The 243,793-nt window shown below is 44.0% G+C and overlaps 2 protein-coding genes across 2 annotated transcripts; one reads left to right on the top strand and one right to left on the bottom strand.

The window, feature by feature from the left end:
• Positions 1–12,011: 12,011 nt before the first annotated feature.
• LOC115478128 (NADH-cytochrome b5 reductase 3) lies at positions 12,012–91,908 on the bottom strand. Its single transcript, XM_030215375.1, is given in 10 exon segments — positions 12,012–12,441; positions 20,234–20,333; positions 26,212–26,294; positions 26,427–26,510; positions 28,679–28,808; positions 49,120–49,226; positions 65,659–65,694; positions 65,697–65,730; positions 66,735–66,872; positions 91,775–91,908. Coding segments are annotated over 10 exon segments (906 nt in total). The 5' UTR covers positions 91,796–91,908; the 3' UTR covers positions 12,012–12,268.
• Positions 91,909–92,009: 101 nt separating this feature from the next.
• On the top strand, positions 92,010–195,272 carry LOC115478127 (poly(U)-specific endoribonuclease-like). The gene is made up of 7 exons (XM_030215374.1): positions 92,010–92,207; positions 116,360–116,458; positions 125,055–125,166; positions 177,803–177,924; positions 178,028–178,140; positions 191,319–191,472; positions 194,034–195,272. The coding sequence occupies exons 1-7, from the start codon at positions 92,097–92,099 to the stop codon at positions 194,295–194,297; spliced, it is 975 nt and encodes a 324-aa protein (XP_030071234.1). The 5' UTR covers positions 92,010–92,096; the 3' UTR covers positions 194,298–195,272.
• The last annotated feature ends 48,521 nt before the right edge of the window (positions 195,273–243,793 follow it).

The following is a 243,793-nucleotide window of genomic DNA, read 5'->3' as shown; positions in this document are numbered from 1 at the left end:
CAACAATGTTATGGCACTTTCTCTGTCCCTAGTAGGCTCAGAATCTAAACACTTCCATGATATGAAAGCTTTATTCCCATTAGATAAAATTTTATCCTGGCTAGTTGTGAGTGAGCTCTAGAATGCATATTTTGGGTTAGTTTTATTTCTTTTGTGGATGAATGAGAGATGTGTACAGAATTTGCTTGCTTTCCATTAAGCATCTGCTGTGCTATTTTTTTTCCTATTTTCTTCCCATCTATGAAATCTGTAGAGATGAAAATTAGGCCTACTTAATAGCAAATGCTATACATCAGTGTTTCCCAGTCTAGTCACATTCAACACACACCTACATTAACAAATGCATCCTGTGGCATACCAGTCTCTGGCACAAGCAGTGGGGTCTAGGGAAGGGTATTATGGGACCAGATCAAAGTATCACACTTCTTTTTCAAACTTTACAAGAAAGGATGAGAGGAGGCAGAAAAATTAATTCATCATAGCAAACCAGCTCAGTTTATACGCAAATACAGGTGGCGAGAGAAGCCTATGTAGTGTAGGCACCTAACCATCTTTCCCCATCTCACGCAGTGTGGGGATAAGACAGGCTGAAGGATGCTGAGGCAGCTCAGGCGGGGAAGAGGAGGTACCTTCTGCAGTGTGTATGCTACACAAAACAAAGATCTGGTTATCTGTAACCTGTACTGCTGCCTGTTGAGTCCTACACACCAGGACTCTTTCTGTAGCTTGAAAGAAGTGGGGGTGTGATTTGACTATATGTATTCTTAGATGGGAACTAATGCATGTTTAAGAGCCACTACTGGTGTCTCTTGTTGCTGGCTATGAGATGCTAAGAGCAGAGCCCAGCTACTGGTCTGGATCTGAGCATCAGGCAGTGGTGACTTCTCTTTCAGACCTGATGAAGTCAGATAGTACACTGGTTGGAAAACATTATTAAAATGCTGTGGTAAGCCAGGATTATAATTCTGGGGCCAGATTGCAAAGTCCTTGTTCTGATACCTTGTGAGGAGGTAACCTTAAAGAAATAAATATTCATGTAATGTGAGAGTAACTTTAAAAAAATCCAAATACATATTTGGACAATTGTAAAAGAGGAGCATAAGTAAAATAAGCACTTGAACACTTTTGATCATTTAACCTGCCTATTTAACATGATTCAAGAACTGCTTGTATTGCTAGGCTTTGAAATATACATAGTAACATAGTAGATGACAGCAGAAAAAGACCTGCACGGTCCATCCAGTCTGCCCAAGAAGATAAATTCATATGTGCTACTTTTTTATTTGTACTGTCCTCTTCAGTGCACAGACCGTATAAGTCTGGCCAGCCCTATCCCCGCTTCCCAACCACCAACCCCCGCCTCCCAAACACCAGCTCTGGCACAGACCCTATAAGTCTGCCCAGCACTATCCCTGCCTCCCACCACCGGCTCTGGCACAGACCGTATAAGTCTGCCCAGCACTATCCCCGCCGCCCAACCACCAGCCCCGGCACAGACCGTATAAGTCTGCCCAGCACTAGACCCGCCTCCCACCACCAGCTCTGGCACAGACCGTATAAGTCTGCCCAGCACTATCCCCGCCTCCCAACCACCAGCTCTGCCACCCATTCTAGGCTAAGCTCCTGAGGATTTATGTGTAATCTTTATGATTATACATAAATTCAGTTGATTAAAGTGCTCAAAATAAAGTCACTTAAAAATGTAAAACAAATTACTTATAGTTCCAGACTTCCACAACAGTTACATTTATAAACCAGGGCTTCCTAAACCGTGGGTTGTGACCCCAAATGGGGTTTCCACATTGGGGGGGGGGGGGGGTACAACCTGACTGGGCTCTCCATAAAGATGTAATTTGTCTGTACTTCAGGCGGGTTGTATTCTTTTTGTAGCCACCCAAATGGGTGCGCAGCCACAGAAAGATTGGTAAATGCTGTTGATTACAAAACCTGTGAAACAGTAACTATGTGCATCTTTTCCAGTAGGAGAATTGCAGAAATTGGTGCTAGAAAGGCTTAGCACTGGCTACCTTCAAGAAGTGCTATAAAGAAAGAATTGTCCAGCTACCATAGAAAAGTCTCCTAGACTTAGTGGTCAAGTTAGATTCTGGAAAGAGCTGCACTTTGTAGCCCAGGCCAAGGACTGTTAACAGCAAGATCTGGAGTTCTGAGTTGTATTGTGAGGGGCAAGAACATAAGGTGAGAGCCTAAGTTGGTGGTGCACTAGAAAATTTGCTTATGCCATATTGAGCATATGCCACCTATTTAAATAAGGGGCTGATTAATCTCATATTATTCAAGAGCCTCCCCACAGGAGGCTCTTGCATAAACTTGACCGGCTGAAGATAGGACCCGACGTGGTGAACTGGATTAGGAACTTGTTGACGTACAGACGCCAGAGGGTGGTGGTTAATGGAATTTGCTCGGATGAAAGGTGAGTAGTGGAGTGCCTCAGGGAGCGGTGCTGTGGCCAATTCTGTTCAATATATTTGTGAGTGACATTGCCGAAGGGTTAGAAGGTAAAGTTTGCCTTTTTGCAGATGATACTAAGATTTATAACAGAGTGGACACCCCAGAGGGAGTAGAAAACATGAAAAAGGATCTGCAGAAGCTAGAAGAATGGTCTAAGGTTTGGCAATTAAAATTCAATGCAAAGTGGTGCACTTAGGGAGTAGAAATCCACGGGAGACGTATGTGTTAGGTGGTGAGAGTCTGATATGTACAGATGGGGAGAGGGATCCTGGGGTGATAGTTTCTGAGGTTCTGAAGGCGAAACAGTGTGACAAGGCAGTGACCGTAGCTAGAAGGTTGCTAGGCAGTATAGAGAGAGGTGTGACCAGCAGGTTTTAATGCCCCTGTAAAAGTCGTTGGTGAGGCCCCACCTGGAGTATTGTGTTCAGTTTTGGAGGCCGTATCTTGCTAAGGATTTAAAAAGAATTGAAGCGGTGCAAAGAAAAGCTACAAGAATGGTATGGGATTTGCATTACAAGACATATGAGGAGAGACTTGCTGACCTGAACATGTATACCCTGGAGGAAAGGAGAAACAGGTGTGATATGTTTGAAAGGTATTAATCCGCAAACGAACCTTTTCCAGACATGGGAAGGCGATAGAACTAGAGAGGACATGAAATAAGATGGAAGGGGGGAAGCAGATAAGAAAAATGTCAGAAAGTATTTTTTCACGGAGAGTGGTGGATACTTGGAATGCCATCCCGCGGGAGGTGGTGGAGATGAAAACGGTAACGGAATTAAAAAATGTGTGGGATAAACAAAGGAATCCTGTTCAGAAGGAATCTATCCTCAGAAGCTTAGCGGAGATTGGGTGGCAAGAGCCAGTGGTGGGAGGCGGGGCTAGTGGTTGGGAAGCAGGGCTAGTGCTGGGCAGACTTCTACGGTCTGTGCCCTGAAAATGGCATAAACAAATCAAGGTCAGGTATACACATAAAGTAGCACATATGCGTTTATCTTGTTGGGCAGACTGGATGGACCGTGCAGGTCTCTCTCTGCCGTCATCTACTATGTTACTGTGTTACATAGTAATGAAACTCCTCTTCAGTAACACCGGCATGTCAATAGCCTGTTCATAATGTTGTTTGAAATTGGCTATTATGCCCTGATCCATAGGTTTATTTATTTTATTGTGAACATTTATATCCCACATATTCACACCAAGGCAGACTCCATGTGGCATACAAGGTTGGATCAGAGAGGTAGTGTTTGGTGGCAGGAAGACCACCTTGACATTAGACAGCCTGATATCAGCACTGTGTGCAGCACAATTATCACAAAGCAACAAAATCTGATGCTTTTGTGCCAGTCATCCATGAATTTGCGTTTGCCTCATATGACACAGGAAGACGTTTAACATTCTTGAAGCAACGGGGCTGTTTGCTCTTTCCAATGACGAGTGGTTCCAACTTCTCACTCCCATCCATATTGCAGCAAAGGAGGATCGTTAGTCAGTCTTTCGACGTTTTACTTCCTGTAGTTTTGACTTGTTTGAATGCAAGTGTTCCATCAGGAATCTCTCGCCAGTAGAGACTGTTTTCGTCAGCATTGAAAATGTCACGAGGTGCAAACTCATTCAAGATGGTAGGAAGAACTGAAACAACCCAATTTTCAGCACCAAAGTCATCAGCGTCTTGTTTTTCACCATGCTGTTTCTTGAATTTTATGTTGTTCCTCTCCTTCCATCTTTCCAACCATCCAACAGTGGCTTTGAATTCAGTTAGTCCAAGACTTTCAGCTAGCTGATCAGCTTTCTCCATAAGCAGTGGACCACTGACAGGAAACTGTCTGCTCCTGACTTGAGAAAACAACAGAAGAGCATCTTCTACATCCTCAGCTTTTCCCACCCGTTTACGGTGTGGATTTGTATTGTTTTACCAGTCTTCAAGATACATGAAATTTGACTGGGATTGACACCACATTCTTTAGCAAAAGATGCTTGACTGTTTGTTTTCTAATTTTTTAAGAACGTCTGTTCGTTCAGCTAGTGTTAAAGTCTTACAGTTGCGCGATGCCGCCGCCAGTGTACACTAACAACATTCTTTTGCTTATTCTGCCTGTGGCAGTTAACGAATGAAATTTCAAATTTATCGCCCCTTTGTCACTTACCAATCAGCTTCCATATTCTGTGCGTGTGCTTATGCAGAGTCTTTCCTGCAGAGGAGCGGTCTTAAACCATGCATATAAGCGAATCTTGCACTTATCCGTGGTGCACTAAACCAAAGTTTGTCCCCATAGAAATTGATGGCGGCAAAAACAGGACCAAAGTATGGCATGCAGTTAAACAGAGCATGCGCTTATCCGACATGCACTTAAATGGAGTGTTTATATATATAAGACATGCAAGTTGACTGGCTTAAAATTTTTTTTAAATGCCTATTACTTTTAACAAGCTGGTTGTACCTGAATTCAAGAAAGCATAGGACAGGCCTGTGGGCTCACTTAGGGAGAGGAGGAGATAGTGGATGGGCAGACTTGATGGAGCACTTGGCCTTTATCCATTTTTACCAACAATTTATCGTTGCGATTTGGCCAAAGCTGAGTCATTATAACAGATGACTCATCATTAATTTTCCAGTTTATATTTCCCTTAGTAACAGCAGCATAGAAACCAGCTCTGTCAGTGCTGAGCACCCCCACTATTGAGCAAACTCCGTCACTGTGTCCAGGGCAGAGTATTTTATTACATTCGGAACCACCCCCCCCCCCCTCATTTTAGAAAGTTGGCATCTATACAAGGCAGTTTCCTACATGGTCTGCAATTAAGTATCTGGATTGATTCTGGATTCACAGCTCGCGTTGCAGGCTCATGTACAACAGGTGGTGGCATTTCTGGTGAAAGACTACACCGGTTATGGCAACTAGAGGGATACTGGGATATGATTTCTGCAAATCATGCAGGCATTTTCTATTTCTTCATTTGGACTACTGTAATTCTTTACTGATTAGTTACTGTGGCAGGCAAACCAAAGTGCTTCAGTTGGTACAGACTACTGCAGCCTGATTACAGGGCAAGCTGAATCAAACCTCTGTACAGTTCCTGCTCAAATGGACTGCTTGTGTTTTTTAAATTGTGCAAGGAGATTAAGATGACAAAACAGATGGTATAGAAGTGGTAAAAGTGAACAGAAAAACACATACAGGTTACAATGCATGAATAGCCCCCCATTTTGTTGGCTACTGTAAGCAACCAGTAGCTGAACAGAATCTACACAAAGCAATAATTGGGTAAAATATTTATTTCTTGCACACGATTTTTTTTATTATTGAAAAAGAAATAAAAAGCTATTAAATACCAGACAGTTCAAATTTAGAACAACTGAAAAGCTCTGACAGTTGGCAGAAGTCACATGCTTTCACATGAGGACATAAATTATACGTTACGTTCTCAGTTTGAGATCAGAGAGGTCACATTAACCTGGCTCACAAATCAAAAATGAGTACTGCTCTCAGACTGCTGTACAAGAAGCTGCACAATTCATCTGTTGCTGCCAATTAGCATAGACAGCAAGCAGTTCAATGACTAGGGCACACAGGCCATAGCAGGCCCTCTCAACCTAGTCCTTGGGTACACCCACCCCCATCTAAATTTTCAAGATAAATGCTGACTATGTGAGAGACACAATGAAGCCAGTGCATGCAAATCTCTCAAATATATATGCATCATGGATATTTTGACAACCTGACTGGCAGACATTTCTGAGGACTGGGTTTATCATCACTGGGTTTGATTAGGCCCAGTATGGCATTACTGCTGTCCTATCTTGCTGAAGATATAGACATGCCTGGTCTTGCTGTGGTTACCCCGACTCCAACTGAGAAGAACATATTGCACATTTTAAAATTTGTAGTATTCAAGTGGAATATTTCTCATTTGTTTTTGCTTCTGAATAAAAAAAAAAAAAAAAAAAAAAAGATTTGTCTAGTGGGAAATATTCTTTATGCAAAATCTGTTTAGTAGATACAAATCTCTCACTTATTGCAGTTATGCCTGACAACCAGATAGGTGGCCTATACAATCCCTAAAATCAAGCAGTGTACTGCTCAACTCAAAACCTAACACCTATGTTTACTAAGGTGCGCTATAGGCACATTAATGTTGTTAATGCGCATTAAATGTTAAAGCACCCATAGAAATGTATAGACGCGTTAGAATTAACATGCCTTAACTTTAAAGGCACATTAAAAACACCACCGCATCTTAGTAAACATACCCTTAAATGATTTTTCTACATCTTAAGGCTTTTGGAGGAAGGCAGTAAACTGCACAGATCAAGAGTTACAAGGCTAAAGCACTTTAACTGGGCAGACTAGATTTGCTTATCAGTGTTTGAAATGGTGGTCCTCAATGCAGGTCACAACTGAATGTGTAATTTCTACTTGCTCCCACGTGTGTACTAATGCTGTAAGGGGTCCTTTTACTAAGCAGCAGCAAAAGGGGGCCTGCACTAGTAAAATACTGTTTATTTTTTTAAAGAAATGTCCGTGCAGCCATTTTGGAGGGGAACACTTACTCACTGAGGTGGCAATAAGGGCTCCTATGATAACCCGGTGGCACTGCCCAATTACCATCGAATAAACACCCGGTGCTACAAAAATAAAAAATATTTTTGTAGTGCTGGAAATGGCATGCGCTGGGGGGGGGGGGGGGGGGGGGAACTACTGCTGGGCTGCTGTGGTAGCCTGGTGGTACTTCCAGTTTAGCGAGTGGTAAGTCCACGTTGGGCTTACTGCCGTTTAATAAAAGACCCCCCTTAATGCACATATTTGTAAATAGGTCCCAGTACACTGAACCTGCTGTAACTAACACACAGTACTGCAGTAGCACCTGTTTATAAATCTAACCTTCTTCCGCTCCATACAAGTGTCACAATAAGATGATATAATTAGAACAGATGTTTCTAGATCATATAAACATGTAAGATTGTTAGAACTACTGTTTTTGTCCCTACATCATCTTGGTCAGCTAAATCTGTACCTCACCTGACTTGTCAATAAAGATTTTTTTTCTACCATAATAGGTTTTGTATGCTTCCCAACATTAAAAAAAAAAAAAAAAAAATACTGCAAACCAGAGAAATCCCTGTATCTTTGTACACAAAACAGCTCTCCAAAAAAAGGAACAGAAAACCCCCCAAAACAATTTGGCACGCAGCAAGAAAATAAATGGGAATATCTGAAAATGGAAACATTGCATTAGCATTTTCAGAGCATGGTGCCTAAAAAGTGTTGTTGCTTTCTGTTGGTTAGATGGTTAGAAGCTATGGCATGTCAACAGCACCCCCTTCCCAAAGCTCCTATCCCTCTATCTCTCCCCAGAAGTTTGGTACAGAGTACAGACAAACGTTAATAGGGAAATGTATTACAAAGTCACATCTTCTGAACAGCAGACACTCCTCTTCTAACATAACTCCATATTGCAGTCAGTTTTTTTTTCCACCCACTTTGTATTTAAAAATGGAGATATATCCTTAATGCAAAGGCAGTGATAATAATGAATTAGCCACATAAATTACATAATATAATTGACATCAAAGACTTCTTCCAAGGGCAATGTTCACCTGCATTCAAATGAATGAAAAATCTGGAATGAGGTTGGGCATACGATGAAGTTAAGAGGAAATAGGCTTAGGAAGAACCTAAGAAAATACACTTTCATGGAAAGGGTGATGGATACGTGGATGGCCACCCAGCAGAGGTCGTGGAGAAGAGGACTGTGTCAGAATTTAAGATACAATGGGACAGGCATGTGGGATCCCATAGGAAAGAAAGAGTTACTGGTTACTGAGGATAGGCAGACTGAATGGGCCATTTGGCCCGTATCTACCATTATGTCTCTATGTATTGAAAAAAGGACCTCTGTGGGTGGGTGAATACACAGATGCTTGACTATGGAAATATGTTTCAAGCTAAAGCTACGCCTCAATGTAGTAATCTGTTCTGTGAGAAGAGTCATTGTGGGACAAGCACTTCCCACTTTCAGCAGCAGTCAGAGAAAGGGTAACATAGTAGATGACAGCAGAAAAAGACCTGCACGGTCCATCTAGTCTGCTCAACAAGATAAACTCATATGTGCTACTTCTTGTGTATACCTTACCTTGATTTGTATCTGCCATTTTCAGGACACAGACCGTAGAAGTCTTGCCCAGAACTAGCCCCATTTTCAGGACACAGACCGTAGAAGTCTTGCCCAGAACTAGCCCCACCACCCAAAACACCAGCCCTGCCTCCCAATCTCGGCTAAGCTTCTGAGGATCCATTCCTTCTGCACAGGATTCCTTTATGTTTATCCCACGCATGCTTGAATTCCGCTACCGTTTTCATCTCCACCACCTCCCGCGGGAGGGCATTCCAAGTATCTACCACTCTCTCCGTGAAAAAAATACTTCCTGACATTTTTCTTGAGTCTGCCCCCCTTCACTCTCATATCATGTCCTCTCGTTCTACCGCCCTCCCATCTCCGGAAAAGGTTTGTTTGCGGATTAATACCTTTCAAATATTTGAATGTCTGTATCATATCACCCCTGTTTCTCCTTTCCTCCAGGGTATACATGTTTAGGTCCGCAAGTCTTGGGAATTGCATCTTTTTCCCCTTTCCTCACACTCCCCCCTCCCCCAATTCTGTGGTAAGCGCAACAGGCTGTGAGGTATGATGTAACACTGAAATGCAGTGTATTTTGTCTAATTTACAAGATAGAAGCTTTCTGAAAGTCAAAAGGCCCCACTGCAGGCAGTTACAGCAGCTGCTCAGGTAATTCCATACTGTACCAGGAAAAAGTCCCACAAAACAGGGCAAGACAAAACAGGGCATGGGTGAAACCAAGACTCCCATGTACACAATCTCAACTGGCTTCATTTCTGCTGGTCAGGCAGATCTAGTTCTGATTTTTGATATCTCACAATGGTCTCTCTATGGTTGGCAGCCAGGATACATCTTTAAGAGTGGACAGGTGTAATATGTGCACCAAAAAGACAAAAAGGTGAGTTAAACATAATGATAATTGAATAGTAAAAAATAGCCCAAGTGAAAACTACAATATAATTCAACTTAAATGGAAGACTAATTATGGAATCTTAAAAGTTTAAATGCAGATTCAATTACACAAAAAATACGTAATTCCCAAATGATTGTAACTGGAAGATGTGATGGGTATGTATACGTTTATGTATGTTTTATTGTGCTCCACCCTGGATAAGGGTGAATTATAAATAATAAATCTAAGTCTATATGTCTTGGGATTTTTTTTATTTAAATCACTTAATATTCAAATATTCCTATGAAAAGAGATGTTTAAAGTGGAAAAGCCTCAGAAAGTTCTGGTATGCTATTATTTACCATACTTCAACAGAAAAAAAAAAGAGCAGAAAAAAAGAGAGTCATAAAATTAACCCCATTAAAATCAGAACAGACAGGATGAGCTTAACCCTTTGATGGACCCTGTTAAAACATACATATTGGATGTCTCTTGTAATATAGATGCATGTTGAAAGTCCCACAAATGGGATCCTGCATGGTTATGATTGCAGAGAAAACCAACAAGTAAAAAGCACTGCCCATCAACTTCTGCTGACTAGAGGGAAATGAGTGAGGAGAAAACAATCTGTGGACAGTCAGGACTCTGATCCCCACCCCACCCCCCCTTCCAGAAGCTGACTTAGCGGGATAAAAATCTGCCTTAGAAGCCACTGAATTATTGAATTAGTATATCCAAGAGGGTCCCTAACATTCAGGGCCTAGGTACATGCCTAGTTTGCCTATGTCATAATTCTACTCAAGAGGTTGAGAGAAGCAATTTCATAATCTCCTATTTAGAAGTACACTAATTTGATATAAAGTGCCAACACAAACCCTTGTTTTTTGCTTCCAGTCCTCCATGGCCACTAATGGGCCTTTTTAAAGGATATCCCTAATGAATCTGCATAAGAGAGAGATTTACATACAATGGAAGTGGCAGATACATAAGTCCCTCTCATGCAGATTCATTAGGGGTGTCATGGAACCATGACCCACTGACGGCCCTTCAGAACTGGGAGTAAAACCAAGGCTTTCATCCTTATGTTCGTAAGCTGTCCCTTCTACCCACAGAAGACACATTTTTAATATAAGAGGCATTTCAACTTTCAATCCTTTAGAATTCCCTTTCTCTTGCAAAATAAACTACCCTTTTAAGACAAGGGTTTGGATTCAGCTAGAAAAGCAGCAGACAGTTTCTAACTGATGTCAGACCGTGAGTTACTGAATCAATACCATATATAGAAACAGCTTACCTTTACTGTTAAGAATAAACTAAAAGTTAAAACTCTGTGTGGTCATGACAGAAAAGCATTAAAATGGCCAGTCTTTCCCCATTTCTGCTGCATAGATGTTTTTCTGGATTTAGTAAATGCCTCTCTCCGGTGGTGTTCTGTTCAAGGTGAGCTGCACTCAGGTTCAGTAGGCATTTTTCATTCTGCCCCAGAGGATTTAAAATTTAAGTTTATACCTGAGGTAATTCAGGGTTAAGTGACTTGCCCAAGATCACAAGGAAAGGCAGTGGGATTTGAATTGGCTTTCCCTGGCACTTGGCTCTCTTCTCTAACCATTAGGCCCACTCATCTACTTTCTGGTAATATGTTTAGAAAAGATTCTTCCCTTACGCCACAAATTCTTCACCCTTGAATGTGTCAGTTGATATAAAATTACACAAAACAAGCTGGTCTGACAGCACAGCAAGGGAAAGATCCAGGCTAGGTAAAAGGCAGATCGCACATAGTAATGCCAATTAGAAAATCCATCACCTTCAATTTCTTCTCACCCAAAAGGTTAAAAAAAAAAAAAAAAAGCTTGATTTATACCTGCAATAAGCTAAAAAACAACAACAACAAAAACCCTGTAGTATGATACAAGAGATTTCAGGTTTTTATAGGGAAGCTACACAATCTTGTGCTTAAAAGAAAGCCTCTGAAGCATGTTGAAATTGGAACAGTAAAGAGAATATTCCTCCAGTATAATTGCACTGCAACTTGCAAAATATTTGCTAATCAGAAGATTCTCTATTACATGTAGTCAGACTTTAAAACAGGAAAATATAAAACATGGTTCATATACTAAAATAGCATTTACTGTGCAAGCTACACCACTACTTTCATAACAGTTAATATTTTTCATAACAGTTAATATTTTTCATCACTTAACACTTAATTGTTTTCATATTGCCTCATTGTAGAAGGCGGCCATTTTGGATCCTATGCAAGGACCTTGATTTGCCAAAGCAAAATAAGTTGGTATGCACTGCATATACATTAAAAGTAGTGTAATAAGAGACAGGCACATAGTGTGGAGAAGTAATTTGTTACTATACTGCAATAACAAGCTAAGCACATTGAAAACCTTCAGGTTAAATGTTGCTCAATTTGTGCCAACACTTTTCACCCAAATTCATGTAAATAGTTAAGATGCTTAGTGCAACTGGTTGAAAGAACTGTGCACTAGATGACTAAGTGCACAACTACTTCACTGGGACATAGTTTTGGTTCACTCTTTAATAATATTTGGTACAAAGCATTAGACAAAAATATTGAAAAACATAATTAGAGATTACAAAAACATTTGTTTTCAAATTGCTGAGTAATTCTAAATTGTGGTTTAATTCATAGCTCATTACCTTTATAACATAATTCCCCAGCATAGTGCATAAGATCTCGCTCCCCAACAGGCGCTTTTCCTTTTGACCTTTACTTCTGAATACACCATATTACAGCCTCTTAAGCTGCCTCCTTCCTTAGTAAGCAAATCTCATATGCTGAGAATAGCCCAGTTTATCCAGGCTGGGAGTTATTGCATACTGGATCATTGGAGGTGGGCCACACATTAGGATAAGAGTATCATCCTGGGGTGATGGCATGTGGTCTCTGATAAGATCTTCATTCACGAACCCTTGGCTGTAATCCCATTCTAGGGAGGGAGGGAGGGGGGAAAAAAGTCAGTTTATTCAAGGCCTCTTATTGCATTTTGCCATTCCCCCCCCCACACACACACTTAGAGGGAAACTTTAGAAAAAGGCACCTGGGCAGGAAAGGCACATGACGAAGCGAATGCTACATACCTGTAGAAGGTATTCTCCGAGGACAGCAGGCTGATTGTTCTCACTGATGGGTGACGTCCACGGCAGCCCCTCCAATCGGAACACTTTCTAGCAAAGTCCTTTTGTAGTCCTCACGCGCCGATGCGCACCGCGCATGCGCGGCCGTCTTCCCGCCCGAACCGGCTCATGCCGGCCAGTCTCATATGTAGCAAGACAAAGAGAAGGGAAGACACAACTCCAAAAGGGGAGGCGGGCGGGTTTGTGAGAACAATCAGCCTGCTGTCCTCGGAGAATACCTTCTACAGGTATGTAGCATTCGCTTTCTCCGAGGACAAGCAGGCTGCTTGTTCTCACTGATGGGGTATCCCTAGCCCCCAGGCTCACTCAAAACAACAACCATGGTCAATAGGGCCTCGCAACGGCGAGGACATAACTGAGATTGACCTAAAAAATTTACCAACTAACTGAGAGTGCAGCCTGGAACAGAACAAACATGGGCCTAAAGGGGTGGAGTTGGATTCTAAACCCCGAACAGATTCTGAAGCACTGACTGCCCGAACCGACTGTCGCGTCGGGTATCCTGCTGCAGGCAGTAATGAGATGTGAATGTGTGGACAGATGACCACGTCGCAGCTTTGCAAATCTCTTCAATAGTGGCTGACTTCAAGTGGGCTACCGACGCTGCCATGGCTCTAACATGAGCCGTGACATGACCCTCAAGAGCCAGCCCAGCCTGGGCGTAAGTGAAGGAAATGCAATCTGCTAGCCAATTGGATATGGTGCGTTTCCCCACAGCCACTCCCCTCCTGTTGGGATCAAAAGAAACAAACAATTGGGCGGACTGTCTGTTGGGCTGTGTCCGCTCCAGATAGAAGGCCAATGCTCTCTTGCAGTCCAAAGTGTGCAGCTGACGTTCAGCAGGGCAGGAATGAGGACGGGGAAAGAATGTTGGCAAGACAATTGACTGGTTCAGATGGAACTCCGACACAACCTTCGGCAAGAACTTAGGGTGAGTGCGGAGGACTACTCTGTTGTGATGAAATTTGGTGTAAGGGGCCTGGGCTACCAGGGCCTGAAGCTCACTGACTCTACGAGCTGAAGTAACTGCCACCAAGAAAATGACCTTCCAGGTCAAGTACTTCAGATGGCAGGAGTTCAGTGGCTCAAAAGGAGGTTTCATCAGCTGGGTGAGAACGACATTGAGATCCCATGACACTGTAGGAGGCTTGACAGGGGGCTTTGACAAAAGCAAACCTCTCATGAAGCGAACAACTAAAGGCTGTCCTGAGATTGGCTTACCTTCCACACGGTAATGGTATGCACTGATCGCACTAAGGTGAACCCTTACAGAGTTGGTCTTGAGACCAGACTCAGACAAGTGCAGAAGGTATTCAAGCAGGGTCTGTGTAGGACAAGAGCGAGGATCTAGGGCCTTGCTGTCACACCAGACGGCAAACCTCCTCCATAGAAAGAAGTAACTCCTCTTAGTGGAATCTTTCCTGGAAGCAAGCAAGATGCGGGAGACACCCTCTGACAGACCCAAAGAGGCAAAGTCTACGCTCTCAACATCCAGGCCGTGAGAGCCAGGGACCGGAGGTTGGGATGCAGAAGCGCCCCTTCGTCCTGTGTGATGAGGGTCAGAAAACACTCCAATCTCCACAGTTCTTCGGAGGACAACTCCAGAAGAAGAGGGAACCAGATCTGACGCGGCCAAAAAGGAGCAATCAGAATCATGGTGCCTCGGTCTTGCTTGAGTTTCAACAAAGTCTTCCCCACCAGAGGTATGGGAGGATAAGCATACAGCAGACCCTCCCCCCAGTCCAGGAGGAAGGCATCCGATGCCAGTCTGCCGTGGGCCTGAAGCCTGGAACAGAACTGAGGGACTTTGTGGTTGGCTCGAGATGCGAAGAGATCTACCAAGGGGGTGCCCCACACCTGGAAGATCTGTCGCACTACACGGGAATTGAGCGACCACTCGTGAGGTTGCATAATCCTGCTCAACCTGTCGGCCAGACCGTTGTTTACGCCTGCCAGATATGTGGCTTGGAGCACCATGCCGTGACGGCAAGCCCAGAGCCACATGCTGACGGCTTCCTGACACAGGGGGCGAGATCCGGTGCCCCCCTGCTTGTTGATGTAATACATGGCAACCTGGTTGTCTGTCTAAATTTGGATAATTTGGTGGGACAGCCGATCTCTGAAAGCCTTCAGAGCGTTCCAGACCGCTCGTAAATCCAGAAGATTGATCTGCAGATCGTGTTCCTGGAGGGACCAGCTTCCTTGGGTGTGAAGCCCATCGACATGAGCTCCCCACCCCTGGAGAGACGCATCCGTGGTCAGCACTTTTTGTGGCTGAGGAATTTGGAAAGGACGTCCCAGAGTCAAATTGGACCAAATCGTCCACCAATACAGGGATTTGAGAAAACTCGTGGACAGGTGGATCACGTCTTCTAGGTCCCCAGTAGCCTGAAACCACTGGGAAGCTAGGGTCCATTGGGCAGATCTCATGTGAAGGCGGGCCATGGGAGTCACATGAACTGTGGAGGCCATGTGGCCCAGCAATCTCAACATCTGCCGAGCTGTGATCTGCTGGGACGCTCGCACCCGCGAGACGAGGGACAACAAGTTGTTGGCTCTCGTCTCTGGGAGATAGGCGCGAGCCGTCCGAGAATCCAGCAGAGCTCCTATGAATTCGAGTTTCTGCACTGGGAGAAGGTGGGACTTTGGATAATTTATCACAAACCCCAGTAGCTCCAGGAGGCGAATAGTCATCTGCATGGACTGCAGGGCTCCTGCCTCGGATGTGTTCTTCACCAGCCAATCGTCGAGATAGGGGAACACGTGTACCCCCAGTCTGCGAAGTGCCGCTGCTACTACAGCCAAGCACTTCGTGAACACTCTGGGCGCAGAGGCGAGCCCAAAGGGTAGCACACAGTACTGGAAGTGACGTGTGCCCAGCTGAAATCGCAGATACTGTCTGTGAGCTGGCAGTATCGGGATGTGCGTGTAGGTGTCCTTCAAGTCCAGAGAGCATAGCTAATCGTTTTCCTGAATCATGGGGAGAAGGGTGCCCAGGGAAAGCATCCTGAACTTTTCTTTGACCAGATATTTGTTCAGGGCCCTTAGGTCTAGGATGGGACGCATCCCCCCTGTTTTCTTTTCCACAAGGAAGTACCTGGAATAGAATCCCAGCCCTTCTTGCCCGGATGGCATGGGCTCGACCGCATTGGCGCTGAGAAGGGCGGAGAGTTCCTCTGCAAGTACCTGCTTGTGTTGGAAGCTGTAAGACTGAGCTCCCGGTGGACAATTTGGAGGTTTTGAGGCCAAATTGAGGGTGTATCCTTGCCGGACTATTTGGAGAACCCACTGATCGGAGGTGATGAGAGGCCACCTTTGGTGAAAAGCTTTCAACCTCCCTCCGACTGGCAGGTCGCCCGGCACTGACACTTGGATGTCGGCTATGCTCTGCTGGAGCCAGTCAAAAGCTCGTCCCTTGCTTTTGCTGGGGAGCCGAGGGGCCTTGCTGAGTCGCACGCTGCTGACGAGAGCGAGCGCGCTGGGGCTTAGCCTGGGCCACAGGCTGTGGAGAAGGAGGATTGTACCTACGCTTGCCAGAAGAGTAGGGAACAGTCTTCCTTCCCCCAAAAAAATCTTCTACCTGTAGAGGTAGAGGCTGAAGGCTGCCGGCGGGAGAACTTGTCAAAAGCGGTGTCCCGCTGGTGGAGCTGCTCTACCACCTGCTCGACTTTCTCTCTCCAAAAATATTATCTGCACGGCAAGGCGATGTCCGCAATCCGCTGCTGGATTCTATTCTCCAGGTCGGAGGCACGCAGCCATGAGAGTCTGCGCATCACCACACCTTGAGCAGCGGCCCTGGACGCAACATCAAAGGTGTCGTACACCCCTCTGTCCAGGAATTTTTCTGCACGCCTTCAGCTGCCTGACCACCTCCTGAAATGGCTTGGCTTGCTCAGGGGGAGCTTGTCCACCAAACCCGCCAACTGCCGCACATTGTTCCGCATGTGTATGCTCGTATAGAGCTGGTAGGACTGAATTTTGGCCACGAGCATAGAAGAATGGTAGGCCTTCCTCCCAAAGGAGTCCAAGGTTCTAGAGTCCTTGCCCGGGGCGCCGAAGCATGCTCCCTAGAACTCTGGCCTTCTTTAGGGCCAAATCCACAACTCCAGTCGTGAGGCAACTGAGTGCGCATCAGCTCTGGGTCCCCATGGATCCGGTACTGGGACTCGATCTTCTTGGGAATGTGGGGATTAGTTAGAGGCTTGGTCCAGTTCGCCAGCAATGTCTTTTTTAGGACATGATGCATGGGTACTGTGGACGCTTCCTTAGGTGGAGAAGGATAGTCCAGGAGCTCAAACATTTCAGCCCTGGGCTCGTCCTCCACAACCACCGGGAAGGGGATGGCCGTAGACATCTCCCGGACAAAGGAAGCGAAAGACAGACTCTCGGGAGGAGAAAGCTGCCTTTCAGGAGAGGGAGTGGGATCAGAAGGAAGACCCTCAGACTCCTCGTCAGAGAAATATCTGATGTCCTCTTCCTCTTCCCACGAGGCCTCACCATCGGTGTCAGACACAAGTTCACGGACCTGTGTCTGCAGCCGTGCCCGGCTCGACTTCCGTGGAACCACGGCCACGGTGGAGCGTCGAGAGGTAGACTCCCTCGCCCGCACCGGCGAAGCTCCCTCCGCCGACGTAGTCGGGAGCCTTCCTGGGAGGCTACCGCAGTCGGTACCACAAGCGGCACCCGATGTCGGAGACCTCACACCCGGGCAATGGGCCAGCCAGCGCCTCGCTCGACGGTACCAGGGAGGCGCAAGCACCCCCCGGTACCGGAGGGGTAGGGCGCAACAGCTCTCCCAGGATCTCTGGGAGAACGGCCCGGAGACTCTCATTGCAGAGCGGCTGTAGAAAAAGACATGGAAGCCGATGCAGGTGTCGATGTCAGAATCTGTTCCGGGCGTGGAGGCTGTTCCGGGCTGTCCAAAGGGGAGCGCACCGACACCTCTTGAACAGAGGGCGAGCGGTCCTCTCGGTGCCAATGCCTACTGGGTGCCGACTCCCTCGGCGACCCAGAGCTCTCGGTGACGATGCTTCTTCGACTTTTTGGGACGAAGCATGTCACCGGAGCTTCCCGGCACCGACGAGGAGGACGTTGAATCCAGCCGTCGCTTCCTCGGGGCCGAGGCTGAAGGAGGTCGGTCTCGGGGGGGCTGTACCGCAGGAGCCCTCAGGGTAGGGGGAGACCCACCCGAAGGCTCACCGCCACCAGCAGGGGAATGGACAGCCTTCACCTGCACTCCGGACGAAGCACCACCGTCCGACGACATCAGCAAACGAGGAGGTCTCGGTACCACCGACGCCAACGCAGCCCTCTGATGTCTCGGCCCCGATGCAGAGGGCCGATGCCTCGATGCACTCGATGCAATCGGGGGTGAGGATGAAGGTCCGGGCGCCGACGACGTCGAAGCAGTCGATACTCCCGGTGCCGATGCCGACGAAGAGCCCGAGAACAAAACGTTCCACTGGGCCAATCTCGCTACCTGAGTCCGCTTTTGCAAAAGAGAACACAGACTACAGGCCTGCGGGTGGTGCCCAGCCCCCAGACACTGAAGACACGACGCGTGCCTGTCAGTGAGCGAGATTACCCGGGCGCACTAGGTGCACTTCTTGAAGCCGCTGGAAGACTTCGATGTCATGGGCGGAAAAATCGCGCCGGCGAGATCAAAATTCGAAATGGCGAACCTGGCACCACAAAAAAAAGGGATAAGAAAACTTCGAACCGAGGCCTAAATAGGGCCTACCCCGACGACGAAAGAAAACTTACCGGGGCAAAACTAGAAATACAGGAAGGGGAACAGACTGAAAAGGTTTCCTTCCGACACTTTTTTTTTTTTTAAAGCGAAGTCCAAAAACGACGCGCGAGGTCAACTTTCGGGGCTGCGAACGGCGAAACACGACCGTACCGAGCGCGGACAAAAGAAGACTGGCCGGCACGAGCCGGTTCGGGCGGGAAGACGGCCACGCATGCGCGGTACGCATCGGCGCGCGAGGACTAGCAAAGGACTTTGCTAGAAAGTGTTCCGATTGGAGGGGCTGCCGTGGACGTCACCCATCAGTGAGAACAAGCAGCCTGCTTGTCCTCGGAGAACACATTTTATTAAGGCAATATTTGCTCCTGTGTGTTTATAAAAATTACCCTAGGAAAATTATGTGCACGCACATATACCTACCTGCTCCAAGGTTTTATTGGCAGACCTGACAAAATGTGCAGTTAATATACCACACCCCAGCTGTCAGTGGTGTCCACACCCTATTTCTGCCCATAACCCATCCCAACTAGAGAGTTGCACGGGACACAAATTTCACCCATTTCCCATGGGTCTAACCCATATGCACTAAGATCCATTCTATCCCCAAAATTAGTCCCCATCCCTACCTGTACCTGCAGGAGCCAACGCTATTATTTACTTGCTCGAAGCACTCTGTTTCCTCCCAATCCCAACAGCCTCCTGCAGTTTTTTCAAAATGGTATTCACTGTTTAGTGAATGAGCATTCCAAGCCTCACGCCAGTGTTCTGGCTACCTCCGAGCATTCCAGGCACCCTAATTGCCTCTCCATTCTGGTGCCCAATTGCTTCTGTGCACTGGAAGCCTTATTCTGGGGCTCCAACTGCCTTTCTCCATATGCTCCAAGCCTCATTCTGGTGCTTCAATTGCCCCCCTCAATGCATTCCAAGTCTCATTCTGGAGTTATCAGGGACTTTGACTACAGTTCTGTGGGAATCTTGTGACTAACTTCTTCCATCCCCGCAGGAATCTACGGGATTCCTGCAATTCCAATCCAGTGCAGCTCTCTAATCCCAATCTGAGCTAAGCATTTTTTTATGGGGGGGGGAGGGGGGGAGTTATCAATGTGTGCAGGTCCACGCTAACAGCCAGCGTGTATTAAGTTCCATGCTAACTGCAGTGCTTCTCACCCCAGTGCTCAGGGCACACCCAGCCACCTGGATTTTCAGGATATCCACAAGGAATATGCATGATAGATCTGCAAGAGACAGTGCATGCAACTTTCTCTCATGCATATTCCTTGTGGATACCTTGAAAATCCAACTGGTTTGGTTTGCCCCTAGGACTGGGTTGAGAAGCACTGGCTTAGTGCATGTTAGTAAAACATCCCTTTAAGTCAGTGGTTCTTAAACCTAATCCCGGAGGCGACCCAGACAGTTAGGTTTTTGGGATATCCACAATACATATTCATGAGAGATTTGCATGCACTGCCTCCACTGCATGTAGATCTCTCTCATGAATATTCATTGCGGATACCCTAAAAACCTGACTGGCTGGGGTGCCTCCAGGATCATGTTCAGGAACCACTGAATTAAGTCATTCTTTGGCTTTCCTGTATCAATTCAGGAAAACTAAATTTAAGTTGGCCTCATGAGTCCAATGCCTTGCCCTTATTTCTCCCAAATTCTCTTTCTAAATGTAATGCATAGTCATACATATAGGGAACAAGAATAAAATATACGATGTACAAATGTTAGTCTCAACAGACCTGTGGTCTCATGAGAAAAAAATACTACAGAGTTTTTTGTGGGAGTCAGGATGGCAAAATTATTATATTTAATATGACAAGCTCACTTACTCTCAGGTGCTCGATCCAAAGTGTACCAAAGCTTAAAACGATTTGAAAACAGAGTCTGAAGTTCCTCTAGCTCATCCCGCAACAGGATGTCTTTTTCAGTCTGGAAGAAGAGAAACAAAAATTGTATCTGAATATTTAACGATCTGAAGTAATAAACCACTTACTTTCATTATCTTCTTACTAATGTTGGATTGTCAAAAAAACCTTACCTCCCTCTTCAAAAATCACCATTTCCACTTTAATCTGTTTTTTTTCCTAATTCTGCCACTGTATACTGGATATCCTGATCTCACCCCTTACTGGCACTTCCCCTGTCTATTACCTACTTCTCCTGTCTGACCTCCCCTCTTAGACATGAGTTGCTATACTGAGTCAGATCAAAGGTCCATGTAGCCCAGTATCCTGCTTCTAACAGTGTCCCAATTCAATTCACAAGTATCTGGCACAATCCCAAGAAGTGGCAAGATTATATGCTACCTACTCCAGGGATAAGCAGTGGCTATCCAATTTCACTCTTCTAATCTACTCTAAAATCCTAAAAAATTTCAAGTTTCATTTCATATACCGCCTTATAGAAAGAACATCCAAATGGTTTACAATATAAACAAACAGTAAACAGAGTTATCATAAAATATCAGGAATAGTGAACTACATTCATATAGAAAAGGAAAGAAAAGGTTTAACATTTTGCTGTCTGCACCTCCTTCCATTAACTAATTCCCTGTAATAAGTAGGCTTCCTTGATCTCCAGTAATTGCTTATTGATATCCAATAACTGCTCAGTATTCATTTCTGGTTTTACTGCTCAATGTACTGTACTGTGCAGTACAGTTTTTCACAATCCAGTACTTCAATTCTTGTTGGCATTTCAGCTGTCTTGGATACACTTGGCACTCCCTTTACTAATGCTTAGCACGTGCTAATGGCTGTCAGCATGTACTATCTGTTGCTGTGCCCATACGAATAAAACAGATCCTTGATTGTTCCATATTCTAAATGAAATCTCTTTTCACCTGCCCCTATGTCACTTCGCTTCACTATAAATTACAAATTTTATCCCTTGCTTCTTTAATTTGGCACCTTTCAAGCACCATGCACGTGACAAAAGGGATCTGGATCCCTCATGAAGACCAGATCCTGCTGTATGAGCCCCCTTCTTTGTGGGCGGGGGAGGCCCCTATAATAGATCCACTAAGTCTGTAGACCACTGATGGCAAGCCCAGTCTGGGGTCACCACGATCACTAGGGAGGGACGAGTCACCATGAGATGGAAAACCCTACCACGCAATGGTCAGGGAGAGAACACATTCATGGGCTCCTTTCTGGGCTACAGCTACACCAAGAAACTGATTCCTATGACCTCCCTTCCATGACTGTAGAATCAAGGGCACTTTGCATTTCAGTTAGACACCATCCCTCAATGTTTTGAAAAGAAGAAGGTGAAAGACTGAGAATCTGTTTCCATTTCCCTGGGGCCAGGGTTTGCCAACTCAGTCTGCCTACACATTTGATTCCCACAATGAGCACCATTGACAGAGCTACTAGGTGGAGCTCTGCCCAAGTAGCCAGGTTACCTCTTCTGCCACCACTGCACTTCTGGTTCCTCCTTGTTGATAAATGGCATGGGCTGACATTACCCTTATTACCTTGCCTGCCAGAACAGGGAAGAAGTGATGCACTGCCAAGCGGATAGCTCTCCAGATGGTTATCAGACATGTCATCTCCAGCCTGGATGACCCTGCTGTAGCTAACAGCTCCACAGCCAGAGAGACTTGCATTGTGATCACCACAATCCACTCAGGGTCCCTCCATGCCAAGTTCTTAAGAAGCTGCACCCCAACTAGCAGATAGGCCTTATAATCTTGGTGTGTGGGACCCAGTGAGACAGCAACATCTGCTGCAGGGGCCCTCCTATGAGACCTCACCCAGTGGACCACCTTAGGAGTCATAGACCCCAGGAGCTGAAGTGACCTATGCAAAAAAGGCTCTCTTCTTGGCTTTGAGCTTGAGCATCCTGGTCTCTGGAAGGAAGACCTTTTCCTCTTTCATGCTGAACCTCACCCCCAGGTGACCACCCAACCAAGGAGTTCCAGAATCCCCACCACTGTTACTGTGGCTGGTCTGGATTTAGACTCCAGTTCCACCTGAAGTCATCCAGATATGAGTGGACCTGTATGCCCTGCAGGCAAAGACACGCTGCTGCTGCTGCTGCTGCTGCCACCATCATAGCCTTTGAAAATGTTCAGGGAGCTGGTCACCAGCCCAAAAGGTAGCACCCAAAATTAGAAGTATGTCTGCCTAAGACACAGAATTGAAGATAATGCTTGTGGTGTGCCCTGATGAGAATGTGGGGTATGTCTCCATCAGATAGAAAGAGGAAAAACTTCCCCTGGAAAAACCACTGGGATAAATGGACCTCAAGGTCTGTGTCCAAAAATACAGTGACTGGAGGGCAGCATGGACTTTTTAGGTCTGGCAGGGGCAAAAGCAACCCCCTTGTGACCACAAAGCAAATCAAACAGCATCTTTTTTCCCCTCTTGTAAGGGGGCACTGGGTTCTACTGCCCCCATGAGAAGCAAATGGTGCCACATTTCTCTCACCATCTCAGTTGGTGGGGGAACTGCAAGAAGATACCATAAAGATGTCTGAAAGGGGTTAGGCAAACTCTGGGGAGTAACCCTGCTCCACAATCTCCAGCACCCACTGGTCAGAGGTTATTAGGGTCCACTCGTGGGAAAAGAGACTGAACCTGCAGCTTACTGTAATCACCAAGGGACCATGCAGACCATCATTGTGACCTTTTCGGGGAGCAGCTGCTGGGAAGGGGTTTGTGTCCCGCCCACTTCTTGTGCCCCAACAGGGAAACCTTTTGGCCTTTAGAACTGGCAGAGGGCTTCTTCCCCTGCCGAAAGTGCCCCCAGTTCCTGGGGCAGGATTTGCCTCCACTCCAACATGTGGGGGTGCATGGGTGATCCTTTAGCAGATGCTAAGTTTGACCTCACTTGGGTCCTTGACTAGTTTCTCTAGGTCCTCATTGAAAAGAAGCTGACCTTGGAAGTGCTGTTTGTTTAACCTTGCCTAAGAGGCAGAGTCTGCGGACCAGTGGTAGTGCCAAAGCCATTGGTAGGCAACCAATATTGATGTCACCGACTGGGAGGAGACGCCGATGAGATAATTCATTGCATCAACCAGGAAGATGGTTCTGGAATCCAAAATGTGCTGCTTCTGGGGACTCCAGAAGCTGTGCCCAAAGAAACAGTGTTTGAGCAACACAGCTTTCACAAACGGAGGTTTGGAACCCGAAGGTGGCAGATCAACTTCTCAAGCAGGTCTTCTCAACCTTCCTTTTGTGAACATCTCTTATCCACTGGGATAGTAGTCTTCTCCATTACCACTGTGACCATGGCATCTACTTCAAGCAGGTGGAAAAACAGGTGCAATTCATCCTTGAGCAGTGAGTAGTGCCGATTCAAGCAGTTAGAGCCTTTTAGAATTCCCTCACATGCCTCTCACTCTCCAAGGACCATCTGGGGCAGAGCCCTTTGAAGGGGAAAAGCCCTGGGCAGCTTTCACAAACTGCTCAGGATGGGATTTTCATCTTCAGGCTCCTGGGTTGAAACTGAGAGGGCAGCACAGGCATCACTATGGGGTGACAAGGGGTAGCAAATGCCACACCAAGAATGTGGCTTGCCACCCCAGTAGATGATGTAGGCAGAAGCATAGCCAGGTTTTGATGTCAGGGGGAACAGAACATTTATAGAACAGGTGTCAATGCAAGGTTGAAGGGCCACACTGCATAGGTGCCATTTCATTCAAAATCCATTTGAAGGAGCGGCTGCTCCCCTTGCATCCCCTCCCCAGCTACACCTCTGGGTGTAGAGATGTCTAGCAGTTTGATATGCTCAGTTTCCCAGTAGGAGGGTGTGTTGATGTCTAGGGCCTCGTGCAATATTTGTAGTGTTGCCTTTTCACAGGTAGGGTTGTTGCAGCTTGAATTGTGGGAGTTAGTATTTTGGTATGGTATTTGCTATAAAGGTTCCGAGTATCTATTTTTGCAGGGTTTTATTTTACTTTACAAAGTGTCCCCAGTGGAAGATGAGTGTGTTCCCAAGATGATAGAGTTTAATAGTTATATATTTTTGTATGCTGAATTATGTCCTAGCTTCATTATTGAGGAACATGGGTGGATTACAGAACTAGGAGTGATGGGTTTTAACTGAGATTCTGTTCCATCCTCTTTAGCAGTGCTTCTCAACCCAGTCCTCAGGGCACATCCAACTAGGATATCCTCAGTGTATAAGCATGAATATCCTGAAAACCAGACTAAGTTGAGAACCACAGCTCTACAGACTTCACTCCCATATGGAAGAATTTATTGAATAGTTCTATCAAATGATACCTTGTTCTCTGTGTGGCTGAAACTGAATAAAGGGGTTTCTAAGGCTTTTGGAATTTATAGTATTGTTTAGGCTAGGCTAGGGCTATACAGCTTGGAGAAGAGACGGCTGAGGGGAGACATGATAGAGGTATATAAATAATGAGTGGAGTGGAACAGGTGGATGTGAAGCGTCTGTTCACGCTTTCCAAAAATACTAGGACTAGGGGGCATGCGATGAAACTACAGTGTAGTAAATTTAAAACAAATCGGAGAAAATGTTTCTTCACCCAACGTGTAATTAAACTCTGGAATTCGTTGCCGGAGAAAGTGGTGAAGGCGGTTAGCTTAGCAGAGTTTAAAAAGGGGTTGGACGGTTTCCTAAAGGACAAGTCCATAAACCGCTACTAAACGGACTTGGAAAAATCCAAAATTCCAGGAATAACATGTATAGAATGTTTGTACGTTTGGGAAGCTTGCCAGGTGCCCTTGGCCTGGATTGGCCGCTGTCGTGGACAGGATGCTGGGCTCGATGGACCCTTGGTCTTTTCCCAGTATGGCATTACTTATGTACTTATGTTTATAGCTATGCTGAATGCAGAGAAGCCCATGGGAACTGAATGAGCTTCTACTGAATTAGCATTCAGCGCATGCTAATCCGTAAGACATAAGCATCGCCACACTGGGACAGACCAAAGGTCCATCTAGCCCAGCACCCTGTCTCAGACAGTGGCCCATCCAGGTCACAATCACCCGACAAGATCCACAGAGCAAAGCATTTTGTACTGCTTGTCCCAGGAATAGTGGATTTTTCCCTACATCCATTTATAACATTCTATGGCCTTTTCCTTCAGCAAGCCGTCCAAACCTTTCTTAAACGCCGCTAAGCTAACCGCTTTAACCACATTCTCTGGCAACAAATTCCAGAGTTGAATTACACGCCGAGTAAAGAAAATTTTCCTCTTATTTGTTTTAAACTTACTGCACTCCAGCTTCATCGCATGCCCCCTTGTTGTCCTAGTATTTTTGGAAAGCGTAAACAGACGCTCCACATCTATCTGTTCCACTCCACTCATTATTTTATATACCTCTATCATATCACCTTTAGCCGCCTTTTCTCCAAGCTGAGAGCCCCAGCCGCTTTAGCCTTTCCTCATAGGAAAGTCGTCCCATCCCCTTAATCATCTTCGTCGCCCTTCTCTGCCCCTTTTCTAATTCCACTATATCTTTTTTGAGGTGCGGCGACCAGAATTGAACACAATACTCTAGCACCACTTCATAAAAGGAGCCCTTTGTGAGGTGTAATTTGTAGAGCTGAATAGGGGAATTTGAAAATATTCTTGCCCACATACCTGGCATCCTCTTATTTTTAGAATAATTTTATTGTGATTGAACACTCCTTTAATGGGGGGGGGGGGGGGGGGGGGGGGGCGGTTAGTGAGTAATAAGCTAGATCCACCTGTCCGTTTCTTGTCCTGTCTGGTAGACACAGTGACCTGAACAAATAGCACAACTTGTCTTTTATGGAAAACCAGCTCTATACCCACTCACAATGGAATTTTTATTACCTTCAGAGAAAAACAAAGAAATAGGTTCCAATACCTGGTTAGCAAACAGCAAATAACAAATTGTAGGATCATCTTTGTCCTTCATAACAGCCCGGATAGCTGCAGCATGGGTTATGCCTTAAGAAAAATATAGAAAATTTGAACAGGCACAAAATCTTAAAATCACCAAAATGTGAAGCTACTTGTACCCACATTGTATCCTCTTCAAAACTGAAATGACATGAAACTAGGAAACAAACGACTACACACCTGTTCCACCTGCAATCATTCCCAGACGCTTCACTTTTTTAATAGCAGGTTCTGATTTCTTGTCAGGACGAATTGCAAACACACCTGGAATTTAATTGTCCCAAAAGACTGACATGAATGACCATATTAAAAACAACAAACTCAAAAGCATTCCTACTGGAGGGCTATAAGGGTCCAGGCCCTTCACATTGTGAGTGTTGATTGGATAAGGGGAAGTTGGTTGGCGGACAGGTAGGCGAGTGGGTTGTTTAATGTTAAATATATTGAACTATATGTCTTTTAAACTGTTTTATTGTATCCTATTTCTACATTCAAATCTGTTAAAGTTAAAACACACAAACAAAAGAACAAACCTGCATCATTTGAATGATCATGAAGACAGCAGTGAAGCTGTAATATGCAGAGTCAGGGCCGTCGGGTCGGACAAGATTCCCCGGGCCTGGTCTCCAAGGGGCGAGGCCTAGCACTGGCAGAAAATTCTGCTCCCCTCAGCCTGTCTCTCTCCTGCTCCTGTATGTTGAGAACTAGGTAAGTGTGTTATTGTGATAACCCAGTCCTGCCACACAGGAGCAGGAGAGAGGTGACAGACCGGGTAAGGGAGGAGTAGTCGCAGGAAGGTAAGGGGGCGTACCCGGCTCTGTCTCTCTGCGGCCCTGTGCAGAGTGTTCCAATCTCACCCAATAATTTCTAACTGTTCTCATGGTATTACCGATTTACAATTGGGATGGACGGGACCTCAAGTGGTTTTCTAGGCCATCCCACTGTGTCTAGGATCCACTATAACTTTCTCATTACAGACAAATATTTAACCTGCTGTTAAATACCTTCAAAGGCAGAAATATCACCAGCTCTGAGGTAATTTATTCCAGTAAAAGGAGTGGCCATGGTTAGAGTAATGGGCTGAAAACACAGAAAAAGCTCATCTAAGGAGGTAAAGCACTTAGGACATGCCTGCATAAGTCCATGTGTGAGACGTTAATTTTATTACAGGGTGCCTCTGTGGAAACATAAGTGTAGTCACCCAAAAGAATCCCAAAAGGCACACAAATTCTCAGGCACCTAGGGAAGGTACAAATGTCTGCATGTATCTACTTGTGTATTTTATAAATTCAGAGGTCTGCCACCAGGAACATTTACCTGCAGAACGGAGATAAGTAGAACAAAAAAAATAAAGATCTCCCAAACGCCACACACCAATCAAAAGGAAGAATGGGAGGAGACCAATCAAGTTCCAACAGAAGGGCAAACGTTTATCGAAATATACACAGCTAATTCAACAGTCCTGTGTTTCAGAATAGATCAGTGCCTGCTTCAGGAGTCAACAGTTCAGACCAGTGAGCAACACTGATTAAAATATTCAACAGTTCAAAACAAGGTTGCCAAGTTACACCATCTAGGAAATGGCAAACACCATAAAAATTGCAGTGGGCACTAGAACATCAATACACCTCCATCTCTGCTTGTGTCAGCGTGGCCACTGCTGCTCCTACTGTTTTCACCTCCTCCTCCTTACAGCAGGAAATGTCACTGCTGCAGCTCTAGAGAGCAAGAAGGAGGCCACTAAACAAGTGGAGATGGAGATGTATTGATGTTCTAGTGCCCATTGCAATATTTATGGTGCAACTTGGCAACCTTGTTTGAATTGTTGAATATTTTATTATTGTTGCTCACTGGACTGAATTGTGACTCCTCAGGCAGGCACTTCTCTGCGTCAAGTCAGCTGTGTATAATTCAATAAACATTTGCCCTTGTGTTGGAACTTGATTGGGGGAGACCAATCTTCCTTTTTTTTTTTTGGTTTGCTACGCGACGTTTTCAGCGTTCTTTTCTTGTTCGCTATAAGGTCTTTTTCAAGACCATCACCATCAGTTCCCCTGTGGAATTTCTTCTCTGACCACATTATACTACTGAGACTCCTGAGGCAGGCCTGTGGCCGAAATACAGATCTGTGTCGATGTCTACAATAAAGATTTTCAAATTTGATTTCTGTTGTTCCAGTCTCTTGAGTCATTGGTCCACTTCCCCTGATATCAGATAAGTATGCACCATCATGTTGGTATGCAAACTCTTGTTTATATGGCCAAACAAGTTTTTATAAAAGCTTTTTTTTTTTTTTTTTAAATGTAAAATGAGCTTTACACATGGAAAAGAGGGAAAAGACCTGCATATTTACCTCTTAAGCACGGTGCTTTAAGCTCATTTCTCAGCTACTCTCTCTATTAAAAATATAGATCTGACTCAACTGCCCTTACCTTTTCCCTTGTAGACAAGCAGACCGCTAGGCCCTCTGAAATCAATGGTGTCTCCTATTTTCAGGCTTTCTAGATACTGAGACATCTTCCCCCCTTCAGGAAACTTTGGATGAACTCCTCGGAAGTAAATCTGCATGATGTACAAGGACAAACCGGTGGTGTAATCGTCTGTTAGTGCACGGCATAAGACACAGGCTCCATCTACTTATTTAGCATTGCAACTGCACAGAAATTAAACACTGAAAGGGAAAGCTGTACTAGAAGTTGTTAGTTTTTGCTACTTTGGTCCAACTACATACATACAAATTCCATTTGCCATATTCTCAACCCAACCATAATGGAGGCAATACATGCAAATCTCTTTCATGCATATGCATTGTGGGTATTCTGAAAACCTGTCTGGCTGGGTGTGTCCCAAGGGACTTGGTTGAGAACCACTGCTTTAGAGGGGTCAAGAAGAGTTGAGCACATGGGAGAGAGAGTTTGTAAAGAGGAACTCCTTAACTGTTGTGTTTCACTGATTTAAGCTTCTATGCTGCAAAAATTGAAGTTTTTCTCTCACAGAGCTGCATTAGGTATCTTCTTGGGGGGGGTGGGGGGGAAGAGATATTTGGGCCCATTAAAGGTGGTCACTAAACCATTAAAAAAATTTGTCTCACACACTAAACATGCTGTCATAGCTTCCCCCCCAGACCAGGTTTTATCATATTGTTTACATTTTCTAATAATTATTTTGCCCCCCCCCCCCCCCCCCACCAACAGATTTCTCAATTCCTTTTGTATAATTCTTTCTAACTTCTGTTGGGTTGGAAAATATACATGGGGAAAGCATGCAGAGCATGACTCATAGGATTCTTTTCAAACCCCTTTGTGTGTACATGTAGGTTTTTAGAGGGGGGTAATTTCAAGAAATGTAGTTTTTGGAGGTGGGCAGCTGCAGGGAGAGGTTTTGGGGTTAGCTGAAGAGTTTTAGTGTGGGGGAGGGGTTAGAAGAGCTGTGTTTCTTTGCCTGTTAAGAAAATCTACAATAAAGCAATTGGATGCTCATCTCTCTGGAAGACAGACCATTTCAGAATATTTGGGGGTCCATCCAGACACAGTCAGTCTAGAAATGGTAAAAGTTAAAAGTTAAGACTACAGTGACTCTGCACAGGAAGAGTCATCCTACTGAAGGAGTGGAACGCCGGATACTACTCGAATACTCTGAGTACTACCCGAATACTACTGGACAACAGGACAACCTCATGTTTTTGTGCTACTGATGGACTTATACTTATGCACTCTACCTCTGCTTTTGGCTGTTTAGCCACACCTTATTACTACACTGAACATTTGTGCCTTATCCAGTTTTACTGTTTACTAACGAAAGAAGCTTGCTGTTTACTAATGTAAAGACAGAATGCAGGGCTTTTACACATATAGCTTGTAACAGTAGTTAGCAGGCATATACAAGACCAGCTTGCATGTAGCAACGCCATCTGAATAGACGACCTTGGAGGGTGCTGACACCCCCCTGCATTCCTGAATCCGAACCTTATCTCCTGTGCTAGAAAGGAGCATTGTGTGTGTGTGAAGAATAAGCTGCTAAGTTTCGTTTTTCCTTGCCCGTATCATTTCACTGTTATGACGTGTGTACGTACTGGGACTACAATTTTGTACTGTACGAACTACAACTGTTTACTGCGCATGCCAAATGTGATGTGTAAGGGCCTAGTGCGCAGGCCCAGTAGGGAAGTATAAATGTAAGTGTCAGGTGATTCGCGACACACAGTGTCCCGAGACTACTCGGTACTGTACACTTGCTAGCAATAAAGTTGCCTTGTTTGGAACCAAATTTGGCCTTTTGTCTTCTGATTCACTAGCCTGTTTCATTGGCGAGCCAGCCAGGAGTTGTTATCAAAGGGAAATCGGATTATATTCTTCCCCTCCCCCACTGCGGTCGGATCGGGTCATCGATCCCTCCCGAGAAGGTGGTGAGTGGCCACCGCTGATTTCAGCGTCCATCTCCCGGAGGAGGGCCCGATCAACTCCGCCTGACTGTAGAGGGGGCTGTGTGGTTCCGGCAAGGCACCTTTTTCTATTTCAGGGAGAAGCGTACGACGGCGCGGCCTGCGACCCCGGCGGACAGGCGAGTTATACTCTACGTAGTGACCGGCCCAGTAAGGACCGAAGAAGAGGCGTGATCACCCTCTTTTAGCCAGTGACTAGTACGGACTATTGGTATACGACTAGGTCCCGAAACTCACTAGGCTCCGACGACGAAACCGAGCGGCGAATGGGAGGGTTTCTTGTGGCGTATGAAAGTGTGTGACTGGGCTTGCAGTTCCAGGCCGGGCGACCGCGTCCTGGTCAGGCCGAGTGTTGACCCTTTTGTGTCTGGTGGAACGAGACCCCTTACTCTTCCACCGCCCCTTTCCCCCTTTGTCCGTCACCTGTCCTTTGGCACTCAGGTTAGGTATGGGCGGGGGTGGGTCTTTCACCGTTAGATTTAATGACGGAACACTTTAGCGAAGTGTTCGACCTAGATAAATGTAGCAGGGCCGGGATGATACAGAGATGTCAATTTATGTGGCCAGGGGCTAGGAATTGCCGAATGGCCCCGGAAGGGTCATTCGAGTATGAAAAAGTGGCGGCGGTCATGAATATTGTTATAGTTGAGGGAAACCAGGCTGTCCCGAGGACATTCCATACATAGAAGCGTGGTTGGATGTAGTCCGGGATCCGCCGGCTTGGGCCCAACGGAAGGTAGAAAAGGCCGCCCTCATGCTGGTAAAGCAGAGGAAAAGGCCGGGAAAACTAAACTAAAAACCCTGCCCACCTATGCCTTCGCTCTCCAAAGTTCGGCAACCGCTGCCGTTTCCGAAGGCCGCAGGGACCGCCCCCATACGGCCTACCGCCCCTAGCGCTGAAGCCACTGAGACCACGCCCCCTGCTACCATCGGGAAGGTAGGAGCCACGCCCCGTACGACCAACACACTTCCTAGAATGAAGCCCCCAAAGAAAACCCCAGGGAAAGTTCAGGGTTGGCCCGAGAAGAAGACTCCAAAGGCCCCGATACTTGCTACGGCGGAAGTATACGAGGATGACATTGCGCCACCGCCATATGCCCCGATATACCCCGACATCGCGAGCCTGGATGGAGGGCCCGGATAACGCTGAGGCTTTCGGGTCAGAGTCGGATGTCGGAGAGATGTCCCGTCCGGGCTCACCTGAGTCACTGGCCCCGCAACCATACGGAAGAGTAAACGGGTTGTGAAGAACATTACTCGGTTCCCCCAATCGATGTCCGCACAGTGCCCTTCCTTCGAGCAGGAAAGCGGGAGCCACCAACTTATTCCCAGTCGACAATCTACCACCTACACCCCTAACCCGGCGGAAGGAGGGGGCCAGCCCATTGAATCAATAGTTTATAGTCACGTTCCCTTCTCAAGTGCCGACTTGTATAACTGGGAAATTGCATGGGCCCGTCCTACGACCAGAAACCCGAGCAGTTGGTAGAGCTGGTGGGAAGGCATTATATACAGTTATAATCCGACTTGGGGGGGACCTTAGGCAGTTGAGCGCCCCACATCTTGACCACGGAAGAACGCCGCCTTTTACAACAAAATATGGAGCAAGCTGTCGGGATGCGAACCCTGCCCATGCCAACTTACAGAACCTAATAGAGACGGAGGCGCCCATCGCTGCCCTGCGTGGGGACTACCGAAACCGCTGAAGGCCAAACCTTTATCCGCCGATACCAGCAGGCGTACCTGGCCGCCTTTAAAGAAGGGGAAGCAGAAGGTTACCAATATGGGGAAAATCCACAGTGTAGTCCAACAAAAGGACGAGAGTCCAGGGGACTTCTTGAACGACTTATGGAGGCATTTAGGAGGCATAGCCCAATAAAACCCCAAAGACCCAAGAACCTCCCAACCGTGGTTATGAGTTTTGTTAGCCAGTCAGCACCGGATATCCGAAGGAAGCTACAGAGAACGGAAGGGTTCGAAGGATGAGCCTCAGTCAACTGAAAGCTATAGCTGATCGCGTGTTCGGATATCGCGACCAGGAAGAGAAGACGGAGGCCCGAAGGAATCGACCAGGCGGATGCGGGGAGAAAGCAGATGTGTTGGCCACGGTGCTGGAAGAACGGATGAGGTCTAGACCAAAGGGGAGGGGCAGAAGAACAAGAGGAACGCGGTCCCCCATAGGACGCAACCAGTGTGCAAATTGTCGACAAGAAGGACACTGGTGGGCTGATTGTCCAGAGGAGATACGGGACCACCCGAGAAAAGAGGGATCTTGGGACCGCACGAGAGAGGAGGAGTCCAACGACCGCGGCAGGGGGCCCCAGACGAGGCAGGGGCCGAGGCCGAGGAGGTCGAGGACGGGACGACCAAAGGGAATGGCAGATGGCTGTCGACGCTACCCGGGACAGTACCGCATGAAGGGACCGGGAGGGCAGAGTCCCCACTGACCCTCTGGTGGAAATTCGCGTGGGGACGCAGTTAATGAAAGCCTTACTAGACACGGGGGCCCAGCGATCTGTTATCACCACTGCCATAGCCCCGGCCACGAGAGGAAACCATACCAATTGTGGGGGCCTCGGGAAAAATCACTTGCAGCACCCCTTCTCAAGGAACGCCAAGTCCAGATCGGAGGGACGATGGTGTCTCATCAGTTCATACACATCCCCGGGTGCCCAGTCCCCTTGATGGTCGAGACCTACTCTGTAAGCTTCAGGCCACCTTGAAGTTCAAGACCACGGGTGAAGTGGAAGCCAGCTTTGAAGATCGGCCAGTAACACTTATCTGCCCAGTAAGAGAAGAATGGAGATTACACGTCACCCCAACCGCCGGGCCCGGCGACTGTCGATACGACCAGAACACCCCTTTTGCTCAGCAGAGACGGGCCATAATGGATGGGGTGCCTGATGTATGGGCAGAAGTGAACCCCGGAGGACTGGCCGTAAACGCTATCCCCATCTGGATTGAACTCAAACCAAATGCTCAAGTCGTCAACCAAGGACAATACCACATCCCTTATGCCGCTCGGCATAGTATGCAAACTCATCTACAGAAACTCCTTCAACAAGGGGTCCTTAAACCGATCAGATCCGCGTGGAACACCCCCTTACTGCCCGTTAAGAAGCCAGGAACATCGGAATACAGGCCCGTCCAGGACTTGAGAAAGTCAACAACCAGGTGGCCGACATAGTTGCTCTCGTACCGAACCCTTACTCCATTCTAGCCAAGTGCCAGCCCATAGCAAGTGGTATAGTGTCATCGATCTGAAGGACGCCTTCTTCTCCATCCCCCTTGCTGCTGATAGCCAAAAGCTGTTTGCCTTCACGTGGGAAGACTACAGACGGGAAATAAGCAGCAATTACCTGGACCCGGCTCCCCCAGGGGTTTAAGAACTCGCCTACCCTCTTTGGTGACCAGTTGGCTCAGGACCTGAAAACGTACCAGGACGAGTACGGGCCGGTCGTCCAATACGTGGATGACCTGTTGGTGGCCCGTGAAACGTACACGGATTGTGCAGAAGCTACCCTTTACCTCTTGAAAACCCTGGAGGCCCAGGGGTACCGGGCCAGTCGCAAGAAGGCCCAGATATGCGAGATCGAGGTCGAGTATCTGGGATTTCGCCTCCGAGAAGGAACCCGGAGGCTCGGTACACCCCGTACCCAGCCATTCGCAACCAACCCACTCCCGCGAATAAGAAGGAGTTGCGGGCACTCCTCGGAGCCGCTGGATACTGCCGGATCTGGGTCATCAACTTCGCTGTCCTAACCCAAGACTTGTACGCTAAACTGAAAGGACCTGAACTCGAGGGCCAAAATCTCCAGTGGGAGAAACACGAACTGAAAGCCCTTCAGGACCTCAAGGAGGCCCTTGTGGCCCCACCAGCGCTCGGACTGCCAGACGTGACTAAGCCGTTCCACTTGTTCATCGACGAAAAGAAGGGATTGGCACTTGGAGTCCTCACCCAACTGGTCGGCACCTGGCAACGGCCTGTAGCATACCTCTCCAAGGGCATGGACAACGTGGCACGAGGATGGCCGGGCTGCCTACGAAGCATTGCGGCTGCTTGTTTGCTGATACACGAGGCCAATAAGCTCACCTTTGGCCAAACACTCTTTGTGACTACACCCCACGCCATCCGCGGCCTACTCGAGAGCCACGGACCTAGATGGATGACCAACTCCCGATTGGTTAAATACCAAGCCCTCCTGTGCGAAAATCCGGAGGTGCGGATCCTGGACACTACTAACCTTAATCCCGCCACTCTCCTTCCGGCCCCTGAACCACCATTTCACGACTGTGAGGAGGTAATGGCCACAGTGCATTCTAGCAGACCTGACCTCAAGGACCAACCCTGGCAAGGGGGCATCACCTTGTTCACCGATGGAAGCAGCCAAGTAGTAGAGGGAAGTCGAAGAGCTGGCTATGCTGTTGTGTCTGAAGACCATGTGATTGAGGCTATGGCCCTGCCGCCCGGAACGTCAGCCCAGAAGGCAGAACTTATTGCCCTCACCAAAGCCCTCCTTTGGGCCGAAGGGAAAGTTGTTAACATCTACACCGACTCCAAATATGCCTTCCTCACCCTCCAGGTGCACGGAGCCTTGTACAAGGAGAGGGGATTTCTGACAGCTGAGGGGAAAGGACTTGCTAATGCCACTGAGATCTGCCAATTACTCGAGTCAGTATGGAAACCGAAGAAGGTGGCTGTGATGCACTGCAGGGCCCACACCGGGAGAACGGACCCTATCGCCCGGGGAAATCAGCGGGCAGACGACGCTGCAAAAAGAGCAAGTCAACTCCCTTACCCTTCTTGTTCCTCTGACCCTGTACTCGTTGTTCACCTCCCCACAGAGATACCCATCTACACCTCCCAAGAAACGGAATGGGCCCGACAAGAGGGCCTGGAGTCACGCAATGGTTGGTGGATACTGCAGGATGGGCGCATATGGATACCCGAAGCCTTGGCCTGGACGGTAGCCAAGGAGGCTCACGATCGCACCCACCTGGGCAGGGACGCTCTGGGGCGCTTACTCGAGAAGACCTACTACATCAACAAACTGTCCCTGTGGACCAAAAATGCTTCCAGCCGATGCGCAACTTGTGCTCGGAACAACCCTCGAACGGGGCCCGGTCCTATGCCAGGACATGTCCTCCGAGGCACAAGCCCCTTCCAAGTCTGTCAGATTGACTTCACACACATGCCCCCGGCCCGGGGCTACAAAGCTATCCTCGTCGTCGTGTGTACCTACACCGGATGGATTGAAGCCCAGCCTACCAGAACGGAAATGGCTAAGGAAGTCACCTCCCTATTGCTTCATCAAATCTTACCCAGATACGGTCTCCCCAAGCAAATAAACTCTGACAACGGGCCCGCCTTCGCCAGTGAAGTAACACAACAGCTCAGTACCAGACTGGGCCTCGATTGGAAGTTGCATTGTGCCTGGAGACCCCAAAGCAGTGGAGTAGTGGAGAGGGCTAACCGATCACTGAAGAACCAGCTAGCCAAGCTATGCCAAGAAGCAAAAGCCAAATGGCCCGACCTGCTCCCTCTGGCCTTACTGCATCTCAGGTGTACCCCCAAGGCTACCGGCCTTACTCCTTACGAGATGATGTAAGCTAGGCCACCACCACTACCCTCTTATCCCGACTCCTTGCAGATACAGGGCGAGAGTTCCTTAGTGAGACAGATGAGAGCATTACACGAGGTAGTGCAAGACATCCAGCAATACACTGAAAGAGTAGCTCCCTTGGTTCTCACCAGTCCCACACATCGGTTCAGGGTAGGAGACGAGGTATGGGTAAAAGAGTGGGATGACTCCGACTGTCTGAAACCCAAATGGAAAGGGCCCTCCCTTGTTCTCCTAACAACCCCAACCGCTGTTAAAATTGCAGGAAACCCAGTGTGGATACATTGGACCCGACTGAAGCCTGCTGCTCCTACTAGCAGCGCCCCGAAGCGTTGGACCACGCATCAACATCCTGACGCTCCACTACGGCTGACCCTAAGAAAGACGTGAACTGACAGATTCATGCCTGCCCAGCAACAGAAGCCCAGCTTTTGGACCCACTGCGTCTTCGGCTCTGCGTTCATTGCAGCCATCATCGTGGGCCTCATAATCTTCTTGCTGCAAAGGCTCGGATACCTCCCACCAAATATATAATGCTGACTCTACTCCTCCTCCTTTGCTCAGTCCCGAGCTATCCTACCACCCTGAGCAAGAATTGCACTGAATGCTTGCGCCTGGTGCGCCATCGTATAGAGGGAGGATATCACCTGGTTACCACCCTCATCCACCAGATGCAGCCCCCAGAAGGCGATTGCAAGCTTTTACCGGCGTGTGCCATCATCACCCCGGATGGCCTCCAACAGTTCCACAGATGCCTTCAAGGCAACCTCACTGTCTGCCATAGCCCCACCAAACCAAGATATTACAATGTCACCCTCAGTGTAGGACTCCCTGCGTATGTGGCTGGGCCCCCTGGAGTTGAAGGAGATGGCATTCTGTATTACGTCAATTCCACTCGCATTCTTGTTGGCGGTATTCAAACTGTGGCTACACTCACCTTTGATGTTTGTACCGCCATGGACAAACACCCTTGGTCTCGTAAGTGTGGAAGCCAAAGTTGGCGTCAGGCATATGTGAACGACCACAAGTATGTCTGCCCTTTCAGTCCAGACATGAGATGCTGCTCCCCTTGGGTTTGGCTCCCATGTGCTGGCGACACTCGAGCCTCGGGCTGGGAACGAGTATGTGCCTATACAGGTGGAGGATATACCGGATGCACCGGCCTGGGCGAATTTCGTCGAGGTATGGGTAATTATGTGTCCCTAGAGTGGCCCATCCGAGGCCATGACATGCCATGGAGAGGGACATGGGGTCTTGGCATTGACGGTGGAGGAATGGATCCGCTGACGTATATTACCATATACCAGAGCCTTGAAACAAAGCCACCCACACACTACCAGACCACGGTTGTCGGTTACCAGAATGTATTCGACGAAATTGCTCGCGCTGAAGACGCAGCGACTAAATTCCCCATCTCCACAGAAGCTCGGAACATGTTCCTCAATCTGGCTGAGAACATCGCCTTCACCCTGGGAATTACCAACTGTTTCGTCTGTGGAGGCACGGATATGGGAGAGAGCAATGGCCTTGGGAAGCGAAGGAGATCCGACAGCAAATGTGGGACGCGCTCAACACTACCAACATTACTTTTCCCCAGCGCCCGAAGCCGTATGAATGGGCTCTGAGAACTAATATCATAGGTACCCTCTGCGCTAGTCGAGCGCCATCGAAGCGTTATTCTGTACCTGTGGGAGATTCCGCTTGCACGGGGGTCCTACAGTTTAACGGTAGTCGACATACCTGGTGGCAGACGGACCACCTGCCCGCACCGGAGCCCATCTGGACTGAACCCACCTTGAACGCAACCTGGACACACGGAGGAAACGCCTCCCTTAAGTGGGTAGCCCCGGAGGGCTACTACTATATTTGCGGGCGCCGGGCCTATGAACAGCTCCCGGCCCGCTGGTACGGTACCTGTCTCTTGGGCACCGTCCGACCTAGTTTCTTCCTTCTGCCTCTGCGACTCGGCGAGACACTGGGCATCCCTTTGTACACGGAGAAGGGACCTGAGAACCGTGTCCGACGTAAACGGTCCTTTCTCGACACCAAACCCAAAGTCCAGATAGGAGACTGGAAGGACAACGAGTGGCCGCCAGAACGTATCATTCATTACTATGGACCGGCCACATGGGCTGAAGATGGTACATATGGGTACCGTACTCCTATCTACATGCTGAATCGCATCATCCGCTTGCAGGCGGTGCTTGAGATCCTTACCAATGATTCGGCCTTTGCCCTCAATATTTTAGCCCGACAGAACACTAAGCTTATTACCGCAGTTTACCAAAATCGCTTGGCTCTTGACTACCTCTTGGCCCAGGAAGGCGGGGTGTGTGGCAAGTTTAACCTCAGTAATTGCTGCTTACAGATTGATGACCAAAGCCAAGTCATCAGCGAGATAACTGACCGCATGGTCAAATTAGCCCACGTCCCTGTCCAAACCTGGAACAGCGCCTGGGATTGGACTTCCTCCCTGACCAGCTGGTTGCCAACTTCCGGGAGCCTGCAAGGCCTCCTCGTCACGGGTGGCCTGTTTTTGCTGTCCTGCCTAGTAATTCCTCTCTCTCTTCCCTTAGTTTTCAGGTGTCTCCGCTCCACCATGGAAAGCATCGCTGACCGCCGTGCTGCTGCCCAACTTATGGCTCTCCAGATGTACTCCCCCATTCCCCAGTCTGATGAAGCTGAAGATGAAGCACCTTGTGGCTGACGTGCACTTTTTCACCTCCTGAGTCTCTTAATGAGCCAATACCCTTGTGCCAGCATAAGACCGGCTACAAAGGGGGGGGGGATTCCGCTAGGGGCCCTCCGTCTCAACCCCGGCGAAGCAACCGACGGCTGCGCAAGGGCTTAGGGCTCGCTTGTTGCCTACCTCGCTAACTATTCTTGTCCTTTCTTTCCTTTTCAGGGTCCTTGGAGGTGATACTCTCCACCAGAATGGATGTTCAAGTATCAAAAGGGGGGAATGAAGGAGTGGAACGCCGGATACTACTCGAATACTATGAGTACTACCCGAATACTACTGGACAACAGGACAACCTCATGTTTTTGTGCCTACTGATGGACTTATACTTATGCACTCTACCTCTGCTTTTGGCTGTTTAGCCACACCTTATTACTACACTGAACATTTGTGCCTTATCCAGTTTTACTGTTTACTAACGAAAGAAGCTTGCTGTTTACTAATGTAAAGACAGAATGCAGGGCTTTTACACATATAGCTTGTAACAGTAGTTAGCAAGGCATATACAAGACCAGCTTGCATGTAGCAACGCCATCTGAATAGACGACCTTGGAGGATGCTGACACCCCCCTGCATTCCTGAACCGAACCTTATCTCCTGTGCTAGAAAGGAGCATTGTGTGTGTGTGAAGAATAAGCTGCTAAGTTTCGTTTTTCCTTGCCAGTATCATTTCACTGTTATGACGTGTGTACGTACTGGGACTACAATTTTGTACTGTAAGAACTACAACTGTTTACTGCGCATGCCAAATGTGATGTGTAAGGGCCTAGTGCGCAGGCCCAGTAGGGAAGTATAAATGTAAGTGTCAGGTGAATCGCGACACACAGTGTCCCGAGACTACTCGGTACTGTACACTTGCTAGCAATAAAGTTGCCTTGTTTGGAACCAAATTTGGCCTTTTGTCTTCTGATTCACTAGCCTGTTTCACTACCAACATCATCCCAAGAGCAAACTGGAAAGTCAGAAAGGAGTACCAAGCTTCTAGATCTACAGACCTAGGCAAAAACTAAACTGGAATGGTGTTCATAGGAAGACAGCTATGAAGAAACCACTGCTCTCCAAAAAGAACACTGCTGTCTGCCTCAGATTCCCCAAAGAGCCTCTGGAGAACACACCAGCCGTCTAGATATAAGAGGCAAAAATTGAACCTCATCTCAACTGTCAAGCATGGTAGTGGAAGAATTCACACTTGTGGGGCTGTTTTGCTGCATCATAACCTTTATGGAACCACAAATGTTCTTATCAGAAAATTCTAAATGTTTGTCCTCCACCCAGTGGCATCAGACATATTTGGGGTGGCAACAAGGAGGCAAGCCAAAGTTCCATTTCATTACATCATAAATCATTCCCCCCCCCCCCCCCCACCTTTAAATAAGCTATAACAGTCACGATAAGTCCCAAGGGTCTTCTATACATAAAGAATCCCTTTAGCTCAGAGGTGGGCAACCTTGAACCTCGAGGGCTGCAATCCAGTTGGGTTTTCAGGATTTCCCTAATGAATATGCATGAGATGGGGATGACGGGGTGGGGAGGGGGGAGAAGGTTTACGATACCACCTTTCTGTGGTAACATTGTGGTTTGCCTATTATATACAGGTATGTATTTTCTATGTGAGACAATAGAGGGTTCAATGACTTGCCTAGAGTAACAAGGAGGTGCAGTGGGAACTGAACCAGGTTCCCTTGGTTCTCAGGCCACTGCAATAACCATTAGGCTACTCCTCCAGCATGCACTGTCTCCATTATGTGCAAACAGATTTCACGTACATTCATTGGGGAAATCCCAACAGGGCTGTGGCCCTCGAGGTTGCTCTAGCTAGTTTCAGCCATCCAAGAAAGCTATCATTGTAACTATTTGCATTATTTCACAAAGTCTTCTATATGGGAGCAAAATCCAGAGATGCCAAATTACTCTGTTCCAGGAGGGACACCAGACTTTTTGGTCAATCCTGGTTTTAAAAATTACACCCCAAAGCAGAGTGGGGACTACAGTCTTATAATTCTACCCATTGGAATCATAAGAACAGCCATACTGGATCAGACAAATGGTCCATCTAGCCCAATATCCTGTTTCCGACAATGGCCAAGCCAGGTACTTGTGACCTGGCAGAAACTCAATTAGCAGCAACATTTCATGCTACCAATCCCGGGAAAAGCAGTAGCTTCCCCATGTCTGTCTCACTAGTAGACTATGGACTTTTCTTGCAGGAATTTGTCCAAACTTTTTTTAAACACAGATATGCTAACCGCTGTTACTACATCCTCAGGCAAAGAGTTGAATGAAAAAATATTTCTTCCTATTTGTTTTAAAAGTATTTCCATGTAACTTCCTCGAGTGTCCTCTATTCTTTGTACTTTTAGAACGACTAAAAAATAAAAATCGATTTACTTCTACTCGTTCTACACCACTCAAGGTTTTGTAGACCTCAATCATATCTCCACTCATCCGTCTCTTTTCCAATCTGAGGAGTCCTAACCTCTTTAGCCTTTCCTCATACAAGAGGAGTTCCATCCCCTTTATTATTTTGGTCACTTTTCTTTGAACCTTTTCTAATTCCGCTATATCTTTTTTGACATACGGCCACCAGAACTGAATGCAATACTCAAGGTGCGGACACACCATGGAGTGATACAAAGGCATTATAGTATTTTCGGTCTTATCCACCAATTCCTAATTCCTAGGATCAGTTTGCTTTTTTAGACACCGTCGCACACTAAGCAGAAGATTTCAGTGTAGACACCCAGATCTTTTTCTTGAGTGCTGATCCCCAAGGTGGACCCTAGCATCAGGTAACTATGATTCTTTCCAATGTCCATCACTTTGCATTTGTCCACATTAAATTTCATCTGCAATTTGGATGCTCAGTCTTCCAATTTCCTAAGGTTTTCCTGAAATATTTCAAAGTCTCCATGTGTTTTAACAAACTTGAATAGTTTTCTATCATCTGCAAATTTAATCACCTCACTCATCATCCCAATTTCCATATTATTTATAAATATGTTAAATAGCACCGGACCCAGTACAAATCCCTGCGGTACTCCACTGTTCACCCCTTCTCCATTGAGAGAAATGACCATTTAAATCTACCTTCTGTTTTATGTCCAATAACCAATTCCTAATCCACACCAGAACCTTTCCTCCTATCCCATTAACAGGGGGATGATCAGAAGCAAAGGCCGCCGCTAGAGGCTGTTAGCGCCATACTAGCGCCGGTGTTGGCTACTTGCCCATAATCAGAGCCCTCGAGCGCATGAAACACGCTCGAGGGCTCTGAACGCAACTAGCATGCAAATGCATGCTAAACAGGGCTAAACATTCACCCCCAATGATCAGTGACCAGCACGACAAAGATTGGGTTGCTGGCTGCGGCAAACCCTACGCCAGCTCCGAGCTGGTGTTAGGTTTTGCAGATCATTGGGGAGGAATGATGAGCCCTGTCTAGCATGCATTTGCATACTGACAGGCCCCCATTCCTCCCAACAAGGCAAACCTGCCAGCAACAGGGGGCTGGAGGTCCGGCGGACCTCTGGTCCCCCCCCCCAGGTTCAGGCTGGATCTCCAGCCCCCCCTAACGCCCCTCAACATGTGCAACCAGTCCCTGGTGGCCCAGTGGGCGATGAAACCCCTCCCAGCGACAGGGGGGATGGAGGTCCGCTGGACCGCTGGTCTCCCCCGCCCCCCCAGATTCAGGGAGGGCTGGAGATCCGGTGGGTCTCCAGCCCCCCTCCCAACCCCCCAGCAAAGGGTCCCTGGTGGTCCAGTGACCAATCCGCCCCCTCTCCCTGCCTACCCACCCTAACTCCCTTATATGGTGTGTAGCCCCGCCAAGCACATCCCAGGATACACTGGGCAGGGCTGGGCATCGCCATTTGCAGCGTCGAAGGAAGAGGAGGGAGGCAGGCTACCTCCCTCCTCCAACCCACAAGGTAGGGGGGGGCAGATTGATCACTGGACCACCAAGGATCCTTTTGCTGGGGGGTTGGGGGGGGCTGGAGACCCACCGGATCTCCAGCCCTCCCTAAACCTGGGAGGGGGGGAACGCAGGTCTGCCAGACCTCCAGCCCCCGTGGCTCGGGGCAGGGGTAGTTGGGGCCTGGTGGTCCCATGGACCACCAGCCCCTGTGTTTGACAGGTTCGGGCTTTTGGACAGCCCAGACCTGTCAAACAAGTGCGGGAGGATTGTGCCAAGCGCATGCTCAGGCACAATTCTCCCGCACTTCTACCCCATGATCATTGATAATTGCGTGTTTAAATTTGCATGCAATTATCTCTAATCATTGGTGCAGTAAAGCCACGCGCTGTTCCAACGCTATTTTAGAGCTCTGTTTGGAACAGCGCGGGGCTTTTGATCATCTGTCTGTAAGTACTTTGGAGTTGCCACCAGTTACTGAATGAAACGGTTCACTTTTTCATATCTTTTTGTTTATGAAGTTGTCTAAATAAACAAAAAAAAAAACAGACAGAAAGAATCCCATGGAATATCTCCTTTATCAAAGTTTAGATTAGGATCTAAATGTATCTTTGAGTATAAGCTGTGCTACAATGCAGACCATCCTAAGAGATTCACAAAATTTCTCAGCACTATTGATGTTACAAAAATTCAAACCTACAGCAAAAAAAAAAAAAAAAAACCCAGTAATGAAGCCCATTATGATGGCCCAAAATGTTGTTTAGGGGTGTTATTCCCTATTTAGATAGAGCAAGGAAGTTAACCAGTGACCTAATGGTCATGTTTTGGCAGTATAAAAAGTTTTAATAGGTGAAGTCAGGATGAAAAATCCTTCTGCACACACCAAAACAATGGGTTAAAGCCCAAGGAAATTCACTCAAACCTCATTTTATGTAGAATGGAGCCCCAAGGGCAGTGTTTCAGAGAACTAAGGGTAAGGGGGAATAAGCTGCACGGAGCGGCAGTTGTAGCCTTAACCACTTTAATAAGCAGACTGGATGGGCCAGGCTGGTCTTATTTGCCATCATTTACTATGTCACTATGCTACTTGTGTTTCTATAGAGACTCTTTAAAATGAACCAAAAAAAACCCCTAACATCTCACATCTATAAAGAGACACAGGTTCTTAACCTGGAGTCCATGGACCAGATGCAAAAATGATTCATTTCTTTATGGTGGTGGGGGGCAGGGGGATGGAGGAGGAAATAGAAGAAAATAAGAAAACAAGAAACAAGAACATAAGAATTGCTGTCTTGGGTCAGATCAAGGGTCCATGTAGTCCAGGTACCTTTTTTGTAACAGTGACCAGTCTAGACCAGAAGTACATGAAAGAACCCAAGCAGCAGCAAGATTATATGCTATTTACCCCAGGGATAAGAAGTGCTTTCCCCAGGTCTACCTTACCAGGTCTCTAGGAACATGTCCAAACCTCTTTTACTGCTTTCATCACATACTCTTGCAACACATTTCAGCATGCGTGGGATAAACATAAAGGAATCCTGTTCAGAAGGAATGGATCCTCAGAAGTTTAGCAGAGACTGGGAGGCGGGGCTGGTGTTTGGGAGGCGGGACTAGTGCTGGGCAAGATTTCTACGGTCTGTGCCCTGAAAATGGCAGATATAAATCAAGGTAAGGTATGCACTAGAAGCAGCACTTGTTGGGCAGTCTAGATGGACCGTGCAGGTCTTTTTCTGCCGTCATCTACTATGTTACTATGAGGCTTATTTTCGAAAGAGAAAAACGCCCAAATTCCGACCTAAATCGGGAGATGGATGTCTTTCTCTTGTGGGTGCCCAAATCGGTATAATCGAAAGCCGATTTTGGGCGTTTCCAACTGCACTCCGTCGCGGGAACGCATAAAGTTGATGGGGGCGTGTCGGAGGCGTGGTGAAGGCGGGACTGAGGCGTGGTTATCGGCTGAGCAGAGATGTGCGTGCTCGGCCGATAATGGAAAAAAGAAAGGCGTTTTCAGAGAGAATTTAGGTCACTTTTGTTGGACCCGTTTTTTTCACGAACAGGTCCCAAAAAAAGTGCCCTAAATGGCCAGATGACCACCGGAGGGAACCGGGGATGACCTCCCCTGACTCCCCCAGTGGTCACTAACCCCCTCCCACCAAAAAAAAACGAATGTTAAACACTTTTTTTCCAACTTGTAAGCCAGCCTCAAATGTCATCCCCAGCTCCATGACAGCAGTATGCAGGTCCCCGAAGTAATTTTAGTTTAGTTAGTGCTGTGCGGGACCCATGCAGAGAGGAAAAATCGGAAGAAAAAAAAACAAAAAACAAGCAAGTGCAGTCAGGGACGTCTAAATTACCAGGATAGTAAAAGGGGGAATCGAGCCAGCAACCTTCTGATTACAAGCTCAGTGCTCTAGCCAGTGAACCACATTATTCAGGTGCTTAGATGTCCTTCCCTTTCCATTAAGTCCCTCCAAGTTTCTGTCAGCCAATCACCGCTGTTTAGCTGACACAGATGTCAGCTAAATGAGCTGTGATTGGCTGACAGAAACTTGGAGAGACTTAATGGAAAGGGAAGGACGTCTAATCAGTGGTGCACTGGCTAGAGCACTGAGCTTGTAATCAAAAAGTTGCTGGTTCAATTCCCCCTTTTACTATCTTTTGATTTGGACGTCCCTGACTGCACTTGCTTGCTTGTTTTTTTCTTCTTCCGATTTTTCCTCTCTGCATGGGTCCCGCACAGCACCAACTAAAGTAAAATTGCTCTGGGGACCTGCATACTACTGTCATGGAGCTAGGTATGATATTTGAGGCTGGCATAGAGGCATCTCAGGGGGACCAGTGCACTACGAATGCTGTCCCCTCCCACGACCAAATGCCTTGGGTTTGGTCGTTTTTGAGCTGGGACGCTTCGGTTTCAATTATCGCTAAAAAACAAAAACGCCCAGCTCAAAAAACACCCTAATCCAATGTATTTTCGAAAAAAAAGATGGATGTCCATTTTTTCGAAAATACAGTTCGGCCCGCCCCTTCACGGACCCGTTCTCGGAGATGGACGTTTTTACAAATGGGCGTTCGCGTTCGATTATGCCCCTCTAAGTAAGAGAGACTGCCTATGAATATCATTGGTGCCTGGATAATTCCTGGCTGTTTTTCTTTTTGTTGGTTGTATTATAAACCTCATAGAAGCCACATGCTTGGCTCTTTGTGGTATAATCAAGATTCTCTAATAAAATAAATAAATGGATAGCCTTGTGGTGGTCCACCTGGATTTTCAGAGGCACTATCCAGATTAGTGTTACTGGAAATCTGGGTACGACCTGGTCAGTGGGAGTTATCAGGGTAGGAGCTGCTCTTACCCAGATGACTTCTTCTAAATATCAACCCCTTAGTCTTTTCAAGTTTCACTGTAAATATTTTTCATTCCAGACAAGTTATAATATTGTTCAGGATGCTCGATTTTAGGTAGGCAAGAAACAGCAAGTATGCACAGAAATCAAAGGTGGTGTGTGACCTGTAGCCGAGCAGAAATTAGCAACAGAAGAGAAAACCAGAACAGGATCTTTAAATCAGCAACTCCTGCAGCATCCCTGCCCCTTGTGTTGGTTACCTTGATTAGCAGGAAGGCCAGACAGGAAAAGGGGGCTATGGCAAGGTCTGCATGAGGTAGAGCCAACCACACAGGGTGGAGGAACACCAATCCCTACAGCTGTAGCACAGCAGACCAAGGAGTAGGGTAAAAAGTTGGCACTTCCAAAAATCACAAGGGAAATGGCGGTGCAGGATGAATCCCTTGAGACTGCATATAAGAGTTTCATAAGTATACCTTTTATATTTCAAGCACCCATTTTTATCTAGAATTCTCTCTCTACATTTCAATCTCCAGATTCCTGAAGTAGGTGCCTAGAGCGCCGAAACACAGCTGCTGTGTCAAGTCTTTTTGATGCACCTTCATCTTAACTGGATCAATACGTTTTTCTTGTGGTTTTCACCCTACTCCTTGGTCTGCATGAGCTCATACCTGCTAACAGGTCCCATGTGTGTTATGTTTATGTGTATTTTTCTGGGGAAGAGATACACAGCTTGTCAGAAATTCTTACAGAAGTCCATGACCTTAGAAAGGTTAAGAACCACTGTAGTAAGTCACCCTGGCTTCTTCTATACAATATGATGGAAGGCAAAGACTAAGACCCATCTAGTCTGCCCAATTTGCCATTGTAATGCTGTGCACCACAGCTGATCTCACATCACCATCACTAAGGATCCTCAAGGAAAGATTCTGTTCCCAAGAAAGGAAGAACCACCTCAGGACAAAAGAAAAGGGAGATGTCCTGGATCATATGCATGACATGGACTGGGGCACTGGCAGGAACCCTGATCTCCTGCAATTCTGCAGCCACACACACAAATTCAAAACCTGGTCATCACCTCAGAACTCCCTATTTCATGCAGAATCAAATGCAGGACTGGGAGTTGCTTAGATGGATAAGCAGCAGCACTACACAGCCCTTAGTAACATAGTAGATAACTGCAGATAAAGACCTGTATGGTGCCATCCAGTCTGCCCAACAAGATAAACTCATTACATATGGTGATAGATGAGATAGATTTGTCCTTGCCATTTTCAGGGCATAGATGTAGAAGTCTGCCCAGCACTGTCCTTGTTCTCCTGCTTCTGAAGCTGAAACTGTCCAGCCACAATCAGAGCACAGACCATAAACATTTGCCCAGTATTAGTTTTGCTTCCCAATTATCAGTGTTGCTTCCTAATCTCTGCTAAGCTTCTTCTAAACAGGTGTTTATCCCACGCATTTCTGAATTCAGTCACAGTTTTCATCTCCACCACAGGAGGGCATTCCAGGTATCTACCACCCTCTCTGTGAAAAAATACTTCCTGACAATATTCCTGAACCTGTCCCCTTTCAACCTCAATTCATGTCCTCTAGTCCTAGCGCCTTCCGTCTCTGGAAAAGGTTTGTTTGTGGATTAATACCTTTCACATATTTGAATGTCTGTATCATCACCCGTTTCTTCTTTCCTCCAGGGTATACATGTTCAGGTCACGCACTGTACTCATGCCTCAGCTAGAGTGGTGCACTTTGAACCATGCAGGACTGTGCAGCTCAGTGTTAACACTCCAGTCCCAAGAGGTAAAGGAGAAGATGTGACCTGAGATGCTCTGCTGCTACCCTCCTCCTAGTCATAAAAGACTGGAAGATGGAGAGGATCAGAGAAGGTGTGGGAGTAGATAGTGTAAGAGAGAGAGAAGGGATTGTGTCAGAAGGAGGTGCATAAGAGATGATCCTCTTTCCTAATTCCCGATATAGGATTCCTTTCTCATCCCTCTCTGCCCTTCCTTCAAGTCTTGTCCTCCATCTCTCTCCTCACCCATATTTCCAGCATCAATCACTATTTAGCTCTCTTTTTGGGAGAAAAGGAAATGGCCACACAGAAAAACCACACACACATTCTATTACATGAAACACAAAAAAAGCTTACATTATTTAATATGCAAATATATACAGTTGTGAACCCCACAACAGTCACAGAATTAACTCTTTCTGAAGGAAAGTGGGACTGGGGGTATGAATAATTAAATGTAGTGAGTTAAGAAAGGTTATTTTTTTTTAAGTATAATTAGGCTTAAAGCATCATATGTACAATGGACTAAGTCACTATCGAAAGTGCTCTCCCAAAAGGAAAACTCCTCCCAGCCTCGAGGGAACAAATGTACTCTTTTAGTAGCTAAAACTTCAAACAGTACCCATACAAAAAGGAAAAAAAGTGGAGTATAAAGACCTCTTGAAGCAGGGGTTCTCAACCAGTCCTCGGGATACACTCAGTCAGATTTTCACGATTGCTACAATAAATTTGCAAGAACTAGATTTGCACATAATGAAGGAAGTATATTCATTGTGGCCATCCTGAAAACTATAAAAGCCAATGACAAACACACACCTCAAGGATTTTTTTTTAGTATGTTTTCAGAGCACAGAACCTAAATTTATTGTGCTCCATCCTCTGAATGACTGTAATCTCTCATGAAGTGGCAATACGTAAATTTATATTAACTCTTCAATATGAGTTTTAGTAGAACTTTCACTTTAAAGACAGTCAAACGGCCCAGCAAACTATTTTCTCATAGAATGATCATGCTACACAACCTTGATAACTAGGTCCACATATCCTCTCTCATCGTCACTGGTCACCGGAGTGTAGGGTCTGACTACAAGATTACCATTGATCCTTGCAGAAAGGTAAATGTGTTGCCCTATAAAATGAGAAAACAAATGAGTTTACAAGTCTGTACAGTATCCTCATACATTTTAATGATACACGGGCCCCAACTTAAGACGTGACTCAACAAATAGCTATTATACAGAGGAGACTTAGGTGCTGGAAAAGACAATAAACAACCTAAAAACAAGGACTGCTCAGAAGCGAGCAATACAAAAATATATATCTATTTTAATATTTTCATGGGGAGAGGTAAGGTGGGCTACAGGCAGTTGATGCCTAAAAAAAACAAACACTGTTAGGTGAACACCACAGGGACCAGAATCACCCCAGAAACAGCGAGTCAACAAACTAGATTCACATTATTTCCACAACTGGCACTAATTTTTAAAAATTGCCCCTTTCTAGGATTCCCCTATCTTCTAGTCCTAATCTATCTTTATGTTACTAGTATCAATGAAAATGCTGGGTTAACAGCCATGTAGAACTGAAAGGGCCTGCCAGACCAGAAGCAGTAAGCAACAGTGCAAGCTTCCTCACACACTACCACCACCAAGCCAATTTTGCTGTGGGTGACAGCTGAACTGCAAGTATGTAAGACTACACAATATTAAGTTTCATTATCCCTCCCGACACATGGGGTTTATGCTCATCTGCCAGCAGATGGAGACAGAGAACCACCAACTTGACACCACACTGTATCCTGTGCAACCCCTAACTTGTCAGTATTTTTCAGTCTCCGTGCAGTCTTGATTGGTCTGATAGGCCATGGCTGGGGAATCTCTTTATCCAGCATTGGGCTGGTTCCTTTGAGTAGCAACCAAGAAAAAAAAAAGGTTTTTTAAGAGGTTGGGAGGCGTAGGCCAGTGGTATCAGTCCAATTACACCTGAATTGCCAAATCCAGTTACCTGGGTTATTATTATTATTTGTAGCATTTGTATCCCACATTTTCCCACCTATTTGCAGGCTCAATATGGCTTACATTATGCCGTGATGGCGATCGCCATTTCTGGGTACAGAATTTCAAATGGTAATACATTTAGTTGTATACTTACATGGTGAAGAGGAATACATTGTGGTATTGCATACAAATGATATTGCATCAAGGTGCATACATACATGGTACAGAGGAATGCAATATGGCATTGCATCGAGGTTTCTAAGTGATAAAATGAGTTGTAGCATAAGTTAGGTCATCGACTATAAAGATGTCATCTTCAATTTAGGAAATAGATTGGTAACCTTTCTGAGAAGTTCTGAGAGAAGAGGACATTTCTCTGGTAAGTGAACGCTATTTTGTTTGTGCTTTGGGAACTTAAAGATTGGGGTTTAAAGGAGGAATTGTAGGTTAGTGTTAGGCAAACTTAAAAAGCAAATTTCAACAGCTAACAGAAAACAGCTAATCTCCATAGTCTTTTCCACTTAGTTTTAAAAAGCCTTGTACCACAGCATTAACAGAATCTAACAGCCACTGCAGGATCTAATTTAGTATTCCCACCCACCCACCCCTAGGACAACTCCTCATTTATAGTCAGTTATTGTAATTAGGGTAACAAGTAAGGAGTGCTCTTATAGAGTTTTAAATACATTTCATTACCATCTAAGAAGGAAATACTATATAAATCATACAATACACTATATAAAGTAAAAGACACTTTTATATTAGGCCAATATCCTTAATACTGTAGCAAGTTTTAAAATATTGGAAAACTCAAAAACACTAAGATGGAGTCAGCAGTCCAGCAGCAAGAGGGGTGCTATCCAGTCTTTTGCATTGGGTGTCACATGTATGATTATCTCCCAGTTGGTGAGATGTCATATGTTTGCGCCCGATGCAAAGAGCTCCTAGCTCTTAGAGAACGTGTCCGTTCTCTTGAGGCTAGAGTAGCAGACTTGGTGGAGCTGAGGGAGACAGAGAGGTACATAGAGGAGACCTACAGGGATGTTGTAGAGAGGTCCCACCTCCAGTCTAGTAGCCCTTGTGCTACCTTGGAGGAGGGAGGTCTCCTAGAAGGAGAGCATCACCCTGGTGAAGTAGGAAGTACTCCTGTAGCCAGGACCTGCCCACCAGGGGATGTACTATCCTCTCGCACTGAGGATATGTCTCCAAGTGCTGCCCGGGAGGGAAAGGTTAGGACAGCTGTTGTAGTTGGTGATTCGATCATTAGACATATAGATAGCTGGGTGGCTGCTGGACGTGAGGATCGCCTGGTGACTTGCCTGCCTGGTGCGAAGGTGGCGGACCTCACGCGTCACCTAGATAGGATTTTAGATAGTGCTGGGGAGGAGTCCGCTGTCTTGGTACATGTGGGTACCAATGACATAGGAAAATGTGGGAGAGAGGTTCTGGAAGCCAAATTTAGGCTCTTAGGTAGAAAGCTCAAATCCAGATCCTCTAGGGTAGCATTTTCTGAAATGCTACCTGTTCCACGTGCAGGGCCCAAGAGACAGAGCTCCAGAGTCTCAATGCGTGGATGAGACGATGGTGCAGGGAGGAGGGTTTTAGATTTGTTAGGAACTGGGCAACATTCTGGGGAAGGGGGAGCCTATTCCGAAAGGATGGGCTCCACCTTAACCAGGGTGGGACCAGGCTGCTGGCGTTGGCATTTAAAAAGGAGATAGAGCAGCTTTTAAACTAGAAATGGGGGGAAGGCCGACAGTCGCTCAAAAGCGCATGGTTCGGGAAAAGGTATCTTGCAAAGATACCTCACAAACAGGGAAGGTAAAATTATGTATCGTACCTGATAATTTTCTTTCCATTAATCATAGCTGATCAATCCATAGACTGGTGGGTTGTGTCCATCTACCAGCAGGTGGAGATAGAGAGCAAACTTTTGCCTCCCTATATGTGGTCATGTGCTGCCGGAAACTCCTCAGTATGTCGATATCAAAGCTCCATCCGCAGGACTCAGCACTTAGAGAATTACACCCACGAAGGGACACTCTGCCCAGCTCACCACCGCCGAAACGGGGGAGGGGAATTAACCCAGCTCATCCCCACACAAGTGGGGGAGGGGAATCCGTCCAGCTCATCCCCGCGGAGCGGGGGAGGGACACCACACCCGCCGATGCGGGGGGATCTGGCTTATCCTGCAACCGCAACCGCGGGAGGAGATGACTGACCCTAACACCGCCGAAGCGGGAGGGGTACAAAGCTGCCCTACAGCCGCACGAAGCGGGAGGGAGTGCCGTCAGAATTTAAATCTCAATCCAGCCCCGTAAAACGGAGGGGAGAGGAATGCAGCAGCTCACTGTAACACAAACTCGTCTCAACTCTTGAAGAATCCAAGTGAAAGAAGAACTTGAACACAAAGTCCTCCTGAAGTAACTGAAGGCTAAACTTGAACCTAAAATTCAACCAGAATATAAACAGTACAGATATCTGGGAGGGGCTATGGATTGATCAGCTATGATTAATGGAAAGAAAATTATCAGGTATGATACATAATTTTACCTTCCATATCATCAAGCTGATCAATCCATAGACTGGTGGGATGTACCGAAGCAGTACTCACCCAGGGCGGGACATAGAAATCCCTGACCGCAACACTGAAGCTCCAAACCGGGCCTCCGCCCGAGCAGCCACAGTCAAGCGGTAATGCCTGGCAAAGGTATGGGCCTTCCCCGCGGCCACCTAAGCCGCTGCAATGGCTTCCTTGCCCATCTTGCCACTGTAGGCTTAGAAGCCTGCAGACCCTTACGAGGACCTGTAAACAGGACAAACAGATGATCCGATTTCCGAAAATCATTGGTCAGTTCCAAGTATCTGATGATGACTCGTCTCACATCCAGAAATTGAGAGCAGAGTATTCCTCTGGGTAGACCTCCCTACGAAAGGAAGGGAGACAGAGCTGCTGAATCACATGGAAGCGAAAAACAATCTTGGGCAGGAAGGAAGGCACTGTGCGAATAGTCACTCCTGCCTCAGTGAACTGCAGAAAAAGCTCTCGACATGAGAGTGCCTGGAGCTCGGAAACTCTTCTGGCTGAAGTGATAGCCACCAAAAAGACTGCTTTCAACGTCAGGTCTTTCAGAGATGCCCTCGACAGGGTTCAAAAGGCGGCTTCTGCAATGCTCTTAGCACCAGGTTGAGATTCCACGCAGGCACCACTGAGTGCAGAGGAGGGCGCAGGTGATTAACTCCCTTGAGAAAGCGCACCACATCTGGCTGCGAAGCCAGGGAAGCACCCTTCAGGCGGCCCCTGAAGCAAGCCAGAGCCGCTACCTGAACTTTCAGGGAACTGAGCGACAGGCCTTTGTCCAGACCTACTTGCAGGAATGCCAACACTGAAGAAATTGGAGCAGTGAAGGGAGAAAGCGAGCCTGCTTCACACCACGCTGCAAAGATACGCCAAACCCTGGCGTAAGCAGTAGAAGTAGAGCGCTTCCTCGCTCTCAGCATAGTGGCGATGACCTTGTCTGAGAAGCCCTTCTTTCTCAGACGCTGCCGCTCAATAGCCAGGCCGTAAGACCAAAGGGGGAGGGATCCTCCATCACCACGGGACCCTGATGAAACAGGCCCTGCTCCACTGGCAGCCGCAGAGGATCGCCGACTGAGAGCCTGATCAAGTCCGCATACCAGGGACGTCTGGGCCAATCCGGACCCACCAGGATTACCCTGCCGGGATGCTTTGCCACCCGGTCTAGCACCCTGCCCAACATGGGCCAGGGCGGGAACACATAGAGAAGCTCTTGTGTCGGCCACTGTTGGAGAAGAGCATCTACTCCCAGGGATCGAGGGTCCCGTCCTCTGCTGAAAAAGCGCGGCACTTGACAATTGGCCGATGACGCCATCAGATCTAGGCTCGGCTGGCCCCAGCGCTTCGTGATGCCCAAGAACGCCTGAGCAGATAGCTGCCACTCTCCGGGCTCCAAGGTATGGCGACTGAGAAAGTCCGCCTTGACATTCATGACTCCGGCAATGTGGGCCGCTGACAGCTGTTCCAGGTTCGCTTCCGCCCACTGGCATAGATTCATGGCCTCCTTGGCTAGAGGGGCGCTCTTGGTACCTCCCTGGCGGTTGACATAGGCCACAGCCGTGGCATTGTCCGACAGGACCCATACAGGCTTCAACACCAGTACCGGGATGAACTCCAACAACACCAACCGAATGGCTCTGAGTTCCAGGAGGTTGATAGACCACTTGCCTCTGCAGGAGACCAGAGCCCCTGCGCTGTCCTTCCCAAGCAGTGGGCTCCCCAGCCCATCAAAGAGGCGTCTGTCGTGACGACAATCCACTCCGGGGTCACCAGAGGCATTCCTGCAGACAACTTGTCTGTCTGCGTCCACCAGCTCAGCGCCTTGCGCACTGCTGGGTCCAAGGGAAGGCGCACAGCATAATCCTCCGACATCGGAGTCCAGCGCAGCAGCAGAGATTGTTGTAGTGGTCTCATATGAGCCCTGGCCCAGGGCACTACTTCCATCGTGGCCGTCATAGAGCCCAACAGCTGCACGTAGTCCCAAGCCCGAATAGGAGAGGCTACTAGGAACTAGACCACCTGAGCCTGAAACTTGACAATCCGATTGTCCGGCAGGAACACTCTGCCCACTTGGGTGTCGAATCGAACTCCCAGATACTCCAGGGACTGAGTCGGGCGCAGCTGGCTTTACTCCCAGTTGATGATCCACCCCAGGGAGCTCAAAAGAGCAACCACCCGGTTCACAGCTTTGCCGCACTCTGCATAAGAGGGGGCTTGGATCAACCAGTCGTCCAGATAAGGATGGACTTGAACTCCTTCCTTCCTCAGGAAGGCCGCGATGACCACCATTACTTTGGAGAAGGTCCGCGGAGCAGTAGCCAACCCGAACGGGAGGGCTCTGAACTGGAAGTGTCGGCCCAGTACTGCAAAACACAGAAAGCGTTGATGAGGAGGCCAGATGGGAATATGCAAGTACGCTTCCTTGATGTCCAAGGATGCCAGGAATTCTCCTGCCTTCACTGCCGCTATAACAGAGCGGAGGGTCTCCATGCGAAAGTGCCGAACTTTCAAGGCCCAATTGACCCCTTTGAGGTCGAGGATAGGCCGTATAGAACCGCCTTTCTTTGGTATCACAAAGAAAAAGGAGTAACATCCCTTGCCAAGCTGATTTTCTGGCACCGGAACGACCGCCCCCAGGCGGATCAGATTGTTCAAGGTCTGCTGCACTACCACAGCTTTGACCGGAGACTTGCAGGGAGAGAGTACAAACCCGTCTTTTAAGGGTCGGCAGAACTCTAGCTTGTAGCCGTCTCTGATGACTTCCAGCACCCAAGCGTCTGAAGTTATTGTGGTCCACTCGCCCATAAACGAGGACAGCCGTCCTCCAATCTGCACTGGGGCGTGGACCAAGGCCCCATCATTGGGTACGAGACCCTGGGGGAGGACCGGAGGGAGGACCGGAGGGAGCACCTCCGGGACGGCGGTCTCTGCGAAAGGAATGCTGCTTGGGGGAGAAGTTCCTCTTGAAGGAAGAGGGGGCAGAGGAGCCCGACCTGCCCGGGCGGTACCGACGGGCTTCCTGAAACCGTCCTCTGGAGGTACCAGGGCGAGTACTAGCCCGAACCCTGACCTCTGGTAACTTCTTGCCCTTAGACGTGCCGAGATCGGTCACGATTTTGTCCAGCTCGACCCCAAAGAGCAGCTTGCCTTTAAAAGGCAATCTAGCCAGGCGGGAATTAGAGGCGTGGTCAGCAGACCAATGTTTCAGCCAAAGCCACCGCCGCGCAGAGATTGTCTGAGCCATGCCTTTCGCTGAGGCCCTCAAGACATCATACAGCAAGCCTGCCAAATAGGCTAAGCCCGATTCCAGGGCCGGCCAATCAGCCCTCAAGGAAAGATCCGAGGGGAAAACCCGCTGCACCATAGTCAGGCACGCCCTGGCCACATAGGAGCCGCAAATTGAGGCCTGCAAACTTAAAGCAGCTGCCTCAAAGGACGACCTTAAGGCCTCCTCCAATCTTCTGTCTTGGGCGTCCTTTAGGGCCGTGCCACCTTCCACCGGCAACGCCGTTTTCTTAGTCACCGCAGTGATTAAAGAATCCACGGTAGGCCACAGATAGGCCTCACGTTCACTTTCAGTCAAAGGATAGAGGCGGGACATAGCCCTAGCCACTTTAAGGCTCGCTTCCGGGACATCCCATTGAGCCGCAATTAAGGTGTGCATGGCAACATGCACGTGGAAGGTTCTAGGCGGGCGCTTCGTCCCCAGCATAATGGCAGAGCCAACAGGGGCTGAGGGAGAGACGTCCTCCGGAGAGGAAATCTTCAAAGTGTCCATGGCCTGTACCAACAGGTTGGACAAATCCTCTGAGCTAAAAAGCCGCGCTGCAGAGGGGTCATCCGCTCCATCCGAGCGGGGATCCGTCTCCTCCAAGGAATCCGCAAAGGACCGTTGGGAGACCTCAAATACGCTGCCCTCATCTACATCGGAGGAGACAAAGTCCTCCAAGGCCTGGGAATCAACCTGAGGGCGTTTACCTCTGGGAACCTCAACCTCTTTACCAGACGAGGGAGCAGGGGCAGCGTTTTGCATAAGGAAGGCCTGATGCAGCAGCAAAACAAACTCGGGGGAGAAACCCCCCAGACTGTGTACTTCCGCAGCCTGGGCAACAGCCCTAGACGCACCCTCAACCGGCGCTCGCAAGAGCGGGGGAGAGACATGCTGCGCATCCAAAATGGCGTCCGGCGCGACACTCCGCGAAGGAGCCGCGCGGGAAGAACGGCGCTTAACTTTAGCCGCTTTTGTGCCGTCGCCCAAATTAAGGGCGTTCATGGCATTAATGTCTCCAACCTCAAGGGCGGCCCAAGAAGAAGCCGTCCGAGCCGCGTGGCCGGCCAAGATGGCGGAGGCGAGGAGCGGGGGATGGGCGTTTATGGCGGGAAAAATCGCCACGCCGGAGGAAGGACCGGGACATTCATCGGCCACGAAACTGTCACCCAACAAGGGCGAATCAGGCTTTAAGACCCCCGCATCCCCTCTAGAAGCGCCCAAGCGATCCGGGGAGCGACTCTTTACGCCCTCGCCCTCCGACGCCATATGCCACGTGGAGATAAATCGGGGAACCCCCTGCCCGCTATAAAAAGGTAAAAATTACCTGCTGTCCGCTCCGAGCTGTAACGACCTGGTGTCCCAGTGAGTAGCTGCAATAAACGTTTAAATAAACGTCGAAATAAACGCCTTTAAGGACGTTCAAAATTTTTTTTTTAACGGAGCCAGCGGGAGGGGGGAGAAAAGGAGGGACCTGGCACCACCAGGTTTGCACTTGCTCAAAAGAGCCCTCAACCCCAGGCACTCAACAAAACCTAAAAATTAGGCTTGGAGGCCTAGCCAGAGCTGCTGCTGTGTGTGACCACCACCTGCTGAGATAGAGAACATACTGAGGAGTTTCCGGCAGCACATGACCACATATAGGGAGGCAAAAGTTTGCTCTCTATCTCCACCTGCTGGTAGATGGACACAACCCACCAGTCTATGGATTGATCAGCTTGATGATATGGAAGATAGGGTTTCTGGATAGTGAGGTTGCACAACAGACCGTGGTAGGCCAGGTGCCCTTAAATACAACTAAAGATCAGACAAAAGATGTCAAATCAATAGTGTCAGGTACTAAGCATCATGCAAATAAGAACAACAAACATACTCTGAAATGTCTATATGCAAATGATAGGAGTCTAAGAAATAAGATGGGAGAGTTGGAATATATTGCACTAAATGAAAAATTGGATATAATAGGCATTACTGAGACCTGGTGGAAGGAGGATAACCAGTGGGACACTGTCATACCGGGGTACAAATTATATCGTAATGATAGGGTGGACCGGACTGGTGGAGGGGTAGCATTGTATATTAACGAGAGCCTTGACTCAGATAGATTACAAATTCAGCAGGACACAAATCACACCTTTGAATCACTGTGGGTTGAAATTCCATGTATAAAAGGGGAAAAAATGGTGATAGGAGTGTACTACCGTCTGCCTCGCCAGGATGAGCAGGTAGACACAGAAATGATAAAAGAAATCAGAGACGCGAACAAAATGGGCAATGTGATAATAATAGGTGACTTCAATTATCCAAATATAGACTGGGTAAATGTAACATTGGGACACGCTACAGAGATACAATTCCTTGATGAAATCAAGGACAGCTTTATGGAGCAACTGGTGCAGGAGCCGACGACAGAAGGAAAAATTCTAGATTTGGTCCTTAGTGGAGCGCATGATCTGGTGAGGGACATTATGGTACTGGGGCCGCTTGATAACAGTGACCATAATATGATCAGTTTTGACATCGACCTTGAAGTAACTGTACACAGAAAGTCAAATACGTTAGCGTTTAACTTTAAAAAAGGAGACTATGATAAAATGAGAAGAACGGTAAAAAAAAAAAAACTTAGGGGGGCAACTGAGAGAGTAAAAACTGTACAACAGGCGTGGACGCTGTTCAAAAATACCATCCTGGAGGCCCAGGCCATACATATTCCGCGAATTAGAAAAGAAAGACGGAAGTCCAAAAGACATCCGGCCTGGTTGAAAAGTGAGGTGAAGGAAGCTATTAGGGCTAAAAGAAACGCCTTCAGAAAATGGAAGAAGGAACCGTCTGAAAATAAGAAACAGCATAAGGAGTGTCAAAGCAAATGCAAGGCGCAGATTAAGAAGGCCAAGAGGGAGTATGAAAAAAAGATAGCATTAGAGGCAAAAAAACATAGTAAAAATTTTTTTCGGTATATTAAAAGCAGGAAGCCGGCAAAAGAATCGGTTGGGCCGCTGGATGACCGAGGGGTAAAAGGGGCGATCAAGGAAGACAAAGACGTAGCGGAGAGACTGAATGAATTCTTTGCTTCGGTCGTCACCGAGGAAGATTTGGGTGGGATACCGGTGTCGGAAATGGTATTTCAAGCGGACGAGTCAGAGAAACTTACTGACTTCACGGTAAACCTGGAGGACGTAATGGGGCAGTTCGGCAAACTGAAGAGTAGCAAATCTCCTGGACCGGATGGTATTCATCCTAGAGTACTGATAGAACTGAAAAACGAGCTTGCGGAGCTACTGCTAGTGATATGCAACTTATCCTTAAAATCGAGCGTGGTACCGGAAGATTGGAAGGTGGCCAATGTAACGCCCATTTTTAAAAAAGGCTCCAGGGGAGATCCGGGAAATTATAGACCGGTGAGTCTGACGTCGGTGCCGGGGAAAATGGTAGAGGCTATTATTAAAAACAAAATTACAGAGCACATCCGAGGACATAGATTACTGAGACCAAGTCAGCATGGCTTTTGTGTGGGGAAATCTTGCCTGACCAATTTACTTCAATTCTTTGAAGGAGTGAACAAACATGTGGACAAAGGGGAGTCGGTTGATATTGTGTATCTGGATTTTCAAAAGGCGTTTGACAAGGTACCTCATGAAAGGCTACAGAGGAAATTGGAGGGTCATGGGATAGGAGGAAATGTCCTATTGTGGATTAAAAACTGGTTGAAGGATAGGAAACAGAGAGTGGGGTTAAATGGGCAGTATTCACAATGGAGAAGGGTAGTTAGTGGGGTTCCTCAGGGGTCCGTGCTAGGACCGCTGCTTTTTAATATATTTATAAATGATTTAGAGATGGGAGTAACTAGCGAGGTAATTAAATTTGCTGATGACACAAAGTTATTCAAAGTCGTTAACTCGCGACAGGATTGTGAAAAATTACAAGAGGACCTTACGAGACTGGGAGACTGGGCGGCTAAATGGCAGATGATGTTTAATGTGAGCAAGTGCAAGGTGATGCATGTGGGAAAAAAGAACCCGAATTATAGCTACGTCATGCAAGGTTCCACGTTAGGAGTTACGGACCAAGAAAGGGATCTGGGTGTCGTCGTCGATAACACACTGAAACCTTCTGCTCAGTGTGCTGCTGCGGCTAAGAAAGCGAATAGAATGTTGGGTATTATTAGGAAAGGTATGGAAAACAGGTGTGAGGATGTTATAATGCCGTTGTATCGCTCCATGGTGCGACTGCACCTTGAGTATTGTGTTCAATTCTGGTCACCGCATCTCAAGAAAGATATAGTAGAACTGGAAAAGGTGCAGCGAAGGGCGACTAAAATGATAGCGGGGATGGGACGACTTCCCTATGAAGAAAGACTAAGGAGGCTAGGGCTATACAGCTTGGAGAAGAGACGGCTGAGGGGAGACATGATAGAGGTATATAAAATAATGAGTGGAGTGGAACAGGTGGATGTGAAGCGTCTGTTCACGCTTTCCAAAAATACTAGGACTAGGGGGCATGCGATGAAACTACAGTGTAGTAAATGTTTCTTCACCCAACGTGTAATTAAACTCTGGAATTCGTTGCCGGAGAAAGTGGTGAAGGCGGTTAGCTTAGCAGAGTTTAAAAAGGGGTTGGACGGATTCCTAAAGGACAAGTCCATAAACCGCTACTAAACGGACTTGGAAAAATCCAAATTTCCAGGAATAACATGTATAGAATGTTTGTACGTTTGGGAAGCTTGCCAGGTGCCCTTGGCCTGGATTGGCCGCTGTCGTGGACAGGATGCTGGGCTCGATGGACCCTTGGTCTTTTCCCAGTATGGCATTACTTATGTACTTATGTAACCTTCCACCCCCCCCCCCCCACACACCATGGAGGATGTTTTCCCTTAGTGGGTGTTTGGGCTGCATGTGTCTAAGCCTCAATCCTCCTTCCCCTACCATTGGGAGGGGGCTCGAGTGCCCTGGGGACAAGGATCATAGGATCATGTAAAAAAAAAAAAAAAAAGTGTTTTCTGATTGTTTCAGCAGTCCAGTGTAGTGCTATGAAGAAGAGGTGGAAAGCATCAGTTTGACAGGCATAACATGTTCAGGGGTAGAGTATCTGGCATTCAGGATCCTTTAGTGGCATGGCTTCCCCAAGGGACTTCAGGCAGTGCTGTAGTGTGTGTGGCTCCAACCTCACAGCTGTGACTTCAAGCACCCAGTAAGACATTTACACCGGGGATCAGGTCGGGGCGGTTTCTGCAGAAGTGTGGGTCCCACAGATGGCGTAGTTTCAGAAGAAAGGAGATGGGTGACTGAAGTGGGCTGATGTTCGAGAAGTGCTGAGCTTCCCAAAATGGTGGGGAATCTGATTTTGGTGAGAAACAGTCATTTGAGAACTGGCAGAGATTGATTCTAGGCAGAAGGGCCCCCACAGTACTCAGCCTTATGAAAGTTTCTGGAGGTGCCATTCCCCCACCAAAGTCAATACGCAAAGGCCCAACAACATGGGACAGGGACCTGCCTATATACAAGGCTTTTTTTTTCAGCTAACTTAGCTAGAGGGTTCCAGGTTCAAATTCAGTAAACAGCATAAGCACAGATTAAGAGTAAGCAAGTTTAGCCATTTTTTCTCCTTTTTTTGATTTATGCTCCCATTTTTTAAAATTTGCATTTTTGTTTTGCTTGGGTGGGGGGGGGGGTCCAGCTTATTCCCTGATGCAGCAGTCATTTGAATAAAAACCACAAAATGCTGGTCACTGTTGGAGAAACACCCATGAAAACATAAGTAAAGTTTTTGTTATTTTGACTGAATGATTTAATGGTTTGGTCACAGTATTGCACAGTATAAAGTTAACTCCTGTGAAAAGGTTTTTTTTTTTTTAATGTTGATGAATGGATTTGAACTGTGGGAAAATTCTCCCAGAATTCTCCAAGGCTTTTCCCTTCCTGACCTCTCGCTTAAGACTCATATGAAACAGCAGAGTCATCTGTTGTAGTATTTTGCATTCTCAACCCAAAACAAGGGAGATAGTAACTTGGTACGGGGATCTCATAAGGTAATAGGTAGGAGATTCTCAGATGTTGATGCGAATTTCCGATCTGCTGGTTCGGGACCCAGTCCCAACGCAGCTCCGTTTTGTCTTAAGGCACAGCTCTTGAGATGTCAGGCTCAGAAAGGAGGGTTACTTTGGAAAGGTTATAGCTACTCGATGCTCCATGAAGGTCTTCAGCTGCCTTAGTGTATGTTAGCGTCTGGAGAATTTTTGAAACATGGTGTGAAGATCATCAAGTTTTGCCCTTTGTGGTGGATTTTGGTTTGGAGAGTATGGTTTGGACAAAGGGTTGGTCTTGGCCTTTCAGAGGGTGCAGAAAGCAGCCATAACATGCCTCAGAGGACTAGTTCAGGGTCAGACCACTAGCAGCTCACACAAATGTAGTGCATTTTCCGGAGCCATGAAGTTCCTGCATCCTCTGCAGTGCCCAGTGGTTCCTCTGTGGGATTTGAATTCCATCCTGTCAGTATTTGTACAGGTGCCCTTTGAACTTTTTTGAAATGCTTTACTGAAAGATGCTACATTAAAGACTGTTTTTGGTGACCATTTATTTTTTGGCTAGGAGGGATTTCGCACACTGCCCTGTAGGGAGCTTTTTTGTTGATGACCTTAAGAGACATGGTGCTGAAGCTGGTCCCATATTTCCTCCCAAAGCAGTGTCCAATTTTCCCCATAGTCAATCAGTTTCAAGAGGGCAGAGCAAGATGGTAACATAAACGTGCAGGCTGTGTCAGCTACATCATTTCTTCAATTATTGCTTTTAATTAACCACGAAGGAGAAAAGGAAAGTTCGGCAGTGTGGAGCCGGGGCAGTTGCTGCTCTGGTGAAGTCTGCGGGTCCGATCAATACTTTTGTTTTACAGGGTTCTACCTCAGACTCTGCCATTGGGAATCTCTCTGGAGAAGGAAGAACTGGAACTTTCCCTTGGCTCAGGATACCATGCTTAGTCCCAAAGGGTGTAAAAGGTCTCCATGCCCTCTGCAGTGACGTTGTAAAGTGTACAAGCGGAGACTGACTTGAGCTCCCCAAAGCAAAGAGAATGGTCAACAGTACTGTGGCAGGCGATACTTGCGGAACATCTATGTTGCTGAAGAGGGTGGAGTCCCTTGGAATCGAAATCAGAAGGGAGTTCAGGAAAACTGCAACTGTGGTTGTTCACTCAGTTGATCAGTATGGACTGCTGAAACTTCTGTAAGATTAGTATTATATTATATTATATTATATTTTATATATATATATATATATATATCAAACATATAAACAGCGAGTGACCGTACTCCCTCGCAAATGCGCAGTAGAGACCTTCTCTGCCCCACCCCGCGTCAATACGTGATGACGGGGGCCAGAACACAGAGGGTCTGTACTGCGCATTTCAGAGGGAGGGACACCGCCGTCTAACGCTCCCCCCACCCGAGTCGCCGCTGCTGCCACCCACCTTCTACCCGGTCGGGCCCTCGCTCCACTATTGAAACAGCAAGGGTCCGGGAACGCAGCACTGAGCTCTGCTGAGCTGCCGACATCGCCCTTCCTTCTTCTTCTCTGCCTCTGTCCCGCCCTCGACGACGTTACGTCACACGAGGGCGGGACAGGCAGAGAAGAAGAACGAAGGCCGACGTCGGCAGCTCAGCAGAGCTCAGTGCTGCGTTCCCAGACCCTCGCTGTTTCAATAGCGGAGCGAGGGCCCGGCCGGGTGGAAGGTGGGTGGTGACGGCTCGGTGGGGGGGGCGCGAACTCGGAGGGGGAGGAGCAGCGGCAAACTCAGCGGTGGGGGCGGGCCTTTCAACCCCCCCTTCCTATAATAGCCCGTTTTTACGGGCTCAAAGTCTACTATATATATATAATTCACTTTCTAAATATCAAGAACATAACACCTAAAGACATGTTATTGAGATATCTATGTGAAGTCTTGAAATTTATTGCTTTGCCTAAAGTTTTTAAATGTTTATTATGTTCCATGTAATCAGACTTTGACTGTAACCGATAGTAATAAGAATATATGTTAGAGTTTTGAAGATCTCTTGAACTATTCAAAATATATATTTTTTTAAATACAATATGTGGTTTTGGTAGTAATGTTTGCTGAAAAGGCAGATTGTAATCTGATTTTGAAAAGACTTTATAGATAAGTTGTGGTGTCAAGGATGTGGCCTGGGCTACACAGGCTCGATGTCGGCAGTTTCTGCTGCTTCAACCTAGGGTTCTATAGAGAGGGGCTCATTATCTTAAAATTCTAAGCAACCGTATAATTATATAAATGTTGGGATGGTTTACAAAAAAAAAAAAGAGCAATTAACTTTTGTTTTAAATTGGAAAAAGCCCTCCTCTCTCCCTCTGCAGATGTGTACAATGATGTGGTTCCTGTTGGTGCTCCTACTTAGCTCAAGGTTAAGGATAAAATTCTGCACATTTAACGGCCTCTTTTCTTTTTTCTCCCAATACTTAACGTCCACCTCTTGTTGTGGACTTATCAATAAGGGCACTGCTTTAATGTTTGAAGTTTGCTTTTCATTTTATTTCCTATTTTATTTTTTGTACCTATTTAGTATTCTATTACTTTTGAATGGGTGTTTGTATTCCAAAATGCTTGTTTTGACTGGTGGCACCAAGAAGGGGGAAAGAATGTCTAAAGTGATGTTGGCCTGCAAGATTAAGGTGACCACAGTGAGTGGCTGCATACATTGTGGAGGGGCACCCAGTGCCCCAGGTGTTGAAAGCATATTCTACCAGAAGTTACTACGCATGTTCCTTGGTGGAGCACAGTCTTGTTCTGCCTCAGGAAATTTACAGGGCAGCTACTTCGTTGTCAATCGCAATCCTTTGCTGCAGTTCTACAAGCTGGATGTACGGCACACCAAATGCATCTTCGGAGCTACAGTGTTAATGGCAGGCATGACCAGATTCCTCTCTAAGTAAAATGCTGCTTTGGTACTTTCCCATGCATCTGAACTGGTCTGGTGTATGAGGAAGGAGATATTAGCTCTTACCTGCTAATTTTCTTCCCTGAATCTCTCCAGACCAATGCAGGAAATTTACAGGGCATCCACTTAGTTGTCATCGCATCTCCTTTGTTTCAGTTCTACAGGCTGGATGTACAGGCATACCAGAAAGTGGAGGAGTAGCCTAGGGGTTAGTGCAGCGGACTTTTGATCCTGGGAACTGGGTTGATTCCCACTGCAGCTCCTTCTAACTCTGGACAAGTCACTTAACGCTTCCATTGCCCCAGGTTCAAATAAGTACCTGTATATACCTATGTAAACGGCTTTGAATGTAGTTAAAAAAAAAAAAAAAAAAACACAGCAAGGTGGTATATCAAGTCCCATTCCCTTTCCAGTAGGTCGTATGGTAAACAACGTGGAGCACCGTTTCTCTTTGAAAGGTTACCGCAGGAGTTATAATTGTCTATAGATTGTAATTAGTTTTTCTTGTTCTCTGGTTAATGGAGTTGTATCACTTTTTGCTTTATCAAAATAAAGATGACATAGGGACTGCACAGGATATTTTTTAGTATGAGTGTCATCAGTGGATTCTCAGTCTGCATCTGCAGGCAGGATAGCATAAACCCACATATCTGGAAGGACTCAAAGAAATAACAACAATTAGCGAGCAAGTTATGTAATGGAAAAATTAGATCTAACAATTCAATATATTTGGAAAATTATATATATATATATTTTTTTTTTTAAGCTGCAACATACCTATGGGAAGTCCCAGCACATGCTCCTTAGATGGAGAGCAAAGCGAAATTTCCTGGTGTCATGGCTAACATGCTGCAATGTGAAAAAACATAAATGGTATACATACTTAGAGCACTTTATATACATGGATTCCGGTTAATTGGGACACATCAGGGACTATAGTACTTTGTCCCGATTAAGCAAATGCCCCAAAAAAACAAAGTTGCCCAGACTTACAAAGGGATACAGTGGGAATCTAATCTTGTTTGTGCCCACTCCAGTTACAGTACTCTGCGGGTGGAAGTTAAGGAAGTGGACGCTGTGGCGCGGAAGTGGTTGTTTTGGGCTTGTAAAAAGGGAAACATCAGTTGCCCCGCCTTCTATGTAAGTCATCTCGTCTGCTGATTGCATAGAGATGGATGCAGGGAGTAATATCAAGCTCATGGAAGATTAACTGGTGACAGCACAAGCCCCATGTCTGATTGGGAGCAGGGCACAGTAATGACTGCTTTTTAGCAATATGTAAGTCACATTGAACCTGCCATAAGGTGGGAAAATGTGGGATACAAATGCAATAAACAAAATAAATAATAAAAATAAGCACACAAAAAAAAAACTTTTCCACCATAAAAATATGCTTTTGTTTTGTTACTTGAGTTGAGGGGAAGCAGTCATTTTGGACTCAAAAATTAGCTTTTACTTGAAATTACCAACTATGTTTGACTAAGCGGCGCTATGGACGCGTTAACATTTATGCGCATAAACCATTAGCGTGTTAAACGCTAATGTGCCCATAGAAATGCATAGGCGTGTTAGCGTTTAATACACCTTAAATTACAGGCGCGTTAAAAACACTAACGCACCTTAGTAAACATACCTCTAAATGTTTTAAAAGTACAGCAGATTCCGGTTAATCGGGGCAGCAGCTTATTTGGTCCAAATCTGGGAGAACAAAAACAAAAGCATTTATCTTTTTTAAAAAAAAGAGGGGGGGGGGGTCTTTTCCCAGTATGGCATTACTTATGTACTTATAAGACAAGACTCCATGTTCTCTAGAGAACTAAACTAGAGAGTAAAACCTTGGAAAGGCACAAAACAGTACTACTTCTTATCAATGAGTTTAGTGCGTACTTTATATCTGGATTCTCCAACGTGATGGCAGGAGCTGGCTTTCTGAAAATTCTCATAAAGATGCTGTACACCAGCCATACTGGATACACAACAATCCTTCCCAGCTGCATACAGAAGAAATCACAACAGTAAAACTGAGGATAACGTACAAAGCTGCAAAACAAAAACTGAAAAAGATACAGTTCTCACATTTTCCTCTCTCATACAAAACCCCTTTGGGAAAATAAAGGGCTCCGTTTACCAGTCGCAGTATTGATTCCTGGCTTGGCAAACGCAACAAAGTCCATTCAATTCGTATGGCCTTCATTGCATTTGCCATGCGAGAATCACTACTGCAGCGTAGTAAAAGGAGCCCAAATTTTGCAGAGTACACACGAAAGCTATGGGTCTCATTGTCAAAGCATTAGACTTACAAAGTTACACAGAGCACATTTTCAAAGCACATAGAAAGGTTACATAGTAAGGTATGGAACTTATAAAGTCTATGTGCGTTGAAAATGAGCCCCGCAGCTTAGTAAAAGGAGCCCAAATTTTGGAAAAATGAAAGTTTACTATGGGGCTCATTTTCAAAGCACATATACAAAGTTGCATAGTAACCTATGCCTCATACTATGTAATTTTGTAAGACCAAGTGCTTTGAGAATACACCTCTGTGTTTAATAAAATTAGCATGAATAGCTGTTGCAAGGCATTATCCAGCAAATCAGCTCATCAATGCAGAATGTACGAATCTATGCCTTCCTGCTGCGACATGGTACAATGCAGCCCGATTGTCTGTTTGAATGAGGACATCTAGCGCATCAACCATCTCTGAAAGCTAGAGTTCCAAATAGCCCATAGCTAAAGAAGACTAATATGAAGTCAAGTCTCCTGGGCATACCAGGACCCAGAGTGTGAAACCTGTCCCATGAGCTCCCCATCAGTTGGTGGTGCCTTGTTGGAGTAGGAACTTCAAATGAAAGACCCAAGACCAAATTGTCTACCATCACAAGACTGCTAGTTCTGGAGTGACAGAAGGATGATATTTCTAGGTTCCTCGAGGCCCGACACCACTGGTAAACTAGGGGTCCACTAGTCCTTCTCTCAAATGGAGATGTGCCATGGAATAGTATGCACCGCCATGTGGCCTAACCACTTCAACATCTGCCAAGCTGTGGCCTGCTGGGCTCAGTCAAACTTGATATGTGATGCAGACTCGGGCGTGTAGAAAAAGCTCAAGCCTAAACATTACCTAGCAAGGCTCCTATAAAATTCCAAACTGTTGGACCAGGTTGGAGACAGAACTTTGGGTAGTTTACCATGAGCCCTAGTAGATCCAGCAGGACGTCAGACTCACCAGAAACAGAAGCCTGTGCAGCCGCATTGCTGATCTGCAAGGGCAAGGCTTCTACATGGGAAAATTAGGTTCTTACCTTGGTAATTTTCTTTCCTTTAGTCATAGCAGATGAATCCATTACGAATGGTTTGTCTACCTACCAGCAGGGGGAGATAGAGACACTGAAACCATAGTGCCTCTAGGACGGCTAGCTCCATCTGCCTCTCAGTATGTTGAAATTTCCAAGCAGTGTTACACCGCAAAGTAGAACAAACAGTGAACTTTCCTCACAGCGAACGAACACCCCAACAGGAGCAAAAACAAAGGAGGGACGAACTCAACCTCCTGTAGTAGACCGAAATCCTGAAGACTGTATTCCAACTTCTCCCAAAGAGGGAAACATGTCTGCAAGAAAAACTGAACACAAACCAGAATCAATGAGGGAGGGCTCATGGATTCATCTGCTATGACTAAAGGAAAGAAAATTACCAAGGTAAGAACCTAATTTTCCCTTCCTTGTCATCAAGCAGATGAATCCATTACGAATGGGATGTATCAACGCAATCCCTAGATAAGGTGGGAATAGGCCACACCCCGCGCTAACACTTGTGCTCCAAACTGCGCGTCCCTCCTGGCAGCCACATCCAGCCTGTAATGCCGGGCAAATGAGAGCCTAGAAGCCCATGTCACTGCACTGCATATCTCATGAAGAGAGAGCGCTCCAGTTTCAGGCCCAAGAGGAGGAAATCGCTCTTGTTGGAACGTGCCTTAAAGGCGTCAGGCGGAGGCCGGCCAGACAGCAGATATGCTGAAAAAAATAGCATCTTGAGCCAATGAGCCAGTGTAGCTTTAGACTCTGGAGACCCTCTGCGAGGACCTGACAAAAGAACAAAAAGGTGATCAGAGGTCCTGAAAGCATTGGACATGCGCAGATATTGCAACAGAGCCCTTCGCACAACCAGAAGGTGCAACTGCCCAAAGGATTCCGGAAACTCCTCTCTAGAAAAGGAGGGCAGGAAAATAGGCTGGTTTAGTTGAAACGCTGAAACCACCTTAGGCAGGAAGGAAGGCACAGTACGTACCATTACTCCGGACTCTGAGAATTGCAGAAATGGGTCTCGACAGGACAGCGCCTGGAGCTCAGATACCCGTCTTGCCGATGTAATGGCCACCAAAAAGACAGTCTTAGGGTCACATCCTTCTCCGAAGCTCGCCTAAGCGGCTCGAAGGGGCGAAACACTGAAGGGCCTTTAAAACTAACCCCAGGTTCCAGGCCGGACCGTAGTCCGCACCGTAGGACAGAGCCGAAGCACCCCTCTAAGAAACCATGCCACATCCGGATACGCAGCCAGAGAAAGGCCAGCTACCTTTCCCCGAAAAACATGCCAAGGCTGCAACTTGAACACGCAGGGAATTATAGGCCAAGCCTTTTTGTAACCATCCTGCAAAAAGTCAAGTATCGGCGAGACAGAAGTCTGCATGGGTGTGATTGCTTTAGAACAGCACACCAAGCTTCAAACTGGCACCAGATCCGAGCATAGGCAACGGAAAGTGGAGACCGCGGTGCGGGCCTGCAGGAGAGTGGAAATGACCTTGTTGGAATAGCCCTTGTCTCTCAATTGGCGCCCTCTCAATAGCCATGGCCGTAGACCAAAGTGGCAGGCGTCCTCCATGGTCACCGGCCCCGCTGCGGACACACGAGGTTTGGTGCCAGAGGCAAGGAAGGGGAGCCTCCACCAGCATCCGCCGGAGGTCCGCTAACCACGCCGCCTGGCCAATCCGGGGCAATGAGAACCACTTCTCCTTGATGTAGCCGAATCTGCCGGAACACTCGCCCTATCAAGGGCCCAAGAGGAACACATACAGGAGGCCCTGAGGCCAGGGTTGAGATAATGCATCCAACCCCGCCGAGCGAGGATCTTCCATCTGCTGTAAAAGCACAGGACTTGGCGCCATAAGATCCACTTACGGGTGTCCCCCATTTGGCACAGATCTGAAGGAAACTTCGTCTGCCAGTTCCCACTCCGCGGTCGATTTGATGCCTGCTTAATCGGCTGCACGTTGCTCTGACCTGAAGTGTGAGCTGCTGACAGAAACTGCAGATGTAGCTCGGCCCAGTGGCAAATTTGCACGGCCTGGCGCGGCCAGTGCTCTGCACGTGGTGCCGCCTTGGCGATTTATGTAGGCCATGCTGTCATATTGTCCGACGAAACTCTGACAGCCAGTCCTTCCAGGGTCGAGGTGAAAGGCCAGAAGCACCTGGAATAGTGCTTTCAGCTCCAAGCGATTGATGGACCACTCCGATTCCTCGGGTGTCCAGAGACCCTGGGCATGCCTTCCCTGGCACAATATGCTCCCCAGCCCTTCAGGCTGGCATCTGTTACCACTAGGCACCAATCGGGAAGCGCTAGCGGCATACCCGCCGCAAGCATGCTGTCTGAGAGCCACCACTCCATACTGAGCCCGCAGCGTGGTAATCCTGAGAGTACTGGAGACCATCGCTGAAGCAGGGGAACATTGCAGAGGCCTCATGTGCGCTCTTCACCCAGGGCACCACTTCCAAGTGGCCGTCATCGACCCCAACAGCTGGACTATGGTCCCAAGCTCGCGGGCTGGGCATCCTCAGGAGCAAGAACGACCTGGTCTGAAGCTTGCACCGCCTTTGCTTGGGTAGAAAGACATACCCCGAGGCTGTGCTCGAACCGGACCCCCAAATATTCTAGAGATTGAGAGGGGGTCAGGTGACTTTTGGGTATATTGACAACCCAGCCCAAAGACTGCGTACTGAGACCACTCTGGCTGGTAACACGATGACTCTCTTCTGCAGAGTCCGCTCTGATGAGCCAGTCGTACTAGGTACGGGTGAACCCGGATATCCTCTCGCCTGAGAAAAAGCAGCTACTACCACCATTACCTTGGAAAAGGTTCGGGGAACTGTTGGTGAGGCCAAGAGCAAGGCACGAACACTGGAAATGCTTTCCCAACACCGCAAAACGGAGAACCTGATGGTGTGTGGGCCAGATAGGAATGTGCAAATAAGCTTCTTTCAGGTCCATAGACGTGAGAAACTCTCCTGGCTGTACCGCCGCTATGACGGAGCACAGGGCTTCCATGTGAAAAATGCCGCACTCAGTGACTCGTTGACTTTCTTCAAGTTGAGTATGGGCCGAAAAGACCCGCCTTTTCGTGGCACCCAACAAGTAAATGGAATAACGACCGAAACAGTGCTCAGCGGGAGGCACCGGGATCACCGCCCCGAGGTGCAACAAGACTTGTAAGGTCTCCTCTACCGCCGCCAGTTTGACGGCAGTGCCGCATCAGGACTCCACAAACACGTCTCTCAACGGGGCGCAGAATTCCAGATGGTAACCTCTCTGATCAGTTCCAGGACCCTTGATCTGAGGTAATCTTGGTCCATTCCTCGAGGAAGAGGGAAAGACGTCCTCCTACTGCAAGAATTGAGGACTGGACCGGCGCACCATCATTGAGAGGGTTGCCCTTGAACTCTAGCCTGGAGCCAGTTGCTGCGGAGCGTTTGTCCGAGTGAAAAGGAGTTCCTCTGCTGAAAGTGCGCACATTGAGTGAACCCAGCAGAGCACCCCGGGTGATACCCACGAGCTTCACGGAAGCGAAGAGGAGGGAACCACCTGACCCTTGGAAGAAGGCCACGGCCTATCCTCGGTAGCCGCCGGGGTTTAGCATCCCCCAGGTCTTTAACAATCTTCTCCACTCCTCTCCGAATAGGAGAAGGCCCCGGAAGGGCAACTTCACCAGCCTTTGCTTAGAGGCCAGGTCGGGCCGCCCAGAAGGCAGCGGGCAGACACCACCACAGACATCTGTTTAGGAGAAGGCGTCAGCTAAAAATGACAAGGCCGACTCCATCCACAGTGTCACCTCAGCAAGGGGCTCCATGCCATCCCACGGGCTGTTCCACTGCCTGTTGTAACCAAGAAAGGCAGGCTCTAGCAGCATAAGAACTGCAAACAGACGCCCGTAAGGTTAGGCCTGAAATCTCAAAGGACCGTTTTAAGCGCTGATTCCAGCCACTGGTCCTGGATGTCCTTCAGGGCGACCCCTCCTTCTACTGGGAGGGTGGTTTTCTTTGTCACAGCCATGACTAAGGCATCCACTTTAGGCATCCCAAAAGGGCCAAGTGCTCCTCACTCAGAGGGTACAGATGCCCCATCGCCCTGGCCACTTTCAAAGGCCCCTCGGGGTTAGCCCATTGAGCAGAAATAAGCTCCTGGATGGAGTCATGCAAAGGAAAGGCTCGAGCAGGCTTCTTAGCACTCGCCATCCTCAGATTACCTGAGGCGGCCTCGCCTATAGCAGGATCATCAATAGAGAGGGCCTGCAAGGCATCAGAGACAAGCGCTGGCAGCTCATTGTGGTGGAAAATCTGAACCGTGGTGGGATCATCCAGATCCAGTGGCAAAGAGGCACATTCCTCTGGCTCCTCAGACCACGAAGGCCTGCCAGCTCCCTCAGAATCCCCACAGCCCGACCACCAGGGGTGGGGGGGGGGGAGAAAGGGGGGCGCGCCACTCTCCGACAGGGAATTACCCATCTACGCTTAGCGTGCATCCAACGCTCAAGGGAAGCCACCTCTGTAGGCAGTCCTAGGCCATCATCTCTTAGAGGGGAACCAGGCAGCAGCGCAGTGTCAGACACCTGCGGCAGGGCGCGTTTTAACATGAAGGCTTTATGTAAAAGCAAAACAGGGGAGAAAAACTCACCCTGGCTTCCTGGCTCCGTCATAGGAGTCGCGGGGAAAAGAGCATCTCTGGTTGCCTCAGCCCGAGACACCCCTCTGGCCACCGACTCCTCCGCCGCCGCGGGGGTCGTGCCATGCAGCACTTCCAAAATGTCACCCGCTGCCATATCCGTTGAGCGGGAAGATTCATCGCTCACCATGCCACAATGGGAACAGCGCTTAACACACTCAGCAGCCATCGCCGAAAACAGCGGTATTTTTTCAAAATGGCAGACTTTTGCGGCCAAATCACCCCGTTGTGGGCCCGCCCCGGAGGAGCAGAAAAACGCTCTTACCTCAAAGAACCAAGTCCAGGAGCTCCGGTCGCTGTATAGTCTGAAGACATCCTCAGAAATCAAAGCGCTAAAAGCGCATTTTTTTTTTAACACTGTGAGGAAAGTTGGAGGCAAACAGCTAAAGAGGTACTCCAGAGGCAGAGGGTGGGAAAGGCAGGGAAAGGGCGAACCTATGTGCCTGCATCCACACAGGGGCTGGGAAAGGCAGGGACAGGGCAAACCTATATGCCTGCATCCACCCCGGGGGAAGGGTAAGGCAGGGAAAGGGCAAACCTATGTGCCTTCAAAGTGGGCTCTCCACAGCCACAACACTCCTGCTACAACTGGCAAAAGCACAGGAGCCACCCCCGGCAGAATCTTGAAGGAGCTGAATAGCTGCGTCCAACCTTGCTTGGAGACAGAGAAATACTGAGAGGCAGATGGAGCTACCCGTCCTAAGAGGCACTATGGTTTTCAGTGTTCTCTATCTCCCCCTGCTGGTAGGTGGACACAACCCATTCGTAATGGATTCATCTGCTTGATGACAAGGAAGGAATGTTGCTAGTGGAATTGCAACATTCCATGTAGAATCTCAAATAGTAGCAACAGAATCTCAATAATAGCAACATTCCATCTAGAATCCCCAATAGTAGCAACAGAATCTCAACATTCCATTTAGAATCTCAAATAGGGAAAGGGAAATGGGACTTGATATACCACCTTTCTGTGGTTTTTGCAACTACATTCAAAGCGGTTTACATAGTATATATTCAGGTACTTATTTTGTACCAGGGGCAATGGAGGGTTAAGTGACTTGCCAGTGTCACAAGGAGCTGCAGTGGGAATCGAACTCAGTTCTCCAGGATCAAAGTCCTCTGCACTAACCACTAGGCTACTCCTCCACTCTGGACTGGATGTGGAAATGAGTAGAGCGCCCTGAAAAGTTTTCTTCCCAAAAGATTCACGCGTTCTTGTGTCTTGTCCTGGGAACACAGAGGCCTATGTTCTAATACTCTTGGCCCTTTTAATTAGAATCAGCTGCAACGCTCGTAAGCGTTTGGTACGATCTGCTGTGGAAAGTCTACAAAAGACATTTTTGAGACACCTGTTCATTTTTAAGGGCATTGTCTTTTCACTCTTGAGGCAGGCGCATGTTGTGCTGAAACACGGCCCGTGTCGGGTCCCTTTTAAGATTGTACCATTGTTCCAACCTTGCAGGTCCTTTGTGCTTTGTTTTGCTGTCTGGATTTGTGTACTTTTGGACCATCTCTTTCGTTACTTGATCAATGATAGGCCATTCCATGTCATTAAATCAGCAGCTTTTCTAGTGCTCAATGAAATGCAGCTGTGGCTACCTCAAGTTACACAGAATACATTATATAGCAGTCTATTTCCGCTGGCATTTTTTCAGACCTTCACTGAACTGCTGCTGAAAGTGAAACGAGTACATTTTAAATCTTTTTACAGGGATTCACCGGGAGGCAAGTCCAATGCCAGCAGCCACAGTAATTCCAATTCCAATAGCATGTATGAAACTCGCAGTTAAAAACTTCATAGCAGGATCTTGGAATTGAGCTGGTACTAAGAGGTTCCAGCTCCTACCTCTTTGTGACTCCTTGATGTTCTTGAGTGTCTGGGGGGGCTCAAAGCAGTTACTTTGTAACATTTGAATGTTCAAAGCTGTCTGGTTGCCTAAATATTTCAGTTAACTAGGAGTAATAGGACTTAAAAAAAAAACCCAACTCAAAAAATCTACTTAGTTGATTTTTCAGAACTTTATTTTTGGCTTGGTGTGCCATGGTGGTAAAAGAAGCAAATAGAATGTTAGGTACTACAAGGCAAGGAATGGATATCAAAACAGAGAATATCAAAAGGTCACTGTATCGGTAATGACAGAGAGGATGGAACAGCTTCCCTATGGAGAAAGGCTGAAGCCTCTTTAGATTGGAGAGGATGCAGTTGACAGAAGTGTACATAATCGTGCGTAGGGATGGTTGTCCTTTCAACTAGTACCAAGACTAGGTACATAATAACTAGCAGTTTTAAAAATAAAATTGGAAGAAATAGTTTTCACTCTGTGCACAATTAAGCTCTTTAGGTTGTAGCCAGAAAATGTGGTGAAAGCAATTAGAATAAAGGGTTTTGAGTTCTTGGAGGTAAGGTCAACAGATCATTAACCAAGCATTCTTGGGAAAGCCACGTATTCCTGGGAGAAAACAAGGAAGGATTTACTCTTTGGGATCCTGCAGGGTACTTGCAACCTGGATTGGCCACGGTTGCAAACAGGATGCCAGGCTTGACTGACCTTGGGTCTGAAATAGTATGGCATTTCTTACGTTCTTTAATGCAGACATTTTAAACGATAAAGAAAATTTCAATTAACCAAAAAAATTAAAATGCGGTGTTATCTTTATCACACTAAACTCCCAAAAGTCAGTCAAATGTAGTAACATAGCCTTCCTCTTGTCCAAACAGAATGGACTAATGGAGCAACCAAACTACCGATATAGAACACATAACTTATCCGGTCTAGGCAAATAGTTTTTACTATTATTATCACACCTAAATGAAGCAGGATACTGCTGCTGTTGCAGACGTAGATGAATTGAACATTTTTTGTATTCAATTTAAGTAGGGGTGGGTATGTGTTTATATATACACAAACACTCTTTTTTGTGGTTACATAAGATATAATTAAAATGTAGGCATTTTTCTTGTTCATTGAGATATTGTCCTGCTTGTTGAGTCTATTGCGGCCCTTTTACTAAAGCTTCGCATGTGCTGAATGCTACACATCCTATTTTACACCTATAGGCCATTTAGCACGCACTAAGCTTTAGCTGTGGTTGTGACATATTAGTGAGGGCCTTTATAAGGACATTCATTCAGGGCCTTTGCAAAGCCAAAGGTCTCCAGGTTGGTCAGTGTGCTTGTTGTACTTCTGCCCTGTTTCCCAGTTGGTGTGCTTGTTTAGCACTTCTGTCCTGTTTCCTAGGTAGAGTGCCTGTGTGGCACTTCTGTTTTTCTGTGGGCTTGGGTTAGCCCTTCTGCTTAGTTCTCCTGTCTGTCTGTGTCTAGGCTTAGCACTTCTGCTTAGATCCCCTGCTTATGAGTGGCTTCCCTTTATCCTTGAGTGCCCTGTGGTACAGCCTTGAGTGAGCTTCAGCTCCAATCCTGTTGTTCCAGTCTTGTCTGTTCCAGCACTGCCTGCCTACAGCTTCAGCTCCAGTCCTGTTGTTCCAATTTTGCTTGTTTAGTCCAGTCCTGGTTGGAGGGTTTTGCCTGCTGCCGCTGCTCATCACAGTAGCCCAAAGGGCTCAAGTTCCACAGTCAGTCCGTGACTGTTTGTTTAGAGCCCGAGACCGTGACAAGCTGCATCCTTCTACAGCCCATCCCTCCCTCATATACAGCTGATCCCACAGTAAAGAAAATGTATCTAGTATGGTCTCAGCACACTGCTTGTCAACCTACTATTCCTAATCTCATTTGGGGCTCCCACTGTTCAAGATGCAAGGTTTGTTCAGCAAGATAGTACAATTCCAAGTACAGAGGATGCAGCCAGAGGCAGTGTGCCCCCACCCCCCCTCTCCTTCCATCCCCATCTTCAAAAGGCGAGCTAGAAGGCCAGGGGAAATTGATTTGGTTAATCTACCATCTCAATAGTTGTTTGGTACAGGACAAAAAGCACTAGTTTATGAATAACATTAAAGGAAAAATAATGTATAAATTGTGTCCCATTAAAGTCCAGGTCTTACTCATCAAAAAGACATGCAGTCCTCTTATCCTCAATAATTACTTTTGGGGAGGGAAAGAGCAGGCAATAGGAGTACAAAATGACAACATATCCACATCCAATCTTAATGAAGTCCTATAAATGTAAATTTCACTCCCCCCCCCCCCCCCCCCCACCAGCTGCAAGCCTACTACCTCCCAAGCCAAAGAGCTTTCTCCTTTTCATGGGTTTGCCACTTACTGTCACCTCCTAGGCTCCTGATCTGGGCCAGAGTTGAAAATTCCTGTTCCACAGTCCTATCAGCTGTGAAAATCCAGTTTTAAATAGTGGATGAGTTTTGCTTTCCATATACCTGAACAGGAGCAAACCTCCCTTTACGTCTGGGTACTGTGGGTATGTTCTCAAACTCCACTGGGGGAATCTTTGGATGACTATTACACTAAAGCAGTGGGTTCCCAAACCTGACTTAGAGGACCCCCAGCTGGTCAGGTTTGAAGGATATCAGCAATGAATATTTATGGTACCTTTCCTTGAAAATGTTAGTGGTTTTCAGGATGTCCACAATGACTACACATAACTGGGGGGGGGGGGGGGGGGAGGAGTGTCCCCCACAGGACAGATTTGGGATCCACTCTTGTAGAGTACTGGAGGAAGGGTGGGGGGGGAAACCAAACAATAAAAAGAATTTATGTACATTGACTATACCATGGCATTTGTTTCTAACTCAGACAATTGGTTAATACCAAACATAAAGTCAGAATTCTTGCCCTTTCTTGGCATGTCAGAAAATGCTCTAGGAATGCATGCAACATAGAGGTTAAAGACCTGCCACCCAACCCTTCTGAGGGCAGGTTATAACCACAGCCAAAAATAAATGGATTACATCTCCAGCTAAAAAGAAAAAACTCTCCTCTCACTGTAGATATGATGAGGCTGATATGGTAAACACAGCTCCCTTCAGTGCAGTAAGTTGAGATGTGCCGTATTTGGTGATCTGCATTAAGTAAAAGTAGCTTATTTTGGCTTTTCAAATAATGTCCAGTCCAGTGTACTTTACAACAAAATGGCAAGGGCCTTTGACCCAAAAGAGCTTACAATCTAAACGGATACTGGAGACAAGGGGAAATAATGTGACCAGGCTTCCCTCAGGCTTCAACATGTGTTAACAGCAAACGCACAGGTTCCCAGTCAGGGTCAGCCCGAGTGTGTCCGATGCCCTAGATACATACTCCTTCCACCAAGGCAGCTCAAGGCCTTACATCCCAGGTGGCCAGTAGCATTCCACTTTTCCCTCCTCCCTACCCTCCCCCTAGGTGGCCAGCATCTACTTTCTACTCCCTCATTTTGCATGCCCTCTTTATCTACCCTGTGTCCAGCATCTCTCCCCCCCCCCTCTTCTCTGCCCCCACCGCCACTGCCACCTCTTCCCAGACCCTGAAGTTGCAGACAGCACTGCTGCATGGCCTTCAAAGACAGATCCGTGCTGAAGTGATGCGATGTCCTACTGTCCTTTGACCCAGGAATTGCAGTGCTCGAGTGCAGGTCTGTGTTTGAAGGCTATGCATTGGCACCAAGTCTGACTGCAACTTTTGCTGGGTCCAGGAAGAGGTAGAGCAGTGGAGGCAGGGGCAGGGAAGGTGAGGAGGAAGGAACATGCTGCCGCATCTCCCCCTAAACCCTGCCAATCCTAGCTGACCACCTAGTGTGCCTAATGGCGGGACCTGCTCATAGGCCATTTTTCTCATCACGAGATGCGACTATACAGCTGAGCTGTAATTCCTGAATAAACAGGATCATACAGTGCACCAGTTTCATTTCCCTGACAAAGATGACAGAAGTTGGATTGACAGCTGTCAAGTTGTTGAGAAACTGGCAACACCGATTACCAATACCGGGAACAGTGTTCGCTTTGTGTTGGCAGTCGTTACAGAATGATCATCAAAGTAACAGTACATACCAGCAAGTCCCCCCCTTGCTAGGTTTTACCTAAAAAATTATCTGTAGCTTGAACAACATTTATGGTCACTGTGGACTGGACAACTTTTCAGTTGCTTTGGACAGCTATTAAAAACTATGTACTTGTCATTCTGTTACCATGTTAATTTTACGTTTATATTAACATTAGAATATTTGCAAAATGCATTCTTTTTTGATTATTTGGTACAACTGTCCATCCAGCATGGGTGTGCTTGCAGTGCAGCCGTAAGCAGATTGGCTAAGTTCTGTCACGTTCTGACCTCACCCTCAAAAGATGTTGCCTAAAATTTGTCATTCCGTTACCAGCGATGTTCCAGGTGGTTTCCTAAAAACTTTTAACTGTCTAAAAGAAACATGCAAAAAGCCCTACATGGAGGGCTAACTGCAATGTACAAATGTATCACTGATCTGATAAAATATTGCAGAATGTTAGTTACGTTGTCATTCTATTACTTGTGGAATTCCCCAGCAGAGTGAAAGTGAAATAAAAAAAAAGGAAATTGCTGGCTCTTAAAATGTTCTGGCTTGTTCCTGAGTTTCCCAAATATATTTGGATCCCTTGATATGACCCACAATCGAGAAAAATAAAATGGGAAGATAAGACCCAAATATTAGGGCACTATACGTTCCCTCTCTACTAGCACAAGCAGGCTTTTTTTTTAGCTCGTTTTCTTCTATTCCTCTGTACTTCCAGCTCAATCGGAACCAGGACTACGATCTGACACATGAGATTTTTCCCCCTACTTTATAAAATCCCCCTCCTCTTCCCAAACATATCTCCTGAGCCAGGGGCCACATAACCAGGGCTCCTTCTAGATTCCAACAATCATGAGCCCTGAATCCAGCCTTCAGGTGACAAACCTGAACACTACCAACCTGGGGAGCAGAAGACAACTCAGGAACTGAACTGGGCCCTTTCTGCATGGCAGTGCACAGCACTTGCTACGGAACCAGCGCTGCATAAACAGGGCTGAGATATGGCTGATTGCTTACTCTGATCTCACAACAGATTCCTGTATTGAGTCAAAATTGAATCCCAAACAACCACCCTAAATTGAGCTCTTAGGATATGCAAGACCAGTGATACATCCACTTGGTTCCCTGATCATATGGGCTTCAGCTTCACCTTGTGCACACTGCTCCTCTTCATCTGTTTTTCTTTCACTATTCAGGCTCTCAATATCAGGGTATAAACCACACCCTGATCTCCTGTCATGACTGCCACTATAATTCATAAGTGCAGAATCAGGTACTTCTATTGCAAAAGTTTCTCATTTTAAATACAAGTAAGCCAGTAGCAGAGAAGATGGTATAATGTCTATTCCCACTGTGCTAATTCTACTCCCCAGACCACTAAACAAATTAGACCAAAAAAATGGAGGTTAAGTAATCTGCAGGTTTATTAACATGGCTTTATGGGGTGGTAACCCCACAACTATAACCCATCTCGGAACCATTCCTCATAATCACTTAATTCATCGAAAACTGTGCCAGACCACTGGCAAATCTGTCATATGACCAGCTGGGGTATGCCTACAATTCCATCAGCTAGACGAAAATGATGATTTTGTAGTAAATTCAAAATAAAAACCAAAAATATTGAGAATGCTCTACTTCTATTTTGGAGAGCTTGAAGAATGCCGCTTGTGCTACAACTCTGAAATAGTCAGTACCTAATCTTCAGCTACCACATTTCTTGCTCAGGGGCCCTTTTACTAAGCAGCGGTAAACACCAATGCATGCTTACCGCAGCTTAAAATAGCATACTGCAGGGCAGGCTGAGGGTCCCGTAGCAAGTTGCAAAAATGCATGTGCTACCCATGCACAAAAATATTTTTTAACCAAGGGAGGGGGTGCGTCAGAGTGGGCATTTCTGCACTAATCAGCATGTTGGCACTATCATGTGCTGAATGATTAATGTGCGAGCCCTTACCACTTACAAAATAGGTGGTAGTAAGGGCCAACTGGCTAATGGCATTAATTCAGGAAATGGAACAATTGTACATTTGCCGGCTGCAGTAGAAGCGGCCTTAAGTAGTGGGAAAGACCCACATCGGCCACCTTTTGCTGCAGCTTTGTAAAAGGGCCCCTTAGTAATTACGATAGCATGCCCGTCTCTTCTGGATTAATTTTCCATAAGCTACAATCCAGAACACATCTAAGTGTTTCAGGTACAGGAGACATTTTAGAAACATCAAATCAACTGCATGCAGACAATGGAAGAAAACACATGAAAAAGTTGTGTCCTTACTGCTAAAAACAGGAATGAAAAGAGGGGACAGCAGCAAATCCTCTGCACTTCAGCAGGAGACTGCTAAAGGAGGCTAGCAAGCGGTCAAGTCTCTGCAGCAAAAGCTTGCTCTGACTAAGCCCTGTGCTATTAGCAGATCCTTCCTGACAGCAAATGGAAAAACAATGTCAAAATCCACTCTCGAAGCCTCAGCACTACCCTGTTGGGAGGCAACACAAAGTAAATAAATATTTTAGGAACAAAATAATTCTATTTTAAACTTGGAATTCAACAGCACAATTGCTCTTAGACCAGAGTGTAGTGGGAATGAATACTCCATATGCAATCTGTAGGCAGCATCTCTGCCTCAACATGCAATTTTTCTTTTAAACCAACTTATCAGAAGAGAGTGAATAGATTTTTCGTTTCACTAAATGTGTGTTTCTCCTAATAGATATAGCTCATTCCAGCACAGAATTTTTCAAAACAAAGAATGGTCAGTTGTCATTGATATTGATTTTGTAATTAGTTTGCCCAGTTTTGCTACTAAGAGCTAGGGCAATCCAATTAACAAAAGCAGCCAAGAAGAAACAGAACATTACGTGCAAACAAACATCACTGAATGTATTATTTCTGCATTTATACAGTACCTTAGCCCAGGGGACATTACAACTAGGATTGACAAGAATTAGTTCTTGTCCCCCAGAGCTTTACATTCTAAGGAAATGAATTAGGTAAACTGTAATCCTATGCTACATCTATGATAAAGAAAAACTAAGACCGAAAATAGACCTGACCATGCGGTAAGATTGCTCTTACCATGTGGCCATGCAGGGAAGAGCACTTACCACCACCCATTGAGCAGGGGGTCACCCACGCTAATGCACTGCCCGATTACTGCTGGGTAACCCCCTGAGGAAATTAAATATTTCCACTAGAGCTAGAAATGCTGTGCGCTGGGGGTGGATCTACCTCCAGCGCCTGCGTTGGGCAGGCAGTAGCTCCAGATTGGTGCGCAGTAAGCCTGCAGTGAGCTTAGTAAAATGGCTGAATAAACTGGAGCCTAGGTGGGTACTTCAAAAGTGGGAGAAAACCTCAATGACAGACATAGTCCATTATTCTAACTACTAGACCATCAGTTTCTTGCAAAAATAAGCAGGAAAAGTGTTCAGCATTCTCTCTTACAGGAACGTCTATGATAATTAGAGTAGAATGCAAAACGTTAAATGCTCGGTAGTTCAATGTAGTAATCTAGCCATGGTACTATATGCAAGTATTCACGGGGGTCAATGACAAGCAATGGTGGGGGGGTCTTTTACTAAGGCACGCTCACGTTTTTAGCGCGCGCTAAAAATAGGCGCGTGCTAAATGTTTGAGGCGCCAATGAATTCCTCCAACATTTAGCGTGTGCTAAAAAACGTGAGTACACCTTAGTTAAAAGAACCCCCCCCCCCCCCAATGTGTGTTCACTCTGTGCACAATGCTGTGAAGCTTAAGGCAGTCTGTCTTTCTCACTGGCAGTGTGATGCAAATGCTTGTGTTAAGCAGAGGAGTGTGGTAGCCGTGTTAGTCCACTCTTAAGGTTATCAATAGAAATCAAACAAAATAAAACATGGAAAAGAAAATAAGATGTATTAAGTTATGTCCAATAAAAAAAGTATCATTTCTTGATTAGCTTTCGAAGGTTGCCCTTCTTCGTCAGATCGGAAATAAGCAAATGTGCTAGCTGACAGTGTATATAAGTGAAAATATTCAACATTTCTATGACAGTCTGACAGAGTGGGAGGATGGGGGTGGGTAGGAGAATATCAATGATATGCTTTGATGTCCCCATGCATACCTCCTACCCACCCCCATCCTCCCACCCTGTCAGACTGTCATAGTAATGCTTGAATGTTTTCACTTATATACACTGTCAGCTAGCACATTTGCTTATTTCCGATCTGACGAAGAAGGGCAACCTTCGAAAGCTAATCAAGAAATGTATTAAGTTATGTCCAATAAAAAAGGTATCATCTTATTTTCTTTTCCATGTTTTATTTTGTTTTATTTCTATTGATAACCTTGTGTTAAGCACAATTTGAGCATCCCAACTAGAGAGCTACAATTTAGGAAAGGCAAATCAGTTTGCTCAACTTTATGCACAAACTTCCTAAATGCATGCACAGTTGACTTACCCAGTTTAAATATTTTAGCATGCTTTAATATTTTGCATGCATTAATTTCTTAAACTGCAAAGGTATCTGTAAAATCACCCTAAAAATCCAAAAAAACACTCAGAAATAAATCCCAAATCTCTTTCTGCAAATCTTTTGCTTCTGGCAAGGCTCTCCTACATCCGATTTTCTTTTAGCACCTCTCCTTATCTTATTCAGTAGCTCTCACCCACCAGAGAGAGAGTTGTTTCTCCATTGCATCTCATTCTCTGATTGCAGCCCCCTTACAATTGCTGGTCTTCGGCACCTGACCACAGCACTGCTGGTCTGTGCTATAGGCTTATGTTCAGCCTCTAGGCACTCTGGCTTTCAGTAATCTGAACTGTGCAGGTTGTAGGTTTCCATGCCTCTGTTCATTCAGCATGTAGAGTCCTGTCCCAATCTCTCTATAGGGCTCCTTTCCCTCCAAATCCACCTCCTGTCTTTGTGACCATCTGTTTTGTTCAATTTTTGTCATGTCCACAACCGAGTCTGGTTTTCATGATTTCCTCAATGAATGTGTGTGAGATCTATTTGCATGCAATGGATTCTGTGAATGGAAATAGATCTCATTGAGGAAATCCTGAAACCCAGGCTGGGTTGTGAGCCTCAAGGACACCTGCCCTACAGGCAGCACCACTTTGTGTCTTGGTCACCTACATCACAGCATTTGTGCTACTTCAAGATTTTTGCCCTTTTCTGTCCTCACCTGTTCCACTTACTGGCGTGTCCATCCAAACTGCCTTTAGCTACTATTAATACAGCCTGTCAATATGACCAGCACCAAAACCAGGCAGTATTCTTTTGTGTACCCCAAAATGTTAATCATTTATTTACTATACCATCACTTACTGCATGGCAAATCAGAACGGTTTACATCTTAAAAATATACAAATAACATACAATGAAATTCCAACTTATAAAATTAAGAAATCCATTTTATGATAGGCCAGCACTAACAAAAACTTCCATACCAAAGAGGCCAAAAACAATTGTCAATCGTACACATCACATCAGTCATACTATTTCCTTTGGTAATATATTTTCTTTCCCGAGTGGTTCTCTAGATAATGTTATGTTTCAAAAGCTTTTTCAACAAGGATCGACACTGTCACCTATTCTGTTCAATATCTACCTCAAGCCACTAGCTGAGCTGATTTGGTCAATGGACACTCAGATATCCTGAAAACCTGACAGGCTATGTGTGCCTGAGGAGTGGGTCGAGAGCCACTGTATTACAGCAACTTCCTGGCAAAATTAATATATTTTAAAATCAGCATAAGGGGCTCATTTTCAAAGCATTTAGGGTCTCTTATCAAGCCATACTAGCAACTCCCAGTACAGTAATGCCAACAGAGCCCATTCACTTTGAATGTGCTCTGTTGGCACTGCCGCAAAGGAACCGCTAACGCGGTTTGATAAACGAGGCCCTTAGACTTACAAAGTTCCATAAGTTACTATTGGGCTCATTTTCAAAAGAGAAGGACATCCATCTTTCGACATAAATAGGAAGATGGACGTCCTTCTCCCAGGGACAGCCAAATCGGTATAATCCAAACCCGATTTAGGATGTCCCCAACTGCACTCCATCACAAGGACGGCCAAAGTTCAAGGGGGCGTGGCGGGATTTGGGCATCCTTGAGCCATTATCAAAGAAACAAGAACGTCCCTGACGAACACTTGGACGTTTATGACTAAGGCACAAAAAGGTACCCGAAATGACCAGATGACCACCAGAGAGAGTCGGGGATGACCTCCCGTTACTCCCCTAGTGGTCACTAACCCCCTCCCACCTTCAAAAAACATCTTTTAAAATATGTTGTGCCAGCCTCTATGTCCCTGGAGCAGTTTTAGTGGGTACTGCAGTGCACTTCAGACAGGTGGAGCCAGGCCCAGAGCCGCTACCTGTTACATTTGTGGAGGAAACAGCGAGCTCTCCAAAACCCACTGTACCCATATATGGGTGCCCCCCTTAACCCGTAAGGGCTATGGTAGTGATGTACAGTTGGGGGTAGTGGGTTTTGGTTTTTTTGGGGGGCTCAGCACACAAGGTAAGGGAGCTATGTACCTGGGAGCAATTTATGAAGTCCACTGCAGTGCCCCCTAGGGTGCCTGGTTGGTGTCTTGGCACTACAAATGCTGACTCCTCCCACGACCAAATGGCTTGCATTTGGTCGTTTCTGACATGGATGTCTTTGGTTTTGAAAATCGCAGAAAATCAGAAACGTCCAAGTCTAGGGACGGCGAAATTTAAGGATTTTAACGTACCTGACAGTATTTTCGAAATGAAAGATGGATGTCCATCTTGTTTCAAAAATACGGGTTTCCCCACCCCTAGATTTTGCCGTTTTGCAAGGACGTCCAAATCACAACTTGGACGTCCCTTTCAAAAATGTCCCTCCACATAACTCTGTAAGTCCAAGTGCCTTGAAAATACGCCTCTAAGTGTCATTTTGTTTAGGGGAAGTACACATCTTTGATAAACTAGGCCCCAACTAAAGATGTATGAACGATTTAAAAATCAATCCTGACAAAATTAAACTTATCAATAGGAGGCTGTTGGATGACATTGCTTGGTTGTGAGAATAAGGGTTACTTTTCCTCAGAGAACTGCACAGTGCTTGAAGGGATACGGATACCTTTACATTGAATAGCAGATTCTTAATATTTTACTGGATTGTGTGCTCACATTTGAAAATCAGGTGTCCCAGAAAGATAAGAAAATGTTCTATAATCCTTAACTAATTAAATGGAGTGGAGGAGTGGCCTAGTGGTTAGAGCACTGGTCTTGCAATCCAGAGGTGGCTGGTTCAAATCCCACTGCTGCTCCTTGTGATCTTGGGCAAGTCACTTAACCCTCCATTGCCTCAGTTACAAACTTAGATTGTGAGCCCTCCTGGGACAGAGAAATATCCAGAGTACCTGAATGTAACTCACCTTGAGCTACTACTGAAAAAGGTGTGAATCTAAATAAATAAATAAATTATGGCTAACATATCAGACAGGAAACAGGGTGTAGCTATTTCCCACCTAGATTATTGTAATACTATATTCTTGGGTTTACCAGGTAGGTTGATCTCTTACTGCAAGTTGTACAAAATATTGTGGCAAAGTTGGTCTTAAGCGGTTCCAAATGGGCCAGATCAACCTTTTTTTTTTTTTTTTTGGTGGTTACCACTTTATGCCAGAGTACAATTAAAATTAGTAACTCTTCCCTACAAGGTAAATTCACGGATTGGTCCAAACACCACTAGGCCATGCAAAGAGGTTCTGGCATTTAGTTTCATTGAGATTTATATGTTGCACTCTCTCACAATTCTGTACCAAGTGGCACCCACATACAAAGATAATTATGGACATATAAAACAAGAGAATCCCACCCTGATTAAAACTTTTAAAAACGCCAGCCTAAAACAACCAGGGCCCAATATACAATAGTCTCATCAGCTCCCTCTTAAATCTTCCCAAACATGCTCTCAAATAAAAATCTTTTTAAGTGCTTTCAAAGCTTCTTAGAACCAGCCGAATGAAATGTAATCAAATATAAAATTCTGTCAGTTAGAATGGTCGCTCACCTAAAAGCTATCTAAAAATCTATACACTACCCGTAACCCACGTAATTGTTTTAAAAATACAGCCTAACTTGCTCTCTCAACCGGCAGCCAATCACATCTAGCCAACATTTTTAGATCAGGTGGAGAGAGCAAATACATAGTGAGGGAGACCAAGATAAAGACTATTTCAATAGTTCAACTTGTACAACTACCTGAAACCTCCAACTCATATTACAGTTTACATAATACCCAAAGTTTTAAAAAGCCAGTGGTCATTACCGATCTATTCTATGCAACTGCAAGTCTACCTAAATACCCAGGTTCCTAATAACCCATGATATTGGAATCTTGAGAGGAATGTTATCAAACAAACTGTTTAATAACAGTTTCCCTACTGTTCAATAACAAGCTGTTGAATACAGTTGGTATAAGGCGAGCTGTATCACCCCACAGTACCACTATAGGAGGAAGCCAACCAATTGGCCAGCAGCAGAAGAATCTGTTATCAACCACATAAGATTATTTAAGTAATGAAGCCAGCAACTGCATCATAACGCTTAACAAAAGTGCTCATTTTCAAAGCACGTAGACTTTGAAAGTTACTTAGAGGTGTATTTTCAAAGACTTACACAGTTACATAGAGGCTCATTTTGAAAGCACTTAAACTTACAAAGTTCCATAGTAACTTATGGAACTCTGTAAGTTTAAGTGCTTTGAAAATATGCAACTTTGTAAGTCTAAGTGCTTTAAAAATGAGCCCGCAGTAAATCATATAACTTTGTAAGTCTATAAATGTTGAACATGGAGCATCAAAATACCTCAGAGGGCAGAAATCTTGGGTACCCCAGATCGCTCACTGCTCTAGCCAAAATCTGGCCCATTCTAAACAACCTTCTATTGTCTCCCATTTAAAAGACTATGGTACCACTTCCATAATACATCATCTATCCCCAACCTTTACAAACAGGCACAGAACTGGTGAATGAAAGTATGAAATGCAGGAAGGATATACAGGAGGAAGAGGAGTGCCCTCCAACTTTATCTTGTTTTGGTTTTTTTTTTTTTAATGTTTGGATCCTCAGAAGTCCATAAATTAGGATCACCATCCTCAAGATGATGTCCATGTAAATGCCACACTGACCTATTGGAATGCACTGCCCAACAGATAAGACTGGATACACCTGGTATTTTAGCTGCCTCTAGATTTAGGCACCTAAAAAGTGGGTGGAACTAAATATTTATGATATTAGCACTGATTTTCAGTACTAGCTACCAAAACTAGTCTCCTAAAGCTAGACAAAGCAATCACAGATCTAAATTTAAGAGTAGGTCTGGCACAGTGGTGTGCTGGAGCCGGCTCGCACCAGCTCGCAAGAGCCGGTTGTTAACTTTGCTCGGCTCTTGCGAGCCGGTTGTTGAAACGCGCGAGCCGGCTCTTCTCCTCCCTCCCGATCCGGTCCTGTCTCTCCCTCCCGATCCCTCACGTCACCGACCCGACCTGACTCTCCGCATTCTTCGGGGCACCCGCTGCCAGAACTGACTCTCCCCCGCTGGCGCTGCCGGTTCGCACTTTAAAAATGGCCGCCGAGACTTCCAGAGGCGGCCTCGCGATCGGCGGCCATTTTGAAGCGCGAACCGGCCGGCAGCGGCAGCGCCAGTGGGGGAGAGTCAGTTCTGGCAGCGGGCAGGCAAGACTGCCTGCCCCGAAGAATGCAAAGAGACAGGTCGGGTCGGTGACGTGAGGGATCGGGAGGGAGGGAGCGGGGAGGAGAATTCGCCAACAACTCAGGAGGGGGTGGCAGGGGAGAGAAGGGAGTCGCTGGGCATTTGTGGATGGGGGGGAAAGGAGGGTCACTGAGTATGGCTGGGTGCATGCAGGGCAGGGGAGAGGAAGCAGGAGGGTCACTGCTGGACATGGGTGGATAGAGGGCAGGGGAGAGGAGGGTCACTGGGTATGGGTGCATGCAGGGCAGGGGAGAGGAAGCAGGAGGGTCACTGCTGGACATGGGTGGATGAAGGGCAGGGGAAAGGAGGGTCACTGGGTATGGGTGCATTCAGGGCAGGGGAGAGGAGGGTCACTGGGTATGGGTGCATGGAGAGCAGGGGAAAGGAGGGTCGCTGGGTGCATGCAGGGCAGGGGGAGAGAAGGGTCACTGGATATGGGTGGATGGAGAGGGGGGGAGAGAGAAGAAATGCTGAATGTGAATGGAGGGGAGGGAAGAGTGAGGAAGGAGATGAGATGAGGGAAAAGAAAGAGAGGAGAAAAACTGCACATGGGTGAAGAAAATAGGCAGAAGCTGAGGACCAGAAATGAAGAAGAAAGGAGGAAAGGAAAGAAATAAATGGAAAGGAAGCCCTGGAAACTGAGTTTAAGAGGACAGATAGCAGCAGAATCGGATACTGGGCCAGCATGATCAGAAAAACAGTCACCAGACAACAAAGGTAGAAAAAAAAGCATTTTATTTTCATTATAGTGTTTGGAATATGTTCACTTTGAGAATCAGGTGGTCAACATTAAAAGTTTATATTTATTTACTTATTTATGGCATTTTATCGCACATTAAACATGAATTAGATTGGAACCTGGGATCATTTAATTTTTTTTTCCTGGAGTAATGCATTGTCCCCCCCAGGCTCTCTCCCCGGCTACAGCCAGCTCTGCAATCTGGGGGGGTGGGGTGCAGAGGGGGACGGGGGGGGGGGGCGCAGAGGGGGACCGGGGAGAGAGCCTGTTGTTAAACATTTACCAGCACACCACTGGTCTGGCAGTTAAAATTTACTGTGAAGTGTAGAGTGATGTACTTAGGGTGTAGAAATCCAAAGGAGATGTGCTTATCTGTCCTCTCACCACCTACCTCACGTATTTCAGGAGAGAGACCTTGGGGTAATCCTGTCTGAAAATCTCAAGGTGGAAAAATAATGTGACAAGGCATGTAGATAGAAGAATGATAGGCTGCAAAGGGAAGTGTTACGGCTTCCAAAACTGAACATAGTGACTTATACAGTTGTATTATCTCATTAAAGACTTGAAGCAGTTCAGAGAAAAGCAACAAAAATGGAATTGGTTTGCGCCACAAGACATATAAGAAGAGATTTGACAGCCTGAATATGTATACCCTAGAGCAGGGGTTAACCCAGTCCTTGGGATACACCTAGCCAGTCAGATTTTCAGGATATCCGCAATGAATTCGCTTGAGAGAAATGTGCATGCACTGCCTCCATTTTATGTAAATTTCTCTCATGCATATCCATTGTGGGTATCTTGAAAATCTGACTGGCCTGATGTGTCCCAAGGACTAGGTTGAGATCCCTCCTCTCATGCACATTCATTATGGGCATCCTGAAAATCTGACTAGATAGGTGTGTCCCATAGACTGGCCTAGAGGAAAGGATAGGGGTGATAGGATACAGACATTTAAATATCTGAAAGGTATTAATATACAAACAAGTAGTAGAACTATGGAATATGAATTTAGATTACAGGGGAATTAGACTTAGGAGTAACATCAGGAAGTACTTTTTCATGCAGAGGGTGGTAGATACCTGGAATGCTCTCCCACGGGAGACTGCGGAGACAAAAAGGGCAACAGAATTCGAAACTGCATGGGATAAGCACAAAAGAATTCCTATACAGAAGAAAAATTGAATCAAAACCAACAGTGATGCTTAGATAGCAACTCAGGTAATCAGGAAATAAGGCCAACTTGAGCGGACTTACAGTTTGTCCCCTGATTATGGTTAGACAATCTGGATGGGCTAAAGTGGGGCTTCAACAGCAAATCTAGCAGTTGGGGGATTAAGACCAGTGTCAGTGAGACTTCTACTCTCTGTGCCCCTAAAATGGCAAGGACAGATCAAGATCAAGTAAGCACAACATTTACAGCATATGATCTGAGGCGATCTATCTAGTTGGGCACACTGGACAGTGCAGATTTTTATCTGGTTTCATCTAAGTTACTATAATTTTGAATTTTCAGTTGAAAACTTAAAATCTAAGTTTTGCAGAAATAGGGGGGTGACTTTAGGAGTGCAGATCTTTTGGCATCAAAATCAGTACGTCCAATTTCAAGAATTAGCACATTATCCTATAAAGAGGCAGCAGAACTTTTATGAAGCAAAGAAGTTTCATTTCAGAATAGGTAAGCACCATCTTAAACCTAAATACAGAACAGTATTTTCAGCCTTTAAATCTATTAACAACCACTACTCCCAAGATGTTGTTTGGCAACTCACATAAAAATCCACTTTATTGCACAGGAATGGCCTACAAAACAGACGGCCACAAACCACAATACAAGTCGATGAGTCTATATAAGTCTTTTTAGCTTAATCGAGGATCCTTTTTGCTCAGATCTATAGAGCAACATTTTAAAAAAATGTTTCGCATATAATCCTCCTCTCAACTCAATCTCAACATTTCCTTTTAGTAAAATAATTTTTGGAGTACCAGAATTATAAATGTATTTTCAGGAAAAAAAAACTTGGGCGCGGGGGTGGGTTACTGTGTTAATGAAACAAGGAGGGGCAGGGAGATGCTACTTAACCACTGCATCTACCTTTGCAAAACGCGAGGACCTGCGATTCGAAGCAGACTAGTCAAGTCAGAGAGAAGCTGCTCAATGTGGGCTCCTCCCTTGCTAACTGGAGGCCCAACGCCAGCCTTGTACTGACAGTACTACCAAGGGCCATCATTTTGCTGTCAGCACAAGAAGAAGCCTATATCGAGAAGCAAATCCTCAAAGTGCCTCTAGCCCTATTTAATTGCTTGAGCAGAAAGAGTAATATTTAAACAGTGAAATAAGAATAGCAATAATGAAAAAAGTGCCCCACCCCCCTGCTCAGGCAAACGAACGAGACCTTCCCAGCAGCCTTTCCAAGAGTCTGTCAAAATTCGCCGTGGGACTATAATTATAAACACGGAAAGAGACTGACGCGAACTCCGCGCCAAGGATTTCCAGCACGCTCTCTGCTTACCGTGCTCAGCTGTGCCCCCATCTCAAAGACTAGCGCGAGACCAAGCGACACCAGCACCAAATTCCAAACCCCTCCAAGCTAAGCCGACTCCGGGAGGACCGGGAGCGTTCGCGATTTCCACTTTTCCGCCCACGTGAACGTCACGCCCCCTTGCGCTCACCCTGATTGCACCACGATTCTGTCTGTCACGGTGAGGGACAGGTTGTCGGTCCTGCCTCGCCGCGCAAGCGTCCTGCTTGTTTGTTCTCTCTATCTTCTGGCCATACGGCCCGGCTGTAGGGACGGCGGCCTCTGATTGGTTGGTGTTGCGTGCGGTAATTTTATGCTACGTGGTCGCGTTCAGTATAGTGTAATTGAGCCAGTAAAGTGGAACCTTCTTTCTGAGCGCAAAGCAATAATAAAAAGGCAGGCTAATAAACAGCATGGCTTCAAGGTAAGGAGCGTCCTCTCCTGGCTTTACTGGTGGGGGTTAAATTTTTTTTTTTTTTAACAGAATTGTTTTTATGTTTTCGATGCGTTGCGTTACTTCTACTTTGTTCTGTTAGCTAAACTTTCTGTAATATATAACTATAGTGTCAGAAAAGCACTATAATGGGTAATACGTTCTTGTTTTATTTGTTAGGTGGGATTGTTTTGCTTTTTAAATGCATTTAGTTGCAGAGAGGTGTTTTAGAAACATTCCTTTTTTTTTTCTTCTTTTCACGCTAATACTATGCTCCGAGAGAAAACTGTAGCCTTTACTGGAGGGGAAACAGTGGGATATGTTCTTAAAACTAAGATTGAAGTAGAGGGGTTATATCCACGCGGTTTCTATTCTGGTTAAGCGCACCAGAAGGCGCTAAGGGGCAGGTGAAATGTAAAGATCAATTGTATTCATTCACTTGTCTGGCAGGGTTATGAAACTGTTTAATAGGTTCTAAATGTTTACTTAGCTTTTTCTTTCATTTTACCAAGATCTTGTCACATAGTTAATGCATACTATTAAGAAGTTTTGTACTGAGCGAGGGAATAGACATCGTGACTTGTTTGTACTTCCTTTGAAGCCATATTGTTTAATTTCTTTGGTTTTTTTTTTAATGCATTTGCATTGGTTATGGTTTTAGGAACGAAAAATATGTTGAAATAGAAAGCATTAATTTGTTGTACTGAGCAAGTTATAGATTAAATGAGCTTTTACTGCAATTATAGTTTTGGAGAACTGCATATGTTTGCTAAAAACTTGAGCTAGTCTGACTGCGCAAGCATATCTTAACTATTTTGTATGAAAGTTTGCACTATTAACAAGACCCACCTAGTTGCCTAACTGAATTTGGTTAGGAATGTGTGGAAAGCAGAGGGGACTGGGATTTCTGGCATCCGGGTACGCTTTTTCCACCAACTTTTAAATACTGTGGGTAAAAACCCTGGTATTTTTTTTATCCTACTTCCTGACTACTGTTGTGCATTTAGTCCCCCCCCCCCCCCCCCCCCCCCCCCGACTAACACGTTTCGTTTTTATAATCTGATATTCATTAAAACAGAAACTTTACTACCAACTGCTTTGCTTCACCCTAAGGATATACAGTTGTTGATTTTGTGTCCCGTGACCGGATATATAAACTGAACTGTTAGCTGCAGGGGTTGTCAACTCAGCCAATCAGGTTGAGGAATGGGTGACACTGATACAGTAAAATAGTAGATAACAGATCAAGGCCGCTGGTAGGGTATGCTTCTTATCTAAATTCCTTTTTGTAATCTTTCTCTATCATCCTGGGTAGAAGAGCATACAAATTCCCATACTTAAACTCCCAGCTACTTAAGTCTTGTCGCCAAACATTTGAAAGAAATAGATCACAAACTAGTGAGATTATTTCACAAACATGTAGCCTGGCTGCTAGATGCAGTAGCCTTGCTGGATGGCTCCTAGGTGTCACAAATCTGCTGTCATTGACTCAGTTGATTTAGGGACATTGTAGCCAGCTGCTTCCAGCCTGACTTCCACATGGCCTGTAATATTGCTAGTATAGACAAAACAGTTACGATGACTAACAAAAATATAAAAAAGAAAAGGAAAAAAGATAAATAATAGAAAAATATATTTAATAAAGACACTTTGGATGTAGAAACTTTAAAATATTTATTCATAAAAACAATATAAAATAAGGGAGAGCAGGACTCGGCACAGCTGTGTTTCGGCCGGTCAGACCTGCTTCAGGAGTCTTCTCACCTTATAGAGTCTCTTTCTCTCTCTATTTGTGCATCGGATAATTTTTGTATTGATGTGTAGAAAATCTTATGAGTGAATTGTGTAAAAACGTCTGTGAGATCAACTCTCCAGTTATCTCTTCTGGGATCTTATGGAGCTAAAGTCTACTCAAATCAGTAGACCAGAGATTCTGTAATCAGCATCTCACATCTATGGTGAGAAGACTCCTGGGGAGGGGGGATGGGATACAGGAAAAGCATAGGGAAAATTTGGTGGGAAATGTAGTTTGGGTCATTGTTGTAGTCTCCTGGATATGTGTTGGGTAGATGGGCTTTTAGGATTAGTTTGGGTCATTTGGGTAGGCTTGTTTGAACAGATGGGTTTTTAGTGATTTCCAGAAGGGTAGATAGTCGCTGATTGATCGGATGGATTTGGGGAGGGCATTCCAGAGTTGGCTGCCCAAAAAGAAGAAGTTGGATCCATAATAGGTTTTGTACTTGAGTTCTTTGCAATTGGGGTAATGTAGGTTGAGGTAAGTTCGCAAAGTTTCAGACATGTTTCTGGTGGGAAGGTCAATCAGATTGAGCATATAGCCTGGAGATTCACTGTGGATAATCTTGTGGATTAATGTGTGCCAGTGATGCCAGTGGCTTCTAGTAACCAGAGACGTAGAGGATAACACACTGCCTTCCAACGGGGAGTATTTTCAAAACAGTAGTTTGTCAGAGGTGCTTGGGATATTTCTGGATGAAAGGGAGAAGGCATCCTCGAGGGACTCATTCCCATTTAAATGGGCTAAAAAGGCTATTAAATATTTGGGGTTTTATTTGATAAGTTCAGGGGAGGACATGGTACGAGTTGAATTATGGGAGTTATTTTTGAAAATAATTTGGGGAAATGGGATTCTTAACTTTTTTTTTTTTTCTTCCCTGGTTTGGGGAATGGGTAACAGACATTTTAACACTAACTAACTTGTTTGTATTTCAAACAATACCTATTTAGATACGTAAAAGAAATTTCGAGGAGTGTTCAGAGGAAAGTGTTCCAATATATTTGGGAAAGGAAATCTCTTAGGGGGTGGCAAGGGTGATTTTATACGGAGAATAGAGGACTAGCAGTATCAAATTTAAGTATTCTCAGGCAACTCAATTTTAAGGCAAAGTGGTTTGGCGGTAGGAGGGTGCACAAAAACTGTAGATCCCTCTGGAGCAGGTTTTAGCGCGTACACACACACGCACACACACACACACACATATATATATATATATATATATATATATATATATATATATATATATAAAACACACAGACACTAAGTCAGTTCCCAGATCACTGGCCATTTTAATAGCCAGTCCCTAGACTGATTCTATCTAGTTTCTCTCTTTTTGAAGATGCAGTATTCAGACCTGCACACAATACCCCAAATAAGGTCTCACAGAGACTTCAGATGCACTATCACCACTTTTTTTCCTGCTGGATATTCTTCTCCCTCTACACCCTTCTAGCTTTTACCTTCACCTTCTTTAGAACCCTGGGGGGGAGGGGCGGCACAGCCACCATAGCAGTGCAGGACTTCCACAAAGCACTGGCTACCAATTCTCTCCTGCCCACTCCACCTCCACTCAACCGAAACTGCGCTTACTAAAGTCTCTAATGACCTATTACTGGCTAAATCCAGAGGTCAATATTCCATCCTCATCCTTCTTGATCTTTCCGCTGCTTTTGACACTGTCGATCACAGCATACTTCTCGATACCCTGTCCTCACTTGGATTCCAGGGCTCTGTCCTTTCCTGGTTCTCTTCCTACCTCTCCCTCCGCACCTTTAGTGTTCACTCTGGTGGATCCTCTTCTACTTCTATCCCTCTGCCTGTCGGCGTACCTCAGGGTTCTGTTCTTGGTCCCCTCCTCTTTTCTATCTACACTTCTTCCCTTGGTTCATTAATCTCATCCCATGGCTTTTCCTACCATCTCTATGCTGATGACTCCCAAATTCTACCCCTGATATCTCACCTTGCATCCAAATCAAAGTTTCAGCATGCTTGTCTGACATTGCTGTCTGGATGTCTCAACGCCACCTGAAATTAAATATGACCAAAACCGAGCTTCTCATTTTTCCCCCCAAACCTACGTCCCCGCGCCCCCCATTTTCTATTTCTGTTGTTGGCTCTCTCATTCTCCCTGTCTCCTCAGCTCGAAACCTTGGGGTTATCTTTGACTCTTCTCTCTCCTTCTCTGCTCATATCCAGCAGACTGCCAAGACCTATCGTTTCTTTCTTTACAACATCCGTAAAATCCGCCCCTTTCTTTCTGAGCACTCTACCAAAACCCTCATCCACACCCTTGTCACCTCTCGTTTGAACTACTGCAATCTGCTTCTTGCTGGCCTCCCACTTAGTCACCTCTCCCCTCTCCAGTCGGTTCAAAACTCTGCTGCCCATCTCGTCTTCCGCCAGGGTCGCTTTACTCATACTACCCCTCTCCTCAAGTAGCTTCACTGGCTCCCTATCCGTTTTCGCATCCTGTTCAAGCTTCTTCTACTATCCTATAAATATACTCACTCTGCTGCTCCCCAGTATCTCTCCACACTCGTCCTTCCCTACACCCCTTCCCGTGCACTCCGTTCCCTGGATAAATCCTTCTTATCTGTTCCCTTCTCTGCTGCTGCCAACTCCAGACTTCGCTCCTTCTGTCTTGCTGCGCCCTATGCCTGGAATAGACTTCCTGAGCCCCTACGTCTTGCCCCATCCTTGACCATCTTTAAATCTAGATTGAAAGCCCACCTCTTTAACATTGCTTTTGACTCGTATCCACTTGCCTCCACCTACCCTCCTCTCCTCCTTCCTCTCGCCTCCACCTACCCTCCTCTCCTCTTTCCTCTACACATTAATTGATTTGTTTGCTTTATTTTTGTCTACTAGATTGTAAGCTCTTTGAGCAGGGACTGTCTTTCTTCTATGTTTGTGCAGCACTGCGTACGCTTTGTAGCGCTATAGAAATGCTAAATAGTAGTAGTAGTAAGTAAGGCATACACATAGAGTTGGGGTTCCTTTTTTTTTTTCTTTTGTAGAACTTTAGGTTGTAAGCCCTCAAGGATCAGGAAAATACCTATTACACTTTGATGCACCTCACCTTGAGCTAAAGTTCATTTTATTTTGCTCTCTGTTGCTAAAACAAAAAGTCGATTAAAACCTGGACATTTAGAAAACTGTTGTGAACTTAAAGCAGTTCTAGAATCGTGAAAGCTATGGTAGCTAGCATAATGGTTTAGGGACTTTCCTGTTGGTATAAAAATAAGTGCTGCACCCTGCCACTTCCTGTGTATTGTATTATTGCATGGGCATGTATGTTTTGTCACATTTTGTTTTAAGGGCATACAAACTAGCACAGTAGAACTGTAATTGCTACTAAACCTATGTGGTGGGAGTTTTTTTTTTAATTATTATTTTTTTTATTTTTATTATTATTATTTGTTAAATTTGTATCCCATGTTTTCCCACCTTTTTGTGGGCTCAATGTGGCTTACTTATAACCGTTAGCGGTGTTAGCCAATTCCGGTCTGAACAAATACATAGTATGAATGAATACAAAGTGATATTGTGGTAGAATGAGGTACATGTATGGTAGGTACAATTGGGGGGAACTTAGGGAAGGAAAGGGGGAAGAAGAGTCCGGTAATGTCCGTTACTGTCTTTGGTTACATTGTGTTGCAAGTGTCCAGGTATTCTTATGTTGGGTCGGTGGGGTGTGCTCTTCTGAACAGGTCTGTCTCTAGTGCTCCCCGAAAATTTAGGTGGTCAGGCATCATTTTTACTGTTTTTGGTAATGTGTTCCATAATTGTGCGCTTAGGTAGGAAAAGCTAGATGCATAGGTGGATTTGTATTTGAGTCCTTTGCTGCTTGGATAGTGGAGGTTTAGGTATGATCGTGCAGATTTTGTGGTGTTTCTGGTTGGCAGGTCGATAAAGTCTGTCATGTATCCCGGTGCCTCGCCGTAGATAATTTTATGGACAGTTGTGCAGATTTTGAAAGTGATACGTTCTTTGGTAAACAATGCAGTTTTTTTCGGAGTGGTTTGGCGCTGTCGAAACGTGTTTTTCCAAATATAAGCCTGGCTGCTGTGTTTTGGGTGGTCTGAAGTTTCTATATGATTTGATCCTTGCATCCCGCATAGATTCCATTACAGTAATCTGCATGGCCTAGTACCATTGACTGTACTATGTTACAAAATATTTCCCTCGGTAAGAATGGTTTCACGTGTTTGAGTTTCCACATTGAGAAAAACATTTTATTTAAGGTGGAATTCGCTTGGGTCTCTAGTGATAGGTTACGGTCGATTGGTACTCCAAGAATTTTCAGACTGTCTGAGATAGGGAGGGTGTATCCTGGGATGTTAATGTTTGTGGGTTTGTATATATTGTATTGGGATGAGATGATGAGACAGTGTGTTTTTCAGTATTGAGTTTTAGTTGGAATGCATTTGCCCATGAGTTCATAATGTTAAGCTTAGTTTGATTTTGTTGGTGATTTCTGCCAGATCATGTTTGAAGGGGATGTATAATGTGACGTCATCAGCGTAGGTAAATGGGTTAAGGCCTTGGGTGGATAAGGTTTGTTCATGATAGATGTTTTTTTTTTTTTTAGTGGCTAGTAACATAGGTTAACAAAAGAGACATTTTATATTGGACCATCAAAAGCTGAAATGACCTTGGTACCACTCTGGTTTGCAGTTATTGAAAAGGCAAGTTCGCTGTGCTGAAAGATTCTGCAAAAGATTGACACCTGCTATTTTACCATCATGTATATATCATCAGAACATCTTATAGCAGGAGACATCAACCTTCACCTTGAGGATACTAACCTATCAAGCGTGTGTGAATGCAAGGACTTCTCCAACTATGGGACCTTCACTGGCCAAATATGCAACCCACCCATATTAAAGGACACACACTAGACATCATTACATACAAATTCTCATCAGAACCAAATATCGCACTAACAGATACAAAATGGACAGCTATACCATGGTCCGATCACTACAAAGCTAACCTCACCCTTCACTGGCGAACACGACAGTCACAACATAAACAAGAACAACGAACCTACACCACGCGAGGTAAAATAGACCCGCTAACATTTGGCAACAATTCTATAACAATGAATGGACAGCACCAACAGACTCGCCCCAATTTCTTCACGAATGGGACAACAGATGCAGAATCATATTAGACAACATAGCACCACTTCAACCCAGAACCTCACGTAGAAAAAACTCAATACCATGGTTTAATGAAGAACTAAAAGAATTAAAAACACAAGTCAGAAGATTAGAACATGCATGGAATAAGAAAAAAGACGACTCTGCACTCAACGACTAGAAGCAACTACAAAGAAAATACAAATATACCATCAGACAAACTAAAAGATCATATTATAAAACTAAAATCGGACCAGACTATAAGGATACACATAAACTTTTCCAACTCGTTAACAAACTACTAAATACCACACCGGTTACCTCTAACAACATAGACACCCCATCAGCAAACAATCTTGTGAATTACTTCAAAGAGAAAATCATAAAGCTACGACGCATGATACCTACCAACACAACCGATTATACAAACGTCCTTGAGTGTTTAGATCCAATACCTGGGGAATATCCAGCAGACCGATCATGGACCAACTTTGACACACTCTCGATCGATAACATCTCGCAATCGCTTGAAAGATACGCCAAGTCACAATGCAAATTAGTCATCTGCCCTAGCAACCTTATAAGATTTGCCCCTCAACAATTCAATTCAGACCTCACAAGGCATTTGAACTTCATGCTACAAAATGGTCTCTTCCCAAAGGATAAAGGAAACATTCTACTTACTCCTTTACCTAAAGACGCAAAGAAAAGTACAAATGACTTAACCAATTATCGTCCAGTAGCATCTATCCCGCTGATAACCAAACTTATGGAAGGCGTAGTGACGAAACAACTCACTAACTACCTAAATAAATAGTCAATTCTTTACGAGTCTCAATCAGAATTTCGGTCGAATCACAGCACTGAAACAGTACTAGTGACTTTAATGAATAAATTTAAACAAACAATTGCAACTGGCAACAACATATTTCTCTTACAATTTGACGTGTCCAGTGCCTTCGACATGGTTAACCACGGAATACTACTACACATCCTAGAATACTTTGGAGTTGGAGGTAACGTTCTTAACTGGTTTAGAGGATTCCTGACCGCTAACGCAGCTATATCAGCCCCAAGGACACCTGAATGTGGAGTTCCTCAAGGATCCCCCCTCTCTCCAACCCTCTTCAACCTAATGATGATACCCCTAGCCAAGCTACTAGCCAGTCAAAACCTTAATCCATATATATATACGCAGATGATGTCACGATCTACATCCCGTTCAAACATGATCTAAAGGAAATCACCAACGATATCAACCAAAGCTTCCAAATCATGCACTCCTGGGCGGATGCATTTCAGCTGAAACTTAAACACAGAAAAAACACAATGCCTTATACTCACCTCACAACATAACACAAATAAATTCACCACCATAACCACACCACACTTTTCCCTTCCCGTATCAAACACTCTGAAAATTCTTGGAGTTACCATTGATCGAAACCTCGCACTTGAAAACCACGTGAAGAACACAACTAAGAAGATGTTCCACTCCATGTGGAAACTCAAGAGTAAAACCTTTCTTCCCAAGGACTGTTTTTCGCAACCTAGTACAGTCAATGGTACTAAGTCACCTGGACTATTGCAACGCACTCTACGCTGGCTGTAAAGAACAGACTATCAAGAAACTTCAAACAGCCCAGAATACCGCAGCCAGACTCATATTCAGAAAAACAAAATATGAAAGTGCAAAACCCCTGAGAGAGAAACTACACTGGCTCCCACTTAAAGAACGTATCGCGTTCAAGATCTGCACGATTGTTCACGAAATCTTTTATGGAGATGCCCCGACCTACATGCTAGACCTCGTGGACCTGCCACCCGGAAATGCTAAAAGATCTGCCTGCACATTTCTGAATCTACACTTCCCCAGCTGTAAAGGATTAAAATACAGACTAACACACGCGGCCAGCTTCTCCTACATGAGCACGCAGATGTGGAATTCACTACCAATTAACTTGAAAACAATTAATGAAATAACTAACTTTCGCAAATCTCTGAAAACCTACCTCTTCAACAAGGCCTATCACGAGAATCCATAACTTAATCACAACCCATCACCACTTCACCCTTACTCTGAATGTCTTATTTCTATAATTGTTTGCTTAATTCTTTTTGTCATCCTGATCTCTTTGTAACACAAATTGTATCTTTTACCCTGGAATGGCAATGCCATAACAGGTCTTTGTAAGCCACATTGAGCCTGCAAATAGGTGGGAAAATGTGGGATACAAGTGCAATAAATTAAAAATAATGCTCAGGTGAAACTTGCTAAGAAATCATTTTGAGAAAATTATTACCTATTCTGCAAAAACTTTATTTGGAATTGTCACCCAACTTGCAACTCCTAAATCATCAACCATACAATCTTCCCAGCTGTCTGCCGACTCACTGGCTGACTTTTTTCCTCCAAGATTGAGAACCTGAGAGAGGCTGTATCCTCATCATCCCAGATTGTTTACCAACCTGTGCCTTCTGCTGACACTTTACCAGTAGATTCTATTCCTATTGTCCCGACTTCTTTAACTGCTCATTGGACTACCTTCTGTCTTTGCAGGAATTTTCTACAGTCCTTGCTTCAATGAGACCCACAACGTCATTCTTGGATGCTGTACCATCTACACAGTTAAAAAATATCTAAACACAAGTTACTTCCTCCTAGTTTAGATCTGGTTACACAAAGCTTAACTATCGGCCTTGTTCCTTCCTCATGGAAAAGGGCAGTAATTCGACCAATAGTAAAGACTAGATCATTAGATCCTTCCAATCCCGCACACTATCGTCTGATTTCTAATCTTGGCTTTCTTTCCAAACTCTTAGAGAAAGTAGTTTTTAATCAGTTACTTTTGCATGTAGAAGATACTTGTCAATATGGGTTCCATTCGCATCATAGTACAGAAACTATCATTACTGCATTCCTTTAGTGACATTCATTCTGTTGATGAGTCGGGTAATTTAGTATTGATATCACTGGATCTATCAGCAGCTCTTGACTTTGTTGATGAGTCTTTACTTTTTTATAGACTCTCAGATATTGGATTAGGGGTTACAGTACTAAATTGGTTTGCGTCTTATTTGACCGTTTCTTTTCAGTTCTCACTTCTACACACTCCTTTTCTCATCAACTTACTTGTGGCAGCCCACAAGTTTCAGTGTTATCACCTTTATTCCTTTATATTTTCATCAGCCCACTTGCCACATAAGTTCAAGTTCAAGGCTTTCTATTATGCAGATGACATTCTTCTTTACTCAGTTACACCTTTACAAAAGTGTTTGTCAGTATTGGCTCAGTGGCTGCAGGCCCATAAGTTAATACTCAATCCAGAAAAAAAACAAGACTTTGGGCCTTCTTACGCTTTTCTGGTATGCATACTCTTGTCCAAGCATTTATCATCTTAAGTACTTAAGTAGGGCTTAATTCAGTAAATTGTTAGGCATGTTTGTTTGAACATGCATGGGATTGATCTTGTCTGTTTCTTTCTTTGAATATTGTTTACTCTAGTGCCTGTTATTATCTTTTTGCTTTTTATTATATATGTTGTTGTGATCTAACTAGTTGTAGGCGGACTAGAATTTTTAAAATGTTTAAATTACTGTAATTCGGTATTTGCAGGGATTACTAGCCATCAGTTACGTTGCTTAGGGCCCTGTTTACTAAGCTGCGTTATAGGTGCATTAACATTTTTAACGCATGTTAACCGTGTATGTGCGTTTAACTGTGTACACGTGTACAATATCCCTATAGGCGCCTACACGGTTAGTGCGGGCGCGTTAAAAATTCCAGCACACCTTAGTAAACAAGGCCCTTACATTCTTAAATAAAATAAATGTTTAACTTACTGTAATTCGGTATTTGCAGGGATTACTAACCATCAGTTAAGTCGCTTACAATCTTGCAAAATATAGCTGTCCGTTTTTTGTATCATGTGAAATGAAATGATCACGTTACTCCATTACTCTGCTCGTTGCATTGGTTGCCTGTCAGATTTTGTGTTCAATTTAAAATATTATGTTAGGCTTTAAAAGCCTATCATATTGGCATTCTCTCTTATCTATCTAATTACTCCCCATATTCCATCCCCAAGAATTTTCCTCACTAGATGGACATCAGTTTTGTTCTTCCATCCCCCAGGTTGGCACGTTATGAGAGTACTAGATCTTCAGCTTTTCTGTTCTTAGCACCTAAATAGTGGAATGATTTGCCAGATTATTTTGAAGCTGAACTTCCTTTTCCAAAATCTTAAAACTTATTTTTTTGAATTAGTTTATGGTCTCAAATCATGATTTTTTTTTAATTTCTCAGTTCAAATTCAAATCAACTCTTGTATACCGCTAATATCCCCTTTCCAGGGTTCAGTGCAGTTCCCAGTGAAGTTGCACTGATGGGCCTGTGAGATAGAGAATAGCCTACCTCAGTTTTGCTTTTTCTTGACTTTCCTGAGCTTCTCTGTTTTTTACTTCCCTTATAGGGTTTGTGTGAGAACTTTTCTGTTATGAAATGTCATTTCTTTCCTTTGCTTTTAAAGGTTACCAATAGAAATCAAACAAAATAGAACATGGAAAAGAAAATAAGATGATACCTTTTTATTGGACATAATACATTTCTTGATTAGCTTTTGAAGGTTGCCCTTCTTCGTCAGATCGGAAATAAGCAAATGTGTTAGCAGATAGTATATATAAGAGAAACATCTCGAAGCATTACTTTGACAGTCTGACAGAGTGGGAGGGTGGGGGTATGCATGGGGACATCAAAGCATTTCATTGATATTCTAACAGGATGGGTGTTGGTAGGTGAGAGGAGGGTAATAAACAGAGAAATACAGCTTGATGGTTTATAATGGGTTAGAAAACCCAGATTCTTATTAAGTCCTGTTTGTTGGGTGTCAAAATATTCAATCATTCTTATTTCTAAGGTCTTACGTTCCTGTATTGTTTTAAAATTACCTTTCAGTATTCTTACTGTGAAATCACTGGTGCAGTGTTCTGGTCTTGTAAAGTGTTGGCCCACAGGGGTGGGGGGCTTGACTGGCACCGGCTATTTTCATGTGATGTCTGTGCAGATTAAATCTTGTCTTAAGCATCTGGCCTGTTTCTTTGATGTCCCCATGCATACCCCCACCCTCCCACTCTGTCAGACTGTCAAAGTAATGCTTTGATGTTTCTCTTATATATACTACCTGCTAACACATTTGCTTATTTCCGATCTGACGAAGAAGGGCAACCTTCGAAAGCTAATCAAGAAATGTATTAAGTTATGTCCAATAAAAAAGGTATCATCTTATTTTCTTTTCCATGTTTTATTTTGTTTGATTTCTATTGATAACCTTTAAGAGTGGACTAACACAGCTACCACACCTCTCTACTTTGCTTTTAACAAATCGTTTTTAATAATGTAAATCGCTTTGATCAGGTTCTGCATAGCGGTATATCGAGTCAATGAATAAACATAAGCATATTGATAATGCATTTCTTGACTAACTTCAAATTAGTTTAATAAAAAGCTAACACCTTGTGTGTGTAGTAGTGTTGGTTTGTTTGTTTTTTAATGTTGACCTTTATTTCTCCTCATTCAGGTGACCTGAAAGCAGCATTCACGTCACTTTGACTCAATGGCTGTAAGATGTGAATATATTGATAACATGAGCCAATAGTTGTTGTTGTTAGCCTGTTAATTATAGATTTGTTTTTTTTTTAACACAGTGTTGCTGGAAGACTATTTTGATTGCTCCTCAGTTTGTTTTTGCCTACCAAATTTACTGTGCTAAGACCTGAAGCTATATTTGAGGAAAACTGTTTTCATGTAGTGGTGGTGGGTTTTTTTTTTTTTTTTTTTTTTTTAATACTTTCAAAACTAGCAAACAAGTTCCAGCCTGGCACTGGAAATCCATCATTACCTATGTAAAATACTGTTTCTCCTTTTCATCATCTTCCCCAACTTTGTTTTCCCTTAAGGAGAAATCAGACAGGTGTTCCCAAAGTCAGGAACTAGATGTAGATGGTAATTAGTGTAAATTAGTCTATAAAGAGTTTGTCTTTTGACACGCTTAAGAGACCTCTGGGAGTAATTATGGTCTGCTATCTCAGGTTGGTGAAACATTTTAAGGTGGCCACACATGGAGCTAAGGATTTCAGGGTATTGTCCACAGTGACCCCAAGATCCTTTTCCCAAGAGGTGACTCCTTGCTTGGATCCTAGCATTTTACAAGTCTAGTTAGGATTGGTATTTTTTTTCCCTCGTGGGCAATGTTTTCAAATGGGTTAACTTGGTGCATACAATGACAGTAACGAACCTCACTTCTCAGCATGGTATGTGGAATATGATTTCAGTCTCTCAAATTTACTGCTGAGCACTTGATCTAGCGCCTGCATCATGCCTAGGAGAGCTGCTCTTTGAATTTCATAAGTTGTAAAATTATAGGCGACCTATATAGGTGTGCTTGGAAAATCTTATTTAATCAAGCCTGTGGCATGAGAAATATTTCTGTATCTTTCTGCCACGTTTTCTTGAGCCTGGACTGTGTTTCTTCCTATTGGAGGATCTTCTGTCGCCACATAATTCAGTCATTGCGTGGGATTAACACTTCTGATCAACACCATTCTGGTGTTTTGTTTTTCTTTTACCACTGTCTGCTTTCCTTGCATTCAGCTTTTTTTTTTTTAATTAGTTGAAATGGGGATGTTCCAGGTGATCATGCTCCATAATTCTCTTAGGGTTGTGATCCCAGTGTTTTTCTGGTACAGTGAAGTTCTGTTTACAAAGTTTCCAGTGAATCAGATGTTCTCTCTGTACCTTTTCCATATAGAATTTTTCTGCCATCAGAACTTTGCAGCCAGCTTCAAGATGAGTGACTGTTTTCACCTCTTTTCTTATAAATCTACAGATGCCTGTTTGTACCGGTTTTATTAAGGAGATTGCATTCATTAAAATATTTATTTAATGAAGCAGCATTACACACATTGCTGCATGCTTTAGTCATTGCACGGTTAGATTATGATAATGTTATTTATGCAGGTTTACCTGGATATAGGTGAAGAGATTACAAACTCTTCAAAATGCCGCCGTAAGATTGATAGGTAGTAAGTATAAGTATGACCATGTTACTCCGCTGTTTATGCAGTACCATTGGTTACCTGTTAAATTAAGAATTTATTTTAAAGTACTTGTGTTAGCACATAAGCTGGCTCATTTTCGAAAGAGAAGGACGTCCATCTTTCGACATAAATCAGAAGATGGACGTCCAAATCGGTATCAAAACCCGATTTTGGACATCTCCAACTGCAGTCCATTGCGAGGACGTCCAAATTTCAAGGGAGTGTGTCTGAGGCGTAGCAAAGGCGGGACTTGGGCGTACCTAACACTTGGACGTCTTTGACCCATAATCGAAAAAAGCAAGGACGTCCATAACGAACACTTGGACGTTTTCAACCGGACGTGTTTTTTATATGAATAAGGCACAAAAAGGTGCCCGAAATGACCAGATGACCACCGGAGGGAATTGGGGATGACCTCCCGTTACTCCCCCCCCCAGTGGTCACTAACCCCCTCCCACCCTCACAAAACATCTTTAAAAATATTTTGTGCCAGCCTCAGATGTCATACTCGGGTCCATGACAGCACATGAAGGTCCCGGGAGCAGTTTTAGAGGGTACTGCAGTGCACTTCAGACAGGTGGACCCAGGCCCATAACCCCCCCCCCCCCCTGTTATACTTGTGGAGGAAACAGCGAGCTCTCCAAAACCCACCACAATCCCACTGTATCCACATCTAGGTGCCCCTTTTCACCCGTAAGGGCTATGGTAGTGGTGTACAGTTGGGGGTAGTGGGTTTTGGGGGGCTCAGCACACAAGGTAAGGGAGCTATGTTCCTGGGAGCATTTTATGAAATCCACTGCAGTAGGGTGCCTGGTTGGTGTCCTGGCATGTCAGGGGGACCAGTGCACTAGAAATGCTGGCTCCTCCCACGTCCAAATGGCTTGATTTTGGACGTTTTTTGTTTCGAAAATCGCCCAAATCCAAGGATGTCCAAATTTAAGGACGTCCTTGGATTTGAACATCTCTGACAGTATTTTCAAAACGAAAGATGGACGTCCATCTTTTGAAAATACAGTTTTCCCCGCCCCTGGATTTCGACGTTTTGCAAAGAAGTCCAAATCACAACTTGGATGTTTCTTTCAAAAATGTCCCTCAAGGTGTGCTATGAATTGCGACCCCTTATGTACCAGATAGGGTTCTTAGATCTTTACAAGATTTCAGAGTGGTGATCCTGTCTAGGGCTAGAATAAGATTGGACTGGAGAAGAGAGAGAACTTTCTCTTGCCTGGTTCCACATTTATGGAATGAAATACCAAAGAAAATGTGCGCAGAAGCCACTTTAAACATAGTACTTATGCTTACGTTTTTATTATTGTCAAACTTTTAATATTAATGATTTGGAAGTAAGGATCTACTGAATATACTGCAGTTGTGAAGATTTTTTTCCCAAATTTGTTAGTTGTTTTGAGAGTATGGCTGTCTTGTACGTGTGCATTTAGGTGTCTTCTATCTGATTATATAATATGTAAACCACTTTGATTGCAACCACAAAACGGCGGTATATTAAGTCACACCCCCTTTCCCTTTATTTGGAGTTCTTTTCTATTATATAAAATTTGTATTTGTTAACTGCCTTGATCTGAATTAGCTAGGCGTTATATAAAATCTTTGTAATAAACATAATCCATTGTTGTGGGTTGTAATTACAGTTTCTCATCTTTAGATTTTGGTTTTCCTTTTGTTAACCATTCATGTGCATATTTAAATTTCAGTGACCATTTTGATGCTCACTTGTTCAGCCTTGTTAAGGTTCTTCCAGAGTTATTCCCTGTCTGCTTTGAATATTTCTGTCAGTTGCAAATTAGATCAGTTCACTCATTGCTCTCCTTGAGGGAGTGATGCCCAGATGATCGAAAGCCCCGCGCTGTTCCACAGCACTCTGAAAATAGCACTAGAACAGCATGGGGCTTTACCGCCCCTATGATCAGAGATAATAGCATGCAAATTTATGTGGACTACTATCTCTGATCATAGGGTAAAGTGCGGTAGGATTTTGCCTGAGCCTTCCACTCCAAGCCCGCTCACACTACCACATTCTCTTTGCAAAATGTTAAACATCACTATTCCCAGTACAGATCCATAAGTTACTGCACTATTCACCAGAGGTGAGCAACCATTAAACACAGAGGGTTCTCCGAGGACAAGCAGGCTGCTTGTTCTCACGACTGGGGGTGACGTCCGCGGCAGCCCCCACCAACCGGAAAAAAGCTTTGCGGGACGGTCGGCACGCAGGCACGCCCACCGCGCATGCGCGGCCGTCTTCCCGCCCGTGCGCGACCGCTCCCGCCAGTTCCTTTTTTCCGCGCCTGGAGAGAGTCGTGCCTGTGCCGCTCTCTCTTTTTCAGCCCCGGAAAAACCGTCGCGTTTACGCGAACTTCTTCTTTTATTTATTTTTATTGCCGCGCGCTCCACTTTTTTCTTTTGCCAAAAAAAAAAGGAGCACGCGCTCCCATTTTCCCTCGCTTCCAGCGGGGACGTTGCATTGCGGCCTAGTGGCCGCACGGTCGTTTTCCATTTTCGAGGTGTGATTTCCGCCACCATCGACGACTTTAATTTCGCCGACGCGATTTTTCCGTCGATGTCCTCGAAGGTCCCGAGTGGATTTAAAAAGTGTGGTCGGTGCGGCCGGCCCATCTCGCAGACCGACACCCACGCTTGGTGCCTCCAGTGCCTCGGGCCGGAGCACAATTTCAAGTCGTGTCCCCTGTGTCTCGGTCTCCGGAAACGGACTCAGGTTGCGAGGCAAGTTCAACGGGACCGTATTTTTGGAACTTGCGCCGGCCCCTCGACGTCGACCTCGACGGCATCGGTATCGACGCCCGGCCCTTCGGAACCGGTATCGATGCCCGAGACATCGGCACCGATGGCATCGACCCCAGGAGAACAGGTCCCGTCGGCCCGCCGGTCCTCCGGTGAGGGTAGAGGTGAGAGGCCGCGTGGGCAGTCTGCCCCGGTCACTCCCTCAGCCCGTGGCCCACGGGACCGAACCCTGTCTGACCCGGTTCCTCGAGACCGAGGGGGATCGTCATCCTCCTCCTCCATGCCTCCCGGCGCCGGGCATCGGAAGAAGGATAAGAAGCGCCGTCACCGGTCGCCCTCGATGCATATCGGAGAGGAGTCGACGCCGAAGCGTCTCCATCGAGAGGAGAGATCCCCGTCGGTGATAGAGGTGCCGACGCAACAGGGTCCCGGCACCTCGGTGTCGTCTCCTGGCTCCCACCAGATTCTGGCACCGACACCCCTACCGGCCCCACCGCCTTTCCCGGCAGCGGGCCTGGACGAGTGCCTCAGAGCCATCCTTCCGGGGATCCTGGAAGGGCTGATGCGCCAGACTGTGCCGGCGCCGGGGGTGCTTGCGCCCTCGGCGCCGATGACTGTGGCGCCGGCGAGCTCTAGCCCGGCGCCGGGGCAGTCGACACCGCCGCCGCTTGCGGCGCCGGTCTCGACCGCCACGCAGGTGGAGTCGACGTCGATGGAGGGAGCTCCGTCCCCGCCGGCGCGGGAGTCCACCGCTCGACGACACCGAGACCCTGGTGCCTCGACGTCGAGCCGGGCCCGGTTCAGGACTCAGCTACATGAGCTTATGTCCGACACCGAGGATGAGGACTCGTGGGGGGAAGAGGAGGACCCTAGATATTTCTCCTCAGAGGAGTCTACGGGCCTTCCCTCGGACCCCACGCCTTCACCGGAGAGGAAACTCTCACCTCCCGAGAGTCTCCTCCTTTGCCTCCTTTGTGCGGGATATGTCTATTAGCATTCCCTTTCCCGTGGTCTCTGTGGAAGAGCCGAGGGCCGAGATGCTCGAGGTCCTCGACTATCCATCACCACCTAGAGAGTCCTCCACGGTGCCGCTGCACAATGTCCTCAAGGAGACACTGCTTCGGAACTGGGTGCGACCGTTAACTAACCCCACCATTCCTAAGAAAGCAGAGTCCCAGTACAGGATCCACTCTGACCCAGAGTTAATGCGGCCCCAATTGCCCCATGACTCTGTGGTCGTGGATTCTGCTCTCAAGAGGGCACGGAGTTCGAGGGATACCGCCTCGGCGCCCCCGGGGCGGGAGTCTCGCACTCTGGACTCGTTTGGGAGGAAGGCCTACCAATCCTCCATGCTCGTGACCCGCATCCAGTCATACCTGCTCTATATGAGCATCCACATGCGGACCAATGTGCAACAGCTAGCGGACCTGGTCGATAAGCTCCCGCCGGAGCAGTCCAGGCCTTATCAGGAGGTGGTCAGGCAGCTGAAGGCGTGCAGAAAGCTCCTGTCCAGGGGTATTTTTGACACCTGTGACGTGGCATCTCATGCTGCGGCCCAAGGTATAGTGATGCGCAGGCTCTCATGGCTGCGTGCCTCTGACCTGGACAACCGCACCCAGCAGAGACTGGCCGCGTCCCTTGCCGGGGGGATAACATTTTGGTGAGAAGGTCGAGCAGATGGTGGACCAACTGCATCAGCGGGAAACCGCCCTCGACAAGCTCTCCCACCGGGCGCCTTCAGCATCCACCTCAGCAGGTGGACGGTTTTTCCCGGGCCCGGCAGGCTGCACCCTATTCTTTTGCAAAGCGTAGGTACAACCAGCCGGCCCGAAGGCCTCGTCAGGCACAGGGACAGCCCCAGCGCGCTCGTCTCTCGTCAACAGCGTGCGCCTAAGCAGCCCCCTGCACCTCCACAGCAAAAGCCAGGACGGGCTTTTGACTGGATCCACGGGAACATAGCCGCCCTACAAGTGTCCGTACCGGACGATCTGCCGGTCGGAGGGAGGTTAAAATTTTTCACCAAAGGTGGCCTCTCATAACCTCCGACCAGTGGGTTCTCCAAATTGTGCGGTGCGGATACGCCCTGAATTTGGCCTCCCTGCCTCCAAATTGTCCTCCGGGAGCTCAATCCTTCAGCTCCCACCACAAGCAGGTACTTGCAGAGGAACTCTCCGCCCTTCTCAGCGCCAATGCGGTCGAGCCCGTACCACCCGGGCAGGAAGGGCAGGATTCTATTCCAGTACTTCCTTGTGGAAAAGAAAACAGGGGGATGCGTCCCATCCTAGACCTAAGAGGCCTGAACAAATTCCTGGTCAAAGAAAAGTTCAGGATGCTTTCCTTGGGCACCCTTCTGCCAATGATTCAGAAAAACGATTGGCTATGTTCCCTGGATTTAAAGGACGCATATACTCACATACCGATACTGCCAGCTCACAGACAGTATCTCAGATTCCGCCTGGCGCACGCCACTTTCAGTATTGTGTGCTGCCCTTTGGGCTCGCCTCTGCCCCACGAGTGTTTACCAAGTGCCTCGTGGTGGTAGCGGCATACCTACGCAAGCTGGGAGTGCACGTGTTCCCATATCTCGACGATTGGCTGGTCAAGAACACCTCGGAGGCAGGAGCCCTCCGGTCCATGCAGTGCACTATTCAACTTCTGGAGCTGCTGGGGTTTGTGATAAATTACCCAAAGTCCCATCTCCAGCCAACTCAGTCTCTGGAATTCATAGGAGCGCTGCTGAATACCCAGACGGCTCAGGCCTACCTTCCCGAAGCGAGGGCCACCAATCTCTTGGCCCTGGCTTCGCAGACCAGAGCGTCTCAGCAGATCACAGCTCGGCAGATGTTGAGACTTCTGGGTCATATGGCCTCCACAGTTCATGTGACTCCCATGGCTCGTCTTCACATGAGATCTGCTCAATGGACCCTAGCTTCCAGTGGTTCCAAGCCACCGGGAATCTAGAAGATGTCATCCGCCTCTCCCACCAGTTGCCGCACTTCACTGCTCTGGTGGACCATCCGGACCAATTTGACCCTGGGACGTCCATTCCAAATTCCGCAGCCCACGAAAGTGCTGACAACGGATGCATCTCGCCTGGGGTGGGGAGCCCATGTCGATGGGCTTCACACCCAGGGTCTGTGGTCCCTCCAGGAAAAGGATCTGCAGATCAACCTCCTGGAGCTCCGAGCGATCTGGAACGCACTGAAGGCTTTCAGAGATCGGCTTGTCCTGCCAAATTATCCAAATTCGGACAGACAATCAGGTTGCAATGTATTACGTCAACAAGCAGGGGGGCACCGGATCTCGCCCCCTGTGTCAGGAGGCGTCGGGATGTGGCGTTGGGCGTGTCGGTTCGGCATGCTCCTCCAAGCCACGTACCTGGCAGGCGTAAACAACAGTCTGGCCGACAGACTGAGCAGAGTCATGCAAACCGCACGAGTGGTCGCTCCATGCCAGAGTGGTACGCAAGATCTTCCGAGCGTGGGGCACCCCCTCGGTGGGACCTTTTTGCCTCTCAGACCAACCACAAGCTGCCTCTGTTCTGTTCCAGACTTCAGGCACACGGCAGGCTAGCGTCGGATGCCTTTCTCCTCCATTGGGGGACCGGCCTCCTGTATGCTTATCCTCCCATACCTTTGGTGGGGAAGACCTTACTGAAGCTCACGCAAGACCGCGCACCATGATTCTGATAGCGCCCTTTTGGCCCCGTCAGATCTGGTTCCCTCTTCTTCTGGAGTTGTCCTCAGAAGAACCGTGGAGATTGGAGTATTTTCCGACTCTCATTTCGCAGAACGACGGAGCGTTGCTGCACCCCAACCTTCAGTCCCCTGGCTCTCACGGCCTGGATGTTGAGGGCGTAGAGCTTCACTGCGTGGGTCTGTCTGAGGGTGTCTCCCGGGTCTTGCTTGCCTCTAGGAAGGATTCCCTAAAAGAGTTACTTTTTCAAGTGAGGAGGTTTGTCGTGTGGTGTGAGAGCAAAGCCCTAGAACCTCGTTCTTGCCCTGCACAGAACCTGCTTGATACCTTCTGCAAGACCAACTCAGTAAGAAATCGCCTTAGTGCGATTAGTGCTTACCATTATCGTGTGGAAGGTAAAGCCTCTCTGCAGAGCCTTTAGTCGTTCATTCATGAGAGGCTTGCTTTTGTCAAAGCCCCCTATCAAGCCTCCTACTGTGTCATGGGATCTCAACGTCGTCCTCACCCAGCTGATGAAACCTCCTTTGAGCCACTGAATACCTGCCATCTGAAGTACTTGACCTGGAAGGTCATTTTCTTGGTGGCAGTTACTTCAGCTCGTAGGGTCAGTGAGCTTCAAGCCCTGGTAGCTCATGCTCCATATACCAAATTTCATCACAACAGAGTAGTGCTCCGCACCCACCCAAAGTTCCTGCCGAAGGTGGTGTCGGAGTTCCATCTTAACCAGTCAATTGTCTTGCCAACATTCTTCCCAGGCCGCATACCCCCCTGCTGAACGTCAGTTGCACACATGGACTGCAAGAGAGCATTGGCCTTCTACTTGGAGCGGACACAGCCCAACAGACAGTCCGCCCAATTGTTTATTTCTTTCGACCCTAACAGGCTAGGGGTCGCTGTCGGGAAACGCACCATCTCCAATTGCTAGCAGATTGCATTTCCTTCACTTACGCCCAGGCTGGCTGACTCTTGAGGGTCATGTCACGGCTCATAGTGTCAGAGCCATGGCAGCGTCGGTGGCCCACTTGAAGTCAGCCACTATTGAAGAGATCTGCAAGGCTGCGACGTGGTCAGCTGTCCACACATTCACATCACATTTACTGCCTCCAGCAGGATACCCGACGCGACAGTCGTTCGGGCAGTCGGTGCTGCAGAATCTGTTTGGGGTGTAAATCCAACTCCACCCTCCAGGACCCGAATTTATTCTGGTCAGGCTGCACTCTCAGTTAGTTGTTCTTCGTAGGTCAATTTCTGTTGTACCCTCGCCGTTGCGAGGTCAATTGACCTGGGTTTCTTGTTTGAGTGAGCCTGAGAGCTAGGGATACCCCAGTCGTGAGAACAGCAGCCTGCTTGTCCTCGGAGAAAGTGAATGATACATACCTGTAGCAGGTGTTCTCCGAGGACAGCAGGCTGATTGTTCTCACCTACCCTCCCTCCTCCCCTTTGGAGTTGTGTGTTTCATCTTTTGCTAGTCATTCAACTGGCGGGAGCGGTCGCGCACGGGCGGGAAGACGGCCGCGCATGCGCGGTGGGCGTGCCCTGCGTGCCGACCGTCCCGCGAAGCTTTTTTCCGGTTGGTGGGGGCTGCCGCGGACGTCACCCCAGTCGTGAGAACAATCAGCCTGCTGTCCTCGGAGAACACCTGCTACAGGTATGTATCATTCACTTTACCTGAATGTTGATACTATCCATAGTGGGCTGCTCACAGAAAATTAACAAATTTGTCATATAATTCACTGCCAACAAAACTCAATGTGATCACTGAACATAAATTTATTACTAGAATGGTCTGTTACCATATACTTCTGTCTTTCCAAACAGTTGCTAACACTGTCAGATTTTTCCAGTTGTATCCATCAGTGGTACCACTGATAACAAAACTCTGGTTGATTTTGTTTCATGTATATTTTCCATGGTCTCGACGGGCTGCATAAAATTCAGTGACAGGCTACAGGTTGCCCACCCCTGTTTTAGTACAACGTTTTGCTCCCCATCTTTTGTGAGACATCACCTCCTATCCCACTACTCTTTAATTTCCTGAGAAGCCTCTCACAAGTATTAAATACTTTCTGAAAATCCAAATGCACTAACTCAGCTGGTTCTCATTTTATCCACATGTCTCTCTATACTTTCAAAAATTCTACTAGTTTGGTAAGGCATGGGGCCTTCTTTTTCCTGATCTTTTCCTCATTAAACTGGTCATAGGAGGGTTACTGAAATGGTCAGTGACCTTCATAATAGAGCATATGGGGGCAAACTTAAAGAACTCAATAGTCTGGAAGAAAGATGTATGTGTGTGGTGGGGGGGGGGGGGGGGAGATTTGTAGAGGAATTTTAAATATTCCATGGCATGAAGCACGGGAGCCTCTTTCAATTCAAGGGAAGTTCTGGAGTGATAGGATGATAGATGAAGGTGATAGATGAACAGTCTCCAGCAGAGGTGGTGGAGATGAAGACATTATGTGAAGCTGAGAAAGCATGGAACAAGCACAGAGGATCTCTAAGGGACAGGAAAGGATTGTAAGCTTAGCAGTTGGTATGGGTGGGCAGACTGGTTAGGCCTTTGGTTTTGATCTGCTTTTGTGTTTTATTTCTATCCATGTGACAAGTAATTTTAGTATAGCTTCCACTATTTATTTTATCCAGTTCCTGACTTCAGGTTCACATGTTTATAGTTAATCACCCCTGAAATTTGTTTTTGAAAATAAGCATTGCATTGACTGCTCTCCACTACTCTGGTACAGAGGCAGGTTTCACTGATAAGTTATAGATCATCGGGACGCAGTCTGCAATTTCATGTATGGGGGAAAATCCACTATTTGTGGGATAAACAGTATAGAATGTTTTGTACTTTTTTGGGATCTTGCCAGGTATTTGTGACCTGGATTGGCCATTGTTGGAACAGGATGCTGAGCTTGATGGACCTTTGGTCTTTCCCAGTATTGCAATACTTATGTACTTACATTGGAGCTGTAGGGTGAATAGCATTAGCACCCAGTGATTTAATACCTGATATTTAGTTTGGCAAATTTGTTGTAACACGTCTTCCATACTTATACTGATTTTGTTTCAGTTTATCTGATTGTTCACCTATAAAGAATGACTCTGATGTGGGTATCTTTCCAACTTCTTCCACTGTACAAACTTAAGGAAAGAACTCCATTTAGTTTTTATGCTATGATCTTATCCTCACTAACTACACGCTCTGTGCTGGCATGTATGACTGCAACCAGACATTGAATCTACATATGTAGCAACTTGATGATCCACAGTAACTTGCAGACAGAGCTTCTGAAGCAGCAGTTACCTGCCTCTTTTCAAAAGTTCAGACACAGGTAGGAGGGCTACTCAGCCTGCTTCCTGAGCCATTTTGGCAGGAAACCAAATTTTTCTATGAAATTCTTGGGAAGTGAATATCTTCTCACATGAATTATTTTCCACCAGTCATCATTTAATTCTGTTGTGCAGGTTAAATAGTATAAAAAGAGAATAAAATTGTGCTGTCGGAAAGGAACATACTGTAGCTCGGCTGACATTCTGTGTTGCTTTACATATATTTACATAGATGTTAACCAGCTAGCTGACTTCATTCCTGTATTGCACTGAAATGGCTTGGTTGTGTGCATACATTTTTGTGTTCTGGTTTTTTTTTACAGCCTGGTTTGAATCACGAGCTCTCTAAGCTATTTAATCAGCTATGGGATGCAGATGTTAACCGCTTTGTGCCTGGAAAAGATTATACAATTTCATTACAGGTAACTTTTTTTAAATTCTATTTTATGTAATCGTAAACTTGCAGATATCCTAATATGGGAACAGGTACTGTATATGTAAGAGATTTCCTGGAAAGGTGATTGTGTTGATGCATTCCTCTGTGTATGTTCATTTTTGCCTTGGTGTATTTGACACATGACAGTGCAGTTTAAAATGGAGAGAAAGTACTTTGGCTAGTTTATTAAAGCATGCTACCATGTTGACATGTACCAATGCCATTAATTCACTTTATGAATAAATTAGTCCTGATACATGATATAGGATATGCAATAAATAATGTGCCATTAATACATGTTAGCACATGGTAATTCTTAGTGTCCTCAACAGACCATCAAACCTGTTGACCAGCGAATGAAGGCAGAGAAGTAAAAATGTTCCTGGTGGTTTTCGCCCTATAGGGCACCATGCAACATATCACCAGTATTTTTCTCCAGCAAATGGATGAACAGACTAACTGTGCAGCATGTGAACTGGTGATTAAAATAGCCCCTGAGCCAGTTGGGAAACAGCTCCAGTTGAACTGTGGATGCCTGCTAAAGTCTGAGATCTCTGCCTTCCTGAGGGTTTTTCACGTGGTCAAAACTCGTGACCTCAAGTTTCCCTTTAGCTTCCAAAATCTTCTATTTTTCATGTTTCTGCTCTGTTTGAGGGTCAGTTGGTACTTTAGGTACTACTTCCCTTCCTGATCTGTAGCAGTAGACATTCTGGTTCTAGTGCTGCTTGGGGCTTTGTTTGCCACCTTTAATTTTCTTATAGCAGACATAAAATCAGGGTTTGCTTTCCTATTCTATGTACATTTTAGATTTTTCCACAAATTCTTTGTTTATTAAAAACCTTGCTATATGCATGTACCAAACCAGTGGATCTAAGCGGTGTACAAAACTAACTAAAAGCCAAGAAAGGAACACCATAAAATCATACCCACAAATGCATCAAAGCAGTCATTTAGCTGGTGTATTCCTGCTCCTGGGATTATGAAGTACTGGTTTTCTCCAAGAGGATAAAATTCTTTCTACCTCCCAAGTATTCAGAACCTGTCACTTTAACACGGAAGTTACTATACAACCTATGTCTGCTACATCTTACTGTTTAGCTAATGATCTGCGGGGTCTAGTGTGTTTCTCTAAGGAAATGTCACTATTCCCTAGCTGTTCCATTACTGATGAATATAATTCTTCATCTGCAGACTTGGAGGGGCATAATCAACTAACTTCGCCGGCGAAATCGATCACCGCAACGCTGGCCAGAACCGTATTATCGAAAAGATGGCCGGCCAACTTTTGTTTTGATAATACGGTTGGGGCCGGCCAAATGCCACAGATCGCCGGGTTGAGATGGCCGACTTTGTTTTTCAGCGATAATGGAAACTGGAACCAGCCATCTCAACCCGGCCAAATCCAAGGTATTGGCCATGGGAGGGGCCCAGCATTCGTAGTGCACTGGTACTTCTGGATGTTTAGATCTTGCTGATCAGTTATGTTATGACTTACTTGTTCAAGAGCGCTGTATTTTGTGATACTGTTTTGAGAAATGTTCAAGAAAGACTTCATACAAATGAAAAAAGTCCCTGCCCGTGCACTTTCCCTTGATGGCCGTCCCTGACGTGCACTTCCTTAGTAGCCATCTTTCTCTCTGAAAGTGCACTTCTCTTAATGGCCGTCTTCTCCCTGAACAGGGAAATCAAAAGTTTTGCACACTCAGCCAATCACGCACTGTGATTGGCTGAGAGAGACCTGAAGGGGTATAATCAAAAGGGAGGGACAGCCAAGTAAGTGGAGCTGTGGCCAAGTGGTTACATCATGGCTCTTGTAATGCAGAGGTGGCTGGTTCAAATCCCACTGTTACTACTAAAAAAACTGTGAGCAAAAACTGTTTTGATTTCCCTGTTTGGGGAGAAAGCCGGCCATTAAGAGAAGTGCACTTTCGGAGAGAAAGACGGCCATCAAGAGAAAGACGGCTATTAAGGGACGTGCACGTCAGGGAGGGCCATCAAGGGAAAATGAATGGCAGGGACTTTTTTTATTTGTATGAAGTCTTTCTTGAACGTTTCTCAAAACAGTATCACAAAATACAGCACTCCAGAACAAGTAAGTCATAACATAACTGATCAGCAAGATCCTTTTTTTTTTTTTTTTTACGAGCTGGCCGACTGGCTTCCCCTCCTAGGAAGGAAATGTTTTAAAGTTTTTTTTTTTTTTTGGGTGGGAGGGGGTTGGTGACCACTGGAGGAGTATGGGGAGGTCATCCCCGATTCCTTCCGTGGTCATCTGGTCAGTTTGGGGCATCTTTTTGAGACTTGGTCGTGAAAATAAATAGACCAAGTTAAACCGGCCAAATGCTCGTCATCACCGGGTTTTCTTTTTTCCATTATCAGCTGAAGCCGGCCATCTTGTAAGCACGCCCACATCCCGCCTTCATTACCCTGCCGACATGCCCCCTTGAAGTTTAGCTGCCTCCGCGACGGAATGCCGGCGAGTGTGTCCAAAAATCGGCTTTCGATTATACCGATTTGGCCGGTTTTAGGAGATGGCCGGCCATCTCCCCGATTTGTGTCGGAAGATCGCCGGCGATCTCTTTCGAAAATAAGCTGGTTAGTGGAAGTTGCCCTAGGTTTTAGTTTGTGCCTAGAAATCAAGGAGTTCTCTCCAAAGCTGGTACTACTCTGTCCACAGAGCTAGCTTGGAACAAGTGATGTTCCATGACCTTGTGGCTCGATTCCATTTTCCCTGGGGTACTTCACCTTGAGAACAAGTTCCTCTATCGTACATCCTGGCAACTGTGGGTACCTCTATCATTTGAGCTTCCAGAAAACTTCTCTCAGATGCCTGTGAGGCTCTAACCAGTAAATTTTGCTGTTTGGGGTTGCAGCGTCCCACGATACCACCACTTCTCCAGGCCTTCTAGCCTGTTCTGTAACATGGAACAAAACATGGATGAACTAGCTCTGAATTTGATGCGGCAGAGTCCAGAAAGTTTTATCAGTTATGCTGTAGCTAACACATCACACACAAAAAAAAACCCTCTCATTTGCCAGAAGAGAAGCACAGTTAGTAATTTAACCCCCTGGATAACTTGACCACAAAAAAAAAAAAAAAAAAAAAGTTTCTCAGGAACAAGCTGAAGTCAAATATCCTAAGAGAGAAAATTGCTTCCTATCCTGGCCATCACAATGAGTTTCATTTTGAGAGATTATAGCTATATCTACTGGTTCCTCTCTGTAAGGAATACTTCCTGGATGTTAACGCAGCTAGTTTTGGGAGGTCCCCAATTCAAGTATTCCACCTACAAACTCTATGCAGAGCAAGGCTAAACAGCCTACAAGGAGAGCCAGAGAGACTGGGATAGCTGATACTGTTCATCAGCTCTTCCTTTCTGGAAAGAAATATGTATGGTCTGAAAGAAAGATGTGCATGGGGCATAAAAAGTAGGGATTCAGGCTCTCATCTCTGATCATAAGACATAGCTGAAAGGCCACTTAGGGGGTACCAATAGATAGATTGTGACTTCTGAGTTGCCTTGTGGTGCAAAGCACTGGTCTTATTGTTCTAAAGTGTGGATTGCAGTTCTGCATTATTGGAAGAACTCCAAGAAGAACTACTACTACTTATCATTTCTATAGTGCTACTAGACGTACGCAGCGCTGGACACTAATAGATTGTAAGCTCTAATGAGCAAGAGACGAACATGAAGAGAAAGTCTCTGCTCAATAGAGCTTACAATCTAATTAGGACAGACAAACAGGACAATAAGAGATAAAGGGGAATTACTAAGGTGGGGATGATAAAATAAGGGTACTGAACAAGCGAGTAAGGGTAGGAGTTAAAAGCAGCATCAAAAAGGTGGGCTTTAAGCCTAGATTTGAAGACAGCCAGTGATGGAGTTTGACGTACTGGCTCAGGAAGTCTATTCCAGGCATGTGGTGCAGCAAGATAAAGGGAACGGAGTCTGAAGTTAACGGTAGAGAGAAGGGTGCAGATAAGAGAGATTACCCAGTAACTTAATCATGTCCCGTAATTCTGGAATATTTAACTTGTGAAATTACAAATTGTAAAAACATAAGTACAATTGTTATTCCCTGATAATTTTTCAAATTGAGCTATAATGCAATCCATTAACCCCCATCCATTGAGCTAAAGCACAGTTCTACAGTTCAAATTAAAGTGGCATGTTACTTTTCATGATGGACAGTGAACCCTACACTCCTTGTTATCCTCATTCCAGCAAATGCAGAGAAAGCCTTTGTGGGCCCCTTTTGCTAAACTGCTCTAGCAACTGCCGTGCGGGCAAATGCGATGAAGCCCATTTGAATTGAATGGGCTGCATCGCATTTGCCGCGCCGGAGAATCACTAGTGTGGTTTAGTAAAAGGTTCCCATTATATTGGATTTCTTTTCTGCTGTGCTTCAATTCAGCATTCCTTTTTGTTGTGTTAATATCTATAATAGTGTCATGTACTTCTCCCTTTTCACAAATATATATATATTTTTTTACAGGGCTAACTTGTACTGCTGCAGCTAAGAAAGCAAATAGATGTTAGGTATTATTACGAAAGAAATGGAAAACAAAAATAAGGACATTATAATGCCTTTGTATCACGCTATGGTGCGACCGCACTCGAATGCTGTGTTCAATTCTGGTCGCATGCATCTCAAAAAGATATAGTTGATTAGAAAAAGTGCAGAGAAGGGCAACGAAATGATAAAGGGGATGGGACGACTTTCCTCTGAGGAAAGGCTAAAGCGGCTAGGGCTCTTCAGCTTGGAGAAAAGGTGACTGAGGGGAGATTAGATAGAGATCTATAAAATAATGAGTGAGTTGAACGGGTAGACGTGAAGTGTCTGTTGTACGCTTTCCAAAAATAATAGGACTAGGGGGCATGCGATGAAGCTACAAAGTAGTAAATTTAATACAAATCGTTGAAAACTTTTCTTCAGCTCAACGTGTAATAACTCTGGAATTTGTTGCCAGAGAATGTGTAAAGGTGGTTAGCTTAGCAGAGTTTAAAAAAGGTTTGGATTGGCTTCCTAAAGGAAAAGTCCATAGACCATTATTGAATTGCCTTGGGGGAAATCCACTAGTTCTGGGATACAGCAGTATAAAATATTTTGTACTTTTTTGGGATCTTTCCAGATATTTGTGACCTGGATTGTCCACTGTTGGAAACAGGATGCTGGGCTTGATGGACCTTTGGTGTTTCCCAGTATGGCAATACTTATGTACTTATGTAACACGCTTGAAAAAAAAAATGAATGAATTGTTTCCAAAAGAAGCTGTATGAGTTTATATGGAATTTCTAAGTGCTTAATAGTATTATTTTATCACTTTAGGGTATGATACTTACTGTGGTGTCACAGTGGATATCTTTCCACACTGTAGCTTCCCTGGAGAGATCTGAGACTTCAAAACAAATTATCAGGATAACTCCCCAATCATGTCATTCTAGAAAATCTGTCAAAACCGTATACACTGAATGCAATTTCTGTTGTTGAGTTGATCATAGGCTACAGGAAATTGAAGAAGTCATGAAAGGATGCCCTCCTTTCAGCAGTTCATCTTATAAAAACCGCAGCTGATCTGTATGATATTGCATGCCTCTTGGACTGAGTTATTTGACAGTTGGAATGGGGAACATGTATGCAAAAGGCTTAAATGAGCTTTAAGTGTTTTACAGGCAGCCATCTTTCACAATATCCTAGGATTGGTATTTCTCTGGGGACAGCAGCAGGGCCAACAACTAAGATATCAATTTTTTTGCTTCTGCCTTTTTGAACGTTGCAGTATGTTTTGAGGAGCCCAGTCGCTAGCTGCACTGCTCCAGTATACTACCTCACTTCATGATCCAGTACCTTTTAATACAGCGGCATAACCTCCCTTTTCCAGATCCATACTCGCTCTTCCATGGTAAGGCTTATGGCTTATGGTGCCCCGCCATAAAGGGGGCAGGTCCCCATGGTGCAGAAGAACTTGCAGGAGTCAACAACTCAGTACAGCTGCCAGTTTCCTGTGCTCCTCCTGTGACAGACCATGTCTGATGGCAAGAAATGGTCCTGGGGAGGGTCCAGGGGGAACGCCCAAATGTCTTGGAGGCTTCCTTCTCAAGTTTGCGGGACCCTTGGCCCCCTTGTCTGTGGCAGGAATTGCAACCATTGTGACTGCAGGCAGCCCCCATTGTGTGTGTAGGGGGGAGGACTATAGTCTACCATCTCACCTCCGGGTTCCATCTTCAAGGCCATATCTGCCACGCAGTATCAAGCCAGAGCCATCTCCAGCCTACCATGTTCAAAGCCATAAATAGCCTGCACACTAGCAGTGTGCCAGTGGAAAAACTGAGCTTAAACTGCTGCTCTACCTTCCTTTCATGAAATTCCCTGAGAGCAGAACCACCCTACACAGGAACAGCAATTTTTTTTTTTTTTTTGTGACAGCTGTGACAGGGCGTCCACCTTGGGGTACCTCCAGTTCCTGTCCACCTCCTTGTGGGGGAGAGGGGGAAAAAGGATACAACCAGTCCAGAGCCTCTGACCCCCTGAGAGCCTCATTTGGGACTCCCACTCTGCAGCATCATGCAGGAAAGGGTTTTATTAAGGGGAAAATGTTTTGGGGACCCCCACCAGACCCTCCAATATGGAATTGCCCTCAGACAGGTCAGCCACCTAGGCTTTGGAGAGACCAAGGGTTTCTGACACTAAATCAATAAGGCGGGAAAGGTCTAGCCACTGGAAAAAGTGAATGACAAGGGAACACTCCTGTTCATGAGGAGGGGGATCAGGCTCAGAATCTGAGCCCTGAGGTGAAAGAGGGTCTGAGAGAGTCGTTCTCTGTTCTTCTTGTTATTCAAATGTACAAAGATCTTGATCTTGCTTTTTCAGCCAGCTCTTTTGAAACCCATACCAGTGTCCTTTTTTCCCTCTTATGCTATTTACTTTCTTTTTTTTTAATTCTTTATTTATAAGTTTCAGTTTTACATTCATGCATAAACATAAATATATGGAAATATAGAGTTTTTTCAAATAGACCAATAAACAAAGGTAAATTATTCAATAATTAGTCCCCAATATTTACTTTCTTGTTGCTCTTTCTATACTTCATTTTTTAGTTTAGCTCATTTTTCTTCCAGTTCACTGTACCTCCTTAAGGTTTTTCTCCATTTTACCAAAGATGATGATTTTTGAAATCCAAGATTTAGACTTTTGTGTGACTCCACTCTTTCTTGCCAGTTTGTATCCAAATCATACTTTATGATTACTGTTGTTCAGATGAGCATCTACACGAACATTTGGAATACTTTGTCTATTTTTCACTACCAGGTTGTTTTACCCTTTTCCATTAGGGATCTGAGGAGAGTCCCCGTAAAGGAATTCCAGTGTTGCCCCGTTTCTGCCAGTGGGATTTTCAAGTCCACGTACAGCAAGTTAAAATCCCAATCATCATCGCCACCCTGTCAAACATTGGAGTAGGGCTTTTTTTGAGGGGGTACTTGGGGGTACTGAGTACCGGCACCATTTCTATGGTCTGCTAAAATTGACCCGTGGTTCCCAAGTTTTAATGAAAGAGCTCAGGCTCTACACACAAATTCTGCGTTGTCATAGATTCTGTGACTGGTTTCAAGGGGCCTGCCTATTGTGGGGTGGGTCCCTCAGTGGTCACCTCACCCCTGAAGGGGGCCTAGCATTTGAGTACCGGCACCTTTTTCACTAGAAAAAATGCACTGCATTGGAGTTCCTTTCTTGCTTTGCTCATTCTTTTCATTTATGTACACTGCTCAGGTCTGCTAGTTTGAGTGGTATATTAAATTTAAATAAACTATAAACTATTTGTTGAATTCCTCCATCTTAGCTGGAGATCTATAGACCATGTTGATAAAGATGGAAGTGCTGTCTTTCCTTTTAAAGACCCCCACCCCCACCCACAGTGCTTTCTCTCGTCCATGCATTTCAGTGCTTTATTACTTTTTACATAGAGCTACTCCTGTTTTCTACCATCCCTGCCCTTCCTGAACAGATTATATCCTGGTATGGATATCTGTGAGACTCATTGAACAATGTGTGTGTGATAACAGCAGGTTTCCAGTTTTAGCTGTGCCATCAGAACTTGGCAATTTTCAATTTTGTTGCCTAGACTATGAGCAGTTGTGCTATTACTCTCAGCTATTTCGCCCTTGCTTACTTATACTCTGTTTAGCTGCTGTCTTATGCCCCGCAGCTCCAATAGATTAGGGAGCTCATCACTTCTATGGTTTTCCCCCCACAATCATTGTTCATGGAGTTAAATCATTCACTTTTTACAATGGTAAATATTTAGGAAACCTGATATTTAGCTGCTGTTCACCTATTGCAGCCCCAAGTCTCTGAGAATGAGTCAGTCACTTTGAAACTTTTCACTTTACTGTGGTACGTACCAGAATTCCTGGCCTTGAGCTGGGTGATTAATAAATCTTTCAGTTTTTGTAGGGATCCTTCAATGTAATAATTATTTACATGTATGATGTTATTAAAAAATCATGTTCTCTTCAGTGACGCACATCAATTTTGGTGATTGCATTATCTCATATAATTGTTTTGGTTTTTACTGCCTTTAGGGAAAAGCAGGATACGTTCCAGCAGGTTCTAATCTTGCAAAAGACAGTGCATCAGAACCCTTGTTTACCTATGTAAATGAAGATCGTTTAAAAAGTATAAAAAGCTTTGCAAGTAAGACTCTTCTTTTTGTGATTTCTTAAGGTCCTGTGATTTTTGTTTAATTCTGCAAATAAATACTGACTTAATAATGTGTAAAATTAGTACTGTTCCTTTCAGACACTTCATAGCTCTTGTGTCTTCACTTCTTCTTGGACAAAACGCTGGGTCACCATTGGCAGGAAGCATTTGGAGATGTGCTATTATGTTTACATGGCGAATCTAGAAGAGTTATTTGAGCAAGTCTTAGCTTCTCTTTGTGAAGTAAGAGCCATGTTGCTTAGGAGGTAGATTTTCATCAAATAGTAAGTTAAATGTGGAACTAGGAAATGTCAATGATATGGCTTGCCCCTGTTTCATGTGACAAAGAGTATTGGGCAAAGTCCTTTGCCCTAATTCCCTCCTTTCTTTTCTTGGCTCTCTATCCTACCCATCCTCCCAGGCTGAACTTACTGCTTTGGGTTACCCAGCTTGCTATCCATCCTGCAGTGCATCCCTGTGGGCCAGCAGTGGGAGATAATGTTTGATCTGACAACATACCCTGTTGCCTAGGGGCCAAATATCACAAGAGCTGTGAGAAATGTCAGAATAAACACCTCTCCTGCTGGCTAGTGGGGATGGACAGTGGAAGGGAAGTAGAGTGCAAGTGATTTCCTAGTGGCAAGTTCATCCTGGAGGATGAATAATTAACTTTCCTTAGTGTCTCCAAAGGATTAGTCCATACTTGTGGGTTGTACCTATTTACCAGCAGGTGGAGGTAGAGAGTAAATTTGCCATATAAGGTTGCTGTGCACTAGGTTCCCATTCAGTAGCTCTCTGTCTCCAGCAGGCAGTAGGACCTCGCTGTGCAGCTGTTTCTGTGGTGGGCTTCTGTTTCCTTTCTGAGGTTTCAGTTGAGCTTCTGGGGCAAAGTTTTATGTATTGCCTTTTGGTTGTAAACTGGTGGTGCCAGGTTCCTCCCTCCCTCCCTCTTCCCTCTATTGGTTTCTGCTGCCTCTTTGAAAAAAAAAAAAGTCTGAGCCTGCAGGTTTTTCTTTTTAGAGACATTGTTTGGGGAATATTCTCTGCCAAGAATTGTACTGCAGGGCTCTGTGCCTGCAGAAATCACCTGTCTCTTCACTGTAGTGAGTTATTCAGATTTTATGATTGCAGAGTTGGTTAAATGCTGTTCCCAGTGTGGGAGCTGGCAAATGGCATCAGGCAGTACACCATGAGGGGCATAATCGAACGGGGACGACCATCTCGAAGGATGCCCCCCGCGAATGGGCGGGCATCCCGTAATATCAAAACAAGATGGGCGTCCGTCTTTCGTTTCGATAATACGGTCGGGGACGCCCAAATCTCAACATTTAGGTCGACCTTAGAGATGGGCGACCTCGGTTTCGACAATAATGGAAACCAAGGACGCCTAGCTCAAAAACTACCAAATCCAAGGTATTTGGTTGTGGGAGGAGCCAGCATTCGTAGTGCACTGGTCCCCCTCACATGCCAGGACACCAACCGGGCACCCTAGGGGGCACTTCACAAATTGCTCCCAGGTGCATATATCCCTTACCTTCGGTGCTGAGCCCCCCAAAACCCACTCCCCACAACTGTACACCACTACCATAGCCCTTAGAGATGAAGGGGGGCACCTACATGTGGGTTTTGGAGGGTCTCACATTTACCACCACAAGTGTAACAGGTGGGGGGTGGGATGGGCCTGGGCCCGCCTGCCTGAACTGCATTGCACCCACTAAAAACTGCTCCAGAGACCTGCATACTGCTGTGATGGAGCTGGGTATGACATTAGAGGCTGGCAAAAAATGTTTTTAAATTTTTTTTTTTTTTTGGGTGGGAGGAGGTTGTTGACTACTGGGGGAGTAAGGGAGGTCATCCCCGATTCCCTCCGTGGTCATCTGGTCATTTCAGGCACCTTTTCGAGGCTTGGTAGTGAAAAAAGGGACCAAGTCGGCCAAATGCTCGTCAGGGACGCCCTTCTTTTTTCCATTCTTGGCCGAGGACGCCTATCTCTTAACCATGCCCCCGTCCCGCCTTCGCTATGCTGCTGACACGCCCCCGTGAACTTTGGTCGTCCTCTTGACGGAAAGCAGTTGAGGACGCCCAAAATCGGCTTTTGATTATGCCGCTTTGGGGCAACCCTGAGAGAAGGACGCCCATCTCCCGATTTGTGTCGAAAGATGGGCACCCTTCTCTTTCGATTATGCCCCTGCATGTGTGTTAGGTCTTCTGAAAGTTTCATCTAGAGGGCTTAACTCCCCTCTTTTTTGACAAAGGGCAGTTACTTAAAAAAAAATGCTCAAAGTTTCCCTCACTTCATTTGTGGAAATTTCTTTTTGTTACCAGAACTGTGTTTATATTGGCAGCACAGGTATTCCTTCTTTCAGCACATTTACAAAGGAGTTTAGAATAGAGTCAAGTTTAGTCTCCCATGTTGCTTGCCTTGATAAGCAGTTCATTGTATGTTTGGGATAGCTAGCATTTATGCTACAGTGCTTAAGGTTAGCTGTGTTGGTTTTCCACAGCAGCTGTGCCCTCTGTTGTTATCTATTGCATATCGGCTCCAGCCACCACTGTATCTAAGCAGCTCCAACAGCTGTATGCCATAATGTCTTTAAATGCTTCTGTTGCAGTATTGTACAGCTAGTGATATTAAAGAACTGATTCAGCTGCCGATAGTGCACAATAGTACAAACCACCCATATTCTGCTATACCATCTAGCTCTGGCTCTCAGCCACATGAGCCAGCTCTTGTGCACAGCTATGCCGGCAAGTTCTTGACAGTCTCAGCTAGGAGGCTTCTAAGTCACCCTGAGCAAAGCTACTGTTTAGAGGTAAGCCTCTGTTTGGAGGAGATCTAGAGAAGTTGGTTAAAGACCTAGGGGACTCTTAAGTCTCGGAGATTGCCAGAGGACAAGCCTAATGATTCTTTTAAATCCTCTCGGTCATGTCTTAGGTTTCGCTGAGGCCAAGTACTACACACCAGGCAAATATAACTTTCAGCGTTCCCACTTCCAACAAAGCCTTCTTTCGTGCTGACAGAAAGAGCTCTGTTTCAGGTTCCAGGTCTACTAATTCCTCTTGTGCCTCCCAATGATTGGTCTCGGTTCACTCCTCTGGATTTCATCATAGCAGGATGTTATTCAAGTTCTATGAGGAGGTGGACCAAAATTACCTCGGACCAACGTGTCTTGGAAATAATAAAGCAGGGTTATAAAACTGGAGTTCTCCCATTCCATTGTAGATTGTTTTTTTCTTGGAATCTTCATTCTAAGCTCCAGCCAAATGTCAAGCAGTTCAAGACACCTGCAAATGCTTCTTCATTTAGACACAATAGAGCCTGTCCCCAGATGGAGAACAGGAAGCTATTCCATTTACTTTATAGTTCCAAAGAAGAGGGATTTCTTCTGCTTGGGTTTGGACCTCAAAAAGTAAACGATGTTAAAGGTTCAACATTTCACAATGGAAACATTACAGACTATAATGGCTTCAGTCCAGCAGGGAATTTCTAACCTCGCTGGATTCAAAGAAGCATACTTTTTATCTCCGTACAGATTTCTGTGATTTGAGGAAAACCAGTGAGGATTCAGACAACATGACAGTGGTTTCTTATGCATGAGGCAGTGGGGAGCCAAGAGTGTTCATCTAGCCAGAGAAGCAGAAATTCTTTTCTGCTGGGTTGAGGTCCACATTCCTCTAAATTTAGCAGGAACTCTGAATATTCAAGCGGATTTTCTCAGCAAACTTTCTCTTGATCTGGGGAGCCACAGTTATTGAGAAAAGCATTCCATCTGATCATGTCATGTTGGGGAGTCCCGAGGATAGATCTAATGGTAATCCAGGAGAAATGATTGACCATAGTGTGGAGGGTCTGGATGCTCTTCTACAACAGTGTCAAACAGATTACCTATATGTTTTTCTTCCATGGGCAATATTAAGCAGAATTCTTCTTTGCATTGCTTGTCATCCAGGGAAAATGATCCTTGGAGCTCTGGATTGGTCAAGATGTCCTTTGTACATAGATCTGATGCGGTTGTAGATTGCTCCTATATTGTCTCTACCCAATTACCGAGACCACCTGATTTAGGGGTCTAATTTCAATGGACGATCTCTCCTGTTTGGTCTTATAGCATAACTCTTGAAACGTCATGCCTAAGGAAGAAGTCATTGCTACTCTTCTGCAAGCCCGAAAAAGATATACATCTACTACATATGCTCAGGTATTGGAGAACTTTTGAAACTTGGTGTTCAGAAAGAAACCTTATCTAGGAATCACTTCCACAAATTCTAGCATTCCTTCAAGAAGGGCTTAAGGGGGGGGGGGGTGTTGTTGTTGTTTTTTTTTTCCCCCCTCAATTCCTTCAAAGTTCAGGGAGCAGTTCTGGCTTGTTTTTGTGGTCTTATCCAACAGTCCTCTTTGGCAGCACGTCCAGACATTGTGCATGATTTGAGGGGTGGCAATCTGATTAGGCCTCCATGTAGTCAGGTCTGTCCTGAATGGTACCTTAATCTTGTGCTTAAGGCCCTTTAAAAAGCCCCTTTTTGAACTCCTATGCAGAGCTACTCTTAAGTACCTTACTCAGTTTTCTTAGTATATGTCTTCTGCCAGAAGGATCTCGGAGCTTCAAGTCTTATCTTGTAGAAACCTCTTTCTGCATTTTACTGAAGCTGGGGTGTCTCTCAGTACGGGCCCTTCTTTTTTTACCTAAAGTTGTTTCTGCTGTTTATATTAATCATACTCTTTTATTTACTCTCCTTTTTCTGAAGAGGATTGGGGATCAGAATTTTCCTCCTTGTGACTCCTTGATGTTGTGTTCTTTAGCACTATTTAGAGGTCACTAATGATTTTAGATGCTCAGATTATCTTTTCATTTCTCGCTAGGGACCCAAAAAGCGTTTGTGCGCTTCTAAAGTGACTATAGCTCGGTTAAAGGACACTATCTCTTCATCCTGTTTGCTAGTAACAAAAAGAACTCTTGCTTCTTAAAGCTCATTCTGCAAGGGCGCTATCTACTTCCTTTGCGGAATCCCATACTGTTTCTGTAGATGACGTTTGTAAGGCCACCACACAGTCCACATTTCATATACTTTCTAAGCATTATTGTCTGGATGTGGCAGCTAGGGTGGAAGCTTCCTTTGGACCTTTTGTTCTTGTGGAAGGGTTATCGCGTTCCCTCCCAACTTGAGGACTGCTTTTATACATTCCACAAGTATGAACTAATCCTTTGGAGATGCTAAGGAAGGAAAAATTAGTCCTTACCTGATCATTTTTTTTTCTTTATTCCCAAAGGATTAGTCCAGATCCCTCCCTTCTCTTTTCCTCCTGTTTTGTTGGGTTATTTGTAGATTTTCTTGCTTCTTAGGCACCAGTTTAGTGGTGGTGGTGGTTCTTCAGAGTTTATAAAAATTTATTAAAGTCAGGAGTTCTACTTCTTACTGTTTGGCTGTCCGAATACTAAATGGAGCCTAATGTACAGCAGCTTTTATATGGCAAAGTTCTAATTTTACTCTCTGTCTCCACCTGCTTGTAGATGGGCAAAACCCACAAGAAGGGACTAATCTTTTGGGTTCAAATGAAAGAAAATGATCAGGTAAGCACTAATCTTTCCTTCTTTAAAACTTGATGTACTGCTTAGCTTGTGAAGGTCAAAGCAGTATACATAAAATATATTCAAACTAGAAAAGACCTACAAATTCAGATAGAAGGCAGAACAATCTTCCAATAATAGAAAAAAAAAAGCGTGTGTGTGTTTGGGGGAGGGAGGGAGGTTTATATGAAGTCAATTCATGTCCTACTCCAAATTGTAAATCAAAAACTAATTTTAAAAAATGAGTCTTTAATAAAACCTTAAACTTCTTTAAACTACTCAGATCTGCAGAGGTAACCATAGGAAAAGAGTTTAGAAAGGGCAAGCTAGGGTGAGAAGGGGAAAATAGCATTTGGGGAAGGAAGATTATAAGAAGGAGGGAAGAGCATTAAGAGGGAGGAGCCTTTTCTGAGGGACAAACTGAGAAAGGAGTAATATCTTCAGGAAGGAAAAGTTAAAAAGCGGCAAAGTGTATCTGGTAGGAGGTTGTGAGAAGGGGAAGAGTGCAGAGAGAGGGAGCGGTAGAATGGGAGGGAATAGAATCTGGAAGAAGGAAGGGAATAAGTGCAGAGGGGTAGTGTCTGTAGAGAAGAAAAGTGGAAAGGTGATTAGAGCGTCTTGAATGATTATTTAATATTGGGTAATGTTGTTTTGATATTCCGCCTTTCTGTGGTGCAGTGAAAGTGCTTTACATTTATGATATGCAGGTACTTTCTCTGTTCCTAGTGAGCTCAAAATCTAAGTTTTGTACCTCAGGCAATGGAAGGTAAGTGACTTGCCTAGAGTCAAAACGGACTGCAGTGGGAATCGAACCCAGTTCCTCAGGTTTTCAGCTTAGTGCATTAACCATTAAGCTACTCTTACACTGATACTATATAAAAGTACTTAATACTGTAAAAGAATGTTTTTTTATTTAAAGAAGTCCAATCCCATCCTGAAATCTCCCAGACCTTTCTGAATTTTATTACCCTTCCACTGAGGATTGAATATATATAGGGTCCTATGTACTGACCAAAAGTTGGAGAAAACAACATTTTGTTAAATATTTTCTTAAATATTTGCTGCAGATCCGACAAATAGTTGAGCCTTCCCAGGGTATGGAGAAGAAGTGGAGGGAGGAAGTGGGTAAGAGGGGAGAAGTGTTTCAAGATGGGAATTGTGTTAGAAATGATTATGGAGCGGGTGGAGATATACGAAGCATCTGGAGGTGCTAGTAAAGCATTGAGAGTATAAAGGGAAAGAACACTATGGAAGCTTGGGCGAGAGATTATGGAAATGGAATTGAAGAGGTAGTAAAAGGGAAGCAAGAGGGAGCTTGACAGAGGTAAGAGAAGAAAGGGGCTGAATGACAGGGAAGGAGCTAGAGCTAGTGAGGGAATCGAAGAAGGTAGATAACCATTTGGGAGGAGTTGCAAACAGATGTTGGCGACAGTAACACAGCAGATATCATCAGGTAAAAGACCTGAATGGTGCTAAGCACTTACAAGTTTTAAATATTTAACGTGAATAATTATTTTGGGAAGCTGCTATTTTGCATATTCACAGCACACAGCTTTTGAGAGTGTGTTTTGTTTGGGCCAGAATAGTATTTCTGTTTTTTACCATACAAGTCTGAACAAATGGGTTGTGTCACTTTCTTACCAGCAGATGACAGTAGAGTACTTAGTTTTTTCTAGGGACATCACTGGTATATAAGTTGATATTTCCTAGAATTCTCTAGTATTTCTCTACTTCCGTCAGATGGTAAGATTGTTCAGACTGGTGGCGTGAGTTCTAAGCCTAGGTCCCCAGTGTGCAGGTTAAGGCCTCCATGGTTGGGCCTAATGTCCTTGCTCCTGGAACTTGGTATATGAACCTTACTCCCGTGGAATGTGGAGTGTAGTCTATACAGCCCCAAGTCAGTACCTTGGCTTGGTGAGGCTTTGGGCTTTTGCCTTTAGGGGATGTGTATCCACCCCCCCCCCCCCCTTTAGTTTCCTCCTTTCACTCTACTTGGAGTGTTCCCCTAATGCAAAAAAAGAGTTCAGCCTGCCTAGTAAAGTGTTATTTTCTCAGGTGTGGTGACTTCTGTGCTTCTCAAGCCCTTAAGTCTCTATGTTTTAAGACTTTTCAGCACTGGTGTGGAGAGTGTCTGTTCTGCATGAAAGGCTCAGTTGCTGGAAGTTCTGGAGTTCCTTAAGTGGGGGTTTGAGCAGGGGCTGGCCCTTATCTCAGTAAAGATCCAAGTGGCAGTGCTCGCTTGTTAGAGGGTGGTGGTCTTTCGCTGCCAGTGCACATGGACATTTCTTGGTTTCTGAAGGGGGTGGCACATTTGCATTCTCCAGTCAGGCCTGTGTCTCTCTTGTGCTGAATATGTTGCCAAGTCCGCCCTTTCAATCCTTGACCAGCCTTTCTAAAGTACTTCACATTGAAGATGTGTTTCTCATCACTGTCACCTCTCCTTCACAGAGTTTCTGAGCCACACGCTTTGTCCAGTTAATGACTGTGCTGTCCTTTCCTTGGATGGAATCCATTTGCTTTTGCCTAAAGATATTTGCAGAACAGTGACCTGGTCATTGCTACATTCCTTTGCAAAATGCTTCAGGATTGCTGTTCTAGCCAGAGACTGGTCAGCCTTAAGTAGGGCTTTGATCAAGGGGGCCTGGTCTTCCTCCTCCCAGTGAGATTCTGCTTAGGTACTACTACTACTATCGTTTCTGTAGTGCTACAAGATGTACACAGCACTGTACACAAAACACAAAAAAGTTCCTGCATGAGAGAGCTTGTAATCCAGATAAACATGACAAATAAGGTATTAGGGAGTTTATTATTTTATTTTATTTATTTGTTGCATTTGTATCCTACATTTTCCCACCTATTTGCAGGCTCAGTGTGGCTTACATAGTACCGTATTGGCGATCGCCAGTTCTGGTCTAACAGCTACAAAGTGATGGTATATAAGGTTCATGTGTACACAGTGCTTTTTTTGTAGAAAAAAAGGTACCGGTACTCATTATGGGCGGGGTCACCACACATGGCTCCACCCCTATGATAGCCACACCCACATTAACCACACCCCCTATACCAGCCATGGTGCATATAAACAGACATCATTGAAAATATTATAGTACTATAGGAGAAAAAAATAACGTGATTTTTTTTCATGATAATCTCTGTAAGCTCTTACAGCTCCAGTATACCCAGTGCAAAATAAGACAGCCAATGTAAATTCTCAAATTGGACATATTACAAACACTAAAATGAAAATAAAATGATTTTTTTCTACCTTTGTTGTCTGGTGACTGTTTTTCTTTCCATATTGGTCCCAGTCTGTGATTCTGCTTTCCTTTGTTTTCGCTTAACTCTTCTGTGCCATTTGTCATTTTTGTCTCCTTTTTCTTTGCTTTCTTCAATATTTTTCAGGCTCTCTCTCTGTCCAGATTTAATTCATTCTTACTATCCATTCTTTAATTTCCTTCATCTACCTGTGGCTTTTCATCTTTTTCTCACCCTTGTTCTCCCCATGCCCCTTCCTCTTATTCTCCAGTCTTTCTCTATTCCCCTTTTCCATCCAGCAGCTCTGCTTTCTCTCCCCATCCTTCCAGTGTCTCCCGTATTTCTTTCTGCATTCTTCCATCCAGCGTCTTCCCTCTTTCTCTCCCCATCCTTCCATCTGTTTTTCCCCCTCTCTCTCCCCATCCTTCCATCTGTTTTTTCCCCCTCTCTCTCCCCAATCCTTCCATCTGTTTTTCCCTCTCTCTCCCCAATCCTTCCCTCTGTTGGTTTCCCTCTTTTTCTGTCTCCCCAATCCTTCCCTCTGTTGGTTTCCCTCTTTCTCTCCCCAATCCTTCCCCCCCCCCCCCCCCCCCCCCGACCCTCCGGGCGAGTCCTGCACTTAGTTTTTTTTTTTTTAAGACTCAGAACGTGCGAACGATGCAGCCGGCAGCGATTGAAAGAGGCTGTCTGGGCTGGCGTCTGCATCGGAGCTTCCCTCACCCTCTGCGAGTCCCGCGAAACAGGAAGTTGTAACAACGAAGGCGGGACTCGCAGAGGGTGAGGGAAGCTCCGACGCAGATGCCAGCCCAGACAGCCTCTTTCAATCGCTGCCGGCTGCATCGTTCGCACGTTCTGAGTCTTAAAAAAAATAAAAATAAACTAAGTGCAGGACTCGCCCGGAGTGTCGCGGGGGGGGGGGGGGGGGCAGGCAAAAAAAGGTGCTGGTACGCCGTACCGTTGCGTACCGGCACAAAAAAAGCACTGTGTGTACAAGACACGATAGTGGATCATAGAGAGGGGGAGTTATGTTTTGTCCATATTCTCTTTGGTTTCGCTTGTGTTGCAGGGTTTAGGTATTTAGGTTAGGTCGGTAGGGTATGCCATTTCGAACAGATTAGTTTTTAGTAATTTCCGGAAGTTTAGGTGGTCATACATTGTTTTCACTGCTTTGGGTAATGCGTTCCATAGTTGTGTGGTTATGTAGGAGAAGCTGGATGCATAAGTTGATTTGTATTTGAGTCCTTTGCAGTTTGGGTAATGGAGATTCAGGTATGTTCGTGCTGATTTTGTTGTGTTTCTAGTTGGCAGGTCTATGTGCTGTCATATACCCCGGGGCTTCGCCGTAGATGGGAAGGCGGTAGAACGAGAGGACATGAAATGAGATTGAAGGGGGGCAGACTCAAAAAAGATGTCAGGAAGTATTTTTTCACAGAGAGAGTGGTGGATGCTTGGAATGCCCTCCCGCGGGAGGTGGTGGAGATGAAAACAGTAACGGAATTCAAACATGCGTGGGATATACATAAAGGAATCCTGTGCAGAAGGAATGGATCCTCAGAAGCTTAGCCGAAATTGGGTGGCGGAGCCGGTGGGGGCAGAGGGGTTGGTGGTTGGGAGGCGAAGATAGTGGTGGGCAGACTTATACGGTCTGTGCCAGAGCTGGTGGTGGGAGGCGGGACTGGTGGTTGGGAGGTGGGGAATAGTGCTGGTCAGACTTATACGGTCTGTGCCCTGAAAAAGACAGGTACAAATCAAGGTAAGGTATACACATGAGTTTATCTTGTTGGACAGACTGGATGGACCGTGCAGGTCTTTTTCTGCCGTCATCTACTATGTTACTATGTATGTTACTATGTTACTAGATAATTTTATGAACCAGTGTACAGATTTTGAAAGCAATACGTTCTTTGATTGGGAGCCAGTGCAGTTTTCCTCGGAGGAGTTTGGGAATGAACAAAGCAAACATGGGTACAGAAAAAATGAATAAGGGATTGAGAGTTAAAAGCAGCCTCAGAAAAGTGGGTTTTCAGCCAAGATTTGAATAGGGCTTGAAACAGCACGACATAGGAAGTCTTTTTCAGGTATATAGGGCATCAAGATAAAAAGAATGGTCTGAAGTTAGCAATGGAGACACCATCCTATATACTGGTAATGTCACTGGAAAACTCAGTTCTCTATCTCCATCTGCTGGTAGGAAAAGGACACAACCCACTTGTTCAGACAGGTATACAGAACTCAAGGGAAGAAAATTAATGAGTGTGACTAAATTTCAGCATATACTGACTTACCTACAGCCCTGAAGAAACTGATTACCTGTCTAACATCAATTCAAGAATGGGCTAAGCACAACAAACTTTTTCTGAACCCAAGTAAAACCAAGCTTCTCGGGGTCCCTAACACAAGTGGACACACACCTGACATCAAAATCTCTTTTGGGAAGTACAAACTCCCACTCAAATCACAAGTCAGGAACCTTGGAATACAGTTAGATTCAACACTTACTCTGTTTCCCCAAATCCAATTATCCTTCAAGAGCTGCTTCTACTATTTGTGACAACTATGCTGCCTGCCTCCTTACATCGAGAAGGAAAATCTTATCCCAGTTGTGCATGCCATGATAATGTCAAGACTGGATTACAGTAATGCAGTCTACAGTGGTCTGACTACAAAGGGTCTCCACCAGCTCCAGTTGATTCAGAATGCTGCAGCAAGACTCACAGAAGGTTGCAAGCGACGTGACCACATCACACCATTTTTGCAAAACCTTCATTGGCTATCAGTACAATACAGGGCTAAATTTAAAACTTTGTGTCTAATCTTCAAGGCCCTTAAAGGAAATGGCCCTGAATACTGGATGACCCTCTACACACCTCCAAGGACACTAAGGTCCTCCCAAAGGGTATCTCTAACTACACCCTTCTCCAGAAGACGATACCCGATGTGATACCTGCTAGCGAGCCTTATCTGGAGTAGCCCCCACACTCTGGAATGCACACCCTGAAAAGTTCCGCGTAACACAAGATCACTACTTCAGGAAGCAGATGAAAGCTTGGCTCTTCAACCAGGCCCTTGATAGAAAAAGTAAAAACACACACACATAAGGAGTGACACAGGCTACACATACTGCAGCAGTACATGTTTATCTGCTCCTACCCTAGCTGAGAATACATAATCATCTCTCTTATCTCATGTGCAACTTTCTTTAAATTAGTCACCTTATTTTCTAACTGTTCTTACTCTTTCTTTCCTATCTATATGTTCCATCTTTGCTTTATCCTTCACTATCAATTAAAATGTGTTATTATGTATTGTGTTGATATTGTAAGTAGTATACAATCAGGCATATTTTCAAAGCACTTAGCCTTCCAAAGTTCCATAGGTTTCTATGGAACTTTGGAAGGCTAAGTGCTTTGAAAATATGCCTATATGCCATACTTTGTATTGTTACTTGAATATATTTACTGCTGTAATTGTCATTTGTTTGATTTATTCATACTGTACACCGCCTTGAGTGAATTCTTTCAAAAAGTCATTAAATAAATCTAAATAAATGTTTACCTAAAAAAGCCCTAGACATTTGTTATTACACTAGCTCTGAGGCAGGCGGTAAGTGTCACCTAAGGGTTGGTTTGCACCAGTGATTGTGGGAGCAGTCATGCTTACCTGTGGCGTTTTGAAACAACCTTAGATATGTTAGAAATTTATTTTTACTTGGCTATGTAATTAATTTTTCTAGTTGTCCATTTTTGTAAAATCAGCAGCGACATTTGTAAGTGCTGCATCTACATGCTCAAAACCCCAAATGATTCTGCTGTTTGTTTTAATATATGTTTTGTTATGAAATGGCTGTTCTCACTGTTCATGCTGCAAAGTACATCTGTCTTTCCCCCATGTCCTTGGAAGACTTTTAGCAGAATCTTTTGTAAAATACATGCGAAACTGTGAACATCCTGATTTGGATGCTCCATTTCCGATCTAGGTGTCCTATGCACAATCTGGCTTTACATCTTTTAGGACTGAAGTGTGCCAAAACTGGAATGTTCATGGAGTCTATGCCAAGAAAACTTTTGGATTGCATCCCATATGATGATCACTCTTATTACTTATAGTTCCCATTAAGCTCTAAGGTTAGTAGATTATCCTGCTTTTCGAATGAGAAGGCCGGCCATCTTCCGACACAAAACCGGGAGATGGCTGGCCATCTCCTAAACCCGGCCAAATCGGTATAATCGAAAGCGGATTTTGGCCGGCTTCAACTGCTTTCCGTCGCAGAGCCGGCCAAACTTCAAGGGGGAATATCGGCCGGGTACAGAAGGCGGGATGGGGGGCATAGTTATGAAATGGCCAGCTTCGCCCGATTAATGGAAAAAAGAAAGCCGGCCCTGATAAGCATTTGGCCGACTTCACTTGGTCCCTTTTTGTTCACGACCAAGCCTCAAAAAGGTGCCCAAACTGACCATCTTGTTTCGATAATACGGTTGGGACGCCGCTTTATGGGGCCGGCCTTATAGATGGCCGGCCCCGTTCGATTATGCCCCTCTATGTCAGATATTTTTTTTTTTAAAGACACTTGTGACTTCTTTAAGCAAGATTATAGTGAATATGTACAGAGACATGTAATACTCAACTGCTTTGTTTCCAGATGTTATTTCATGTCTTTTCTGAAATGGGGTTACATTTTGCATGACGAAAAGTGACCTAGTGCTTAGCTCAGTGGACAGGAAAACAGGGTTCAAGTCCTACTTCTTCCAGTGACACTCCTTGTGACCTGGAGCCAGGTCCCTTTATCTCCTGCTGCTAGATTGTAAGCAGTCTGAGATAGGGGCTTATTATACATGAATATTAATATTGTAAGACTCCTGGAGTATTTGGAAAGGTGGGCCAAAACTAAATTATAGTTTAGCTAGGTTTTATTCCCCCCCTCCCCCCAACCATCTTTCTGGCTTCCTTTTTATTGATAGTCAATATCCAAGTACACGTGGAGGGGCATAATCGAACGGGGCGCTCAAGTTTTTATGAGGGCGTCCTCTCAGGACGGCCTCGCGAAGGGGTGGGGAAACCCATATTATCGAAACAAGATGGGCGTCCGTCTTTCGTTTCGATAATACGGTCGGGGATGCCCAAATCTCAACATTTAGGTCGACCTTAGAGATGGTCGTCCCCGGTTTTCAGCCATAATGGAAACCAAGGACGCCCATCTCAAAAATGACCAAATCCAAGCCCTTCGGGCGTGGGAGGAGCCAGAATTTGTAGTCCACTGGTCTCCCTGACATGCCAGGACACCAACAGAGCACCCTAGGGGGCACTGAAGTGGACTTCATAAATTGCTCCCTGGTGCATAGCTCCCTTACCTTGTGTGCTGAGCATGGGCGTAGTTTGGGGGGGGGGGCGAGGGGGGCATTGCCCCCCCAAACGCAGGGCCAGAGAGCTGGCACAACGCTGCTCCCTCCCTCCCGAGTCCTTGTGTGCCCGTCTCTCCTGTCTGCGTGGGCACTCACTGACCTGAAGCCTGCCTTCTCCGTCTCCCTCCTGCAGCACCGGCGATTGTCAGCCTTCTGGCAGCGTCGGGCCTCTCTCTCCTCAGGCGCGTCCCGCCTACTGTATTGCAACTTCTTGTTTTCTTTCCTGAGGCTGGGAGGGGGCAGAGCTTGGACCAGTGGGCGGAGCAATGGATAACAAAGGCGGGACTGGAGGAGTTAGAGGGGTGATTTGGCGGTGGGGTGTTGATGGGGTAGGTTCATAGAAGAGTTCAGAATCAAGGCTGAAGAAGGTACTCTGAGGTAGGGGAACTGTTATAGGAAGTGGGTTTCTGGAGCCCGGAGGTAATTTTAAATAAGGACCAGCACTTTTTAGTTTGATTTAGGAGTTACCAAGCTGGGGAAATGGTGGAAGACAGCCAAGGGGAGGACTGGGAGATGCCATGTCTCACTCATTAGGAATGTGTCCAGGGCTCAGTTTGTAGACAAGGGGAATTGTAGAAGTGGAGGAGGGGCAGGTGGATGGGCCAGGGGTAGGAGCAACAGGAAAAGAGGATTGAATTAGGAATCAGGGTGTCCTGTGCCTTAGGATAATCCTTTCTTCCCTACAAGCTGGTTGGAAGGGGGGGGGGGGGCTGGAACACAATGCCTCTGCTCCTCTGGAGTCTGAAAAGAAGTGAAGGAAGGAACTGTGTACCAGGCTCCTCCAAGCCACCATCATAAAAGGCAAGTCTCAGTTCAGAAAAAGCCAAGTTTTCCAACCTGTGGGGGAGCAGCCCAGTAGTTAAACCACCAGGTTGACAACCAAAAAAGCCTGGTTCAAATCCCACTGCTGCTCCTTGTGGTCTTGGGTAAGTAACTTAACCTTCCTTTGTCTCAGGTGAAAATAAGTGCTGAGATAATTGGTGTGTGTGTGCATTACATGCTATTCTATAAAACTGACCTGGCATAAGTAAGTGCACAGGTGCCTTTATCAATCTGGTGCTCAGTGTGCCCAATTGTGGTGCCCAGTTACAGACTTGCCCTTTTAGATTATAAACCCTGCAGTGACAGGGAAATAGCTAGTGTACCTGACTATAGCTCACCTTGAATTATTACTGAAAAAGCATGAGGTCATATCCAAATAATATCCCCCAAAAAAGCCAGCTCTTGCTCCCTTCCTTCCTTCCTCCATATTAGCACAATTTGCATATACATATACATATATGCAAATAAATATGCTAATATGCCCCGCCCCTTCCTTTGCCCCCCCCCCCAAATGAAACAATCAAACTAAGCCTATGGTGCTGAGCCCCCAAAACCCACTATCTACAACTGTACACCACTACCATAGCCCTAAGGGGTGAAGGGGGGCACCTACATGTGGGTACAGTGGGTTTCTGGTGGGTTTTGGAGGGCTCACATTTACCACCACAAGTGTAACAGGTAGGGGGGATGGGCCTGGATCTGCCTGGCTGAAGTGCACTGCACCCACTAAAACTCCAGGGACCTGCATGCTGTCATGGAGCTGGGTATGACATTTGAGGCTGGCAAAATCATTTTTTTAAGTTTTTGGGGTTTTTTTTATAGGTTGGGAGGGGGTTGATGACCACTGGGGGAGTAAGGGGAAGTCATCCCCGATTCCCTCCGGTGGTCATCTGGTGAGTTCGGGCACCCTTTCACGGCTTGGTCGCAAGAAAAAATGAACCAAGTAAAGTCGTCAGGGACGCTCTTCTTTTTTCCATTATCGGCCGAGGACGCCCATCTCTTAATCACGCCCCAGTCCCGCCTTCACTATGGTGCCGACACGCCTCTGTGAACTTTGGTTGTCCCCACGACGGAAAGCAGTTGAGGACGCCCAAAATTGGCTTTCGATTATGCCGATTTGGGCGACCCTGAGAGAAGGACGCTCATCTCCTGATTTGTGTTGGAAGATGGGTGCCCTTCTCTTTCGAAAATAAGCCTTGAGTAGAGAGGTGTGGTAGCCATTTTAGTCCACTTTTAAAGGTAATCAATAGAAATCAAACAAAATAAAACATGGAAAAGAAAATAAGATGATATCTTTTTTTATTGGACGTAACTTAATATATTTCTTGATTAGCTTTCGAAGGTTGCCCTTCTTCGTCAGATCAGAAATAAGCAAATGTGGTAGATGACAGTATATATAAGTAAAACATCCAAGCATTTCATTGACAGTTTAACAGGGTGGGGATGGGTAGGAAGTATGCAGGGGAACATCAAAGCATTTCAGAGATAGTCTAACAGGATGGGGGTGGATAGGTGAGAGAAGGGTGATAAACAGAGCAATACAACTTTATGGTTTATAATGGGCTAGAAAACCCAGTCCTGTCTGTTGGGTGTCAAAATATTCAATCATTCTGACTTCAAAGGTTTTACGTTCCTGATAGTAATTCTCAATAGATGTATATGCCTTTATCTTAGTGTAGTGTATGCACTTAGATTCCTATTAAATATTCTAGAACAAATAATACACCAGCCTCATCGGCTAAATAAGCTTCAAAGATTTCTTTCAGTTAAAACCATCTTATTCTAGACTGAAATGAGGCCATGCACAAACTTGCAATTTGTCATTCCTTCACACCATGTAGATTTCAGCCTGTTGGCCACCATCCATTACAACTTTGCAGTGAACCTGTTTTTATTTATTCAATGCTGTAGCACCATCTAGTGACAATGTGATGTTGTTATAAAATATATATATATATTTTAAATACATTCATTATGATAGGTTCATAATTTTCCCAGCTAGCTGAAAAAGTTAACAACCTTAATTTTCTGAATCTTTTTTGGTAAGAAAATGTTTGTCACATTCTTCATTTAATCTGAATGGCTTCAGCATATTCAGCTTGGGTTCCTCTGCCTCTGGGACGGAGCAAAGTTGGGTGCTGGAGTGCATTAGGTAGCTTACTGCAGCCCCTGGTGTTTTTAGTATAGAGAAGCATTTGCTTTAGAGCCATACAGGAAACAAAATTCAGTGGCCTTGACAGAATCCTCCTCTTCCAAAATAAACTGTTTACTGAAGCATTAGATGAGTAATGTTCAATTGACAAAATCAAAGTTCTTATGTAAAACACTTGAACATAGGCGGTCGGTGGCCCAACGGCTTGGGGAGGCTAAAGGGGGTGGGGTTGGGGGCGGGGTAAGGGGTGGTGCCAGGGATGGGGCTTACATCCATAATTAGACAACACACAGAAAAAAAGTAAAAGTAAAATAGTAACGATTAATACCTAATAATTTAGATATGTACCCAGTGCTTTTTTTGTAGGAAAAAAGGTGCCAGTACTCATTATGGGCGGGGTCACCACATATGGCACTGCCCCTATTATAGCCACACCCCTTATACCAGCCATGGCGCATATAAACAGACATCAGTGAAAATATTATACTAGTATAGGAGAAAAAATAATGTGATATTTTTTCATTATAAATTATTTCTGTAAGCTGTTACAGCTCCAGTATACTCAGTGCAAAATAAGACAAATTCCAAACACTAAAATGAAAATAAAATGTTTTTTTCTACCTTTGTTGTCTGGTGACTTTGTTTTTCTATCCATATTGGTCCCAGTCTCTGATTCTGCTGCTCTTATCTGTTCTCTTAACTCCGTTTCCAGGGCTTCCTTTCCATTTATTTCTTTACTTTCCTCCTTTCTTCTTCTTTTGTTGCCCTGCATCCATAAGTAAAAGCTGGGTCCTCCTCCATGGAATTGACTGGAGAAGGTAGAACGTGGATCCAGCTTTTGCCTATTTTCTCCATCCATGTGCAGTTTTTCTCCTCTTCCCTTTCCCTCATCTCCATCCAGGTGCATCTTCTTTTTTCTTTCCTCCCCTCCATTCATGTCCAGCACTTCTCCTGTCTCCCCCCTTCCATCCATGTCCAGCATTTCTCATCTCTCTTCCCTCCTCTGTACCCATATAAAGCAATAATTCTCTCTCCCCTCTCCTCCATCCAAGTCAGCATTTCTCCTCTCTCCTAGCCAACTCCTCCATCCATCCATGTCCAGCAATTCTCCTCTATCTCCTGCTCTCCTCTCCATCCATTTCTAGTATTTCTCCTCTCTCCCCTCCATGTCCAGCAATTCTCTCATCCCTGTCCTCCCCTCCCCATCCAGCGATTCTCCTCTCTCCCCTCCATGTCCAGCAATTATCTCATCCCTGCCCTCTCCTCCATGTCCAGCAATTCTCTCTCCCCTGCCCTTCCCTCCTATCCCATTGATGTCCAGCAATTCTCTCTTCCCTGCCCTCCTCTCTCCCCTGCCCTCCCATCGATGTCCAGCAATTCTCTTTCCCCTGCCATTCCCTCCCATCCCATGTCCAGCAATTCTCTCTCCCCTATCATGATTTCCAGTGATTCTTCGCCTCTCCCCTGCCCTCCCATCAACGTGCAGCGATTCTCCGACTCTCCCCTGCCCTCACCTCTCCCATATCCAGCGATTCTTCGTCCCCCAGCCGTCCTCCTTCACTGCCTGCCAGCCAGCATCGCACTCAGAAGCGAACGGTGCAGGCAGCGATTGGCTGGCAGCATCGTAGCTTCCCTCTGCAAGTTCCGCCTATGCATAAACAGGAAGTTGTAGGCGGGACTTGCAGAGGGAAGCTACGACGCTGCCTGCACCGTTCGCTTCTGAGTCCGATGCTGGCTGGCAGGCAGTGAAGGAGGACGGCTGGGGGACGAAGAATCGCTGGATATGGGAGAGGTGAGGGCAGGGGAGAGACGGAGAATCGCTGCACGTTGATGGGAGAGCAGGGGAGAGGCAGAGAATCGCTGGATATCATGGGAGGGGAGGACAGGAGGAGAAAAAGGTGCCGGTACGCCATACCGTTGCGTACTGGCACAAAAAACGCACTGTATGTACCACATGTCAAAGAATAAAGTGGTTGCTCAAAGCATATATTAACCAATATATACTATTAAAAAATGTTCTGTTTAATAATTGATATTTCCATCCATTTCGGTAAGGCCAACACACAATCCCTCAGCCACAAACATTATGCACAAACACACTCAGAACCTTACTGTACCATAACAGCACTAACTCCGAGGACTCAAAGAGCAAAAACATTATGCATGAAAAGGCAGCACTGTAAATATTACACTGGCCAGACCTTAATATACCACCCATATGGAAAACACAGACTGTCAACAATTTGAAACAAGGGATCATAATATCACAATTACTCACGTACAGCCACAAAACAACCTTTTAGGGTGGATAGTGTTCACAATGAGCTCCTTTTATTAATGACCAGTTAGAGATAAGAGTTTTCAATTTTGGCTCAGTCATCACTAGAACAAAATAAAAGAAAACCAATGGACTGCATTAGGGGCTTATAGCCCTTTAGTTATGTTCAAACAAAAGAGATCTGCATGAAACAAAATATTTATTTTTATTTTAACTTATAAAACCTCTCTCTCTGCCCCAATCCATCACTGCCCCACTGTCTTGCTCCACACTACCATCCAACATCTCTCCCCATCTTTCTCTCCTCCCTTCATCATCCACTGCAGCATCACCTCTCTGTTTCTCCTCCCTCACCAGTCAGCTCTGTGTGTGTCCGTTTGGCCGATTGCTGGTGCAGTGTTACATTCCCAGGAAGCAGCAGTACAGGGATGTACACGTACTTGCTGACAAGCTGATACATAAGCTCCAGGGTGCAGGGAGAAATTATGCAGCAGCCGCCTGATGCTCTCTTCTGTTTAAAAAGAAGAAAGAAATGCTCCCTGGCTTAGCAGGAGCCATTTCACATGCTGCCATAATGAAGTATAACGATGCGTTCAAAGAACTGATTTCCTACTTTTAACTTACTACTATCCAAGCCTCTTTGTGAAGCCCTCAGGGAACATGCATTCCCGGTCCAAGTCAAAAGAGCTGTGAATTCATTAAAGTCTTTAATTAGGGTCTCTTTCTTTCTCTCCATTAGCCAGGCCTACCAGCACATGGTAAATAAAGACGCTATGGGCTTTCCCCAGCAGACACACGGGTTCTTTTTATTCTTTATTCACTTTACAGGATAAAAGCTTCCCAAATACTCCTCCCCCTCCAACACTTACCAGCTTGCTCGATCCTCTGCTTCCCTCTGTGACTCGGTTCGTGACTGACACTGACTGAAAAGAGCCGCATGCTGCAACACTCAGGCTCACAGTCACAGCCCCAGGCTCTGCTGCTGGAACATACGGTGCAGGAAGTTACAGGGGGAGGTTCCGGCAGAGCCGGTAAGAAAATAAGTGAGCGGAGAGATTCCAAGATGGCGCTGTGAATGGACGCACCTGTGTTTGCTCCTGGAGGCTGCTGTGTTTGTAAGTTTTCCTGGGTGCCGCTGTAACCTCGTCAATGATGGGGAAGCGGAGGGGGAAGGTAAAGGAATATCCCTCGGTTCCTGTGACCTCCTCGACGATGAAACAAACAACCCTGCAATTTCCCAGGGAGCAACCGGGTCCTCAGGGAACTTCGACCCCCCTCTGCAGCTCTCTGCCCTTCGGAGTCGATTGAGAGTAGAAACAGGGCTTCCCTGAGCCCTGTGGAGCGAATTGCACCTCCCCAGCCTGGAGGAGAGTTGCTGGCTGTTCAAACAGAGACAGACGCCGAAGTGGCTCAGCTGGTCCTGTCTGAGGGTGTGACTGCAGCAATGGAGATAGATTCTCAACTTCGGGAAACATTACTACAACAGGCTTCAAAGGTATTGCCTCAGGCTATTGTTTCCAAATTAGCTCGTGCTGATAGTCTATCTCAATCTCCCCCTGTGGCTAGTGGAGTGATTAGACCAGCAATTGTGACGCTGGAGTCACTATGGGATATGGTTTACAATATCCAAACCTCTATGCAAACTACTTTAAAGCAGAATTCTTCTGATATTGAAGTTTTTTCTGAGGCTGCCCTGCTTCAAGCACAAGTGAATGCACAGCAAACCCAGAAATTGGAACATGTGGATATCAAAATTCAAGAAATGGGATCTATAGAAACAGCTCTGGTTAAAGACAATAATTTCCTACATAAACGACTTGAATACCTGGAAAATCAGACTAAAAGACTTAACCTTAGGTTTCTTAATTTTCCCAAATCGCCATTAATTTCTCCTTTGGAGATGGTTAAAAAATATTTGGTGGACATCCTAGGAATGGACAAGGACTCACTCCCTCCCATTACGTGGGCTTATTACATCGGGAGTACTGGAGTGGAGGTAGGAACCCCCCCCCCCCCCTGTAATAGGGGAAGGAATGAATCTTACCTCATTCCTAGAAAGCTCATTAGAAATAGTTACTCAGAGGTTAACTCTGCTTGTCACTTTTGCGCTGGAGCCTGATAGGGATGCCGTACTACGAGACATTTAGAAAATCTGTTTTTGGGCTCAAAGGTCCGTATCTTTCCAGATCTCTCACGGCCTACACAGATGAGACGAAGGGCCTTTTTGGAACTTCACCCCAGGATGGTGGCATTGGGAGCAAATTTTGTCTTGCGATTTCCTTGTTTTTGTAATGTGATGCTTGAGGGTAAACATTTTCAGTTTGTAGACCCAAAACAGTTGAAAGAGTTTATTGATGCAAGAGTTGACGTGAATATAGTAAACCTTCCCTAATTAGCAGGCTGGGGTCTGAACCAGAGGAAGCATCTATTGATTGTTAATTTTTGTATTTTTTTTTCTTTTCTTTTTTTTTGAATTTCCTTAATCTTGGAATCAAATTTCTTTAACTTGTGGACAAATGGGCTGTAAAGATATATACATATCATTTTTGTTTCCTAATGTTAAATAATGCCGATTGCATATTCACTTTAAGTGGTGATGTATTGGAAAATTTAAATATTAAAAAAAAAAATAAATAAATAAGTGAGCGGGCTCAGTGGGGGGTAGGCACCAGCAGAAGATACAATCTTGTTAATGGCTGATCCGGGGCTGAATTCGAGAAGGAGGCAGGTGGGGAAGGTCACGCACGGTTGGGCTGGGGAGGCTTAGCCTCCCCAAACCTCTTATACGGGGCGCCTATGCACTTGAAGACAAGTCAATTTACAGTCGGAGAATCTGCAGCACTAATTTTTTCCTTCTTACCCTCTGTCATTATACTCTTTTATGATGCCCCCTTTTCGGACTTTACCAACCTTAGGGCAGGTGTTAGAGGGCGCAAATAGTGCAGCTGTCCTGGGCTCCAAAGCTCCAGGGGGCCTCATGGTCTGGGTATCTCTTCCCTTTCTCCTCACTACAGTCTGTCATCTCCTCCCTTCCCCTCACCTTCCTGGTCTTCTTTAAAACTAAATTTCCCTCCTTAGGGGGGCTCTGATGCGACAGCCATTCTCACAAGCTACCTACAGCTTCCCCAAAGTTTTTCTCCTGTCATGATCTGCCCCCTCTGACACAACGTCCTGTTTCTGCCTGGGCAGATCGCGGAGAGGGAAAGCTTCAGGGCAGCCGCAAGCAGCTTGTGAAAATGGCTGCCATGCTGGGGCCCCTCTAAGACGGGAAAGTGATTTTTAAAGAAGAGCAGGAAGGGAGCGAGAGAGACCATGATGGGGGAAAGATACGCCCAGACTGCGGGGCCCTTTGGAGCTCAGGGGGGAGGGGGGAATACCAGACTAGAGGTGGAGGAGAGGGGACTAGAAAAAGAAATGATGGGCCCGGAAACAGAGGAGGGGGAGAGAGAGAGAGATGAGCAATGCAGAATAGCAGAGATGTTAGACCCAGGGGAGTCAGGCCTGGGGAAGAGGAGTATGCTGGATGGGAAGGGCAGTCTGGAAGAGAGAGATACGTTGGACCAGGGGATGAGAGAGAGGCAGCGAAGGAGAAATGATGGAACTTGGGGCAGGAGGGAGGGATAGATGCTGGATCATGTGGTGAGAGGAGAGAAGAACAGCAGGAACGAGAGCGGGAGCAATGTTAGATCATGAGGGAGAGGAGAGATGATGGACTGTGAGGAAGAGAGATGGGACAGGAAGTTGGTGGAGGAAAAAAAGATGGGGAGATATGAGGGAGGATAGAGAGGAGATACTGGGCTACAAGAATGGAAGGGGGGATATTCTGGAAATTGTGGCATCGTGGAAGAGGTGGGGGTGGCAAGGAGATGAATGACAGGAGGATAGTAAGTACAGAGGTAGAAATGTAGTAATCAGTAGATTAAAGATAGAAGGGAAGAAGGTTGGGGAAGGTTTTAGATGGGAGAGCTAGAGCATGAGAAATGGGGGATGGAAAGTTGGTAGGTGAAAAGTAAAAAGAAGGAGAAAGGTGAGAGAGTGTGAAATTTGAGTGGACTGAGGCAGGAAGGGGAAAAAAATGGAGGGAAGAGCTAAAAAGGAAAGAATATTATATCAGAGACAGGTGTAGTGAGGAAATGAAACAAGACAGGAGAGAAGAGAAGAGACAAATGGACAACAACCACTGGAAAGGGAATTATTAAAAGACGCAGGGTAGTAGAAGAGACAAAATGGGACCATCGTGATGGAAAAATGTTCAGACAACAAAGGTAGAAAAAATTGTTTTGTTTTGAATTTAACTGGAATGTTAGCTTTCGGATATGTGCTTCACAGATCTTTGTATTGTGTTCAGTGGTGTAGTCAGACTGCTGATGGGGGGGGGGGGGGGGGTCAGTAGATCAGAGTCCAAAGTGTGTGGTAACCAAATTTCCCCCCATGCCCTCTGCCCAAATGCAAAATATAAATGCCTAAGCTGTTGGGGATCTCCAAGCCCCGCCAGCTGAAGACCTCTTCCTCTAGTTCGATGGCCAGAATTCTGCAGCTGGTGGTAGCTCGGGGACATTGCCACTAGCTGAAAAGCTTGAAGATTGTAGCTGCCAGACCGGAGGAGGAGGCAGTGGTGTTCCTGGCCTGAATGGCACCCGGGGCGGAGCGCCAATGCGCCCCCCCCCCTCCCGCTAAATGACACCTTCACCCCCTTCCGGCGAAATGACACCTCCACCGGGTGCACGCCGCTGGGGGGGGGGGGGTGCTGCAGTGCACGCCTGCTCCGAGTTCGCTAAACTTCGCTTTGCTGCAGCTCCCTCTGCCCCGGAACAGGAAGTAACCTGTTTCGGGGCAGAGGGAGCTGCAGCGAATGAGCGACGAAGTTTAGCGAACTTGGAGCAGGCGCGCGCCACGGCACCCCTCAGCGGCATGCACCCGGGGTGGACCGCCCCCCCCCCCCCCTTGGTACGCCACTAGGAGGAGGTGACCAGCTGGCAGGGCTTTGGAATCCCCACCAGCCACAGCAAGGGAGGTGGCTAATTTTGGAAGAGGGGCCTTGGCCTGGGACCCCTGTGTGTTCAGTACAACAGAAGTGCATATCTGTTTTTATTTCTCCAGTGTTGTACTTGCTGAGATTAATTATGGGGGGTTCCCAGTTCAATTTCTATTTGTGATTCCTTGTTCTGTATTTGGTGAAGGTCTGTCTGTGTTTTGTGTGTGGAAGTAATGGCAAGTGGGGAGATCGGGAGGACAGGGAGGGGATCAGGGGCCCCCCTCAATTTTTGCCCTAGGCCCCAGCATATCTAAAACCAGCCCTGATCTGCCCATGCACCCTACGCCTGGAATAAACTTCCTGAGCCCCTACGTCTTGCCCCTTCCTTGGCCACCTTTAAATCTAGACTGAAAGCCCACCTCTTTAACATTGCTTTTGACTCGTAACCACTTGTAACCACCTGCCTCCACCTACCCTCCTCCTTCCTGTACACAATAATTGATTTGATTTGCTTACTTTATTTTTTGTCTATTAGATTGTAAGCTCTTCGAGCAGGGACTGTCTTTCTTCTATGTTTGTGCAGCGCTGCGTATGCCTTGTAGCGCTATAGAAATGCTAAATAGTAGTAGTAGTAGTAGTAATTTGACTGCCCCTATCGGACTGACTGTTCACGTGTCCTTTAGATTGTAAGCTCTTTGAGCAGGGATTGTCCTATGTTAAATTGTACAGCGCTGCGTAACCCTAGTAGCGCTTTAGAAATGTTAAGTAGTAGTAGTAGAGAGCTGCATGGGAACGGGGTTTGCGGGAATCCCTTGGCTCTCGTGGGGTTCCCCTTCAGGTCCGTGGGAATCCCGCAGGGATGGACGCAGGTCTTGCAGGGTTCCCGCGGTAGTTTAGCACAGGGCTCAACAAACCGTTGCCACAGTCATTCTCCCCTCCTCCAGGTCCAGCCAGCATCTCCATCTCTCTCTCCCCAACTTCCTGAATCCTGCCTGTCTCCCTCATCACCACCACCCCCTCCTCCTCCTGGGTCCCAGAGTCTAACTTACCTGTTTCCTAGGCCGATAGCAATTAAAACACGCTGCTCTGGCTGACGTTGAGGCTTTTCCTCTGCCAAGTCCCGGCTTCCTGAGCTAGCTTCCTGCTTCCACGAAGGGCGGGACTCGGCAGAGGACAGGTCCTGACACCAGGCAGAGAGCGGCATGTTCTAATCTGTTGCTGCTGCCGGCTAATAATGCAGGTTAGAGTCTTAGGACCCTTGGAGGAGGAGAGGGGATGGTGAGGGAGAGATGCTAAACTTGAGGGTGGTAGGAATGAGAGAGAGGGAGATGTGCTTGACCTTGGAGGCTGGGCTGGAGGGAGATGGGCTGGACCTTGGAGGGGGAGGGTTAGGACTGGGAAGAGATGTGCTGGGGTTGGGGATGGAGGGAGATGTGTTGGACCCCAGGGAGCTGGAAGATATGAGTACGAGCAGGGGAGAGACAGGGCAAAGACAAGAGATGCTGGGTGTGGAGTAAAAATAGAGACAGGGACACAGAGCAATGCTGGGAAAGGGGTGAGATAAGAACATAGAGGGGAGCTGTTTGATCACAGGGGGAAGGCCAGGGACACAGAGAGGCACTGCGAATATAAGGGGAGGATAGGGACACTAAAAGGGCAGAACTGAACATGGGGAGTAGACAAGGAACAGGGACACATAAGAGAGGTGCTGGACAGGACAGATAGAGACAGGGGGAAGATGGATGGCAGATACGGAGAAAGAAGAAATGCCAAATAGACAGGAGACCTTGGAAAGTCAGGGAAGAAATGGAGAAAAGTAGAAAACAGACAGAATTGAACGGAAAAATAAAATGTCCAGACTACAAAGGTAGAAAGAATATTTTACTTTATTTATCAAGTGGATCATGTCAGCTTTGGGAAATGTGCATAGTTTGGGTTATTTTATCACAAGTCAGGTTATTTTAGTACAGGGGATGGAGGAGATTACCTGCAGGGATGGGTTAAATTCCAGCGTGGACGATTGGGGACGGGTTAGATTCTGGCTAGGCGGGTGAAATTTCTGTCCTCGTGCAACTCTATTTTCCAACTCCCCTGCTGCACTTGCTGGCTTCCCTTAATATCATGAGAGATGTTAGGCTCCCAGATCTCTTTCCTGCTATTTTTCTCACCTTAAGGGATTTGGCCCTTGATATTCTGCATCCAAATCTTGGATGAAGATAATTTGCTTTACCCTTTCTGGTATGTGTATTCCGTTATTATGTTAGGTTCTAAATGGGAGCTCCTCGGACTTGCTCTGGATCTGTTAGGAGGAGGAGCTGTCTTTCTGTGCTCTCTAGTTCGCGTGAGTCCCGCGGAACCCGCGGGGTTCCTGTGGGGATGGAAGCAGTTCTGCGGGGTTCCCGCGGGGATGGAAGCAGGTCCTGCGGGGTTCCCGCGGGGATGGAAGCAGGTCCTGCGGGGTTTCCGCGGGGATGGAAGCAATTCTGCGGGGTTCCCGTGGAAGTGTAAGCTGCACTGCATCAGCCTCTCATCTACCGAGTGCCTTGAGTGCTGTCTCCTCCTAGTCCTCTTCCTCCTTGCTTTAACAGCACAAATGTGGAAAGTCTTCCATTAAGGAGGTGGTAGAGACACAAATGATGATGGAATTGAAAAAGGCTTGGTATGAACACAGAGGATCTCTAATTAGAAAATGGAAGTTATAAAAATCCTAACCTTAAATGGCTACATGTGTGTGGATGTGTCAAGTGAAGCTTAGGTGGCGACTCTGGCTGTGATTAACTAGGGCCGATACCGGGCAGACTTGTATGGTCTGTGTCTAATATATGGCAGTCTGGTTTAGGATGGGCTAGAAAGGGCTTAAACAGCAACTTCAGTGGCTGGAACATAAGGACAGTGCTGGTCAGATTTTTACGGTCTGTATCCCACAAATGAGAAGACGCATAGACTGGAGTGGGCTTCAACAAGAACTCCAGCAGTTGGAACATAAGTATAGGGCCAGATAGACTTCTATGGTCTATGTTCCAGAAACATGAAAGAAAGTATATAATATCACACTTGTTGATTTAATCATGAATTAATAATGAGTGTGACTATTGGGCAGACTGGATGGACCGTTCAGGTCTTTATTTGCTGTTACTTACTATGTTACAATTTAATCCTTTTTGCTCCCGGGCTGATGCACAGACCTCAGGTCTGACACCTGACCTACTGGCGCGTGCATGTGGTGACCTCTCAGCACACAGTGCCAGAAATCAGAGACAAATCTTATATGTGCACACCAGAGTGTTCTAAGTTTCAGCTTCCATTCCTTCCTTGCCTACAGTGATGTGGCTCAAATCCAGAGAGAGACTGAGGGAGCTGACCAGAATGTTCTTTTATGTACCATTAAATTCTTGCGGGGACGGGTGGAGACGGGTTGGGATGGGTTAAATATTTGTGGGGATGGGTAAGATTCCAGTGGGGATGGGTGAGATTCTAGCAGGGACGGGCGGGGATGGGTAAGATTTCTGTCCCCGTGCAACTCTCTAGTCCCTGCTGGCAGGTGATGGTGTAGATGAAAAAGAAGAAAGGAAAACTAGAAATAACCTTCTACAGACAAAGCAGGACTCAGAAAGAAGAAGACATGATGATGCCGCTTCTATATATGAACTTGTGCATGCACTGAAAAAAGATATGGATTACAGAAGTCACTTTAGAAAGGCAGCTGGATGGGCTTTCTGTATACCACAAAAGGCATTATAGGAAACAATTTAGTTAACACCATATGCTGAATTAGAGAGAGAGAAAAAAAGACAGAAGACACAAAGATAGGACATTGTAGCCATATCGGCAGTGACACTTTGCATGTAGCCTATGACTTTCCATTGCCTGTAAACACAGAATCAAATCTGACACAACGTATTCACACAAGCACAAATGACAGATGGACATAGAAGGTATACAGTGCAGTATATAAAAGTCTGAACTTTTCAACAAGTGCTGGCTCAGCAGTAACTGATGATAGAGGTTCTGACGTAAAGAATCATTTAATTTTATAACTTGTATTAAAAAATGATTCACAGCAGATTACATATACTCATATAAGTTACAAAATACTAAAAATCACATTACTAACATTTCCAGACTGTTCTATCTTTAGGTCTCAAGTCCCATCAGCTCAGACACATATCTGCAAAAATAGCCATGTTTTTAATTTCTTCTGAAAGATGATATAACTTCTCTCATATCATAATGTCCTTCTAATGCATTCCATTCAAACAGGGCTTGACCTTTCAAGGTACATTGTCCTAGTGGCTGTTAATTTGCCATCCTTAACTCATGCTATGGTTAACATTTTTAGTCCTCTGATCTCAAAAGGTCTCACTGGCCTATAAACAGAAACCATATTGCAAATATACTCTGGTCCTAATCCTCAAATGCTCTAAGCACTGTACTAAGCATTTAAATTTAATTCTTAACTCTACTGGGAGCCAGAGGAGCTCAACCAATAGCAGTGTGGCTCTATCCAATTTTTTGCCCTTTTTATAATTTTTTTTGTTTAAATCATCTTTTGGGGAAAAATAGCAAGACAGTGCCATAAGAACAATCTATTGTACTTTCTATTTTTAAAGAACCAACAGTATCCCCCCTCTCCCCCTCCATTACAACACAAATGCCACAAATATCAGACCTGGTGTGTTTGACTTTTTATAATTTTAGCAGCTCTGTTATGGACCAACTGCACTGTATCTTGGTTCTTTTTTTTATTATTTTATTTATAACTTTTGAAAATAATACATTCATATCACTATAAATGCAAAGTTTAAGATTAAATTAAACAATATTATCATATCAAAAAAAGGAAATCATATACATATTGACCACCATAATTGGGAAAACAAGATATCAGAAAAATAGATCGGAAATAAATTCAATCAATCAAGGTGGAGAGCGTTATCCACACACTAGAAGGCATTAACAGTATCATTTCCTATGTTGTCATTCAGGGTTGAACCTTCCCCTCTTCCTTGGCTTTTATAAATACAGCCATTTTCTGAGGGTCTAGAAAAACATAACTAACATTTTCAAGTGTAACCAAGCATCTACAGGGATACTTCAGCATATACAACCCGCCTAGGGCAATAACCCTTGGCTTTAAGATTAAGAACTCACGCCGTCTTTTCTGAGTATCCCTGTTGAGGTCTGGATAAATTTGAATTTTGTCCCCCATAAATTTGGCTTGCATATGCTTAAAATACAAACGAAAAATATTATTTCTATCCACTTCGAAAGCAAAGGAAACTATAAGAGTCAATCTTTGTGTCAACATCTCTAAAGAGTTCTCCAAAAAAGCAGATATATTTAAGTCAGGTGGAGATTCTGGTAAACCAGATTTGACTCCAAAAATATACTGCGCCTTGGCAACTGGTGGTAAAGCATCCTTAGGAATATTTAAGACTTCTTCCAAATATCTCTTAAACATGTCAACTGGAGGAATTAACGGTATTTTAGGAAAATTAAGAAGTCTAAGGTTATTCCTTCTTGCTTGGTTGTCTAGGTATTCCACTTTCTTAACCAATATCTCCTTATCCTTAAGCATTGTAGTTGTTAAATTATGGAGAGATTTAATTTCACCATTCATTGTTCCAATTTGTTCTTCATTTTTCTGTGCTTGGGAAGCGGTAAGAGTCTGGGAAATTTTAAGGGAAATTATATCCTCTTTCATAACGTCAGTTACCTGGAGTAGGTTGTTGTTCATGCTCTGAATGGCGTCCCATAGGCTCTCAAGAGTAATCACTGCAGGTTTTGCTGGTCCACGAATACCCCCGGAGGCACCTCCCGATTCACTGGTGAGGAGAGGGTTTACTACCCCTTCTTTCCAGGTAGTAGTTGTAACTGGGGTCGCCATTGTAGAGGGCCCTCCTTTCGCGGCCTGTCGGCTTGACTCTTCGGGCAGCTCAACAGGCTGGAGTCCTGCTGCAAGCAAACTGCTTCCGGGTCGTGGAGGAGCAGTGAGTAGAGGCGGGCTTAGCGAAGCCCCCTCGATACTGCAGTCCGGCGATTCAACGTCGGAGCTAGCCTTCGTGTGTGTCTGCGGCTCAATTCTCTGTACTCCGCAACTCTCAAGTGTCAGCTGCCGGGGAGTAGAGCTTACGGGAGCTGAGGAGGTTAGCATCACCGTCTTCCCTTTCCTCTTACCCATGATGTCCGTCAGGTAGGGAAATCTCAACCTAGAGCTTAACGAGAGTCAGGAGCTCAGAGACCAACATCCTCCTCGAACGCCATCTTGTTTTTTTCCTGTATCTTGGTTCTGCTTTGAGAGTCTGAACTGTGCCAGATTGTGGCAGTCCAGCTGAAAGATTGACAGGTGAACCACCTGCCTTAAAAGTTCCTCTCCCAGGTAATGTCTAATTTTGCCTAATCAATCTTAAATTGAACAATGATTTTTCAATGATTTTTTTAACCACCATATTTACCCGATTCTTAGAAAGTGTAAACAAATGCTTCACATCTGTCTGCTCTACCCCAATCATTATTTTGTAGACCTCTATCATATCACCCCTCAGCCGCCTTTTCTCCAGGCTAAAGAGTCCTAGCCATCTTAACCTCTCCTCATAGGGTAGTCGTCCCATCCCTTTTATCATTTTTATCACCCTTCTCTGCACCTTCTCCAATTCCTTTATATCTTTTTTGAGATGAGGCGACCAGAACTGAACACAATACTCCAGGTGCGGTCGCACCATGGAGCGATATAACGGCATTATAACATCCTCATGCTTATTTTCCATCCCTTTTCTAATAATATTCAACATTCTGTTCGCCTTCTTAGCCACCGCCGCAGCACATTGAGTGGAAGATTTCAACGTCCTATCCACGATGACTCCCAGATCCCTTTCTTGGTCCGTAACTCCTAAAGCGGAACCTTGCATGGCATAGCCGTAATTCAGGTTCCTCCTTCCCACATGCAGCACTTTGCACTTGCACTTTGCACTTGTTTACAAAGTTTAGGAGATGTTTTAACTGGAAACATAGAGTTATGCCAAATGGAAATATCCATGGAGTTTGACCATTTAAAATTTAAAAGAGAACAAACAAGATTTATTGAACGTGTGAAATTCTTTTATATCAAGTGGTCTGCAGCATAACAAAACCTGTTCATAGTTGGAAGTAAGCTCAGAGGTAGAGGAAATATTGTTTTCTTTTTCAAAAATTACCCATCTAGGAATATCATGTGAAAAAGATGAGTACCACTGTTTGACCTGAGATATCTGAAAGGCTAAATGGTAAGACTTAAAGTCCGGTATATTTAACCCCCCCAAGATTTTTAGGAAGCTTCGTTTTTTTAATGGCAATATGAGGCATGGAGGATTTCCAAAGGAATCTAGAAATGAACACATTAAGTTTTTTTATAAAACGAATCTTTAAATAATATAGGAACCATACTAAAGATGTAATTAAGTTTCGGTGCTAGTACCATTTTTAGAGCTTCAATTTTACCCCACCAAGACAAGTAAAGCTTAGTCCATGAATTTAAGAGATCATCAGTAATTTTGTAGAATATTAGATTCATTCATTTTTAGAGTATCCTCTGGAGAGTTGCTATAATTTATACCTAAATATTTTAGATTATTAGATTCCCAAGTAAATGGATACTGGGCAACATTGGACTTCAGTACAAATTTAGAAAGTGGCATAACAGCAGATTTTGACCAGTTGACTTTGTACCCTGAAATATTTGAAAATGCATTAATACTATTAAGGATGTGGGAAATAAAATTAGTAGTTACATACATTAATATGTCATCCGCATAAATGGACAACTTAAATGATTCATCACGTAACTTAACACCTTGTATATTTTGATTGGCATGTATAGATATTGCAAGAGGCTCTAAAGCTAGATTAAACAATAATGGAGAGAGAGAGCAACCTTGCTTAGTTCCTCTTTTAAGGAAAAATTTCGAACAAATACATTGGCATAAATGAATGCTTGGGGAGAGGCATAAAGAAGCTTGATCATAGTTCTAAAAATTCCAGAAAAATCACATCCACTAATTTCAAAGATTTTCTATGTAGAACCATTTCGGAAGAAAGAACTATTACAAAAGAAGATGCAAATGTTCAATCTTTGGACTTAAATTTGACTCAAATTATTGAGGGAGACAATGTGGGCCTGACAACTGCAACACTCAAAGTGATTTTCATACTTCAACCGGATAGAGATTGGATACTTAAACAATTTTTTCTTAATAAAAGACCAGGTTTCCTTAATTGTAATATTAGAATGTACCCGGATGTCTCTAGAACTACCCAGAAAAAAAGACAGGAATTTCTTAAATTGAGACCAAAAGTAATGCAACTTGGTGCATTATTTTGGCTGAACTTTCCTTGCAAATGTGTGATAAAAATAAATTCAATTAAGTATGTATTTTTTGAGGCAAGTCAACAGAATTCCTTTTTAGAAGTAAAGTTGGGAGACCTGCCTCAGCCATTACCAGAGACAATAGTAACATCAACCCCATAGATAGTTTATATTGTCTGGATAGCTTGAACCGGCCACCATGATTTGATTTTAGAAGTTGGCTTCTGAAATTTACAGATTTTCCTAAAAATGTGGAAACCCCCTGTTAATTGTGGACTATAGATGAGTAATGGATCTTTTTTCCTATTTTTTTTTTGAATTGCCTTAAAGTTTATGTTTTGATAATCTTTGTTTTAAGATACTAAATCATCTTTATCTGTATTCAAGATGTTCTTGATGTAATTAAAAATATAAATAAATAAAATAATAAAAAAAAAAAAAAAAGAAGCTTGATCATATTCAAAAAAGGGTCATTAAAACCAAACCAGTAGAGAACTTTAAAGAGGTATGACAACTCAATGCGATCAAATGCTTTCTCAGCATCAAGAGATAATGCAATCAGTGGGGAATCATTATCAGTAGAATGTGCAAGTATGTCCAGAATAACCTAGAATTATCTGAAGGTAATCTTCCAACTATAAAACCATTTTGGTCTCGATGTATGAGAAAAGGTAAAACCTTTTGTAAACGATTAGCTAATATTTTGGTATAAATCTTATTATCCACATTTATAAGAGAAATAGAATGATAATTGTAAACATTGGCCGGATCTCTCCCCGGTTTAGGTATGACTATAATTTTTGATTCAAAAAACGAGCCCATCTCTCAATTATGTTGAATCATGTGTTCATATAAAGCTAGAAGTTTGGGACTAAGAACAGTCGCCAGAGCACTATAAAATTCAACTGTTAAACCATCATTACCAGGAGATTTATTTCTAGGTAATTCCTTAATGGCAGCTAATATTTCTGACAGTGTAATATTGGCATCCAGAGATGCTCTTTGTTCAGGGGAGAGAGAAGGATGAGCAAGGTTACTTAAAAAGGATTGATAAAGCGCTTCAGAGGGAGTTATTTCAGAGTTATTAAGTTGCTGATAATATTCCATAAATTGCTGAGCAATTTTTGAATCTGTGTAATGTGTGATACCATCAGCATCTGTAATGTGAGAGATCCGAGAGCGGTTTGTTTTAGTCTTAAGGTATTGTGCAAGCATATGTCCTGTATAATAAAAGGGTTTTTGCAGAAAAATAGATGACACTGCTTCCTTACTTAGAATTGTGTTAAAATTATACTTAGCTTTAAGCAACTCCTGATAGATTTTACAATCTTGCGAATACAAGTAAGCATTTTCCAGAGATGTAATGTTCTGTTCAAGATCGTCCAGCTCTTTCCTTTTCTTTTTAGTGATTCCTGCAACATAATTGATTATAACTCCACGTATAGTAGCCTTATAAGCATCCCACCAGATATTTATAGGATAATCAGTAAGGTTATTATTATTAAAATAATCCATAGAGGATTGTTTTAGTAAAGAGAGGAAGGATTCATCTTTAAGCAGAATAGCATCAAATCTCCAGGAAAAGCCCTTATTTGTTGAGGTGACTCCTGAAACATTAACAGAAATAGCAGAATGATCTGAGATATGAGTGCTTCAGTAATAAAAGGAATGAGAGACTTTGAGATTAAAAAATAATCTATTCTGGTATGGCTAAGATGGGGGATAGAAAAGAAGGTAAAATCCTTTTCTGTTGGGTGAAATAGTCTCCCAATATCTACTAATCCAAGAGTACTTTTTAAAGAGACGAGCTTGGTGAGACTTCGTTTGATGATACGTACAATTTGACTTTCTGTCTAGGTGTTGGTCTAAAATTTGATTGAAATCCCCACCCAAAATTACATTTGTATTATGAGAATTGTTAATTTCTAATGCCAGGAGATGAAAGAAATCCGGAGAGTCTTTATTTGGAGCATACACATTTAGAAAGGTATAAGTAATATCATCAATTTCTACATCTAATTTAATCCACCTGCACTCTGAGTCTGTTGATTGTTTAAGAATATGCAAAAGAAGGGATTTGTGATAGAGAATAGCTACCCCATTTTTTTTATTTAAAGCTGGAGAATGACCTGCAAGCATATATATATATATATATATATTTGTTTTTTTATCAGAAAAGGTGTTTTATATCTGCTGCTAGCAGATGGGTCTCCTGAATAAAGGCTATTTGAGCTTTCAAATGAGAAAGATATACCGTAATAATAACTTTTTCCTTTTAATTGGGCTGTTTAAACCCTTAATATTAATAGAAACAATTCTCATAAAACAAAGTGAAAACAAGCATGTGTATAGACAACTTTACAGCATTTTCTATGCAGTATTTAGTGTACACAGACTGTGCGTGAGATTTTAAGTAATCAAGGTACCCACTGTCCAAAAACAAAGAAACAGTAAAAAAAAAATCCAAAAGTTGGAAAAATACCAAATGCTAACAGCATCGTGAACGGGTCTAACAAGGTTGGATTGGCCACTGTCGGAGACAGGATGCTGGGCTTGATGGACCCTTGGTCTTTTCCCAGTATGGCGGTGCTTATGTGCTTAATAGTGCCGTTAAACATATAAGAAACTGAGCAGGTTGCAGTGTATAATAACCGGAAATAGAGGACATAAAGGCACTGTAATTCACAATATAATTAGAAGAAGTAGATCAATTGTTATACAGGATACGCCTGTACTGAATCACTTAACAAAGAACAATATAATGGTCAAAGTGGCATTAATAACATAGCTACCATTTGAGAGCTATATTATATGTAAGAAGAATCATACTGATCAGAGCATGTCCAAAAATTGCTTAAGGGCATCTGGATCTTCGAAGATACTTGTGTTGTTATGCACAGTTACTCTCATTCTAGCTGGATATAACAGACCAAATTGTGCACCCAAAGATTTCAAACGATCTCTCTGCTGAAGAAACTGCTTTCTCCTCTGCATTGTGGTCTTAAGATCTGGGAAGATTAAAATTTTTGAACCATCATGAAAAAGTGGATACTTTAACTTCGCCTTTTACAGAATCAGGAGAGCCTGAGGATATCGAAGAATCTTAACAACCATCGGTCGAGGCAAAGCTTGCTTCGCGGGTTTACCAGAAGGTACTCTGGCCCTCATGATCAAAAGCAAACTCTGGCGCAAGAGGCTGTTAACGCCATACTAGCGCCAGAGTTTGCAGCCGACCCATGATCAGAGCCCTCGAGCGCCTGAAACAGCGCACTCGAGGGCTCTCAGCGCAAGTAGCATGCAAATGCATGCTAAACAGGGCTTCTAGCGCAATTAGCTTGCAAATGCATGCTAATTGGCGCTTAACGCATTCATCCCCAATGATCAGCGACCAGCGCGCCAAAGATTGGGTCACTGGCCGCAGCAAAATCAACGCCAGCTCCGAGCTGGCGTTAGATTTTGCGGATCATTGGGGAGGAATGGTGAGTCCTGTCCAGCATGCAGTTGCATGCTGGCAGGCCCCCCTTCCCCCCCAAGGCAAACGCGAATGGGGGCTGGAGGTCCGGTGGGTCTCCAGCCCCCGAAACCCCCAGAAATCGTCGATCCATCAACGGGGGGGGGGGGGGGGGCTGGAGGTCCGGTGGGTCTCCAGCCCCCGAAACCCCCAGAAATCGTTGCTCCATTGGCGTTGTCCTTAAATTCCCTGGTGGTCCATGGTGTCGTGACACCCTCCTGGCCCCGTCCCGGCCCCCCTACCTTGTGTTGGAGGAGAGACGCAGCCTGCCTGCCTCCCTCCTCTTCCAGTCAGTCTACGCCCAAAATGGCGGCGCCCAGCGGCGCACACTGCATCCTGGGATGCACTGGGTGGGGCTACAGACCATGTAAGGGAGCGATTCCCTTACATGGTCTGTAGCCCCGCCCAGTGCATCCCAGGATGCAGTGGGCGGTGCTGGGCGTTGCCATTTTCGGTGTCGACTGACTGGAAGAGAAGGGAGGCAGGCAGGCTGCGTCCCTCCTCGAACACAAGGTAGGGGGGCCGGGACGGGGCCAGGGGGGTGTCACGACACCACGGACCACCAGGGAATTTAAGGACAACGCCGATGGAGCAACGATTTCTGGGGGTTTCGGGGGCTGGAGACCCACCGGACCTCCAGCCCCCCCCCCCCCCCCCCCCCCGTAGCTGGGTGGGAGGGTGGGAGGGGGTTTGACCGGCGGCGGCCACAACGTTTTCTGGGGGTTTAGGGGGGGGCCTCGTTCGGGCCTCGGGGCAGGCTGTTTGACAGGTTTGGGCTTTTGACAGCCCAGACCTGTCAAACAAGTGCGGGAGGATTGTGCTGAGCGCATGCTCAGGCGCAATTCTCCTGCACTTCAACATGATAATCAACGATAATAGCGCTGCTTAGATTTGCATGCATTATCTTTGATCATCGATGCAGAAAAGCCCTGCGCTGTCCTGGCGCTATTTTTGGGGCGCTGTTTGGAACAGCGCAGGGCTTTTGATCACGAGGGCCTCTGTGAGCTCTCTCAATTTCAAATGGCGCATCAAAATGGATGTCGAGTAAAGCAGGGAGCAGATTCTGCATATAAGCAATAGGATCTAACCCTTCAGCACCTTCAGGAATCCCAAGAACCCGGATATTACTACGTCTGGCTCTGTTTAAATCCTCCAGTTCCTTCTTCAAAATAACGATTTCTCTCGTAGTTTTCCTTAGTGAAGCTATCTCCTGTGTGTTTGCCTCACAGCATGAAGATAACAAATCTAATCCGTACTGTGTTTGTGAGAGCTGTGCTTTGATCTCCCCTACCTCCTCAACTGAATAAGAGAGTAATTTGAGTCCTGTAAAAGTCCCCGATGTGATAATAGCGCTCTCATTATAGAGAAACATCCTCTGGATGTGCCGCCATAGCCACTGTGCTGACTGGATCTTGTCTAAGCTTTTTTGAAGCAGGTGACTGTAAGTGTTTGACATCTGACTTTGGAGGTTTTACCGGCATCTTTTCTTGGTACAGATAATCCCGTTTAGATTTAAAATTTCCTCTGAATAAGCTGGCAACCTGCAGTATTCTGAGTTCCCAAACGGGAGACGCATAGTTAGGCAGCCATCTTATTTGTGCTCGCTAGGGCCCCCCCCCCCCCCCCCCCCGATTCTGTACTTTTAATTTGGCCTAAATCTCCAACTGTATTATAGTCAAGAATTAAAAGTATCCTTAAAGCTATAGCTGTCTAGAAATTATAGCTTTTTGATAAGAACAATAAATTTGCAGTAGGTCTGTAAGTTGCATGCTTTGATATGCCTCCCTTACTGTGTTTAAGAAAAGGCTTTATCAAAATCTGATTAAGGATACTGGGTAAATACTTGTTATCCAAAATCATATTCTAAAGGATCATCAACCATTGAATCACATGTTCTGGCAATTCTCTTAACCAAGCTGGATGTAGGTCAAGATCGCAATTTCCACCTGCAAACTGTGAAGTTACATATTTGTGTTTGTCATATGATATTGAGGCGATGCATTACCAGTCTGGACCCTAAGCAGCTGTTCAGTATCCCCCTCCCCAACCTTTCTTCCCCTGAATCACCGCAGATGAGTCTTCCTTCTGCCCACCCAGACTCGTGGTGCCTACACTTCCTTTCCATTAAAACATTTTGCCTAAGAATTGCAATTCTTGACTCAAAACAAAACCAAGAACCCCCCCCCCCCCCCAAAAAAAAAAATAATAATAATAATCTGACCAAGTCAATGGAGAAGTCGCACAGTTGATACCCTGAAGTATTTATCTCCTGAGATCTGTGGATCTCACCCCAGTCTTCAGGACACACCCAGTCAGGTTTTCTAGATATTCACAATGAATATACATGAGAGAGATTTATATACAGTGGATGTCATACATGCAAATTTGTTTCATGCATATTCATTGTGGGTATCCTGAAAACCTGACTTGACTGGTTGTGTCCAAGGACTGGGTTGAGAACCCTTGCCCTGAGATGGTTCAATGATGGCATCTAAAAAACGTGGTCTTAGAGGTTAAGCTCATTCTTTTGGAATCCAGGGTCAAAATAAAATCATATTCCTGATCATCTTCCAATGAATCTCGATGAAAATTAAAATGTCCTAGAATCAGAAATTCCTGATTATTGCAATGAGATGCATGCAGTAGTGTTTAAATAAATAAATAAACAAACTAGCAGCTCCATACTTCCATGGAGCATAGTAACAAAGCAAAAATATCTATCTACTTTGATGACACAATACCTTTAACATAACTATCTTCTCCCTTCAGCACTGCATATTTAGAAAAAAATCTGGCAGAGACTCATCATAAATAAATGCCACCCCTCTCCATCCCTCGATCTAAATTCTAGCCTGTAACCTTCAGGACATAAATCATTCAGTACAGGTCCCTCGTAAATAGATAACAATGTTTCAGATATAAACAACATATCTATCTAATGCTTGATCCAGTATCTGATCTGTGATTAGGGTGGTACAGAGGTGAACTAAGGGATCCCTCTGCTGATTAAAGTGTAATGGGAGAGAAGGATATCTGTCTAGAGTTGCCTGATTTTTCTCATTGACTAACTTCTGTTCCGTGAATGTTCTACCAGCTTCCTGCTCAATAGCCCATGAAGTTCAGCTGCACAGGAACAAAATTCAGTGGTCTAGATTCTCAGAAATTCCCAGGCCTGAAATGTTTTTTTTTTGTCTTGACACTTGCTCTGGCTTGAGACCTAGGAATCCATCTAGGCCTTCAATAACATGGACTGTACGTCTTCAATCCAGTGAGAAGACTGGACAGTGGCTTCCTCACTGTATTAGTAAGACAATGTAAGATGTGTTGGACTTTCACGTTGGCTTCCTCTGTGTACTTAACTGGCAAGGAATTGGCAGCACAGACTACACGTGTGCAGGTTGCTTGGTTTTCCGCACAATAACTTTTTATTCATAAGCAGCAATTTCTTACCATCGCACAGAGCTTCTTCACATGGTGCATAGGAGTGGTCTGTTCTGTGGAGAGGTTGCTTCTACAAATTTTGTGCAGTCCGCTCCTGTTACTGCTTTTCATCCTGCAGTCCTCTTTGCTGAGTCTTTGTTCAACAGAGCTGTGTAACTTAATTTGATTATTTAAAATCATCTCTCCCACCCATCTACAAATCTTGGCATTTCTATTCACTTGGGGCCATAGTTATCAATATGGGCTACTGTTACGTTATTTTACCACTAACTTGCGCTATTTTAGCACAGGTCCCATTTCATGCAGTGAGATGTAGTTGAATTACAATGCATGTAATTACTTCCATACAGTTCATACAATTTCTTGATCAGCATCCAAAAACAGTACAATGTATAGAGTTTCAATATAAGAAATAAAAATGTAATAAGACCATAAATACAATCGTCTTATAAAATATTAACTATTGTAACTTATTAAAATAAGTAACTGAAACATCTTGTATCATGTTTTGTGCAGTTTATAATAGATTAGATGTGAAATGGCAAAGAGATATGAAATAGACATATTATTAACTGGGTACTGCAACAGTATTTGCTTTTACTTGCCACCTGGAGACTCCACATATATGTAACTTATCAATTGAAAAATGTGCAATAAAAATAGAAACATTTCCATCTCTTTAAACTTGGAGTGAATATGGAAACAACTGTGAAGATAATTTAGTACAGTACATGTAGGAGAAAAAATGTGTAGAGCATCATGTACAACCAGGACAACCGTTTGCAAAAAGAAAAGGTCAAAGGGTGGCATGACTGTGAGGTTTGCACATGAAGCACTGTATGCACATACATGTATATAGCAAAATTGACATGTAAGTGATGAGTTCTGAAGATCTACATATCAGTAGGGAGCTGATTAGAGTTATCCTCCAAAAGTCGAACTTCTAGCAGTTGGAGGAGTTTTTAAATTTAATACATTACTTTTTCTCTCTCTCTCTCTCTCTGTAACCACAGCTTAACTATGTATTTAAGTGCTATTTATCTAAAGCGCCCTCTCGGAAAATACAGACTGAACCCCTTGATGTTTGAATGCACATTTGCAGGTGAATCTTCATAAGCCTTGTACTCAAAGTTAGGTGTTTTCACCCTTGAGGCAGAAAGCACATGCTCTCTTGCATAGCGCTAGAGATATTAGGAAACACTCAATATTCTGCCCAAAATTTAAGAATCCTTATGATGAAAGTGCTCAATCATGGCCTGGATCCCAAGCAAATTGAACAAGCAAGGTGGCCAATGATTAGCCTGTATTCCTTCTGGTAGGGCAATTGCAATCAAGCTATTCGTTGAAAATTGTGTGCTTCACTCCACTGCCTTACTTCAGGTCTTCTAACTGTCTCTGAAAGAAAGGGGGCGGCAAACTATTCTTTGATAAATGCAGCCCTGCAAGTCTGAACTGCAGAAACCTTGTCTTTAGCTTTAACCAAATACTGTTCAAAATTTGCACAAAGAGCATCCAAATTACCAGTCATGTTTCAGTCTGTAAAGTGACACTTTAGAGTCCAATAATGCAGCCTGTAAGATTATTTGGCTAAGTCTAGGGTTGGGGCATTATCTATGTTTTTATCTGGTTCATTTACCTCTTTCTGAATAGGAGGATTTGACTGTATTCAGTGCTATCCAGACCTTCATGATCAGGTACCTTAATTCTGCTTCTTTGCATACCATTTTGTGCAGTGGGGGGGGGGGGGGGGGGGGGTGTCTGGTTTGTTTTTCTAATTCCTTAAATTTCCCTATGCAGAAGGCAACCTAAGCAAATTTGTAATGAAATACAACACAAATGGAGCAATGTAGGCTAGGCTACGGCTTCGTGGATGCCTCCCTTCCTTGCATTTAATATTTATATGAAAAAACATTCTCTTAAAAATGAAAAAGTGTATACAAAAATATCAAGAAATGATGCGAAGAAATATATAATGTTTACATGAGTGCATAAGTTGGAATGAGAACTATAAGTAAAACTGGAGAGCTTCACATTTAAAAAAGCAAAACGATCAATCAATAGTTTTGAGATTTTTAAACTTTCTAAATGCTTCAACTATGATGTTGCCTCTACCCTTGGCCCTATGTCTTCTGATTCAAACATCTGGCTTTCCTAATGCATTCCAGATTCTTGGAATAGAAAAAGATGGAGAAAGCTCACAGACTATAGATTTGTATTAACCAATGAAAGTAAACCTTTGCATATAAATCTCCAAAAAGAAAAAAAAAAAAGCGAGAGCACCTTTTTCTTTGCCTATCCTGTTTGGATTTACAAAGACCTTATGATAAAACATGGATATCATGGAAATGCTGATATGATCCTGGTTGTGAGGAAATATAAGCACTATAGGCCAGTAGTTCCCAAAACCTGGTCCTAGAGGCACCCCGGCCAGTCAAGTTTTCAGGATGTCCACAATGAATATTCATGAGAGAGATTTGTCTTTCCCACAAATATTCATTGTGGACATCCTGAAAACCTGATTGGCTGGGTTGTCTTCAGGACCAGGTTTGGGAACCACTGCTATAGGCAAAGCGTAACAGTACTACCGTTATCAATCACTGAATACACTATAATCAATATTTCACTGCAGGGGAAAGCAAGATATGTTCCAACAGGCTCTAGCCTTGCAAAGGACAGTTCATCAGAATTTTTTTTAGATATGTAAATACAGATTGTTGAAAAAGCATAAAAGCCTTTATGATTTTTTCAGGGACAATGTTCTACTAATTCTGCAATTAAATGCTGACCATTAATGTGTAAAATTTGATATTTCTTTCAAAAGCCTCATAGATCTCGTGTCATCACTGCTTCTTTGACCACCGTTGAAGGGAAGAATTTCGAGATGTTCTGTTATGTTGACCTGGAAGATTGACAAAAGTTCTTTTAGCAAATCTTAGGGGCCCTTTTACTAAAGTGTGGCAGGGCTACTGCTGTGTTGGTGCGTGGCAAATTGGGACAACCACAGGAGCCAGCGGTATTCCTGGCCTCTGCTGCATTCCAGCTCCAGTGTTAGAAAATGCATTTTTCTAGCATCGGGATCTTAGCTGGTGGTATTTGGGCAGCACCGTGCACTGCCTGGTTACTGCTGGGTTACACGGGAGCCCTTACCGTCTTCTTAATGGGTGGTGGTAAGGGCTCCCCTGGGAATGGTTGCGCGGCAAGTGGTTTACTTCAGGGGCGTAGTCATATGGAAAATTTTGGGTGGGCCTGAGCCCAAGGTGGGTGGGCATAGAATTCAGCCCCCCATCCCCCTCTGGTTTGCTCCTCTCTCCACCCCTCCCTGCCCACAAACCCCAAATATTAAATACTTGAGCTGGTGGGAATCCCCAAACCCTGCCAGCTGAAGATTTTCTCCTCGTCGAGGAGCCAGCACTCTTCCAAATGGCAGCCAGCAGCACTTGCCTCAAACTGATGTTGCTGCCAGCAGGCCGTGCATGCCCAGTGCTTTTGTATGTGCAAAAACTGAGCATGTGCAGAAGGGCCGGTCTCTTCGTCAGCTTAAGGCAAGTGCTGTTAGCTGACATTTGGAAGAGCGAGGGCTGCCCAAGGAGAAAAAAAATCTTCAGCTGGCAAGGTTTGGGGATCCCCACCAGCCACAGCAAGAATGTCACAATTTTGGATGGGCCTGAGTCCAAAGTGGGTGGGCCCTGGCCACTGGTTTACTTACTGTGGGGCCATTTCTCTTTCGAAACAAAAAGCCTTTTACCTGCTGAGAATCCATGCACCAATACTACCGCAGGGCCCCTTTTACCACAGCATTGTAAAAGGAGCTCATAATTTCTTTTTGTCAAGTTAATTTTTATATCGGATATAGGCAGGGCTTAATTTGTAGACAAAAAGGAAGTGAAACTGGGGGCAGGGCAAGGGCTGTAAATGAACTTACTTCTCCATACACAACACTTAATTTGTGAATAAAAAGGAAGCTGGTATGTACAAATATTTGGAATGTTCATCAATTTTTAATAAAGCAGTTTTGAAGAATATTACCAATAGCTGTACAAATTTGCAACGTTTATGAACAAAATCTTAGACTAATCGGTGTTTTTCTCAACATTTACACACTTGATACTACACAGGGTTATCCCCAGAAAATTTTGTTAGCTGGGAGGCATGAAGGAGAAGCCAGGTGTGGTAGAGGAGTACTGCGTGGTATTATAACATTTTCTCTTATAAGTAAATTCAACCTCTAGCCTTGCAAACATGTAGACATTTAAAGTGAATGTATAATCCAGAGTAAAAATTAATTGCATAATTTAACATTAAGGGGCCATTTTACAAAGCTGCAGAAACATGTGGTTGATTTTCCGCTTTTAACAGCCAGGTGCTAATGTTAATGGCCACGCGCTAATGGCAAAAAGAATTAGCACGTGAGTCCTTTGCCACCACCCATTTTGTAGGTGGTAAGTTCTCATGCTCTAGTCCTGCACAGATTGGACCATGGTAATGTAGCTGTGCTAACTGATTAGTGCAGACATGCCCACTCTCTGCCCCTCCCCCAGCGATGAAAAAAAATTATTTTTAGTGCGCCGGTATGATGTCCCAGATGAAGCCATCCACCTGTGTTCTTGACCCCTTACCATCTTCATGGCTAAAAACCCTCCAGCTTGGATTGCTCCCTTCTAGTCTCTCACTAGTAAACCTCAACTTCTCCTTCGGTCAAGTCCCCTCCTTCTGGAAAACTGCAGTAGTTGGTCCCATCTTGAAAAAGTCCATTTCAGACTCCTCAGTCCTGGCCTACTATTGCCCAGTTTCTCTAATCTGTTAGCAGTCGTGTGGCACAGATAAGTGTTGAGCACTAACAGTTTTCTGTACTGATAAAAGACTGAGGTGCGGGCTCAACTGTAAACCATGTGCGTTCTTTTCATTTACTGAACACGTATCTGTTAGTGCACATACTTTTCCCTGGATTCTATAAATGGCACCAAATTTGGACAACCAAAATTGCATGTGAACCTGACGTCTGTGCACAAATAAATTAGTTAAGAACATAAGAATAGCCGTACTGGGTCAGACCAATGGTCCATCTAGCCCAGTAAGCACAAGGGCAGACGGTCTGCAAGCTCCAAGATGGAAAAAATACAGAGCAGATCGTAAAGAACGTAATTTATTGAAATAATTAAAAATAATAAAAATAATAATAAAAATACATATGAAAAGTAAGCCCGACACAGGCCGTGTTTCGCCCAACAAGGGCTGCTTCAGGGGCTACAAGAAATCATAACATAGATATAGTTATTATATTTTCTTTTCTCAAATCATAATACGGTCACATGTATATATAAAACAATATATATATTCCATAAATACACATGGAAAGAAACATATACCAAGATTCACTATAGATATGTATATGTCCATACCACCAAAAACCACAAACAAAACATATAAATGTATATGTATATATAATCAGACAAGTATAATAAAACTAAAATATACATGTATATTACTAAAAATCATATCAAAAAATCATCATCATCACATTCATATGGACTGCACATATATATATATATATTTTATACAAAACATATATAATAAAACAAACTACATATATATATATACATATTTTTCATAAAAATAGCAAGAGAGACTTATAAGAAAATAACATGGAAGACTTATATAGTATACACCCACCTACACAAAAATCCTTTCAAGTTGGAACAATAATAAGCAATTTGCAATAATGTACTGTAAAGAAAAAAGAAGAAAAATTATTAAACAAAGAGTAAATCAAAAAATCAAAAATCAGAAATAAATTGGTGAAGAGCATGTTCTAAAATGGAAACTCACATATGCTAGCAATCTCAGTATGAAAAACAGCTCTTCAAGAGGGCCAAATCAACATAACCTAAAAAAAATATATAATATATAAATATTAATTCATATACAGATCAATAGTATTATCAACATCATTCTTGTAAGGGGCTTTCAAAAGGTGCTTACTAGCGCACGGTTAAAAGTCATATATCTAGTTGCAAAAAAAAGGGGGGGGGGAGGGAAAATCATCATTTTATTCTGCACAACTCCGATATACGGGTATTACTACTGCTAACAATATCGCTAAAAAACGCCATCGGAAAAATTAAATTAAAACAGCTAAGCTTCTTTCATACCATCTATCTAGTGTCTCCGTCGGAAAAATATATACATATATATATAAAAATATATAGGCTAGGCTTCTATCGAACGTCTCTGAGGAAGGTGTTAAAAAAATATATATATAATATAATATCCGGGGTGAGTTACATATCTTAAATCACTAGTAATGCAACAAAAGCAGCAAACGTCGAAGAAAACCTTCTAAAAAGAACTACTTACATCCAATCTATCTGGCGTCTCTTGCCTCTGAAGAAAGCCGGAAAGCGCGCGAAAAAATACAGGAAGTTATATACAGAATCTCCGGGTTAAAGTTCATGGTGTAATACCACAACCAACGGGGAAAACAACGTGAAAAGGAATGTCATAGCTCAACCGAAGGGGTCCAAAGGAAAAACGTATGCACGGCACACTTAGTAAAAAAGAAAAGAAAGTATGCTCAGCGATACTTAATTAAAAAGAAACCTCTACAATACTTAGTTAAAAAGAAAAATAATATCTATCGTATATCTCACGTGACATCCAAAAAATATACAGACTAAAGTTGAGAATAATAGCAAAAGTATAATACCATGTAATGTAACAATTAAAAATAAAAATAAAAAGTCAGAGGATATCTCAATAGTACTTAAAAATTGATAAAAGAATTTCTGTGTGGTGGATGTTAAACATATCTATATCAGGTCAAATATATCTAATGGCATAAATGTCTAATATATAAAGGTCATAAGAAAACCGAAAGGTCTGTCTCAGAATTCAGACCATAGGGATGAAGAGTATTTAAATCATATATAAATTCTTGTTCCTTGCGTAGTAAATGAATATCAACTGGTCCCCCTCTTAATCTATTCTTATGGACATAGATCACACAAAACTTATATTCTTCAAATCCATGGCCTAAATCAATAGAGTGCTGTACCAATGGTTTATCTAAAGATTTTCTTTTTAATGCACTTTTGTGTTCTATGATCCTAGTCTTCAGTTTCATTTGCCACATGGATAATGGCCACTAGGGCGACTATTTAGTGGTGTATCAATTTCAGGTAATGTGGATGGTACTAAGAGATCTCTAAGATTCTTCTCCCTTTTATAAGCCACAATCAGTTTCTTTTGTTCAAATACCTCTAAATTAGCAATAGATTAAGAGGGGGACCAGTTGATATTCATTTACTACGCAAGGAACAAGAATTTATATATGATTTAAATACTCTTCATCCCTATGGTCTGAATTCTGAGACAGACCTTTCGGTTTTCTTATGACCTTTATATATTAGACGTTTATGCCATTAGATATATTTGACCTGATATAGATATGTTTAACATCCACCACACAGAAATTCTTTTATCAATTTTTAAGTACTATTGAGATATCCTCTGACTTTTTATTTTTATTTTTATTTTTATTTTTATTTTTAATTGTTACATTACATGGTATTATACTTTTGCTATTATTCTCAACTTTAGTCTGTATATTTTTTGGATGTCACGTGAGATATACGATAGATATTATTTTTCTTTTTAACTAAGTATTGTAGAGGTTTCTTTTTAATTAAGTATCGCTGAGCATACTTTCTTTTCTTTTTTACTAAGTGTGCCGTGCATACGTTTTTCCTTTGGACCCCTTCGGTTGAGCTATGACATTCCTTTTCACGTTGTTTTCCCCGTTGGTTGTGGTATTACACCATGAACTTTAACCCGGAGATTCTGTATATAACTTCCTGTATTTTTTCGCGCGCTTTCCGGCTTTCTTCAGAGGCAAGAGACGCCAGATAGATTGGATGTAAGTAGTTCTTTTTAGAAGGTTTTCTTCGACGTTTGCTGCTTTTGTTGCATTACTAGTGATTTAAGATATGTAACTCACCCCGGATATTATATTATATATATATTTTTTTAACACCTTCCTCAGAGACGTTCGATAGAAGCCTAGCCTATATATTTTTATATATATATGTATATATTTTCCGACGGAGACACTAGATAGATGGTATGAAAGAAGCTTAGCTGTTTTAATTTAATTTTTCCGATGGCGTTTTTTAGCGATATTGTTAGCAGTAGTAATACCCGTATATCGGAGTTGTGCAGAATAAAATGATGATTTTCCCTCCCCCCCCCCCTTTTTTTTGCAACTAGATATATGACTTTTAACCGTGCGCTAGTAAGCACCTTTTGAAAGCCCCTTACAAGAATGATGTTGATAATACTATTGATCTGTATATGAATTAATATTTATATATTATATATTTTTTTTTAGGTTATGTTGATTTGGCCCTCTTGAAGAGCTGTTTTTCATACTGAGATTGCTAGCATATGTGAGTTTCCGTTTTAGAACATGCTCTTCACCAATTTATTTCTGATTTTTGATTTTTTGATTTACTCTTTGTTTAATAATTTTTCTTCTTTTTTCTTTACAGTACATTATTGCAAATTGCTTATTATTGTTCCAACTTGAAAGGATTTTTGTGTAGGTGGGTGTATACTATATAAGTCTTCCATGTTATTTTCTTATAAGTCTCTCTTGCTATTTTTATGAAAAATATGTATATATATATATGTAGTTTGTTTATTATATATGTTTTGTATAAAATATATATATATATATGTGCAGTCCATATGAATGTGATGATGATGATTTTTTGATATGATTTTTAGTAATATACATGTATATTTTAGTTTTATTATACTTGTCTGATTATATATACATATACATTTATATGTTTTGTTTGTGGTTTTTGGTGGTATGGACATATACATATCTATAGTGAATCTTGGTATATGTTTCTTTCCATGTGTATTTATGGAATATATATATTGTTTTATATATACATGTGACCGTATTATGATTTGAGAAAAGAAAATATAATAACTATATCTATGTTATGATTTCTTGTAGCCCCTGAAGCAGCCCTTGTTGGGCGAAACACGGCCTGTGTCGGGCTTACTTTTCATATGTATTTTTATTATTATTTTTATTATTTTTAATTATTTCAATAAATTACGTTCTTTACGATCTGCTCTGTATTTTTTCCATCTAGCCCAGTATCCTGCTTTTAATAGCAGCCAATTCAGGCCACAAGTACCTGACAGAAACCCAATTAGTAGGAACATTCATACTACCAATCCCAGGGCAAGCATTGGCTTCCCCATGTCCATCTCAATAGCAAACTATGGACTTTTCCTCCAGGAACTTGTCAAATCCTGTTTTAAACCCAGATACCCTAACCGTTGTTACCACATCCTCTGGCATTGAGTTCCAGAGCTTAACTATTCTTTGAGTGAAAAAATATTTCCTCCTATTTCTTTTAAAAATACTTCCCTGTAATTTCATTTTGTGTCCTCTGGTATTTGTACTTTTGAAAGAGTGAAAAATCAATTCACTTTTAACCGTTCTATACCACTCAGGATTTTGTAGACCTTGCTCATATCCCCCCTCAGCCATCTCTTTTCCAAGCTGAAGAGCCATAATCTCTTAAACTTTTTCTCATATGGGAGGAGTTCCATCCTCTTTATCATTTTGGTCGCTCTTCTTTGAACCTCATCTAATTCTGCTATATCTTTTTTGAGATAAAGTGACCAGAATTGAATGCAATACTCAAGGTGAGGTCGCACCGTGGAGCGATACAGAGGCATTATAATAGTTAATGAGCTATTGACAGTAATCAGCTGTTAAATATTGATTGGATCTAATTTGGATTTGCGTTCAGATCTGGCTACATGCAATTCTAAAAGGATTTGCAACCCAAAAGTGTGGGCATGGCTGTGGGAGGGGCATGGAGTCTTCATGCCCAAAGTTGGACACTGGAATATGTGCTTATCAGTGTTCTACAAAGATCGCTCAGCCCAGAGCGCCCTATATAGAATAACACTGAGCGCACATTTTTCACAGCACCATTTACTGAATCCAGCCTTTTATGCACAAGAGAGAGGATTGTGATGTTTGGCACTTAATAATCTGCCTGAAAAATTTTGGAAAAAATTCTTAGCTCTATTAATTGAATACCTTCTCCTCACTACTTAATTGGCAGGTTTGTAAAATAGGGCAGCTACATGTGGAAGTTGCTTCACTCGCATGCGGAAATTGTACAGTTGTCACTTACACGTAAAAGTGCCAACAACTCCACATGGAAGCTGCCAGGTCCAAGCAATTCATCCCCCCCCCCCCCCCCCCCGACATGTATATTTGTAAAATTGCTGCTTCTGTTCCCACGCTGGCAAATACGTGTGCACTCCTGTGAGTATTTTAGAAAATGTTCTATGTTGGCAGCATCTACCATTGGAATTGAAATGAGTGGCTCAATTCCAATTTCTGTGTTCCATATACATTGGGGCTGTTTATTATGGAAACTTATAGAGTTTAGGGGGGGGGAAATGAATTGCTTTTAAATAAAATCTGTCTTGAACTGGTAGAATATCAAATGATATAAGGTCGTTTGTGAAAGTTACAATATTCTTTATGGAAACATCTTTAGCGAGGAGAAATCTGTGTGTGGTACTTCTTGTATTCATCCCTGGAGTCTAGCTTGGCATAGTGAATATAAAAATGTCATCCGTTGGGCAGGCAAAGCGATTCACGCGTTCAGCTGAAGGAATAAGTGTGCCATCCCCGTGTGGCCTGTACTGTCTTCCGTGCCCTTGCCCTCAACTGCCTGAAGAATATTTTCTCTGATGTTAGGTGCTGCCAGGAGCTAAGAGCAGATAAGTTTTGCCCTATTGAGGTCTGTGGTCTAAGTCTGATTTTCCCTTCCCCCCCCCCCCCCCCCCTCCTACACCCAAACAGTGTAGTTCTGATTTAGAGGAGAGAAAAAGTGCAAAGGCCTCCTCATTATTGAAATGATTACAGGTGGTCTCCAACCAAGTAAGGTATAGGCAAATTAGGCATGTACCTAGGGGCTAAATGTTTAGGGAGGTGTCAGATAATGCTAATTCAACAATTCCTAATGCAGAGTTTTTTGCCCTGGTATATCAGTTGCTGGTGGAAAGAAGGGTGAAGGCACTTCCTATAGACGTGTTTTCCTCACACCCTGAGCATAGACCTCAAGTTGATGGGAGTTAGTGAGCAGTGCTTTGTATCTACTCCTGCCTCTTCCTTTCCTGGTTTTCCTTTGATGTTTAGTGGTCTCTGTAGTCTTGTAAGATTCCTCAGCCCCACCTACAGAGGAAATTTGGCAGAGGAAACCCTCTACTTGGTATTTAGTGGTGGATAAGAAAGCAAAATAGAGAGTTATGAATTATTACGAAAGGAATGGAAAACAAAAATGAGAATGTTATAATGCCTATGTATCACTTCCATGGTGTGACTGTGAATAATTCTGATCATCACATCTCAAAAAAGATATAGTGGAATTAGAAAAGGTACAGAGAAGGGCGATGAAAATGATAAAGGGGACGGGATAACTTCTGTGTGAGGAAAGGCTAAAGTAGCTAGTACTTTTCAGCTTGGAGAAAAGACAGTTGAGGGGAAATATAATAGAGGTCTGTAAAATACTCAGTGGAGTGGAACGGGTAGAGGTGAATCACTTGTTTACACTTTCCAAAAATACTAGGACTAGAGGGCATGCAATGAAGCTACTAAGTAGTACATTTAAAACAAACCGGAGAAAATATTTCTTTACTCAACGTGTAATTAAAACTCTGGAATTCGTTGCCAGAGAATGTGGTAAAAGCAGTTAGCTTAGCAAGGTTTTAAAAAGGTTTGGATAATTTCCTAAAAGAAAAATCCAAAAGGCATTATTAAGAAGGACTTGGGAAAATCCACTGCTTATTTCTAGGATACTGTCAAACCAAAATGGCTGTCTTCTACTTATATTGTTGAAAAATAATAAATTACTTAAAAGTAGAGCTGCTGAAAGAGTACTATTGCCACTAATACCATCCGTGATCAGATAGCTACTGCTGATAATGGAGGAGGAGCCTCATAAACTTACACAGCTAATTTCATTTCACTCTCCAGTGAATCTAAGCTTATGTGCGTGTTTATAATCATTGGCTCACCTTCCTCCTCCCTCCTATGCAGTATCTGCTATTCCATGATCACTCTCTAATTAATATCTTAGATAGCTATAGATTACTTATCTGAAACAACCGGAGAGTGATCATGGAATAGGAGGGAGGAGGAAGTTGAGCCAATGATTATAAACACGCACATAAGCTTAGATTCACTGGAGAGTGAAATGAAATTAGCTGTGTAAGTTTATGAGGCTCCTCCTCCATTATCAGCAGTAGCTATTTGATCACGGATGATATTAGTGGCAACAGTACTCTTTCAGCAGCTCTACTTTTAAGTAATTTGTTATTTCTAGGATAAGTAGCATAAAAATCTGTTTTACTGTTCTGGGATCTTGCCAGGTACTTGTGATCTAGATTATAATACACTGTTGGAAACAGGATACTAGGCTTGATGGACCGTTGGTCTGTCCCAGTATGGCAACGCTTATGTTCTTATGAAGGAACAGCAGGTAAGAAGCACTACTTGTTGACTTCTGTTGACTGGAAGGGGTTATGATGGAGGGCGGGGGATGGTGGTGATCATTCCAAGGGAGAACCTAGCCTTTTGGTGTGAATGCATTTGTGGGGGCTTTAAAGTGTATTTATATTATGGTGTTGAGCCGAACACACTGGTTTGCCCTAGGATCCACCAAAGGATTAATCCTACTCTGCCCCGAGCTGAAATCCTGTTATTTTTGACAGGCCTTCTATCTAGTGCTTTGAAGCAGTGTTTATAGTTTGGTATCCTAACTGAAAGCATTTCCTTTCTATATAGCATTTATCTCTCTTTTGGATAATTACGAGATGTCCACTGGTGTAGCAGAAGTTGTGACTCCTGCTGAGATTGCAGAGAACAATTGTTTTCTGGATGCTATTTTGGAGACCAAAGTAATGCAGGCAAGTATGGCAGCTGTTTTGTGTTCAGTAGCTTCATAATTGTACCAGTGTGGTTGCTTTCCTTCCATAAAATGCTTACCTCTCCTCTTTTTTTTCCTCCTAGCTTACTCATGAGTATTTAATAGAAAAAAATCTGTCCAAGCCAAACCTGAAAGATTTCAAATCACAACTCTATTGCATCTGGTTTCAGCTGTATACCAGAGAGGGAAGAAAAGGGTATGTATCACATGAGTAACACAGAGGCTTTTAACTGTGACTCAGATCAGCTGGCACATCTTTTAAAATCTTTTAAAAGTGTTCTCTTGAGAAATTTAATGCACCTGGATACTGATAATGTTCCATATACATACAGGAAGGTTGATTCGCATGACTTTTTTATTTTATTTTTTTGCTGATTCAGAGAAATGTATATTCAGGAGCAGCAGAACACTTTTGGGGGGTGGAAGGCAAGAAAACCTGCTAAGCTCTGTCTGCCCCTCAGCTGCCATTGCTGATTTCATACTTTGTATTTACACCTAATTTTATTTTTACATGTATTTCTATGTGAAAATCAAATACTTATTCGCATGAGTTATTTCCGAACCAACTAAGAGTGGTAGAGTTGAAAACCACAAAACATCATTACAAAATGTCAGTACCAAGCAACTCTTCTGTAGAAGATATTGGGAGAGACTTGAAACTGCAGGACCGACCCAAACGTCCGGTGCCGTGTGGCTCAAGCTTGCAGTTAGATGAGTTGTGGCAGGAGGAATCTGTTTCTGAGTTTTGTGAACGAGGAAAATTAAGATGGCAGGCTGGGTTTAGGGTTGGGACATGACTGGTATAGTGGTTTACAGCACATGTGCTATCTCCCAGTACAAAAACAGCAACAGCCTTGCCTGTGAAAAAGTAACACTACAAATACTACATCAGACTGAGCACGAAATCATCTCTAACATAACCTGGTGTATTCCAGTCATGGTATGTGCAAGATTAGCCCATGTGGATACGTCACCCTGATAGAGGTTTTAGAATACCAGTGTGCATCAGATCAGGAAAACACAAGAATACCTCATCAAGTATGACCAAGACAGACAGAACTCAGACATACCTTTAATAAATATAGAATAATTGACCATAAATTACAAATGTCCATACAAGAATTGAAATGGCGGTGGAATCAAGATGGCGGCATAACAGGACGCGCTGAGAAGCAGCTCTGAAGTCCCGACTGGTGGAAAAAATTTTTGCTTGTTTTGAAGATGCCCCATACCAAACGCAAGGGGTTGATGAGAGTAGCTCCCCCACCTACCTCGACTCCTTCATCGTCGCAACTGGGGCTCGTGCGGTTTTTTGCGACGGTCTCCCATGAAAATAGAGATACGGATCCCATAGCAGGGATCTCTAGGGAAGCAGAGTCCCTGCTGGGAGAGGAAATATCTCTCTCTCCACCAGCAACACTGAAACCTTCTTGTCTGGCGTCACTGACGGTTCCAGGAGGAGTGCTACAGCCTACCGGAAGTGTTTTGGCTGTAGGCCCCTGTGAGGGGCTGGACTCATTATGGGAGATGCGGAGAGCAGAGGCAAGAGCCTCGGAGAAAGAACAGGAGGTAAATCTCAGAATGATATGGAAGAAGTTGAATGAAATGGATGTAACCCTCCAGCAGACATCAGGTTAAGTTCGTGCCTTTAATAACAAATTTATAGAGCTGAATACTAAAGTGGACTTGATACAAACAGAGATTGCTGAAAAAGTACAAAATATGCAAAAGAATGTCGATTCTTTACAGGACTTTAAATTAGCTGCGGTAAAAGATAACACTGATATCCGAAAAAGAATTGAACAAATTGAAAACTTTAATAGGAGACTAAATTTGCGTTTGCTAAATTTTCCTAAGCTACTTGGGATTAATCCATACAATATGTTTAAAAGATATCTCAATGAAGTATTAAAAGATGCCTCTTGAAACAGTTCCGCCTATAAATAAGTTATATTATCTTCCTATTCCCAAAGGAGAAATGGAGAAAGTACAACAACCTCAAAACACAAATCTGGATACCCATAATATATCACCTATATTGGAGCAAACCTTAGATGAAACAGAAGTAAGCTCCACTTTGATTGTGTCACTGATTTTTGAACAGGACTTAAATAATATAATGAGACTTTATTTCAAAAACTTACCTGTTTTGGTGGTATTAAGGTTCAGATCTTCCCGGATGTCACGAAGTGTACTCAACTTAGAAGGAAAGCCTTTTTGGCATTGAAACCTAGAACATCGGCAATAGGAGGGATATTTTTTTTGGCATATCCGTGTAAATGTATCGTAAAGCTGGGTCAGGTTAAATACACCTTTTATTCACCGGATCACCTAATATCATTTCTTGATTCAAAACAGTTATAAGTATAAATTGGGTAGTTATGCCACTGTGTTACTTTTGATTTATTATGTATTATAAATCTTCTCTAATTCATTTCCACCTCCCCATAATTAATGTGGTCTAAGGAGGCAATAACTACTATGTTAAGAGGAAGTCATTGAAGTTTCTAATACATCATGTTTGCTTTTTCTTTTCTTTCTTTCTTTCTTTCTTTCTTTCTTTCTTCTTAAAATATTATTAATTTTCTTTGGAATGTTATATGGCTGTATTACATTAACAAGTGAACAAGTGTGCTTGTGTTAAATGTTTAAAATCAATAAATTTAAATAAAAAAAAAAGAATTTAAATGGCACCCCCCCCCCCCCCCCAGAAGCCATGCTCTTTACTCAGTGCAAAAATGGAATGCTAGAAACAAAACACATTTTCTTCTAAGCAAAACTGAACTCCCAATAACTGAAGTTGTGAGGTTATGACAGTGTTATTTTTGAGGCTGCTGAGCTCCCTTCATTATTCTTATATATTTCTACAGTCTGTTTCCATCCTCAGCCTCCACCATTTCTTTCTCCCCACTCCGCCCTCCACCCACCAGTGCATGCAGACTTTGCTGATCTGTAGTTACTACTACTACTACTAATAATCATTTCTATAGGTCTACTAGATGTACCCAGTGCTGTACACATTATATGCAGGTACTTTCTGTGTCCCTAGAGGACTCGCAATCTAAGTTTTTTTGTACCCGAGGCAATGGAAGGTTAAGTGACTTGCCCAAGGTCACAAGGAGCTGCAGTGGGAATCTAACTCAGGTTGCCAAGATCAAAGCCCGCTGCACTAACCATTAGACTACTCCTCCATTCCACTTTGGATTGGACAAGACTGGTATAGGGGTTTACAGCACATGTGCTATCTCCTAGAACTCAAACAGCAACAGCCTTGCCTATGGAAAAAGCAGCACTACAAATACTACATCAGACTGAGCATGAAATCATCTCAGACATACAGTTCTCCTGAGCTGTCCCTGAAGCAGCTGACACTGCCACCTCATAGCTCCAAGTGAGTACCAGTATTCTTGCACTGGTCTTGCAGCTGTTTCACAATATCAGTGCAAAAATGCAAGCACTTGCATGACTCAAACTTAGTCATGCAGTGCTGGCTCAGATGTTTCAGTGACCGCGGGAAACTGAAAATCCCAGGAATAACCTAACTAGGCCAGGGCCCAGATGGGTTACCCTTTTCTGATGCCTAACATATTTCTAAATGTATACCAGTTCCGTGGTTGTCTTTTGTAGGAGTGGAGGAGTAGCCTAGTGCTAGTGCAGTGAACTTTGATCCTGGGGAACTGAGTTCGATTCCCACTGCAGCTCCTTGCGACTCTGGGCAAGTCACTTAACCCTCCATTGCCCCAGGTACAAAATAAGTACCTGAATATATGTAAGCCACTTTGAATGTAGTTGCCAAAAAACCTCAGTAAGGCAGTATATCAAGTCCTATTTCCCTTTCCCCTATATCACCAAGCTCAGAATTTGCACGACTAATATTCCGCCAGGGTCGTTATGCTCATATTAGCCCTCTCCTCAAGTCACTTCACTGGCTTCCTATCCTTTTCCGCATACAGTTCAAACTCCTCTTATTGACCTGTAAGTGCATTCACTCTGCAGCTCCTCAGTACCTCTCCACTCTCATCTCTCCCTACATTCCTCCCAGGGAACTCTGTTCACTGGGTAAATCTCTCTTATCTGCACCCTTCTCGTCCACCACTAACTCCAGACTCCATTCCTTTTATCTTGCTGCACCATATGCCTGGAATAGATTTCCTGAGCCGGTACGTCAAGCTCCATCTCTGACTGTCTTCAAACCTAAGCTAAAAGCCCACCTTTTTGATGCTGCTTTTAACTCCTATCCCTTGTTCACTTGTTCAGAACCCTTATTTTATCATCCTCACTTTAATATTCCCTTATCTCTTGTTTGTCCTGTTTGTCTGTCCTAATTAGATTGTAAGCTCTGTCGAGCAGGGACTGTCTCTTCATGTTCAAGTGTACAGCGCTGCGTAAGTCTAGTAGCGCTATATAAATAAGTAGTAGTAGTATATGTATGGTTTCTGATATGCCGGTAACCTCTTCCGTATTACTGGGCTCAGCACAAGAAAAGACACTAATGCTGCATATGAGTATGTTTACCTCCCACTTTTATTGTTTCCTTTATTAAATTATGAGTTCTCATGAATAATTTGTCAGTGTTCTGTAGTCTGTTTTCATTGTTAACGCTTAAGGCACTAACCATGGGTTTCAGGCGCCTTTTAGCCTACCCAAAGCAGGCCTCCCAAAGGCATTCCCAGGTCTTGCATTTCTATTATTTATATCCTTTTTTTTATATACAAGACAATAGGTTAAAATGATGTGACATAAAATCAGTCTCGAGACTGGGTAAATCACAAGTCCTGCTGATGAGTATCATCACCAATGGTGCTGAATCCCATTTCTAGAGCTTTCTTATAGATCCCTTCTCAGTATGAACCCTCCTGGCATAATCAAGGTTTTTGTTTTTGTCGACTGATACATTTCTTATTGTGATATTTCTGCTACATGTTTCCTCTGAGCTCTACTTAATGGTCCTATTTACTAAGGGCTGTGTGTACAAAAGCTCGCTGTAGATGTGTTGGTGATTTTAACATGCGTTAAACACTAATGCGGCCATAGGAATCTATTGGCATATTAGCGTTTAGCACGCGTTAACTGCAGGTTTAACTACACAGGTTTTCGCCACCACAGTGGTAATCTTCTCTCCAGGGCCACCTCTAGATGTATTAACTATTCCTTGATGACCATGTCCCATCTCTAAGCCCCTACTGGGGAGAAGCTGCTTCTGCAGGAAACCCTCCATAACTGAAGCTCAAAGAAGCAATATCCTGCAACTCGAATTCTGGCGTTCTAACCACCATAGGAACACATCAAGTCCCTGACATGGGATCTCAGATAGGCCTCTTCAATACTCTAGTCTACCTTGCTGAAATAGTAGCAGTCCTCACATAGGAGTGAACACTACCAAAACTGACTGCCTCACTACCAAATTTACTTCAGGTCATGGAGGGCAGTTCTAAGTCCTTCACTTTGCACTTCCTCATCGCGAACAGAGAACCAGTGTAGGAGTTAGGACTCAAACTCCTGCAACCACCCTTAATGACATGTTGACCACACCCTCAGTGAAACTTTTTTTTTTATTAGTTTCAGAGAATAATGGTTTATGATAAGATGCATTTTACAGTCACTATTCCTATACTAAAAATAGCCAGTGAGTCATGTATGCCTAGAATTGGTCTATATTCACCCACATTTCTCCTTATGAATATAATAGTTAATGATGCAAATAGGAGTATTAACTTAGTAAAACATGGAGATTACTTCCTTTTAGGCATGTTGGTGATGAGCAGAAAAGCATGGTGGGATAGTAAAACTGAAAGGAGAAGGGGCATGTCTAGAAGCTGAAAAAGAGAATGCAGAATTGTTGAATAGGTACTGCTGCTTGGTATTCATGGAGGAAGAGGGTAAAGGAAGACTACAGACAACTGTCGAAAATAAAATGGAAGCAAGGCAGACCCAACACATCTGTCAGAGAATAAAGTTATGGGGCCAGATGGCATACATAATAGGGCTATAAGCAAACTCAGGGAAGTTCTGTTGACCCCACTGTCTGATCGTTTCATTGGAGTCAGGTATGGTCCCTAAGGACTAGAGAGAGACTGAAATGGACCTCCTTTCAGTAAAGTGGAAGTACAGAAAAGGCTAGGAATTACAGACTGCTTAGTCTGACAGTGGTGGGCAAACTAATAAACATAGAAACATGATGGCAGATAAGGGTCAAATGGCCCATCAAGTCTGCCCATCCTAAGTATCACTAACTCCTTTTCCTAAGAGATCAAGCATGCCTGTCCCATGCGTTCTTAAATCTGACACTGTCCTTGACTCCACAACCTCCACCAAGAGGCCATTTCACGCATCCACCATTTCTGTGAAAGAATATTTTTTTAGATTACTCCTAAGCCTATTTTCCCTTAACTTCATCCAATGCTTGTACATTCCAGGGTTTTCCTACATTTGAAAAAAAGCTCAGCTCCTGTACATTAATACCACCGAGGTATTTAAACCTCTCTATCATAACCCCTCTCTCTTCGAGGCTGCATATGTTGAGGTTCATAAGCCTGTCCCAATGTATCTTACGATAGAGACCACTGACCAGTTTTGTAGCTGCCCTCTGGACCGACTCCATCTTTATATTTTTTGTAGGTGCTGTCTTCAGAATTGCACACAGTATTCTAAATGAGGCCTCACCAGAGACTTATACAAGGGCACTATCAACTCTCAGATTTGTCTGACAAGACCTGCCTCTAGTGAAACCATACTGCCTCGCGTCCTGCAATCCGTTTGATTCGAGAAACCTCACAATTCTCTGCTTTAGAGGTGTTTCCATTAGTTTACTCACCACTGATGTCAAATGACAGATCTGTAATTCCCAACCTCCTTTTTACTTCTGCTATTATTCAGAGGGACAGCATCCACCCTTCTCCAGTCCTCTGGGACTACTCCATACTCTAAGGAAGCATTGAGAAGCTCATACAGCATAGCTGCCAAAACTTCTCAGAGTTCCTTGAGTACCATCGGAAGTATCTCATCAGGCCCCATCGCTGTGTCTACCTTTATTTTAGCTAGCTCCTCATGAACATAATCTTCTGAGAATCAGTCCTGGTCTACCCATTAGCATTTGTTTTCTTCAGTTCTATCCCTGGCCTTTCATCTATGAACATAGAACAGTAATAATTGTTAAGTAGTTCAGCTTTATCCTTATCAGCTTCTACATATTCCTCCCCCTCCCCATCCCCAGCAGCTTTGAGGCTCACAGTGCTATAATGGCACTTCCTCCCATCACCTACATTATCTAAAAAAATGTCTCGTCCCCCAGTTTTACCGTATCGGCTATCTTTTCTTCCATTTGCCTCTTTGCTTTCCTGGCAGCTTTTCCAGGTATTTTTGCCTGTCTTCCTCTTTCTGAGTCGTATTGTAATGTAAGAAGGCTAACCTTCTTTTCCTTACCTTTTCAGCTACTACGTTTGAGAACAGAGCGGCCTTCTTTTCATCTCCTGTTCCTTGAAAGTTAGTTCTTTTGAAATCTAGGACCTTCAATCTTGATTAAGCCCTCTCTTCCTGTGTCTTAATATTGAACCACACCATCCGATGATCACTAGATACCAGATGATTTCCCACCGTAACATCAGAAACATTCTCCCCTTTTGTAAGCACCATGTTTAGAATAGCTCCATCCTACATTGGTTCTGTTACCCACTGCTAGAACAATTCTTCTTGTAGAAAATCCAAGATCCCTTTGCTTCTAGACGGCCCCGTAGCAGGGATGCTCCAATCAATTTCTGGCATATTAAAATCACCTAACAGTAGTACTTCCTCTTTCCTAGCTATCTTATGAATGTCTTCAATTGTCTGTCCATTTCTTCTGACTGTGAAGGTGACCTGTATATTATGCCAATGTAAATACATATTCCTTTCCCTCTTACGAGTTTAACAGACAGTCCTTCTTCCTTACCCCATACGTCCTGCAGTTCTGTCACTTTAATATTCTTAACACATAATGCCATTCCTTCACCCTGGCCTTCCTGAATAGATTATAATTGAGTATATCTATATCCCAGTTATGGTTCTCCATGACCGCCACTAAATCCAAGTTAGCTTCTATCATTGTAGCCTCTAGAATTTGTTTCCCATACTACAGGCATTGGTATACAAGGCTCTCCAGATGTTACTGTGGAGGAATAGCCTAGTGGTTAGTGCAGCGGACTTGGATCCTGGGGAACTGGGTTAAATTCCCACTGCAGCTCCTTGTGACTGTGGGCAAGTCACTTAACCCTCCATTGCCCCAGGTACAAAATAAGTACCTGTATATATGTAAACCACTTTGAATGTAGTTGCAAAATACCAAAGAAAGGCGGTATATCAAGTCCCATTTCCTCCTTTTCTATGAAGATATTTGATGTCTTACCTTTCTGAGGGTTATTAATGATTTTGGGGCTTTTCTCACCCCATCCTCAGTAAATTTAGTTTAAAGCCCTCTTTAGTACTTTAGGTACTGTAGTACTTTAGACAGTTCATTCCTTCCTTAAAATATAGACACCATCACTGCTCAATAGCTCTTGGAAAATCATCCCATGGTTTAGGAAACTGAAATGTTCATGTTGGCCACGTTGGCACTATCCACGCATAAGATCACTAATAAAACAGATCCCAGATCCATGGGTCTGAGACAACATGGTTTCCCCAAAGGTAAGGCTTGTTGAATGTATTCCATTTCTTTCACATTGTGATCAGACTGTTATATTAGGTGAGCATGTATGACGTGGTGTACTTAGTTTTCAGCAAGGCATCTGACGCAGTTCTTTGTAAACAGCTTGAAAAACAAACTAAATGGGCAAGTGTACAGTGCTGTGTATGTCTATGATAAGTAGTAGTAGGTCTAGGTTCCAAAGCAATCGATGGGGTTAGATGGTGGTTTAAAGGCAACAAAGAGGTGTGGTTAATTGAGTTCACGCTGAGGAAAGGGGGCTACAGGTGGTGTTCCTGAGGGAGGGGGCCTGGATTTGGTTTTAAGATTTGCATAAGAAAAATTGTAGAGGACATCCCAAAAGGGATAGAAGACAAGTTTATTAAATTTGTTATACTGCTTTACATAATACAAATATCAAAGCAGTTTACATTCGTCAAAGTTTAAAAGACATAAGAAAAAATGGAACTACAATAATAATAGTAAACTCCATACTTAACAGAGCACTCACCCCACCATCACTCAACATAATCATTAATTTAAAAAAAACCCATATCAATTAATCCCCCATTTCAGTTCCAGAATATGCCAGAGCAAACAAATGAGCCTTCAGTAACCATTTAAAACAGGGTAATGATTTCTCCCCTCGCAAAGCAACTGGTAACATATTCCTGAAGTCCAGGCCTACTACGTAAAACACCCATTTCCTAGTTTTACTTAAATATGCTTCTTTCAATCCTGGTACTTTAATCATAACATGTCCCTGGAATGCAAATTTCTCCTAGAAACATAAGATCTATCCAATGTCGCAAGCATCGCAGGAAGTTGCTCATAATACACCTTATGTATTAACACTAAAATCTTAAACTTAACCCAGTACTCAAGTGGCAACCAATGATATTGAATGTAAAAGGAGAATAAGGAGAGATCAAGGATGCTAGGGGAGTGGTCTAGAGTTTGGCAGCTAAGATTTAATCAAATACACTCTTCCGGGTTACTTTGGTGTGATCCGGTTTCTACCCGCTTATTACTAAGACATATATCAATAAACCTCTTTCTATAAAACCCAGCTATTCCAGTGCTCTGTGTGTTGCTAATTTTTTTATACTTTAATATGCTGTGCTCAGTGGAAGGGGATATCGTCCACAGGATTTGCATGCAGTATTCACTGCTTCAACCCCTTGTCGACCATCATTGCACACCTCCTCCCTATCCTAATGTCTCTGTTTTTATCGTGCAACGTATACTTAATATAGTACCCACATCCAACGCATTTGTAATAGATGTTACTACTTAGCTTGTTCCAGCATCCACACTGCTCTCATCTGTTGATGTTAATGTCCTGTGGGGATCCCCATCCTTCGTGAAATTAAAATCAAGATCGTAATTCAGTATTCCCTTACTATGGGACTAAATTTCTCCTTTCCAGCTGATGTTCCTGGTTCCCTACATGCTCGGCATGTTTCGCATTCTGCGTCCACAGGGGAACACCACGTGAACTATGACAGTTGGTTTGAGAAGCGGCTAAGTACCATCACAGTTCACGTGGTGTTCCCCTGAGGACGCAGAATGCGAAACATGCCGAGCATGTAGGGAACCAGGAACATCAGCTGGAAAGGAGAAATTTAGTCCCATAGTAAGGGAATACTGAATTACGATCATGATTTTAACTTCACGAAGGATGGGGATCCCATCCCATCTCATCTGTTGATGAGAGCAGTGTGGACGCTGGAACAAGTTAAGTAGTAACATCTATTACAAATGCGTTGGATGTGGGTACTATATTAAGTATACGTTGCACGATAAAAACAGAGACATTAGGATAGGGAGGTGTGCAATGATGGTCAACAAGGGGTTGAAGCAGTGGACGATATCCCCTCCCACTGAGCACAGCATATTAAAATATAAAAAAATTAGCAACACACAGAGCACTGGAATAGCTGGGTTTTAAATAGAAAGAGGTTTCTTGATATATGTCTTAGCTAAGATTTAATGCCAAAGATGCAAAGCCATGTAATAGAAATATGGGAAGAAGTTCTGATGTGCTCAAAATATATACTAACATAGTAAATGACGACAGAGAAAGATCTGAACAGTCCATCCAGTCTGCCCAACAAGATAAACTCATTTTACATGGTATGTGATACTTTATATAAAACAAGAGAAGGATGGAGGGGGGGGGGGGGGGAATCATATATACATTCTAGATGTAGATCCCTCAAAGGTCACCAGTATCACCTTTTGTTATTTAACATCTATGTTGTTCTGTTTGTTCCACTAATCCAGAGCTTCAGGATAGAAAGTTATTTTTACACAGATTATATTCAGTTGTTCCTACTTATAGTTGGGGACCAGTTATCTGCAATTCAGAACTTGAGGAATTGCTAGCAGAATAGCTAGGAAATACCTGTTTGAAACTGTCCGGAGAAAACAGAGATGCTCTGGGTTAGCTTGCTGCCAGACACCGCCCACCCTCCCTTCACCCTTCTTGTTTTGCCAATTACTGGAAGAATAGCATTAAAACCATAAACAGTGTTAAGTCTAGGAATCCAATTATTCAGTTGACAACTGTTAGTCAAATAATTGTGCATTGTAAAAACTTCATTTGTGGCGCCAAGACAGCTGTGTCAAGTTGTTGTTATTTGGATCAGAATGCTTTGTCTTTTGTTTAGGATCTCATTTTACCTCCTATTGATTACTGCACTTTGTATCAGGGCCTTCCAGAATGTAAACGGAGACCATTGCAGCTTCTGCAGAACACAGCTGTAAAATTGGTAATGAGCAAGAAAACGTTTGATCCTGTTATGCTGTTTTTATGTATCTTGCATTGGCTTCCAATAAGACGCAGCATCTTATTCCAGATCTTTCCTTGGTATATAATAGTCAATATTCAGAAACCGGAGGTTTTTTTTAATGCAGATTGTGGCATTTTTAATGTGTTATGGTACCACTGCAGTCTGGATACTGGAGATGTTCAACCTCTATCTGTATAGCTATGCAGTTTAAGCTAATAGGGTGGACCACCCTACTCTCTAGATAGTGCTGGGGCAGTCTGCAAGAGTTTGCAACAGCACTGTTCGTAGAGTGCTGCAAAAATTTGCATATAGAAGCCTAAGAAATCGGTGCCCAAATAAATACGCCTAGGTGTATTCTATAAAGTACTAGCCGTTGAGCCCGTAAAAACGGGCTGGTATTGGGGTTTTCCTCCCCCCTCCCCGCAAGGTCGCCACCGCTACCGTTCCCCACCCCCGGAGTTGCCGCCATCTCTCCACCTGGCCTGGGCCTTCTCTCCGCTACTAAACTTACACATTCATTCGCCGGAACGCAGCACGCACATCAGCTGAGCTGCCATCGGCCCTTCTTTCTCTGCCTGTGTCCCGCCCTCCTGTGACGTAATGTCAGCGAGGGCGGGACACAGGCAGGGAAAGAAGGCCGACGGCAGCTCAGCTGATGTGCATGCTGCGTTCCGGCGAATGGATGTGTTAGTAGCAGAGAGAGGGCCCGGGCCGGGTGGGGGGGAGGAACGGTAGCGGCGATCTCAGGCGGGGGGAGCGGTATCAACCTTGGCGGCGCAGTTTTCCTCTCTGTCCCGCCCTCGTCATCACGTATTGATGCGGGGGCGGGACAGAGAGGGAAGTCTCTACTTCGCATTTGCGAGTGAGTCGGTCACTCGCCGTTTATATGTTTGATGGTTAAATGAGGCATACTTTATAGATTACTCCTAAATTTCTATGCGGTTTATAGAATACGCCTAGCGCCTGTCCATGCAACTAAATTTAATTGCGGACAGCAACACCAAGTAAAACTTGGTGTAAATGCCGACGCCTAAATTAGGTGCAGATCAGGCATATTCTACAGCAACATGCATAGTTTTTAGAAATGCCCAGGATCTGCCAATTCCACACCCATGGCCATAGCCCCTTTTCAACTATGTGCCTTACAATTTATTCACATCACTTTACAGAATATACTTAGACAGTTGTGCATTTAAATTCTAATTAATGCCAATTAGTGTCAGTTGCTTGTTAATTGGCAATTATTGGTGCTGATTGACTTGCTTAGCTAATTAAATTGCGCACACAAATCCAGAATATGACTGATTTGAGTATGCAATGTATGTCGCACTATATAGAATCCGGGGGTTAGTGGCCACTACTAAACATATAAATCCTTTTTGAATATTGGGACCATAAGTGTTTACTTAGGGGTCCTTTTACTAAGGTTCGCTGAAAAATGGCTTGTGGTAGTGTAGGTGCGAGTTTTGGGCATGCGCAGAATCATTTTTTAGAGCACCTGTAAAAAAATGCCTTTTTAAAATTTTTGCCGAAAATGGACATTCAGCAAAATCAAAATTCCCACGCGTCCATATTGGGTCTGCAACCTTACCTCCAACCATTGACCTAGTGGTAAAGTCTCACGTGGTAACCGGGCGGTAATGACCTATGCATGCCAAATGCCACTTGGCATGCATCCGATACGTGCGGCCGAAAATAAAAATTATTTTTCATCCGTGCATATTGGATGAGCGGCAAAAATGAAATTACCGCAAGAGCCATACGGTAACTCCATTTTGGCGCATGTTGGGCACACACAGATGCTTACGCAGTTTAGTAAAAGGGCCCCTTAATTAACCAATTGCAGCAGTCATAATGCTGCTACTTATTGTTTTGTTTGTCTACATTATTTCATAGTGTCTTTTATATTATTTATTGCAGGGCTGATTCTTGTGGATTTGAACATGTATTTGTAGGAGAGTCCAAACGTGGAAAAGAGATCATGGGCTTTCATAACTGGGTCCAGTTTTACCTGCAGGAGAAACGCAATCACATTGATTACAAGGGCTACGTTGCCCGGCAATACAAAAGCAGGGTAAGAAACGTGTCTGGACAGTTGCTGTAAACTCGTAATCCAGCCTAGGATGGTAGGTGAGAATCCTGACAAGACAGTATCCTGCTTACTCCAGAGATTTGTCATTTTACTAGTATAGAACATTAGAAGTGAGGGAGATGATCATTCCATTCTGGAAAAACGATGAGGCACATAAATGTAACTAAGGATGCTCATAGACCTACGAACCAGAAACACATCCAGATCAACATGAGTATATCTAAATCTCCACTACCCAAGCTGCAAACGACTTAAATATAAATCAACATATGCATCCAGTTTTTCCTACATAAGCACACAACTGTGGAATGCACTACCAAAAGCCGTGAAAACAACTTATGACCACCTAAACATTCGGAAATATCTAAAAACTAACCTGTTTAAAAAGGCATACCCTACCGATCCAACTTAAATGTCTGAACTCTGCAACACAACAAAACCAAAGCACGTAATGGACATAACATAACTCTTCCGCTCTACGATTCCCTACTGTGTCTGTTCCACATGAACCTTATTTTACCACAACATCACTTTGTATTTGTTCATACCGGAGTCGGCGAACGCCTCTCTGGTACTATGTAAGCCACATTGAGCCTGCAAATAGGTGGGAAAATGTGGGATACAAATGTAACAAATAAATAAATAATGCATGCTGTAACTCAAAGACTGTAACACACCCTGTTCCAAGTTTGAATAGCAAATGTTTTTAGTAATAAAATACTTTATTGAAACACACAGTGTTGTACAACATGGCCCATAACTGCTACTTATCTCATTGTGAAAACAGAACAGTTAAACATTAATTCTTCCTTGTTTTCAGAACTCGGCAAATGGTATCTGTGGCACAAAAACACAAATGATATATAATTTTTTTTTGCACACTCAAAAAAACACCCCAATACTTTAATTAGCTGAATAGTAAATATCTAGATTTACAATTTATAAACACCTAGAAATAATAAATATTTTATAAGTTAATGGTGTATGTATGATGATGCGCTGTTATGGATATATTTTATTACAAACTGCTTTAGGTTGAATTTGTTGAAGGAAGGTTGTCTATAATAACTACAGCATGACATAACTATATACTTTTCCATTAAAGGGTATAATATAAGGGTCCCATGCCTTACATAAGACATAAGCTTTGCCATATTGGGACATACCAAAGGTCCATCAAGCTCAGAATCCTGTTTACAACAGTGGCCAATCCAGGTCACAAGTACCTGGAAATATACCCAGTGCCGTAGTGAGGGCATCTGACACCCGGGGCGGGTCGCCGCTGCGCACCCCCCCCTACTTGCGAGGGATGGGCGGGAGGGCTGCTCCGCCCCGAGTGCGTGTCGCTGGGAGCTGCGTCGGCTCCGCTGGTTTCCTGCTCTCTCTGCCCCGGAACAGGCAGTAACCTGTTCCGGGGCAGAGGGAGCAGGGAACCAGTGGAGCCGACACCCCCCCAGCGGCAGGCACCTGGAGCGGACCACCCCACCGCCTCCCTTCCTATGCCACTGAATATACCAGAAGAGTAAAACAGATTTTTTTGCTGCCTGTCTTAGCAAAAAGTAGTGGATTTTCCCGTCCATCTCAATAATGGCTTTTGCACGCTTTCTTTTAGGAAATTATCAGCCTTTTTAAACCCTGCTAAGCTAACTGCTTTTACCACATTCTCTGGCAATAAATTCCAGAGTTTAATAACATATTCAGGGGTCCTTTTACAAAAGGTGCGGTAGCGTTTTTAGGGCGCTCTAAATGCTAGAGACGCCCATAGGAATATATGGGTGTTTGTCATTTAGCGCACACTTATTAATAGCATGTGTTAAAAGCAGTACCGCACCTTTGTAAAAGGACTCCTCAGTGGAGAAGTATTTTCTGATGCAGTGACCAAAATTGCACACAGTTTTCAAGGTGTAGCCACACCATGGAGCACAGTAAATATTATCTTCCATTTGCTGATGACACAAAGTTATTCAAAGTTGTTAAATCACAATTTTTGTGATTTAAGAACTTTGAATAACTTTGTGTCATCAGCAAATTTAATTACCTCACTAGTTGTTGCCATCTCTAGATCCATTATAGATATGTTAAAGTTTCTTACTACAAGTGATCCCCACATTAGATTCTGACAGTTTTTCCATAGGCATTTAAGCATGCATTTGTAATTTTCACATTGCTAAACTGAATGGCATCTTTTCTATCCACTGAATTTCATGTAACACAAATTAACAATAATTCATTCTTTTCCAAAGTCAGACCATGGTTGCAGCAGTGAGAGGCTGAAAATATTTTAAAACAGCAGTAGCACTAAGGTGCTACATAGGGCTGCATTTTAAATAATCTAGTCAAGGTAGCCATTCTTGATTTTCTTACTGGTGACCCAGCCTAAATTTGAATCAAGTTGATCATGCAAGTGAATGCATATGCATTGGATCTAGTTTCATTTATTGCATCCAATTATTTTTATAGTACTATTCACATCCATTCTTACAGCTGCAGCAGTCTTATGTGCATTTACTAGACACTTAATGCCATTTCTCATTTTTTCACAGCCTGATGAAGACGATCAAGTTCTAAACCTACAGTTTAGCTGGAAGGGTATGGTAAAACCAGTGGGAAGCACCTTTATAGGTGTCAGTCCAGAGTTTGAATTTGCACTTTTCACAATCATTTTTCTGCAGTCACAAGAAAAAGTGACTCGAGAGCTGGTGCGGGTAGAAGAATATGAGTTACAGATTGTGGTTTATCGCCATGGACGGTATATCGGGACAGCCTACCCACTCCTCCTTAGCAGCAACAATGAAGATTTGTACTAAAAGCCATCCTTGCATTTCAATGCTTTTTTATATTAAGCTGGTTCTTTGTTTTGGGTTTTTTTTTGTGTGTGTGTGTGTTCCTTTTGGGAGTTTTTTTTTTTGGGGGGGGGGGGGGGCGTTGGCTCACCATTTTCTTCAGGCATCTTTTGTCTTTCAGCTCACTCAGAACCAGCATCATGAATTTTATTCACAACTTTGTTAGAGCTGCCAAGTTTCCCAATTACAGGAGGAGATTTTAAGCTGGTTGTCCAACAGCCCTGTCCTGATGCATTGTGGGACTTGAGGTATTGATTTCAGTTGCTAGGATTGGGGACTAAAAATACCACCTTAGCCGTTCTTCTTTTGGGGGTTTTTTTTTTTGTTTTTAATTTTTAGAAACTTATAACACAAGTAAACACTTAAAGCAAAATGGAAATAACATATTAAAATAAGTGATATTTTCCAAAGAAAATCAAAATACTGCTTAGACCACATATTGGGAAAGAAAGGGGGGAAGGAGCACATAAGGAGATCAAACAGCGGAAATATTAAGAAAATCAAACGGCAATTAAACCATTCTACTATTACTTCAATCTTTAATTATGCCAGGTTGAAATCTTCTTTAAGTCCAAAAAAGCCTTAGGTCTTTCCGGAGCAAAGAAGTCATACTTTCTCCCAGCATATCTAACAAACATTTGCAAGGATAACTCAATAGGAAAGTTGCCCACAAATATTTAGTCTCTTGTCTCAATGCTAAAAATGCTCTTTGTTGATCCTGAATAATTTTAGTCACCTCAAGGTACACCCATATCCTTTGACCATAGAACAAAGTTTGTAAATTCATGAAATGTTTGTTTCTATTCATTTGATATACCTCCTCTATCGAGGCACAAATCGAGGCGGTTTACATTTACTATGCAGGTACTTGCACTGTCCCTGATGGGCTCACAATCAAAGTATATTGTACCTGGGGCAATGGAGGGCTAAGTGACTTGCCCAGGATCACACAGAGCTGCAGAGGGAATTGAACAAGTATCTCTTTCCTGGAACTGGATAATTTGGCAGCTCTGCTTCCTAAAGATTTTCTCCGTTTTTGATCCCCTCCTGTCTAGTCCATTCAGTGATGGTCCTTTGGCCAAGAGCCATAGACCACAGTTCACTCTGGAACTTAGTATGTGTGCATCCTTAATTTGGGGTTCAAGCATTATAACTGAGTGATAACAGAGGACTCTGAGGCTGTCACCCCTATGGCAAAACCCCTTTTGGCCTGAGGAGCAGAATTTTGATGCAAAAAGCACTCGAATCTTCCAGTGCACAGGTCTGTCAGTGAACCATATCTGATTGACTCACCTAACCTTAATGTAATTCTTTTTCCATTAGAAACAGAGTTAAATAGGGTTTTTAAAAAAAAAAAAATTATTATTAGTTTAAGATGGCTACCAGTAATTTCAGTTTTGATTTTGCTATATTTTCAAAAAAGTTCTTTCTGTTTCAAGAAGGGATGTGCAAAAAGTTTTGGTTCATTTGCCCTCTTTCCCCCTCCCCCCCCCCCCCCCCCCCCTTTTAAAGCCATTTTTTCCAGTTCATTTCAACACAGCTTAATAGCTAGTTTTAATGTGATTAAAACTTTTCAGTATACTAAAGATATGCTTAATTTATAGGTTAATGTTTGTCAAACTGATTTAACATTCAGAATTTTTTAAGGTACGCTAACAAACCAAATGTGAATTAACAAATGCACAACTTTAATTTCAAGGCTTAAATTTTAAAATCAGTGTATGTTGTAGTAAGCAACTTGCAAGCAAAGCTGTTCTACTGTCTTATTTTTATAAAGATATTATATTGCTATTTCTTTTTGTTTTACTTGTTTAAAGTAGGCCTTTACAGAAAATGAACATTGTAAATCAGTACTGTATTTTTTGGTTAAAAACCACTTACAGTTTATGCAACAAAAAGATATTAAAATATCTGTCTTCATCCCCAGAAGAAGATTTTGTCTTTCTTTGAAAATTTTCAGATTTAAATCTAGAGAACTTCCTTATTCTATTTGGTACTGCAGAGGTGTAGGATTTCCATAGTTTTTGCCATTTGTATCCAGTACCTCTTTCTCTATAAAGTTTAACCAGGAGGAGAGGCATAGCTGTAGATTGAAAACATTTTGGAAATGCACATGCATCTATATTTAAAATGGATTCCCTAAGCAAGGTTTTAAAATAATTTTCTGAGGATTTTAGAGAGAATCAGAATTAGCCAGCTGAGCAAATGATCATGGGGGGAGAGTCGCATCAAATTTTTATACACAGTTAAATGGGGATTTGTTTGTTAAAGCGGGGGTTAGCTTGTAGGCACTTTGGGTGAAGAAACAGCCTAATGGTTAGAGCAGCAGGCTGAGAACCAGAGAAGCAAGGGTTCAAATTCCTTTAACACACCTTGGTGCTTATTCTTAAAAGATGTACTTTTTGGTTATTTTGAGACATCCATCTGCAAAAAATGTCCAATGAGATTTTTGAAAGGCGGAATTTGGATGTCCTACACTGCAATTCATCCCAATGCTAGGAATTATTAGGAAAGGGATGGTAAATTTATTTGGATTTTGCTTACACCTTTTTCAGTGGTAGCTCAAGGTGAGTTACATCCAGGTACACTGGGTATTTCTCTGTCCCTAGAGGGCTCACAATCTAATTTTGTACCTGAGGCAATGGAGGGTTAAGTGACTTGCCCAAGATCACAAGGAGCAGTAGCGGGTTTTGAACTGGCCACCTCTGGATGTCAAGACTGGTGCTCTAACCACTAGGCTACTCCTGCACCAAGTGTATTATGATGCCTCTGTATCACTTCATGATGCAAACTCACTTTTGGGTATTGCATTCAGTTCTGGTCGCTGTATTTCAAAACAGATAGAGTGGAATTAAAACAGGTTCAAAGAAAAATGACCAAAATGATAAAAAGGGATGGAACTCCTCTCATATGAGGAAAGGCTAAAGAGGTTAATTCAGCTTGGAAAAGAGATGGCTGAGGTGGGATATGATTAAGGTCTACAAAGTCCTGAATGGTGTAGAACAGGTAAAAATGAATCAATTTTTTTACTGTTTCAAAAAAATACAAAGGCTGGGGGACACTCAATGACGTTTCGTAGAAATACTTTTAAAACAAATAGTAGGAAGTATTTTTTTCACTCAACAAATATTTAAGCTCCAAAACTCATTGCATATCTGGATTTTAAAAAAAGGTTTGGATGAGTTCGTAGCGGAAAAGTCCATAGTCTGCTATTGAGATAGACATGGGGGATTAACGGGGTGACATATGTATAGTGAGGATGCTCTGTTGTAGGGGGAGTTGGATGTATACCTGAGATGCCTAGGGGGGGGAGGGGGGGAGGGAGGTTGTGGATTCATATATGAGAAAGTTTTGTGATAAATGTGTTCAGATATATGGGATGTATGTAAAAAAAAAAGTTAATAAAAAGAATTATAAAAAAAGAAAAGATAGACATGGGGAAGCCACTGCTTGCCCTGGGATTGGTAGCATGGAATGTTGCCTGAATATGGGTTTCAGCCAGGCACTTGTGACCTTTATTGGCCACTGTTGGAAGCAGGATACTGGGCTAAATTGGTCTCACCCAGTATGGCTATTATTTTCTTATGTTCAGATAGCAAGGGGGTGTGTTTAGGGGGAATGCCCAAATTTAGGACATCCAAAAGCAATAATCGAATGGGATGAAATATCCAAATCAAAAAAGAAGAGCATCCTAAGGTAGACCTGTTTCATTCATGTCCAGGGTATAAAAAGGTGCCCTGATTGAGTAGCTGATCACTGGAGAGATTAAGGCATGGCCCTTCCTTAATCCCCTAGTAGTTACTATCTCCCTCCCTCACCCTGAAAATCACACTGGAAAGGGAAACTAGGCTCCTGACAACATCAGGTATTTTGGGTATTCTGAACACATCAGCAAGCAGATCTGAAGAGTAGTTTAGTAGTCAGTGCAGTAAACCTGGGAACCCAGGTTCAAATCCCACTTCAACTCTTTTTTTTTTTTTTTTAAACCCTTCAGAGATACCTACTGTTTCTAAATATTAAAGAATCCTGCAAGTTTGAGGGCTATTGAGGTGGTGCACAGTAGGTATTTCCCTGTCTCTGGAGGGATCATCCTTTACAAAAAGAGCTGCAGTGGAATATGAACATGGGTGCCCTGGATTAAAGTCTACTGCACTGACCACTAGGCTGGCTCTCTGCTTTCCCAATTAGTGCTGATACTTGGTTGTTAACATTCAATTATCAGTGCTGATTAACTTATCAGTTAGCTTATGCGCATTGTTATGGGATATGCTTCAATTTCAGCATGGAAATCTCAGTGTGTTATATAGAATCCTGAGGATGGTGAGTAATTTTGAGATGTGTATTTATCCTTGCAGGGCTCATTTTCAAAGGGAAACCCTTTGTGAGGTTCCCCTATCAGCTTAGCATAGGAATAGGGTTGTGGTTTTGGTACAGCATAAGTTTGCATCTGTTTTGAAGATTCTCCTAGGCCTTAAGATTTGGACTATATGCCTTTAAGTTCAGCTGGGATAGCAGAAAAATCTCCCACGCAGTATGGGTGCACTTAAAGAGTTCTCTTTGGCAGGTGCAAGGTAGGAAGGTGATGTGGAGGGGCATAATCGAACGGGGCGCCCATGTTTTCCTGAGGACGTTCTCATAGGATGGCCCTGCGAAGGGGTGGGGAAGCCCGTATTATCGAAACAAGATGGCCGGCCAGCTTTCGTTTCGATAATACGGTCAGGGACACCCAAATCTCCACTTTTAGGTCAACCTTAGAGATGGTCGTTCCCGATTTTTGGCCATAAAGGAAACCGAGGACACCCATCTCAGAAACAACCAAATCCAAGCCCTTTTGTCGTGGGAGGAGCCAGCATTCGTAGTGCACTGGTCCCCCTGATATGCCAGGACACAAACTGGGCACCCTAGGGGGCACTGCAGTGGACTTCAGAAAAAGCTCCCAGGCGCATAGCTCCCTTACCTTGTGTGCTAAGCCCCCCAACCCCCCCCCCCCAAAACCTAATCCCCACAACTGTACACCACTACCATAGCCCTTAGGGATGAAGGGGGGCACCTAGATGTGGGTACAGTGGGTTTCTGGTGGGTTTTGGAGGGCTCACATTTACCATCACAAGTTTAACAGGTGGGGGGGTGGGCCTGGGTCCGCCTGCCTGAAGTGCACTGCACCCACTAAAACTGCTCCAGGGACCTGCATACTGCTGTCATGGAGCTGGGTATGATATTTGAGGCTGGAAAAAATATTTTAACATTTTTTAGGGTGGGAGGGGGTTGGTGACCACTGGGGGAGTAGGGGGAGGTCATCCCCGATTCCCTCCGGTGGTCATCTGGTCATTTAGGGCACATTTTTGTGGCTTGGTCGTAAAAAAAAAAAAAAGGACCAAGTAAAGTCGGCCAAGTGTTCATTAGGGACGCCCTTCTTTTTTCCATTATCGGCCTAGGATGCCCTTGTGTTAAGCACGCGCCAGTCCCGCCTTCGCTATGCTTCCGACACACCCCCGGGGACTTTGGTCATCCCCGCGATGGAAAGCAGTTGAGGGCGCCCAAAATCGATTATGCCAATTTGGGTGACCCTGGGAGGACAACACCCATCTCCCGATTTGTGTTGAAAGATGGGCGCCCTTTCAAAAATGAGCCGAGTGAAACAAATTGGAGGGGGGTGCGCAATGTCAGAAGGAATTGAATCTAGCAAAATAAAAATTCAGCAAGAAACAGATAATGTGGAATCCTTATAGATAGAAATTCCACGTGTGAAGGGAAAGAATACTGGTAGAGCTATACTACCATCCACCAGGTCAGAATGACCAGATAGGTAAAGAAACATTAACATAAATTAAGGAAGCTGGCAAATTTGGCAATAGTATAATAATAGGTGATTTCAATTACTTCAAAGTAAATGGAAGTTAGCAGAAAACAATCAAACTGACAAAACCGTCTTCTAAAATAGTGATCTGGAAAGCATGCTATAAAACTGTACTAAGATCTGTTCAAAATAGGTAAATTTTGTATTTGTTGGAGAGGACTTTAGTTTTTCTTGCTTATAGCAAAAGAATTGGGCAACACCAGGAATCAATCAATCATCACTCACATTGGACTGCACAAAGTTAAGTTTGCTTTTGATTACTTAACTTTGGCCATTGCTGATGTTTTAGTTGTGAATTTTTATATGGTGCAGATCTGGTAGGCCACTGAGGCTTGATTTAATTTGATGTTGATGAACTGAAAGTCAAGTGACACTCTTTAAATTTTATTCATTTGCTAACATGGAGTTTTTGGGCAGTTGTTTGTGGTCTTTTTCTCCTACTTTGTATTGTACCTTTTGTTTTGGAGGATGTGACCAATAATTGGATGGCTTCAGGTGTTGCGCAATTCTTTTGTCATAATCGAGTCTAGTTGTAATAAACACGTAAATAGAAGTTTCTTGCAAGGCTTTGTCAAGCAGCGGCTGGAGAGTGTGGAACTGACAGATGAAAAAAAGCATTCTTTGTCAATGATGCAGTTGCTCCTTAAAAGACAGTTCTTGGTCTATATTTTTGGGAAGAGACTAGACTGATGGGCTGACCATTAATCTGGGGAGAGAGTGAGGGGACAGTTGATTTCCCATGATCCAGGTGAAGAAAGTCTTGAAACAGTTCATGATAAGATGGTTTTCATCCAGCCATTGAGAAATTAAAAATAACACATGAGTGGAGTAGAACAGGTAAACATGAATCAATTGTTTATTCTTTCAGAAAGTACAAAGACTAGGGGACACTCCATGAAGTTACGTGGTAATATTTATTTTTCAATCCATGAATAGTTCAGCTCCGGGACTGATTGCCAGAGAATGTGGTAACTACAGTTAGTGCATCTGTGTTTAGAAAAGGTTTGGAAAAGTCTATAATCTGCTATTAAGATAGACGTGGGATAAACCATTACTTGTCCCTGGGATTGGTATCGGGGAATCTTGCTACACTTTGGGATTCTGACTTATGACCTGGACTGACCATTATTGGAAGCAGGATATTGGGCTAGATGGACTATGTCTGACCCAATATGGCATATACTTACAGTGCTCCAGGGCTTTAGTCAGAGCCTGGGAATGACTCTACTCTGCTATTGTCTTAGGCTTTAGTCAGCACCATAGACCATACTGACTAAGGCAGGCTTCCTCCCCCCACCCCCAATAGGGCAGCTTGGGCAGAAAGAAGGTTAGAGAGAGATAGAGAGACTGTTTTCCCTCCAAACTGTTTTCTTATAACTTTACAATACATGTTCTCCCTTATTCAGATTGGGAAGCCAGCTAGTTATATATTTATGAAGGCATTAGGGCAGTGATTTTCAACCTTTTTCATTTCGCGGCATACTTAAAAGGCACAAAAATTGTCAAGGCACACCACTGGAATCTAACTAATACCTGCACACCCCTGCTGATCCATTCCATTCCCACCCATCCCTGTAAGTAATCTCTATCCCCACCCATTCCTGTAACCTTCAGAAGTTTAATTATGCTACTGAAATACATTAGAGCACCAATTTACCTACTACTGGGAAACAGGAAAAAGATGGACAGGTTCCTACACAAAATAATGTAAAGGGTGGGTGTGGAAATAATCACTTAAAATATCCTAATTGAAAGTGAGTTGATAAGGACCACAGCTGTATGCTTAGTATTTATTTATTTATTTATAGTACATTTCTACCCCACATTTTCCCACACATGCAGGCACAATGTGGCTAACATAGGAGAAGTAAAAATGACAGTACAATAAGGGAAAATGGTAAGAGACAAGGAAAGGGGCATAACAGTTACAGGGGTGAGGAGGTTGGACTATTGATCGAGAAGAGTGTGGGGGGAATAGACCAGTCCAAATAGGTGGGTTTTCAGCAGCCTCTTGAACAGGTGGTGATCATCTTGCAGTTTTAAGCATTTCGGCAAAACATTCCAATTCTTGGCACAGAAGTATTGGAAGAACGAAGTGAAGATCCTTTTGTACTTGACGCCTCTGCAATTTGGGAAGTGCAGATTGAGATACGACCTCGAGGTGGCAACTGCGTTTCTGGGAGGAAGGTCAATAAGACAAAGCATATATTCTGGAGCTTGCCTGTAGTATATGAAGGTTAGTGTATAAAAGTTTTTTGTGGAAAGATTTTTTGGATATTTCAGGTTCCTACACAGACATCACATGCCAGCAGAATCCTTCACCTTGGTTGCTGATGCAGAACATGACTCTCGCCTGATGCAAAACAGGGAACTACAAAAAAAGCACACAGACAAAAACTGAAAATAGTGATACCTGACTCTGTCATGCAACAACAGAGAACTAGAAAGAAATGTTCTCCTGTACAGTGCAAAATAAAACCCACAGATGTAAATTCTCAATACTGACATAATCGCTAAACTGAAAATTAAAATCCTTTTTCCTACCTTTGTAGTCTGGAGATACCTGATTCTGTATGTCATGCAGCAGAGAACTAGAAAGAAATGTCCTGTACAGTGCAAAATAAAGCCGACAGATATAAATTCTTAATACCGATGTGATTCAATAACTAAACTGAAAATTAAAATAATTTTTCCTACCTTTGTAGTCTGGTGATTTTATTATTCCAATCATCTTGTTCCCAATCTTTGGTTCTGCTTTCCTCTGTCTGTGCTCTTAACTCTGTTTCCAGGGCCTCCTTTCCATTTGCTATTTCTTTTCTCACCTCCTGCCCTATATCTGTTTGGTATTGATCTTTCACATTCAGCTTTCTTAAATTTCTCTGCTTCTCTCAAATGTTTTTCCTTTCTTCACTTCATGGGAGCCTGCCTTCCTTCTTCTCTTCTGTTTGTGTGTAGCATGTCTCCCCTCTTCCCTTCCCTTCCTTTCCCTTTATGTGCAGCCTGCCTCCCATCTTCCCTATATGTGCAACATTTTCAGTCTCTCCTCCTCCCTGCCCCCGTTCCCTCCTGCATGTCCAATATTTTTTCCTACCTTGCTCCTCCCACCCCTCAGACCTCTCCTCTCCGCCATGATTCTAACATATAAAAATAATCCCAAATAATAGTGATATTAATGTGCTCAGTTCAAACCCATTCCTACCATTACATCAAACTCTTGTAGTCATATAAAGTATCACATACCATGTAAAATGAGTTTATCTTGTTGGGTAGAGTGGATGGACTGTTCAGGTCTTTAACTGTCGTCATTTACTATGTTACAAACTTTGTGGTTGCCTCTGCTGCACCACTCCCACGCAGCAAAAGGAAGTCACATCAGAAGGAAGGACCCTGGGGATTACCAGGGGAAGGTCTGTTCTAATAGCTGCCGGCGGAGAGACACCCGAGGGGCTGGAGGAGGGAGAGAGTGAAGTGCACTGATCTGTTGCTGATCCCACGGGATCCCTGCGGACTCCGAGGCACACCTGTTGAAAAACGCTGTATTAGGGCAAGTTGGTACCTCTGCCACAATAATTAGCACAATTCAGACATAGTCCAGCTCACCAAGTACTGCTTGATACTAGGGCACTTAGGAGGTAATTCTATAAATTGGTACCTAGAATTATGTACTACTTACACACATCAGCATTGCCAATAATTAGTAGGTACACATGAATTCTATACAGTAGCACCTAAGTAGTATAGCACGTAACTGCTGGGGAGGGGGTTCTGTATACATGGGCAGAGCATGAGAGAGCTGTGGGCATGTCTCAAGTGATGCACATAACTATTAGTTATGCATATCACTTGGCACATGTAGGCAGACCAATTTATATCTGCCATTGATATGACATAAAAGGTCACGGCTAAACTGAGGAGTACCCATTCTGACTTATGCTAGTATTCTGTAGTGGCATCTTGGCACCAAGTGCATGGCATCAGTGCACCTAAATGGCGGTGTTAATTATAGATTTTCCTCCTAAGCGACTCTTGCGGTCACATCATTAAAAAAAAAAAGTTGTGGAATCATACCAAGGTCCTGTTTGGAAATGAGTTATCAAAGATATGCACATGGTTTCCGAAAACAGGATCTGTACCCACACTGCAAAAATTGTCAGAACTTGTAGACAGCCAGAAAGACTGAACAGTTGGAAAAGAGATTGCAGGACTAGAAGTGCCAGCTCAGAAACAAGTTGGTGAAATGGCAATGCCTGGTCTACTGCAAGAGTATGTCTGATTGCCTTTGAGGAGTGACTGCTGCTACGTAACACCACCTTGCCCCTCCCAGCAAACAAGAATGACTGTGCATCATTTGGAGGAGGCAGGTAAGAAAAAGGACTTGGCATTCTACTTATTTGAAATTAACTATAGTTACAGTTCTTGACCCTTATATATTATTGACCTTGTCTGGTCTGTGGCCAGATGGAGGGTAGTATTTTCCATCAGCAGTTACATATGCTTTGTGTTACAAGACCTGATAACTCTATGGCTAGCCTAGTTAGATGGGATTTTGCTTCACTTTAGTTACAGTGACTTGGTGAGTTGGGAGGAGAGTAGGACTGCCCATACCCTTATCCTGGAGCTCATGGCTAGCCTAGTTAGATGGGATTTTGCTTCACTTTAGTTACAGTGACTTGGTGAGTTGGGAGGAGAGTAGGACTGCCCATACCCTTATCCTGGAGCTCATGCAATGAGAAGTAAAAATTCCAGCAAAACTTGTCATTGTGAGGTGTTCTCTTAGCTTCTTGAATGGGCAATCAGGTTAATATTGTTGCACCTAGACCCATACCTAGCATAAACTTTGCCTGAACCCAAGTAAAACTGAGCTTCTCTGGGTCCCTAACACGTGGCTACATACCTGACATCAAAATCCCTTTTGGGAAGCATGAACTCCCCCTCAAATCACAAGTCAGGAACCTTGGAATACAGCTAGATTCAACACTTACTCTGATTCCCAAAATCAAAGCAACCTTCAAGAACTGCTTCTACTATTTGCAACAGCTACGCTGCCTCTCTCCTTACATCGAGAAGATAAATTTTATCCCAGTTGTGCATGCCATGGTGACATCAAGACTGGATTACTGCAATGCACTATACAGTGGTCTGACTACAAAAGGCCTGCACCAGTTCCAGTTGATTCAGAATGCAGCAGCAAGACTCATAGAAGGTTGCAAGCGATGTGACCACATCACACCATTTTTGCAAAAGCTTCAGTACAATATAGGGCAAAATTTAAAACTCTCTGATCTTCAAGGCCCTGAAAGGAAATGGCCCTGAGTAAAGAATAGGATGATCCTCCACACACTGCCAAGGACACTAAGGTCCTCCCAAGGACTTTCACTAACTGCACCCTCTCCAAAAGACATTATACGATGTGATACCCACAAGCGAGCCTTCTTCAGAGTAGCACCTACACTCTGGAATGCATTGCCTGAAAGGCTCCGCTTAACACAAGACTATCTCTACTTCAGGAAGCAGATGAAAGCTTGGCTCTTCAACCAAGCCTTTAATGAAAGAAGTAACTAACTTGTTAGTCTCACTCACACACCAGGGGCATAGCCAGACCTCGGTGGGAGGGGATGCCAGAGCCCAAGGTGGGGGGGGGGGCACTGCTTAGCCGCCTCCCCCTGCCGCCGCCACCTTGGACCCTCCCCCCCTGCCGCTGCCAGCCGCCCGCTCCCTGCCCCGCCACCGCATCAGGCACCTTGTTTGCTGGCGGGGGTCCCCAATCCCCACCAGCCAAAGAGTCTTCTTCAGCGCCAGTCGACTCCGGCGCCTTTGTTGTGTGATCATCTGTTTCTGACGCCTTACGTCCTGCACGGGGCACTGTGCAGGATGTAAGGTGTCAGAAACAGATGATCACACAATGAAGGCACCGGAGTCGACCGGCGCTGAAGAAGACTCTTTGGCTGGTGGGGATTGGGGACCCCGCCAGCAAACAAGTTACCTGATGATGCGACGGGGGATGGGCAGTGGTGGCGGGGGGGGGGGGGGGGGGGAAGCTTCAAATGTAGAGAAGCCCAGGGCATAATCGGTGGGGGCCCATGCCCCTGTGGCCCCATGTAGCTACGCCCCTGTCACACACACAAGGAGTGACTCGGGCTGCACATATTGCAGCTTGACATGTTTATCCACTCCTCCATGTGCAACTTTCTTCAAATCAGTCACCTTAACTTCTAATTCTTCCTACTTTCTTACCCATTTATATGTTACAACTTTGCCTTACCCTTCACTACCAATTATAATGTTCTATTACGTATTGTGTTGACATTGCTAGTATACCATGCCATACTTTGTATTGTTTTTGAATATTTTTACTGCTGTAATTGCCTATTGCTCATGTTTGATCTATTCTTACTGTACACCGCCTTGAGGTAACTCCTTCAAAAAGGCGGTAAATAAATCCTAATAAATAAATAAAATGCTTTAATCATGGCAATTTTCAACATAAGCCCCAAAAGTGTAACAGCATGCGGGGCTTCCAAAGCCAGGCTCTGTTTTGTGCCACGTATCCATTGGACACAGCATCACCTCCTCCTTTGAGTTCTTACAGTTTTTCTGAGCTACCTTCTTTGAGTTCTTCTACCTTCTTTCTTCCCAGTCCAACTGAGATGGGGATAGCATGCACTGAGCACTGGCTGAGACTCACTCTTAGTGTGGGGAGCAGCAAGAGTGGCAGCACTTTGGCAGCCACATGGGGGAGCTAAAGTAACAAACAGCCAGCACTACACAGATTTCTATTTTCCCATGTGCACAGATTTATGTGAAGCCCATGAGTGGTGAAGGCTGGTCATGGTGAGGAGCCAAGAGGACAAAAGAGCGAGGGGGCAATGAATTGAGTACAGCAAAACCAATTGAAGGATGAGGAGCTGAGGCAGGTCCACAATCTACCCATATTTAAAAAAAATAATAAGTAAACACAGCTAAGCGGAGAGAGTGATATAGAGAAAAGCAGAACAGAGAGGAGGAGTCCTCAAGTTCATACTCCTCTAATCGGAAGAATGGCCACATTTTGACCAATGCCCTAGAAAGTGTTACTAAAACCAAAGACATGGGGGCCCTTTTACAAAGCATCAGTAAGCCCAACACAGGCTTACCACATGCTGTCCTGGAGCTACTGCCGGCCCATATGGACGCTGATGATAGTTCAGCTTGAGCATGTGCTATTTCTGGGGTGCTGGAAAATTATTTTTAATTTAATAGCACAGTGCTAACCTGGCAGAAATCCCCCCCCCCCCCCCCCCCTGCATGGCCATGTGGTAAGAGTACTCAATGCATGGCCATTTTTTATCGCTTTTTTTTTTACCTGCTGTGGTAAAAAGGGCCCTGGCATGTGGGAAAAGTGGCCCCTGCCACTACCACAGGGCCCTTTTTCCTGCAGCTTAGTAAAAGGACCCCATAGCAAAGCTCTGGATAATTAATGGTGCAACTTTTGTTTCATGTTCTAGTCTGGCATTAGGAAGTAAATCCATTTATGCTCAAAAGTAAGTTAAGTGCCTATCAGTAATCTAGGAAGTATGTCCCATCATAATGTGTATTGGACTTCTGCATAACCCCTTCAGGACTCCCAGTATTTCAGAGGCAAAAGGCAGTAAGTTCCTTCCATAGAAACCAAGCAAAACTTCCACCCCCCCCCCCCCTATTTTCTCATAAATGATCCAGAATGCCCTCCCGAGGGAGGTAGTAGAGACAAAAACTGTGACGGAATTCAAAAAGGTGTGGGTTGAGCACAGATGATCTCTATTTAGAAAATTGCAGGTATATATATAAAAAAAACCAAATGGCTGCATGTGTGTGGATGTGTGAGTGACGTTTGGATGGCAATTCAGGCTGTGAAGAACTAAGGCTGGAAAGGGCTTCAACAGCAACTTAAGTAGCCAGAACCGAGGACAGTACTGGGCAGACTTTTATAATCTGGGTTCCGCAAATGACAAGACGGATTCGGATAGGCTGGAGTGGGCTTTGACGATAACTCCAGTAGTTGGAACATATGGACTAGCTGGGCTGACTTCTATGGTCTATGTCCCAGAAATGCCAAAGAAAGACCATGATCAAGTATATAATATCACTTTCATCGTAGATGTAATTGTGTAATGACGATAGTGTGACTGTTAGACTGGATGGACTGTTCAGGTCTTTATCTGCCTTCACTCACTATGTTACGTCCTTTGGTCATTGCAGGGCAGTAGTGTCAGAGAAGCTATGGAGAAGAGAGCTGCAAGGGAACACAGTTAGTGGGAATCCCATGGGGATCCCTTCCAGGTCCACAGGACTCCCATGGGGATCGTCTGCAGGGATGGATGCAGGCCCTGCGAGGTTCTCGCAGAAGTGTATTGCCAGGCCAGCCTACCTATCCCTTTCTTGTGTTTCTAAACTATAGCACTAAAAATATTAATGGATATGGTCGATAGAATTGAAAGCCCCATAAGCATTGAGAGGGGAAGCTATCAACATGGGCTACTGTTAAGCTGGGTTATTTTACCACAAGTCGGGTCATTTTAGTACAGGGGACGGGCAGGGACAGAGGAGATTATTTGTGGGGATGGGCAGGGATGTAACAGATTCCAGTAGAGACGTGTTAGATTCCAGTGGGGATAGGTGAAATTTCTGTACCTGTGCAACTCTAGAGCTGCCAGGAGAAATTTCATAGACAATAACTGCAAAACCAAGCAGCATAACAGGGATTCCAATTAACTTCAAAAGTCACTGAAAAGCTATTCCTTGAAAACCTGCATGTACTTACTCTCGAGAAAATTACATATGTACAGTTTTAATACACTGTGTCTTTCCAAAATACCAAATGTTTTGAAAAAGAGCATCAGGTCCTCTGTGCAGGTGACAACCATCAATGCATCGCTTAGAGAAGAGAATTGTGGTTTACTTTGGGGTCATGATTTTGGACTGCTACAATAAACAAGCATCCCTTGATTTGGTGGGACTGACCCTGGGCAACCCCTCGGGTGGGTACACAATTTAGTTTTGGTGTTTATGGATATAAAATAAAATTTCCACAATCTTCTTCCTAAGTGCGCAGAACAGGTAATATGGGGTTCCTGATGTCTGACTGTAAAATCTGTGTTAATTAACTGAAGGAGACTGATAAGGATTAGAATAGAGAAACTCGTTTATTGGTCCCTCCCAAGGCACACAAAAATATAAGAAATAGAGCTCTGAAACCAATAAGGCATGATGCCTAAAATTAATGTGCGTTAGGCAATCATGCCTAAGCATATTCTGAACACTGTGTATAAATCTATGTACGGTATTCAGAATACACTTAGGCGTACTTGATGCGACTAAATCTATCACGTTCATTTACACCAACGAAAAGCTGGTGTAAATCCCTGCATATAGATTTACATGCACTGGCCCATATTTTATGACGTGCATAGATTTAGGAGCGCCCAAGAAATGCCAATTTCTACGCCCCTAATCATGCCCCCTTTTGCCTGTGCACATTAGAAGTTAGGTGCAGTACATTACGGAATATGCTTAGCAATGTACACGTGTAAATTTATTGCCAATTAATGCTTGTTATTGCTTGTTAAAAGATGTTAGCAATGCTTAACACCTTGTTAAAACAATCTATGTACATAGTTATAGAATACGTCTAGATTTACACACGGAACTCTAGGTGAACTATATAGAATCCAGGGGATAGGGGGCAATTCTATAACCGGGTCCTCACATTTTTGCCCTCCTTGTGCGTGTAAATATATAGAGTACTAGCACTTAGCCGCCCGATATTGTATAGGTCACTCAAAGTTGGGCACAGGTCACATATCTGTGCATAAATTAATTAGCTAATTAGGTAATAACAATTGATTATTTGGCATTAACAAGCACTTATTTGGCAGTAAATAGGGAGTTACACGCCGATCTACCCTATGACCTATTTAACATGCACGCCTAAATTTCATAGCGCACATGGGAGGAACATGGGCAGGTCAGCAGCATTCCCAGGAGCAGCATTCCCAGAATTAGGCATGGTGTTATAGGATACCGGCACTTGCACATCTAAGTGTCATTAGTTGGGTGCCAACGAAAATATCTAACAGCACCTCTTCAACATATCATTTCTTATGAACCAAGCACAAGAAATGTAACATAGTAGATCATGGCAGGACCTGTATGGTTCATCCAGTCTGCCCAACAAGATGAACTCATAATATAAGACAGTAGTTTCCAAACCTGGCCTGGAGGCACCCCAGCCAGTCAGGTTTTCAGGATATCTACAATGAATATTGTAAAGCTCCCGGCTACTGGGTGATTCAGAAATGTAGCCCTCTGCTGACCGGAGTCTCACTTGCCATTTGTAAAGCTCCCGGCCACTGGGTGATTCAGAAATGCAGCTCTCTGCTGGCCGGAGTCTTACTTGCCAGTTTCCTTGGGGTTCCCTTGGCTCCCAAGCCAAGCTACATATTGTAATCAGCCAGGCAAACAGCTCAGCCACAGGCAGTTCCAACCAAAGCAGGTGGTAAATGCCTGGTAACTCCAGCAAAAACAGCACAGAAGCAAACAGTTCAAAACAAAGTGGGCTCCTTTATAACCCCCTCAGGGTATTCTTGTGCCAAACCCTCTTGAGACTCTCTAAGGCTTGGCTTTGGAGCTGCTTATAAAGACACATGCACTTTCTACTCTCCACCTGGCCTCACTAGCCTTGTGCTCCTAAGTAGGACTTCAGCTGGTTTTCTCTCAGTCAATGGTAAGCACCCACCTCTATATCCTGGGCTCCTTCCTTACTCAGGGTGACTGCTCTGACATGCCTTCCTCCTGCTGGATATCCTTCCCTGTTAGGTCCAGTGTGCCTCGGTCACTCCTCTGGTTCATGGCCAGTGACCCACGGCACTTTTCCTGGGATCTCACTCGGATTCTCCAGACTTCCCAAATATGCAAATTAGGCAGTCAACATATGCAAATTCAATTTATTAGGACATGGATTCAGTCTTCTTTCCAAGTATCACTGACTGAGCCACTTTTACTTTGAGAGACAGGGGTCTCAGTGTAAAACAGCCACCAACTCTGGATAAGACTTCTTCACTCTCATTGACCTTACAGTCCTATCCTCCACCTCACGGCTGTTAGTTCATTTTAAACAATTCACAAGTCCATCAACAACATGGCCTGGTTCACAAGTCCATCACAACTTGGCCTGGCAAGTACCTTCCCTCTTAGGGTCTCCTTCTCACTCTCTCTTCCCTCTTCCAGGTACTCCTCCTCCAGCAGGCTTCCCAGGCACCAGGTTCCCCTCTCTTCCCCTAGCTTCTCAGGAGGTACTGTTTATATAGGGCTGCTAATAGCCCACCACACCCCTTCTGGGCCCCTCCTCCCAGTTCTGGAAGAGTCCAGAGCCTTCTGGGTGCCCTTCTTTTAACAGGGAACCTCTGTTACAGATACTCCCTGGTCCCCATGTTCATGCCTTAGCTGGAGCTTCCTCTGCTGGCCCCTTCAGGTCAATACCCGGATGTCCCAATTGGAGCTCCCCCTAGGGACCATACCATGGCATTTTCCTTATCTCTTGTAGGAGAGCGCCCCCTAGCGGCCTCCTCAGGGTATCACAATATTTATGAGAGATTTGCATGCAGTGGAGGCAGTGTATGCATATTTAGTGCATGTCCTTCATCCAGTTCTTTGGTCACCTAGACAAAGAAATCAATCAAATTCTTTTGGCAGGATTTTCCTGTGGTAAAGGAAGCCAAGTTTCCTCGGATCCTGCAAGCGTTTGGATTCTAGAACGTTAACTCTCATTTCCTTCAGCAGTGACTCCATTATTTTTCTTACCACCGCTGTGAGGCGTACCGGCCTGTACTGTCCCACTTCTTCCCTGTCCCCACTCATCACCAGTCCCACAGAATCTCTCCCATCTCTAAAGATCTATTAAATAAATTTTTAAGATGTCCTGCCAGAACTTCTCTGAGCTCCCTCTGTATCCTGGGATGTATCCCATCCGGCATCCAAAATGAGATGCGACAAGACTATAATGCACACTGCTAATCCCTCAAAAAGTCTTGTGAACCAAACTTTATATAGTAAGCTATTCAGCCTCCTGTTTTCAGAGGAAAAGATCTCAGTAACCTTTGTAACACTAGCAGATACATTCAGTTGCAAACCGTGGTTACTTTTTCAATCATCATTCCAAAAACCTTTGTATTTAATATGTGCACAAACTTTAGTGCTTAAAATTGCTTATCATGAAATTTTTTTTTAAGTTCTCCAAAACCAGCTCAGAATTATATCTTTAAACACCAATGTGCTTCAAAAAGCCTTGCAAAATCAGCACTTACCTTGCTGCCAACGGGACCTGTTTCACCGTCGATGTTGGCTTCATCAGGGAATGTGCTGTTGTGCATGCTCACCCACACACTTTCACGAGCTGTAGCAAAAATAGAAGCATGCAGTAAGTGACTGTGCTCACAATAAAACAAAATAAAATTCAGAAATAACTTACTTATTGAGTAATTCAGACTTCCAGCAGACTGCATATTCATAGTAGCACCTTCACTTTCTTCCTACGCCTGAATGTGCGCATATTCTTAGTGCATTAAATAGGACATCTTACAATACTGTTATCCAACACCTTTACAATATGCCATACTTCATAAAAACTGTAGAAATGGTCAGGAATCAGAAAAACACATTCCATTCATCTTGACTGATAAGTCCCACAGGCTCCAACGTATTAACCCCCAAATCTTCTAATATAATAATTTGCTCCTCCAACGTTCCAATGAGGCTACCTGCGTTCGTAACCATCTCCTGACGTCACTCTCCTGCAGTAGAAGCCTGCTTGCCTGACGTCAGGAGATGGTTACGAACGCAGTGAGAGACACTGGAACATTGCAGGAGCAGCTTTAGCCCTTCCTCCACATGCACCACCATCCCCACCCAAGGCCGCAGAGAGACTGGGCCGGGTCGGGCCTGGGCCAAGGCCGCCCCCGGGGCCACGCCCCTCCCGCCCTCTCCGCCACGCCCCCGAGGTCGCCACCGCTCCCCCCTCCACCCCCCGAGGTCGCCACAGCCACTGCTCCTCCTCCTCCACCCCCCCCCCCCGAGGTCACCGCCGCTTCCCCCCTCCGTCCGCCACCAGACCTGGCCCCCTGCATTGAAATTCTCATAGAAACATCCAATTTTGGATGTCCTTAACTGCCCATTGCAGAAACATCCAAAATTTGGACGTCCTCTACTGCCCCGTCGCTATACCTCTGACAGCCCCTAGAAATTTGGCCGTCCCTGCAACTGATGGGAAAAGGGGGAAGGGAGAGAGGGGGGACACTGGAACTGGGAGGGATGGAGGGGGACCCTGAAACTCGGAGGGAGGGAGAGGGACGACCCTGGAACTCGGAGGGAGGGAGGGGGATGACACTGGAACTCAGAGGGAGGGGGGACGATCCTGGAACTCGGAGGAGGGACGACGACCCTGGAGTTTGGAGGGAGGGAGGGGGGATGACGACCCTGGAACATGGAGGGAGGGGGGACACTGGAACTGGGAGGGAGGGAGGGCACACACTCTCAATCTCACACACACACACACACACTCTCTCACAGACACACTCGCACCCAGTCTCACTTTCTCTCTGTCACACACACACACTCGCACATTTACTCTCTCTCTCTCACACAGTCACTCTCACACACAATTCCATTTCATTTCTTTGAGAAACGGGCCTTTTTTACTAGTTCTATATATTATTCCTTAATTTCTGTGTGGAAATTGAAGCGTATTCTATAACTATGCACGTAACTTAATTGGTTACCTAGCTAATCAGCGCTGTTAATTGGATATTAAGCAATTATCAGCACTAATTGGCATTAATTGAGATTTACACACACAACTCCCTAGGGGCCTCTTTTACAAAGGCACGCTAATGTTTTTAACATGTGCTTTAAATATGCATGCGCTAAATGCTAGACACACCCATATATTCCTATGGGTGTCTCTAGCATTTTGCGCATGCAAATCAGCACACCTTTGTAAAAGACTCCCTAAGTGTATTCTGTAACATGGTGTGCCTAAATTCAAAGTCACATAGTTAAAAAGGGGGCATGGACATGGCGTGGGCATTTCTAAAATCTATGTGCTTTATTATAGAATACACCCACTGTGTGCCTAATTTAGGCACCGGGATTTATGCCAAGTAAAACATGGCCTAAATGGACGCAACCAAATTTGGTCACGCGGAGAGATGCTCGGCATAATTCTATATACCACATAGAAATTTAAGCCAATCCTATAAAATTTAAGCATACTTTAGAGAATACTACTAGGCATATTTTTCCTGCGTGGAGTTTTCTAGCACATGGATCTTCCTCCACCCCCATCCCCTTATCTGTTGGTGTTCCCCAGGGATCTGTCCTTGGACCCCTTCTCTTCTCAATCTACACCTCTTCCCTGGGCTCCCTGATCTCATCTCATGGTTTCCAGTATCATCTCTATGCTGATGACACCCAACTGTATCTCTCCACACCAGACATCACCGCGGAGACCCAGGCAAAGGTATCGGCCTGCTTATCCGACATTGCTGCCTGGATGTCCAACCGCCACCTGAAACTGAACATGTCCAAGACCGAGCTTATCGTCTTTCCACCAAAACCCACTTCTCCTCTTCCTCCACTTTCTATCTCAGTTGATAACACCCTCATCCTCCCCGTCTCATCTGCCCGCAACCTCGGAGTCATCTTTGACTCCTCTCTCTCCTTCTCTGCGCATATCCAGCAGATAGCCAAGACCTGTCGCTTCTTCCTCTTTAACATCAGCAAAATTCACCCTTTCCTCTCTGAACACACCACCCGAACTCTCGTCCACGCTCTCATTACCTCTCGCCTGGACTACTGCAACTTACTCCTCACTGGCCTCCCACTTAGCCATCTATCCCCCCTTCAATCTGTTCAGAACTCTGCTGCACATCTCATATTCCGCCAGAACCGATATACTCATATCACCCCTCTCCTCAGGTCACTTCACTGGTTTCCGATCAGATACCGCATTCAATTCAAGCTTCTCCTTCTTACCTACAAATGCACTCAGTCTGCTGCCCCTCACTATCTTTCTACCCTCATCTCCCCTTACGTTCCCGCCCGTAACCTCCGTTCACAGGATAAATCCCTCCTCTCAGTACCCTTCTCCACCACCGCCAACTCCAGGCTCCGCTCATTCTGCCTCGCCTCACCCTATGCTTGGAACAACCTTCCTGAGCCCTTATGCCAAGCCCCCTCCCTGCCCGTCTTCAAGTCTTTGCTTAAAGCCCACCTCTTCAATGCTGCGTTCGGCACCTAACCCTTACCGTTCAGTGAATCCAGACTGCCCCAATTTGACTGCCCCTATCGGACCGACCATTCACTTGTCTATTAGATTGTAAGCTCTTTGAGCAGGGACTGTCTCTCTTTGTTAAATTGTACAGCGCTGCGTAACCCTAGTAGCGCTCTAGAAATGTTAAGTAGTAGTAGTATATATATATATATATATATATATATATATATCCACCACACTTCTTTTTGTTGCAACCGTTTCTTTCTGCTGCCTTCTCTCTCCCAAGTTGGCTTCAAGTCAATTATAAAACATCTGAGATCTTTAAAACTGTATTGCAATGTGAGACGATGCTGAACCAATGGCTCATTAACTCTCTTTCTCTCCACTATTTTGATTTATGTTCTGATACAGGATACTTAAGTTCCTTGTGGTCATTCCCACACATAGTTTATCACATGGGCATTTTATAATATAGATGACAAATTCACTTCAGTTCTGCAATTGCTAAATTGTTTTAACTTATACAAATTTCCATCTGCTGGATTCTGAAATTCATTAATTTGCAATGTCATTTCACTTCACATATATTACATGAAGTGCATTTGTTAGGTTCCACAGGCAAAATGGATCTCATTGCCTCTTTTCCACTGTGAAACACCGCTGGGCATAAGATATCCTTTAGATTCTTTGTTCGCGAAAAGGCTATTCTTAAATCTGAATCAGCAAAAACAGGATGCAATTGAACAATACCCTATTGTTTCCTGATAATATTGGCCACTTGTGACCCTTCTGTAGTAAATCTCAAAACACAGGTTTGTACTGAACTATCCTCAACCCTACTATTCTAGTTCATGAACAGCAAGTCTTTATTAAAATATATTTAGCTCTTCTATATACCCTATTCAGAACAGTCATTGGAAAGCTGTCAACTTCAATTTGCTCATCGTTTCTTTAGCTTGAATCTTAAACATTCTCATTGATGTACAATTTGTCTTACTCTTAATAACTGTAAAAAGGGTAAGCTATCTTTTAGTTTCTTAGGATGATAGCTGTCATAAGCCAAAATCGTGTTCTTGTCAGTAGATTTTACAAACACTTTTGTATGAAAATTTTGTGTCAACTGAGTCACTTCTACATCTAAAAAACACACAAGGGAACAAATAAAGAAGCTATAGACTTTGTATTGATTTATAAGAAGTATAGAAGTGCAATGCAAGTTTATAACAAGAACAATTACAACTGTACAGTCATAAACCCCCGGAATCTATATGGTGTGCCTAGTGATCCATGCCGAATTACAGGCATATTCTATAACAACGCGTGTAACTTAATTTTTTTAACAAGCTAATTAGTGTCGATAACAGCACTTACAAGCAATAATGAGCACTAATTGGCACTAATTAGAATTTACACACATAACTTGCTAAGTGTATTCTGTAATGCAGTGCGCCTTTCTAATTCAAGCAGGCAAAATGGGGCATGGTTATGGGTGGGAAAATGGGCATTTTATGGACTTTCCGAAATTTATGCACATAGCTATAGAATATGGCCCTCTGTGCCTAAATCTACGTGCCAGAATTTATGCCATGTTTTTGTTGGTGTAAATGGAGGCGTGTAGTTTTAGGTGCTGGGATATTCTATGTACAGCGCCTAAATCGAGGTGCCGCTTATAGAATACGCTTAGTTGGCAAAATTTTCCATGCTCATTTTTTTAGGCACCATATATAGAATCTCCCCCAAAAGTGCATGTGGCATCTTTTCATTTATGCATTTTTTTCTCACGGTGATGATCACAGAACCTATTTCAATTATTACTGTCTTAGTTTTAGTGTCACAAAACCTCAGTCTCTTCTCACATGGGTGCTTTAAATTTCTATCGAGTAATATGTAGTTGTAATATATAATGTAGCTGACAAAACTGGTGGGTTCACCGTACATGGTGGTATTATTAATTAGTTTATTGTTATTTCTTAAAAATCCACTTTTTTGTTTTGTTTTGTTTATTTATTTATTGGAATTTATTAACCGTCTTTATGGAGAGATTCACCTAAGGTAGTGTACAGCAGATGCAGTTTAACATAAAACTTACAATTTTCTTAACAGCACAACAATAGTAAAGTGACCAAATACAAGCATAAATACAATCAGTGAGGTAAACTGGGAAACAGCACACTGAACCCTAGTTGTAGGACTAAGATGATACAGTATCAGAAATATACATATTTAATTGCACTGTAGAACAATCATGTAATAGAAATAAATGTGAGTACAATACAAATGATACCATAATAGGCAGCATAGAAGAACACTCAATTAACATAGATATGATACAATCCTCCTTATAATCGAAAGAGAAAAACGCCTATATTGTGACCCAAATCAGGAGATGGGCGTCTTTCTCCTGTGGGTGCCCAAATCAGTATAATCGAACGCTGATTTTGGGCGTTTCCAACTGCAATCCGTCGCAGAAACGGGTAAAGTTGACGGGGGCGTGTTGGAGGCTTGGTGAAGGCGGAACTGGGGCGTGGTTATCGACTGAGGAGAGATGGGCGTCTTTAGCTGATAATCGAAAAAAAAGTGTTTTTACCGTGATTTTGGGTCACTTTTTTTGGACCCTTTTTTTTCACAAACAGGTCCCAAAAAAGTGCCCCAACTGACCAGATGACCACTGGAGGGAATCGGGGATGACCTCCCCGGACTCCCCCAGTGGTCACTAACCCCCTCCCACCAAAAAACCCCCACTTTAAAAACTTTTTTCCAGCCTCTATGCCAGCCTCAAATGCCGTACCCACCTCCATGACAGCAGAATGTGTTCTATCCTGTGACAGCCTTTCCCTGGTTCTGATGTGGCTCTCAGGTGAGTGTGACACCTTTTCTGTTATGCGCACTGCAAAGTCACATCAGCAATGCATTGTGGTGGGTGTATGGTATTGGGCTCCGTGATTCCACTAGCTTGTGGCAAATGCTCACGATGTTGGTAGTTGGTAGGCTCTACTCCCATGGTGCTTTTCCCCCTGCTTACTGGGTCAGAGTGTGCCCTGTTTTGTTTCCGGTAGTCCATGAGGTGGTGGCTATTTTTGTAAGCCAGTTTTAGATCCCTTTCACGTGTTAGCCACGTTACAGAACTTAGTTCTTACCTTGAATGTGGCTGAAAGAGGGCATTGTACATCATTCTGCCAGCTCTGACCTACTGCTAATCTCAGTACCAGGGAGACTCGTTGCCAGTGGGGCACAACCTCTGATCTGCAGTTAACTGTGAGTAAGCGTGCTTATTCCAATAAAGGACATTTTCGGAGAGATTAGTCTTCAGGTGTCAACTGGTGTGCCAATGTTATATAGCAGCAACAAGTCCTAGAGGCCTGCGTGTATGCAGGTCCCTGGAGCACTTTTAGTGGGTACCGCAGTGCACTTCAGCCAGGTGGACCCAGGCCCATCCCCCCTACCTGTAACACTTGTGCTGGTAAATGGAGGCCTCCAAAACCCACTGTACCCACATGTAGGTGCCCCCTTCACCCCTAAGAGCTATGGTAGTGTTGTACATTTGTGGGTAGTGGGTTTTGGGGGAGGGGGTTGGGTGCTCAGCACCCGTGGTAAGGGAGCTATGCATGTGGGAGCGTTGTCTGAAGTCCACCGCACTGACCTCTAGGGTGCCCAGTTGGTGTCCTGGCATGTCAGGGGGGCAAGTGTACTACGAATCGTGGCCCCTCCCACGACCAAATGGCTCAGATTAGGACATTTTTGAGCTGGGCGTTTTTAGTTTCCATTATCGCAAAAAAAAAAAGTCCATTTTTTCGAAAATACGGTCTGTTCCGCCTCTTCACGTACCCATTTTCGGACAAAGACGCCCATGGAGATAGGCGTTCGCGTTCGATTATGCCCCTCCACATCAACATAATACCAATGATGCACCTAATGGTATTGTATTAGAATATTCAAATGACATATAGACAATGCAAATTCTGTTCATTCAATATGTGTTGCCACCTTGTGTAAGGATTAGACTGTCAGGGATCTGCCACACAGATGTATGTGTCCCTTGGGGCTAAGAAGGCTGAAGTTCTGAGACTGCCATGCCAGTGCTTGCTTCCCTCCATTTCAAAGTAAGAAGAGAGATGATTATAAAATAGCAAGAGATGCAATCAGACACACAAAATATGGCAGAAAGGTACACAAATAGTCCCAATTATATTGGATACCAGAGGCATGATTAAAAAGAACTTCTATGTTTACTTTATGTTATTTTCTTCTGGAGTTCATATGTAATGCATAGAAACTGTTTGGCATATTAAGAAGAGCATCAGAAGTAAATCTGAGAGACTGAAATCATAGCCAGCAAACCCTGGTTGAAGACTTTGGTTCATTCCTGTTATGGTTTATATGTAACAGCAGTTATTTTGGGGGTTACCCTGATTAGCTGTCACTTAAGTTTGAGGCTTTTTTCTCCTTCTTGAGTAGGATATGTTGTCGGTTTCTAAAAAATCCACTTTTTAAGACTGAACGGTTATGCAGGTTCTTGTTCTAAACTTACATTGCATTTCCCCCCCTTTTGCCCCCATTTAGGGGTCCTTTTACTAAGGTGCACTAAGGGGCCCTTTTATGAAAGGGTTGCCATGTGGTAACCTGGATCTACTACTGGCCCAACACGGCCTCTGGTGGTAGTTCTGGATCGAGCGTGCATCGTTTCCAGCGCACCAGAAAATAGTCCCAGATTTCTAGTGAGACACTAACCCGGCGGTAATCACTGCCATGTTACTGCCGGGTTACCACAGATGTCCTTACCGCCACCTCAATGGGTGGCAGTAAGTGCTCCCCCTGCATGGCCATTTTTTTGAGGGGGCTTTTTCCCCACTGCAGTAAAAAGGGCCCTGGTGCATGGGAAAAACAGCCCCCGCTGCTACCGCAGTGCCCTTTTTACCACAGCTTGGTAAAAGGACCGGTACAGATTTAGTGCTAAATAATAAGATGCCCATAGAAATATAATGGGCGTCTTACCAATTAATGCACCTTAGTAAAAGGACCTCTTAATATTTTACATTTTGGTCACTAGCACATTTGTTCCCTCCCATTACTTTTAATGGGCTTCATCGTCATTGCTGCATGGAAATCGCTAGCGTGGTTTGGTAAAAGAAGCCCTTATTTTAATGATAGAGTTTACACAGAATTACTTATTTATCAATATATGGTCTATAGCTTCATTAGTTGTTGTTCTCTTGTGTGTGTATAGGGTTACATGTTATACCAATTTGTGCATTGAACTCCATATTGGTATTCATCTTTTACACTTCAGGTAAAAGATTTTTTCTTTATAACATTTTTCCTTTATGATTGTTTATAATTTCATGCATTTGGTATGTTTTTCATCATTATGATTAGATTGATCTTATATAGTCTGTGTAATCTTGATACTGAGTCAATATACTCAGGGGGTACTGAGTACGTGCACCTTTTCCATTGTCTGCTAAAATTGACCCATGGTCCCCAAGGTTTAATGAAAGAGCTCAGGCTCTACATACCAATTCTGCCTTGTCATAGATTCTGTGACTGGTTGCAGGGGGCCTGGCTATTGTGGGGTGGGTCACTCAGTGATCACCCCACCCCTGAAGGGTGGCCTGGCATTTGAGTACCGGCACCTTTTTCACTAGAAAAAAACGCACTGATAAATACTAATATATTTTGTATTCCCATCCAACATTTTTCAATCTCTTTATTATATATATAACATTTTATTTATTTATTTATTTTATTTTATTGCATTTGTATCCCACCTTATCCCACCTATTTGCAGGCTCAAAGTGGCTTACATAGTTTTGTTATACACCGTTAATCCTGAATGTCAGGTACAATTATTGTTGTGCTGAGATTAATTAGGGGAAGAAGTAGAGAGAGGAAGGAAGGAATTTAATAGGTATATTTGACATTTTTAATTTGTTTACGGATTAGTGTATGAGTAGTATATTTTAGGCTATGGCTATGCCTTCTATTATCATATTATTTATCATTGTGTGTATTTTCTTTTAGAATGTAAATAGTATTAATTTATTTACGTTATTTATATCCTGTGCTTTGGAGACATATTCATAATTTTATCATCATGACTGGGCTGTTGTTTTGTAGATTTTGTATTGTGGACAGTGTGTCAATATATTTATGGATGCTGTTTATGCCATTTATTGATTTATTTATAACTTTTCGTATGTCTTGTATACCACTCTTAAAAACCCGTTTTTGGAATTTATGCATTAGCATCTATTGATCCATATATATCTTCATATCGATGTTACCTTAGGTATTTGTAATTTTATGTCTTTTTGGCACTTCCAGATTAGTTTGCATTTTTTATATTACTTTTTTTTAGTATTATTTTGATTTAAATATATTTGTTAGGTTCCTTTTTAGTAATAATGGCTTAGTTCTGTATGTGTTATTTATTGATGTTCCTTGGATGATTTTATTTATAGACTCCTGATGCAGATACTGTAGCCGAAACACAGTCGTGTCGAGTCGTAGACTGCAGACATCCACCATTATTTTCTTGTCTTCTCCATTGTGTTGGTTTGCTTCACACTATTTGTGGAGAGTTACATAAGTATTGCCATACTGGGAAAGACCAAAGGTCCATCAAGCCCAGCATCCTGTTTTCAACAGTGGCCAATCCAGGTCACAAATACCTGACAAGATCCCAAAAAAGTACAAAACATTTTATACTGCTTATCCCAGAAATAGTGGATTTTCCTCAGGTCCATTTAATAATGGTCTATGGACTTTTCCTTTAGGAAGCCGTCCAAAACTTTTTAAAACTCCGCTAAGCTAACTACCTTTACCACATTCTGTGGCAACGAATTCCAGAGTTTAATTACACGTTGAATGAAGAAAACCTTTCTCTAATTCATTTTAAATTTACTGCATTATAGACCTCTATCATATCTCCCCTCAGCCGCTTTTTCTCCAAGCTGAAGAGCCCTAGCCACTTTAGCCTTTCCTCATAGGGAAGTCGTCCCATCCCCTTTATCATTTTCATCGCCCTTCTCTGCACCTTTTCTAATTCCACTATATCTTTTTTGAGATGCGGCGACCAGAATTGAACACAATATTCGAGGTGCGGTCGCACCATGGAACGATACAAAGGCATTATAACATCCTCATTTTTGTTTTCCATTCCTTTCCTAATAATACCTAACATTCTATTTGCTTCCTTAGCCGCAGCAGCACACTGAGCAGAAGGTTTCAGCGTATCATCAATGACAACACCTAGATCCCTTTCTTGGTCCATGACTCCTAACGTGGAACCTTGCATGACGTAGCTATAATTCAGGTTTCTCTTTTCCACATGCATCACTTTGCACTTGCTCACATTAAACATCATCTGCCATTTAGACACCCAGTCTCCCAATCTTGTAAGGTCCTCTTGTAATTTTTCACAGTCCTCCCACGATTGAACGACTTTGAATAACTTTGTGTCATCAGCAAATTTAATTACCTCACTAGTTACTCTGTCTCATCTCTAGGTCATTTATAAATATGTTAAAAAGCAGCGGTTCCAGCACAGAGCCCTGGGAAACCCCACTAACTACCCTTCTCCATTGAGAATACTGACCATTTAACCCTAATCTTTTAACCAGTTTTTAATCCACAATAGAGCAGTACCTCCTATCCCATGACTCTCCAATTTCCTCTGGAGTCTTTCATGAGGTACTTTTTGTTCACCCCTTCAAAGAAATGTAGTAGATTGGTGAGGCAAGATTTCCATTCACTAAATCCATGTTGACTTTGAGGGGCATAATTAAACGGGGCGCCCATATCTCTAAGGGCGGCCATCTCCGGGGACGGCCCTGGGAAGGGGCGGAGCCAACTGTATTATCGAACAAGATGGGCGACCATCTTTCATTTCAATAATACAGTCGGGGCCGGCCAAATCTCAACATTTAGGTCAACCTTAGAGATGGTCAACCTAAATGTTGAGATCGCCGGACTTAGAGATGGCCAGCCTTGGTTTTCGCCGATAATGGAAACTGAGGCCGGCCATCTCAAACCCGGCCAAATTCAAGCCATTTGGACGTGGGAGAAGCCAGCATTTGTAGTGCACTGGTCCCCCTCACATGCCAGGACACCAACCGGGCACCCTAGGGGGCACTGCAGTGGACTTCAATAATTGCTCCCAGGTGCATAGCTCCCTTCCCTTGGGTGCTGAGCCCCCCCAAATCCCCCCCAAAACCCACTACCCACAACTGTACTCCACTACCATAGCCCTTATGGATGAAGGGGGGCACCTACATGTGGGTACAGTGGGTTTCAGATGGGTTTTGGAGGGCTTCCATTTACCATGACAAGTGTAACAGGTAGGGGGGGATGGGCCTGGGTCCGCCTACCTGAAGTGCACTGCACCCACTAAAACTGCTCCAGGGACCTGCATACTGCTGTCATGGAGCTGGGTATGACATTTGAGGCTGGCATAGAGGCTGGCAAAAAATGTTTTTCTTTTTTTTTTTTTTTGGTGGTACGGGGTTGGTGACTACTGGGAGGTCATCCCCGATTCCCTCTGGTGGTCATCTGGTCAGTTTGGGCATCTTTTTGAGGATTGGTCGTGAAAAAAAATGGACCAAGTAAAGTCGGCCAAATGCTTGTCAGGGCTGGCCTTCTTTTTTCCATTATCGGCCGAGGATGCCCTTGTGTTAACCACGCCCTGTCCTGCCTTCGCTATGCCTCTGACACGCTCCCTTAAACTTTGGCCGCTCCTGCGACGGACTGCAGTTGAGGGCGGCCAAAATCGACTTTCGATTATGCCGATTTGGCTGCACCTGAGAGAAGGACGCCCATCTCCAGATTGGTGTCGGAAGATGGGCACCCTTCTCTTTCGAAAATAAGCAGGTTTGTCTCATTAAGCCATGCTTTTGGATATGCTCTGTAATTTTGTTCTTAATAATAGTCTCTACTATTTTGACCGGCACTGTTGTCAGACTCACCGGTCTATAATTTCCCAGATCTCCTCTGGAACCTTTTTAAAAAAGTTGTTCTTCTGTGTTGTGCTTTGTCCACCACAAGGCAAACACTCCCCTCTAACCCTTTGATAATGTCACTCACAGGTATGCCAAATAGAATCAGCCCCAATACTGATCCTTGAGGCATTCCGCTACTCACCTTTCTTTCCTCCAAGTAAATTCCATTCACTACCACTCTCTGATGTCGGTCAGTCAGCCAGTTTCAAATCCATGTTACCACTTGAGTCCTAACTTCAACCCATTCAATCTATTCATGAGCTTCCTATGAGGACCCTTATCAAAGGCTTTGGCCTCGATCCAGATCTCTGGCCACCCAGTCAAAACAATCAGATTTTGACATGATTTTCCTTTAGTTATGACTAACTAAAAGTATTTTAAAGTTTTGATGTCATCTCAGTAAGGCAAATACATAATCCATCCACTACATAAGTACATAAGTATTGCCATACTGGGACAGACCAAAGGTCCATCAAGCCCAGCATCCTGTTTCCAACAGTGGCCAATCCAGGTCACAACTACCTGGCAAGATCCCCCCAAAATACAAAACATTTTACGCTGCTTATCCCAGAAATAATCAGTGGAATTTCCCCAAGTCCATTTTAATAATGGTCTATGGACTTTTCCTTTAGGAAGCTGCCCAAACCTTTTTTAAACCCTGCTGAGTTAACCACCTTTACCACATTCTCTGGCAATAAATTCCAGAGTTTAATTAAAGGTTTAATAAAAAAAAATGTATCTGATTTGTTTTAAATTTACTATATTGTAGCTTCATTGCAGGCCCCCTAGTCCTAGTATTTTTGGAAAGAGTAAACAGATGCTTCACGTCTACCCGTTCCATTCCACTCATTATTTTATAGACCTCTATCATATCTCCCCTCAGCCATCTTTTCTCCAAGCTGAAGTGCAAACACTATGTACAAACTTGTGCAAAAACAAGCTTTGAATCTTGCTATAACATAACTGCACTAACTTTCATGACTCAACGAGCAGCAACCTTATGAGTGAAAAGGCAGCAATATAAATATTACATTTGGCCCTAAAACATCAATACACCACTAAGTGGGAAAACAGAACACCAGGACTGCAACAGGATCTCTACAAGACACTGCAAGCTTGCAGAATACTCACTTTGGTTACATGTACAAAACTCAGATGAAACAAGGGATCAAAGCAGTAACAGAGATCCAATGACAAAAAACTGGACAGGAAATCTCATGAATTCATACTGCATATATTGCATTCAATACCAGAGACAGAAACTGAAATGCAAGTTATCAGAGATGAAAATTTCCAAAAGCTGATACATTCCAGTTAAAATACTTTTTTCTGGCTGAGCATTGTATTTTTCCATTTAATTTGATCCAAGCCTCTCTTTTGCCTTTATCTGTTTTTATCTCTTTCCATGGTCGCCGGTTCATTTAACATTTCTTCTCTCTCCATGTTCACCATTCATCATCCATCTGTGTCCCTATCTGTCCTGTCTAGCATCTTCCCTCTGTGTGCTTATGCTCCCCTTATATTCAGCGTCTCCTCCTTGTGTCCCTATTCCACCTCTGTTTCAGTATTGCTCCTGTACTCCCTCCATGTCCTGCATTTTTTTCTATATCTCTGTAACTCTCGTTTCTCTTCCCCCTCAGCAAATCCAGTATCTCTCCCTCATCTTTCCAGCAGATCCAGTATCTTCCCCCCCTCCCCCCCTGCCAGTTCACCATCTCTCCCTCTCCTCCCCTTTCTCCCCTGGTGGATTCAACATATCCTCCTCCCCTTCTCCTCAACCTCCAAAACGTGTCTTGCTGGAGGCTACATATACTTAAAAATTGTTATAAATTTAGTAAGAGTAGGGTCCTCAGTTATTAGCACGATTAGCACTCACCTGTGCATATGTGTTATATAAACAATTCAGGTACAGACCAAAGTCTGATTTGCTCAAATACATAGTACACACTGCTCTGCTAAAATAGCCTTGGACCCAATCTCTAATAAATAACCTCCTGAGGCGCTGAACTATATATAGCCTCATGATTTATATTGAATGATTTGTTTGAATTGGTTTTGGGCCTTGTTTTCACACTTTTGGACACTTTTAGCACCTCCAGGAGGTGCAAAATTTGATCTTGCCTCCTACATGAAGAACATCAGCTACACATACCTCATAGGATCTCCTTTAAAATCTTAATCCTATTGTACTTTTCAGGATCTCCACTGTATGTCTCTTGTTTTGATCCCCTGGTCCCCATCTAGAACTCTCAGGTCCTGTCAACAGAATTGTCTTATCATTTAGGCAGATTTGTTTTGACTTTATATCCGAACCAAGATTTTTAGCTTTGGAAGTCCATCATTATGGAACGTTCTGCCTCCCCATCTGTAATGGAAGTGAATTTTAAAGATTGTTTTTCATCTCTGTCTTGTTTGACCAGTGCACTCGGGGTCTGTATTGTTGATTAGAAGTAATTCTGTTTAAAAATCATTGTAACGATGGGGGGCGCTGTGGAGCTTCATCGAGATGGCAGCATAATCACTGAGCTCTCACCCTGACTCCAAAACAAGCTGAATATATGTGGAAATAAATCAGCAAGAACTAAAAAAAAAACTACTCAACTTACAATAAGAACACATGGCATCTGGGAAAAACTCCAAAAGACAAAGGGGGGAACCCCTTTCTCCTCAAAAAACTCCGGCTGAAAAGGCTGACAACACCAGCACGGCCGCCATCTTGGAGGAAATCCATGCATTAAAAGATATACTAACTGAAACTAAGGATGGCTTCAACGAAATAAAAGAAGATATTTCCCTAATCCGCACGGAACTATCCATGCTTAACTCAAAGATCCTAACAATGGAACAAAAAGTCGGAGCGACGGAAGAACAAATAAAAACGATCCAAAAACAGATTAAAAAGATAACTATACTGGAAAAAGAAATCGAAGAAAATAACAACAGATCAAGACGTAACAACATCAGAATCCTGGGAATACCTGAGAATCTTGAGGGCTCAGACCCAGTCCAGTTCCTTGAAAAATTCATACCAGAAATACTGGGTATTCAATTCAAAAGAACTTTTGAGCTAGAACGAGCTCACAGGATTCCGACACAAAGAGGAACAAGAGATAAATATCCTAGACCCTTCATAATGAAAGTCCTTCGATACCCGCAAGCCACTGAAATCCTGCAAAGAGCAAGGCTGCGTGCACCAACTAAATATGAAGGACAAGAATTACAATTTCTACCAGATCTATGTAAAACCACGGTCCAAGCTCGTAAACAACTGCTTGCTTTCCGACCCAAGCTGAAAGAACTTAATGCAAGATATGGTTTGCTTTACCCAGCCAAAATGAGAATCACAATAAACAACACTACCAAAGATTTTACTAATCCGGAAGCTCTAGCCACTTACTTAGAGGAACTAGCTCCCACTTCGATTGATGCCAGATGAAACACAATCATTAAAGCTGATTTAAAGTTCTCTGCCTCCAAGAACTGAAGACATCGAAAATGTGAACAACAAACTGGTAACGCATTCCTTTTATATATTTATATATATTTTTATTTTCCTACTCTTGCACCTATCAACTTCTACTAAGTAAGATATGCCAAATTTGTATTATAAAGCAAAGCATATTACAAGGGCTAATAAACGAGCATAAACCGCCAAGGAAAAAAAACTCATTCATATTACAGTAACTGTCTAAAATGGCGATTCCCGCCACTTCATAAAGAAGAGTGTTGGCGCCATAATATTAACAAGATACTATCAACGACAACAAAGAGATTTAGCTAGACGAGTAGCTATTATTGTACTGCAGAAAGGAAGGATGGCAAAGTGATAGGAAGAAAATAGAATTAGAGAGAAATTGTTTAAGGAACGGCTAAACTGATCGCTCACTATAGCACAAGCCGAATAGAAGCAATTGCCTTACATACCATCTAACCAACTTAGCGAAACACAGGACACCCCACTGAAGATGAAGAATGTAATCTATCTGACACTTACAATAGGATCATTAACAGACTATTAGCATTAGCACAGCTCTGTGATGTTAATCAAGAAACTTGAATCGAAGTTAACCATATGTAAAGCTTCATGACGAACAAGTTTCCTCCCGACGGATCAATATGAATAATTGTGGTTAACAGCATGCCATTATGTCAGCTAATTGTAATGAAAACCTATCTATAACTACTGGCTTAATGACTGGATTAGAAGAAGAATTCTAGAAGTATGCACAGAGGAAAAATGGAACTTACTTATCTAAAACAATATTTGTAATCTAACAAGACGATCTCAAGTGTCTCTTTAACACGCTGCAATCTGCAGACTAGCTAAAAGAAGTTATCCTATTGAGTTTATGGAATCAAATGGAACTTAATTAAGCATTCACTGGGAATTAACAGGTCGAACATAAAAGAAACTTAATTGTGATTACAATAACAACACATTGAAGTGATAAAGCCATTAAAGAACGAAAGGGAACATTCAGCTGCACAACTCTGCAAAGCACTAGCTCCCTTCAAAAGATTCTCCTCTGCTACTCCAGGACAACAGCTAGCTAACAGTCAGTTGATTATAAAGACAGTAAATTTACATTTAATAATCCTACACTCAATCTTGAAGAGATGCCCAAATAATATGAGTGGTGACAAATTGGACCATAATGCAAGTACAATGTGTGTTATATGACAAAGATTTCAATCAGAAATTTAAGGTACTACAATTGATATGTAAGGAATGCGTTATAATTAATCAGCATATATAAGCTTTATCAGCATCATTAACTTGTTTATTATACAGGAGACATGTTACATATCTAAAAGTAAAATAAGTGTTGTTATTTGTTATAATTGATAGCAGATAATTGTGCCTTCACAATATAACAACAAAGCTGGAATAGCTACTGATATGCAATATGCAGAATTTAAATAAGCCTTTATGGTGAGGCTCTATAGGTTTAATTGATTTAGTGAATAACAAGAAAATTCAATATTCTGTGATAAGCTAACATTTACCACTAACAGGATTTTCTAAGCTACAATTTAATCATAATATGTAGTTGTAATCAAAACTGTGTTTTATCACTCAACAACAATTAATATTTATTATGTTGTAAAAATGAAGGCAGGATGATCTGTGTCACACCACCAGACAAACTATGTAAAAATGTTACATACTTCCGTTAATTCAACTATTGAGAACAGTGGTTTAGTTAATGCGATACTTCATATCATTCATAATAAGCTATACAAGATATGTCATAGTTGTTTCTCAATACATATATATAAATCAATATTTTCACATTCAACATTTTCACATATGGAACATACAAAGGGAGTCAGTGAGATGTTGCTGACTATCTTGGTACCCACAACTCATGGTTAAAACATACCATGCTTTTTGGTTATACATGGTTATGTTTTTTGTTAATGTACCTGACTATAAGAGCATAATACCATCAAAGCTTATAAGACTTCACAATGTTAAAAGAGTATGCAGGATGTTCTCATATCTGATCTATTTATCTAATACAATATAATGATTAACATAATCTCCCTTAATGTTAAGGGATTTAACAACCCTATAAAACGAAAAAAAATCTTAACAGCACTAAACAAATATGTACCTGATATAATATTTTTTCAAGAAACACATTTATCAGACCAGGAATCCCTCAAATTAAAAACTTCTTGGTCAGAAATACCTTATTATTCAGCTGCTGATGGGAAAAAAAATGGTGTGGCTATATTAATAAGGAAAAAAAATAATATCAAAATCATTTCCACAGAAAAAGATTTATTAGGAAGATGGATCAAAGTCTGTATCACAGTAGATGGTGATCCTTTAACATTATTTAACATCTATGCACCGAACACAGACAGCCCAGATTTCTTTCACGAAATAGCAAACAAAATTACAGCAGAAGGTAATACCCCAGTCATCATAGGAGGAGACTTCAATACAATCATAAACCCTGAGCTAGATAGGAAATCAAGCTTCACATTTAAGAAAACTAAAGCATGGAATGTTTTGAAAGAACTAATGCAACAACTTAAGTTATGTGATGTTTGGAGAATTTTACATAACAATGAAAGAGATTATACCTTTCACTCCTTACCACATAATTCATACTCTCGTATAGATTACTTCCTAATATCCGAATCATTACTGAGTAAGGTAATTGACACGCATATTGACACTATTTATCTGATCATGCACATATATCAATAAAATTATCAGATTTCTCACCCAAAGCTCAAACAAAATCCTGGAGATTTAATACTAGTTTACTATCATATCCTGAATTTAATAATGAAGTTAAAAATGATATATTGGAATACTTTGAGTTTAATACACTTAAAGATACTAATTGGATAACAAGATGGGATGCATTCAAAGCATTTATTCGTGGATCAATTATTAGATTCGCAGCAAAGAAAAAAAAACAACAAAGGTCAGAAATTACAGAGCTAGAAAAATCAATAGCTCATCTTGAAAAAACTCACCAGTCATCCCCTTCCAATATGGACATCCTAAACAAACTACGGAAAGTTAGATATAAATACAATGCCATATTAGCTAATACTGCAAATAAAGAAATCTTCATGAAGTCAGCCCAATACTATTCCAGTAATAATAAATCTGGACATCTGTTAGCCAGCTACCTTAAAACTAGAGCTGAAAAAAATGATATATCCCATATTAGAGACTCTAATGATTCTATCCAAACAGATAACCAACAAATATTAACATCTTTTTGTAAATTTTATGATGATCTTTACAAATCTGAAACTACTTCTGATAATATAGATAACTCCTTTTTAGACAATATAAAACATGAAACCATCAACCATGAAGATAACATATCATTTACAACTCCTATAACAGATCAGGAAGTATTATCAGCCATAAAGGCTATGGCAAAAAAAAAAGCGCCTGGCCCTGATGGTTTCACTTTGGAATTCTATATCACTTTTCAAGATATACTTGCTCCAATATTAAGTTCCTTTTTCAATTATTTAATCACATCTGGAGAAGTTTCAGGATCCTTCACAGAAGCAACTACCATCGTCCTCCCCAAACCAGGAAAAGATCCCCAAAGAATACAAAATTATCGACCTTTATCTCTAATAAACATTGACGCAAAAATTTATGCAAAAATCATAGCAGAAAGACTACAAGTAATTCTACCTAAAATCATAAACCCTAATCAGACAGGTTTCATGCATGGCAGACAATCACACAATAATACTAGACTATTTACTAATTTACTAATACAGACACAATCTTCTAACATCCCTTATGTGGCCATAGGTCTTGATGCCGAAAAGGCATTCGACCGTGTTGAATGGAAATATCTATTTCATACTCTACAATGGTTTGGTTTTACACAAAACGCTTTAAATATGATAAAAGTACTATATACTTGCCCAACCAATAAATTATTCATTAATGGACATTTCTCATCCCCTTTCAGACCGTCTAGAGGAACAAGACAAGGTTGTCCTCTATCCCCATTACTATTTAATATAGCCTTAGAACCCCTACTCTTAACAATACTACAATCTGACCATATTAAAGGTATAGAAATGGATAACTTATCAGCTAAACTTTCGGCATATGCTGATGACGTACTATTATACACCACTCCCTCATCCATACCTTACATATTAGAAGTAATAAATAACTACTCACTGATCTCTGGATACAAACTAAATCCTACAAAAACAGAAATGCTACCTATGAATATGTCAGCAAGATCATATCAATATACACAATCACCATTCAAATGGTCCTCTACCAGCTTGAAGTACTTAGGTGTATTGTTTGGACCTAATGTTAATGATACAATTAACCTCAATGCAACACATCTACTGAATTGTGTTAATGATATGTCTAAAAAATGGTCACCACTCAAATTATCTTGGTGGGGTAGATTAGATACCATAAAAATGATGATTACTCCAAAGGTAAATTATATATTGAGCATGTTACCAATTATGCTTAATGATAATACATACAAAAATATAGAACAAACCCTATCAAAATTTTTATGGTCTAACAAACCACCTCGAATAGCCTTAAAGTATCTTAAATCTACTAAACAACACGGTGGAGTTAATTTTCCAAACTTCAAGGATTACCACAAAGCTTTTATACTTAGACAAAGCTCCTCATGGATTATCTCTAAAGAAGACCAAACAGAACCTTTATGGCTAAAATGGGAAGCAAAACTATATAAAGATATCCCACTACACTTACTACCATGGTCAATTACAAACAAATCAGAAACTAATCCAATTATTTCAGCATCTCAAATATCTTTCAACTCACTGGACTCCTGTGTAAAAGCACCAATTCACTCAACCACCATGATTCCTCTATGGAACAATCCAAATCTTAAAATTAATGGGAAGTGTATTACATGGCCCAATTGGATGGCAGCTAAAATTTGGTATTTACATCAACTCTTGGACAAACATAAATGGATACCCTTCTCTAAATTACAAGAAACATATAATCTGCACAATCAATGCCTTTTCCAGTGGATCCAACTAAAACACTGTATTTCTTCTAGCTTTAACATTAATAATTTAAAGGACGATACACCAAGTTATTTAACATTATGTCATCAACTGGATACAAAAAAGAAAACGGCCTCCATATGGTACAAAATACTACAAGAAAATTCTTCTCATCCTCCATTGGCTTTGCAGAACATTTGGAATAGAGAAATCAACTCTCAACTATCAGAAGATCAATGGGAAGAAATCTGGTCATCTCTATATAAATCGTCAAAATCATCAGCTCTAACACAATCGTCGTTTTATATATTACATAGAGCTATGTGGACACCATATAAACTGTCTAAGATATCAAAAGAAGCTTCCAATCGTTGCTGGTCATGCTGCAACAATATAGGAACCTTGGACCATTTAATATATCATTGCCCACTACTGGATGAATATTGGTCTCAAATAGAGAAAACAATTTCTCATATAATAAATTTAAAGATTTCTTTAACTTACAAAACGATAATAGCAGGAGATTTTGGCATCAACAACATATTAGCACCACACATAATTAAACTGCTACGTATATTGATCCAAGTGGCTATAAAATTAATATGTCAAAATTGGAAAGACTTTACAAAATTAACCTACGAAATGTGGTGGAACTCAGTATGTCTAACAGCTAAATACGAAAAAGTAGCAGCAGAGAAATGTGGTTCCTTCATGACATATGATAAAATTTGGTCCCCGGTGACTAAATATTCATCCAGCTAAATAAATAAAGTACAGGTACTTTTCAAATACTGGCATTATTACTATAACATCTGATATGCATGCATACTTCATACGAATATACATATATGTATATATATATAGTCAGAGTACATTGACCTTTCTGTTAACTGTTATTGTCATTGGTACTAAATTTACAATATGTTATAAAATCAATAAAAACTGATTGAACTAAAAAAAATCATTGTAACCTTAATTGTGTGAAAATAAGTTGGAATGCAGAAGATAAGACACAGCTCTAACTAATTTGGTATGTGAAGGGGAGGATGGCACTTGTTTTTCCGGCCCCAGCTTGGCCACCTGGACTTGGGAAAGCATGTGACCACGTTCCCACAGTCCTAAACAGAGAAGCATTCTGTAAACTTCCCCTAGCTCTGAACATGAGCTCAGAGCCTAATAAAAAGGGAGGGCTTGTCACAGCAGAGTGAGGGCTCATCTGTGAGCAGACGTACTGTGCAGAGGATCTGTTCCTGGTCCAAGAAGCTCCTGACTCTCGCTGTGAACTGGGCCCCCCCAGCTGATGATGAGCCTGGATGTAAGGACCAGTGATGATTGTATGTATATAGTGTATGTATTGCTTCCTTTCCTGGTCTAAGAACTCTTTGCATTGCTTAGATGTAGAGACCAGTGATGTAATGATTGTTTATGATTGTTTCTAATCGTGTGTGCATATAGCTAACCATTGTATATATCTTAATCACTGTAAAATTTAGCTCCTCTAATAAAGGTCTTATTTACTTGATATGAATCCAAAAGAATCCACAGTAATCATTGGGTAGTCTGTGTCAGTGAGGCAGGCTGTAAATCCAAAGCAGTTCACCATCTTCATTTGGAGAGGTCCTTTGATTAAAAACACTTATCTTCCTAGATGTCTTTGCCCATTAGTTTCCCCTGCCTCCATGCTTTTGAGGCCTGACTGGGTGGTCTCAGGAAGCCTGTTCACCGGGTCTGCTCTACAATGAGATTGTAATGACTCTGCTTTCATCTTGTCCTATCCAAGAATGTATTTCCTTTTTCTCATCCACATCCTTGTCACCTCTCGTTTAGACTACTGCAATCTGCTTCTTGCTGGCCTCCCACTTAGTCACCTCTCCCCTCTCCAATCGGTTCAAAACGCTGCTGCCCGTCTCATCTTCCGCCAGGGTCGCTTTACTCATACTACCCCTCTCCTCAAGTCGCTTCACTACTACTACTACTACTACTACTACTATTTAGCATTTCTATAGCACTACAAGGCATACGCAGCGCTGTACAAACATAGAAGAAAGACAGTCCATGCTCAAAGAGCTTACAATCTAATAGACAAAAAATAAATAAAGTAAGCAAATCAAATCAATTAATGTGAACGGGAAGGAAGAGAGGAGGGTAGGTGGAGGCGAGTGGTTACAAGTGGTTACGAGTCAAAAGCAATGTTAAAGAGGTGGGTTTTCAGTCTAGATTTAAAGGTGGCCAAGGATGGGGCAAGACGTAGGGGCTCAGGAAGTTTATTCCAGGCGTAGGGTGCAGCGAGACAGAAGGCGCAAAGTCTGGAGTTGGCAGTAGTGGAGAAGGGAACAGATAAGTAGGATTTATCCATGGAGCGGAGTGCACGGGAAGGGGTGTAGGGAAGGACGAGTGTGGAGAGATACTGGGGAGCAGCAGAGTGAATACATTTATAGGTTAGTAGAAGAAGTTTGAACAGGATGCGAAAACGGATAGGGAGCCAGTGAAGGGTCTTGAGGAGAGGGGTAGTATGAGTAAAGCGACCCTGGCGGAAGATGAGACGGGTAGCAGAGTTTTGAACCGACTGGAGAGGTGACTAAGTGGGAGGCCAGCAAGAAGCAGATTGCAGTAGTCTAAACGAGAGGTGACAAGGATGTGGATGAGAAAAAGGAAATATATTCTTGGATAGGACAAGATGAAAGCAGAGTCATTACAATCTCATTGTAGAGCAGACCCGGTGAACAGGCTTCCCGAGACCACCCAGTCAGGCCTCAAAAGCATGGAGGCAGGGGAAACTAATGGGCAAAGACATGCAGAAGGGCTGCAAGTCCTCCACAGCACCTGGTGGGAGCGCTGGGCACCTAGAGCGGAGGCCCTGAGTGGATCGGGGTGGACCTGGGTGTCACCCCGGAGAAGGCTGTAAGGATATGCAGATGAGCTGCAAGTCCTCCACAGCACCTGAAAGGCAGCCGGTGGTAGAGGTGGGCACCTCTCAGCTGAGGAAAGGCTTACCAGGGGTTAGGCCGAAGCCAGCATTCCTCCCCCTGAGGGTCGCCTGATCCTAGCCAAAAAGCACCTGGAAACTCTGTGCACTTGGAGAGAAGGCCCTGGGAAGATCGGGGTGGAACTGGAGTCACCCCGGATACAGCTGTGAGGAAATGCAGAAGGGCTGCAAGTCCTCCACAGCACCTGGTGGGAGCGCTGGGCACCTAGAGCGGAGGCCCTGAGTGGATCGGGGTGGACCTGGGTGTCACCCCTGAGAAGGCTGTAAGGATATGCAGATGAGCTGCAAGTCCTCCACAGCACCTGAAAGGCAGCCGGTGGTAGAGGTGGGCACCTCTCAGCTGAGGAAAGGCTTACCAGGGGTTAGGCCGAAGCCAGCATTCCTCCCCCTGAGGGTCGCCTGATCCTAGCCAAAAAGCACCTGGAAACTCTGTGCACTTGGAGAGAAGGCCCTGGGAAGATCGGGGTGGAACTGGAGTCACCCCGGATACAGCTGTGAGGAAATGCAGAAGGGCTGCAAGTCCTCCACAGCACCTGGTGGGAGCGCTGGGCACCTAGAGCGGAGGCCCTGAGTGGATCGGGGTGGACCTGGGTGTCACCCCGGAGAAGGCTGTAAGGATATGCAGATGAGCTGCAAGTCCTCCACAGCACCTGAAAGGCAGCCGGTGGTAGAGGTGGGCACCTCTCAGCTGAGGAAAGGCTTACCAGGGGTTAGGCCGAAGCCAGCATTCCTCCCCCTGAGGGTCGCCTGATCCTAGCCAAAAAGCACCTGGAAACTCTGTGCACTTGGAGAGAAGGCCCTGGGAAGATCGGGGTGGAACTGGAGTCACCCCGGATACAGCTGTGAGGAAATGCAGAAGGGCTGCAAGTCCTCCACAGCACCTGGTGGGAGCGCTGGGCACCTAGAGCGGAGGCCCTGAGTGGATCGGGGTGGACCTGGGTGTCACCCCGGAGAAGGCTGTAAGGATATGCAGATGAGCTGCAAGTCCTCCACAGCACCTGAAAGGCAGCCGGTGGTAGAGGTGGGCACCTCTCAGCTGAGGAAAGGCTTACCAGGGGTTAGGCCGAAGCCAGCATTCCTCCCCCTGAGGGTCGCCTGATCCTAGCCAAAAAGCACCTGGAAACTCTGTGCACTTGGAGAGAAGGCCCTGGGAAGATCGGGGTGGAACTGGAGTCACCCCGGATACAGCTGTGAGGAAATGCAGAAGGGCTGCAAGTCCTTCACAGCACCTGGTGGGAGCGCTGGGCACCTAGAGCGGAGGCCCTGAGTGGATCGGGGTGGACCTGGGTGTCACCCCGGAGAAGGCTGTAAGGATATGCAGATGAGCTGCAAGTCCTCCACAGCACCTGAAAGGCAGCCGGTGGTAGAGGTGGGCACCTCTCAGCTGAGGAAAGGCTTACCAGGGGTTAGGCCGAAGCCAGCATTCCTCCCCCTTCACTGGCTTCACTGGCTCCCTATCCGTTTTCGCATCCTGTTCAAACTTCTTCTACTAACCTATAAATGTACTTACTCTGCTGCTCCCCAGTATCTCTCCACACTCGTCCTTCCCTACACCCCTTCCCGTGCACTCTGCTCCATGGATAAATCCTTCTTATCTGTTCCCTTCTCCACTACTGCCAACTCCAGACTTCGCGCCTTCTGTCTCGCTGCACCCTACGCCTGGAATAAACTTCCTGAGCCCCTACGTCTTGCCCCATCCTTGACCACCTTTAAATCTAGACTGAAATCCCACCTCTTTAACATTGCTTTTGACTCGTAACCACTTGTAACCACTCGCCTCCACCTACCCTCCTCTCCTCCTTCCTGTACACATTAATTGATTTGATTTGCTTACTTTATTTTTGTCTATTAGATTGTAAGCTCTTTGAGCAGGGACTGTCTTTCTTCTATGTTTGTTCAGCGCTGCGTACGCCTTGTAGCGCTATAGAAATGCTAAATAGTAGTAGTAGTAGTATTTCCTTTTTCTCTTTTCTGCATATTAAATTGTTAGTATGATTATAAACTGCTTTAAAAGGCTCCTCTAGGGTGGTATGTCTAATAATAAACTTGAAACTTGTTTGGGTTTTCTTACATAGGGGTATGTTTAGTAAGGTTCTCTATAGGCGCATTAGCGTCTTTAATGCATGTTAATGGTTGACACGCATTAAACGCTAATGCGCCCATAGAAATGTATAGGCTTGTTAGCGTTTAACGTGCCTTAACTTTAAAGGCACATTAAGAACGCTAATGCACCTTAGTAAACATACCCCTAAATGTTTAATAGATTTGGTTAATTAATTTCTTAGCTTTTCTGTGCCCCCTTAATGGATATTGTTCTGCAGTTAGCTTATTTGTAGTCTATTTATAAATTAATTTATTACTGTAATCATTGCTCAAGGGATCAATTACAGATGGCTTAAGGGTTCTTTTAATGGTGGTAAATCAAATAGTGGTGTGAATGTGAACCTTGGGGAAAACACTCCGTGGTAAGGCTGACCAACTCTCTCCATGGGAGCACTGCATGGTGGTAATGAGGATCCTGAAATATCTGCAGCCACGCCCGAAAGTAAGGTTCTAACTTATCATCTTTAATGCCTCTCTGTCTTCTACACACATCCACTGCTAAAGTGTGTCATTTCTTTCTTTTCAGCATTGTTAAAATCCATCCTTTCTGAGTGTGCTGTCGAAACACTCGTCCAGTCCATCCTTCTGCTTAAACTACTACTACTACTACTACTATTTAACATTTCTAGAGCGCTACAAAGTGTACGCAGCGCTGTACAAACACAGAAGAAAGACAGTCCCTGCTCAAAGAGCTTACTTCTCGCAGGTCTCCCACAGACCCTTTATTGGGAATGTGAGTTAACATACATTCAGTTCATTAGTGTACCTAAGATGTACAGCTAGAGTTAGTCCCTGCAGTAATGTATGTTAACACTGTTAACGCACATTCCATGGCATTAAACCAGGGGTGTCCAACCTTGTCCCTTGCCAGGTCGGGTTTTCAGGATTTCCCCAATGAATATGCATGAGATCTATTTGCATAAAATAGAGGCGGTACTTGCAAATAGATCTCATGCATATTCATTGGGGAAATCTTGAAAACCCAACTGGATTGAGGACCAAGGTTGGACAACCCTGCATTAAATGTAAATCAACAGAATTAGCGTACATCATTAACCTTAGCACTTAATGCACATTCACATACAAATGAATTTGTGCAATGTCGATTTGTGCCCATTAAGTTCCAGTGCATGTTATTAAATTTTTATTATGCTTGAGAAACAAAGCGAACAAGTCTGAAAAAAAGGGGGAAAGGCCAAAAAAAGAGAAAACAACAAACTGAACGTTTTCCTCTTATGCACATCCCTAATCTTCCTCCATTGCTAACTATTCAAAATGCAGTTGCCGACTTATCTTCCTTTAATGTTGCTATGACCACATAACCTCTTGTCTTAAGTTATTACATTGATTCCCCATCCTTTTCTGCATACTGTTCAAACTTTTATTGCTCACCTACAACTGCTTTTACTCAGCTGCTCGCTCCATTCCTCTGGAAAGTCATTCGCTATGTGTGCTCTTCCCCATTGTTAACTCTCAACTCTGCTCTCTCAACCTTATTGCATTGTTTGCCTGGAACAAGCTTCTTGAGACCGTGCATCACGCTCCCTCTCTGGCCATATTCAAATTTAGACTAAAAATGCATCTTCTAGAAGTTTCTTTTACATCTCAATCACTTCTGTTTAATAACTATAGTCTTCTAGAAGTCCTTGTTTTGTTATGTATGTTTGTTCTCACTAGATTGTAAGTTCTATGGAATTGAAACTGTTTCTGTGTCTTAAGATGCAGGACAGGCCTGCTAGAACTTTAGAAAATAAAGGAACAACTGTATAAGCATCACTCACAACATGTATGTTAAGCCCATGTCTAAAGATGGGCCACTACAGCAGCCGTGCATTCCTCAATGAGCCACATAAGGCGCCCTTTTACTAAGGTGCATAGGCGCCTATGTGCGTGCCCCGGGCAGTAGTTCAATTTTTGACACGCGTCCAAAACATGCGGTAGAAAATATTTTCTATTTTCTACCGTGTGATGCTTATCAGGCAGTAATTGGCAGTTTATGTGCACTGACGCTTACCACCTGGTTAGCGTGTGAGATCTTACCACCAAGTCAATGGGTGGCGGTAAGGTCTCGGACCGAAACTGGACACACGCTGGTTTTAATTTTGCCGCACATCCATAAGTATTGCCATACTGGGAAAGACCAAAGGTCCATCAAGCCCATCACCCTGCCTCCAACAGTGGCCAATCCAGGTCACAAATACCCGGCAAGATCCCAAAAAAGTACAAAACATTTTACACTGCTTATCCCAGAAATAGTGGATTTTCCCCAACTCCATTTAATAATGGTCTATGGACTTTTCCTTTAGAAAGCTGTCCAAACCTTTTTTAAACTCCACTAAGCTAACCGCCTTTACCACATTCTCTGGCAACGAATTCCAGAGTTTAATTACATGTTGAGTGAAGAAACATTTTCTCCGATTCGTTTTAAATTTACTAACATTGTAGCTTCATCGCATGCCCCCTAGTCCTAGTATTTTTAGAAAGTGTAAACAGATGCTTCACATCTACCCATTCAACTCCACTCATTATTTTATAGACCTCTATCATATTATTTTATAGACCTCTATCATATTATTTTATAGACCTCTATCATATCTCCCCTCAGCCGCCTTTTCTCCAAGCTGAAGAACCCTAGCCGCTTTAGCCTTTCCTCATAGGGAATTCATCCCATCCCCTTTATCATTTTCATCGCCCTTCTCTGCACCTTTTCGAATTCCACTGTATCTTTTTTGAGACACGGCGACCAGAATTGAAAACAATATTCGAGGTGCGGTCGCACCATGGAGCGATATAAAGGCATTATAACATCCTCATTTTTGTTTTCCATTCCTTTCCCAATAATACGTAACATTCTATTTGCTTTCTTAGCCGCAGCAGCACACTGAGCAGAAGGTTTCAACGTATCATCAACGATGACACCTAGATCCCTTTCTTGGTCCGTGACTCCTAACGTGGAACCTTGCATGATGTAGCTATAATTCAGGTTTCTCTTTCCCACATGCATCACTTTGCACTTGCTCACATTAAACATCATCTGCCATTTAGACGCCCAGTCTCCCAGTATCGTAAGGTATTCTTGTAATTTTTCACAATCCTCCCACGATTTAACGACTTTGAATAACTTTGTCCTCCCTATTCTCCCCATTACAATTACTTAATAGCCAGATGTTAATTTTAGAATGAGTACTAGATGCTGTGACATGGGCCGCACAGAACTGGATCACCGCAGAGAAACTCAATCTACTTTTCATTACTGCAACCTGGATCCATGATCAGAAAGACCCTATCATCTTAAACCTATGTCCCTCAGGTTATAAAATCACCCACTGGACCAGAAAAGAAAAAAGAGGAGGGGGCATAGCGCTTATATACCAATCTCACCTCACGATTGAAACCATTGCAGAATCTATAACTACCCACCTCAAAATAGCCTCAATCAGAATTGACCATAAAACCCTGACGGACCACCTAAATTGTGTCCTATTCTATAGACCACCATGTAACTGGAACGAAAGTCAAACGGACTGTTGTGAATTGAGGGGTCCCGAGCCCCCCAAGAAGGCTGGAGTGACCTTAAATCTGACTCCATCTCTAAATAGCACTAGTACTGGGGTAATCAAGGAGTTGTGAAGTTCTAAAAGGAATTGCCACTAAGAGAGATGTTAGGTCTAAGGAAAAGATACCAGCCTTCTGACAAACTGGATTTAGATTACAAGTTATACAATGCAGCGAAAGATAGCCTGATACAGCAAAAGCATTTATACTTACAGCCTTTCATCATTAAGTGAAGCCCACAAATCATCATTTGGAATGAGGAGTTTATTTGCCAAGGTACAAGTCAAATCAGTGATTGACAACAGGCACGTACAATCAATTAATTATAGGAATATAATAATCCAGCTGCAAACAGGTGTTAATTAGTTCCTAATCTTTTATAATTTCTTTTACCAATTAGAGGTTTTACAAGGGAAAGCAATTAGGTAATTTGTCAATTCTGTTGGACACATTGGTTTCCCTTGGAGAGAGAGAGAGTGGCAACCCTTTTCTCTCTAACTTAAACCAGGAAATACCCTGATTTTTATAGGTGCCCTCAGGATATGGATAATATGACAGTAGATATACCTGATTGGATCTATGCTAATGTCATGGTTGTCACTGATTGGCTCATGCTAACGAGTAGCTTCTATCTAGCTAACATAGTTTTGTGTTTAGCTCGCTTGACCACAAATCTTAAGCAAAACCCTGCATCCAGCCACACCTTTCCTTTCTCACACCATGGCTGACCACAATCCTGCTCACAGGAAAGTCTGATTTCTCAACTTGTTTTTCTAACTTACATTACAGAAAATTCCACTCTGTAACAGATACGGCTTCCATTTTGTGCTGAAATCCTCCATTTTGTTTCCATATCTATTGACCTAACTTTTCCTAATTTAGCTTATTTAGGCCTCAATCCGGGCTACAAACTAGGCCATACTTTTCCAGTAAGCTCCCAGTTATGTCAGCCATCAGATTTCTGACTCAGCCAAGGTCTGTAATGGCCTGAGCTCTATGACTGGGCCTCCACCATTCCAGTGGGGGGGTCTCTGGCTGTACCATAATTATACATTCCCCACTTGTCACCCCATCTGGGGAGGGGTGACACAAAGCTCGTCAAGCTTGTCATCATCCATTCCAGAAGGTGGCAAGCTATCAAACGAGAGGGCGAGTTTTGGTCTTACGAATTGCTAGAAGGTATGGTGCAAGATAGGAAACTTCATTCTCAGGTGATATATTATTTAGGGCGTATGGAATTCCCTTTATATTACCCAACCCCTTGGGCCTTAATCCTGATGTCACCTCTCTTGAGACTTGCTCAAACCTGTAGTGAAAAAGGTTTTATGAATGGGACAAATCCATGAGTTCATCTACAAAATCTCATGAAGTATCGGTATGTGGGTAATAGCAATTTCAGGTGGATCATACTAATAAACACTTTCAGGTCTTTCTATGGCTTCTATTGTATCTGCTGCATAGTGCATGGGGAGATAATCTAATGTATCTGTCTCAGTGGTCCTCGGAAGGAATAGTGGTTTTGATTAAGCATTGTTATGGGCTCAACAAATATATGGTTAGTACTCTGATTACAGGCTGTTTTAGGTTGTAGATATTCAGAATCCTTAAACAGGTCGGAATTCCTGGACCTTACTATTACTCATCATTGGCATCCAATCATGAGCACTAAAAAGTGGATAGCAAGTATGAGGTTGCCTCATACAGCAAAAATGGTCAATCCTAGGAAAATTTATATTAACAAAGGTCATGCATGGATCTTGACATATGCATAATGACCTGGAAGTATGGGAAGCATTTTATATATCCGTTACCCCACTTGAAGCTTAGTCAAACCTACAGAAAGACATGCCTACACCAAAGTTAAACAAATGCATAACTGGTTGATACTAACAGGGTTTACACCTACATTATGATATCTCAGCCAGTATTAGGGTTTGATGTTACCCTTGTATCTGAGCAATATCAACTTCAATTTAAATTACATAAACAGAAATGGCAGAAAAGAGTTTCAAAACCAATACAACAAGAGAAAATAAAGACAATTATAGTCCAATTCTGACTGTCCATTCATAATAGAGAGTGTGTCATTAGCTAGAAAGGGAATAACAAAAAACAAAATAAAATTGAACTTTTCAATCAGGATTATTGCTAAACTGGAAATAAAAC

Source organism: Microcaecilia unicolor, chromosome 9 (genome assembly GCF_901765095.1).
Source record: "Microcaecilia unicolor chromosome 9, aMicUni1.1, whole genome shotgun sequence".
NCBI lineage: Eukaryota > Metazoa > Chordata > Amphibia > Gymnophiona > Siphonopidae > Microcaecilia > Microcaecilia unicolor.
The sequence above is the reverse complement of the archived record's forward strand: the minus strand, read 5'-3'. Positions and strand labels throughout refer to the sequence as shown.

Excerpts from the sequence above, each read along its gene's own strand:
- LOC115478127 (XM_030215374.1), top strand. The coding sequence starts at position 92,097 with ATGCTACGTGGTCGCGTTCAGTATAGTGTAATTGAGCCAGTAAAGTGG. Across the intron at positions 116,459-125,054 it reads ATTATACAATTTCATTACAG|GGAAAAGCAGGATACGTTCC; the intron begins GTAACTTTTTTT and ends TACTGCCTTTAG. Across the intron at positions 125,167-177,802 it reads AAGTATAAAAAGCTTTGCAA|CATTTATCTCTCTTTTGGAT; the intron begins GTAAGACTCTTC and ends CTTTCTATATAG.